The sequence below is a fragment of the Bos indicus x Bos taurus genome, chromosome 11 (assembly GCF_003369695.1).
Source record: "Bos indicus x Bos taurus breed Angus x Brahman F1 hybrid chromosome 11, Bos_hybrid_MaternalHap_v2.0, whole genome shotgun sequence".
NCBI classification, from domain to species: Eukaryota; Metazoa; Chordata; class Mammalia; order Artiodactyla; family Bovidae; genus Bos; species Bos indicus x Bos taurus.
Window position 1 is genome coordinate 101875038 of NC_040086.1, and position 262627 is coordinate 102137664.

At 51.1% G+C, this 262627-nt stretch overlaps 4 protein-coding genes across 17 annotated transcripts; 2 read left to right on the plus strand and 2 right to left on the minus strand.

Annotated features, from left to right (window-relative positions):
* Positions 1-5920: 5920 nt before the first annotated feature.
* Positions 5921-141480, minus strand: AK8 (adenylate kinase 8). Its single transcript, XM_027556671.1, is given in 14 exon segments — positions 5921-6258; positions 7355-7435; positions 55977-56118; positions 77389-77478; positions 85071-85202; positions 89219-89386; positions 89389-89418; positions 89897-89968; positions 90514-90595; positions 117888-117956; positions 127653-127766; positions 131705-131754; positions 138190-138274; positions 141244-141480. Coding segments are annotated over 14 exon segments (1494 nt in total). The 5' UTR covers positions 141385-141480; the 3' UTR covers positions 5921-6020.
* Positions 141481-142099: 619 nt separating this feature from the next.
* On the plus strand, positions 142100-155114 carry SPACA9 (sperm acrosome associated 9). 2 transcript variants are annotated; one of them, XM_027556674.1, is made up of 5 exons: positions 142100-142214; positions 144776-144968; positions 148444-148619; positions 151275-151477; positions 152209-155114. In XM_027556674.1, exons 3-5 carry the CDS (start codon positions 148473-148475, stop codon positions 152531-152533), a joined length of 675 nt encoding a protein of 224 aa, XP_027412475.1. In that variant the 5' UTR covers positions 142100-142214; positions 144776-144968; positions 148444-148472; the 3' UTR covers positions 152534-155114. The 2 variants fall into 2 exon arrangements, with proteins under 2 accessions (XP_027412475.1, XP_027412474.1); XM_027556673.1 differs by lacking the exon at positions 144776-144968.
* On the minus strand, positions 154110-206271 carry TSC1 (TSC complex subunit 1). Of its 8 annotated transcripts, none has more exons than XM_027556667.1 (24): positions 206173-206271; positions 197447-197509; positions 194351-194521; positions 190286-190470; positions 186038-186141; positions 184786-184938; positions 182498-182642; positions 180849-181003; positions 180397-180470; positions 174600-174775; positions 173676-173788; positions 173226-173337; positions 172792-172904; positions 170953-171022; positions 170432-170536; positions 169623-170181; positions 168532-168575; positions 167795-167961; positions 166628-166810; positions 165670-165780; positions 164741-164863; positions 160217-160404; positions 159971-160132; positions 154110-159618 (listed from the first exon to the last, which is right to left on the minus strand). In XM_027556667.1, the coding sequence occupies exons 4-24, from the start codon at positions 190389-190391 to the stop codon at positions 159102-159104; spliced, it is 3480 nt and encodes a 1159-aa protein (XP_027412468.1). In that variant the 5' UTR covers positions 190392-190470; positions 194351-194521; positions 197447-197509; positions 206173-206271; the 3' UTR covers positions 154110-159101. The 8 variants fall into 8 exon arrangements, with proteins under 8 accessions (XP_027412468.1, XP_027412467.1, XP_027412465.1 ...); XM_027556666.1 differs by having other exon boundaries at positions 206144-206243; XM_027556664.1 differs by lacking the exon at positions 194351-194521.
* Positions 206272-229683: 23412 nt separating this feature from the next.
* Positions 229684-242582, plus strand: GFI1B (growth factor independent 1B transcriptional repressor). Of its 6 annotated transcripts, none has more exons than XM_027556678.1 (8): positions 229684-230324; positions 237304-237484; positions 237782-237901; positions 238375-238515; positions 238915-239183; positions 239740-239877; positions 240697-240955; positions 241842-242582. In XM_027556678.1, the coding sequence occupies exons 3-8, from the start codon at positions 237802-237804 to the stop codon at positions 242018-242020; spliced, it is 1086 nt and encodes a 361-aa protein (XP_027412479.1). In that variant the 5' UTR covers positions 229684-230324; positions 237304-237484; positions 237782-237801; the 3' UTR covers positions 242021-242582. The 6 variants fall into 6 exon arrangements, with proteins under 6 accessions (XP_027412479.1, XP_027412476.1, XP_027412477.1 ...); XM_027556675.1 differs by having other exon boundaries at positions 229688-230324; positions 238912-239183; XM_027556676.1 differs by having other exon boundaries at positions 229688-230324; positions 237330-237484; positions 238912-239183.
* Positions 242583-262627: the final 20045 nt, after the last annotated feature.

The following is a 262627-nucleotide window of genomic DNA, read 5'->3' on the forward strand; positions in this document are numbered from 1 at the left end:
TACTAACAAGGTAGGGTTTTTTTAATATATTCAGTCAGCTGGTCGTGTTTTCTTCTGTAAAATGTCCGGTTATGCCTCGTTCACACTTCTCAGTCACATATCCACGTGTGCTGCCATTTAGGCCTATCCCAAATGCATTCAGCTTTTTAATTAACATATACATAATGAAGTGTATGGCTCAAGATTTGGGCATAACTTCTACCCAGACTGATGAAAACTTGACGGCGTCCAGAAGGTTCCTGGCACCAACGCCCTTCCTCTGGCAATGATCCGCTCAGCAGTCTTAGTTATTTCTGATTTCTGTTAGCAGTGATGCATTTGTATCTGTTCAGGAACTTCATCCACATCAGATCATAACATCGAGTCTTCCAGGTCTGCTTGTGAGACTCACTTGCACTGGGGCCTTTATCAGGGGTTTGTTCTATTGTCACAAATCTATTACACAGTTGTGTAATATGTCACAACTGATAGACAGTATTGTTTCCAGTTTAGGGTTAATACGAACACAACTGCTGTTAACAAGTTTGTATAGAGACACACACATTTTTCTTGGCACTACTAGGAGAGGAATGCCAGGTCGAGGGGCAGGCACCCATGAGCAGCGTGGGTAGATATCTGCTTCACGGTCTTGTGAATGGTTAAACCAGTGCTCCCGCCCCCCAGCACTGCAGGGGAGTTCCAGTGTCTGTCTTGGCTCCAGCACTTTGTGATGACAGTCTCATTAAAAACTCGTGGGGGGGTGTGCAGGCAGCTCTCACGGGGACCCTCATCTGCATTTAATACACTTTAAATGAATGAATTCTTGCTTTAAATGAACAATTTCTATGATATGGGAATATCTCAATAAAGTTGATGTGGCTGGAAAGTTTACATTGCTGCATCTTCTCCATCACACACCACGACCTCCAAGCTCTGGTGGCTTTGCAGAGAGCTTATAAAGTTATCACTGCAAAGGAGACCCCAACTCGGGCACACCTGTGGTTCAACCTCCCCATGGATCCAAGGCGGCAGGTTCAATGCACTGGGCCTGTGAGCTGGTCCCTGCTTGTCCTTCCTCTCCTTTTAGAGATCAGTGGAGGGTCCCACGGTTTCTGAAGTATGACTCAGTGCTCTGTTGGCTATTTACACGTAAATTACACTATAGTGTCATCCTGTCCGGGTGGGAAAGATTTGCAAAGGCAACGAGAGCTTGACAGGAAACGCTGGACTTCACCACATGGCCATCACTAAAAACCAGTCTATGGTTGAGCAGAAGTGACCGCTGAGAACCAAGCCCAGCCCTCTTGCCCTGGGGAAGGAATGACCGCATTGGTGACTTGGTACCTTATTTGATGGCCTTGAATGGCTGGCGGGGGAAAAAAAATCAGGAAAGCGTTTTGCTGAAGAAAGGTGCCTGGCTTATGTGACGACGTGGGTGCACTCCGAGGGCATTTTGCTCGGTGAAATCAACCCGCCACAGAGGACAAGCACTGCGTGATTTCACTGACATGCAGGATCTGAAATAGTCAAGCTCACAGAAGCAGGGAGCAGGCCGGGGACTGCCAGGGGCTGGGGGAGGAGAGTGGGGTGCTGCTGTTCCCCAGGTACAGAGCTTTAGTTACCCGAGAGGAATAAAAATTCTAGAGAGTCGCTCACAACAATAAGCCTAGAGTCAACACTGTACTGTATGCTGAAAAATTCAGGAGAGTAGATCTGTTCAGGGTTCTTACCACAGTTTTTAAAAAAGCAGGTTACAGGGCAATATATAAAATACCGTCCCATCGGTGTATTTATACCACTTATCTGTCCACCTGTCCACTCATTCATCTGTCCATCCATCCATCCATCCATCTACTTCAGACTTTGAAATACAGTTATCTCCAGCGAATGACACCTAAGGATTTTATTGTGGAGAGGATGGGAGTTTTCCTTCCTAAGGGATGAGCTTCTGATGTACTGCTTGGCTTTTTTTTATAAGTTAACATTTGAATAATAAAAATAATCATGTTTCAATTTTTTAATGGCAGCATTTCCATGATCAACTCATAGTCACTTTTTCCTGTGCCTTCAAACTCTCATGTGCCTCAGAAGTCAGCCCCCAAGCCACCGTCACTTCCCCTAGGGGGTCTCCTGTGAGTCCTGACTACGTTTAAATTCCCTGCCACCTGCTGCCTGGCCCTGGGCATACACTCTATGCACTGTGCCCAGGAACCTTATCTGATCCCCTATGGAAAAAAGAGCTGGCTGGGAGGGTGCAGGGCTGTTTCAGGGGACCTAGGGGCAGAGATGGATCTTAGGAACTAGCAGAAATTAGGTGGTGTCTTTTTCTCTCTCATTTCTGTCATTTTTTTGGTAAAATGTAAGCCTCAACCCACTCCAGAATTGTCATCTGGAGAATCCCACGGACAGAAGAACCTGGTGGGCTACAGTCCATGGGGTCGCAAAGTGTCAGACACAACAGAATCAACTTAGCCAGCACACACACACACAAAGCCTCAATGGGGCTTCCCAGTTGCCACTAGCAGTAAAAAATCCGCCTGCCAATGCAGGAGACATAAAAGACGCAGGCTTGATCCTTGGGCCAGGAAGATCCCCTGGAGGAGAGCCTGGCAACCCACTCCAGTACTCTTGCCTGGGAAATCCCATGGATAGAGGAGCCTGGCGGGTTACAGTCCATGGGGTCACACAGACACGACTGAAGAAGCGACTTAGCATGCGCGCACACAAGACTCATTAGGACAGGGCTTTTTGTCTTTTTTCCCGTCTGCTGTATGCTTAGTGCCAGGCACACAGTAGGCACTCAACAAGTACCTGTGGGATGAATGGGGCGGGCATGTGTCTGCCTCTCTCTTGGTTCCTCCAGATGAACTTGAATTGCTCTGCTGTGCTGCGCATGGGCCAAACCCCAGCATCCTCTTCTTTCCCCAAGCCACAGGAGAGGGACCTGTGCCCTCTCTTCTCTTCCCAGATTCCTGGGAGAGAGAAGCTGATTGGCCGGCTCAGAGGAAGCACAGGTATACATACGCATGGGCTCAGCAGCGGCAACCAGTTCCAGGTCCCACAGGAGACACACTTGCGGGGTGGGGACGGGCAGAAACCCCAAAGGATCCTCTAGAGCGTCTGGATCGCCCAGTGCCGGGGGTATCAGGGAAGGGAGGGGCTGGACAAACACAGACCGGGACCAGGGGCTCAGGTGTAAGAGAAGGAGGGGAGAGCTTGTAGTGACAAAAGGAAAAGAGGCTGGAGGTGAACGAGGGGACTGCTTTAATGACGACAAAAGCACGATTGTTCTCTTGCAAGTTAACCTTAATCAAACCTCAGAGTTTAACTTCAAGCACAGCCCCTCATCTGGGAATTAACACGACATTTCCCCTCCAGCCACAGGACTGGGCCTCTCCTGGGCCGGAAAGCCCCCAGATCGGCATCGCTGCGGCTGGGACCGGATGCTAATGTTCTCCAGCTGGCTGGGGGGAGGGGCGCGGAGGACGAATGTCATTTGCTCGTCGCTTCGGAGGGAGCGAGCTACATGAGCGGGAACATGTCGGGCCAACCCCCGCAGCGCACACCCGAGGGGAGCGCCCGGGATCGCGCGCCGGGCGCATTTCAATGAAGCCCGCGCCTTCCGGCTCTGCGGCGGCGCCGGAACCCAACCGAGGCCCTGCATCGGGGCATCCGGGACGCCGGGGCCTTTGGGAGGCGGCGGGAAGGAGCTCCGGGGGCGTTCGTCCACCTGGGTGGAGGGAAGAAGGCAGGGGGCCCCGCGAGTCCGGATGCCTTTAGCAACCCCAAAGGCGACTGAGGGCAAAGCACCGGCCTGCGGGTCATCTCCTGGAGTTCTGGGAGCAGCGAGTGACCCAGGTCCCGACCCCTGCTGCCACTTAGCACATGCAGCCGTCCACAAGTTATTGGACTCCTCTGAGCCCCAGTTTCTTCATCTAGGGATAAAAAAAGAAAAACAGCCTTGACCTCAAGGAGAGCTGTGAGAACCCCAATGAGAAGAACCGCATTTATGGTATATACTATTTGCCACACCCTATTTTTAGCCTTGGTGTATGTATTCATCATTCCATCCCACAGTATGTGCCTAGTATTGCCTAGGAGGCAGCGACCCTTCTCATTCATTTTACAAGGGTCCAGAGAGGTGAAGTAACTCTCCCCAGGCCACACAGCAGCATGGGGACCCAGGCTGCTAGGGTCCACAGTCCAGGCTCTTGGTGGGGACATCACCTGCCCCACAGAGCGAGGACAGCTGCTCTGTGCGGGGCGGGGCAGGCAGAGAGAGAGGAGGCTGTGCACAGAGCAAGTAGCGCTGTGTGAGCGAAACAAGTGTTTGTGATGTCCTGAGCTACGGATCTGCATCGGGATGGGGTTCCATTGGAGAGTAAACTGGGGCTGCGGTCTCTGGTGTCCAGGATGACACGCAGCAGGGCAGGCAGAGCAAGGGGAGTGACCCCTGGCTAGGCTGGTGCTGGCCACCCTCCCGATCTTCTGTCTCCTGCAGTCGGGGGTGCTGGGTACACGTGGGCAGAGTTTCAGCACAGCACAGCAGCCTGGCCTTATGGTCTGGACCCGAGACCTCTCCTGGGGCCTCCGGAGCCTGAGGAGGCTCCACGGGCAGGATCCCAGAGTCAGGGGGCTTTGGGGGGAGATGCCCTGTTCCCTGTGGGGTGAGATGCCCTGTTCCCTGTGGGGTGGGGAAGGGGAGGGGCAGGGGCAGGGGAAGGCCTGATGGAGTGTCAAGAGGTGGCACCCAGTACCTGGGCAGGATGGAGAGAGAGTCGCGGGCGGGGCCACTAGGCACGGGGGAAGCGCTGTGGCCGGATGCCGCCTCTAGAGAGGGGGCCTAATCCTGGGAGGTCTGGCCAAGGCCTTAGGGGTTCACCCTGCCGTGACCCTGGCAGAGGCCAGAGGGCAGGCCCGGAGGCCTGGCTCCATGGGCCCCAGCAGCCGGCTGCCAGCGGTCACAACGGCCATTGCTAGGGTCAGATCTTTGCTGGGGGGACTCTGGGCTGCCCTAGGCTGGAAGGGGCTTTAGCCATTAGACCCAGAGTCCCTGACCACCCAGAGCCCAGGAGCTCGAGTCCTTGTCTTGGACCCTGGCTGGCCAGGCCCCCTGAGGCCTGCAGGCGGAGAGCACCGGAGTGCTGGGTTCAGGTGTAGCCATGGATCTGACAGACCTCGGGCAAGTCACTCACCCTCTGCAGCTTCAGTGGGAATCATCCAAGTACCTTTCTAACAAGATAAAATAATAATAATAATCGGGGGCGGGGGAAGCTCATGGAAGAGGATCAAGAGCTCTGTCACCCTGAGATGTCACTGTCCTGTCCCCCAGGGTCCCTGCTGTGTGCTGTGGGCCCTGCGGGACCCAGAGGCAGGCCTTCCAAGGGCTTCCAGCAAGTCTTAGAAGCAGCCGCGTGTGTCTAGAACTGCACTGACCCTGCAGCCGCTCGCCACATGCGGCCGTTCATACTTAAATTAGAGAAGCTTAAGGACAATTGTAAAACACAGCTCCTCAGTGGCAATGGCCACGTTCCCTGTGCTCGACAGTCCCCTGGAGCTCACGGCTGCTGTGTTGGCTGCACATCAGTCATTCCAGAGAGTTCTACCGGGCAGGCTGCTCTGGAGACAGTGGCTTCGGTAGAACAACATGCACAGAGAGTGCAGCGTGTACTGGGCTTTATGTTGAGAGCTTTTCCTGTCATCTCGTTTCATCCCAAAGCAGCCCTGTGAGGCAGGGACTATTTTTACCCATTTTGGCTGCAAGAAATGAGGATCCAGCGACAACCCCAGGGTGCACAGCGCATGGCCGCTGGAGCCACACCGCATCCCAGGTCTGACCTGGCCCGCCACGGTCAACCTGACTGCCTCCCCGGGCTGCGCCCGTCCTGCGTTCCCAGACCCCGAAACAAGGCCAGCTTCTGGCCACCTCCAGGACCCACGAGACTGTACCCAGCACTTTATTGGCTTGGCTGATCTTCCAGAGGGTTGGGGGTGAAGGGCTAACTCCGTCTTCCTGAGGGATGCTCCCAGCTCAAAACCTGTCAAGGGACTTTCTTGGGTAGGCGATTAATGATCCCACTCTCAATGTATTCGAAGACCGTGTACGGGTCCTGGTCCCCGTTGAGGGTGATGGCGTCCCCGTAGAACTGCTCCAGCTCAGCGGAATTCCTGTAGAACAGATCCATTTTCAGCTTGATCTGCTCTTCTGAATCCTTTGGGTTCTGCAGGAGACGGGTCTGGACTTCAATGGTCGGAGGCGGCTTGTACATGAGGTGGTACCTGCGAGAGGCGGGGAAGCCAGTGAGCCCTGGTCCAGCTCAGAGGACAAGTGAGAAGGGGCCCCTTCCCAGGAGAGAAGCTGGATCCCATGACCATCAGCAGCAGACATGTACTCTGCACCAGCCATTGGCTAGGCTGAGAGCCACAGAGAAACCCGCAGCATGGCCCCGTCCCAGGAGAGAAGGTCACGGATCAGTAATAGGACAGAAGATAGTAAAATATTAAGGGCCAAATTCCTCTTGTTCCTTCCTTCCTTTCTCCTTTCTTTTCTTCCTTCCAAATGATACTAGGTACCTGCCATGCACGCCTAGCACACAGCTGCTACTGACAACCCAGTGGCAGGTGAGACGTCGCCTCTGTGTTCATGGAGCTCGCGGTCAAATAGGGGATGGGACATGATAACACCAGGCATTTGGAGATGCGAGGAAGTGCCCTGGTCCCTGGGGGAGAGGCCCCGGCAGCACAAAGGCCGTTTCACGTGACACGGGTCAGTGAGAGGACATCCCCCAGCACACGGTGACGGGAAAATCCTGGTGCTTCCTTCCTGCCCCTCCTCCTCTGTCCTGAGAAATGCGGTCTAGTTACCAAGAAACAGGGCCCTGGTTACTGGGAAGATGGGGGCTTCAACCTCTTCGCAATCGTGGGGACTGTAAACTGTGTTTCACTACCAACACAGCGATTGGACTTGGTCAGATGCAAGGGAAACCCCAGGATTTAGCCCCTATAGCCACGGGAGGGCTCACAGGTGACGCTGTTCCCAAGGGGACGCATCTGTTCGGCAGCCACGTCAGGGACGCACTGCGGTGACACGCTGGGGTCAGAGCCAAGCCCGGGTCAGAGCAGGTGAGCAGTGTAACAGCTGTACAGCCCGGACATTCCTTTTCTTGCTGCTCTTCCAGGAAAAGAGGGTCGGCAGACAGTGTGGAGGAGCTGGCTGGGTGAACCCCCTTTCTAGAATCTTCTGTCAGTTGTCCCCAGCAGTATCCCTGGAGCAGCCCCGCCCTGACACCCGTCAGCTAGATGGAGAGGAGGGTCCCCGGTGGGGCGTGGCCTCTGGAGCCCTCGGAGGGCCACCCACTGCAGGGCTGGCACAGACCTTTCTCCTGTGATGGGGTCGGTTCTTCTCAGGCTCAGCCGCTCAATGACAGAATCGAATGGCACGTTCAGGAAAAACACCCTGCAGGGAGAAGACGCACCATATCTGCTGGGGGGAACCGCGGGCTGGACTCGAGGCCAGGGTGGGCTTCAGCCCCAGAGTGGGCAGAGCCTTAGTGGCCCTGACTCGGGACTCGGGGCACCAGGCTCTGGCTGGTCACCAGAGAAAGATGCAGGTGGGGTCTCCCCGCTGCGGAAGCTCTCCACCTCCTGATTCAGGGACAGCTCCCAGCCGCCATCACTCCCAGGGCAGTGGTGGGGGGAGGCACCCGATAGGGGGTGAGCTGTGGGGAGCAAATGCCCCATCCTTGGGGGAGACCAGTGAGTTCCCTGGAATTACACAGATGCGGGTTAGACTCTCACCTCCACATGGACCTTCTGTGTGACCTCAGGCCACAAACACAACCTCTCTGAGACTCAGTTTCCTCACCTGCAAAAGTGTGTGAGTTGCTCAGTCGTGTCCAACTCTTTGTCACCCCATGGAGTGTAGCCCTCCAGGCTCCTGTCCATGGGATTCTCCAGGCAAGAATGCTGGAGTAGGTTGCCATTTCCTTCTCCAGGGGATCTTTCCAAGCCAGGGATCAAACCCGGGTCTCCTGCATTGCAGGCAGATTCTTTACCATCTGAGCTAATAGTTGCTGAGCTCCCCTGATAGTTCAGTTGGTAAAGAATCCGCCTGAGATGTTGGACAATGTATGGGGACGTTTCTGGTTGTCACAACTGGGGAGGGGGCGCAAAACTGGCACCTAGCGGGTGGAGGCCAGGGCTACAGCTCAGCACCTCACTGCCTGCAGGACAGGCCCTGCCACGAAGAGCTACCCGGCCCCGGGGTCAGTCTCAAGGCAAATGGGACAGGAGGGAGGCGTGCGCGCCGGGGGTGGGGTGGGGGGTGGGGGAGGCCAAAAGACCACGTGTTCTGGCTCCTGCACACAGGTCTAATCCAGGCCCTGCCTTCTAGGGTCAAACCATGTCAGTTTTTTTTAATAAGTTCTGGAATATTCCGTTGCTCACTTTACTGTTTATTCATTGCTGTAATTCATACGTGCATTTATGGAGTGCCTGCTGTACTCAGAGCTTTCCCGCCTTCACTCTTGGGTGGGAGTCTTCAGCATGCATCCTCTGCCTTCCCCCAAGCTGATGAACAAAAGAAGGCCCTCCCCTCCCCCAGGAATTCACCAGATGTGCTGATGGGGCTGCCAAGAGGCCAAGCTTTGATGGGTCCAGTAGGGCCCCGGTCCCCAGGGGCCTCAGACCAGCCTCTTGGGCCCAGGTGTCACCTCTAGGGCCAGATCAATGATCAGCCCCTGACCAGCGTCCTGAGACCTGGGAAGCACTCAGGAAACACACGTGAAGGAGAGGATGAATGGATACGTGGCACATCAGCCTGTTGTTGTCTGGCCGCTCAGTCTGGCTTCTCCATCCATGGGATTCTCTAGGCAAGAATACTGGAGTGGGTTGCCATTTCCTTCTCCAGGGGATCTTCCCAACCCAGGGATTGAACCTGGGTCTCCTGCATTATAGGCAGACACTTTACTGCCTATAAAAAGTAAACCAAATGTGAGGCAAATACTCTCCGTTCAAGACTGGCATGTCCCACTCCCTTTCTTCTCTTTCCCTTGCTTTGCCCATGCTGTTTGCTGAGGCTCACATCTGCCCAGTTGCCAAGGAGCTGGTATCTGGTGAAAGCTGCAAGCTACCACCACACCAAGCGAGCTCATCCCGGGGAGGGGAGGTGGGAGGGGGCGGTGTGGCAGCAGCCATGTAAATCTTCCCCGCATACGTTCCTGACAAAGATCTCCATTCCCAGGATAACAGCCACCAAATAAAACACACAAAGTCGGGAGCGTCGGAGCACAGGGTGCACAGGCGTTTTCCATGTGCTTTCATCCCTTACGCTCCAAACATGCTGCCCCCCCTGTACCCCCAGAACTCCCGAGGCCCAACAGCAACACCGAAACGCGTCTGTCACCACGGCTGGGGGCTGACGGTGTAGCTCTGGATGCCGACGCCAGTAGAAAGGAAGCTAGTTTGGAAATCCGTGATAATAGATGCTGCTTCATAAACAAACAGCCCCAACTGAAAGATTTTAACCCAGCATATGAAGACCATTTGTTGTCATTCAAGAGAAAGCCTTGTGAAAGGCTGGCAAGATCAGAAGCGCACAGACACCAAATTGGTACTTGAAACACATCATTGGGAAAAGCCTTGCTGCAGAGGAGCTGGGTTTCCAGAGGCTGGAAGCTTCTGATTAGCCAGGCTCACGCACCCTGATGTCAGAGCCAGGTGCTGGGGAGAAGAGTGGGGAGCCCACGCAGCTCTGTGGAGGTGCACGGTCCTGTGTGGGCCCCCACCTGCTGGTTTGGGGTGTTATGCTGCTCATTTACAATAACAGCCAGGAAAGACAGAATGTGAAAGCAGAGAAGAGTCCAAGCAGAGTGCATTGGGCAGAGACATTCCTGGTCTACATGCCTGGATTCACCAGGGGCGGGAGCACCACCTGCTTTGGGGTTTGCAGAATTTCAGGGCTGCCTCAGGAGGGAGATGGAAGGTGCATGCCTCTAATCCCCCGCTGTTCCAAGTGGGATCCCCAGACCAGCAGCAGCAGCAGCAGCTGGGACTCAAGCCCCATGGCCCACCCACTGAATCGCAGACCAGTGCTGATAAGATCCACAGTGATCTGTGCATACACTGCGGCTGGAGAAGGGCCACTCTGATCCTGTGTTTCCCAGATTTGTCTGATGTTAAGGATCATCGGGAGGGCTTGTCTAAAATACAGATTCTGACCCTGAAACTTACACAGATTGTAAACCAGCGACTGTTGTTGTTGTTTAGTCACTCAGTCTTGTCTGACTCTTTGCGACCCCATGAACTGCAGCACGCCAGGCTTCCCTGTCCTTCACTATCTCCCAGAGTTTGCTCAAACTCATGTCCATTGAGTTGGATGGTTGCCATCCAACCATCTTATCCTATGTTGCCCCTTCTCCTCCTGCCCTCAATCTTTCCCAGTATCAGGGTCTTTCCCAATGATTTAATAAAAATTATAAAAAAAAATAAATACAGGGCACCCCTCCCAGAGTTACCAAGCCAAAACTTCCAGGGGAGGGACTGGGAGACCTATATTTGTAAGTCAGCAGCTCAGGTGATTCTTATGCTTGGGCAGGTGTGGGGAGCTTGGCTGTACCCTCAGGTCTCACTTTGGCCAAACCTTGGAAACATCAGGGGAATTCTGAGAATACTGAGACCTGGGCCCCAGCCCTCGAGATTCTGCTATAACTGGCTCGAGGTAAGGTCTGGGAATGGAGATTTTTAAAAACTCCCCAAGTGACTGTAGTATGTAGTCAATTCTTAGAACCATAGCTTTGATCCAGTCTGCTCAGTGTACAAGATGGGGAAACTGAGCCCCAAAGAGGGGAGGACTCATAGGCTGTCACCCAGGACACTGACGTCAGATGCCCAATGGCTGCTGGGCTCTCTTGACCCACTCTTGCTATGACTACAATGATATTCCACTTCACACCCATCAGGAGGGCTATTATCAAAAACCCAGCAAATAACCAGGGTTGGTTGATGAGGGTGCAGAGGAAGTGCAAGCCTTGTGCCTTGCAGTAAGAATGTACAATGGTGCAATGTGTGATCAGCCTTTCCACTTCTGACATACACCCAAAACAAGGGAAAGCAGAGATTGAACAGATATTTGCACACCTAAGTTCACTGCAGCATTATTCACAAGAGCCAAAGGGCAAAAACCCACATGTCCATCAGTAGATGAGTGGATAAACAAAACGAGACATACACCCACAGTGGACTATTAGACAGCCTTGGAAAGAAATGGATCCTGACCGCTGCTACAGTATGGACGGACCTTGAAGACGTTACACTAAGTGACAGAAGTCAGGCACAAAAGGATAAATACCGTATGATGCCCCTTAAATGAAGTGTGTAGACTAGTCAAATTCATGAAGACAGAAGGCAGATGGTGGGCGCCAGCGGCTGGGAAGAAGGAGAAATCCCAGGTTGTTGTTTAGTGGAGACCGCTTCCATTTGGGAAGGTGGAGAAGTTCTGGAGATGGATGGTGGCAATGCGTTGCACAAGAACGTACTTAACACCGTTCAAATGTACGCTGGATGGTTAAAACAGCAAATTTCATGTTGTGTGTATTTTACCACAATAAAAAATAAGTGCTACAGGACTTGCCTGGTGGACCAGTGGCTAAGACTCTGTGCTCCCAATGCAGGGGGCCCAGGTTCAGTCCCTGCTCAGGGAACTGGCCCCCACACGCCACAAAGGGAGACTGAAGATCCTGCATGCCGAAACTAAGAACTGGTGCGCCAAATAAATACAAATCAAGAAACACTGTTAAAAAGAAGCACTATGGTGCAGTGTGTAGATATTATGATGAAGGTGGGGGGAGGGGGATTTCCGCCCTTGAAAAAAAACTTATCATTTAATGAGGTTCTGAATGTACATATGTATACAAACAAATGAATGGACTGAAAAATATGAACCAGGACTTCTCTGGTGGTCCAATGGTTGGGAATCTGCCTTCCAGTGCAGGGATGTGGGTTCAATCCCTGATCAGGGAACTAAGATTCCACGTGCTGTGTGCCACAACTACTGAGCCCATGTACTCTGAAGCCCATGTGGTGCAACTAGAGAAAGATCATTCCTGCCACATGCAAGATCCAGTGCAGCCAAATAAGTGAATTAAAAAAAATGAACCATATGATAGTATTCAGTCCAATTCAGTTCAGTCGCTCAGTCGTGTCCGACTCTTTGTGACCCCATGAATTGCAGCATGCCAGGCCTCCCAGTCCATCACCAACTCCCGGAGTTCACTCAGACTCACGTCCATTGAGTCGGTGATGCCATCCAGTCATCTCATCCTCTGTCGTCCCCTTCTCCTCCTGCCCCCAATCCCTCCCAGCATCAGGGTCTTTTCCAATGAGTCAGCTCTTCGCATGAGGTGGCCCAAGTATTGGAATTTCAGCTTTAGCATCAGTCCTTCCAAAGGACACCCAGGGCTGATAGTATTAACTCTACACTAACTAAAATGCCAATGCTATAAAAACTCAGAAAATAGAAAATAAGAGAACACAACTTGTTTTATCAGGCAGCATCTCCCTGATACCAGAAGCCAGACAAAGACACTATAAGAAAACTATAACCAATATTCCTCATGAATACAGAGGCAAAAAATACTCAATAAAATATTAGCAAATTGAATCTAGCAACACATAAAAAAGAATACTACATTACGACTAAATGAGGTTTAGCCTAGTAATGAAAATCTGGTTCAATATTCAAAAATCAGTCAGTATAAGCTTCCCTGGTGGCTCAGATGGTAAAGAATCTACCAGCATGCAGGAGACCTGGTTTTGATACCTAACGTTGCAAAGATCCCCTGGAATATAAAATGGCAACCCACTCTGGTATTCTTGGCTGGAGAATTCCATGGAGAGAGGAGGCTGGTGGGCTACAATCCATGGGGTTGCAAAGAGTTGGACACGACTGAGCAACTAACACATAACCATATTATGAGACTAAAGAAGAAAACTATATAATCATCTCAATAGATGTAGAAAAGCAATTTACAGAATTTTATGTCACTTCCTGGTAAATATTCTAAGCAAACTACAAATAGAAGGAAATTTCCTCTTTAATCTAATAAAGGGAATTTACCAAAAAATTACAGCTAACATCATATGTTATGGTGAAAGACTGAGTGCTTTTCCCTTAAGATTGGGAAGAAGGCAGAATGTCCATTTTCATGAATTCTATTCAACATCTTACTGGAAGCCCTGGAGAGTGTAATAAGACAAGAAAAAGAAATAGCAAGCATACAAATTGAAAAGGAAGAAATAAAACTGTTATTTGCAGATGACAGAATCATCTAATTAGAGCCCTAAAGAATCTTAAAAAAGGCTACTACAATTAATAAGTGGGTTTAGTGAATACACAGGATACAAAATCAATAAAGAAAAAGTAAAACAATTTTTCAAGATACTAGCAATAGACAGTTGGAAATTAAAATTTTAAAGTACCATTTACAATACTTAGATGTAAAGCTAACAAAATACGTATAAGATCCGTATGGTGAAAATTACAAAACACTGATGAAAGATACCAAAGACTTAAATACGTATCGGGAGCTATACCATGTTCATGGACTCAGAGGCTCAATACGGTTAAAATGTCAATCCTAACAGATCTACAGATTCAATACGATTCTAATCAAAATTCCAAGAAGGTGTTTTTAAGATTCCACACAAGTCAATTTTATATGGAACATGTTTATGAAAAAGAATTAGAATCACTTAAAAAATGTTGAAAAAGAAGAACCAATTGATTTCAAGGCTTACTATGAAGCTGCAGTAGTACAGTGTGCATGTTAGCCAAAGGCTAGACAGATGGATTAAAAAGACAGAACAAGAGTCTGTTCTGTTCTGTTCTGTTCTGAAATGGACTCGTACAAATATGATCTTTTCAACAAAGGTACCAACACAATTCAAAGGAGAAAGATCTTTTTTTCACCCAACGGTGCTGGAATAATTAGACATTCATATGCAAATAATGATAATAATCTTGGCCCACACTTCACGCCATCTACAAAAATTATTTCAAAATAAATCATGGATAAAATATAAACCTAAAACTATTAAACTTCTAGAAGAAAATCTGTGACCTTGGGTTAAACATTTCCTACATATGACACCAAAATCATGAGCCATAGATTTTTAAATTAATAAATTAGATTTTATTAAAAGCCCAAGAATTGAAAGCTTCTGCTCTTCAAAAAACATTACAGAAATGAAAAGAGATACCATAAACAAGGAGAAAATATTTGTGAAACCTATACCTGATAAGGGATTGGATTTGCATCGAGAATACATAAAAATGTGAATTATATATACAACTAACAACATACAGGAGGAGGCACAAATAGATCCCTTAGTAACCTCCATTTCCAAATTTGATATTCAAATTGGGAAAATCTGTCCAGGAAAACCATTTCTTGAAACAGGCTTGAACGCCTCCTCCTTCTCCTGTGTCTTCAAAGCCCAGAGGGTGCGCTGAGCCGTCTGGAAGGCAGCAGCACCGTCTGCACTTTAAACCAGGACTCAGCTCTGCCACTCAGAGCCCTCCTGTGCGGCTGCAGCGCAGGGAACAGCGGCTCTCAGGCTCCGGAATAATCAAGGGGTCTTATCTCAAAGAACTTCGCAATGATTGCCAGTGAAACAGAGAACAGAGAGAAGGGAGAGAAAAAAAGCAAAGTGACACAAAACACTAGAATGGTCTGTTCATCTTTAGTTTGTGCCCTGACACATCAGAGCGGAGGCAACGTCGAAGCCGTCACAAAACAATTCTCACATGACAGTGAGCTGTGGAGCCATCAGGTAGCAGAAAGCAGGCGTAACCATCATTGTGGACTCCCCAGGACAAGGCCTCCCCCGGGCCAGGGTCAGGGACAGGCAGCGGCACGTCTAGAGGCGGCTGCATTTGGGGATGGCAGCGTGAGAAGTGTATGCTCTCGGAGGACGCTCGTGGGAGTGAAAGCTGGATGTAGCCGAGAACAGCATGAAGAAAGATGACGTGGCAGAGAGTGGTTAGAGAGGGCAGCAAATTGTGCACAAACTATCCGAAACCAAAAGACAAGCAAGAAACTTCCCTGGTGGTCCAGTGGTTAGGAATCTGCCCTGCGAAGCAGGGGTTGTGGGTTCCATCCATTAAGATCCCATGTGGTGTGGGGCACCGAAGCCCACGTGCCACAGTGAAAGATACCACGTGCTGCAACGAAGGTCTGATGCAGCCAAATAAATAAATGAAAATAGTGTTTAAAAACCGGATTTAGAACAATAAGAACTGGGCCAGCTGCAGAAGGATCCCCACTTCTGCGTACCCTGGGGTGAGCTGTCTGAAGACAAGGCGCTGGGTCGTCAGGTCTGTGCTATGCCCTCGTGCAGGGAAGAGGTGAGGACTGAATAAACGTGCAGCAAATGAACGGATTCGCACGGGAGGGAGCCGGCTGTGATGCCGTGGAAGGCCAGATTCCATCTCACGGGGACGGGTGCCATCAGCTCAATGGGATCAGTCCCTGGCCTTCCTGGCCGCGGGTGCAGGCTGCAGATTGCCACCATGACCGTCCTGAAATACGGTGCACAGGAGAACGTGACGCTGCACGGAGTCTGGATGCAAGGCTGCCCTGGAGACCAGGGAAGGCCCTGGCCAGAGTTTAATTTTTTCACTATGCATAAGTTTCACTCTGACAAGAGAACAATTTGAAACCAAAAGGCCAGACATCTCAACCTCGTTTTAAACCCCCACGCACCATGCCTCCTGCCCTTTGGTAGCAGCTGTAGTGTCCCCTCCCTGCTCCTTAAAAAAAAAAAAAAACGAGGCTCCGGCTGGCCATTTCTTGTTTAAAACTGTTCATAATTGATAGCGGCAGATCTACCCTGCCAGTGTCTAAAATCTCTCCAGGGGCAGGGAGAACAGTCTCCATGACTGTCATTAACTGGGAAATTAGTGAGCACGCCTGGCTGTACAGCACACGCCATGCAAAAATGCAGCAGTCTGGTGCAAGGAGAGTGACCCGAGGGTCAGATTCCTGCATAATCGGCCTCCATTCCTGAGTCCTCTAAAAATGCCTGCCTCCATCACCACTGGGAAGAAAGAGAATAATTCCTCTGCACGTGGCCACCCAGACCCTTCCTGGACGGTCATGAACCGCATGTCGTTGGAAGCCAGAAAGTTCTGCAAACTTTTCCCAAAGAGAAAGGCAAATGAGTTTCAGCTGAAGATGACAGTAGATACGTGGAAAGCAAGCCAGAGCCTCACTCCAAGACTAGCCAGCCTGTGCCCAGTCAGGGTGCCATCTATACCAATGGCTCTCAGCCTGCATGTGTGTGGACACCAGGACTCTGAAAATTCTGGCTTTGCTCAGATCCATGCAGGCCCAGTGTCCAAACTCCCTCCAACACTGCCCCACATTGCTCGTGCCCACTCATGCTCAGCAAGTCAGCCATCGCTACGGGGCACTCAGCTGGGCGGAGCCACAGCGGCTCTCAGGGGCCACTGGTCACCCACACTCTTCACTGCCTTTCCCTTGGTCGTCCTTCAGCTCCGGGTCTGTGTCTGAGGGGCCTGGCTCACCACCCAGCTGGGCTCCTCCTCTGTGAGAGGCTCCTGCATGTTCCTGGAGACCTGTCATCCCTGGCCGCTGGCCGGGAGCCACACTGCTCCTTCCACCTGTGCTCAGAGTAGGCGAGAGTGCTCAGGTGCTCAGAGTGCCTGCAGCCACTGCTGGCTGCCTCGGGGTCCCCTCTGACGGTGGGAATACTGGTCAACCACCGATCAGCTGATCAACAGCTGGTCAACCACTAAGTACGCCGATGTGGACCCCAGTTCAGTCCCAGAGGAACATCGGGGCTGGTGAACATTCAGGGCCCCATGGTGTGGCTGACACCCGGATGCTCCAGCAGACCCCTCTTCGAGAAAGAATTTGTGTGTCAGCTGTAAGGAGTGAGATCAGCTGACCTCTTCCAGCTGTAAATACCTTGCAAGACTTGAGCCCCGTGTTCTTTTTTTCTTTAAATATGATTACTGAGATATACGGTGGGGCTTCCCAGGTGGCATTAGTGGTAAAGAACCTGCCTGCCAATGCAGGAGACGTAAGAGATGTGGGTTTGATCCCTGGGTTGGGAAGATCTCCTGGAGGAGGGCATGGCAACCCACTCCAGTATTCTTGCCTGGAGAATCCACGTAGAGAAGAGCCTGGTGGGCCACCGTCCATAGGGTCACAGAGTTGGACACGACTGAAGTGACTTAAGGGGCTCCCCTGTGGCTCAGAGGTTAAAGCGTCTGCCCCCAGTGCGGGAGACCTGGGTTCGATCCCTGGGTCGAGTGACTTAACATGCACACGTGAACTAAGATACAATTCACCCCTCAGAAGTATACAACATAATTCTTTTTAGTGTATTAGATTTACAAAGAGGGCAAGCACTGACACAGTGTAAGTTTGGGGGACTTTCATCATGCCCAAAGGAAACACTGTACCCGTGACCAGGCCCTCCCCACCCTCCAGCTCCCAGTCCCTGGCGACTGTTTGTCTGGATTTTGTCTCTGTGTATCTGCTCCATCTGGACACATACTACAAACAGAATCATATGAGGCATGGCCCTTCCAGTCTCCAATTAGGAAAATGAAAAAAAAAAAAAAGAGGAACTTACAAGGTTATTTTAAAGGTTAAACATATGGCATATCAAATGCTTAACACATAAAAATAACAGACTATCCATGTGCCCCTACATGCCAGGCATCTTTCATTCAGCCTGTGTTTTCAAGATTTGTCCCTATCGTAACATGTGTCAGAACTTCATCCCCTTTTATGGCCAAATGGTGTTCCGTGGTATGGCTGGACGAGATTTTGTTTATTCATTCACCAACTGATGGACATTTTTAACCCAAGCTTTTGAGCAGGGTCACAGTCTTCTGGGGGTGGCCCATGGCCAGTGAGTAAGCACAGAGGGGTACCAGGGCCTGCCCAACGCAGCCCTCCCCTGCAAGGAGCCCCCACAGAATCAAGGAGGCTGGGTCAGCCTGCCTCCTCCAGCTTCGGTCCCTTTGCCCAGCTCAGCTGTTATCTGCTCACTGAGCTTTCCCACCGCATGGCTGTTTTAGCCTCTGCTTCCGGGGGGAACTCCACCTGAGACAGGTGCCCTGAAAGTCACCATGGGCCTCAAAGTATTCGGTCCCACTGAAATGAATGCAACCTCCTGTGTGCAAGCCTGTCCTCCCCCAGGCTGTCAGGCCTGGACATGAGTTCCGAGGTCAGAAAGACTTGGGTTCAAGCTCCAGTGCCACCTGCCAGCTCACTGTGGGAGCTGTCCTACCATCCGAGTCTCCATACACAAGGATTAAAAAACAAAAGTACCTCGCAGAGTTAAGGATTAAATATGAAAATTCATACCATTTGCTTACTGTGATAATAAGACTGAACACCCATGGGGCCTACATGGCAGGCAGTCTTCTAAGGCTTGACCTACCTTAGGTCAGAGCTCCTCATCATGACCTTAACAAGGGGATTATCATCATGACCTTACAAGGGGATTATCATCATTTCCTTCACAGCAGGTGAAGAAAACCCGAGAGACAGAGAGGGTTAACTGGTCGAAGTGTCCCAGCTAGAAGGTGGCCGTGATGGCTAACTGGGTGTGTCCACTTGAATGGGCCCACAGGGTATCCAGATATTTGGTCAAATATTATTCTGGGTGTGTCTGTGAGAGTGTCTCTCATCATTTAAATCAGTGGAATACAGGAGAATTTAATACAGTATTATAAATCATCTGTACTCCAATAAAATAATTTTTTAGAAAAATTAGTGGAATGAATGGAGCAGATTGCTCTCCCTAGTGTGGGTGGGCCTCACTCAATCAGTTGAAGGTCCAAATAGAGCAAAAGGCCTGACCTGCCCCTGAATAACAGGAAATTCCTCATGTCTGCTTGCCTTTGATCAAGGACACCGACTTTTTCCTGCCTTCAGATCTAGTGGGGTGGGGATGGGATTGACACTGCTTTTGTATCCCCATCCTAAAGTCTCACTGGACCCCACTTCAGCCTTCCTGCCTCCTGGCTCTTCCTGAAGCTCCTGCTTGCGGACTTAACCCCCAGATCTTGCGACTGGTCAGTCTCCATAATCACATGAGCCAAAATTCCTTATAAAGAATCTTTTTCTCCCGATATAATGCACATTGATTGTTCCTATTTCTCTGGAGAACTTCACCTAACACAGTCATGGAGCCAGGATGCCAACCCAGGCAGCCAGCCACAGTATTCATGCAGCTGAGCACAGCACCCCATCATGAATCTGCTGAAAGATGGAGGAAGGAAGGAAGGGAGGAGGGACGCGGGAGGGAGGAAGGGGGGCCTTGGCATCCACCGCTCAGCACAAACCCCAAACTCGGAACACGTATCTAGGTTTTAGCCCTCTGGGCTGTGCTGCAGAGTCAGTTGGAGTCAGAGCCACCTTCCTCCACTCTAAGTTGATCGGCTGGGAGGGACTTGAGGCAGGAGATGGGGCAGGTGCTCTTCCAGGGAGGCCTCCATCACATGCCTCCCTCTTGGCACCCTGCTACTGGGCAGACCTGCCCTGGGCACTGCTCTAGGAGCAGGAATTTGCTCCAAGGACAGAGAGCAGAGTGTACAAGATCTGGACCCCTGGGCCACCTGGGAAAGTGCATCCCCTTGTCACAGGTCCCCTGAGACAGGGAGCCGAGGGAGGGTGAGGTGAGCTAATTTCGAGGTTTCCTTTCTCAAAGCCAGTTTCCCTCAGTGACAGATGGTGCGGGAAGACCTGCCCTGTGAAGAGCCACATAAGCATCTCCCAGCCACCATCAGAATCTCCACTCGACTTTTCCACCAGATATTTTTTAATAAGGTGCTGCAGAAAACCTTTGGCTTTAACCCCTTCCACAGCTGGAAGTTTCCTCCACGAATCTGTCTAGCCAAAAGCATTTTACTTCTTGGCTTCAATTTTAACCCTTTGCCGCACATGAATCTCCAGCATCACCATCATTATCATCACTGCAAACCGTTATATAATTTCTACATGCCAGGCATCTGCACTAATAAGCTCACTGCACGGGTGTCTTGCCCTATTTAATCCAAGTGAGGTCCTGTGATCCTGCCCATCTCCAGGATGAAAAAACTCAGGCTCCCAAGACGTGAAGTGGTGCCTCCAGACTGGGGTCTGGGCCTGGCTGACTCTAGGTCGCTCTTTCACGATCTTCCTTCATGTAAAATAATATCACTTGTTCCTTGCGGTTGTTAGAACATTCCTGAAGCCTCTGGTGAGAAGCAGAAAATGGAAAAGGAGCCCTGAAGGGATTTGGGAGGGGTGCAAATAGGGTGAGGTCCACACTGTCTTTGTTCCCCCCCAGCCTTAAGATTCACTTGACCCCACCTCAGACTCCCTTGGGCCAAAGCTACCACCTCACCTGTGTCCTCCGCCACCTGACGGGCACCAGCTGCCTTGGGCTGGGAGCCCCCTCCTCTGTCTGTCTCCTTGGGGACGCCATGCACAGCTGCAGGCATCGGAGGGTTAAAGATAAATAACGTGGATTCCAAAAGATCCTTCATCCCCAGTCACAGCTGTCTTGCCTGAGGAATCCGCCACTGTGTTTGTTAAACCCACACTTTAATTACTCCAAAATTATGTTAAATCCTTGCATAAATATTGCAGTGAAGAATTTCATTACAGCAAGTTGGGCTGCCGCCAGAGCTCTCAGTTAAAAAGTAAGGGGAGAACAGACACACGCAGAAAAGATAGATATTTTTTTCCAGATAAAAAGGCAGGGAGGTCATCCTTTGTCAGATCACCCAGGTGTCAAAGAGAAACAGACTCTCCCATTTCACCGACGGAAGAGGGGAAGATCCCTTCCGCCCTCCAATCTAATAGCTTTTACTTCTCCACAAAACTAAAATTGGATTAAATATTAATAACCAGCGGTATTAATTAAGGGGGGAAAAGCCCATCAAGAGAACCCCAATATGTTTACAGTGTCCCCGAGAAACTGGGAAAATTCACAATCAAGTGTGTAAATGTTCTAAAAAAGGGTCCTGAATATTTTATGAATATTTGTCATAAAACAGAAATAATAACCACTGTGCAGAGCTATTAGAATTAATATTTATGCTGCCCGCCATGAAATATTCATGGGGACAGAGAAAGGGGGGCCCGTAAGACAAGAATTAATTTACACTGGGCTCGGTTTACCCGCTGGCTTGATGTTTAAAGACGGTTGACAAGCCTCCGGATGAATCCGCCAGTCACTTCCCGCAGCCGGTGCGGTAGAGGGGGTGGGGGACGGGTCCGGGCTGCTGACAGCTCACAGATTGAGTTTCTGACAGCCCTTAAAAAACCTAAATGGCCCCCCACCTTTTTTTCCTTCTTCCGTTGCCCAAGGCACTCTGTTCTGCCACCGTTCATCCGATCTCCCCTTCCATCTGCTGAAATTAACGAATTAATGAGCGCGATCCACTTTACAGTGGGGCCCTATGAATGTTTACAGGCGATTAAATTATAATGCGGGGCGGCTGTATAATTCATGAACCAATTAAAGGAAGTGTTAGTTGATTTGATGGGATGAGGACGTACAAAATGCATTTAACTAATGGGGAACCACGGGCTGCCGAGGGCCGGCTCCCTCTCTCGGATTACGCGGCTAATTGCCGCGCTTTATGGGGCTGTCACTGATAGCCATGCATATTTCATTGTTTTCAAATACTTCAATTGAGCGTGGCCGTGTCACGGCTGTAATGTGGAGAGGCCGGGCCAAACTTGGCTGTAGTTACAGCGGCCTGGGCTGCGGCCGAGGCCAGAAACACAAGCTGGGGGCGTCGGGTGTCCCCTGCCATTAGGTGATTAAAAGGGCTCAGTGTGCCGTTGCCTTTTGCTGTCCTGATGGTTCTGCTGCTGACTCCATGGCGCGGCCGCGCTGGGGCGCTGACCCGCTTTTCTGGGGCCCGGGGGAAGAGGATGTCTGCCGCCCCTGTACTGCTCCCAGCACGACTACGTCCAGAGTGCCGGGGCCCCAGGGGTCACCCAGAGAGGGCCTGACGGCCCCCAGGGCAGCTCACCAGGGACGCCTCCCAAGCTCAGGGTTTCCTCCAGGCCCGACCTTGTGTATCCGCACAAGGTGGCTGCTTCGGGCTTCATGATTCGCACTTAGGGACAAACTGAACTACCCTTGCTCTGTAAGCATAGGTTGCAAGCAGACAGTTTAGGCTGAGTTAAGTTACTTTCTGTAAGCGAACTCGAAGCTCTGCCATCAGCTCACAGAGAATACAAGATTACCCCTGATGCTCAGGAAGTGAGAACTCGAATCCACGGTTCTGGGGCTGAAGGGAGAGGGAGGGAACGTGGGCTGACAGGGTGCCTGGTTCTGAGAGATGCCCCCTTCATGCCAGCAAGTCGCGTTCACTCTTCTCAGCCTGGGACGAGCATCCCCCAGCACATCCCGGATCTTCAGAGGCCTGCCTCCATGGTCTGCTGGTCTCAGTAACCTGGCCCCCTGGCGGGCCTCTGAAATGGCTCTGCTCTCTCCCCTGGCTTCTCAGTCTGGAATTCACGTGAGCTAAACACACCTGCACAAATGAAGCCCCCAACATAAAACAACTTAGAAACCCTGGGGTTCATCTCTTCAATCTCCCAGTGCACACCTAAGAAAGCAATGCCCATGGAGGGGTTTTGCTCCCACTTTGGCACCCAGAGCTGGGAGGAGAGACTGGCCGGTGGCCAGAAGCAGCATTCATTCCCAGATCAGTGCTCACACTCTCTTTCTGCACTCAAGAGCTTGGTGATCCTGGATAAGCCTCAGGCTCTCCAGACCACCATGGAGACGGGAGGCGGGCAGGGAGGAAGAGACACATCCGTGAGCTGAGGGTCGGGTCTAACATGTTTTTAGGCGATATTATTATCGTGTGATATTAGAGATTCCAACCTGTGCAGGTAGAGTCCAAACTCACCACTTTTTTCCCCTACAATGCGCATCATGGTCAGGGTTGGCCTCCACCCCTACAACTGCACATGGATGCTCTGTTGTGAAATGAAGTGACTGCTGGTCTACCAGAAGGCCCAGGGAGTCCGCAGCCTCTTTTGTTACCAATGCAGGGCGTCTCTTTGACTAGATCTAAGCAGAAAGCTTGCAGAACCAGGGACTGCTGGTGAGAGGGGCACCCAAACAGCTGCCACTTCAAGGACAGAAGAAAGCCAAAGACAGGCTAACAGAAAGTAAGTTAACTCGGCCTAAACTGTCTCCCTGCAACCTACACTTAAAAAGCAATGGGTAATCCAGGTGGATCGAAAGCATTCTGGTTTCAAAACCAAAGTATCACTTACCAAGTGCTTACCATGGGCAACCAACTGTCCTACGTATTTACAAACAAGACTTTCTATCATCTTGCAATTCTCAGTGCACAAATGGGGAAACTGAGCCCCAAGGGAACCAACCATCCTGGTTCAGGATTGTCTTCCAAGCAAACATTTGCACAAGTGCACAGTCACATGGGCGAGATGTCCTGTTGCTGAATTATCAATAAGAGCCCAGAACAGGACACAACATAAATGTCCATAAATAGAGGAGGGCTTAAACTGTGGCATCCCCATGTTCTGCAGCTTTTAAAAGAAATACGGTGGATCTCAGGTGTAGACACTGGCAAGGAGGCCAAGACTCTCAAGTAAAACAAAAAGACACATAATTACATGTACTTACTTTTAACAAAAGAAGTAAATCTGGAAGGATGTACTTCGGATTTTGGGGGAAGAGATTTCAAAAAGTTTTATTTATAGCTATCTGATTTTTTAAATAATGAGAATGTATTATTTATACAATTAGGAAAAACACTCATTATACAATCACATGTATGCATGCACACTCAGTTGCTCAGTCATGTCCAGTTCTTTGTGACCCCATGGACTGTAGCCGACCAGACCAGGCTCCTCTGTCCATGAGATTCTCCAGGCAAGAATACTGGAGTGGGTTGCCATTTCCTTCTCAATACAATCACAAGAAAAAGCTAATTTTTAAAAGGAAAATCACGGATTCTGAGCTAAAGGACCAGCATGCTGGTGCTAACACAAATGAGTGGATCAGACTTTCTTGTGCAGATCATACCATGTACAGAATTATAGTTAAATGGGTCTGGGCACCAGCCCAAAACCCTGACATCATCATGGATGGAGTCAGCCCTTCATTTCACAAGGGCAGGCAGAGCGGAGACAGGAAACCCCAGGTGGTGGCCACTGAGAGTCCCAAACCTTAAGATAAATCTCTACCTAGACCACACTGCTCACCTAGTCTCCCACATGCCCAGGTGTAAGAGGCGCCAGGTGAGAAAGTGTAAATTGCTAAGTCACTTCAGTCGTGTCCGACTCTGTGCGACCCCATAGACGGCAGCCCACCAGGCTCCCCCGTCCCTGGGACTCTCCAGGCAAGAACACTGGAGTGGGTTGCATTTCCTTCTCCAATGCATGAAAGTGGAAAGTGAAAAGTGGAAGTGAAGTCGCTCAGTCGTGTCCAACCCTTAGCAACCCCATGGACTGCAGCCTTCCAGGGTCCTCAATCCATGGGATTTTCCAGGCAAGAGTACTGGAGTGGGGCCATTGCCTTCTCCAGAAAGTGTAAATAGCTCAGTGCAAACCAATGCCTCTGTTTTAGGAAAGTCAACTTATGTTCATTCATTCAACAAATATTGACCCAGTGCCTCCTGTGTGCTAGTCACGGACTGTCCCAGGTACCATGGACCTAACAGTGAACGAGCCAGCACCGTCCTGCCCTCACAAAGCTTCCAAGGTACGTTTATATACATACAAATAAAGACTTCCTCTTCTTGGCACTTGGGGTTTATCCTCCTACTAAAAGATTAAAAGATGTAATATGAAAAGACCAGCTGGCAACCAACGAAGAGGTGAAACGCATAAGGCATTTGATAAATATGGTTTGGGCAAGGCAGATGAAGCACATCCTGAAGTCTTAAGTGAATAATTTTCAATGAAATGGCTGTTAACTGACTAATATCTACAAAGTTGGTTATGGGATAGGCATGCCACAGATGTAAAGTTATGTTATGGAATTGCTCCCACCTGCCAATGCAGGAGACACAAGAGACGCAGGCTTGATCCCTGGGTTGGGAAGATCCCCTGGAGAAGGAAATGGCTACCCACTCCAGTTTTCTTGCCTGGCAAATATCCCACGGACAGAGGAGCCTGGGGGGCTACAGTCCACGGGGTTGCAAAACAGTCAGACACGACTTAGTGACTGAACAACAACACCCACGTACAAAGGAGGCACAGCTGTGACGCCCCACTCAATGGGTGTGGGGACTGGGGCTCAGCGCAGGGAGCAAAACTTCCCAGGGTCACATCCTTAGCAATAGCAGCCTTTTGGGGTTCAGGTTAGTCCGACAGCCCAGGTTGAGCTGTAACTGTTGGACCACACTGCCTCTCTGGACGCTCTTGTGCAGAGCACCCTATAAACAGCCCTGGCTCCTCTGGTGCCCCGTGCCTGCCATCACGCTGAGGATGTGCAGACACTTCACAGCACGCCTGGGATGGAGGTGCCAGCATCAGCCTCATGGCACAGACGAGGCCCCCGCTCCATCGCCTTCCGGGGCATCTTCATCACATTCAGGGGAGACCTGCACCACCCGAACGAACAGAAGAACGAACAGAAGGAATGTGTCCTCATGCTGAGCTCGGCTTCGGGTTGTCAGCGGCTCACAGGCCCCACCCCTCCACTGCCCCGCCCCTCCACTGCTCCGCCACGTGGCTCAGCCCCCTCCAGTTCCCCTGGGCAGCCACTCCTCTGCCTCTGCCAGCTTCACTTCCCAAAGCAGAGGCCGCAGAGACCCAGAGGGAGATGCACCTCCACGGCATTCCCGGCACAATTCAAAGGACTTTCCAGAATGTTCCAGCTCTGAGAGATTCCCCCTCTGAGCTTCCATTCCTGGAAAGCCACTTTCTCTTTCTTCTCAAATGTCTAAATACGACAGAGAGCTCTTACTTGTGGGCTAGAAAGACACAGATTCTAGGAAGGCAAATCAACCCCACCTGGAGGATCCAGTCACAACTCAGACTGCCCCTCTGCTGGGAGCAGCCTCCAGGAGGGGCACCCCCCCCCCCCGAAATCTGCACCCAACTTCCGGATGCATCCAGAGACAGTGACGAATGGAAGCCGGGTAGAACCTGAACCCTGGACTTCAGTGATGGCAACTGGGAGAAAGCCTGGGTTTGAGGATAAAGGACACCTTGGCACTTGGTGCTGGCTCACTCCAAACCCAGCCCTGAGGCTTGGCGGTGCCCAGAGAAGACGCCCCTAAACTGCCTTCCGAGAAGAAACCCAGGGTTAAACTGTTTATCTGGTGACACTCCTGGGTTAAACTTCTTAAGTGAAACTACCTATGAGGTGAAACCCAAGTCTCTAGATAAGGCTCTTCCACGTCCTTGGCTGCAGACACAGGTCTGCAACTTAAAACTTCTGGGTTTCGATAGTCGCCTGTGAATTAAATCTATTATTTGAGTCCAGAAGCCTACAGGCTTTAGAGTACTCTATCTCAAGGGCATCTCTCTGCCTGTGTCTGCAATGGGCACGGCTGCTCTCAAAAGCCATCAACAGGGGGCTGGGAGAGTGTCTGTGAATGGGGATTCACCACATTAGATCCAGGAAAAAAGGGTTTGATACAATGTGTTTCATTAAAGCCCTGTGTTTGTAGCCTATCCGGAAAATGTTAGAATATACACACTGTCTCAAAATGTTAAGGGGTGATGGTGATCTCTGGGTGTTGGAAATGACTTGACTTAGCTACAGTTTCCTAGCCGTGCTACAACAAATGGATTCCCTATATAATAAAATGTTTGAAATATACAGACAAGAGCCCCAGGCCCCCAGGCTCAGGGTCCCTGACTGGCTCCCAGAGCCTGCCCTGGCCTCGCCTGGCTTGGGAAGGGGCTGGACTGGCTTTCAGGCTCGTCCTGCGCTTTCACAGCCTCCCCGCCGTCTCCCAGTCCCATCCCCACCCGCAGTTGATCCTGCCTGGCTTCCTCCTGCCTGCTCCCCTCACCCCCCAACCCCAATCTGGATGGCTCTTTTCCCCCTCTCCCCACAGGTGGCTCCTTCTTTTCATTCAAGCCTTAGCTTAAATGAACTGAATGCTGCCCCCCAGCATCCGCAACCCCACCCCGCCACCCTGCCCCCGGCCACCATCACTCCCAGAGTGACATCTTAACTCCCCCAGGGTACTCAGTTCCAGTAGATATTAACCCTTCTCTTGTTTATATGGTGTCTGCCTCCTCCCAGGGGAATGTTTTGTTCACTGCTCTAGCCCCAGGATCTGGGGTCAGGCCTGGCAGAGAGCAGCCCGTAACAAACACTGATGGGATGGACAAATGGATGCGCGGTGCTTGCTTTATCACTAGGAATAGCAGTTGCTCAACTGTGCTCTGAGCTGAGTGTCCTGCATCAAGGAATCACACGGAACTCTCATGAGAAAGGAACCAATACCGTACCATCCTTTGCCTCTTTCAGTGATGAGGAGTCAGACGTTCAGAGAGGCAAAGTCCCGTGCCAGGGTCCTCCTCTCACAAGGGGTCACACCCTCGTTCCAGCCAGTCCTGGGCTCTTCACTTCCCTCCACTGCCGAGATGCCTGCTGGCAGGTGAGCCTGACCTCTGCCTGACCCCGAGGGTGGGGCCCCCGGAATGTCTTTCTGGGGACGCGTTGGGGCAGTGGCCTGGTTAGGGCACCCACAGAGTCTAAGGCTGATTGGATGATCTGAAGCCATCCTGGACTCTCCCACAGGTACAGAGGGCCTGCGTCGGCTCCAGGACATACTAGCTTTTTGGTGGAGGCACTGACTGTCGTCCTTTTTGAGGTGGCCTTGGATGGCATGTCCCCTCACCTGCTGGGGTGCAACAGGCACCTACGTGTGGGGGCGCCCCTGCATTCTGGACCACAGGAGACAGATGCTCTCGGGACCTGTCCCTGCAGCCTGCTGGAGTGGCAGTCTGGTGACAGTGGGTCAGCAGGTGGCAGGCACAAAGGCGTCCTACCAACTCTGGATTAAGGATTATTATCGCCTCTACCTTTCGATGTGGGAAGGGGCCTGGAGGAGAAGGGGCTAGCCCTTGGCCACTCCACCTGGCCTCCCTCGAAGGCACCGGCTGCCGGCAGACCCTGAGAATCCACTCAGCGCAGCTCAAGGACGCCTGGGATGCCCAGAATCTCCGCACGACCCCTGCCAGGAGACAGGTGCAGGAGGGTGGAAGGTGAGTGCCCGGCCGGCTGCTCTCTGATGCTTCTGAAGTGCCTCGGCCCCAGGCAGGTGCAAGGACGCCTTTTGGTTCAGGATGGAAGTGACTCTCTGCACGTCATCATCTTTGGAAGCCAACCCTGAATATTCACTGGAAGGACTCATGCTGCCAAGCTGAAGCTTCAATACTTTGGCCACCTGATGCAAAAAGCTGACTCATTGGAAAAGACCCTGATGCTGGGAAAGATCGAAGGCAAGGGAGAAGGGGACGACAAAGGATGACATGGTTGGATGGTATCACCAACTCAACAGATGTGAATCTGAGCAAACTCCAGGAGATAGTGGAGGACAGGGAAGCCTGGCAGGCTACAGTCCATGGGGTGGCAAAGAGTCAGACACAACTGAGCGACTGAACAACAAACAATCTTTGAGTAAGGACAGCGGATACAAACTGGGAGATGGGAGCGAAGCAGCTTACAGCAGTGAGGTGGGGTGGGAGGCAGGGGGCCCCAAGGTGACTCCAGTTTGAAACACTGTCATCGCATCACCGAAGACTGTGGATGATCACATCTTCCTAGAAGAGGGAATGGCCCAAGCCCCCAGGCCCGCCTGAGTGGACGTGGGAGTGTCAGGATCCCCTCCCCCTTTAACCTCGAGTCTCCATCCGGCCAGGGGGCGCTTCCCGCTGCTCTCTGTGGCTGCTCCACCTCGGCCAGGCAGCTTCCCTGCCCCTTCCCCCAGCTGTGCCTGCCTCACAGAACCGGAGACTCTCCCCATCTGATTTCACTGCTCTCCAACCACTTACAGGAAAAGGCCTCACGGCCAAAACATTACCGCTGACCTGATTAGCCACGCTCTGCTGACATTTTTATCAGCATCCTCCCTTCTTCCAGCAGACAGGAGGGAGCCCTCACCGTCGGGTCGGGATATTTGGATTTTAACTTGCTTGTCTGAAATGTTCCATAGGGTTTCGTTATTTTCTGGGTCGGGGACCTGAACGTCACACGTCCTCAGCAGCCCCTCATTTGTTTTCCTGTCCAGGCTGCCTTCCCAGGGTCGAGTGCCCTGCCCTGCCCCCCAAGAGCCCCCAGGGGAGACCACTGTGGGCCCAGCACCCTCGAATCCCCCGCTGAAAGGCAGACCTGTGGCGGGGGGGGGGGGGGAGGGGGCCTCAGAGGGTAGGCCACGTGCCCCGAGCCTGCAGAGAGTGCACACTGCGCTCATCCTGGGGCCTCCCCAGGACTTGCAGAGTGAATGGATGACCTTCCTGTTTGTTCAGATCCCTGCCCACAGGCTCGAGAAGCAGCCGCCTGGGCAGTGGTGCCATAAGCAGCCATCACTGGAACAGACAGTGGAACTGCATGTGAGTCTGTTCTGTATTTTCCAAGTCTCCTGTAAACGTGTTATAATACTTGCATAGTTTTAAAAAAGAAAGAAGAAAATTCATACCGTCTGAAAAAAAAAGCAAATAAACTGGAACTACTCTCTCCCACCCTCTCGCCAGAACTGCACGGCCCTTGCTGGCCTGACTCCCAACATCTTTCTGGCCAAGTCAGAGGGCATTGGGCTATCTCAGTCTTCGGAGTTGAAAACGTGCTTTCCCCTGCACTGGACACGCTCACCTAACGGATTTCTCACTAGACCCAGGGGGGCAGGGACCGTTATACCATGCCCACTTACAGGGGGCTTCCCTGGTGGCTCAGATGGTAAAGAACCTGCCTGCCATGTGGGAGATTCGGGTTCAATCCCTGGGTTGGGAAGATCCCCTGGAGGAGAGCATGGCAACCCGCTCCAGTATTCTTGCCTGGAGAATCCCGTGGATAGAGGAGCCTGGCGGGCTACAGTCCATGGGGTCACAAAGAGTTGGACACGACTGAGCGTCTAAATACTTTCACTTTATAGAGCAGGTGGGTGACAGACCTGCCCAAGGTGTGTGGCCAGTGAGTGGCAAAGCCAGATTTTGAACCTGGGCAGTGTGGGCCTAACTGTCGTGGGGTTGCTCTGCCCCACCTTGGGGACCAGAGCAGGTCAGGGGTTGAAGGCACGTCTCCACCATCAGCTTCCTCTGCCCGGGTGCACACCTGGCTAGCATCTGCTGGTACCTCTGCCCCTTGATTCAGGTACTTGAAGGGCAAACAGCTCAAGGGTTGGTGTGCAGGAGTGCTCGTCAAATTAATATCTGCATGTGCATAAAGCGGCTCACTCAAGATCATCACCCACCCCACATATACAACTCACCAAATTGGTGTCCAGAGAGTTCTGCCTGGCAGATTTTCTCTGTTCTTCTAACTACTCCACAACTAAATGTTTCACAAAGCCATTTCCTCCCCAAATATTTATGTTCTCAAATGTTTATTAGCCTCTCTATCACAATCAAGATTTTATGAGCACTCTATACCAACTGTGAATTAAAGACATAATTTCAAATCCATCACATTCCAGTTTGGGGCTACATTTGTCTTTGTTACAACGGCAGTGGTTGCTATGGGCGGCCAGCAGATGACAACCGAACCCATCTGTCCAGGGGCAGCCAAAGTGACTGACGTTTCAATCCAGAAGCACCCAGGGGTTTAATGCCTATGCCAGCAGCATCAGAGAAGCTTCCACGGCTCATGGGCCTGTATGAAGATTCTGGAAGCTCCAGGGGACACTCTCCTGCCCTTATTCCTCCAACCTGGATGCCCCAGCCCACTCATCTCTGGGCAAGGAGGGCTGGCATCTCACACCAAATGAACAAGACAGAGAGAAGAAAGAGATGAGAGAGAACGAAACGCTGTTCCTTCATCTGATCAGTGGCACCCACCTGCCTGGGGCCTGGTGGTTAACTCAGTCCTCTCTTCAAAACATAGAGGGAGTAACAGTTCACCAAGCTGGCACAAAAGTGCCAACTGCTGCCGTTTATTATTCACACTTAGTAGAGGCCACCTTATCAAATCTAACAGCGACTTTACACCACATGGACTATTTACTCCACCTTGAAAATTCACTCCCACCTAGAGGGACCTGTTCACTGTTCTAGCACACAGAACATGCTCACTAAATGTTTGTCAACTAATACCAATTCAAACTTGGGTCTTTTAATCCATGGAACAGCAGAAAATATTTGCAAATCATGAGACTGATGAGAGCTTAATTTCCAAAATATATGAACGGTTCATACAATTCAACAACAACAAAAAAATCCAAAAAATGGGCAGAGGATCTAAATAGACATTTCTCCAAAAAAGATAGAGAAATGAAAGATGAAAAGATGCTCAACATCACTAATTACTAGAGAAATGCAAATCAAAACTACAACAAGGTACTGCCACACACTGGTCAGAATGGCCACCATTGAAAAGTCCTAACAAATGCTGGACAAGGTGTGAAGAAAAGGGAGCCCTCTTACACTATCGGTGGGGGTGTAAATCGGTGCAGCCACTATGAAAAACAGTATGGAGGTTCCTTGAAAAACTAAAATAGAATTCCCATATGATTCAGCAATCCCACTCCTGGGCATATATCCAGACCAAACTATAATTCAAAAAGATCCATGCACCCCAATGTTCATAGCAGCATATTCACAACAGCCAAGAAACGGAAACAACTTGAATGTCCACCAACAGGTAACGTATGCAGTGGAATACTATTCAGCCCCAAAAAAGGAAGCAACGCCACTTGCAGCAATGTGGATGCAACAGGAGATTATCACACTCATGAAGCAAATCACAAAGAGAAAGGCGAGCACCGTACGACATCACTTGTATATGCTCTGAGCCAGGGCACGAATGGGCCCGTGTATGAGGCAGAAACAGGCTCACAGACATGGAGAAGACTTGTGAGCCAAGGAGGGAGGGAGGGGGGGCCTGGGAGTTTGGGGTTAGCAGATGCAAACAGTTAGTTACACAACGGGTAAATAATGAGGTCCTACTCTACAACACAGGGAACTATATTCAATATCAACATATTCAATTTATATTCAATAAACCATAATGGAAAAAAATATAGAAAAGAATGTATATATATGTATAACTGAGTCACTTCGCTGTATAGAAGAAATTAACACAACATTGTAACTCAACTATTCTTCAAGAAAAAACACTCAGGTTTTTTACTCCAAAGCTCATGATTAACACTAAACCTACTGCTTCTAGAAAACGCCAGCCAGTGGTCAGTCCCCAGGGGGCCCAGGCCGGCCTGATTCCAGATGGAGTTCTACACCCATGCCCGCATGAGGTGCACAACTGTTCTCACAAAGCAAGGATGATCTGGGCATATTTCCACCACCAGACGCCAGGACAGGCAGCCTGAGCAAAGAGCAGAACTTCCAGGGTCTTGTCTTCCTGAAGGCTGGATGCCTGAGCCCCACCCCAACTGCAAGTCAGCACACACACTTGCTCTCATCAGAGGCGCAGCTCAGGCCTCATGAGAACTGCTGTCTGTCATGACTGGCCTTTATGTTCATGATCTTGTCTTGTTTTACTGTGGCTGGAGGCTCAAGCACAGAAAACGGGAACAACTGTCATTACTTAAATCCTCTAAGTAAATTAAAAATGCACTGCTGTGGGGAATACAACCATTCTTGAAAGAATATACTTAGGCATCTTTTAAATCCAGCATTGATCCTGAGCGGAAAAAAAATATGTCCCCTAAAACTCAAGTTTTCCAACGTTAGACATTTGCACCACTTGAGCATGTGCGTGGTGACTCAGCCAAACGGCATCACACAGCTGGGTGGCTCCGGGGACTCACACTGCTCCTGAGAGCTGGAGTCCCGCAGCATGGCATCCCTACACGAAACCTTCGCTCCTTGGATGCTCCAGCCCTTTCCATGTGCAAACCACCTTTGTTCACACAGTACTTTATCTCCACCAGTAGAATTTGGAGCTCTTGGACACTCTGATCCACTGAAAATAAAAACTACAACCCAGCAATTCCACTTCCGGGACTTTAATCTACCGAGATAGCTCCATGAATACACAGAGCCATACTACAGGACATCAACTGTGTTTGCAAAGTGAAAGAAGGAACACCGTCTATATGCTCTTCAATAGTTGCTCGGTTGCTCACTTGTGTCCAACTCTTTGCAACCCTTTGGACTGTAGCCTCCAGGTTCCTCTGTGCATGGGATTTTTCAGGCAAGAATCCTGGAGTGGGTTGCCATTTCCTCCTCCAGGGGATCTTTCCAACCCAGGGATCAGACCCGTGTTTCCTGTATCTCCTGCATTGTAGGTGAATTCTTCACCCAATGAGCCATCAGGGAAGTCTGATCCTCAATAGGAATCTGGTCAAATTAATTACAGTCTAGTTTCAGGCTAGAATACTACATGGCTATTAAAAAGAATGAGGCAGAGCTAAGGCACTAAACAGAAATATCTCCAGATACACTGTCAAGAAAAAGGAGAAATTAAACAGTGTGTGTTTAATCTATATAAAAAGCGTGTCTTCATCTACATAAAATAAATGCATAGATTTATGTCTCCTTATTGATGCAGAGGTATTTTCTGGAAGAATAACCTAGGAACTATAAAGAGTAGTTGCTCCTAGGGAAGGATGAGAAGAAAACAGTATTTCTCCCATTTTTTTTATCATGACGTATTTTGATACATAAAAATAAATTTATGAAACATATAATCATTCAGGCCACAGCTACTTATAGAGCACTTACGATGTGCCGGGCACCATTATTTGAGGAGCTTGAGGTAAACTGGTGAATAAGACAAAGAAGCTTTTACTAGAAAGAACGTCTATTCTGGTGGCTACATTCATCTAAGAAATGCATCCCCCCAGTACTGACACACCCTGGATGCTCCTAACCAGTCCCATCCCTCTGTCTACACACACTGCCCCCCACTCCAGGAAAACCACTATCAGATTTTCTTTAATGTGTGTGAGCGCTTAAACTGCACGCTGCTTATATATAGTATCATGTCGTCTGCATATAATGACAGCTTTACCGCTTCCCTTCCAAGCTGGATATATTTTTATTTCTTTTTCTTGTCTGATTGCTATGGCTAGGACCTTTAGTACTATGTTGAATAGAAGTGGAGTGTGGGCATCCTTGTCTTGTTTCAGATTTCAGTGGGAAGGCTTTTGCTTTTTCATGTTGAGTATTATATTGGTTGTGGGTTTGTCATAAATAGCTTTTATTATGTTGAGATATGTTCCCTCTGGGCTTCCCTGGTAGCTCAGCTGGTAAAGAATCTGCCTGCAATGCAAGAGACCAGGGTTTGATTCCTGGGTTGGGAAGATCCACTGGAAAAGGGATGGGCTACCCAGTCCAGTATTCTTGGGCTTCCCTGGTGGCTCAGACAGTAAAGCATTTGTCTGCAATGTGGGAGACCTGGGTTTGATCCCTGGGTTGGGAAGATCCCCAGGAGGAGGGCATGGCAACCCACTCCAGTATTCTTGCCTGGAGAATCCCCATGGACAGAGGAGCCTGGCAGGCTATAGTCCATAGGGTTTCAAAGAGTCAGACACAGTTGAAAGACTGAGCACAGCACAGCCTGTTCCCTCTACACTTCGGTAAGAGTTTGTATTATGAATGGATGCTGAATTTTATCAAATGCTGTTTCTACATCTCCTGAGATGATCATGTCGTTCTGTTCTTCCGTTGATATGGTGTATATTGATTGTGTATGTTGAACCATCCTTGTGACCCTGTGCTGTGATTAGTCACTCAGTCATGTCCGACTCTTTGTGACCCCATGGTGTAGCCCGCCAGTCTCCTCTGTCCATGGGGATTCTCCAGGCAAGAATACCGGAGTGGGTTGCCATTCTCTTCTCTAGGGGATCTTCCCAACCCAGGAATAGAACCGGAGTCTCCTGAACTGCAATGGATTCTTTACTATCTGAGCCACCAGGGAAGCCCGAGAATACTGGATTGTGACCTGGGATAAACCCAATTTGGTTGTAGCGTATCATGTTACTTGGTTTTGCCCGTTTGGGTATCATGCTGTATATGTTCTTTCACAACGTACTTTTCCACTGGCCAAAATAAATGCATAAAGATGTGGGGAGGGGGGGCGGGGGGGGGGAGGTACTTTCCTAGTGGCCCAGTGGTTAAGACTCTGCACTCCCAATGCAGGGGGCCGAAGTTAGACCCCCCATGCCTCAACTAAAAGTGTGCATGCCGAAAGTAAAGACCCTGAGTGCCACAAATAAAATCCAGTGCAGCCAAAAAGAAAGATAAGTGTATGTGTATATACAGCATTACAGCTACATTTGTTTGTAAAGGAAAAAAAACTGTAAACAACTTAAATGTCTGCCAACAGGGAGTATTTAAAGGCCTTATAACACACTTGGACTATGCAGTCCTGCTCACAAACGATTACTATGTAATAGTTTGCAGTGTAATACTATGCAAACATTTCATGATATATAAGGATAGAGAATGATGGTCTCAATATTTTACTAAGTACCAAATCAAGTTACAAAAGGACATACATGAGATCTTATTTTTTGTTAAAAAACAAATTCATCGGAAAGCAGTCTGGGTTCCAGTGCCAGGCACACCACTTGAGTGGTTCCCTGCTTGGTTCGATCATCTGCTTATCAAAGCGGGAGCAGGGTACTGCCTCTGCCCTCACAGAAGAGGAAAGGACAAGGAGGTGAGCGGAGAGGGTGGGGCTTCAGCAAGTTTCCCAGGAGACAACACTAAATACCCAGAACATAGTGCCTGGGGGCTGATGAAGGTGCTAGAAAGTGGGACTGTCCTGTGGGTGGGCTGTTGGGCAGAGCCAGGAGCACCAGCCGCCACCCACCCCTGCCACTCCCTGCCTAGTGACCTTGAGCTCCAGCCTCCCTGAGTCCCCATTTTTAGGGGGTAAAAGTGAGAGATTTGAACTGCTGATCCTTAAGAATTCTTCAAAGTCTGAAATTCTCTGCTGACATTCGCTAGCTGCAAGGTTCATTTAGTGCTGAATCCCACACCTCTGGCGGGGGAAGCTGGGGGCCTGCAGCTCAAAGGAACCCTCTCCTGGGACACTCCCAAGGGCAGGGCCCCTAGCCCTGTGTGCAGGAGGCCCTCAGGAAATGTGAGTGGAACGAACGAATGATGGAATGAGTGAAGTCAACGTGCAAGGAAGTGCGTAACCGAAGGGCTCAAGCGCGATTTTAGAGGGAGGGTTTTCGAAAATGGTTCTGCAAGGTGACAGCAAGCTTGCCTCCGTCACAGCCAAGTGATGGGAAGGAAATTCAGCAGACGGGGCCCCTGCCTCTCATTTTTCACAGAGTGGAGCCTTTCTGCCCGCTGCCACTTGCCACTCCTGCTAGGTAATCAGACTGCTGTTAATTAATAAAGCTGTCAGGTGAGTCATCCTCTCTGGTCATTAGTATCCTTCCAGAAAGCCAACCCTGCCATCACCACCCCATCCGCCCCTCGGCTTGCAGCTCAATTAACTTAATGCTATGCAAATGAGAGGCTCTTCTCATCATTAGCTTCTAGCCCGCGAATGTTAATCGCATAATTGGGGCTTCAACAGGGTAATTAGACACGATTTTGTCCATTAGTCTTACAAGGCTAATTATCGTTGAGAGGAGAAGGGGGGATGATCCCAGAGCACAGAGCAAAGAGGGGCCTCTGGTTAAAGCCAATACGATGGAACCTCGACCAGGTACAGCGGCAGCCTTATTCCAGGCCGTCCCAACCCAGCATCCCAATCCGCCCAGGGGCCAGGAGGCGGGGTGGGAGCACGGGTTGTGGAGGAAAGGAGGGCCCGGGGAAGACTGCAGTGAGCTGGGGTGGGGGGAAAGAATACACATGGCACCTGAAAGCCAAGCAAGTCGGCCGCCAGCCTGGGGCCAGGAGGCCAGCTAGGTCCCCGCTCGATCACACAGTGAGTCTCTCGGCCTCAGTCTCTCCCTCTGTGCGATCTGGGGGGGTGGTGGGGGGCGCTAGATGGTCTCCAGGGGCCTCCTCGGTATGACTGCTGTGAATTTGGATCTTGGGATGAAAAGGAGAGCTGAGACTCTGGAGGGGTGGTGGGTAGGGAGGAAGCGATGGAGAACCTGGCCAGGGAGCAGGAGGGGCTGCAGAGAGAAGGCCCTGGGTTCCTTGAGCACGGCCTCGGTGGTAACCTGGGCAGATGTGAAGATGACACTGAGATGCCTCCTAGGAGCCTGTCCTAGCTTGCTCAGGCTGACGCAGCGAAGAGCCCAGAAGGGGCCTTCCCTGGTGGTCCAGTGGCTGAGGCTCCCAAGCTCCCAACGCAGCGGGCAACGGTTTGATCCCTGGTCAGAGAACTAGACCCCACATGCTGCAACTAAGAGCCTGCATGCTACAACTAAGACCTGGAGCAGCCAATAAATAAGTAAATAAATATTTTTTAAAAGTGCCCTGGGGGCTGCTACAGGCTGAATGTCCCCTCCCAAATTCCTGTGTTGGAGCCTTGAGCCCCAGCACCTCAGAATGCAACTATATTTGGAAACAAGGCCTTTAAAGAGGTGATGAAGCTCAATGAAGCTGCTGAGGGTAAGCCCTAATCCAGGCTGAAGGGAGTCCTAAAGAAGAGGAAATCTGGACACACAAAGACACACGTGTACACAGAGAAGAGACCACGTGACGAGGCAACACAAGGGCGGCATCTGCAAGCCAAGGAGAGAGGCCCCGGCAGGAGCCAACGCCATGACCTTGGACGCCCAGCCTCAGAGCCACGGGGAAATGAATTTCCACTGTTTCAGCCACGAGGTCAGCGCTGTTTGCTTCAGCAGCCCTGGGAAGCCATGCAGATGTCCAAGAGGCAGCTCCTCTTGCCATGTCCCAAATGGAACCAGGGGTCCCCTCCCCCAGACCGGCTCCTCCCACATCCCCGGCTGGGAGATGGCCAGCAAAACACGGAGTTGTCCTTAACGGCTCTCTTTCCCAAGGTTTGACAGCCAGTCTGATGGCGTATCGACTGTTGTCTGTTTTATCTCCAGAATGCAGTGTCAGAGGGCTTCCCTGGTGGTCCAGGGGTTAACAAATTCACTTTGAAATGCAAGGGACACTCGTTCAATTCCTGGTCTGGGAAGATCCCACGTGCCAGGGGGCGACTAAGCCTGACGACCGCAACTACTGGGCCTGTGGACCACAGAGCCTGCGCTCAGCAGCAAGGGGAGCCACGGCAGCGGGAAGCCTGCGCACCGCAACGAAGAGCTGACTGTGCTCGCTGCGGCGAGAGAAAGCCCTCGCACAGCAACTACTGCAGAGCCTGCGCTCAGCAGCAAGGGGAGCCACCACAGCCGGAAGCCTGCGCACTGCAACTAAGAGCCGACCATGCTCGCTGCGGCAAGAGAAAGCCCTCGAACAGCAACTGAGACCCAGCGCAACCAAAAAAATACCAAATACTGCGTCAGAGCCCAAGTACTTCTCACCACCTGCATGGCCACCAGGGTCTCTCACCTGGATGATGCCAACTGCACCCACCCGGCCTTCCTGCTTCTGCCCTGGTCCCCTTGCCTATGAGCCATTCTCCACCCAGGAGCCCGATTAGTCCTTTTAAAACATAAGTTAGGTCCCATCACTTGACAGCTCAACGTCCTGTTCCAGTGGCTCCCAACTGACTCCCGGAAAGTCCAAGTCCTCCAGGAGCCCATCTCCCTCCGACTCACCACCTCCCAGTCTGTTGCTGCTCCACTAGCAATAACGGCCTCCGTGACGCCCCTGGACTTGCCAACCACATCCTGCCCCAGAGCCTCTGCACATGCTGTTCCTCCGGCCTGGACTGCTCTTCCCCAGATCCTCCCAGGATTTGTTGAAGCCTCTGCTACAGCGTGCTCTGATCAGAAAGGCCAGCCCCGACCACCTTCTAAGCAACGTGCCACACTCGGCACGTCTGTGGGTTGTACGCAGCCTTCTCCCCACCCCATGTGACGGCAAGGGTTTTAGGTTTTGTTTCCTCTTGTGTCCCCAGAGGTCGCGCAGTACCTGCCTGTCATAGAGGCTCTGTAAGTATTTGGTGTGAACAAAGTCAGCCCCATCTTGCGCAGGAGGAAACTGGAGCTCAGAGATAGTAAAAACCGTCTCAGTCTCACACAGCCTGTACGGGGCCAAGCCAGGATTCCAGAGCCTCTTGCTGAACCGCTGTCCTGTCACTAGGATGCTGTGTAAAGTGCCATGAAGGTGCAGGGCAAGAAGAAGCGTCAGGGAAGGCTTCCTGGAGGAAGTGGAGTTTGAGCTAAGCCTTGAAGAAATGATAAGATTTGGACAAAACCCCAAGGTGCTCTGAAAGAAGACACATCCAGAGCAAACACTGGCTGTTTAGGAAGCAGGAAGTAGGCCGATGGCTCAGGTGTAGAGGGCGAGAAGATCGGGTGGGCAGAAAGAGGGAAGATCCCTCTCTGGGTCCCCGCCCTACCTCCTCTTCTGAGGGCGGGAGTTCCAAGCCTGGCAGTTCTTCCTGGTACACGAAGTCCTCCCCCAGGATCTAGAACCTGCGCTTCATGAGACAGAGGCCTGGAGAGAAAGGAAGAACTCTGCCCTTAGAGCCACATGGGGGTTCCAACCCACAAGCCCCCCCGGGGAGGGGGGTGGCGGGATCTGGACTCGGCAGACACTCCAGTGCCAGCAAGGAGACCATGCTTTATAATCTCAGAAAAAGTAGAGCTGAACTTCAATTTGTGGGAGACTTTCTTAAAAGTTTTTTTATTATTATGAAATAATGTCTGTGGTATTTAGGGAGGAGAGCTGCATGCTTTTAGAACTCTGCCACGTGAGTCTGGCGGAGGCTCAAGTTTTTAAAGCGCACGCGGGGTTCACCAGTTCAGCCCTTGATGTATGCCTCTAAGGAAGACGGAAAATTGAAGCACACAGAGACGTCTCCCAAAGTCTCCTCTGGGTAAAGAAAGCAAATATGATTTCTCCAAGTCATCTCACCACCCGCCCTCCTGCCTTTCTCTGGGAAATGAATTTAACGGTCGAGCACTGCGCCTGCCAAAAATGGGGGCTGGACTTCATCAGAGCTGGACTCAAATGCCAACTACCCTGGGCTCTGTGCCGCTAAAGGTCGCCTGTCACTCTACACCAAGACTGGAAGATTGCTTCGGACTGCTGACAGCAGTGTGTGTTTATCTCCCCCGATGTCTCAGCCCCCACCAGCTTAGGCCCAACGGTTAAAACCCACCAGATAAAGCCTGCTGGACCCCTAATCTACAGGGGAAAGAGAAATGGAGACGTGCTTTGCCAGTGAAGACTAGCCAGCCTTGCTGGGGGGAAGGGGAGAGCTGGGCACGAGGGGAGATTTTCTGACTGTGAAGGTTATCAGACATTAAGATAGCAAATTGAGAAAACTTGTCCCTTTCTCCCCAGATGTCACATTTACATGGAATGCTGTGCTCAAAGTAGAGGCTGGCAAACTGACCCTGGGCCCCTTCTTAGGCCCCTTAGAGACCGCAGGAGCGGGGGCCCTCAGAAAGTCCTCAGGAAAACATTTTAAGTGGTTGATAAACACACCGTGTTTCTACAGCAAGGGCTTCCCTGGTGATTCAGTGGTAGAGTCCGCCTGCCAATGCAGGAGACACAGGTTCGATCCCAGGTCTGGGAAGATCCCACATGCTGAGGAGAAGTAAACCTGTGCACCACACCTGTCAAGCCTGGGCTCTACCTCGGGAGCTGCCGCTACTGAGCCCACGGGCCTTAGAGCCCGAGCTCCACAACGAGAGAAGCCGTGGTGACGAGAAGCCCCCACCCCGCAACTAGAGAAAAGCCCGCACGGCAATGAAGACCCAGCACAGCCAAGAATAAAATCAACAAACAGTCTTAAAAATACATACAGTATAACACGGAAACTTACACGACCAGACGTGAAATAGATGGCCAGGGGGATTGGCTGTACGGCCCACAAAACTCAAACAGGGGCTCTGTATCAACCTAGAGAGGTGGGATGGGGAGGGGGATGGGAGGGAGCTTCAAAAGGGAGGGGATAGATGTGTACCTCTGGCTGACTCACGCTGAGGTTTGACAGAAAACAACAAAATTCTGTAAAGCAATTAACCTTAATAAAAAAATGAATTAATTTAAAAAAATACACTACAGTGAGATGTTTACTGTCAGCATCTAACAAAATTGCTAACCAAGAAAATACCGTGTATGACCTAAATGGGAAGGAAATTCAAAAAAGAGGAGATGTGTACACGTCTGGCTGATTCACTTTGCTGGAGGGTAGAACCTAACACAACACTGTAAACCCACTGCACTCCAACAAAAGTTAATCTTTTAAAAAAGAAAGAAAACACCACGGAAACCCCTCGTTATGCGTGTGCGCCATCCCTTCGTAAAGACTAAGCCCCCAGTCACTAAGCCTCCATCACCCAGCACAGGCCGCGTCTTGTGGCTCTGGCTGGCTGGCTGCCCCACAAGCACCACGCCACGCCAAGTGCCTCCCGTCCACGCTGCCCACTGCGGACAGCAGAGCTAAGCCTGTGGCGGCCTGGGCTGGCTCTCTCTCCTTCCAGGAATTCACCGTATTTGTATACCCCGAAAAACCCTGGAGGCTGCCGGCGAAGAGCTCAAAGGTAATGCACCTTTTTGATGTCGCTGCTTCGGAAGTAATCGCTCCTGTAATCGCCCCAACACAGACGACAGATCTTTGTCACACGCTGCGGTAAACTAAAAGTTTTAACCCTCAGAAAAAAAGTGGTGCTGCCCTTCCACGTTTGCTCAGAACCATCCCACCAGACTTTTCTTACACGAACACTGGAAATAAGTGGTGAAATGTCAACAGTCCCTAGGCGGGAAAATAATGGGAGAATTTCCCTCCTTGCGCTTCTTACTGATGGAAGGATTCAAATGCTCCAGTTCCAGGGACCGTGGTTGGGGGCTGGGGGCCCCGTCACCACCATTGGCCGCAATCTTGAGCTTGAGGCCTAGGGTACCCTTCCTTCCTAGCTCCAGGCCCGGTGGGTGAGCCAGCCGCCGCCTCTCAGAACCACCTTCCGCCTCTGACCTCCCAGCCAGCTGCCAAATTCCCATCAGCAGCTAGGATTTCTTCTTACTGTAGCGAAGCGCATCGGAGCCAGGATGGTTGGGATGCGTGTTGCTGGGCGCCAAGTGGCTGTAACAAGGGCGGTGGAAACCAAGCTGGCGGCCCAGGAAGACGGCCTGTGTCTCTGGCAGAAGTGGATAGGACAGCGTGGACGAGGCAGTTTACTTGAACGGTTCGCCCAAGCACACGATGGCAGAGCTTTCAGAGATGCTGGAGGGATGAAGGGGTGGCCAGGACGGATGGCCCTCAGGTTGGGTTTTCACCTCTTTAATGCTGTCTCCAAATGTATGCCTCAACTGTGAAAGGGGACGAATCCAGAACGAGGACGGGCGGGTGTGATACGGCCTTCCACAACTGCTGTCTCACCCGGTTTTGAAGTCAGGGCTCATAACCCTGAGTTCTCCTTCCTGGGCAGTTTGCCAAGCCTCACTCTGATCGCTCCACTTCCGGGGCTCCCACACTCCATCTGGGGACAGCCCCCAGGCCCCAGAGCCCCCAAAATTATTTAAATGAGCCAACCCACCAAGAGAACTGCAAACCCGAACTAACTGCCCTCCTGCCATACGGAAGCCGCGTTCCACAGCTCAGCTATAGTCACCCTGTCCCCAGGGCGCAGCCCCCGACACGGCCCACAAAGCACCCACCTCTCCTTGGGACTGTAAGTCACAGAGCTCTGCCTCCTGTCTCTCTGAGTGTCATCGTGTGTCCTACCATCAACAGACTCTTCAGGGAAATCCTTAGCGGTCCAATGGTTAGGACTTGGAGCTTTCACTGCCAGAGCCTGAGTTCGATTCCTAGTCAGGGAACTGAGATCCCATGAGCTGTACAGCGCAGCCAAAAAAAAAAAAAAAAAAACCTTTAAATTTTACAGAACAACAGGGGACAGGTGATCCATGCTTTCCAAGCCCCTGCTCCCGATCCACAGGGCTGTTATAGCATTCAGATCTTCCCACCTGTCTGGCTCTGTGGCTTCTCCAACAAGAAGTGTGGTTTCGTTTCTGTGTGTCTGCAGGGTCATCTTCTGGCCCACAGATCACCAGGAAAGTACCTTCCTCCATCCAGAGGGAGGCTGTGTGCACGGAGCAGCTGAGGGGCCAGCCCGCGGCCATAGATCCTCGGTGAAGAGCTGGTCTGAGTTCGCTTTTCAGAAGCTCTGATCTCCACGCACAAGCCTGGAGCTCCCAGGGTACTAGGAATCAGAGGGGCTCCCACACCAGAAGCCCCTCGTCCGAGCGCCAGGCTCTGGGCAGAGAGCTTCCACAACACCACCTCCCACGCCACCTCCATGCCCGGGCCCCTGGTTCTCATTGAGGAAACTGGGATGCAGAGAGGTGAATAATCTGCTGCAGGAAACTCAGCTTTTGACTTTTGAGCTGTTGACAGCACCATCTTGGTTGGATGGAGCATCCCGCCCGTGCTCGGTTTCCCCGCAAACGCACGCATGAGTCTTGCAAAGGGCGAGGTCGGAAGGGCTGGGCTGTCATCTCATCTGACAGATACCGAGGCCTAGAAAGGTTACATAGCATCCACAGACCGCTTACCAGTGGGCTGTACAGCGAGACTGTCAGAAACACACCCAACTATTGGGATACTTTGGGGGCAGAGAAGGATGGATGCAAAAGAGACAGTGGCCAAACGTTCGAAGAAAAGAGCAGACCCGGAAGAGAGGAGGCCCGGAGCTGACCCCACTCCCACCGCCGTGACTCACACGCTCTTTCATCCTGGACCCCAGACACGCTGTTGAGGCAACGGCTACTTCCTCCAAAGCAGTTCAATTTGGCTCTGAAGCCCTCTAACCTGAGTGGACATCTGCATAGCGGGGCCAGTGGACACCACTGCTCGGGCGATGGGGTCAGAGCAGCTGGAACACATCGGAAATGGCAAAGCCATTCTCCGAGAGTCTCGTGGTGTGGTCCTGCACACACAGTGTTGCAGGACCAGGCAACGGGGTCACAGTCGCCCTGGCTGTGGACGTTTGAACGGAGACTCTGCTGTCAGGAGGGGCCTTTCAGCGCACCGAAATTTAAGGGAACATTCTTCCAAAAAACAAAAGGCACCAGCGGAGAGCTCGGTGGATGATATGTATTCCAGCCCATGTCTGGCAAACTCTCAGATGGCAGCTGCGAGGCAGGGTCAGGCGGGTTCTATTAGCTCAATTAATGAGGAGTAAGACAAGGCTAACATCCCGCTCGTCGGGCAGCTCGGCACAGAGCTGGAGTAATGGAGTTATTAACCTCAGTCAGCCACTGAATTGTGCGGCTGATTCCAACTCCATTTCCTAGATCAGGCCTCTATTAATGGGCTGTTTATTATCCTTAATCCACATAAGGATCAGTGGCAGAAATATGAGAGCTTCCTGGAAGGACCAAGTGATAATAAGAGGAGGAGAGAGAGGCAAGAAATCCTCTCCATCTCGTATTTTAATTTTTCTCTGGGCCAACTGCTGTTCTCTTAAGAGACGAGAGCGTCCTCCTCACTTTGGAACACGTCGGAAACGGCAAAGCCATTCTCCGAGGGTCTCGTTGTGTGGTCCTGCAAAACACAGGGTCACAGGCAACTAAAAAATGATCAGCCTTTTAAATCAGAGAGCTCTGGCATATTAACGATATACCAGTTCAGTTTTTAGTTTCATAATATACCACGTTATACCATTGTTTAACATAACCCGAGCGATCAGACCAGCATTCAGCAGAGGGATCTGTCAACGTGGTTAAACGCCTTGATGATGATTTCCCAGTTTGCCTGGCTCCACAGGACCCTCCTGGACGAAAAGGTGGTTTCGTCTTTGCCTCTTTCAGGGTCACTCTCGTCCCACGTGCTGCCAGGTGAACAAGGAGCTACCTTCCTCAATTCCAACCAGCAGGAGGCTTCAACATGCTTCCCACAGGTAAGAAAGGCAAGCAGGTTGAGACTTTAGAGTAAAAATATTAATATTTTGAATAGAAATGAGTTATCTGTGCCAACCTACAATGAATAATATAGCAACTACTCTCTGAGGATCATTCCTCAAGTATAACGGTATTTGCCACTGTAGCCTCTTTCTATGAAACTGGAATCCAAAATCATATGGGTGGGACTTCCCTGGCGGTCCAGGGGCTAAGACCTTGTGCTCCTGCTGCACGGGACCTGGGTTCGATACCTAGTAAGGGAGCTAAAGATCCCACATACCGAAACTAGAAATCCCACATGCTGCAACAACAATCACACATGCCACAGCTAAGACTCGGCACTGCGAAATAAATAAAGCAATGTTTAACAACAAAACAAAAAGCACATGAGTAACTAACATAATAAACGTTTTTCATGATTTTTAACATGTAGGCAAATCAGTGGCACGCATATTTGGGGCATGTGAGTGTGTAATTTATTATATGAGGACAGGAGAGAAAACTGTATCCTACACTTTGAATGGAGGCTTCCCAGGTGGCTCGGCAGCAAAGAAATTGCCTGCCGGCGCAAGAGATGCAGGTTCGATCCCAGGGTCGGGAAGATCCTCTAGAGGAGGAAATGGCAACCCACTCCAGTATTCTTGCCTGGACAATTTTATGAACAGAGGAGCCTGGTGGGCTACAGTCTATGGGGTTGCAAAGAGTCAGACATGACTGAGCGACTGAGCACACACACATGCACACTTTGAACGAGAGTCTGTCCTCCCAAGAGGAGCTGTGGGCAGGATGCTTCGGAGCCCACTGCATCCATGGCACTTGCCAATTATAAACGACACATACCCACACACAGCAGTGCACTGTCCTGTTGAAAGAGTAGAGGCTATTGCTCCATTTGACAGACAGGACAACTAAGGTTAAATGTAGTTTTTTCCAGCCAGCTAGCCAGTGAACAGGGATAGACACTCATCACCTTGCAGACCAGGCACAACACAGCCATCTGGAGCAAAGAGCTGGGGTCGAGGCTGGCCTCCTCCAGGCGGCCTGGGGCAAAGGACACAGCTTCTCTGAGCCCAGGTGCCTTTTACTGAACCAACCAACTTTATGGGGCTATTGAATGGACTAAAGGAGATGTAAGGCAGGCACATGATGGGCACTCAGCAGACCCCAGGTATCATTAGCATCATTCCTGTCATCAGGGCGATGATGAGGGTTAAAGATAAGGAGGTGGGACTTGGAAGGGAAGAAGTGTTCTCCGGGACTGCCCTAGCAACAAGGCAAGGCCGCTGCAGAGCAGAGTCAGGAAGTGGATGCAGATGGGGGCGGGGGTAGAGAGAGAAAGCCATTCTTTCTGGCAGCACCAGCGGCGGCCTGGTCACAACATTCCGGGCTGCCTCCCACACCAAGTGGAGGCTTGTTTCAAGGCCCCAGGAAATCTGAAAGCTTTGAGACCCACTTGTCCGAGAAGTGCACCGGGCAGGTGGCACTTGGGTGGGCTGGGGGTTCGGTACCAGCCCCTCTGGGGGGGCAGATCTGTGTCCACGGGTCCGGGTCCTCTGGGTAGTTCTGCTCTCTAGTTCCCTGGGGAAAAAGGCTGTGTTTTTAGCAAAAGCCAACAAGACACCCAGCACCGACTGGGAGCCACGTGCAATGTGAAGAGACTCGTCACTGCCTCCCCAGGGACAATCAGACCCCTCTGGGCTCCTCCAGATGTGGGACACACAACTGTCTAGTTTAAGAAATAATAATAAATACAAAATGAAAACCCACCACGCTTGCAAAGGAACCTACGGAGCAGTTGCCAGTTTGTACAAAGCAACCTGGGACACAAGCAGCTCATCAAGATACTGTCCTTGGGCGATTTCTCCCTCGCCCCCAGATTCAGTCCAGTGGAGCACAGAGCAAAACATTAGAGAAAACAGCGCTAGTGAAATCGACGCCAGCATTCTGCTGAATTCAATGGGCAATGACTCAGCGAGGGTCCCCCCTTTCACCCTCTTTCCGGGAATTTCTGAGAGCTCCAGCAACAGCTCTGACCCAGACCTTGCCTGCTGGCCCCAGAGCTGTACGGCCTGGGAGGGCCAGGAGGCTCAGGCATGGCCACCCCATCCTTTCCCCAGAGCTGTACGGCCTGGGAGGACCAGGAGGCTCAGGCATGGCCACCCCATCCTTTCCTCACAGCATCGGTGGGGGGGGGATGCAAAAAAAAAAAAAAAGAACCCGTCTGTCTGATACACGGCAAACTTTCCAACATCAATCAGAAGCCTATACTCCCTTTCCATAGTAAACATTAATTTTGAAAGGAAATACAGTGCCACAAACTTGCAGCACGAAATGAATTATTTCAGTCAGGCAAGGGCCCATTTCTAGATGTAGTCTTGGACACTTCTTTGTTTCTTTCTTTTTCTTTCTCTCCTCTTCTTTTTTTTTTTACTATTATTATTGTATTTTAACAAACTTTATAGCCCATTTTATTTGTTCTCAAATAACTTTTTCTCTTTCTTTTCGACGCATCAATGACTTGGTTTGTTTCCCTCACGATGAGATGTTGGAACCAAGAGATTGATACTGCTCAGCGGAATATAATTTAGTATTATGTACTGTGGGTTTATGAAACAGGAGTCAAACAAAACATTGCATTTGAACACTATCCATTTATTAGCTCTATGGAGAAATTTATATTTGACAAGGAGACAATAACTTTGCTTCCTGATAAGCCGAAGAGGTCTATTTCTGTGTCCAATGCACAGAGTAGCTTGCCCTTCCCCAATAACTCTATTTACTACTATGAATATATTTTAATAATAAAATTGATATATATGTAAATTTATTTTAATCTAATTTCATCGAATCCTCCTAAAAAAAAAAAAGAGCCTTTGTAGATTGTTTTCATATCTGAGTTATAGATTTCTGTATCGTATTCCCAGATTGATTTCCAGGCTATAATTCTGTCAAGATTTCCTCCCGGTGTCAAAAACAGCAACACCACAGCTAGAGTGCTTTATAATTGGCATCACAACGGAACCAGAATTACAGCCTCGATATTCATCCCAGTGCTGGGTGGGTTCGTGTTAGAATATTTCTCTCTTCCTTAGCCTCTTCCTGGGCTTGAAGGTTTATGGCTAAAATTACTTTCTAAATTAATCACAAAAATGCTGCATTGAAAGCTAAGGCAGAGGCAGTGGGTTAGACAGAGATAAGAAAGGAGGGGGGGAAATACACCCTCAGCGAAGGGAGAGGAGTACAGAAGGATGATTAAACAGGGGCAGATAATTAAATCTAGGCTGTAAACAAACATCTTTTTTTTCCCCCCTCTGCTTGTCCTCTGCCTTAGGGTCAAATAAATTAAACTGGCATTATTTACTACATAAAGAGAAACTGATTTTTATTTTGTGGTGAATGGAGAAGTATTTCTTTGCAAGCTCACCCTAAATCAAAGAGGTTCTTGAATCACCCTCCCCGTGTGCTTTTAATAAACACCAGGCCCGTCCCCTGTGGGTCCTGAAGCCCTGGGCTGTCACAAGGGCCGGTAAATAAAACAGTCGTTTTTCCCCCTCGGGGCTCAGAAAAATGGGCACTAGGCCTCTCCCTGCGTCTTGTCAATGACCCGCCCCCAGCCTTCTTCTAAGCGACTGTCTGCATTTTTCCTGACTCCTTTCAACTTCAGGTCGATGGTGAGCCTACCCAGAAGCTAACTACCAACTCTGAAGTCTGCTCCATCTCCAGAAAACAGAGGGTGGAGACTTGGCCTTGTAGCCCCGTGGTCCCTGGAGACTACCGGGCGGAACGGGGAAGAGACGGGGTGCCCAGGCTGCCCGCTGGGTCCCGGCTGCTCGAGAACCAGCCAGACGGCTCAGTCGTCCAGGAGGGAGCTCTCCAGACCCAGCGCTGGGGACGTGATCAAGACAGGGCTGAGGAGAGACTCCAACTTGGGGTGGGGGACGGAAGAAAGCCCCTCACGAAGAGGTCCACCCCAACCCCCAGAGTCCGTGGATGTGCTGCTTTACGAGGAGCACGGGCTCCGCACTGAGGGTACACCAAGGACCCTGACAGGTTAGATGGTCTGGGTGGACCCGCTCCAGTGACAGGAGTCTAAGAACTGTCCCCAGCTCTGGTCAGAGGGAGATATGAGCACAGAAGAAGGTCAGGTGTGGCAGCGTTTGAACAAACAGGAAGGGGGAGATGATCCCAGGATGGGAGGCAATTTCGAGAGGCTGAACAGGGGAGGAAATGGACTCTTCCTAGGGCCTTCAGAAAGGAATGCAGCCTGTCTCACATACTGATGTCAGCCTTACAGAATGGTAAGACAATACATATGTATTGTTTAAGCCACTAAGTTGGTGATTGTTCAGTCACTCAGTTGTGTCCGACTCTGCGACCCCATGGGCTGCAGCACGCCAGCCTTCCCTGTCTTTCACCACCTCCCGGAGCTTTCTCAAACTCATGTCCTCTGAGTCAGGGATGCCATCCAACCATCTCATTTGCGGTAGCTTATGACAACAGTCACAGAAAACTAATTTTCTGTCTATTTTCTAGAACCAATTCATGCTCTTCTTAGACAAACTGCACACTTATACAGAGACAAGTGATTTGCAAAATATACCCCACCTTGTGACTCAGGTATAGACAAATAAGGATCCGAAAAGTTTAAAGAGAGAAATAGAGAGAGAATGAATATCCTTTGGAAGAAAAATTAACTCCAGGAAACAGTAGCACAGTTTAGATAAAGCCTTATCAAGGACCTCTTGGTGGCTCAGCAGTAAAGACTGCCTGCTAATGCAGGAGACACAGCTTCAGTCCCTGCCCTGGGAAGATTCCACATGCTGAGGAGCAGTTAAGCCCGCATGCCACAATTACTGAGCCTGAGCTCTGGAGCCCGGCAGCAGCTGAGCCTGCATGTCTAGAGCCCGCGCTCAGAAACAAGAGAAGCCACCGCAGCGAGAAGTCCATGCACTGCCACAGAGCATAGCCCCTGCTTGCCACAATTAGAAAAAGCCCTCATGAAAGCAATAAAGAACCAGTACCACCAAAAATATAAATAAACACATAAAATATTTAAAAAAAGCCTTATCAATGCTCAAAATAATTTAGAGAGAACAGACTCTATGATAGGAGAAACCAGAGAAAAGAGGATGAGATAAAATTTAAAAGGAGGTATTCTAATGCATATATACGGAATCTAGAAACATGGTACTGAAGAGTTCATTTACAGGGCAGCAGTGGAGAAACAGACACAGAAGATAGATTTATGGACGGGGAGAGGGGAGGAGAGGTGAGATGTATGGAGAGAGTAACATGGAAACTTACATTACCATATGGAACGTACATAGTCGATGGGAATTTGCTGTCTGGCTCAGGAAACTCAAAGAGGGGCCCTGTATCAACCTAGAGGGGTGGGATGGGGAGGGAGATGAGAGGGAGGTTCCAAAGGGAAGGGATATATGTGTATCTATGGCCGATTCATGTAAAGGTTTGACAGAAAACAACAAAATTCTGTAAAGCAATTGTCCTTCAATAAAAACAAACAAACAAACAAAAAATTAAAAGGACAAGAAAGAAAACTGACAGCATTAAGGGAAAAAGAGAATCCTCTGGGAGTCCAGGGGTCTAGACTGGGCACCTCACTGCCAGGGCCCAGGTTCAGTCCCTGATCCAGGAGCTAAGATTCCCACAGGCTGTGTGGTTCAGCTAAAACAAGTCAAAAAAGAAAAAAAAGTAAGGGGGGAAAAATAAGGGAAATGTAAAAGAATTATAGAAGTGAAAAAAGAAGAAATAAGAAATAATACTGATGTTTATTTAAATAAACTTATTGTGAAGGACAGATTTTAAAAATAATACAGAAAGGAAAAGGAAAAGATAAAAGTTACTAGAAAGAAATCTTAATTATGGAAGACAGATGATGAATGTCCAACATACATTTAATCAATCTTGCTTCCCCGGTGGTTCTGCGGTAAAGAATCTGCCTGCAATGCAGGACCCACAGGAGATGCAGGTTTGACCCCTGGGTTGGAAAGATCCCCTGGAGGAGGGCATAGCACCCCACTCCAGTATTATTGCCTGGAGAATCCCATGGACAGAGGGGCCTTGCGGGCTACAGTCCATGGGGTTGCAAAGACTCAGACACCACTGAAGCAACTTAGCACACCAAGTGAATGAACCAAAAAAATATTAATATATGTACTAGAAGGAAATTCTCCTGAAATAATGGAAATGGAAAGGATGCATAATATTCCAGAGAAAAGTAATAAAAAGAACCAGAACTGACACATGGCCTGGTGAATATAAATGAATTGAGAGAGAGAGAGAGCATCCAGATATAAGAAGTATATTACCTTAAATGTAAAAAAACTCATGGACCTCAGATGTTCCCGCAACCCCACAGGTGTCAGAGCGCAGTATAGAAATGATGCAGGATGCTGAGGGTAGGAAATGTGATGGGAGAATTCTTTACTTTGTTAGACATTTACAAGTAAAGTTAACAGAAAGACAATCTCAAATGTGCAAGAATTTAGGAAGTTAAGCATGTACAAGTGACTCAAAGACTTAATTCATTCAAATGAACAATGAATCAAAATGGATAAATGGAGAGGCTGAACAATGCGAATAGCTGGCATTGAAATCTGAATCCAGTTGAAGAGAGAATGAAAACTTCTTAAATACAGTAAGTACAGCTAAAAACAGAATGCAATTGTTATATTTCTAGAAATAAAACTTAGTGATCTTAAAAGTAATAATCTGTGTACAACAGACTGAGATCACATGTGTCTGTTCCTCCCAACCGTCCCCGCAGCCCCCGCGGCCCCCGCGGCCCCCGCGGCCCCCGCAGCCCCCAAGGCCTCCGCGGCCCCCGCGGCCCCCGAGGCCCCTGAGGCCCCCTGTGGCCGCCCAACAAAAATGGAGGTGGGGAGGGGAATAAGGAAGTGGTACGTATGCGAGCATTTTCTCCTTCATTTTTCATATGACAGAGTCAGAATATTCTGTTTCATTTCAGAATTGACAAATTGAGAAATACAAGTTTAATCAAGCCGTCTTGACGAGACTAGTAGAGCTAGAAACAGATTATCTTCTAAACCAACTGGGGGGAGGGGCGGAGAGGAGAGAAACCAACAAAAGCAATAATAAAACAAAAGAAAAACACAGGCCATAAAAAACAAGATGGAAAACAAAGGAAACCACGATGAAGCATAAAATAAAGTGATAAAAAGCAAAAATATAGTGGGATAAATTCAGCCATTCAAGGAAAAAGACAAGCAGGTTGAATAAAACATATTAAACCCAATTTCATTCTGTCCACACAACAACCTAAAATAAAGGAAGTAAGGTAATTGATGGTAAGACACACGCAAATGCAGTGAAGCAAACGGGGTGAGTTGTGGATAAACACGGCACGTTGAACCATGCACCACACTCTATTTCCTCCCAAACCCCACAGAAAACGGACAGGAAAGGGATTCTGAAACCCTGACCAGCAAAGACAGGAGAATTGAGGGAGGGAAGGCAACTTAAAACATTTTGGGGGGTTCCCTGGCGGCTCAGCGGTTAAGGCTCTGCTCTTCCACTGCAGGCGCCCGGGGTCAGTCCTTGGTTGGGGAGCTAAGATCCTGCACGCTACAAAGTACGGCCAAAATAATTAAATTTTTTAAGGTTTTTTTTTTTTTTTTTTGAGACTTGGAAGAGCTGGATCAGTGGCAAGAAACTGCAGAGACCTCAAAAAGGCAAATCTCAAGTGAGCAGCAGGAAAAGCTGAGAACAAACCCAGTCCCCATCAGCAAATCCTACAAGGCTCAGGCACAGGTACTGAAACGGAGCCATGCTAATGTACAAATTAGCAGACGTAGTTGGGTCTGAATGTTCCACACAGCTGGACAGGAGGCTGGAAAATGGGCTCTTTTATTTCAGACACCAGTGTGCGCCAGTGAACGCTGATGTGTTGCTACCCAGGAGGAAACAGAGAGTCCGTGGTGGAGGAGATGAGCAATGGTCCTGTCCCAGACAGTCACTTTCATCAGCATGATGCTGCGTGATGAACACACGGCTGACATAAACCTTTATGAACTAAATAACACGGCACCAAAACACAGAAGGCAAAAGCTGCAGGATACACAAAGTCAAATTATTAACAAGCCTGCTCCACAGAACAGGTACTGCTGAAGTTTTAAAAACCATCTAGCCATAGGCAAAGAACGAAAACCTATGAAATGACCGCATCATTGATCCCATAAGCCTGACAAAGGAAAAGAACACGTGGAAGAAATTCAGACATGTATTACATATGCTTCTTAATACAAAAAAATCTAAATACAAGTGTAGCCAATACCATACAACAGTATATTAGTTTCCCACTGCTGCCATAACTAATTACCACAGATGTACTTTCTTTAAAACGTTCAAATCTATCATCCCACAGTTCTGTAGGTCACAAGTCTGGTACAGGTCCACCTGTAGCACAACCCAGGTCACCAGGATGACCTGCCCACTTTAAAGCCAACTGTTCAGCTACCTTAATTACACCGGCAAAGTTCCTTCTGCCATGTAACCTGACATTCACAGGCAAGACGTGGTCGGGAGGGGGCTCCGTAGGCCATGGAGAATCAAAACTGTGTCTGCACAAGGCATATATTGGAAGAATAACACACCATGACCAAGTGATAGTCATTCTAGGGACGAAAGGTTGACTTACTATCAGAAAATCTGCTAAAATAATTTATTATATTCGTACGTCAAAAAAAGAAGGAAAAAATGTCTGTCTTAGAAGATGCCAAAAAAACCTTTGAATGAAATTCAACATCAACTTCAGACATTTTAAACTCTAAACACTATACTTTAAAAAATTTATTTATTCTGCATTTATTCTTGCTGTACCGTGTGAGGCATGTGGGATCTTATGCCTCACATAAGTTCCCCAACCAGGGATCAAACTCATACCCACTGCAATGGAAGTGAGGATTCTCAACCACTGGACAAACAGGGAAGTCCCAGAACTACACCTCTTTAACTTTATAAAAACTCTATATACCTCAAACGACAGTAATACCTTTGTGGTAGAACACAGGGCAATCCTTCAGGTAAAAGGGCAAAAAAAAAAAAAAAAACCACTTGTCTATCATGAGCCAGCTCTGAAAGTACTATTCAATGCAGTTAGACAAAAGAGTAAAATGAAAAATATAAATACTGGAAAGGAAAAGGACAAAAAGATACATATTTGTGATGACATGATCATCCCCCCGAAAAGCCCGAGAGAATCAACTGAAGACCTACCAGAAGCAGTCAGAGGGTTCCAGGAAACGAGCTGGGACATAAAAATAAGTAAGAAAAATCAGCATTGTTCTCAGAATCCTGAGAAATCCAGTTAGAAAATACAAAGGATGCAAATATCCCATTATCACAAGATCAACAAGAAGAACAACAAGTAATACGATACCTAGAAATACACTTAACATGAAAAGCAGGGGCCCCAATAAAGTGCTGATGGTCTCACAAAGGGGCAAGGAGAGAACAGGGCCACAGACTGCACAGACCCAGCCATACACCTAATGGGATTCCAGTTAAAACGTCAGCAGCAGTGTTCATCTGGAATACTAAATATGTGAGACAGACACTGGAGAAGAGTAACAAGGGGCTTCCCTGGTGGTCCGGTGGTTAAGACTCCCGATGCAGGGGCCCTGGGCTTGATCCCTGGTCGGAGAACTGCACCCCACATGCTAAAGATTCCACGTGCTGCAACTAAGACTCGGTAGAGCCAAAGAAATAAAGAAAACAGTGTTTAAAAAAAGAGTAATGAGAGGGCCTTGTCCTGCATTGGCTATTTTGAATTATACGATAAAGCTAAAGTAGTTAAATGGTGTGGTACTATGCCATGCTAAGTCGCTTCAGTCATGTCTGACTCTGGACTGACTCTGTGACCCTCTGGACTGTAGCCCACCAGGCTCCTCTCTCCATGTATTCTCCAGGCAAGAATACTGGAGTAGGTTGCCATGCCTTTTTGCTGCAGAAGTAGACTTGTGGGGAACAACAGAAAATTTAGAAGTACAGCCAAGTATATTGAGAGACGGCATCTACGAGCAGACAGTGGTCAGACCACATATAAACACACACCCCAAGCCACCAGGTGGCCGACTCTCTTGGTATAAACAGCAAACTCTGACAGCCTTTGTTTTCTTCATGGGGGTGGTCTTTGTTTATTTCCACAACATCTACAGTTGTGGGGTGCTCTCAAGTTCAAGTTAGTGGAGGAAGGACAGAATATTCAACAACATTTGACATCGTTTTGGAAGAAGTAGCTAACAGTTGGGGGAAAGGAGGCTGGTACAGCAAACCTCCATCAGAATAAACATCAGGGGCTTCCCCAGTGATCCAGTGGTTAGGGATCCGCCTGCCAACGCGGAGGCTCCATCCCTGGTCCAGCAAGATTCCCCCTGCCTCGGGACAACGAGCCCAAGACGCAGCTACCGAGCCCGAGCACTCTAGTACCCGGGCTCCCCACAAGAGAGCAGCCCCTGCTTGCTGCAGCCAGAGAAGGCCTGCGTGAGCAACAATACCAGCCCAAAATAAAGACAATGATTTTTTTTTTAATTTTAAATAAATAAATATCAGACGCATCAAAGAGCCAAATGAAAAAGGAAAATTGTGAAAACAGTCGGGGGAAACCATGGATTGCTCTGCACCGCAATCCCACGGGACAGGCGAGACTGGTCGATACGTGTCCTCACTCAGCTGGACGTTCAGGTCCAGTAAGGTGAGCGGCAGAGCCGGGATGTGAACCTGAGCCAGACTCCTGGTTCACAGGGTAAACAGGATGGGTGGTGGGATTCGGGTGGCCAGGACACATGCCCTCTCGGGACCTTGGGCAGGCTCCAGGCAAACTGCCCGTTGTCACAGGGACCTGGAGAGGTGGAAGAGGCCTTCCCGGGAGCCCGTGGGAAGCGGACTGCTCACCTGTTGGGCTTGTAGCCCAGATTGTCCATCAGGTGCGCCTGGTCCAGGTCTCGCGGGAAGCCGTGCAGCACCCACCCTCTCTCAACACAGTCCTGCTGGTCCAGGCGCTGCTTCAGCACCTTCATGATGATGTTGTCGGGGACTGCGGAGAAAGGAGGACAGCTGGTCACTCTTCGGACCCAGCAGGAAGGTGAGGGCGCATCCGAGGTCGTTGCCCACTGGCTTCCTAACTTTACCTGACCTGGGTTTGAACTGCTGAAGAGGCGGGTTTAGGTGGCCGAGGATGTGGGTGCCTGTTTCTCGGGGCGTTCCGCAGTCCCACCAATGAGGGGAACGTGTCTATGCAGGGACGGAACGCACTAGGTGACCTTGACATTGAGCTTTCCCTGACTTTGACAGGATAGATGCCCATCGGCAGCCAGGACAGCTCCCAGCTCTCCAGTGATGTGCGGGCACCCTTCTCCCCACCCTGCCCCCCAGGATCCAGCTTTTGCTGCAAAAGACTTTTCACGGAAGCCCCGGTGGGAGGTTTCATTTTCCTCCAATGGAGCGGTAGTGGTGCCCCTGAGGCTCTCTGCTAATTTATGATGCACATGCAACCCACCCCTTTCTTCTCCCCTCCCCCTTGGTTCTCCCCTCCTTGCTGTTTAGAATCAAATCTCTCACAAGAAGCACAGCGTTAGTTATAACCGGTGACTGAAATCAAGTCTCGTGGAGAAGGAGATGTTAAGAAGTCTCTTGTTTACATTACTGCAATTGACATTTTCCTGAAATTTATACCTTTCTTCCCAGACTCATTAAATGGCCTGTGCTGCTAATGTACTGCGTTCTAGCAATTTGCACTGCATTTCCTGTGCTTTGCACTCATTTTTCCAGAGATACTTGGTAAATATTACCGTTGTTTGCTATAAATGTGGGCCTGATGACGAGCAGGTTTTCCGAGCGGCAGCGACAGAGCGGTTGGCGGCTTCTCTGGAGATGCTCGGCTGCCCTCAAACCGGCCATCCAGGGGTCAGCCCAGTGGCCCCCCGGGCTGGAACACACGACTGGAACCTTCCCAAAGGCCCCCTAGGCTGACAGCCAGGTGAGAGATCCAGAAAAAGTCACTACCAGCTGCTCTCCTCTGTGGCCGGGACACACCTAATGACCGTCCTGCTGCCCAAGAACCGTAAACCTCCATCTAACCCTCCTCCAATCAGGATTTCCCTGATTTTGTTTTCACATCTTTCAGCCTTCCTTCCCCAGTCTGAAGGAAAGAGCAGGGAAGGGATTTTGCTCTAATGAGATGGCCTGGTTGAGACAGGTCAGTGAGGAGCTGATGCAGTTAATCCCATCCCTTCCCTGCTGAAACCTGCCGTGGCTCCCCAGTGCTCTTCGCTATGGTCGACAGGGCCCTGCAAGGTCCACAGCCTGCCTCCCCCGGGTGAATCTCCCCCCAGCTCTCCACCTCCCCTCAAATGTGCCGGTCCTTCCAGCCAAGTCTCCTTCCCCCACGCCTTGCCTGGGGCTGGGCCCCCGAGGAGGGTCCGCTCCCAAGACTGTCCATAGCTGGGTTAACAGCTGTGTTTCTTCACTTCCGCTTCACTTCTTGCCTCCCTGTTCTTAACGTTCCAGCTAAAGCTTTGCGTAGTGCTGCCTCTCACCAGGACAAAGGACCACGTCACCCCACCCCCAACACCGCTTTTCCATAATTAACACAGTGCCTGGCACGCAGGACGTGGTGGAAAAAATAGACCAGAGCCCTCTGTTTGCAAAGCTTCACTGCAACAAAGATGTTAAAACCAACTTGACCAGACTCTGGGGAGCTCAGAAGAAGAGCGGGAGCTGGGCTGGGGGCACCCACAAATCTGGAGTCTGGTCTTAGCCCTGTCCTTGGGTGCCAGCCGACCTCCGCTGGCCCCACGGGCTCTCCCAGTCCCAGTTTCCTCTTTCTCCAAGAGGAAGCCGGGCTCTGTCCCCAGGGGATCAACACGACACGTAGTCCCAGGCGCGTGCGAGGCGCTCAGAACTGGCGGCTCGTGCTCTTCGGTTCGGGAGACGTCAGTCAGGAAACAATGATCCATGAACCCTTGCGTGCTTCCCCCGGGGTCAAGGTGTTCTAAGCTCGCTCCTGGGATACAGGGTGGCTGATTTCAAGCAAGTCTGGGCAGTTAAAGATGGAGAGATTTAGGGACTCCTGTCCCAAGTCCTCTGTTCTCAACCCAGGGGTAGGAAACCTACCAATTGCCCCCTCACTCCCCAGGAGCTGTTTGTGTTCAGGGCAGGGGCAGGGAGGGCAGAGGGGCAGCTGTCACGGCTTCGGGGGTCCCCTCCCCCAGCTCTGCGCTGCACTCCCTATGCACGCAGTGCACACTGGCTCCCACCAGTGACCCCTGAGGAGTCGGGGTCCGGGGAACCACCGCTAAGACCACTGTGTGAATAAGGAACAGAACTTTTCTCTGATTCAGAAACCTCACATTATCTGTCAGGAGAAATAAATACAGGTTAGAGACAATGAGGGTCACTAATCTGCTATACAGCCTTCCAATCCAGGCCTACCCCTGTTTATGGAGATTCTTACGGAAATTGAAACCCATCCAGAAATAAGACTTTCCCAGTGTCTGTCCAGTGGAGCGTTATGCAGCATCTGAGCTGTGCCCAGGCTCGGGGTCTGAGGCTGCCACCCACAGCAAACAAGAAGCCAAGGGCCTGCCCTCCTGGAGTCTACATTCCGGCCAGTGAGACAGACGATGCACAGATAAATAAATAACCATTTCAGAAAGTCATAAATACTACAAAGAAAGCAAACCAAGTGAGGGATGATGCTGGTTTGACTGGATCCAGGATTGTCTCTGAGGTCACACCTGGCCAAGATCTGGACGATGAGTTCAGCCTCACGGAGATCTGGGGAGGATGTTCAGGGTGGAACTCAAGGCAAGGGCAAAGGCCCTGAGGCTGGAACAACCTTGGCACATTCAAGGGGTGGAAAAAGGCCCAGTGGCTGGAGCGGAGGGACTCTGGGAAGTGGGGGTGGGGAGGTCCTGCCAGGCCTTCCAGAAGGAAGTGGCTCTGCCCGCCCCCTGGCCATCTGGGGAAGGACTGGGCACAGGCCCTCAATGCACATTTACTGAAAGAACACACAGGGGCTGATCTCAGGATCCTGAGCTAGAACACCCAGGAACATGCACTTCACCACGTTTGCACAAGGACGGACCATTCTGTGGGATCAGCCAGTGGAGTCCCCAGCTGGGGTCCAGGCTCCAAGGATGTGGCTAGGAGATCGCACCTTACCTCCTGTGAAGTCTGCTGAGTGCTCAAGAATCGATGCTGTCAAACTGTGGTGCTGGAGACAACTCTGGAGTGTCCCTTGGACAGCAAGGTGATCAAACCAGTCAGTCCTAAAGGAAATCAACCCTGAATGTTCACTAGAAGGACTGATAGTGAAGCTGAAGCTCCAAGACTTTGGCCACCTGATTCGAAGAGCTTACTCACTGGAAAAGGCTCTGATGCTGGGAAAGACTGAGGGCAGGAGGAGAAGGGGGCGACAGGGGATGAGATGATCAGATGGCAGCCATCCAACTCAATGGACACGAGTCTGAGCAAACTCTGGGAGATAGTGAAGGACAGGGAATCCTGGCGTGCTGCAGTCCACAGGATCTCAAAGAGTCAGACACGACTTAGCACCTGAATGACAGCAACAGCAAAGCCTGCAAAGAGCTCAGGCTGAGGACCCCGAGTGCAAACTAGCTGTGAGCAGCTCCAGCTTTTTAAATTTCTAAAAGGACATCAAATAAAAAAAGGAATTCCTTGGTGGTCCAGTGGTTAGACTTGGCGCTTTCACTGAGGGAGTCCAGATTCAATCCCTGATCAGGGAGCTAAGTTCCTGCAAATTGCACAGCATGACCAAAATAAATAAATAAAAGAAAAGTAAACCATCTTTTGCTGACCCCACAAGCACAGTGCCCTCAAGTCCTTGGGCACCCGGAGTGACTGAGGGACGCTTCCATCGACGACCCATCAGAGAGGCCGGCTGAGGTACAATGAGCTCTCTGCATCCCTCTCCAGACCTGCCCGCATCAGCCCTGAAACTAAAGGGGCAGATCTTTACCTACAGGCAGGGAAGGCGAGTGGGCTGAGCTCTAAGGTAGGACGGGAGTGCAGGAAGATTAGTAAGTGTTGCTGCCTTTATGAGAGTTCCTTAGAATAAAACCCAGAAAACTCAGCTCTTGGCTCCCCTGGGCTCCTTTCTTGGAGCAAATTTGAGCAGAGAGCCCTGGGGTCCAGCTGTGGGACCTCCCTGACCGTCAGAGTCCTCCTCTAAGACACCTGCCTCACCAGCTGTCACGGGGCTTGGAGACAACTCATGGGGCCTGCCAGACCCATCGAGGTCTTCTGAAGGGAGGTGCGGGTATAAATTTAATTCCTTCTGAAAGTTTACCCAGAGTCCCATCAGGTGGCTATGATGAAGCCATTGGTAAGCACTGCTGCTGCTGCTGCTACTGCTAAGTCACTTCAGTTGTGTCTGACTCTGTGCGACCCCATAGATGGCAGCCTGCCAGACTCCCCCATCCCTGGGATTCTCCAGGCAAGAACACTGGAGTGGGTTGCCATTTCCTTCTCCAATGCATGCAAGTGAAAAGTGAAAGTGAAGTCGCTCAGTCGTGTCCAACTCTCAGCAACCCCATGGACTGCAGCCTACCAGGCTCCCCCGTCCATGGGATTTTACAGGCAAGACTACTGGAGTGGGGTGCCATTGCCTTCTCCGATTGGTAAGCACAGGGACCCTCAAATTATAAACATGACCATCTGAGTGTGAATCTGGCTTCAGGAGAGGGCTGTGGGCCTGAGACAGGCTTGTCCTTGGGGGAGGGTCCACTGGAGTAATTAGTTTGCTGACCAGTGATGCCCTGGGCCCAGTGAAGGCCTCTGTTGATGAGGGTGAGGAGTGCATTGGGCAAGTAATTTTCTTCACTAATTAGTGCTGTTGGAGACCAAGCTGCAGTTAGGGGTGGACAGCTGAGCACTGAGCTTCTGAGGGCAACAGAGGCTGCTCGGAGGCTCAGAGAGGGAGAGGCCTGGAAGGTCGTCCCATTGCCCATCCTTATCTCAAAGCTGAGAAACCAAGGCCCCCAAAGGCTGTGAGTTAAGTGACCTGTGCAAGCCAGTTGCTCAGCTGGGGAGAAATCTGACTCAAGGTCAAGACGTCTGACCAGACAGAAACACAAAGAGAATTCTTGGTTTGGGGTTGTTTTTTTGTTTTTGTTGTTTCCTTGTTAAGTTGGCAAAGATTTCTAGAGGAAATTTCCCAACTGGCATCACAAGCTAAGATGTACATGCCTCATGGCCCAGCAATCATGGTCCAAAGAATTTACATCTAAGATACAACTGCAGAGAGGACAGAAGATGTGCCCATGGAGATGTCCGTCTCAGTGCCATTTATAACAGGGATGATGGAGACGATTTCAAATGTCCATCAGCAGAGGACAGCTTACATAAAGGACGAGACGTCTATGCAGCATGCTACTAGGGAAGCTTGAAAAAATCATCTATGTTGACTTGGAAAGAGGCCTCTGACAGAATATCAAATGGCGGGTGGGGGGAAGCAAGTAAACGACATAGATAATATGATCTGGTGGTTTAGTTGCCAAGTCTGACTCTTGCAACCCCATGGACTGTAGCCCGCCAGGCTCCTCTGTCCATGGCAAGAACACTGGAGTGGTTTGCCATTTCCTTCTCCAGGGGATCTTCCAGACCCAGGGATTGAACCTGGGTCTCCTGGACTGCAGGTAGATTCTTTACCAACTGAGCTACCAGGGAAGCCACTGAAGTATATATTGACATACATATACACACACGTGTACACACGTGTACACACACAACACACACACAGGGGAGAGTGGAGGGGCCACACCAATGCCCCACAAGCGATGGCCGGTCCCTCGGGGGCTCAGGGTCCTGGAGTTGAGAGAGACAATAACACAAGTCAACACATCCCAGCGGAAGAGCCGAAGGGCCTGGGAGGTGTGACGGCGAGGGCTTCGGAGGCCGGCAAGGTCTCATCACTCACGCAGACCCCAGCTTCTAGCCAATACCAAAACAAGCCCCTCTCTGCAGGTTCTCAAATGAGCACTTCTCCTGAGAGGGGCTTCCCACGACTGTGGATCAATAATCATCGGTGGAGTATTTGTTTAACGCCTACACCCTCATCCCCCACTAGAGAAAGCAGGGACCCTCGCCAAGTCAGGCTCATTGCTACCCCCTCACCTGGTACACATGCCAGGCACTCGGCAAGTGCTTAGTAAACACTCTTTGAATGAACGAATGAATGAATGAATGAATGACCACATAGCACCATCTCCTGAAACCAGGCCTGTTCTCCCAAGCATGGAGTCATGTCCCATGGCAACGGGTTCCCCCAGGGTTCCCTTTCATCCACTCCACGACATACTTGTGAACTAAACAGGTAGTCAAGGGACTACGTCTTGGCATTGGGAATTAGTTTCAAAGTAATCCTACGTGGGGAGGATTGCACCGTTGATCCGGAACACGCAGGTTCCCTGCGCTGGCGGTGGGTCCCCTCAGGCTCCTTATTCTACTCTCTCTGCTTTCCAAACATGTTTAACAGCTTCCACTAACAAAGTGGGTGTTTTGTCTAAAGGAAATGATTTAAAGGCCTAAAAGAGGTTGAAACAACCTCTGTGAGACACTGTCGCAGTGGGTCAAAGGATGAATCTCCCTGGAAAGCTGTCCTCACGCCCCAGAAGCAGCTCTCACTTTGGGGGAAACCAAGAGCTGGATAGAGCCCTTGCCTGCTGTCACAGACGTGTCCAGATGTGTCCTCGCCTGTGAGAGGCCCTCCCAGCGATGCGGCTCAGGCCCGGGGTGAAGGGTGAGGCAGGAAGACCCGCCTTTGGTGCATCTCCCAGGCCCACCCCCGTGGCTCCCGCATCAGGCTTTCTGCCCTGCGCCTTTGTCTGGCTGCTGCCTCCCCCCACCCCCGCCACCGCAGGCCATCAACTCACTTCTTCAGCCCTGCATGGTCTGACCAGCCAGTTCAGCAAAAATGCAGAACAGAGCTCACCCGCGGTGTCCTGCCGAAAGTTGAAGTTCTCCTTGATAATGCTGTCCACTGCCCTTCATCCTCCTCTCGGAGAGAGATTTCCAGGGCGGCCGCAAGTCTCTCTCCATTGAGTCAGGTGCCTCGGGCTTGATTTCTGGGCTTGACAGCTAACATCTTACCCTGCGTATAAGCTCCTGCCAAGGGCTACCTCTCCGAAACGTCCTGTCAACCCTAAATTTAGCAAAGTGCGAGATATGAATATCCCATTATTTCATAAAGGCCACATCACATGCTTTCAGGTGTTATTTTTTTCTTTTTCTGAAAATCTTCCACGAGAGAGAGCTGTCCTCACATTGACCTCGAGGTTATTAAAATCTCAATCCGTTTGTTCCCTGCCGGCCGGGTGTGCTTGTCACAAGGGTGGACAGGGAGCCACGGTCACAAGTGAAAGGCTTCCAGGCCCCAGGGGGACCCACCAGGCCCCCTACTGATCCCACTCAGGACACCCGGCCCACCCTGGTCTTGAAGGGGAGGCGTGTTCAAGCTCCCTCCCGCCTATCGGTCCCCTGGTTCATGCAGAAGGAAGGACCCTGTGAATCAGGCCACCGTGAGGTGACCAGAAGGGACTATTCTTCCTGGGCGGCAAGTCTGCATCTTCAGTACAGTCCAGCTTGGACAGCCAGTGGCGTTCATTACGGAGGTTCCCGAGAGAGTTCCCAGGCCAGCTCACGGAAGTCCAGTGGAAGCCAGCGCCAAGGGCAGAGAGGACTCGCTGGAAACCCTTTCCCGGACCTTTCCTGCTGCACTTCACACCTCGCTGCTGCCTGTGGTCCAAGCCTCTGCATCCCTGTGAGCATCCCTGACCAGGGCTCGGCTGGGGGAGGCAGGGACCCCGGGGCACCAGGCTACTGGTGCTGGCCCCAAAAGGCTGCGACGGACAGTGGAGGAAAGGAAACAGCTCCCTCAGCCGGTGCTTCAAGGTAAAGAATTCCCAAGGTTGACTGGCGTGCCCAGGATTCGCCATTTAACCCTCCTGCCACCCCAGGGCAGATCAGAAAAGGCTGAGGACCTCACACACACATACCCAACCTACTACACACACCCAGGCACTCACCTATCACACCTGCACGCATCCCTGCAGGCACACACCTGCCTACACCCTACACAGGCTACACCCACACGCACAACACTCACTACACCCCACACCCTTCTGCACACAATAGAGCACAAACACACCTGCCCACCCCCCTCACATACAGAGCCTATAGCGTCTTTCCTTCTTCAAGGCCCCGTTTGAAAAGTAAAGGGGACACCTGGCATCTGTCAGGGTTCGTGGGGGGCTCAGCACTTTCTTCTCCCCACATCCCAGCACAGCTCCCGGGCCCCGCCCCCTTCCTGGCCCAGCCCAGGGGGAGCGTCTTGGAAAGAACCCCAGCTGCGGAGGAGAAAAAAACACTGCTTTTGTTTGTTTTCTATTCCATCTCCTGCATACTGATGCTTGAAGGAAACAGGGCGCCCGCTCCCCCCACACGTCTGTCTCTTCCCCAGATTGCTGGGGGCTTGGCTCAGGCTGTGGATTGGGCTCTTCCCGGCCCCGACTTACTAAGCGTTATAGTTCAGTGAAAGCTAAACGCCACCATTTCTGGGAGTCCACCACCCTCGGGATGGCGCGGATTCCTGGCAGCCGAGGCCTTGCAAGGCCTCCCGGAGGCCGCAGCCGGAAATAAGGAGTGTGTGCAGCGCCAGCCAGGCCTGGGGCCAGGGGGCCTTTAGTGATGCTCTTTGTTTATTATTTATTGCCACCTGCTGGTCAGCCACGGATCCTGCGCCCCAAGTGAGCTCTTAAAAGGATAAACGCGCCATTTCTAAAACCAGTACAGGACGGGAGGAGGAAAAAGTGGGCTATTCCACCTGGTTGCACTCCACCATTCTCTGGGGGTGGGGAGCAAGCCCCCTTGGAGAACTTATTTCCTTCGTAAAATCAAGTCACTTGCACTGACAAGCGCCTCTTTTGGCCAGCAGTGTTTCCCAGGCATAGGATGGAACAGATGTCTTCTAAGACTCCTTTAGGTTCCAAAAATCTATTTCCTAACATCTCGAGTACTCAACAACAATATTTAAATCTATTTGTCAGACAATGGTGCCAGGAGATAACAATTAAAAAATAATAATTTACAAGTTTTCCCACAGACTATAAATGCTGGAGAGAGTGTAGAGAGAAGGGAACCCTCCTGCATTGCTGGTGGGAATGCAAATTGGTGCACCCACTATGGAGAACAGTATGGAGGTTCCTTTAGAAACTAAAAATAGAGCTACCGTAGGACCCTGCAACCCCATTCCTGGGCATACATCCAGAGAAAAACATGATCCAAAAGGATGTATGCACCTCGATGTTCATTGCAGCACTATGCACAACAGCCAAGACGTGGAAGCAGCCTAAATGTCCATCAACAGAGGAATGGATAAAGATGTGGTACATATACACAATGGACTATTACTCAGCCATTAAAAAGAATGAAATAATGCCATTTGCAGCAATGGATGGACTTAGAGATTATCATAATGAGTGAAGTAAGTCTGACAGAGGAGGAGAAATAGCATACGACATCCTTTAAATGTGGAATCTACAAAGAAACGATACAAATCAACTTAAAAAACAGAACAAGACTCACAGACTTGGAGAGAATGAACTTAACGGTTGTCAGGGGGAAAGCTGGGGAAAGGGATAGTCAGGGAGTTTGGGATGGACATGTACCCACTGCTATATTTAAAATGGACAACCAGAAGGACCTACTGCATAGCACAGGGAACTCTGCTCAATGTTATGTGGCAGCCTGGATGGGAGGGGAGTTTGGGGGCAAACGGATACACGTGTATATACAGCTGAGTCCCTTCGCTGTTCACCTGAAACTGTCACAACCCTGCTAGTTGGCTATACTGCAATACAAAATAAAAAGGCTTAAAAAAATAATTTACAAGCTTTATTTCCTCCCAGAGTTAGCAAATGGATTTCAATTGGAAGTCTTCTTCCTATGGTTGCCAACAATTTTTTTAACACCGGCTTTTTTTTTTTTAAGTCCAGAAAAGTACGTTAGGGCTGGGGCCCTTTCCAGTTGGGAGGCTGCTCAGCCAGCCCTTGGTGAGCAGCTGCTCGTTTCGATCAGTTTCTATCACTCTCCTCTCTGCTGCGTCTACTGGGGCCAAAGCAAAGATAAGACGTGAGGTGCCGGCACCGCTGAACCCCCTGCAGCCGAGGGGCAACTCCAACTGGGGGCCCTGAGCTTATCTCGCTAATGAGGTTCTAGATGAGAAGAAAAAAAGACCATTTAAAAGTAGGCATTCTTCCATGGGCCACAACTGCTAAAACCCGCATGCCCTGGAACCTGTGCTCTCCAACGCGAGTAGCCAACGCTCACCGCGAGGAGAAAGCCTGCGCGCAGCACCCAAAACCCAGGGCAGCCCACATACATAATTAAAGAACAGCCATTCTCTGAATGAATGGGGCTTCACTTAGCAAGTTAAGAAGACTTTTAATAAAAATGCTCACTGACACACACGGTGTCTGACAATCGGATCATTAGTCATTCCTATCTTAACACCCACGTTTACACCTTTCAGTGGAAGATGAGACAGGCCAGCAATCCAGATATGGACTGGACTGTTGGAAAGTGCAGTGTTAAACTAACTGCATGCTATGGATCAATGAGTTTCCGGAACACGATTTTCCTTCCATCTTAATGCAGTCGGGGCTCAGAACCAGTTATATCCCCCACATCTCGGGGGCAGCAGGAAGGCCGGTGCTCACGCGATCTGTGAGGAGACAGTTAGCAACTCCTGGGAAACCAGGAAACAACCATGAGGCCGGTGTTCTGGGTGGAAAAGATGCACTGACACATCAATTTGGCAAGTACATGTGCTATAGTGCTGACTCAGCTCTGCTGTGAGCTTGGGTTTTTTCCCTAATACAAGTATTGATTCCTGCAATCTTCATAACAAACCTATTTTACAGATGAGGAACTGGAGGCACAGAGAGAGGAAGTAACTGCCCCAGGCCACACACAAATGGGTCGGGGAGCCCAGAATTAAACCCAGGCCACCGGGCTGTGGGGCCACCTGCACCGTCCCTGCTCTCTGCCCCCTTTACAGGGGAAGAAGCATGGTGAACTCTGCCCTCCTCTCTGCATTTTGTTTGCAGCGTGCCCTGGACAGGTCACTTTACTTCTCAGCTGGGGCTTCTTCCTCTTAAAAAGAGAACTGGACTCAGTTTTCTGAGCTCCCGGCAAGCTGCTAGGTTGGCAGGTCTGCAGCCAGGCCACCCTCAGCTCTGAGGACCCATGAGGCTGTCTGTGTTCAGCCTCACTCAGTCACCAGATGCAGCCACTCCAGAACAGAACCAGAACGCAAGCCTTCCCTACGGCAGCAGATTAGAGGTGGCCTTCCTACCCCCGGGCACCCCTGGTGGCTCAGACGATAAAGAATCTGCCTGCAGTGTAGGAGACTTAGGTTCGATCCCTGGGTCAGGAAGATCCCCCGGAGAAGGGAAACAGCTACTCACTCTAGTATTCTTGCCTGGAGAATCCCATGGACAGAGGAGCCTGGTGGGCTATAGTCCATGGGGTTGCAAAGAGTCAGACACAACTGAGAGACTAATACTTTCCTACAGCTGAGAAGTGGGCTTGAGCCCCCCACCCCTTGAATCTGGGCCGATCTTGACTCGGTTAATGGACAGGATCAGCTGGAAGCTCATTCTGGGACTTCGGAGGCTGGGTCAGAAGAAGCCTTAGCACTTACCCCACCCTCCACCCTCCACCCCATCCACAACGGCTGCTCTCGGCCTCCTTGGGATGCTTGCTGTGGGGAAGCTAGGGTCACACAAGGGGGCTGACCAACACGAGGAAGCCCAAGCTGCCACACGGCAACACTGCACCAAGGCGGAGGCCTGAACACCTCACTGCGGGTACCAGGCGTGGGGATGAAGAGTCCTGCCCCAGAAGACGCAGCAGGGAGAAGAAGCAAGGAGCCAGGTCCACACCAGGACCAGGAACCATGCGTAGGGCCCCAGACGGATGATCCAGCCCAGTTGCCTCCAGTCATCAGAGTTGCGCCAAGTAAGGCCCAAGTCAGACAGTGGTGTCGAGCCCTCCTGCCCTGTCCTGCCTGAAATCCTGACCCAGGACATCAGGAGCAGAACGAAGCAGCCGTCCTTCTCTGCCATCACGTTGTAGGGCGGCTGCAATAGATAGCGGGGCCCCAGAGGCAGAGCAGATGAGGCTTCGGCCAGGTCCTGGTGACCACAGGGACCAGGTGCCCAAAGCTGGCATCAGTCACAGGAAGAGAATAAGGTATCAAAGAAGTCCACCTATGAAACATACATGTATGTTTGGTGTACGACCTTGTGTAACATACACGTGTATGTTAAATACACGTACATGTAAGGTACGTGTAAACACACACGACCTTGCTACTACCACCATGACTTCTACTATCATTATGAGAATGACAGCTACTGTACTACCAATGATAATAATAGTATCTGATGAGTGGCCTGCTGGGCGCCATAAAGTGTGCCAGTGACAGCCACACCCACTGTGCGACTCTTTGTGACCCTTTGTAGCCCGCCAGGCTCCTCCGTCCGTGGGATTCTCCAGGCAAGAGTACTGGAGTGGGTTTCCAGTTCCTCCTCCAGGCGATCTTCCTGACCCCGGGATCGAACCCGGGTTTCCTGCATCACAGGTGCTTTCTTTGCCATCTGAGCCACCAGGCAAGCCCCAGTTGTGTGCCGCGTGTGGTGCTAAACGTTTCACAGACACATTTTCACGTGGACACCTAACAAACAATGACTATGGTACTGTGGAAAGCTCATGCTGTAGATGAAGAAGCTGTAGTCCTGAGAGGCTGCGTGACTTGCCCAAGGTCATCCCAAGGTCACCCAGTGGCAGAACCTGAACTGGAATAGAGTGGTGAGTCCGCAGCCCAAACCTGCAGCTTCACCCTCCACTCTCCAGGAGTGAACACTTCGGGCCACCTCTCTGGAAACCCCTCAGGCCGCCCACTGGCATCTGTTCTCCCTTTGCTCCTTAAGACGAATGGGGTCTCACCAACACAGAAATGCAGGCAGCGGGGCAAAGCGTCTGGACCCCTGCCGCCACAGGGCGGGCCTGCCTGGCACTGCTCCGCCATGCCGTCCCGGGACACCAGCTGTGCCCTCATCTGCTCATTCATTCATGGGTTCGTTCATGGACATTTGCTGAGCTCCTACTATGAGCCACGCTGGCGCTGGGGACTGGGGAGCAGAAGGAGCCCAAGTGGAAACACACAGCGGGAGGTGCTGGGATGGGTCCCAGAGGAGGTCTGTCTTACCTCCCTGTAGCCTGACCACGCCCAAGTGGAGAAGGGCTCCAGTGCTCAGGGTCACAGATGGGAGAAATCGAGGTCTGGATGCCCCGGGGAAGGGCAGGGGAAGGGCGCGGTCTGCGTGCATGCATGCTTGGTAGCTAAGTTGTGCCTGACTCTGGGGACCCATGGACTGTAGCCCACCCAGCTCTTCTGTCCATGGGAACCCAGGTAAGAATACTAGAGTGCGTGTATACTCTACACGCTTCCCTCCCCTCTCGCCTCTGTGTCCCTCTGCCCCATCACACCCACCTCCCTCTCTCTACCCTGAGCCCCCTTCCTGCTCAGCTCAGGGAAGGGTACAACAGAGCAGAGCTGCAGGGCAAGGGCCCTGTGCCCCCGGCCCCGGCAATCACAGCTGTGCCAAGTCCCCCACGGGAAATCTGTTTCAGGGACATGGCGACCGTCCGAGGTATAGGGGCTGCAGAAGGTCACTGAGGGCAGCCTCCCCAACACCCCTCGGGCCCTGCTCACAGCCCGAGAGGAGAGCCAGTGTCAGCTCCCCGACTGGGGTACTCGGAGGGCAAGGGGCTTCAAGCTACACCTGCCTGGAGGGGGTGTGAGCAGGAGACTCCTGGCTGGAGGAGAAGGCAGGGGCCTTGGGGCCTGGCCTGTCGCAGGCGATTTCACAGCTGAATGGGCTGGAAGCCACCAGGGCTGCCCGTGGAGAGGAGACGCTTCCAGAAGCCCTGGTTGGAGTGAGAAGGACACCCTGCCCCTCTGGGCTCCCCTCCGGTTTGTGATCTCCGTTCCTGACACACGGCAAGCCCCCGACGGACTCTCAGCCCAGGAAAACCATCTGTGCGGCCCCTCTGCTGACACTGCCATGGTGGCCAGGCCCCCATCTTCCGTGGGGAGAGGCTACTTCACGGACCGGACACACGGGTGAGCTGAGAGCCCCTCGCTGCCTCAGTTTCCCTGCCGCTCTGGCCACCGAACAGAAAGCTTTGCAACCTCTTAGCCACAGACCTTTGGCTGACGCCCCAGCAGGGCATCATCTTAATAACGAAGACAGACGATGCCACTCTCACAGCCAAAGTCTAGTTCTTAAAAACTCAAGAGCTGGACCCTCTAGGGGCACAACCCTGTTGATAAACAGCGTGCTGACCCCCTTTCTACAGCTGTCCTCATTACACGCCTCTGCCCCTCACAAGGCACCCCCACTTTGAGACCCGCTGCTCTGCTGGGCCGTCTCGGCAGGAAGGCGCCTACCTAGTTTCCAGAAGAAAATCTTTGTAGCGGTCCCAGCGGAAAAGTCAAAAGTTTGATGAAAAAAGGAGCTACTTCAAAAGCATTGTCAAGACGGAGGTGAGGGTTCCTTTAAAAATGCATAAATTACTGGGGTGTCCGTTAATCAACCTACAGGCAGCCCAACGGTGGTGGGGGGGTCTGGGTGGGGATGCTGAGGCGACCCATGGGGACACATCCAGGGGAGGTGCAGCGAATAAAATATACGTTCAGTAAAAGAGTAAATTAATGTGTTTATTACTTATTGCTTGGGCTGCGTGTGTGTCTGTGTGTGCATGTGTGTGTGTGTGGAGAAAAATGAAAGAAAAATGTAGACTTTTTTCAATAATAAAAAGGGAGTTGCACTGCAGGGCCCCTAAAGCTTGTGAAAAATTAAACTCGACGGATTCAAACTGTCCTATTTCCACTTCAAAAGAGAAGAGGCACTGAGCTCTTCCCAAGTTAGCTTCAAACGCCCAGCACCCTAGAAAGTTTCTTTATAAAAATAAAGGCTCCTGCTCCCCCAAGCACTGTACTGGTTACTGTACCCACGGTCTCTCTCTCTGCTAATTATACCCCTGTGAGTCCATTAATCAACTGGTAAATTATTTAGAGAGTCATGCGCTGTCTTCAGCTGGTACAAACACACCACATGCAAAGGCTTGCTGGAAACCGGCCGGGGTCCCTCGGGGTCTCCCCTCTGTGGTAAGACAGCTAGCAGCTTGCCGAGGCTGCACTATTTAAAAAAAAAAAAAGAAATCGCACGCCGCTTACCTCCTCAGATGGGAAGATTTACTTTGTCTTTCAACTCAGCCACTCTTTGCAAGGTTTTAACAAAAGAGAAAAGCTGGTGTATTGTTGGATCTTTAGTGTGCATTTAGTGAGGAGAATATTAATTCCCCCTCAAAAAAAAAAATAAGGCAGCCCTTCAGCTGAGATCTGATCCGGGCCTCCTGGGACGTGTACTCACGGAAGCCTCTCAAAAATGCTCGTAATCATGCCAGTTTGGGGCTGGTTCGGCTTGTTTGTGTTCCGATGGCTGCGTTGGCCGTGGCGAGGTCTCATTACCAGAAAGGGTGCAAATTAAGAGTCTGGAGTCTCCCTCAAACCTCCTGCCTCTTCTCAGGTTCTATTAGGCCTTGAGGGACCTTCTCCAGACAGAAATATGTTGGCGATAACGGGGTTTACGGGAGCGGGCATGGGTAACATGGGGTAATGATCTGTCTTCCACATTATCTTTTCTACACGCCAGCACTTGCGCATTTAGGGGAAAGTTATTATGCCAATTAAAGAGCTGTTTTCTCACCTGAAAAAGTAAGTGTATGTCTGGCATGTGTGCCAAGGAATCCAGGCCTTCTTTCAATTGAACCCCCTCCAGCTGTTGCGGGGATACCGGCAGGGCAGGGCTGGTTACAGAGTGGAAGTGAGTGAGGAGAGCCGATCCCCCTCCACCTCGGTCAGCGAGCCAGGCCGGCAGGTGCTGGGTTGGCAGCACCTGGGTGCAGGTGCTCAGCTTTCCCTTCCGACCCTGCAGAGCCGGGAGGTGGGAAAAGCTGGGGTCTGACCTGAAAAGCCCACCCCGGGGACACACCGTCACTGGCGACCCCCCCACCTGACACCCCTCGCGATGGGGACAGCTCTAGGCAAGCATCTCACACACTGAGAGCAGAGACTAAACCAGCGAGGACGAAATACACCTTCGGCTGTTTTACTATCTTGCCTGGGTCACCAATTTCCAGAGAAAACACAAGTAATGTCCAAGAATGAGAACCATGACCAGAGCCGGGGGAGAAGGCCACCCTTCTGAACCAGAGACGGTGGCATACCACTGATTAGACCCAGTCCCCTGGAATGAGGTTATGTTAACATCTACCACCAGCAGCCACAGGACCGTAATTTACGGCTGAAATTCCCAGGAGAAGGACTAAAAATAAGGCCATGTGTGCTCAGCTGTGTCTCTTTGCAACCTCACAGACTGTAGCCCGCCAGGCTCCACTCTTCTTGGGATTTCCCAGGCAAGAATACTGGAGTGGGTTGCCACTTCCTTATCCAGGGGATCTCTTGTACCTCCTGCCTCAGCAGGCAGATTCTCTACCACCATGCCGCCTGGGAAGCCCCACACTACCCTTGACCTTAGCCAGAAAGCCGCTAGGGTGAGCTGAGGCCAAGGAGAATGCTTTTATGCTAAGTGAAGCTTGAGAAACCAGAGTTTCAACAAGCAAGGTCAGATGGCTGCCTTCCTTGGGAAGCTCGGATCTCTGGGGTTAAAAACCTCACATCCAGAAGGCCCTCTGGTAGGAATGAAGCACAGAGAAGGCTCAGGGCATGTCATTTGGAGATGGTGACCACTGTGAGTCACCGACGGTTGAAGCAGAGAATTGAGTTCTAGCTGCCCCCTTGGCTAATTCTGGGCAGAAAAAAAACAACGCCTGCACACATGGCCCTGTATAAAATGGCCATGGAGTCCGCCAGCACTGACCACAGAAGTTCAAATGGTTTTTTAGCAGCTGAGAAGTTATTTTTCCAAAAGCCCAGAAGGGTTTTCAGTTGTTCTGCAACCATGTGCAAGTAACAGGGGCTCCCAGGCAGGCAAGCCTGCGTGCTGGGCGGCCTGGCCCCGTGTCAGGACCAGCGCCCCCTCTGTGCCCACCGGGGACGTGGCTGCGTGAGGAGCGCCGTGTGGGGCCCTGGGGAGCCAACTTGCTCTGTTCAGCACAGCTCGAGTCAGAATGAGTTTAGGAGGTCAGACCTATGTATCTCAAAATCCGGAGCATGGAACAAGCATCTCTCCAACCCTCCATCCACAGTGCAGCCGCCAAGAGCCCGGGATCAAGAGATTGGGACGAGCAAAGATGGGGCCCTGGAGTCCTGTGCCTGGTAAATGTGGGAAGAGGGGACAGCAGCGCGGTTATTAATTTTGTGGCTGATTTGAAAGGAGGAGGTGTTGGCAGCACCCGTGAGGACATAAAAGAACATAACTGAGTCTGCGGAGGTCACGGCTGGGACATCACATCAGGAGGCCCCAAGGGGGCGGTAAGAGGAAGTGGCTCCGGGGGGGATGCTGACATCTGGGTCTACTCTCTGGGCTGCTGGCGGCGGCAACGGCTGTGAAGATGCCCCGTGATAACCATGCTCCCCAGATGGACTTGCAGCTCCCAGGCCGGCGGAGCGAGGGCAGGAGTCCCAGAGACGGGCAGCAGGTGTGGCCGGGCCGGCCAGCTGCTGGGAGCACAGGGCAGAGTCCCCAGCGGAGGAGGTCCAGCCCCTGGAAGGGCACTGCCTGCCTTCAGAGGGAGTGATGGGGGGTGGTCTACACTAGGCTGGCTGCAGGGCAGGGTGTTCTGACAGTGACATCTGCCAGCCCCGAGGCGCAGGGGCTCTGCCCCCGTGACCAGGCCTGTGGGTCCTTACCATACTCTCTGTCCCTGCAGGATTTCTGGAACCTTCTGGGTTTCATCTGGGGAAACCCCGGCAGGGTTCCCAGGACTGCAGCTGGTCCCCCAACTGAGATATCTGAAACACCACCAGGTTCTGAGAAGGGAAACCTGAGTCGTCCGGGCGGCCCCACAGGACAGAGGGGCAGCCGAGTCTCCTTCTCCCAGACCAGTCAGTGGCTGAAACTGTTCAGGGCCGCGCCCCACCACGCGTGCGGACTCGGGGGACCCTTCTGACCCAGGGCAGTGTGGGGGGAAGGCATGCCCTCTGCCCCACGTCACTCCCGGGAAAGGAGAGTCACTCCTCGGGGGCTCTTGTCCCTCCAGCTCCCACCCTCCGGCTGGTGGGCCCTCGCCCTCGTGTGGACGGATTCGCTTCCCACCTCAGGCCCTGCTCGGCTCTTCCTGGGGAGGGCCTGGGCCAGTCCCGTCCCCGCCACACCTCTGCCTCCCCAGGTCTGGACGTGGTCGGGGCGTGTTAGGAAGCCCAGCTGTACCCTCAGAACCCTGTCTCTTTCTCCTCCCGTCTGTCTCCTCTGGGTTCAGGACTCAGGGGTGATGCGGCTGATCCCCACCCCCCAAGTCTGCGCCTGAGGGGCGACGCCGGCCACGCAGGCCGCGGGTGCGTGGACGCCGGCATGTGAGGTGGCAACGTGGCGCTTCCAGGTTCAGGCAAACTTTCCCTTCAAGCCCAACTTCGGTGGAGAATCACCGAAGTTTCCGTTTCCGGTTTCTGCTGGGTGGCGGCGACGCGGGCGGCCAGGCCTGGTGGTTCCCGCGTGCGTCCTCCAGCAGCCGGGCGCTCCGGTTTCCCCGGCAGCGTCTCCACAGCCCACTAATGAGCCCCTGTTAGTGGTGATGAATGTAAATGCATTCTTTGTTATCCCTGCGAGATGGGGATTAGTGAAATGACAGGACTTATTGCTTCTGTGAGGAAGATAGGATGTTGGTGGTTGTTGTGTCTTTAATTCTGCAGCAAGTGGAGGAGTGTAGAGCTACCTCGGCTAAGGAAAGAGAAGGCTGCGGAGGGAAACGTTAGCACAAAGCGCTGAAGACTGAAGCTGCCCCGGTCTGGCTCCCCGGACGGGAAATGCAAGTGTGCGCTCAGTCTCCTTTGTATCCACCAAAAAAAAAAAAGGAAAAATAAAAACCAAAACAACTCTGCCTCTTGACCGCCAGTGGAAAGGCCCCTTGGGTCTGTGTTTAGCATGCAGAGAGAGAGGGTTGAAGAGGCTGCGCTGCTGACTGTGAAGATGGAGGAAGGGGCCTCCGGAAGCTGGGAAAGGCCAGGCAACAGACCGTCCCCAGAGAATTCCTCAGGAAGGAATGCAGGCCTGCCAGCACGTGACTTTCAAAGTCCTGACCTCCAGGACCGTGAGAGAAGAAATGTGTGTTGTTCCAAACCGCTGAGTTTGTTTCAGCCATGATAGAAAACAAACAACTAGGCAATATCCCGAGATGCAAAGCCACGGAGGACTCCAGCGTCCGGTGCCCAGGGGCGGGAGGGCGCCTTAGTTCAGTGCCACCGGCCTCCTGGGCATAGGTTCCCTCTGACCTAATCAGAAGTGCCTGCAAACCTTCCCTGTCACAGGAGGGTGCCTTACAGGATCACTGAAAGGCGTGCAAATCTGAAAACCACCTAAATATTCACTTTTCATAACTTTTTAGTTTAATAAAAAACTCAAAGGTACAGAACATTTCCAAGAAGAGGCAAGGAATTTCTGCCTCCCTTTGCCTGAGATTTACCCCATCAACACTGCCTCATCTGGTTGGTCACTGTCTTTTCGTTCTGAACCACGAAATGCTTTGTCAGGGAGAATTATACAAATTACCCACCCAGTCTGTGGGATGGACTACCATGCAGCAACATTTAAAATGACATAAATCTATTAACTTGTTATCTTATTCACTCATTAGAGCAACAGATGTTTTCCAGAGGGCCAATCACCCCCTTCCCCCGTCTCAACAACGGGGAAGCTGGGCTCGCTGGAGGGCGAGTGGGCTTGCGCAGGCGTCGGCCTCCGTCCCTGCTGGCTGCCCCCACGGCCCGTGCACATGCGCACATCCTAGCCCGTGCTCATGTGAACCCGGCACCCGGGGTTTCTGTCCCCACCTCTCCACGGAGACGCCCGGGCCTCGTGGCTGCTGCGGGGCGGGGCGGGCACCCCGGGATGCTGCTGCGGGGCGGGGCGGGCACCCCGGGATGCTGCTGTGGGGCGGGGCGGGCACCCCGGGATCTGAACCAGACGGGGAAGCACCAGAGCTTGCACTGGCTGACCCTGTTCACCAGCCGGCGACGCGCACAGACTCGCCTGCCCAGATCATCGGGTCTCCCTCCTCTGATCGCCGCGCCCGGGGGATCCCTTTCTGCCCGCCTCACCGGAACTTCACCACGGGGTCCAGGACACCTTAAGGAGGGCCTGGGGAGAGCCAGGACAGGTCGTCCTCCCCAGGCGGACCCTCAGAGCAGGGATCAGGAGCGAGCAGCCTGTTCAGAAGCGGCAGGAGGAGAAAGGAGCACTGGGCAGTGAGGGTGTCCAGCCAATGCGCACACTGACTGTCTCCACGGCCCCCTCCTCCTTCTGGGTCAGCCTTCTTCATAATAAGTGCCTGTTCATAGCAGACGTGATGACTCGCTTATGCTCACCGCACAGAGAAGCTACATACAGCCCTTTACACAAGGATGGGAGATGTGGGCGAGGAAAACACACTGCCCTGGGGAGGAGCCCAGAGTGAGCCGGGATGCCTGTGGCCTGAGCACCTTGTCCCTTCTCTGGGGCTCATCTGTGAACTCAGGGAAATGCAGAGAACGGGCTTGGATTGAGGACACGCTTTTGGAGCTTAGGTCACAGAGGGGGTCTGCAAAGATGATCTGGTCCAGCCTCCCCTGAGGACCCATGGCCGGTCAGTCCTCAGGTCTGCAAGGCTGTCTGAGCCTCCTGGCTTCTGACTGCTGACCAGATCAGAATCTTGGCCCCTGGTGTTTTGGGACAGGAGGTGGAAAAGAAGTGGGCAGCTCTGGGCCTCTCCTGGCTCCTAGCTTTAAGTGACAGCAAGCATTCTTGAGAAAGAGGGCCACTTCACACATTCAGTGAAAGGCATTACGTTCACAGATTTTGCCCCCCAGCTCCCCATTGCTTGGAAGCCAGGATGACCAGCTGGGGGGGGAAACCAGAGCCTTTGCCTCCCAGAAAGCCTGGTTTCCATTTCCTGGTGGTCTTTCCCAGTTGGGAGCCCCCAGATGCCCTGTGAGCCTCACACAGAACAGTCTCTCTCCACAGCCTGGAAGGTTCTGGGAGTCACGGCCAGCAAGGCCTACCTGCTATCTCCTTCTCGAAAAATGGCTGGATCAAATCACTGTATTTGGACTTGTCCGCCACGGCTTCTTTGAGCAGTTGCCCACAGCAGACTAGAGGAGAGAGGAGCAGAAAGAAGCCCGTTAAATTTTAAATAGAAGGAAGAATGAGAAGAAAAAACAAAACGAAGACCCAGTGCTGCCTGCTGGGGGGGAAAAAAAAGGTCACTGAAAAAAATATAAAAGGGTTTTCTGAGTGTGGGCGTGTGTCCAAGTGAAAGGAAGTATCAAAAAGGAATTGGAAATAAAAAAGAAGCCGAGGAAGGATGCTGTGGAATGAAAAAGAATGCATTTGGTGAAGGACATATTAGAAATGGACGGCGTGGAGAAGACGTGACAAGGACTGTCACCACCAGAGAAGGACCCGCAGGGCCTCGGCGGCTCCGGGGAGTACAGCCCGTGGCCCCGGGGGGTGTTGGGGGTGGACACACTCTGGCAGAGAACCATGCGGACCAGTGTGATGTCCACGTTCACGCTGTTATCACTCAGCGTGGGTGGGGACCCTAGAGTTTGCATGGCCCCCGTGATGATGAGTCCACAGACACAATCAGGCTGTACAACAAAGGGACGCACAAGGTGCCTTTCTGCCACGAGCAACCGCTGTGTCTCTAGACCCCTGGGGCCAACACACAGGGCATGCCCGTCACCAAGCGTGGGAGGAATAAACACAGCTGCCCTCTCCTCGGCTACGAAAACCTTGGCAGCCAGCGCCGGAAGGGTCCAGCCACGGTTTCATGAGTTGTTAATAGCACAGTCTTAGTTTTCTTAACTTTAAAGCTAAGGACTTGACCTCCTACGTTGAAGAAATTGAAATCCTAAAGTTAAGTAGATAAGGTTAATGTTGAGGATGACGACCACCAAAGACGGATTCCTCTGAATGACATGTCAAATTCTGTGTAGCAGCAGCGACCATGTGCAGAGTGGCTGCAGCTTCGCTCGCTAATGAGGAGTAATAAAGGCAACCGAGACCTTTCCCTACGCGAAGCGCTGCTGCAGTCATGCTTGGTATTATCCAGCCCTCAGGCTAACTGCAGCCTTTTAGGTAAGGAGAGGCGCTGTGTACTGTCCTAGGTCACCAGCCAGTGAGTGGAAGAGCTGGGATTCAAACTCAGGTCTATGTGACACCAAAACCAGGCTGAGTCTCCAGTTCTGACCAGGAGGGAGGAGCAGGCATCCTGTTTCCCTTCTGTCATAAAAAGCCATAAAACTAAACAAAAGCTATGAGGCAACTCTTTTCAGGCACTTGGTCAGCAGACACGTGGGGCTGTGATCCTTGAGAAAGGAAACACACCGAGCGGGACTCACTCACCCTGGATTTCGACCTACAGGGACCACCCATTCCATGGCTAGGGAGAAGTGGGCCCCAGACATGGCAGGGGGACACAGCGCTGGAGTCTGGGGCCTCAAGGCAGCTGGACTTTGTAAGACACAACAATGGGTGGGGCTGCGGGGGCAGGCCTAGGAACCTGCAGGAGCGTTCCCTGAGGTCACTGATCAGTGCCAGACTGCAAGTGTATCGGGCAGGCTCCACGGGGCCTGGGGGAGAAAGGCCACAGGGTAGCTGGGAACTGCCTAGGGGTCCACACGGCGCAAGATGAGGCCGGCCTCTGATGGCCAGGGTCAGAGACCTCGCTCAGCCCCGCAGACCCACGCTTCCCTCCAGGAGGGCCGTGCTTCAGGTGTAAGGATGCACAGCCCCCAGAGGAAGCACACCTCGTCCCACCTGATGGGAGCGTGCTAAGTCGCTTCAGTTGTGTCTGACTCCTTGCGACCCTGTGTGCTGTGGCCTTCCAGGCTCCTCTGTCCATGGGATTCTCCAGGCAAGAACAGTGGAGTGAGTTGCCATGCTCGCCTCCTGGGGATCTTCCCAACCCAGGGATTGAACCCATGTCTCTTACATGTCCTGCATTAGCAGAAGGGTTCTTTACCACCAGTGCCACCTGGGAAGCCCAATCCCACCTTAACAAAGACTAAAACTAAGCCTCAATGAGGTCAAGCTGATCCTCCAGGAAACTAACCGCCTGTTGGAACTCAGCTCTTTTTCATGTGATATTCTCAAAGCAGGACCACACAATCGAGACTCTCAAGAACGTGAGAACCACAATGTCCAGGATATAATAAAAAAAAAAAGATGCTTGAGATTAAAAACAACAACAAAAACAACAAACAAACAAAAACTACCAGGAAAATGTGACCCTGCACGGAGAGACCACAGGCCAGAGCGTCACAGGTCAGGAGGTCACACGGACGTCAGTATTTGCACGTAAGAACTATAAAATGGCTGTTATGAATATGTTTAAACCTGAAAAGATAATTAAAATGAATGAAAAGATGTGGAATCTCAGCAGAGAAATGGAAACTATAAAAAAAGCACCAGATGGAATTTCCAGAACCGGGAAATACAATAGTCTTAGATGGAAAACATCACTGAAGAAGCTGCAGTCAGTGAAGCTGAAGACATGAAAACAGGCACTAGACAGCATTCACATTGAAGCGAAGAGAAGGTGTGGAGGGGACTGGGGGAGAAAAGAATAAAATTTCAGAGAGGTGGAAGGCAAGAGCAAACAGTTTAACATACATGTAACTAGAGTTCCAAAAGGAGGAGAGAAAGGGAGGGAGGGATGGGGAGAGAGAGGGAATATTTGCAAAAATAATGGGAGAAAATTTTCAAAATTTGATAAAAAGTATCAACCTGTAGATCCAAGCAAAAAAACACACAAAATAAACTGCACCTTGATACATTATAGTTAAATTTTTTAAAACCAAACAGAAAATATTAGAAGCAACTAGGAGTGGGTGAGATGCTTTATACATATAGGAGAACAAAGATAAAAAATAATCTCTGAGTTCTCATCAGAAGCAATGCAACGGAATGCGTCAATGCAACAATGAAATATCTTTAAAGTGCTAAGAGGGGGGAAAGCCTGTCAACATAGATTTCTATATGCAGCAAAAACATCCTTCAAGAACGAAGGTGAGATAAAGACATTTTCAGACAGATGAAAGCTGAACTTCACCAGCAGACTTGCACTACAAGATATGTTAAAGGAAGTTCTTTGGGCTGAAAGAAAATGATATATCAGATGGAGACTTGGATCTAAACAAAGGATCCAAGAGAAGTGCTGATATCGAGTATATATAAAAGCCCTTTCCTCCTGTCTCTTGACTTAAAAAAAAATGCCTCTTTAAAGCAAAAATAATTACAATATACTGTAGGGTTGGTGACATAGGTAGGAGTAAAATGTGTGGCTACAGTAACATGAAGAAGCAGAGCAAGGCGAAGGGAAAGACTGCTGCCGGGCTCTCCTGCTCCCCACGAAGAGGTGCTGCCTTAATTCAAGACAGACTGACGGATGGTGTGTAACCCCTAGAGCAACCACAAATAAGACGAGGCAAGGAGATACAGCAAGAAAGGCAATGGAGGAAATAACGTGGATTACTAGAAAATGTTTTTGACCAATCCAAAAGCAGGCAGGAAAGGAAGAGCAAAGAACAAGGCCTTCCCTGGTGGTCTGGTGGTTAAGGGTCCGCCTGCCGATACAGAGGACGTGGGTTAGAGGCCTGGTCCAGGAGGACCCCACATGCTGCAGGGCGACTAAACCCGTGCACACGTCCTGAGCCCAGGCTCTGGAGCCCTCAAGCCACAGCTAGAGACGCTCACAGGCAGCAATGAAGACCTAGCACAGCCAAAAAAAAAAAAACAAAAAACCACCACACAAATAGAAGACAAAAAATCAGAATGGTGGACTTGAAACCAACCATATAAAAAAATCACCTTAAAGGGAAACAGACTAAACACTTCAATTAAAAGGCAGGAAATGTCAGGCTGAATTTTTTTTTTAAAGCAATTATGTGTTGTCTACAAGACACATATTTAGAATATAAGACACGGATAGTTCAAAAAAAGAAAGAATAGAGGTTATACTTATCAGACAAAGTGGGCTTGGAGAAAATGAGTATTACTGGAGAGGCAGAGGAGTGCTTCCTAGCCATAAGGGGAGATTGCACCAAGAGGCCACGCTGCCTTGTGCACACACAGCTTCAGATTTCAGTACGCAAGGACCGGCAGAGAGAGAGAGAAACCTGCAGGCAGAGCTGGAGCTTTCAACGCACCTCTCTCAACTACTGACATAATAAGCAGAGAGAAGTCATTAAGGACGCGGAAGAAACGATAACACTATCAGACACCTCAGCCTCACTGACTTTCTTAAAGCACAATATTCAACAAAACCAGTGTATATATTCTTCTCAAGTGCACATGTATTTCACCAATATAGACATGTGCTGGGCCATAAAAAAAGTCTCAATAAATATCCAAGGGCTGAAATCATATAGGGGATGTTCTTTGACCTCAAGAAAATTAAAGAAACAAAAAACAGTCTGGGAAATTCCCAAATATTTGGACAGTGAGCAGTATACTTCTAAATAATGCATGGGTCAAAAAAAAAAAAAAAAAACTGCAAAGGAGATTAGAAAATACTTTGAACTGAATGATAAAACACAGCATATTAAAATTTTGTGAGATGTAACCAAAGATGTGTTTAGAGATAACTGTGTAACATTAAGTGCTTATACTGGGAAAAGTGAAAGTGCTAAGTTGCTCATTTTCTCCGACTCTCTGCAACCCACAGGCTTCTCTGTCTGTGGAATCCTCCAGGCAAGAATACGGGAGTGGGTTGCCACCTCCCCTGGAGAAGGGGCTGTTCCCAACCTAGGGATCAAACCCGGGTTTCCTGTATTGCTTTGCACGCATTGTTTTCCCATCTGAGCCACCAGGGAAGGCCCACTTATACTAGGAAAGAAGGGTTTAAAACCCCTGCCTGTAGCCACCTCACTCTACAATGTTCTAAGACAATACTGCAACAGTATCCTCTCCCTAGAGGGTGGAAGCACTGAGGCTTCAGACATGTGTGACCTGGGGCTGTGCTGGGATAAGCCCCGCCACCTCGCCTCATTCCTCCCCTCTCCCAGCTCAGCAGAGCCCACCTCCAGCCTTAAGTGCCTCTTCTTATTTCTGCGCTTTCCCTACCTCTGAACCAAATAAAATGCACTGCATATCACAGGCATGCAGTGAGTAAAATTAATAGTATTTTAATATAAGTCTTGGGACTTCCCTGGTGGTTCAGTGGTTAAGACTCTGAGTTCCCCATGCGGGGGGCACAGGTTCAATCCCTGATCAAGGAACTTAAGATCCCACATGCTACTCACTGTGGCCCCCCCTAAAAAAAACTTCATGGTTGTTTCTGGTTAGAAAATCCATGCTCAGCGCAGGAAAAAAAATTCAGGATTGTGTAACACATCACTCTACAGAGATAACCAGTTTGGTACCTGGTGTTCCTTCAGACGTTTTCTGAGCACAGACTAACACACTTCTCTGAACAAAGATGAGAGCATCCCCTCAGCTCTATCGAGTGACTTTGCTTTCCAATCCACTCCCAGGTAACAACACTTCAGGGACTTGGAGTCACTTTACAGGTTTCTTTTTAAAGCTGCCCACAGCTTACTTAACTAGCCCTATTACGAACAGTCTGGGGTCACCTTTATGTTTCATCACGCATCCTTCACATCTCTTGTTGAGTATCTGGGGGAGTGTTGCAGCAGAATAAAGTCCTAGGCGTGAAATCACCGGGCCAAAGGATGAGCACGGGTCATATGTTAATCAGCAGTGGCCTTTATCTCACAAAAGGTTGTGCCTGTTTATATTCTCGCCAGCTATAGACAGCAGTCTTTCAATAAACCTTGTGGGAGTGAATGTGGCTTGTTCTGGGATGTTTTCCCACAAGTGAGAGGATCATAAATGTGAAAACCCAAGGCAGGGGATGGCGGTGGGGGGCCTCTGGGGGCAGAGCCGGCAGTTCCTGGAGCTCTGGGTGCAGACAGGTCTCGGCAGAGAGACCCCACCCAACAGCTCAGCGCTTGCCTCTGCCAACCACAGGTCCCCTATAACTAGCTTTACTGAAATCTCACGACGTCTTGGGTTTCTCAAAAACACCTTTGAGAAATGTGAACTTTGAATCGGTCTCCAAATGCTCAGTTATTGAAACGAGCCCCAAATGACTCTTCTGCTACCAAGCAAAAACCAGCGTGAGTTTTTCTATTTCCTGTTTGGAAAACTCTAGGCGAATCTGATTTCTTTACGAAAACAATTTAAATTAAACAACACTTTTCTTGAACGAGCCTGTCCGCATAAACCAGCTTTGGCCCAGTGACAATTATCTAAATTGTTTTGCACGATATTAAGGTGTCACTTTAGTGGTTTTCAGACCCTCCCGCTGCCATTAAGGCTCTTCTCACTTCTCACATTAAGGCTCTTGTCACATGTCTTCACCTACCAAGAAGTGCAGGCGCGTAAATAAACCTGTGGGTGTGGCCACAAGTAGAGTGGGGCCCATTCTTTACAAAGAACTCATCCCGAATGGCAGCTGGAATTCTAGTCTTACAGTATTCTTAAGAGGTAAACACAGAAGGAGAAGGAATTATTTGAATAATTATAACTATTTGAATATAATTTGAATATAATTCAAATAATTGTAATTATTTGAATAATTATAATTTTGTTTTTTAAAACAAAACTTGGATACAAGAAAAGCATACCTTTTATCGTAAAGTATCCAGACTATTTTTCCATGCTAACCAAAATGGAATACTGCTATTTAGTCATTTTACTAAAACACTCACACAGCTATTACTATTTTTCCATCCTTATCAGAATGAGCATTCAGTTCTCCACCTTCAACTTTTGTCACTGATTCCTGGCTGGGAATCTCAGTGGCTTTGGGATTTTAAGTTGGAGACCTAACTGAAAAGCATTTTTTATTCAAAACTCGAGCCTTCTAGGGTGGCATGTATATATTTGTGTGTCGGTATATATGTATATCTGTATGGTGTGCATGTGTCATTTGGGGCCATAAGCGTGCAGATTTATACATTTGGGGTGCAGGTCTCACGGTGCCTGAGTAAATAAAGTAGAGGCTACTGCGGCTTCCACAGCATTTGAAGTGGGAGGGGGTCAGTGCCTCCCACCCCCTCCCTTGCAGTGTGTCTCCTACAAGCATCCTTTCTAGCCCTTTATCCTCCTGAAACCTGACTGGCATCTAAGACCACCTGGGACCACTCCAGGAAAGACCTGGAGAACTGATTTCAATATTTTCTCTCCTCCTGGTAAAATATTTATTGAAACTGTGCTGAGCAAGAAGCCTTCCTCTGGTTCAGAAATTGTCTGCCTGTAAGCATGCTGACCTGCGTTGGGGGAACCAAATGAGACTGGAGAAAATAAATAAACAGCAGGTCCACATTATACAAGAACTCCGGCTTTGAGGGGGATGGCGGCGAGGGGGGAGGCGGGGGGCGCCTCTGGGGCAGAGCACAGAAAAGCCACTGGGCCAAAGGACATGAAAGATGAGGACCAGAAAAGGCCAGCGCTTTGGGCTGCCGACGTGTTTCTATTGGCTAATGTTTTCATGGCCGTGTTCTTTAGGAGGCAAAAACCTTATCCCTGCAAAGATGGATTAACTGGAAACTGTTCGGAGCAGAGAGCAAGAAAGAGAAGTGATGCCGATCTCTCACTGCTCCCATGACACGGGAGGGCCCGGGAGAGCAGGACGCTGTGGAAGGTTCTAGAAGCGGGGCGGCACCAGGGCACTCACCGTTGATGAGGCCGTATTTCTGGGCCAGAAGGGCGGCCTGCAGGCTTTTACCGCTGCCCACAGGCCCGCAAAGCAGCACCCTTGGGGTGAACGGGGCATTGGATCGATGGCTGGTTTGGACGTAGGTCAGAGCTGGAACGAGAGGAGGGCAGGATGATAAACCAGGCTCCTGGAGAAAGGGGGCCAGCTCCCAACACCTCTGCGTGGGCTCTTTTAGCAACAGTAATTATTTCTCTGTTTTCAGCCCCGGGGAAACCCTCTGGGCATCTGCCAGGTGACCACAGGGTGAAGCTGCAGGGAAGGAGTTACCCCTCAGGCCTGGGCACCAAGGCGGGAGGGGACAACGAGAGGCACAGAGGCCGCCCTCGGAGCACACCGTCCCGGGATTCCTAACTTGGCACAGGGTCAGCGCTGTCCTCACGCTGGTGAGGGCTGGTCCTGGGACACAGAAAACACACTCAATATTGGTCTGGGGGACTTCTCTGGGCGTCCAGTAATTAAAAGTCCACGCTTCCACTGGAGGTAGGGTGTGGGTTCAATCCCTGGTCAGGGAAAGAAGATCCTGCATGCCATCCAGCATGGATGGCCAAAAAAAAATGTGCTGAGGTGTTTCTCAATTGAATGAAGGCTGAGCTTCAGCCTGAGGCCCTGGGACCAGGCCGACCTCCTAGAGTCAGACACAAGCTTTGATAAATGCGTCAGGCCATGCAGGGGCCTGGCACACGGGGGACTTCTAAAGGCCTCCGGAATTGGTGGAGAATAAATTGCAGCCTCACTCCAGTGACACCAACTTTGTCGCAAGTCTCCAAAGAGGCCGCGATCAAACAGGTCCCAGCGTGGGGAGATGGAGGCCTGGCCCGGGGTGCCCTGGTATTTGAGGAACAAAGACTCAGGGGGACAGGGGCGAGGTGCCTGCACCAGGGGGGGCACTGGATGCCAAAAGCTACTGAACATCAAACCAGGTCGCCTCCCAGTCGAGCATGGAGGGGGCACCACAGCGAGCTGGGCAGGCTGCTAAAGGGCAGCCACTCAGCACCTGGCGGGGGGGGGGGGGGCGGGGGACAGCCCACCTGCTGAGGCCGAGGGTGGGTACCTCCATCCACCTCAGTCCCCCTTGCATCAAAAGGGGTCTCCCTCCCCAACCCCGCCTCCTGCCAGGGACCCAGACCATCCCCAGCAGGTGCCAGGGTTGCTGCAGGCAGCATGTTGAGTCAGCCCCTCACCCGGGATGGAACCATCAGAAGACAGGAAGGGGTCCCAGGGCACCGCCCTGACACCTGGGACAGGTGGGCAGGGTCTGCCAAGCTCATGCTCCTGACATCTAGGGCGCTCCCTGGCCCCTGCCCACCAGGTGTCGGTAGCACACCCCCTAGTGGTGACAACCGCAAATGCCTCCAAACATCCCCAGGCGGGGAAGGGGACAAAATTGGAACCTAGTGGGGTGTGTTCACCCGGCAAATTTTGAAGTTTCAGACCTTTGCGGGATTTTTTTTTGATTGGAAGGTTCATTAGGGATACTACGATTCCTCTCTGTCTTGGAACTAAAGGCACAGGTAGGTTACCAGACCTTCATGGTTAAGATGACAATCTGCCAAGCTAAATTCTCTGCGGGCCTTGTCTGATCTGATCCAGGCACCATCCCCCAAGGGAGGTGCTTTTCTTGTCTGCATTTTGCAGACTTGGCAGGGCTGGGGCCGCTCTCCCAAGCCCACTGCCAGGGGTAACACTTTCCACCAGCGAGACCAACCCGGGAGACAGAGATTCCAGCAAGGCTATCTTTATCCTCAGACCTTCCAGGAGCCAGCCCATCTGAAGAGCACAAATACTACAGCCAAAGAAGCCTGCTTACAAATGATGCTTAATTTACAGTAAATAACTAAGTTAATTAGAAGTAATGATCCCCCAGACAGTCTCAACATCTAATTATTCTTTTTAAAAATATGTGGTTGCTGGATGCACTGCAGAGAGATTAAAAAAAAAACAACACAGAGAGAATTCTGCATTCCAATTTTCAATTTATCTCTCTGCATTATTAATTAATAATAATTAATATTCAGATGCTCACATTTTTATTTACAATTCCAGGCATGAATTCTTTATGAACGATCATATGAACTTTTAAATTTAATTAAGTAATTTGGAAGTAATTAATGTGTAAATTCAGAGTCATGGCATAAGATAAATGTTGTGGTTGTTTATCTTCGGAGTGCAGTGTTTGCTACTAAAGACCCTTTCAAGATGCAAAATCACTGGAAATTTACAAGGCGTCTGTAAGCCTGGCATTTTTCAAAGTAGCATCACCCTGCAGACATCCCCCCTCGTCCACTGACTCCCCTTTGGAGATCGAGGCTGTGCCACTCTCTGCTCTCCTGGTAAAGCAGAGACATCCACTGGCAGATGGGGGCTGGCGGTACTAGGGAGCTCAGAACCACCTCCCCCTCAAAACTAAAAGTCTCTGGAAGAGATTTAAGAGGATATACCAAAAAAGGGCATTGTAAACTGTCAAGTGTCTTAAAACCCCTGCAGTGGTATTTTTATCTTCCCAGGCACCCAGCATCACGCAGAAGGGCTGACTGGGTGTGAAGCTCAGCAAGACTTTTTTGAAAAACCAGGGGAATTCCTGGACTGTCCAGTGGTTGGGACCGTGTGTTTTCACTGCTGAGAGCTGGGGTTCAATCCCTGGTCAGGATACTAGGATCCCCCCAAGCCACACGGTGCAGCTGAAAAAAATAAAATAAATAAAAGGAAAAACTAAATTAAAAATAAAAAATGATTATGCAGCTGCCTTCAGTTCAGTTCAGTTCAGTCGCTCAGTCGTGTCCGACTCTTTGCGACCCCATGGACTGCAGCACGCCAGGCCTCCCTGTCCATCACCAAGTCCTGGAGCTTGCTCAAACTCATATCCATCGAGTCGGTGATGCCATCCAACCATCTCATCCTCTGTCATCCCCTTCTCCTCCTGCCTTCAATCTTTCCCAGCATCAGGGTCTTTTCCAATGAGCCAGTTCTTCGCATCAGGTGGCCAAAGGATTGGAGTTTCAGCTTCAGCATCAGTCCTTCCAATGAACATTCAGGACTGATTTCCTTTAGGAGGGACTGGTTAGATCTCCTTGCTGTCCAAGGGACTCGCAAGGGCTGCTTTGGGGGAGAATTATTCTAATTTCCTTGTCTTTCAGGACTGGGTGTTGAATCATGATGACAGCAGTGCCTGACACTGAGCCGTCCCTCTGCACCAGCTCCTGGGCTCACGGCTTCGATGCCTGCTTCGCAGGACCTCACGCAGCGCAGCCTCACCTAAGCCTGTGAGGAAGGATCCATCTTTGTGCCCATTTTTGCAATGACAAAACTGAGGCCCAGAGAGATTATGAAAGTTGCCACAGATGGCACAGCTGATGTGTGGTGGGGCTGAGGCTCACTCACACGTCGCCTGGCCCTGAGGTCTCAGTGGTCAGACCCCCGGTCCCCAAGCAGGCCCGTTTCAGCACTTTCTGGGAAGCTGCTGTGAACACCTGCTACTGGCCCTGAGGCAGGCGTGCCCGCGGGGCTGCCCCCGCTTCCCCGACGGGCTCAGGACGCCTGCTGGCGTTTCTGTTGTTGTTTTCTTGTGGTGCTGGTGGGTTTGGTTTGTACGTTTGTTTATTTAATTTTTATACATTTTCTTTTTCTCCTTGATCCTCAGAGCAAGATTTCTTCTTTTTTCTTTTAAAGACTTTTTATGTGAACCTTTTAAAAAAATGTATTTATGTATTTATTAAATATGTACTTATTTAATTTGGCTGCTCCAGGTCGTAGTTGCAGCGTGTGGGATCTAGTTCCCTGCCCAGGGATCAAACCCGGGTCCCCTGCACTGGAGGGCAAAGTCCCGACCACTAGACCACCAGGGATGTCCCAGGGCAAGGCTGCGCGCTCCTTGCCCTCCCACCCCATCCCTGCCTCTCCTCGCTCCACTGTCAAGTCCGATGACCACTCAGGGTGTAGAGTATTAGCCCAGGGTCTCTGAGGGGGATGCTCTTAGCGACCCCACGCTTGTTTCTGGGCAGGGATCCTGGGCCACCCACAACTTGACTCCCCCGCTCCCAAGCACACCCCGGACGCTGCCCGATGAAGTGACACGAGACGAGACGAGTGGAGGGGCCGTCTGGGTTTACCCTGGTAGAAGACGTCCACGCAGGGCTGGTCGGCGCTGATGACCTTCAGGATCTTGGGGTACGAGGGGAGGATCCTGACGATGTTCCTGTGATACTCGAGCAGCTTCCGCGCCGTCTCCCCCTCGAAGATGCCTGCAGGCACCATCAGTCGGTTCTGGATTTCCGACTCGGGGGCCAGTCGAAGGTGGTGTGATAGATCTCTGCCGGAGAGAGGGGCGCGGCGGTTAGAGTCACCCGCCCGTGCTGGAAGCACAGCCTGCAGGTCCCAGGGACGCCTGTCCGCCCCCCGGGTCCGCCCACCCCAAGGGTGGCTTCAGCCTGCTCCCCCGTTGCTGCTAGTAACAAACTGATGAGGGTGCTGGGGCGAGGGGAAGGGCGGCGCTGGCCTCCCAAGTGCTCGCTCTGTGCCAGGCACCCGCCCGCAGGCTCTCAGCCTTCTCACGGGGAGCGGGTCACAAGGCAGGGCTTGGGGCTCTCAGCCTCAAGTCCAGGTGAGAACACCAAGCCTCAGACACTGGGCAGCCCCTCCCACGTCCCACGGCTAGAAGCGGGCAGGGACCTCGGTCTGTCTGCTGCCCAAGCTGAGAGGGGTGCTCAGTGAGGGGTGGGGGCTGTGATTAGGATCTGAGACCTCTGAGATCCCACAGGGCAGGCGGACACAGGAGGAGACTGCCATACCTCCAGTCTGAGGGTCGATCCTCTTCCCCAAGTTTCTCTCAATCAGGACGGTGTCTGGAGCGCTCAGCACGACTGGGCAGAGAAGGAAAGAAGCCAAACCAGACACAGTGGGCAGCAGGACACTAAAACACCCACCACCTCCATACCCATCAACCCCTTAAGAGAGAGGTCAGAACACAGACATGGAATCTCAGGACAGAGGTCATCCATGCACGAACACTGCCTGCCGACCGCCTTCAGGGCCACCAATAACTGTGACATCCCTGTACAGAAGGCTTTTGCCACACTTGGGATTATTTCCTATAGAGAGCTTCTCAGTGGTTTCCAGCTTCCAGTGGTTTCTCAGAGTTTCCCATGGTTGAGATGGGGGCTTCCTGAAACAGGGAATCCCCAGGGTCAGAGCAAGACCCCAGGTTCCTCAGCACAAGCCCCGAGTGCATTTAGCTCTTGGAGAACTCGGCTGAGCGGTCCTCCTGGTTCCTGCCGGGTCACAGGCCCATCAACCCCTCTGCTGGATGGTGGCCCTGGGCTGAGGGTGGGCACTGAGGACCGCTGACACAGCACAGGCTGGGCACTCACTCTCAGGGTCTGCAGCTCTGGTGGGCGGGGCTACTCACTGACGTGTCTTGGGGAGATGCCAAGGGTCTGGATCGTCAGAGCCTGCTCCCGCGTCTCGGGGATGCCGTCCAGAATCCAGCCCTAGAAAGAGGATGTGTAAAGAGGCTCACCTATGTTTACTTTTTCAGATTGGTGGGGGGTAGTTATTATAAAAAGAATATTGAGGCTTCCCTGGTTGGTCCAGTGGCTAAGACCCTGTGTTCCCAATGCAGGGGACCCAGGATCCATCCCCGGTCAGGAAACTAAGATCCTACATGCCAACAACTAAAAACCCACAGGCTGCCACAAAGACCCAGCACATCCAAATAAATAAAGAATAAAAATTTTTTAAAAAGGAATATCATATCATACCTTTCTAGAAAAACTGGAACTTCTAAGATAAGAAAAAATAAATGTTTCTGATAGCTGCATCAACCTTACTTAACAATCCCTCTCATAATGTCACATTCCCTTCTGAACCTGATGTTTGTGATGATAGTCACAACATAGAGATTTTCTGTCCTGACTTTTTGTTTCCATCCTACATTATAACCACACTGCATTTTCTTTTCACGTTGACCCACCTCTTCACTGGCCATATAACGTCCCACCGGTGAGCGGTCTCACTTACTGAACCACGCTCCGTGACTGGACATTTCCCCCACTGACCATTCGCACTATTATAATTATAACACTGTAAGGGACGTCTTTGTGTGTGGCTCTTTCCACATTTTGGATTATTTCCCAAAGACAGCTTCTCAGATGTGAGAGGCAAGGAACCATCAGGGGCAAAACAAAAGCCCACGAGTCCTGGATGAACAGAGCATTAGGAGGCCTGAGTCCAGGTTTCTGTTCCTGGTGAATTTGTTTTAGGGCTGAACTTCCTCAGGCACCTTCTTGGATCAGCTGGGGAGCTGGTTTAGATTTATTTTCATGAACCTTTCGGTCCGATTGTGAGGGTTACACACGAGTACTGCACACGATGTGGAAAACACTACAGGGTGGAAACAATAATGCTTGTCGCTGACTGACACCATCAACCCGCAACTAGCCACTGTTAACACTTTGGTGCATCTCCTGCCAGGCTTCACAGACGGATATCTTTTTTTCCCGGTTAGGGGTGGGGAAGGCAGTAGAGGGAGAAAAATCACACTGTACATACTATTTTGTAATCTGTTCTTTTCATATAGTGAGAACACTTCATGCACACTTTCCCACATCACAGAATTCTCCTCTCCTGGGAGTTTTTGCAGCTGCCAAGCATTGCATGAATTGACCTGCCAAATGCTAATGAATCACATACTGCTGCTCATTTAGTTTCATTCCACTACTTTAAAAAAAGGAAACAAAGCCATTTATTAGGGACTTTCTAGTGGTCCAGTAGTTAAGACTCCAGCTTCCACTGCAGCCGGTGCAGGCTCTCAATCCCTGGTCGGGGAACTAAGATCCCACATGCATTTTGGTATGCACCCTCCCCCCTCAAAAAAAAAAAAACCCTGATAAATTTCTAAAAGTTGATACCTTCTTTTATCATTTTTGATACATTTTGCCACACCAAGCTACAAACTTGCCCATCAGTTTCTGAACCCAATGGTGGATCACCTGTTTAGTGTCCCTGCATCTTAGTCACTGTAAGGCTCTATCTCAGGGAAAATCTGTCCAGCAAGACAGCATAGTGTTGCTGTTTTAATTTGCATCTCTTTGAGCACTAATGAGGTTTAATATTTTTTCCATGTGTGCACTGGTTATTTGAAATTGCACTTTTCAAAAATGCCCATTCATGTCATCTATTCACTCTGCCCTTGGGGTTTTATCCTCTTATTTGTTCACAAGAGCTCTTTACATATTAAGAATATTAACTTATTTTGGCAACTGCTACCAGACACTCCTTGAGGCAAACAAAGCAACCAACATTTTCCACAGTTTGGCTTTGGCCTTTTAATTTTGCGTGTGTGTTTTTTAACACATAAGTTTATGGCCAAATCAATCAGTGCTGTTTTCTTCAGATTCTGGTGTTGAGTGGATGTATAAAAAGGCCCTTGTCACTGTAAAAGCTGGTAAATATTCACCTGCATTTAAACTGTGTTCTCTTAACAGTTTAACTCTTTACCCTGAAATAGTATATTTAATAGAGCCAGATTTTTTTTTTTTTTTTCAAAAATGATGTGGGCCTGACCTGACCATTTTTATGTGGATTTCCATCTATCCCAGGGTCATCTGTGAAACAGCCTGTCCTCTTCCCTCTGTTGGTTTAGTCGCTGAGTCATGTCTGACTCTTGTGACCCCATGGATAGCTGGCCAGGCTCCTCTGTCCATGCGATTTTCCAGGCAAGAATACTAGAGTGGGTTGCCATTTCCTTCTCCAGGGGATCTTCCAGACCCAGGAATTGAACCTGGGTCTCCTGCATTGCCAGTGGATTCTTTACCAACTGAGCTGCAAGGGAAGCCCCTCTTCCCTCTAAATAGAAAAAAATTTTAACACAGTCTACATGTCGGTGTGATGTTGGTTCTGGCATCTTTCTACCTGTAGACTCTTGTGTCAGACTCACACTGTTTAAATTACTGCTGTTTTATAATTTATTGTTCTATCTAGTAGGAGATGCTCCTCTTTCATTTTCTTTCTTTTTTTTTTTACATTTGTTCCTCCAGGTAAACAGAAGACTATTTTGTTAAGTTCCAAAAATATAAATTCTACAAGGTTGGGAATGACATTAAATATAGAGATTAATTTATGGAGGATGGACATTTTTACAATATCATGTCAAAACATCTTCCTGGGAATTCCCTGGTAGTACAGTGGTTATGACGCAGCTCTCTACCTGACAGGGCTCCAGGTTCGATTCCTGGGCAAGGAACTAAGATTCTGTAAGTCACGTGACAAAAAAAATATATCTTCCCATTTGTTTATGTTGTTTTTCTCTTTTTTTGATGTCCCCCAATAATATTCACATTAAACAATTTCTAGAGTCTTTTCAAGTCCCTTGAGCCTAGAGTTATACATGTGTCTCAGTTGCTCAGTCGTATCCGGGTCTTATGACCCCATGGACTGTAGCCCGCCAGACCTCTCTGTCCATGGGATTTCCCAGGCAAGAACACTGGAATGGGTTGCCATTTCCTTCTCCAGGGGATCTTCTTTACCACTGAGCCACCTGGGAAGCCCTCACATATCTACTATTTAATGCCCTCAACTTGATGGTCAGATAAAGCAAGATTTGGAAGGGTGAAATAAAGCCACTGATTATCTCAGGTCTGCCTTCCTTTCGGGGAGGTACAGTAAAAAAGCATAGCTTTATTCATTTACCAGGCAAGGGGGGACATAGCGTGCTCCTGCCCCAAAAAACTGGGTCCCCCTTAGATCTCCATTCTGCGGTGAGAGGTGTCAGGCAACCCCAAGCAGCTGCTCAGGTTTCTGAGGCTGGCTCCCAGAAGGGGGCTCCCCCCTGCCATAGGCCCCGCCCTCTCAACAATGATAAGAACTTGGTTGCTTTAAGGTCAGAGATGGACTAATGGGATAAACTCAGACTCAAGGTCACTTGTAACTCATAACACCTGATGTATAGAACACCACGCGGTTGAGGGCAAGTCATGTCTTTCTTTAAAAAAAGGGGACAGGGTCACATTTTTTCAATATTGAAATGTTTAGGCTCCAGTAGCCTCAACTGACAGTTAAAAAAAAAAAGCTAAACAAATTTACAGAGTAAAGAGTGTTGGAAAAATCAGGCACGCTTTCATTAATTTCTTAAATTATGCAGGAGAACACGCAGCCACGGAGGCCCTGGATTCTAGAACTAATGAAGCAAAAGTGAAAAAAAAAAAATAGAAACCAAGATTTTTAACAGCCTTTTGCTCCCTCAAGTCCTTGTTATAGCCAGCCAAGTGTTGGCTGCAGCTCTTAAAAAAAGCAAACACCTACGTATGTGTGCACCCTACAGGAACCAGGAGGTGTGGGGTCTGAAACCCGCCCCTTCAACTTACGGTTCTGAAAGCCGAACCCAAATGTTCTGAACTTTGGCTACTTTCAGACCCCTTCATTTTTACCGTATCTGGAAGGGAGGGAGCTGGAGCCCACTGACCACTTCTTCTAGGACTGGGGCGGGTAATTCTGTTTCAAATCCCGGTTTTGAAGCTGAAAGGAGGGTGGAACTCCGCCTTCGCTCAGCACCGAGAAAGACCTCCGTTTTTAATATTGCATTACTGAGCAATCATTATAATCTCACCCATAAATTTGCAGCTGATATCAGTATGTGGTCCAAAGCTTTTAGAACTATTCAGGGAAACAGCTCTCGCCGACTGGAGAAAGCGGGCCTTCCAATTACACAGGGAAAGTGCAGCAAAGTGAGGAACATCTTCCTAATTAGCTGGCCTCGCTCTTGCGTCATCCTGGTGCAGACGTGACATTTAAGGAGGGAGAAGGCGGGGCGGCGGGGGGGCTCGAAGCGAATCCCAGGCCACCTTGGCTCTCCGGGTCTACGCTTCCAGACTCAGGGAGATGGTCCAATCACCCAAGGTGCAAAGAAACGAGGTCCCTGGGGGACACACCTCCTTCCCCTTCCCCATCATCCTTACATCTCAGCATTCAGATCTCAGCCTGCACGCTGCTTCCTCAGAAAGGCCTTCTCTGAGGAGCCAGTCTTAAGGAGTCACCCAGTCACTCTATCACATCATGTGTTGACCTCTTAAGGTGGCTCCCACACCCTGCTAGTCCCAGCCTCAGCTCGCCTGGGAAGGAAGGCTACAATGACCCAGGCCTCTACATCAGGGAGTGTGGCTCGTGGAGCGTCCTCGAGATGGAAGCCCCAGGCTTCGTGCCTGGAAAAGACCTTTCCCAGCGCTCTTCCCCGCTCGCTGCTTTTTAAAGCCGCACATTCATGCGGCTGTGCCAGGTCTTAGCTGCTGCATGGAGGTCTTCCATCTTTGTTGCAGCACGTGGGGCCTTCAGTTGCGGCACATGGCGATTTTACTTGTGGCACGTGAACCCTCAGGATGTGTTATGTGGCATCTAGTTCCCTGACCAGGGGTCAAACTCGGGGGTGTCGGGGGAGCGCAGAGTCTTAGCCACTGGACCACCAGGGAAGTCCCCCAGAGCTCCTCCCTTTGTAGAGGTTATTTGCAACTGCCCGGTGGCAAACGGAGCACACTTTCGAGGGGAAACAGCAATTCTGGTTGAGAGCAAGCTACTGGCCGCAAATTCTGGCAAAGCAGGAAGTCATCCATCAGTCAGCAGCATCCGCACCCCGCCGTGATGGGATGCTGGTGAGCTGCGTTGTGAGGGTCGTGGGTCTGACTTCCAGGAGCGGCTGGATGCCGAGGTAGCAGTCAGTCCCTAATTAGAATACGTTATCCGTCTTCCTGACACTTCAGTGAAATGTCTATTCTGCTGCTCCGGAGCCGCAGCTTTGTTCCAAGCAGGCTAATTGATATTCCGAGGCCTTCGCTCGCCATACCCCCGTGGCTCGCTTCTGTTTTATCACACATCAAAAAGGCCGTATGCTCAGGGCACTCCTGCTCCGGCACAGAGCTGGAGGTCTGCACAGCTGCGTGGGGTTCGGTATCAGAGGAGGGACAAGCACCGAGCAGATGTCACAGATGGAAAAAAAAAAAAAAAGGGAAAGCAAAGCAGCCCGCCAGCCCAGGGAATGTGGCGGGGGGCCCCCGCAGAGCGCGGCCCACTCTGTGTGAACACTGGCCTCTCCTGCCCTCCTGACTATTATTAAAGTGCAATTAGCAACTTCACACCACAGGACTCTTGCCCTCTGAGCCCTTGGCCTGTTTGATGCGGTGCTTTTGTCTCCTCCTCTCTTCTCCAAAGACCAGAGTAGGGGCGCTCCCCTGGGTTCTCCGGAGGACACCCTGATTCCTGCTCCCAGCTCTGACTGCAGGCTCTGGAGGCTCTATCCTAGGGGTTCCCTGGAGCCGGAGGCCAATTTGTCAAGTCCCAGGGAGGCAATCTGAGGCTGAAGGTTTGTGTCTGATCAATCAGATCACTCAGCTCAAAGTCTGAATCGGGGACATGTTACAAGATGCCTCGTAGGCCTGCCACCTCCCTCACTTTTTTCTGGTGAAATGTTGTACAGTTTCCCCACTGTCTAGAAGAGGGCGGAAAGGAGATTTTGATCAGCCAGAAAAGAAATGCATATTAAAAGATCCAGTTTGGGAAACTGATGTGTTTCAAGACAACTGGTGAGAAAGATGAGAGTATTTTGATGGTTACAAAAAAGTTGACATGACGTTGAGCCAGTATTGGTTCCTCTGGTTCAGACAGAAACATGCCAATCTTAGCCTGCCATGGCATCTTAGGACGGCTTCCATATTCAACTCATCTGAGAGATGACTAGCGGGAAGTTCGACTTTGAAGTTTAATCTCAAACAATAGGCAACGCCTGCCGGTGCCCCTGACTGGCACACCCTGCAGCGAGCGGGCTGCTCTGGAACTCGCCTGCTCTCTGGCTTGGCAGCCCCACGAGGCTCTGCCCAGCCGTCTTCAGTGCCTGTGTTCAGACAGGCTGAGGTGTGTGGGAGAGGTGTTTCCAAGTAACCGACGGAGCCGGGTTCCACCTATCTTGGCAAATCAGTGACACATGCCTGATGGTTTTCTAAACAAACACGAATCTGGGAAAATCCATACTCCTGGGTCCCGCTGGTTAAAAGCCACTGATCTCCAGGGTGCTGAAATTCGGTAAAACACAGATGTGAATGCTTAAGAGGTTTTTGTTGTTGTTGTTGTTGTTCAGTCGCTAAGCCGTTTCTGACTCTGCAACCCCGTGGACTGCAGCACGCGAGGCTCCTCTGTTCTCCACTGTCTGCTGGAGTTTGCTCAGATACATGTCCACTGAGTCAGTAATGCTATCTAACCATCTCAGCCTCTGTCGTCCCCTTCTCCTTTTGCCTACAGTCTTTCCCAGCATCAGGGTCTTTTCCAATGAGTCAGTTCTTCATGTCAGGTGGCCAAAGTCAGCTTCAGCTTCAGCATCAGTCCTTCCAAAGAATATTCAGGGCTGATTTCCTTTAGGATGGACTGGTTTGATCTCCCTGCTGTCCAAGGGGCTCTCAAGAGTCTTCTCCAGGGGTTTGTTTTTTTTTGTTGTTGTTGTTCCCAAATAGCTAAAAAATGTTTTAAAATCAAATTCACATAAAAACGGACCAGTTCCACCGCAGCTCCTCACCTGGGAGGATGCTGAGATGACCCACTGCAGAGAAACTTGCTTTGCTGAATCACGTTTAGTTTCCGGGTTCAGACACAGTGGGCAGTGGTTGAAAGCACAAAAGTGGCTACCTCGACACCGTCCAGTTAACGGGTCTGTTCCTTCCAAACCCTTTAGAGCCTGCCTGTGGTGTAGACTCGTCTCTTCAGAAATAAGATGAGCCCATCAGGATGTCAGTTTACTGTGGTGCTGAAGAGCAGAGCCTCGGGAATCAGCCTCTACCACTGCTAGCCATAACTTTCAACACCTCTGGGCCTTGCTCTCCTTCTCTGCAAAATGGGGACACTAACAACGATCTACCCCATAGCTGCCGGGATGACTAAATGAGGAGTACAGCCAGACAAACAATGAGAAAACAAGCACGGTGCCTGGCGATGAAGAAACAGCCCAGGCTGCTAACTGGTTTTACTACTGTCATTATAATTCTGACCAAGACGAATTCTATTCTTTCCCTCTACCCCCTTTCAAGAAGGCATCCCACTTAGGACTGTAGAAATTAATATAAAGAATTCATTTAAAAAGACAGTCTCAGGGATTTCCCTGGTGGTCCAGTGGTTAAGAATCCGCCTTGCAATGCGGGGGATTCACGTTTGATCCCTGGGCCAGGAGCAAGGATCCCACACTCCGCTGGGCAAGTAAGCCCGCATGCACCGCAGCTAGAGAAAGCCTGTCTGCCACAACAGAGACCCGCAGAGCCAAAATAATAAAGTAAAATAAATGAAAAGGCAATCTCTTGGAAAGAGCACTAACTGGCGTTCTGGATATGAACTGAGAAAAGCTTTCTAATTAACGAAGACTTGGGAAAAACACATTTCGCTGAAAGTGAGGGAGTCTAGTGGACTGTGGCCTAGTGCAGACCAGCTCCCGGTGATCTGTTTGCCAGAGACTGACTGGGGGCCGCCCAGGGGAGCTTGCACCCCTGAAATCACAGTCAGGAGCCAACATGTGGGAAACAAGCCTGAGGGCCCCTTCATTCTCCTGTCCATCCATCCATTCACCCACTAGCACATTTATCCATGCTGTGTGCAGAACACTGTGTTTTCATACCAAAAAGTTCAGAAGCCCTTGGTTGGAGGGCTTATCCGCTAGGCAGCCCTGGGGGTGATTGGTCACTCGTTCATTCAACTACCTACCCCCAAATCTGGCTGACCCAACTCTGGTCACATAGGGCTCTTTTCTAATTGGTTGTGGACTGTGCAAGGCACTGAATATCACCTATAAAATAAGAGGATTGGAAGAGGTAACTTCTAGCAAAGACAATTATGGTTTAACAAAGACATTTTGAGAGTAAACAGCCCGCTGTTCATAATTACGCAGGGAAAAAGGCATCAACCAGGAAGAGGGACTGTCCTGCCTCTGAGGGTCTTTGCACATGAAAACATCATAATTTACTTGCAACCCTGCAGACTGATTCTCCTATGAAATTCTGCCAGCTCCCCAAAATCATGAAAAGAAGAGGGAAACCCCCACCAGGCAGTGGGGGCAGAGCTTGGTGGGGGTTTACATTTACCAGGTCTGATCAACACCTGAAATGACTCCTCTCCCAGGGCATTCCAAAGGGCACCCTGAAGGTCGAGTGCTGGGTCCAAGCTGGGTGTGCGTGTCTGCCTAGAGTCCTGGCTTCGTTCTCAGGAGTTGCAAGCCCAGACTCCACTGACCCCAGGTGGCTCCTTGGACCTCATCTCTCCTTCTCCATTCCAAATCCACTGATGCAGGTGCGGCTCTGAGCCAAGCAGCCAGCCCCTTGATTTCCACTTCCTCCTCGAGCTGCAGCTCCCTCCCCCTTGTCCTGGGACCCCCACACCCACCCTTGGGGCAGGGAAAGCACTGGCCACGGGCTCTAAGCCTGTAGCCTTGTGATCATGAATTACCCAAAACCTGAGTCTCAGTATCCTCGACTGCAAAATGGGGGCAGTCAGACCCTCTAAGAAAAAGTCCCTGCAGTGACTGCGTCGGATTATTAACGAGAAGCGGGATGACCAGCACCCGACCCGGAGCAGGCGACTTTCTCCCCGCTAAGAACAACCTGTGGTGCAGGATCATGGGCGTTTCCACAAAACAGAGAGGCCGCGTCTCCACGCAGCTGATTACAAGGCTGCCGCTTCAGGCCCGGAGAGGCGGGCAGGACTCTGGCTGACGCTCAGGGCCCACCTCCACCAGGAGCAGCTGTCCCCTCACCCCCTACCTCGGTGGGGGCGGCGCCATGGGTCACTTTCCTCTGTCCCGCGGTCCCTGGCATGTCCGCGTCACTTACTTCAGCAGCTTGGGCTCTTCCCAGCCTCTGGCACCCAGCAAGCTTCTCAGGCCCCAGGACGAGGGGGAGAGAGCGCCAGGTCCAAGGGAGGGGTGGGAGTTGAGGGGCTGGCTGCCTGGCTCTGAGCCACGCCTGGATCAGTGGATTTGGAAAGGAGAGAGAGAGAGGCGAGGTCTAAGGAGTCACCTGGGCTCCGTGGACGCCGGGCCCTGCCGCCTCTCACTCCCTCCGTCCCAGTCGGAACCACCTTCTTCCTCGGGCTCAGTGCCCTGGGACATTCACTCTCAACCCACGAGGAAGCCCAGACCACTTTCCACCCTTTCTAAGCTCATCTCAACTCAGGCCCGTGGCCTGCTGCCAGAGACTAGACCCTAGGGTGCTGCTCCAGGAAAAACCCAACCTGACCAAGTGTCAGAAGGAGAATGCGACGGGGCCTACTCCGGAGAACGAGACTTCATCAGTTGAGAGCCTAGTGAATTCCACACAGCCTAAACAAGTCAAAAGCACACTGAAAAACATATGCACACATGCTCTGGTATTCTAAGCAATATGTTTATTTATAATTAACATTATAAGTGTGTCCTGTGCTGGGCTCAGTCGTGTTGGACTCTTTGAGACTCATTGGACTGTAGTCCGCCAGGTTCCTCTGTCTGTGGGACTTTTCAGGCAAGAATACTGGAGTGGTTGTCAGTAGTATGTATAATTCAAATTGGAGGTAGTTAATATGTTACAGATTATAGCTAAAAATCAATCATTTTAGTTTCTGCAATTCTTAAAACATGCTCTGAATGACAATGTTGAGCCAGCTGGGACCCCGGACCCGCACTTACCAGCCATAACAATTGATCTGCAAAGCGGGGATAATGCTGACATTATCAGCATCATCGCCCTGGGGTTCAGGGTGAGGTGCCGTGACGGGCGGGAACTGCCGGCCCGAGGTCTGGCTGATGGTAGGTACTGGACGGCCGACGGCAGCTGGCGCCGTTCCCAGCCTCGGGCACATGCCATGCTTTTCTGGGTTGACCCCTGACCGGAAAACTAAGTCACACCAAGAGCCTGGCACTGGGGAACTGAGGGTGCCCTTTGGCGCCGCCCTCCTGTGGGCCGTTTCCAGCTCTTGGGTGGGGCAGGCCCCCTGCTGCAGCCTCTGGATCCATCATCCAGCCAAGGGCGACATGGCTGGTGGGCCCAAGTCCAGTCCTGTCTCCAGTACCACTGGGCCTCTCCAGCGCTCTCTGGGGCTAGAACATTGGGCTCTGCCCCGCACTGCAGTCATCTCTTCTTCCTCCCTGACGGCAGCGAGAGGGGTCCTGAGAGCGTCAGGACCTGCTGCCCACACAGCACCCGGACACTGCTGCTCAGCGTGCAGACAGGGGGGCCACATGTGCCACCAACAAGCCTGACGTCACACCACAAAGGGCCCAGAAACACCCACAAGCAAGGGACCCACGAGGGGATCCTCACCGGGCTCCACCCGCACCCACCCTGGCCCCCAGAGCCCTGCTGCACAGCGCTGCACGCCAGAAGTTTTCCGAGTGGAGTTCAGACCCGCCCTCGGAGGCCCCGCCATCCTGGCTGCGTGTGGATAAGAGGAACACACAGCCCTGGGCCTCAGCAAAGCTGTGGATCAATAAACCCGCACTCCTCAGAGGCTGCGGGTGACATCTACCAACGCGTGAGCATCAGAACAACGCCAGGAAAATTCTGCATTCCCTCTGTCGGAGGACAGGAGCCCGGTAATTAATGCCAGCCCAATGACACCGCCAGGAGAAATAAAACAAACAGCGGGTGGTTCTGCAGACCAGAATCGGGCTCCTCCGCTCCAACAGCATTTCAACCATAAAATACGGACTCCCGTTATGGGCAGGGAAGCATAAATCTGAGAGCAAAGAGGAAAAAATAAACAAGACTCTAGAAACCTGCGAAGTAAATTTTAAACTTTTGGTTCCACAGTCAAAAGTATGCAGGACTTCCCTGGTGGTCCGGTGGTTAAGACTTCGCCTTCCAATGCAGGCAACATGAGTTCCATCGCCGGAGGGGGAAGCTAAGATACCACACGCCTCTCGGCCAGAAAACCAAAACATAAAACAGAAGCAACACTACAACAAATTCAGTAAAGACTTTTAAAATGGTCCACATCAAATTAAAAAAAAAACCTTTAAAAAAAGTATGCTCCAGCATCACTTCCTTTCTCATGAAATAACTGAATGTCTCCAGTATATTGAATGAGATTAAAAAGAAGAATCTGCCTACAATGCAGGAGACTCCGGTTTGATTCCTGGGTCGGGAAGATCCCTGGAGAAAGCATAGGCTACCCACTCCAGTATACTTGGGCTTCCCTTGTGGCTCAGCTGGTAAAGAATCCGCCTGCAACGTGGGAAACCTGGGTTCAATCCCTAGGTTGGGAAGATCCCCTGGATAAAGGAAAGGCTACCCACTCCAGTATTCTGGCCTGGAGAATTCCATGGACTGTATAGTCCATGGGGTCACAAAGAGTCGGTCACAACTGAGCGACTTTCACTTTCAAAAAGAAGTTAACCTGTGAACGCAAAGGCTCGCTTGCCATTTTCTGTAAAGGAAAGGTCTCCACCTGGCATTGGTCACTGGGGGTGGGGGACGACCCCCCTTCCAGTCTGCCTTGGGGATTTTCTCCAAGCAGGGGGTGTGGTCAGAGGTTTGCCTTCGGCGACGTCACTCCAGTTTAAGGAGGGAGATGACGTGGAGCAGACACTGAACTTGCAGGACATCTGTCTGGAAGAGCGAGCGGTTTCTCCTCCAGGCAACACACGTGTCTTTCCTTTACATCAGCAGCGGGTTTGGGTGCTGCAGCTTCCTGCTCTGCACAGCAGGAGGAATCAGTGCTAAAGGCCTGCCTGCACCGCTAGTGCCGGCCCGTGAAAGCGGGCACCGGTTCCTTCATTCTGTTGTCCCCCACAGGACCGAGGATGCTCCCTGCCGCACAGTAGTGCCCAGGAGTCTTGGGTGTAGAAACCTCACAGGACGGTGGTCCAGATCGCACAAGTGTGGCGGTGACTCCCCCAGCGTGTGCAGGGAAAGGCTGGTGAACCGCGAATGTACCTTCCTCCTGATGGACCCACTGTGGCCCCAGCACCCACGCAGGGCTTGGTTCTGGCCTTCGTTTGCCTCCTTCCCGATCTTCGCCACCATCCCAGAGGCCGACGAGTCCTGAGGCACGGTGGCATTTTCTGAACTCACTGAAGTCGGGGCCTGGCTATTGAAGTCTGGCCTGTCCCATTGAACAAACCACAGTCCTGGGGGGACAGGTTCTGCTTTTTGGGGCTTTGCTTTTGGTGGGGGCATTGGGAAGACTTCCTGACCCAGGGCTGGGGATGAGGAGATGATGGTTAGAACTCAGCACCCTGAACGCAGGCCTCTGCTTGGCCACCCTGGGGGAGGGGTGCGGGGAAACACAGATACAACAGGTGAGTCTGTGCTATCAGGGTGGGCTATCCACTCGGTGGGCGGGACTCCGAGCACCCTGGTTTGGGAAACGGAAAGGAGAGGTGCTGTGACATGGAGCACGACTGTGGAGGGCGCTGGCTGCCACGGGAGCCCCCAGCATGCTGACCCCTGCCTCACTCCCACTAAAGGCTGCTGCCCAGCCCGGCCCAGCCTGCAGGGGCTTCTGGCCTGACGCCTGGCAAGAAGCAACCCTAACCTCCGGAGCCCTGGAACTCCAGCCCACGTGGCAGTTCAGAGGAGGGAAAAAAAGCCGCGGCATGTGGACAGAAGCCAGGGCGGGGAGGCTCCAGCTGGCTCTGAGATGTCGCTGTTTGACCCCCAGGCCCTACAATTACTGTTAGCTCTCATCCTCATAGGTGCAGGACGCTGCAGAACTCATCGGAACAACAATTCTGGGATCACGCTGCGGGCTCACTGATGGGTTGGAGCCCACAGGACCCGGAGAGCAGAGGCCCCACCCTAGCGCCCAGGGAGACCGCGGAGGAGGCAGCTTCCTGCTGCTCTTGTCCATTCACCTCACCAGGAAAGCAGGTAACCCTGCCTCATGGGCCTTGGGCCAGGCTCGGGGCTGTACACTGGGCTGCACCCCCCAGAGCCCTCTCGGCCTACCTGCAGCCCCAGGGCGCCCACATCCAGCCAGGCGGGGCCTGAGCAGATGCCCCCCGCCAGGTCCTGCTGCCACCCCCAGCCCAGGTATGCGAGGGCCAGCAGAGGTGGACATGAGCCATCTGCGGAGGCCTCTGCCTTTTCAGGGTGATGAAACACCCACTGTCTGATGAGCCTTTACAATCGGTCACACCCGTTCCCTCCCCACAGCTGGGGAGGCGGCTGACCCTACATGCAAAGATTTCTTCTTTCCCTCCTGGACCAGATACGTCCGGACAGTCACATTCCGACTCGGTCTGGTCCTGGGGACACGGACATGCCTTTGTCAAAGAGCCAGCACAAGCTCACTGAGTCCTGGGCTACAGCCTGGCCTGGCAGCCAGGAGAGGGCGGTCACACCTATCCTGGCCCACGGGTCCCTGATCTAGGCTAAGCCCTTCCCCCATCTGGGCCTCAGTTTCCCCTTTCAGAAAAGGTTTTAGGCACGAATATTTTCAAGAAATTTGTTTTTAAGAAAGTTGGTGAGACAAACTGAAATTCATCCACCAGGCACAGAGACTTCTATGAAACGCTGTTATTTACTATTTCAAAATCAAGTGTCTGAGTGGTCTGTCCTTGTCACAGTCGATTAGAGACAAGGAGGACACAGGGAGCCTCAGCACAGGATGCCAAGCCCCAAGCGAAGGCAGGTTCCCAAACACTGGAACCCCGGTCCTGGTGGTGCACTGGCTGAGCCTGGTCAAGCTAGAGAAGACCACACCAAACATGAGCCTTGAAAGCGCTGATAATGGAAAATAATCTCCAGACGTAATCATCTATTCCTACCGACAAAACTAGAACATTCACATTCCACAGAGCAGGCTTGATGGATTTTAAACACCTTCCCCTCCTTGGGCCAACAGCAAGTTGGGAACAGATTTCATGGAATTATGTGAATGGCATTCCCTTGTTCATTCATTTCATAGATATTTCCTGAGTCTGTACCCAGGTACCATGGGAGTTGCTGTGGGATTCTGTGATGACTGGCACAGATGGGACCTTGCCTTCACAGAGCTCACAGAGAAGAGAAGGGTGCTGTGGGCTCATGCAACAGTCTGCCTGAACAAGGGACTCTGCCCGGAGACTAAGAATCAAGAAGCAGCTGGCCAGCCACGAGGCAGGAGCGGTGGGCTGTCTCAATGAAGAGAACGTGGTGTGCTCGTTTTCTGTTGCTCTGTAACAAATGACCACAACCGTAGGCTTAAAACCGCACATCCACCCCATGGTGCCCATGGATGTGGAGTCCGAGCACTGCTGAGCTGGGCTCTCTGCTGGCCTCTTGGCCATCGAAGTGTCAGGGGACTGCACTTGCATCTGGAGGCCAAACTGGGGAAGAATTGCTTCCAGATCCAACTGTGTCCAAGCTCAGGCTGTGGAAGAACTTCCTTCCATGCTGCTCTGTGACTGAGGGCTCTAGTTCCTTGCTGGCTGGAGGCGGGGGCCTGCCATTGGGTCCTCCAGGAGGCCCCCACAGGCTTCTTCAACACAGTGGCCAGCCAGAGATGCTTTCTCTCTCATCTGCTAAGGTGAAGTCTTAGATAATGCAATGCAACCACACCAGAGGCTTCCCTGGTTGCTCTGTGGTGAAGAACCCGCCTGCCAATATAGGAGACTGGGCTCGATCCCGGGGTCAGGAAGAGCCCCTGGAGAAGGGAATGGCCACCGACTCCAGTATTCTTGCCTGGAGAATTTCATGGACAGAGGAGCCTGGTGGGCTATAGTCCATGGAGTTGCAAGAGTCAGACACGACTGAGCAATTAACACATATACACACAGTCCAGCAATCCCACTCTGGGCATATATTCATGCGCCCCAATGTTCATTGCAGCACTGTTCACAATAGCTAAGACACGGAAGCAGCCGAAATGTCCATCAACGGAGGAATGGACAAAGATGTGGTGTGCAGCCATAAAAAAGAATAAAATAACGCCACTTGCAGCAACATGGACGGACCTAGAGAGTATGTGAAGTAAGTCAGAAAGAGCAAGACAAATACTGTATGAAATCACTCACAGATGGAATCTGATTTTTAAAAATCATACAAATGGACTAATTCACAAAACAGAAACAGACTTACAGATATCAAAAGCAAACTTCCGGTCACCAAAGAGGAGATGTGGGGGGAGGATGAATCAGGAGGCTGGGATGGACACAAACACGCTGCTGCACACAGGACAGACAACCAACAAGGACCTACTGTGTCGCACAGGGAGCTCTGCTCAGTGCTCTGTGATAACCCATAGGAGAAAAGAGTCTAAAAAAGAATTAACAAACATATATGTGTAACTGAATCACTTTGCTGTACATCTGAAACTAACACAACATTGGAACTCAACTATGCTCCAGTTAAAAAATGAAAAAACAAATTGGTACCATAACTCAAAAAAAAAAAATAAATAAAGACAAATACTTCTCTAAGTATAAAATAATCTTCTGAAGAACATGCTCTCCAGAGAATATCAACATCTCTCCAGGAGGGGAGCCAGGTGGCTGCGGGACAGGAGTTTGAGGAAGACTGGGAACATTTTGAATTTTGAACCGTGTGAACAATCTGCCTTACAAATAGCTGTGAAAAGAAGGGAAACAAAAAGCAAAGGAGAAAAGGAAAGATATACCCATTTGAATGCAGAGTTCCAAAGAATAGCAAGGAGGGATAAGAAAGCCTTCCTCAGCGATCAGTGCAAAGAAATAGAGGAAAACAATAGAATGGGAAAGACTAAAGATCCTTCAAGAAAATTAGAGATACCAACGGAACATTTCATGAAAAGATGGGCTCAATAAAGGACAGAAATGGTATGGACCTAACAGAAGCAGAAGATATTAAGAAGAGGTGGCAAGAATACACAGAAGAACTGTACAAAAAAGATCTTCACGACCAAGATAATCACAATGATGTGATCACTCACCTAGAGCCAGACATCCTGGAATGTGAAGTCAAGCGGGCCTTAGAAAGCATCACTATGAACAAAGCTAGTGGAGGTGATGAATTCCATGGAGCTATTTCAGATCCTGAAGGATGATGCTGTGAAAGTGCTGCACTCAATATGCCAGCAAATTTGGAAAATTCAGCAGTGACCACAGGACTGGAAAAGGTCAGTTTTCATTCCAATCCCAAAGAAAGGCAATGCCAAAGAATGCTCAAACTACCGCACAATTGCACTCATCTCACATGCTAGTAAAGTAATGCTCAAAATTCTCCAAGCCAGGCTTCAGCAATGCATGAACCATGAACTTCCAGATGTTCAAGCTGGTTTTAGAAAAGGCAGAGGAACCAGAGATCAAATTGCCAACATCTGCTGGATCATCGAAAAAGGAAGACAGTTCCAGAAAAACATCTATGCCAAAGCCTTTGACTGTGTGGATCACAATAAACTGTGGAAAATTCTTCAAGAGATGGGAATACCAGACCACCTGACCTGCCTCTTGAGAAACCTGTATGCAGGTCAGGAAGCAACAGTTAGAACTGGACATGGAACAACAGACTGGTTCCAAATAGGAAAAGGAGTATGTCAAGGCTGTATATTGTCACCCTGCCAATTTAACTTATACGCAGAGTACATCATGAGAAACGCTGGACTGGAAGAAGCACAAGCTGGAATCAAGATTGCTGGGAGAAATATCAATAACCTCAGATATGCAGATGACACCACCCTTATGGCAGAAAGTGAAGAAGAACTAAAGAGAAAGAGCCTCTTGATGAAAGTGAAAGAGGAGTGTGAAAAAGTTGGCTTAAAGCTCAACATTCAGAAAGCTAAGATCATGGCATCTGGTCCCATCACTTCATGGGAAATAGATGGGGAAACAGTGTCAGACTTTATTTTTCTGGGCTCCAAAATCACTGCAGATGGTGATTGCAGCCATGAAATTAAAAGACGCTTACTCCTTGGAAGGAAAGTTATGACCAACCTAGACAGCATATTCAAAAGCAGAGACATTACTTTGCCAACAAAGGTCCTGTCTAGTCAAGGCTATGGTTTTTCCAGTGGTCATATATGGATGTGAAACTTGTACTATAAAGAAAGCTGAGCACCAAAGAATTGATGCTTTGAACTGTGGTGTTGGAGAAGATTCTTGAGAGTCCCTTGGACTGCAAGGAGATCCAACAAGTCCATCCTAAAGGAGATCAGTCCTGAGTGTTGGGAGGACCGATGTTGAAGCTGAAACTCCAATACTTTGGCTACCTGATGTGAAGAACTGACTCATTTGAAAAGACCCTGATGCTGGGAAAGATTGAGGGCAGGAGGAGAAGGGGATGACGGAGCATGAGATGGTTGGATGGCACCACTGACTCGATGGACATGGGTTTGGGTGGACTCTGGGAGTTGGTGATGGACAGACAGGCCTAGCGTGCTGTGGTTCATGGGGTTGCAAAGAGTCGGACACAACTAAGTGACTGAACTGAACTGAACATTCTGCAGTGAAGAAATAAATTCATTCATTTTTGAAAAGCAAGCCCTCCAGAAACAATATGAAGAAAGGATTAGGAAGAAACCCTGGTCACTGTGGGAGACAGATTAGGGGCCAAAGAGGGAAAGGGTTTCTTAGTAATCCAAAGAACAGTGGAGGCCTGGTGGCCCAGTGGCTAAGACTCTGGGCTCCCAATGCAGGGGGCCTGGGTTCCATCCCTGGTCAGGGAACTAGTTTCCACTTGCTGGAACTAAGAGTGGGCACAATCAAAGACGAAACACATTAAAACAACAACAGCGGAGGTGACTATGGAGGTGACGGTGAGGTGTGGAATCTCTCTGGTGTTGAGCCTCTGCCAGGCTTCGTGAACCCCCTGCCTCACTTCTTGGCTCCCCTGGCCCTACAGACACGGTCTCAAGCACCAGGCACTCTTGGACTCCAAGAACTCGGCTGCCCCTAAAGGAAAGGCAATGGGTCCCTGACATGTAGCGCCCACCTGCTTTCGATAATCCCGATACAAAGCACTAATTTCTCTTTTTTTAATATATTTGGTGGTCACTTCAAAGAGCATTACATTAGACCAAAAAAAAAAAGGGAAAAAGGCAACATTAACAGAGAACACTGGCGGGTTGTGATTGCATCTTTTTCCCCGAACACTGCTCCCTGCCTCCTCTCTGTGCTCTGAATTACCCATCCAGTCCCTGCGTAGCTAAATAATAATAATTACCATACAAATGAATATGCATATAAGCAAGAAAGCCTGTTTATTTTGGATGAGGGTTTGTTTTGTTTCTCAACAAACAGAGCACATAATTAGGCGCCTTACCTCTTCCTCTTGAAATTCTGTCTCTACTGGGAAGAGATGAAAAAGGTACTGGATGCCCCTGGAAGCTCAGAAGAAATTTTAAAACAAATTAAAGGAGATATTTCTTTACTTGGCAGGTAACAATGGCCTGGACATGATCGGAATCAGAATGTCAGGCTAGAAGGAGCTCTAGAGCGCAAGTCTGAGCCCAGTGGAGACACAGAGGCGGACGAAGGTGAGGTACTCGCTGGAGAGACACAGCCGAGTGATGATCAGACAAGAACAGAGGGGCCAAAAACATCTTGGTTCAGGGGCTGACTGTGGGGACGCTGGGCAAGACCCTGAAAGCCTTAAGATGCTGCATCCCTAAAACATGGACGATGACAGCCCCGCCTCTACTGGGCTGCTGCACAGATTAAACAAGGTCATGAACACGGCCCTCAGTCCTAGACCCCAGTCAGTGGTCACCATCAACAGTGTAATAAGCACAGCCTGTCTGCACCGTGTCCTCACGGTGAGGCGCAGGGGACCAGGCGCCAGACCGGCCTCCCAAGCCTTTGTTTGGAGTCCAGACAACAACGGCCACCATTACCAAAACAGCAATGATAATGATAATTATCTTCCACTATTATATCTTTTTGCCTTTTCATACTGTTCATGGGGTTCTCGCTGCAACAACTGGACTGATTTGCCATTCCCTCCTCCAGTGGGCCACTTTTTCCAGAACTCCTCACTATGACCTGTCTGTCCTGGGTAGCCCTGCATGGCGTGGCTCAGAGATTCACTGACTTACACAAGCCTCTTTGCCACGACAATGCTGTGATCCTGAATATTCATTTGAGGGACTGAGGCGGAAGCTGCAGGTCCAATACTTTGGCCACCTGATGCAAAGAGCTGACTCCCTGGAAAAGAGCCTGATGCTGGGAAAGGTTGAGGGCAGGAGGAGAAGGGCCAACAGAGGATGAGATGGGTGGATGGCATCACCGACTCGATGGACATGAATCTGAGCAAACTCCGGGAGACACTGAAGGAACAGGGAAGCCTGGCGTGCTGCAGTCCATGGGGTCGCAAAGAGTGGGACAAGACAGCGAGTGAACAACAAGAACGATAATTAATAAGACAAATAGTTTTAATTCAACCAAGTGTTCAACATAATGCACAATAGAGTCGTATAGTACAACATAAATAGTAGTAGTATCACTTATGATATGATTAATTAATAATAGTCATAAGTGTTCTGACCACTTTGATAACGATGTAGCTGCTGGGGAGGACTTGAGATGCCTGGTCTCATGCTTTGTCCACGCTGCAGCTGTGCAGCCAGGCTTGCATAAGCTCAAGAAAGGCTTATAGGAGTTAAATGTATGTTTAGAGACTATTCTAGATCACCAAGGGCAAGTGGGATGCCCAGCTAAAATCACAGAGTGCCATCGTGTTTTCCCCAGAAACAATGACTCGGTAACTTACAGAGATGAAAAAAGCTTTACACAGACAATCATATGATTGTCTGGCTCCCGTGTCTGGACTGTGGCTGGATCTTTGTGTCACGGGTTCCAGGGGGTTTAACTCACCAGTGAGACTCACCCAACCATCCAACCTCCCGATTCCATGCCTCTGAAGTCTAGGCTGAACGCTTACACCCTGGAAACAGTCACTTAGATAAGTAACTTTCACAAATTAAGACTTTTGAATGTTTTGAGGTTGGGAAGGCTGGCGTCTCTGGGGGTCACTCGGCGTCCAGATCCCCGGCCTTCCGGTCAGTTGGTTCAAGGTCGTCGACAGCATGACAGTGGCTGCTCCCTCTCTTTCGTTCCTCCCAGCACGCCTCCCCCTGCCCTTGGCCTTCTGCACAGCTCAGGGGTCTGGGCTGGGGAGGGTCCCCCAGGGGCCTCCCTCCCTTCTCCTAGACACACCTCTCTTCTGGGTGTCTGCTGGGCCCTCTTTCTGGAAGCGTGTCCTCCCAGGCGCCCATCTCTAGCTAACATCCAACCTCACGGCTCGTCTGCTTTGTCATCTGTCTCCCCACAGCTAGAGTCTGTGCTCCTTGAGGGCAGGCCTTTCACTCTTTGGCTCACAGTCTTGGCATTTGGTGCACACGGGAATAAGTGGATGAACAAACAAGTGCCCGTAGGAAACTCTGGCACCAACCACGGAGCCACGTCCACCAGGACTTCAGTTCGGCAGGGGTGTAGCTGTGGCTCCCGAGCAAGTCCCAGGAACTGGGGCAGGAACTGAAGGCGTGCTCCCCGCCCATGTGTTCATGGCCACAGCCAGTCAGGCAGATATTCTGCTGCCAGGGGCTTTTGGCACGTGGAATCTGCTGATCGGCCACGCTGTGTCCAGATGTGCTTTTATTTTATTTGTTTTGGTCATGGTGCATGGTATATAGGCTCCTAGTTCCCTGACCAGGCGTCGAATTCAAGCATCCTGGAATGCTTTCATACATTGGAAGCGTGGAGACTTAACCACTGGGCCACCAGGACAGCCCCCCAGCTAGGTTTTTAAATAGCCCTCATGGATGTAAATTGGTGCAACCACTGTGGAAAACAATATGGAGGCTTCTCAAAAAACTAAAAATAGAAGTACTAAGTGACCCAGTATTTCCACTCCTGGATATACATCCAAAAAACCCCCAAACACTAATTTGAAAAGATGTATACACCCCAAAGCTGATAGCAGCACTATTTACAATTGCAAAGACAGGTAAACAACCTAAGTGTCCCTCCACAGATGAGTGGATAAAGAAGATACGGTGCGTGTATGCAATGGAATATCACTCAGCCATAAAAAAGAGAGAAATCTGCAGCAACATGAATGACTTGGAGGGCATTATGCTAAGTGAAATAAGTCAGACAGAGAAAGACAAATTCTGTATCATATCACTTATGCTGCTGCTGCTGCTAAGTCGCTTCCGTCATGTCCGACTCTGTGCAACCCCACAGACGGGGCCCACCAGGCTCCCCAGTCCCTGGGATTCTCCAGGCAAGAACACTGGAGTGGGTTGCCATTTCCTTCTCCAATGCATGAAAGTGAAAAGTGAAAGTGAAATCGCTCAGTCGTGTCCGACTCTTAGCGACCCCATGGACTGCAGCCTACCAGGCTCCTCCATCCATGGGATTTTCTAGGCAAGAGCATTGGAGTGGGGTGCCACCACCTTCTCCGTGATATCACTTATATGTGGAGTCTAAAAAAATGTAACAAACTAGTGAACGTAACGATGAAGAAACTGAGAACAAACTAGTGGTTACCACTGGGAAGAGAGGAGGGGAGAGGGACAAGACAGGGTAGGGGATAAGGAGGCACAAACAATCATTTATAAAATAAGCTACACAAGATACATTGTACAGCATAGTCAGTCAGTCAGTCAGTTAGTTCAGTCGCTCAGTCGTGTCCGACTCTGCAACCCCATGAACTGCAGCACGCCAGGCCTCCCTGTCCATCACCAACTCCCAGAGTTCCTCAAACTCACATCCATTGAGTTGGTGATGCCATCCAACCATCTCACCCTCTGTCGTCCCCTTCTCCTCCTGCCCTCAATCTTTCAGGGTCTTTTCAAATGAGTCAGTTCTTCGCATGAGGTGGCCAAAGTACTGGAGTTTCAGCTTCAACATCAGTCCTTCCAATGAACACCCAGGACTGATCTCCTTTAGGATGGACTGGTTGGATCTCCTTGCAGTCCAAGGGACTCTCAAGAGTCTTCTCCAACACCACAGTTCAAAAGCATCAATTCTTCAGCATTCAGCTTTCTTTATAGTCCAACTCTCACATTCATACATGACCACTGGAAAAACCATAGCCTTGACTAGACGGACTTTGTTGGCAAAAATGTCTCTGATTTTTAATATGCTATCTAGGTTGGTCATAACTTTCCTTCCAAGGAGTAAGCATCTTTTAATTTCATGGCTGCAGTCACCATCTGCAGTGATTTTGGAGCCCAGAAAAATAAAGTCTGACACTGTTTCCACTGTTTCCCCATCTATTTACCATAAAGTGATGGGACCAAATGCCATGATCTTAGTTTTCTGAATGTTGGGCTTTAAGCCAACTTTTTCACACTCCTCTTTCACTTTCATCAAGAGGCTCTTTAGTTCTTCACTTTCTGCCACAAGGGTGGTGTCATCTGCATATCTAAGGTTATTGATATTTCTCCTAGCAATCTTGATTCCAGTTTGTGCTTCTTCCAGCCCAGTGTTTCTCATGATGTACTCTGCATATAAGTTAAATAAGCAGGGTGACAATATACAGCCTTGACATACTCCTTTTCCTATTTGGAACCAGTCTGTTGTTCCATGTCCAGTTCTAACTGTTGCTTCCTGACCTGCATACAGGTTTCTCAAGAGGCAGGTCAGATTGTCTGGTATTCCCGTCTCTTTCAGAATTTTCCACAGTTTATTATGATCCACACAGTCAAAGGCTTTGGCATAGTCAATAAGGTAGAAATAGATGTTTTTCTGGAACTGTCTTGCTTTTTTGATGATCCAGCGGATGTTGGCAATTTGATCTCTGGTTCCTCTGCCTTTTCTAAAACTCCCCTGGGCCTGTGTTTGTGGCCCCATCACAAGCCTTCTCAGTCAAACTTGCTTTGGTCACGTGAGACTCTGTCTCCAGTGACAGGTGGTGAGCCCAGGGGACCACCAAGCTCATGGGGGACTGAGGAGGAAGATGTGCTGGGGAAGGGGGTAGGGTCCCAGCGGGAAGGACAATGCAATCTCTGTGGTGGGCGCTCAACTAGAGTGGGTGGAATCAAGCCGGGGGACTTGGGAGCTGGGTCACAACGAGGGAACTTGGTTACCATGAAAGTCTATGGTTAAGTGGGCTTTCTCCTAATATTGCTGGAAGGTGGAAGTTTGCTTTTTACTTAGAACTGAAGAGACAGAGCAGAAGTGTTTTTATCATCATGTTAAAGTACCAGTTAGGACACGGATTGGCAAACTACAGCCTGCTGCCTGTTTTTATAAATAAAGTTTTATTGGAACAAACCATACCCTTTCATTTGTATATCATATATGGCTGCTTTCACATGACATCAGAGTTGAGTAATTGCAACAGAGACTATATGGTCTGCAAAGGCTAAAATATTTACTTATCTGGCCTGTGTCTTCCCCCTGATGTAGACTGGCCTCCGAGCTCTGGGCACCTGCCTATTCCTGGGCGGTGGAAGACCACCCACTCACAGGGAACAGTTTGAAGTCAGAGGAAATCCGCCTGTTCAGACCAGACTTTGAAACTCAAACTGCAGGTAACTTGAGGCTGTCTTGTGATTTAGACCCACAAGGCCGAGGACCATGCAGAGCAAGGCCGTGAAACTGCCACTCCTTCACCAGTGCCCCGGGAGGAGCCCAGTGTCTTAGCAGACGTGGGCCTCGCCATCACTTAAGCAGTGTGTGCACATGTGTGCCTGTGTGTACACAAGTGCATGCGTACGTCTTTTAAAAATACATGCACATATTTTAAAAAGCATACGGGTTCTGGTTCTGGGCAAGGAGGAGAAAACCGTCCCCACCCTGTCACCTCCACTGACAGCAGCTATAACGCATGGATGGAATGCAAGGGGGCGCTCCTTGAGGACTCAGGAAGTATATCGTAATAGGGGAACTGGGGAAGAAGACCAGATTGCAAGATCCCACAAAACCAGTACCCCTGGCCTGGTCTCTCCAGGTGGCCTGAAACCTGAGTTGAGCCATAGGGAGGGACAGAGACGGGCCGGGAGCCCCTCTTTCTGGCTTGAGCAATACGAAAGGGGACTCCTGAGATGCAGAGAGAGTGGGGGAAACCTCCCTGTGCTTTCTTCTTTTCTGCTTCTTTGCACTCCTGCCTTGAGGCCTTCCTGCTACAGTCACAGTGACCAGGGGGCTGCAGGGGCCTCAAACTCCATAGCACAGGGGCCCCCTCCTCTCCAGGCCCAGAGGACGCTGCAAAGCCCCACGAGTCTCCCCTCACTGTCCTCCTAGCCCTTGGCTCTGACAGAGCCCGGAAGATCAAGGCCCAGCTTTCTGACCGAGAGGCCAAATAAAGGAAAACCAGGGAACCGGAGGTCACCAGGAAGACAGCAGAGGGAGCACGCAGGAAAGCGATGACACGGTCGTTTATGGACTCCTGGTCACTTCCGAGCTGCACACACACAGGTCCAACCCCAGCCTTCCAGCCTCCCTGAGAAATCAGCCATAGCACAGACCAGTGCCCAGACCCCTCCGAGTGGCATCCACACGGCACCGAGCAGGAGAGACCCGCACAACGTCGAAAAGGCTTGAGAGCTGAGGTGGAAACCACAGCCCAGAGAAGGTGGCTAGAACTCGAGACTGGAGCCCAACTGGGCCAGTCATTTGCTAAGACAAAAATATCAATGTTTGCCATGGAATTCAAGCAGGACTCAGAGCCTCAGAGCAATATTTTGAACATCCAGGATACAAAATTACTAAGGACAGGGCTTCCCTGGTAGCTCAGTGGTAAAGAATCCGCCTGCTAATACAGGAGACACAGGTTTGACCCCTGGTCCAGGAGGATCCCACATGCCATGGGGCAGCTGGGTCTGGGAGCCAAAAGCACGAAGCCTGTGCTCTGGAGTCTGTTCACCACGGCAGGAGAAGTCACCACAGTGAGAAGGGCATGAACCGCAGCTGGAGGGTGGCCTCCACTTGCTGCAAGTAGAGAAAAGCTCACGAAGCAGCAAGGACCCAGCCCAGCCATAAATAAATAAACAAAGAATTTTAAAAATTACTAAGCACAGGGAGAACTGGGAAAATTTCATCTCACGTGGGAAAAGATATCAGACACCACTACCAACATGATTCCAGTGTTAGAATTATCAGACAAGACATGAAAGCAGCTATTATTAAAATAAGCGCAACAACAGAGCTCCAAGTAAATGAATGGACACATTGTAAGTCTCAGCCAAGAAACTGAAGGAAGAGAGAAGAACCAACTGGAGTTTTCAGAACTGAAAAATACAATAATCAAAATTTAAAACTCAGTGGATGAGCTCAAGAGTAGAATTCAGATGAGAGAGAAGAGATTTAATGAGCCCGAAGCTAGTTCAATACAAATGACGAAATCATATCAACAGAGAGGAAAAAAAGAACAGAGCTTTAGTGAGGGAACATGAGGGAACACCAACAGTCTGACCTGACCTTCATGCCACTGGGATCTCAGAAGGAGCCAGGAGAAAGAGAATGGTGTGGGAAATTATGTGGGGAAGACATGGCTGGAAACTTCCCAAGCTTGAAGAAAAACATCAACCTATGAATTCAAGGAATTCAGCAAACCCTGCAAAGAATAGTCCTCCAAAATCCACACCCAGACGTATCATAGTTAAACTTCTGAAAGTTAAAGAAAACAATCTTTAAAGCAGCAAGAGAGAAAAGATGCATTATTTATAAGAGTTCTAATGACTATAGATTTTCACCAGAAACGACGGTGCTAAAATGGAACATTTATAAAGTGCTGAAAGAAAAAATTGGTGATCTAGGATTCTGAATCCAGAAAAAAATATCCTTCAGGAATGAAGGCAAAATAAAGACATTCTCAGGATCTCACTGTTGGTTCAGTGGTTAAGACTCCGTGCTTCCACTGCAGGGGGCCGGGAACTAAAATTCCACACGCTGCGGGGCTCAGTCAAAAAATAAAAATAAATTTTAAAAAATGAATAAAGATGTTCTTAGATGAAAGAAAAGCCTACTCTAGAAGAATTGCTCAAAGAAGTTTTTCAGACAGAAAGGGACACTTGGAACATTAGGAATGGAGAACAAGAGAAATGGTAAATACCTGGATAAATACAACTAACGATTCTCTTGAGTTTTTAAAACATGTTTGATGACTGAGAGCAAAAATGGTAACATCTGCCTGAAGGGATCTTGGTGCATATAGATGCAATACACACGACAGCTACACTAAGAGGGAAGAGATCTACATTGTATGTTCTACCTGAAACGGTAAAACCGACTCGAAATAGACTGGAAATCTAAGTCTGTATATTGTAATCACCAGGTCATTCACTTAAAAAAGAAAAAAAGAGAGATATAGTAAAAAAAAAAAAAAAAAACACAAGCAAAAAATTAAAATGGAATACTAAAAAAAAATTCCAACAATTGATAAATTGGATGAAGATGAAACATGTATTTTTTATGAACCGCAAGGTCACAATCCCTCGGGCCCCGCCCACCTACCCATGCCCCAGGAGGCCAACCTCCACCAAGGGCCTCTCTGGGACCCCTGCGCTCTGACGTCATGGGGTCTGGCGGAAGAGGACTAGTCAGGGAGCAGGGGATGGAGTGAGCGTTGGGCCCCAGCTCTGCCTCTGCCCCCGCAGGTCCAGGCCCCCCGTCCTGCACAGCTTCGACCCTGTGGGCGATCCAGCTTATCCCTGCAGGGCCTGAAGGCTCCCCAGGTGCCTCCCTGTTGCTTTTCCTCCATCCCAGGTGAAGCCCACGTGCACAGTCTGACCTTCGCCAGACTTCAGAGCTGCACCCTTCTCTGCAGGTCATCTCTGCTCTGGGACATGAACACGCGGACCCGACCTCTGACCCTCCTTCATCTGGTGACAGAGCCCTGCTCCCTGGAGCCCCCCAGCCCCCACCACCCAGCTCCACACACAGCTTCTCACCCTCCTGACGCAGTCCTCTTCCTTCAGGCGCTCCTGCATCAGTCTGATGAGCAGCATGTCGGGTACCATCTAAAGGAAAGATGACACGGAATGAGGGCCTGCCCCCCCGACCCCCCGTGTGGGGCTCAAGGGGACACAGAGCTGTCAGGCCAGTGGGCTCTGCTAAGGCCCGAGGACCTGGCCCTGTGGCCATGAAGCTTCTCCAGATCCCTGACCAGGGCCCTGTGGCCTCTGTGAAGTCCAGGGCCAACCTGTGGCCCCAGGGTGGTCCAGACTCCTTGAGAGCCCCCCTATCCCACGCATGTGCATCCACCTCCACTCGCTTGCTTCTCCGGCACCCCGCCCCAGCCCAGATGCTCTCCCCCACCCCCACCTGGGTGACTCCTGGCTCCCCAAGTGCCGCTGCCTACAGGCAGCCCTCCCTGACTCTTCCCCGAGCTGGGCTGGGGGCTGCCATGATCCTCCATGGCAAACTCTGTTACTGTGCTAACCATGTGGACTTCCAGGGGCCTGTGCACACATCTGTCTCCCCAGAGAGCTTCAGAGTTCCTGGATGAAGGGGACTGAGTCTTCCTCTCTTTGGCCACCAGACACTAACGTGCAGGAGGGAGCCAGTCCTGCCCATGTCTTCCCATCCCCACGTCCTGTGAAGCGGGCCCTGGTGTTCTGCGGTGTTTGTCCCACGGAGATGGGCCAACACTAGAAAGGAGGGCTTTCTCCCTCGGAGAGCTGGCTGTGAGGTGCTGACCCGCACCCCTTCCCGCCTGCACCAGCACAGCATCAGGGGTGGAGGAAGCCCTGCTGACTGATGACCTAATGGCACGTCATGGTCCTTAATCCACTCAGGAAGTAGTGCGCCTGCAGCGGCTTCCGCCGAGTGCGTGCTGGCTGCCAGGCTGCGGCCCACGTTTGCAGCTCCATGCAGTCGGTACTACTGTCATCCTCCTTCTACGGTTGGGGAAGTTGGGCCTCAGAGAGGTTAGGCCACCTCCCAGGGCTACACAGCCAGGTAGGAGCAGAGGTGGGGCCTGAACCCCATCAGGCAAGGCTCGGGGAGGATGGGCCAGTGTAGGGTGATGCTCAGAGCGGCCTTCCTTCCGTTTCCTCTCTTCTCAGCAGCCTCTTTCTTGGACCAGAACTGACGTCCCATTTTTCACAAGGTCTGTTCTTTCTAACAAAGCCTCCCACACCCCAGAGCCAATGCCCCTGGAAAACTCACTCCCGGGTGTCCCCATGACCCCCGGTCACTAAAAGCTGGTGCTTCTCCCCAAACTCCCAAACACTGGGCCAGCCCCAGTGCGTACCTCCCAAGCTGCCTCAGGGCTGACTGGTCTCTGGGAGGGGCTGGACTTCTGCCAGGTGCAGGGGAGGGGCCTTGGGACCAGGGCCAGGGCACCCGGCTGTGGGGCAAGGGCCAGAGGAGACCTATCTTACGCACCCTGTGCCAAGCCGGGGACCCAGGCGGGACAGTGGGGACAAGCACCTTGCCCTGATTTCCCCGAGGATCCTTGGCAACATTTCAGTGATGCTGGAGAAAAGTCTGGATCTCTCATTCTAGACCCAGCGTTCAGAGTGACCAGAGCCTGCCTCGGGAACGCTACCGAGTCTGCCTGGAGTGCTGCAGGGACACCTGAAGGGACACAGTGCTGGGATGTCACAGAGCCGCTGGGACGGGTCAGGGGACTGCGCGGGGCTGCTGGCTTACATGTGGACGTTAATAAGTGCCCGTGCACGTGGAGAACACGTCCACACCTCACTCTCATTGGGGCCTAGGAGCAAGGGTCAGGAAAACAGACGGCGCCCGGCCCCTTTAACCACTGACGTTTGCCATGTTTATCTGTGCGAGTGAACAGTTCAGTCAGTTTGCACACAAGAGCGATTCTGAGGTAATGAATGGGGTACTGGACGTGCAGAGAGGACCTTGGAGGTGAGGGGACAATCCTCTCAGGGGCTTGCAGTCTCCTGGATTCTCTAGGAGTGCCCTGACCTGCCATGTCCTTGAGCTGTTTGAATGGGTTCCCAACAAGAGCAGGCTGGGCTTGGGCAGATGGAGGTGGTGATGAAGGATGCCCCAGGAACCAGCCCACAGGGGAGGGTCAGGGGCCAGAGCGGGAGGGGGAGGAAGGTCGTGAGTAGTGATCCAGGAGGTTCTCTGGATTTGGGAGGACGTTCCCAGGGAGAACCTTGGGAGACCACTGGACTGGCTGGGGACTCAGATGCTCTCCATTTGGGCCTTGACCACCCACTGAGGACCCTGGCCAGCACCTTCAAAGCTTTGAGTCTCGCTTTCCGAGTCTGTAAATGAGATGCAGACAAAGTCCTTCAGCGTTGCCGTGAGGATTAAGTGAGGTGGGACATGTGGCTGCTGGTGTGTGTGTGGCCCCCAGCAAGGGCTCGGTGCTGTGGCAATCGTTACCCTGGGGTACCCTTAATAAACCCAGGACGTGAGTGAAATCATCAGGGGCGGGAACTTTGCTTTCTACTGGATCCAAAGCTGAGAGGATGTAAGAGCTGGAGCGGTAGCAACCACTTTGCAGGCACAAGGGGCGTATAAGGGAAGAAAACCAGCACAAGAGGAGAGAGACACCAGGTTTCTCAGCCCCAGAATGGCTTTTCCAGGATGTTGAATTAGAAAAGGAAGAGCAGGCCTTGAAAGTCATGGGGCCACTTCTACAAAGTGGACAGCAAAAGCAGGAGCAGGAGAGAGAATGAATGAATGAGTGACACATAGAGAAAAGAGCAGGCCAGAGGCTAGCCAACATCCAGCCCGTTTCAGTATCTCCTAAGACCTCTGTGTCCTTACATCTGCCCTGTCCTGCTTAAGCCAGCAGTTCTCAACCTGAACCCACATCCTGGAAGAGCTTGTTAACGTACAGATCACTGGCCCCGCCCCAGGGTTCTGACTCCACAGGTCTGGGGTGAGGCTGGGAATCTGCATTTTGAACAGGTTTTCAGGTGATGCTGAGGATACTGGTCCAGGGACCACACCTGGAGAACCACTGGCTTAAAAAAAACTCCAGCATCCAAGAGCCCCACGGTACGTGGAAGAAGTTGCTGGAGAGGGACCTGTCCTGCTGGTGCCCATGTTGCTCCAACTAGAGCCCCCCCAGGACTGGCGAGCGGAATGGGGAGGAGCACTGCCCCTCCCCTCCACGTGGTTCCTATCCTTTCCTGTCCCCGGGTGTCCCTGCCGACCCCAGAAACGGCGATTTCCACCCCATGATTCCTCCCCTTCCCTGCCATCACCCATTCAGGAGGCAGCATTCAAACAGGTTCTGGGACACAGGGGATGGGGGGGTGCAAGCCCATCAAAGAACACAGGTTGAAGGGCGACAGGTCCGGGTGGAGCGTGGTGCCCCCCACGGTCTGCACGGCGGGGGACAGGCTGGTGACTTTGAGCGCGGCCCCTCTCGGGTGCCCCCCACCGCTCCCTGCCTCAGTGCTGTCTCAGTACCAGCTTTGATGTGTCACGTCAGTGGCGGGGGCTTCCCGGGGGCCGCTGCTCGGAGCCCTGCCAAACTGTCTTTGCGGCAATCAGGCTCCCTCCTTCCCGAGCTCTACCACACTCTCCCACCCCAGTCCCCAAAGTGTGGCTTTTGGGGAGAATCAGGGACAAACTGGACGGAGCCCAGTGCAGGCCCTGCTGCTCACCGAGAAGGTCAGCACAGGTGCAGGCCCCCGGCCCTTGTCTCCCCACGCAGGGGCAACGCGACAGCCAGCTGGCCAGGCCCCTTGCCATAAAGGGCAGAATCAGCTGTGTGGCTCCAGTGTGGGCCTTTCTTCTCCTCCCAACACCCAGGCCCGGGACAGAACTGCTGGCTGGGAGCCTCGCAGGTGCTGCCCCTGTCCCGATGGGGCAGCCCTTGGTGTGGCCGCTCAAGCCCTGTCTGTCCCCGGGCACCTCACTGAACTTCTCAAGCCCGAGCTTCCTCCCCCCGGATGACAGGAGCCTGAGTCTTCTCACCACCAGGCCCCGCGCTCAGGGCCCCTGACGTCCCCACGTCACCCTTGGGCGGACGCTTGCTCAGGAGTTGTGGGTGTCCCAAGCGACGGTATGAACTTCCGTCTGGAGCAGAGCGGGGAGGGGAAGGGTTGAGGCTCCTGGTCAGCCTGATGGCACCCCCTCGCCTCTGAAGGGGCTGCTTCTGGGGGAGGAAAGGCCTATACTTGGATTGGAACTCAATTAAGACTTGATCAGAGAATCCTTTAAAGACAACTCTCCTTTTCAAAGTTTCTGCCGCTTCTCGGGGCTGTCAGAACAGGTTTCCGTGGCAGAGACTCTCCTAGTTCAAGCTTCCGAAACAGTGACAGGAGATGGGGAGGCGGGGTGGGGAAGCAGGGGCCTGGGCTTTGAAGGGAGCTCACAGACCCCGGCACGGGGCAGCCGACAGCCCCACAGAGGGAGGGGGCCGGAAGGGAGACCCGAGGGTGGGAACAGCCAGCGAACTTGAAAGGAACCACAGTGACTGGTCCTCGGGTTCCTCTGCCCCCATCCTGGGCTGTAACTTCCTCCACCACCCCAAATCTTCCCAGAGGACCGTTCTGCACCACCTCCTCGAGGGGCAGACAGAGAAGGGCCGAGAGCACAGGGAGTAGCCAGGAGGCAGGTGGGATGGTGGGGTGGGGTCGGGGACGGGGACCAGACCACCCCAGAGGACTGGGAGCCAGGACTGAGGGGAGATCCTGGGAACCTCTGCAAGGGACCACACTCTGTGTGGGCATTGGCAGGCTGAGGGCACAAGTCCCATGATTTGGATGTTATTAAATGGTGATGGCACCTGGGCACTTGGGTGCATCAGTCTCCATCAGGCTCTTGATTTGTAAATGAGACTGAAGGGAGGAGCTAAACAGAACTAAAGTTAGGAATAACCCAGCTTTGGCACGTTCTGGCTGGGCTGGCCTTCAGAGTGTGGGTCATTTCATCACACAACAAACACAGGCTGGTCTGCTCCTTATGCAAGAGTCGCGTTCCAAAAGAAACCTCGATTTAGCAATCACTGCGCTGTACACGGAGAAGGCAATGGCTCCCCACACCAGTACTCTTGCCAGAGGAGCCTGGAAGGCTGCAGTCCATGGGGTCGCTGAGGGTCGGACACGACTGAGCGACTTCACTTTCACTTTTCACTTTCATGCACTGGAGAAGGAAGTGGCAACCCACTCCAGTGTTCTTGCCTGGAGAATCCCAGGGACGGGGGAGCCTGGTGGGCTGCCGTCTATGGGGTCACATAGAGTCGGACACGACTGAAGTGACGCAGCAGCAGCAGCAGCAGTGCTGTGCAAGTAATGACTGCCATGAGAAAAGATGGGTGGTGTGTGGGGCGGGCTCCCAGCTGACCAGACGAGGATTCCCCAGGGAGGGTGACTGACTCCAGATGCCCGGCCCCACATCCAGAGATCCAGACTAAGGGAGTCCCACAGGTGCCAGGTGACTAACCCGCTGCTCGGGTTGAGGACCTCTGGAGGGGGCAGTTTTACGTTTGCAAATATGCATGCTTCCTGCAGGGATTTCAATTAATAAAGCTTTTCTTTTTTCCCAGTAAAAATCTAAAATAATCAAGAGTGATCACATTCAGCTTCAGCTACCAAGAAATGTCCCTTCCCCGTGGAACCTCTTCACCTTCCGATCATGTCCTGTGTGATGAGAACCTAGCAAGACTTGACTCTTTTCTCCCAAACTCCCAGAGGGGCCAGGACCAGGCTGAGGCCCAGGAGCCCTGGACACAAGCCCAAGGCGGGGCTCAAGCTCGGGTCATACAGGTGTGGGGTTGGCACCTGGGCGGGCGCCACCTTCAACTCGTACCCTGGGCTCCAGTTGGCCTGACGCTGGCTCCCTACCCAACGCCGCCCCCCCGGGGGCCACCCCCTCTGAGCCTTTTTGTGGTGTTTGTGACACTAACTCAGGTGGCAGGCTTGGAGACGGACCCAGAGGGAGCAGATGAGGACCAGAGACTCGACAAAGCAGGTGAGTTCACCGCAGAGCGCCAAGGTGGCTTTGGTCCTCGTGGAGAGGAGATGAGAGACACCTGCCCAGGGAGGTGAGAGACACCTGTTCCCAGTGCCCTGGGGCAGGGGTGGGCCAGTGGCAAGAACCGCGAGACACCCACCTCCTCGGGGGAGTTTAACCCTGACTGGAGAAATATGGATAAGTTTCCTAAGCATGACAGTGTAGGGCTGTGTGTTTTTAATTTAAAGTGCCTTTACCTTTTGGGGTGTGGAAACAAAGACCTCCCGAAAGAGGAAAGCCCAGTCCGCCCAGTGGCAGTCTGCGCCAGCGTCTGGCAGGCAGAGGACTGGGTGGCTTTACCGGCGCGCTGAGATGGGAGTCCTGTGTGCGTGGCTAGGGGAGTGGACTTGGCCTTCCGGTCACAAGCTGTAAGTGGGGACAAGGATTAGGGAAGCTGGCAGCTCACTTTGAAGCAAGTTCTGGCCATTTGGGACCGACTGTGACCGGGGTTGTTGCTGGGCTTCCTGGATTGAACCAGAGGCACAGGCTGACTTCCTTCCAGTCTAATAACTCTGAGCCCGCTGGCTTCTGGGGCCGGTTACTGAAGACAGCAGGTTGGTTTCCTGGGCTGGTTGCTGTAGGCTGCGGGCCAGAGATCTCTTCTGATGTCTGGTCCAGCCATTGTATAATATATTCAGCCTCTCAGCAGATATAGACTAGCATACCCTCAGATGAAATGAAGTGCCATGCGGGTTTGCTTTCAAATGACCAGGAAGCAGGGGGCTGGGGCATCTCCATGGGTCGGGACTGCTATGAGCTGATGACACTGCCTGAAGCCAGATGATGGGTCCGTGGATGTTCTTACATGCTTCCTACTGCTTCTGGGTACCTTTACAACTTCTTGTAACAAAGCTAGAAACCACCCAACCATAGAGCTGTTTCCTATCCCTGGCTGCCTGGAACCCCCAGCCTCCTCAGCTACCCCTGCCTATGTGGGTCTTCTGCCAGATGCTGGGTTCTTCCACATCACTGCTTTTAGCACAACTCAGGTTGGCTCCACGGAGTCCCTAAACCTGGCTGCCTGTATGCTCAGAGCCACTTTCGGGGCTTAGCAGGTGCTCAGAGAACCCTCAGGAAATGAGTGAGTCCAGCGACCAACGACTGCGTGAAGGCTTCCTTGTCCTGCGGCCTGGGCTGGGTACCCTCGGTACCCCCTGCCCCAGTCGCTAGAAGCTCCCGGGGGCGAGGAGAAGGCACTCATCTTTGGGTCTCCCGTGGTTTGGCGGGAGGGTGCTTGGCATACAGGAGGCAATTGGGAAGTGTTTCAGCCACCACTTGGAAATTTTAAAGATGGAGATGTCTTGGTTAACATGGACTGTATGAGAGAATTCCATATAGGAGGCAGAGCAGAGATTAACAGGAGAAAATTACGTATTTGAAGGTATTATTGCTGCTTGCAAAAGAGAGCTCTAAAGGCTCTGGATCAGCAGCGCTTTAAAGACAACGCTTAATGAGCGGCCTCGTGGGCAGGCGGCTCCGCGGCAAGGCCACGCACCCCCTCGCCTCTCAGAACCTTCCCCTCCTTCATCAGTCCTGACGCCCTGGCCTTTCATCTTCCACCCACCTGGGCCTCCAAACCAAAGAACCCCAACAAGACACCCTTGAAAGCACTTCGATGTGGTCTGATAATTAGAGTAATGAAACCCAGGAGGAATTTCCTTAAACTCCCTCCTCGCTGTTGAATTTTATAAACCTAATAAAAGCATCTTTATCCTAGAAATCAGCCTGCCTCCCCCACCCTGGAAAGTTTAGCTGCTGCAGGAAATGAGATAACCACTTTCTTTCTAAAACTGGATTCCACCCCTAGAGCTGCCATCCCCCAAACTCCAACCACACACTCTGACTCCGGCAAGACATGGGGGCTGGGCAGAGGGCATCGCTTGCTTCCCCGAGAGTCCTGGCCAAGAACATAGGGTCAGCAAGTGCTCTGGATTAAGCGGTTTTAGAGCTGATTCACCAGCTGGGAAGGTAGAGAGGCTAGTCTTGCTGAGTGAGGTTTTCTTTCTCTTTCACCAAATTGTTACTTTCAGCAAATCAGCAAATTTGAGGTCAGGGGTTTGCCTGAGTGACACGTCATCTCCAGGAACGTCCTCACCCCAGCAGGCCCTCCCGCTTACAGCCGAGCTCCAGGGCCTCGACATACCCACTGTGCACACCCCTCACCAGAGCTGGTAGGGCCCCGCGGCCACCTGACCAGCGGGCCCACGCAGCTCCCTTTTCTGGAGACTTGGCCTTGGCGCTGCCTCTGGAGATGGTCTGAGCTGAAGACACAGGAACCAGGACGAGGCAGGCGGTCATGAGCAGGCAAGGACGACAGAGACGAAAGGACACAGAAGACGAAGGGAGAGCCGCAGAGAGAATGGACACAAGGCACAAGCGACCACGAGGGGCAGAGCAGGCCAGGGTGCTGCCCAGGCTCTAGCCTCAGAGACGGGGAGCTGGACGGGCACTTCCTCCATCCAGAGCCCAGGGCTCACTGCGTTACCTTCAGATTCCCTTTCTTGCCCTGGGCAGCCCCGGCGGATCTCTGCTACTTACAACCACGGGCTGGCCACGAGAGTCATCCCACCGGCCATCACTCATAGGCTGCCCATGAGGCCTGGAAGCTTCCTTCCATGTTCTTGGAGGAACAGTGACCACACATGGTCACTATCTGGTCAAGAGCCTGCCTGTGAGTGAAGGTGAAGATGGGAGGCAACCAGCCCTCAGCCACGGCCTCTGTGGAGGCTGGCGGGAGACGCCGGCTGGTCACCCCGACAAGCCGGCCAAGCCCTGGGATCGCGACTGTTCTCAGCCTTCTCCCCGCACGAACAAGACACAGCCCGGGTGCGGGTGAGGAACGCCTGAGCGGGTGGGCAGCCCTGCTGTGCTGTGCTGGATGCCCGCATTCCCCAAAGTCCTACAGGACCTTCAAGCGATGGTGCTGGGAGGTGGGGCCTTTGGGAAACAATTAGGCCCTGCAGATGCAGCCTCGTAAATAAGACCAAGAGGCCCCAGAGCTGTCCTGTCCTCTGGCCACGGGAGGCCACGGTGAGAAGACTGCTGTCTCCCAACAGTGAGTCTGCGGGCACCATGACCTTGGACTTGCCAGCCTCTAGGAATGTGAGGGAGACTGCTTCCGGGCCACCCAGTCTGTGACAGCAGCTGGCATGGACTAAGGCATCCTCTTATGTGCCAAAGGGGAGTTTTTGAAAAGATATTTGGAAATTTCTGTTTGTATTTAAGAGAACCGACATGCTTAAGCCCTAAGTTTCCCTTTTAAAAATGTCTTTCAAAGACAGTGGTGGTGGGATGGTAGAAACAGACCCCCAGCCTCCGGGGATGCCACAGGGAGCCCTCCCCAAGGAGTGGAAGGAAGTGGCCCTGAGCTACAGCACAGGGAGAGCCAGACCACTGCCCTTTACGCTCCCCACCGGCTCAGGCCTGCCAGGTCCCAGTGCCAGCCAGCAGGCACAGCGCCTGAGGATGGAGGCCCCACCGGCCCTGCCCATACCCACGTGATCCGGCTGACCCCGAGCACAGCAGGGCGGGCCCGCACCCTCCATGCTCACTGCCGCTGAGGCTGGTGCACCACAAGCCCTCCCCCCGGTAGCCCCCGGGATCTGTGCCCTACTGAAGACCTCTCCCCTTCCTTTGGTCCCATCCTGCCTGGGTCTCATGTCACCCCAACCCACCAGGAAATGGAAGGAGTGCGGCAGCTGATGGGGGCGCCTTGCGGGGAGCTCTCACCCCATCCTGTTTCCCAGAACCCGTCATCCTACCTTGAACTTCTGATAATGCATCCTGGCGTCTGCCGCCAGAGGGGAATACTCCTTTGCTATCAAGCTCTCCACGCTGAGAAGATTGGTGCTCAGATGTTTGGCAAGCCACATAGCCTGAAGAAAGGAAAGGGGAAAAGAACATTTTTGTGGGAGGAATGACTAAGGAGGACACCACTCCAATGCCCAGGCCCTTCCATATTCTACCAGGAAGGGCTGCCCACAGGGCAGAGTCATCGTTTCTGGCTGGAAGGAGGCCACTAGGGGAGACAAAGCCACAGAATCCCTCCCAGCCATAGGATTCTGCTTGCCTGCCATTTCTTCTTCAACCAGCCATTGACTCTAAGTGGACCTGGAAAGCCTACGCTTTACTGCCCTCAGTTCAGTTCAGTTCAGTCGCTCAGTCGTGTCCGACTCTTTGCGACCCCATGGACTGCAGCACGCCAGCCCTCCCTGTCCATCACCAACTCCCGGAGTTCACTCAAACTCATGTCCATTGAGTCAGTGATGCCATCCAGCCATCTCATCCTCTGTCGTCCCCTTCTCCTCCTGCCCTCAATTCCTCCCAGCATCAGAGTCTTTTCCAATGAGTCGACTCTTTGCATGAGGTGGCCATAGTATTGGAGTTTCAGCTTAAGCATCAGTCCTTCCAAAGAACACCCAGGACTGATCTCCTTTAGGATGGACTGGTTGGATCTCCTTGCGGTCCAAGGGACTCTCAAGAGTCTTCTCCAACACCACAGTTCAAAAGCATCAATTCTTCGGCACTCAGCTTTCTTCACAGTCCAACTCTCACATTCATACATGACCACTGGAAAAACCATAGCCTTGATTAGACGGACCTTTGTTGGCAAAGTAATGTCTCTGCTTCTGAATATGCTATCTAGGTTGGTCATAACTTTCCTTCCAAGGAGTAAGTGTCTTTTAATTTCATGGCTGCAATCACCATCTGCAGTGATTTTGGAGCTCAAGAAAATAAAATCTGACACTGTTTCCACTGTTTCCCCATCTATTTCCCATGAAGTGATGGGACCAGATGCCATGATCTTCGTTTTCTGAATGTTGGGCTTTAAGCCAACTTTTTCACTCTCTACTTTCACTTTCATCAAGAGGCTTTTTAGTTCCTCTTCACTTTCTGCCATAAGGGTGGTGTTATCTGTATATCTGAGGTTATTGATATTTCTCCTGGCAATCTTGATTCCAGCTTGTGCTTCTTCCAGCCCAGTGTTTCTCATGATGTACTCTGCATAGAAGTTAAATAAGCAGGGTGACAATATACAGCCTTGACATACTCCTTTTCCTATTTGGAACCAGTCTGTTGTTCCATGTCCAGTTCTAACTGATGCTTCCTGACCTGCATATAGGTTTCTCAAGAGGCAGGTCAGATGGTCTGGTATTCCCATCTCTTGAAGAATTTTCCACAGTTTATTATGATCCACACAGTCAAAGGCTTTGGCATAGTCAATAAAGCAGAAATAGATGTTTTTCTGGAACTCTCTTGCTTTTTCCATGATCCAGCAGATGTTGGCAATTTGATCTCTGGTTCCTCTGCCTTTTCTAAAACCAGCTTGAGCATCGGGAATTTCACGGTTCACGTATTGCTGAAGCCTGGCTTGGAGAATTTTGAGCATCACTTTACTAGCATGTGAGATGAGTGCAATTGTGCGGTAGTTTGAGCATTCCTTGGCATTGCCTTTCTTTGGGATTGGAATGAACACTGACCTTTTCCAGTCCTGAAGCCACTGTTGAGTTTTCCAAATTTGCTGGCATATTGAGTGCTGCACTTTCACAGCATCATCCTTCAGGATCTGAAATAGCTCAACTGGAATTCCATCACCTCCACTAACTTTGTTCATAGTGATGCTTCCTAAGGCCCACTTGACTTCACATTCCAGGATGTCTGGCTCTAGGTGAGTGATCACACCATCGTGATTATCTTGGTCGTGAAGATCTTTTTTGTACAGTTCTTCTGTGTATTCTTGCCACCTCTTCTTAATACCTTCTGCTTCTGTTAGGTCTATACCATTTCTTCCTTTATCAAGCCCATCTTTCCTGCCTTTTCAAGCTCTCTGGACCATGAGTTCTTAACTCAAAAGTTTAAACCAGGAAACAAGGGGACAGGCCCTAAATAGAGGTCACGACACGCACTCCAAGTTCATCTTTTCTTAAAGGTTGGGAGACGCATGTCCAGGCCAAGTCAATGTCCAGTTCACCAATGACCACTCTGTATACTCCTCCAGGGAAGACTACATTGTAAAGACTAACCATACAACCAAATGTTCTTAATGCTAAGATTATACTGATGACTATTTCAGCATCAGGATGGTTCAGAAGGACCTGGGGGTCCCCCGGGGCAGGTATGAACCTTAATCTCTCTGCTCCTCATGCTGGGAGGTGTCAGTGACAAGATCAGGAAGCAGCCTGCTGGGATTTTACCATTATCATCTTCCTGTAAAATTAGATTCTTTGCGTTCCACACAGCGGACGGGGGCGGGGACTACAGATCTGCCGAAAGAAGTGGGGTCGAAACACCAGCTAGTGCTGGTGGCTGCCAGGTCCAGGCCTGGGGTCCGTGGTGTCTCGCAGGGAAACGGAGACTGGGAGGGAAGATTCAGAGAGCGTGAAAGCGGACAGCCTGGTCCTGAGGGAACAAGGAGAAAATCTACAGAGATAGACAGATGGGTGAATGGATGGACAGACGGACAGATGACAGATAAACTGAAGAGCTGGTGAGTCTCACTCCAAAAGCAGGGTAGCTGCAGGTGGCTTTATGTAAGACCAGCCATCCTGATTCCTTTTCAGAATAAAACAAGGTGCCCGCCGGTGAGAGAAACAGCCTGTGCGCCCAGGAGGAGTGCTGGCAGCGATGACATAGGCTTCCAGAGTCGCCTGGTGTTTTGGTGTTTTCATTGAAGTACACAGTTGACTTACAATGTTGTGTTCGTTTCTGGTGTACAGCGAAGTGACTCAGACACGCCTAAGATTCTTTCAGTCTTTGCCATTATTGTTGCTCGGTTGCTAAGTCATGTCTGGCTCTCTGTGCCTCTCACAGACCGCAGCATGCCAGGCTTGCCTGTCCTGCACTCTCTCTGGAGTTTGCTCAAACTCACATCCATTAAGTCGGTGAACCTGGGTCTCCAGGATTGCAGGCAGATTCTTTACTGTCTGAGCCACCAGGGAAGCCCCTTTTCCATTTCAGGTCATTGCAAGACATTGAATACAGTCCCTTGTCCTGCACAGCAGGACTTTGTTGTTTATCATTAACTTATGGTACCTGGTGTTCACTAACCAGGCTTTTTTAAAGAACAGAAAGAGTTCCCTCTCAGATGGTTATAATTTGAAGATGTTTCTTGGCACTTAACAAAGGAGGTGAAAGGTTAAAACCGCACAGGGAGCGAAGTTTCCGCGTCAGCACAGAGGCTGTCTCTGACGGGGGACACACAGGAAGGGGAAGTGAAGTGGGATGAGGCGTCTGCTGTGTCTTGAAAGCTCTACTGTCTTTGAAATGGAGAGAAAATCATGGCAGATGTGGCAAAATGACAAGTTCCTGTAAAATCTGGGAACTGGGTACATGAGTCTCTCTGGTGCCATTTCTCTGCTTTTCTCATTGGTTGAAACACTGCATGATTAAAATTTTACTGGTGAACCCAAAGGTTCTAGACCAAAAGTCTGTGCTGTGTGTCTGTATCAAACGTGTGTGCTGTTTGGCCCAGCCCTTCTCCTTCTGGAAACGTATCCTGAGGGTGGAACGAAGGGTGTGCCCAGATGGTGGACACGTAGTCATGAGAATACCCCGGCAGGCATATCTCACGTGTTCAAAGAACGCTCATCACTGTGCGATTGGGGAACCCTGTTTCTGTTTCTTGTATTTTCTAGGTTTTCTACTACAAACACATGCTGCCTCTTGTAATGAGAAAATAAGTTAGGAAGCAGGAGAGAGAAGAGATGAAAGGAGTCTCAGTTATGTTGAAAATTCACTGAGGTGCAGCCTCAGTCCAGCTTTGCAGGATAAACGAGCTATTACCGTATAACCACAGTTAATACGATACACTTACTATGGTTGTTTTCCCCGAGGCAGGTGGACCTAATATTACAATCTTCGGCACTGTGGAATAAAGAGATTTGAATGTCACTGTGCAGTATGACAACAACAAAAAGACACCTCCCATGTCTGCAGAGCTCTGGGTATATTTATTTCTCTCCTCCCCAGATTTCATTTTCTGGGAGTGATGCGGTCGTTTATAACCCAGCGGTTCTGAGACGCTCCCACCATAGAACGTATCCTGTGTTTAGAGAGGTAAGTGATCACTGAGATGGTTTATTCTTCTGTCTCCAGGGGGACGTGGACACGGTAACTTGTTTGCCGAACTAATAAATATCCAGAACAATTGGGATTTCAAACACCATAAAGCATTTTAAACAGGGACTTTGTCTCAGGGACACGTTCTCAAATAAAGCTGTATTTTATGTAAATCGACCTTCAAAGGTGGGTTGTTTTTTTTTTTTTTTAATATTTATGCCTTTTTATTTAGCAAGTTGTATTCCCCATCATGTTACAGAAGGAAATAATGGGGAAAAGCCTGGAGTGTATGAGCCAGATTTATAAAACCCCAGATAGGAAAGGCTTTGTTTTCAAATTATTTCTATGCAAATGGATACCGCTGGCTTCACGGTGGCACTCCTGGCTCTGGAAGGTTCCTGGCCTGCAGAAGCTCTAAGACAGTACTGGACTAGGGAGTAGGCACTGGCCATTGGAAAAGAGGGAAACCCAGCGTCTAAAGAAACTACTGGACTAGGGAGTAGGCACTGGCCATTGGAAAAGAGGGAAAACCCAGCATCTAAAGAAACTACTGGACTAGGGAGTAGGTACTGGCCACTGGAAAAGAGGGAAAACCCAGCGTCTAAAGAAGAGGGCTGGAAGGTGTGCGCGTGGGTCAAAACAAGGCCAAGAAGATGTGGTGTGTGGACAGGTGAGTCCAAGCTGGTTCCTCCCCGGGTGCCGCACTGATGATGTCACCCGTCCCCGAACTGCGGGGAGCGAGCGAGAGGCGTCGGCACCCGGGAGGAAGGAGGGCGGAAGCTGGCCTCTGGCTCCGCCTGTCGGCCTGGCCCCGTCCCACCCCTAGGGACAGGTGAACAGGTGTGCACAGCAACCTGCAAGGCCCGTTCCTGCCAGGCCTCCGAGAAGGAGCCGCATCCATGCGGAGACCTCCTAGTTTGAGAGTGGACACGGAGAAGGAACTGGAGGGTCCGTGTGGCCCCTGAACTCATGATCAGCACACCAGTACCCAGCCAGGCTGCTTGGGTTTGAAGAGACTTTTGCCCCAACTCCACAGCCCTTTCTCATTTTCAGGGAAAATGTTGAGGGCAAGTTCAAGGTAATTCACCGATTCACTCCATAAACACTCATTGAGCACCTCATCCAAAGTTGCACGGGGCTGAGTACTGCTGGGAAAAGCCCAGCGGCCCACACCAGGTGGGCGAGGTGATTGCTTCGGCACAGACCTGGGAGGGAGCGGGGCCTCTGCCCGGTCTCTGCAAGGGAGCAGTCTCTCCGAGGACCACGAATGAGGCCCACACATGTCAGCGATGCTGCTGGATTCCTGCGTGTCCCAGCTGATGGCTTTAGAACAAACACTGCTGCGGCCCTCGTTTCTAAACCTGGTCCGTTGGCCCCACGGTGTGAAACGTAGGTAACCTGCTCCTTGGGAGCCTGGATCCCGGGTGAGCAATGCAATCAGGGATGAAGGACAGGAGGGTGCCTGCTGCCGGACTCGTGACCATGCTCCAGCCCAGCAAACCCAAGCACACCCCCTCCCCTCCAAGCCACACTCGGCTGGTGGGTCTCCCGCCCTCCACAGCTGCCAGGGTTCTTCTGGCCAAGGGGGGCCCTGTGCCCCCTTAAGTCCCCGTGGACCCCTGTTGAGGGGCCTGACCTCTGCAGGAGCTGGGATGTGCCCTGGGCACCCTAAGAGCCACCCTCACCGGGGATCCAGGTTACCCAGGAGCCCTGGGCAAGCCTCTCCCTTCATCTTGGACTTCCTCGTTCTGACGACGCTCTTCCCATCTTCCTACCTTGTCACCTGTCACCTCCTCAACAGGGGTGTCCTCTTCACCCCCCTCCATTCAGCCCCCAGCCCCACTGGGTTCCTCCCCCGGGATTCTCCTGACTGAAGGGTGCTGCTGCCGTGCTAAGTCCTGTCCCCCGGCTGAGCAGTGGAGAGGATGTCCTGGCTGCAGGGACCACGTCTCACCCTCCGCTCCAGCAGCTAGAACCGCGAGTAGCCAAGCACACAGCAGGGCCTCCGATGGCCTCCTCCTCAGCTGTCCCTCTGTGGCCGCTGAGGGTGTGGTCGCCTTTGTCACCACCATTCGCACCTCCTTGCAAAGGCACCTTCTGCCAGTCGGCACTCTTGGGTGCGAGCCACGGGACGCGGACGGGGCTGAGTCGTGTAGAGGCGGGTTTATTCACAGGCCAGCATGGCTCAGAGAATCCCACCCTGGCAGGAGCCAGGCCCAGGGCCACCCACAGGAGCCAGCCCCCAAGGGCAGTCACCGAAGGGCATGGGGGGGACAGCCCTGCCGCCCTGGACACCCGGCCCAGTAGCCTGAGCCCAGAATGCCGTTCACACACAGGGCCCACGGGGGCTGCCCCAGCACCACCCAGCCACAGCCACCCATGGGCCCTACAGGCCGCCAGGGAGAGCACCTCCCAGAGCGCGTCCAGAGTCTGGGCTCCATGGGGCGGTGAAGCTCAGGACGCAGGCCCAGGGCAGGCGAAGCACGTTCAGCTGCGGGGCTGGGAGCCAGGATGGGGCTGTATGGCCCAGCCTCTCTCTGGCCTTGGAACCCAGCCAAGGCCTTCCCGAGTGCCCCAACCAGAGGACAGAAGCAGTGAAAGGTGGGTGAGTCTGGAAACCAGGTGGCTTTGGGAACACCTGATCAGGGCAGATTGGAACTGGGGTGCCAGGGGAGGCCGAGGGGAGGCACAGCATTAGGGCAGCGAGGAGTGGGGGTCAAGGGTGGTGGGCCTGGCATTAGAGCAAAGAGCTTGCTCGGACAATGGGGAGAATGCCCTCTTGCCAAAGCCAGAGGAAGGGAGTGGTGGACTGTGGGTCTGGCCTTTGTGCCCACCACCCTGATGCCCCTCCAGGGCTGTAACCCCAGGCCTCTGCCGTAGCACCCTAGAACTTGGGGTGGACCCAACAGGGCTCAGGGTCCGAGGGACCGAGGAGAAGGGGGACTGCACCTTGACAACGGCGTTTTGGGAACAAGCGGACTCCCAAGTCGTACGCTCATTTTGACAAAGTTACAAGGCTCCACAGCTGCTGGGGAAGGCCCCCCACAACCCCAGCCCGCCTTCCGGGCTCCTGTAAGCGGCACCCAAATTGTACACATCTCCGAAAATACTTTAAAAGGGGAACATTCACACGGCCTTTCTCTCCACCTAATTTCTCGCACACATTTATGTGATTAATTTCAGTTTCTTAAAATCTAACACCTTGAAACTTCAGCCCTGCTCATGAGTAATTATTTATAAACAGTGTCATAAAAGGCTGCTTGACTGCCAAGAGTAATCAACTTCTTCAACCCACTTCAAAGGAAATCAAAAAACCTTTCCATCCACAGAGCCTTTTGAGGTTTAACTAGGAGCATGATTTAAAATTCACAAGAAAACCCTTAGGTATTGGAGCTCTAATACACAGCTTTCTTGGACAAACGTTTGATAAAAAACGAAACACACCATTATATACACCATCGCCTGCTTTAATATTGCCCAGGGCTACTGTAAATGCTCACTTTGTACTAAATCTGCTTTTCTCGCAGCGAAGGGGCTGCCAGCCCTGTGTCAACGGCTCCCCCATCCCCTCACGAGCACACTCAGCGCCAGGAGCCCAGAGGCTTCTTTCCTTCTACACTGGCCACTGGCCATGTCACCACGCATCACAGGGAACCCCCACCCACCCAACACGCAAGCCGAGGAGGCAGGGGGTTGAGTGCCTGGCTGCGGGTGACACAGGCCACTGTACGCCGGGAGAAGGCGAGGCCGACTGGCCCACTAGCTCAGGGCCACAGGAACACTCGCTGGACACCAGGGGGCCTTCCCAGGCCCCGGTCCTCCTCTAGAACCACGAGAATGGGTGAAACTCTGGCTTCCCTTCTCCTAGAGAAATCCCAGAAGCGTGGTCCTCTCCCATCTTCCTCGTCCTCCCCTCCTTCTCCCGCATCTTTGCTTCACCTGGAGGTGGAGGCCTGGGCATGGGAGGGACACATGCCCTCTCTTTACATAAGTGGTGGGACTTGAGCCAAAGGGCGAAGATGTGCCGGCGTCCCTCTGAGCTGCCAGCCCAAGGCCAGGGAGTGGGGGTGGAGGGCTGTGGGAACAAGTCGACCCCTCCAACCTGTGGTTCCTGGGATCCAATGACTCGAATCGCTGAGACAGTGTCTGGGCCCAAAGCCTAAGACTTCAGGTGTCGGGGAGGACAGCCAGGAGCCCCCCATCCCCAGCTCGAGCTGAACGAAGAGGGTCTGAATTCTCCACCCCACTGGAGAGGGACAGAGCGGTGTCACATGGAGAAAGGAGGAAGGGCTCTGCGGAGGGCAGCCTGCAGATAAATGGAAGGGATGCTGAGGGGGTGGGGAGGGGCGGCCCAGGGCACGGGACGGCCAGCGCCTGAGATAAGCGCCCAGCTGACGACAACTGCATCGTGGCTAAAACAGAAAGGTGATGTCTAGACTTCAAGATTCTGGCGAAGTAGTCAGTTCGACACTGAAAGTCATAACTGCACAGAGAGGAGCAAGACAAAAGCGTAAAGACGAGTGGTAACCTTGGATGTCAGGCTGAAGTTCTGGCGGGGAGGCTGGCGAAGCTGTGAGGCTGGCGGCAGGGGCACACAGCGTGGCACACACACCCCTAAACAGAACTCTTCAAGCCGGAAGTAGGGAGTGCCACCACAACCCAACTCCGAGTTCAAAGCATCCTTTTCTCAAGTACGGTTTTAGTCCGGAAAACTCTCACCAGGCTTCGTGCAAGTGGACATTTGCACGGCACCACCTGAAGCCCAGCGGGAGCCTCCAGGCCTCGGCGTCCCTTCCGCTGACACCACCAGGGACCAGGCTGGGGCTTGGCCGCCTCCATCTCAGCGGTCAGACATGCCCATTTTACAGAGGAAACTGAGCTTTATTTGGCCTTTTACCTTCTTTTGAGTGTGCTTTGCTTTATTGATTCCACGGGGCTGGGGGGTGGCATGATAGGGGAACACGGGCAGAAGTACCCCCTGCATCCCTCGGTAACACAGCTTAGCAACCCCAGATCCAAACGGCATGGGGGCGGGGTGGGGGGTAAGGCTGCAGGAACACCCTCCTCCACATAACAGAGGCCACTTGGTGAGGCAGGGGCGGCGAGCGGGGGTCTGCAGCAGGACCGCAAGGAAGCAAGGGGGCTTCTCACCCCCACAGAGCAGCGGAGCCTCCCTCCCTCCCACACCAACCAGAGGACCAGGTAACCAAGGCCCCTTAGAAGAGTCCCCGCGGGGCAGAGCGGATCAACCCCCAGCCCCGCCACCCCGGCTCGGTCTCCACCTGGGGCACCTCGGCAGCTCACACCCAGTGTAGACGTGCGCTTCTGCCTCCCTGGAGGCTCAGGGAAGGACAGTGTGGGGTGCTCCAGGCCACATCGCGCTTTCCTGCTCAGGCCTCTGAAACAGCGCCTCATTCTCACAGGCTGGGCCCGCCCAGGACCCGAGGGCAGGCCCTCAGAAGAGGCCAGGGCTGCCTGGCAACCCGTTTGCTCCGAGTCTCCTCTCTCTCACCAGTTTTTGAAAAACTACTTCGCTTCCTTTCTCATGTGAAGCCTCTGCACCCCGCCACGGGCATCTCAGGCCTCTGTCCCTCTCAGCTGCACCACTCATTTCACTGCTGCGCCGGGAGTGCCTTCAAAGCAGTTAATGCTCCAGTGAAAGAAACATCAAAGCTCTGGGCCTCCCTGACAGCTCACGAGGGGCGGCCACGCTCCTCCGCTCGGCAAATCGACCACAGGACAGAGCGCCTCCTCTCCCTCCTCCCTGTCCCGGGTGCCCGCCTTGGGTCTGGCTGGCCTGCATTCACTCAGTCGAGGTTTGGGGGGAGCTCTGGAACTCATTAACAGGAGCCCGTAACAAAACCATCAGGAAGAGCCGAGCGCAGCCTGTCTGGGTAGACCAGAAGCCACACTTACACCTGACAAGTGGAGTGATCACAGAGCTTAAACCCAACAGGCGACATCAGCTGGGGCATGCCAAAGCATTAATAATTGATTCCGTGGGCCATTTGGAGGTTTTCATTTTAATCACTTGGCAAGAGCATTTGTATGAGTTGTGCTCCAGAAGAAATTAAGGCATTTTTTTCAATTAACCACCTCCCCAAGTGGTCAAAACCTGTCCCCACCCCTGCTCTGACCTCCCTTTTATTTTAGGCACAGGGAGGGCAGAGTGGTTCCCAGGAGGCGGAGGGGAGGGACAGCTGGGAACTGGGGGAGGGGGAGGCCCACTCTGGTGCTCACCATAATCGTTGTCTCGTTGCAAATGATCAATCATGAACGGGATGGGGTCCTTGGGCTGGTGGATCAGGAGCTGCTCCAGCATGTTCTGTGGGCACAGGGCAGACACTCAGGGGGTTGACGCTACATGGGCACCCAAGGCCCCAGGCTCCGGTGGCCAAGCAACCTGGCATCACTATGGATACCAGTTATGGGACCTGATCTCTTCCCTGCCTCCCACCCTAATGGGTGTCTGCCTTGGTCCCTGGGAGCAGAGGTATGAGGGAAGGGCCACATGGGTTTTGCTGGGGGTGGGGGCACCTGGAAGGAGGTGGAGCTGGAGGGAAGCGCCCTTGACTCAGAGCAAGTAGTCCTGGGGCCCTTGCCCCTCAGCTCCTTTGTGGCCCCCCCAGACCAGCCTTCTCTCCACCCCTCTCCTGCAGGGCACCCATCCACCCCTCAGAGCCATTGTAGATGCTGCTCCCTCAGCATGAAACACTTCTCCCCATGACGTTCACTAGGTCAATCCTGTGGCACGCTCCTGTAGCCCCTACGCATCCCCTTTATTGCCTCACCCACATCTCAGTGCCCAGCACGACCACAGAAGGGGCCCCACACAGAACGTGTGCTGGGTGACATGGCCATTGCTGCTACCTGTGTCTGTCCAGTGTGGGACAGAGTATGTACTAGCCAGGTATCTAAAGAGTCCTGGGATTGTCTGGCCACTTAATTCTAAAGTAAAGCAGCTTCCATGGTTCTAGAACAAAAGGCACAGAAATGAACCAGGTGGCTGAGAGCAGCGCCAGTGCACGAAGGAGCAGCCTTCTGCCCTAGGGACAGGCAGGCAGGGGCTGCAGCCCTTTGCGGGCAGACGGAGAACGGCACAGCAGAAACAGCACTGAACGGCGAGAAGGCCCAGCCCCGCTCTGCATCCCACCGGTCCCTTCCCCTCTCTGGGCCTCAGCTTCTACACCTATTAAGACACAGCTGGACACGATCCATGGTGCTATGGCGCTAGTGAGACCGTGTGAGATGATTCTAGATAGCTCACAGATGAATATTCTAAAATTCACTTTTACACAGTTGTAAATCTAATGTGTATTAGAAAAAATCAGTACATCAAACCTTAGGATGAGGTAAAACAAGTTAATTTTTTTTGAGTGGGCTGATTTAAAGAAATGAAGTTAAAATGGAAATATGCTGTTGGTTACATGAATCTATACCTGTGATAAAATTTCACTGTGTGGTGTGTGCGTGTGCTCAAGCTCAGTGACTCAGTCGCAACCGAGTCTTTGCAACTCCATGAACTGTAGCCCGCCAGGCTCCTCCGTCCATGGAATTTTCCAGGCAAGGATACTGGAGTGGGTTGCTATTTCCTTCTCCAGAGGATCTTCCCCACCCACGGACTGAACCTGCATCTCCTGTGGCTCCTGCACTGGCAGGTGGATTCTCTACCACTAAGCCATCTGGGAAGCCCCAAATTTCGTAGATTCATACGAAAAAAAAAAAAAAAAGAGTGCTGGTAAAAATGGATGAGATTCAAATAAGGTCTGTAGTCTAGTTAATAGTATTGTGCCCCTGTCAGTTTGCTGGTTTTGACAATGAACTACCCTTAGGTTAGATTTTACTACCGGGGGAAGCAGGCGGAAGGATACACTGCCCTTAGGTCAGATTTTACTACCGGGGGAAGCTGGCGGAAGGATACACTAGAATTCTTTGCTACTTGTGTAACTTCCGGTGGGTCCAAAATCATTTTAAAATAAAAATGCTAAAAAATGAAAATGATGAAAAACCATGTAGGGAGCACAGAAATTACTAAGGACTGGAAATAATGGACTAAAAGCTTCCTCAGGCTACTCCTTCCAACAATTGCTATGAGGGACACCAGATTCCCTAAGAGCAGACCAGGGTGCCCCTAGGACTTGCCCGTGTACTGCCTGCCACCACTGAGGACTTAGGACTCAGCTACCATCTCCTCTACTTAGGCCACTCGGTCTTAGCAATCTCTTGTGCGCCCTCTATCAGTGAACGCTTTCCAAAGGAAGCCTATGTCCTATGTCCAGGAGAGAGAGAGACGCGGGTTTCTTACTCTGAGCTCTGCTCTGAGCTGTCAGACGCTCAAACAGCCACAGGCATCACTGAGGAGGTGCCTCTGGGGATCGGGGTCTACCTGGAGGAGCAGACAAATGCTCCAGCTTCCCTCTGGCCCTCAGAACCTCTGAGTGGCTGAGAGATCCTCCAGTCCAGCTCCTGAAAGCTTTCACTTCCCCAGGATGCCTCGGTGGGGAAGATCCCCTGGAGAAGGAAATGGCAATCCACTCCAGTATTCTTGCCTGGAAAATCCCATGGAGAGAGGACCCTGGCGGGCTACAGTCCATGGGGTCGCAAGAGTCAGATACAACTTAGCGACTAAACCACCAATCCAAGATGCAGAAGGGAAACCTGGAGAACAGGCTGGGGAGTGGCTTTGCCTCAGGTCACACAGGCAGTGGGTCAGTCAGGTCGGGAACTCAGGGTGAGGGCTTGGAAGCTTCCCTGAACTCTTGGCTCTGAGGAGAAAGGGCCGGGTGGGAAAAACTGCCTTCCACACCACACGGCTGCTGTCCCAGGAGGTGGCCTTTCTCAGAGGATGGAGAGGCCACCTTCAACTCAGACACTCCCCAGCTCAGACACAAGACCGCAGCCAGCCTGGGAATGGTCAGCACACGATGAGTCCCTTGGAAACCACCTCTTGCAACCTGGTGTTTCACAGACAAGGGAACTAAGAAAAAGGAAGGAACCTCTTCCAGATCATCGACCTGACTGGGTCGGAGCAAGGGTCCAGTCACGGCCGGGAGGGCCTGCCCCCTTTTCCTCCCTCCAGGACCAGCCGAGTATGGTCAAGGAGCATCTTTCGGTCGAGGGGTTCCTTGGGGGTACGATGACACAGTCGTGTCGGACACCCCAAGTCGGGCGGCCTCGTGGCTAACAGACGTCACCCCTCCCAGATGTAGGGTCGCCAGCGCGCAGCCGGACCGCCGCCAAGACGGTCCCCGGCCACCGCCTGGTGTCGCGATGGGACAGGGCTGCCCGGGTCACCTGCATCAACTCGAAGATGTGGTTCGCCTCCCCATACTGGGGCATTTGCGGGGGAATGCGATGAGGGGCGGTGGTCGCGTCCATGCTGCCTCGCCGCGCGGCCGCTCCCTGGGGACCGCTGTCGCTAGGGCCTCGCGTCATCAGCAGGCGCCGCTCCCTAGGGACCGCCGTTGCCAGGGGCGCCACGCCGCTCCGTCATCAGCACGCGTTGCTCTCGCACCGCCCCGCCCCCCCCACCTCCTCCGGGGCGAGGTTGGCGCCGGGTCTGGCTCCGGGTCTCCTCAGCCGCATGAAGGAAGTGCTCCCCAGCTCCGGCCTCGTCCCCCAACTCTGCGCGCCTCAGCGGGGAACCCCAAGTCTCCTCCTGCTGCGGTCTCCTGGCTCAGAGGGCCCCCTCCTGTGCTGAGACACCCCACAGTATCCCGAGGGCACATCGGCCCGGGAGAGGCGGGAGGCGGATCCTACTTCTGTTTCCGCCAAGGCGCCCTGGCCCAGGCGTTCGGTGCTCCTTGAGCCACTCCAGCTCCGCTCACTGGGCCTCAGTTTCCCCGTCTTTAAAAGGAAGACGCTGGGGTAGATGGGCCGTTCAGTTCAGGCGCTCAGTCGTGTGCGACTCTTTGCGACCCCCATGGGCTGCCGCACCCCAGGCCTTCCCTGTCCGTCACCAACTCCCGGCGATGTGGGGCAGGGTGTTTGAAAAAGGAGGGACTGCTGTATCCCTCGACCCCGGGCCCAGCGGGCAGTTCCTGCGGCGTGGGCGGGGCTGCCACGTGACCCGATTGCTATGGCAGCGGCGGTAACAATCAGGCCCGCGGCCCCGCCCCTTCTCACCCCTGCTCTCCCCCACCCCACCCACCCCTCCTCCCAAGCCCCGGGAAGGGCCTCCCCGCCCTTCTGGGGCCCCAGACACCGCGGAGACTCTCCGGCTTCAGGGCGCTCCGTTGAGTGAAGGCCTCTCTAGGACAACCAAGGTTAAAGCAGGCCTGGGGAGGGCCACCCAAGCCCTGGATTTGGAAACTGGGGGACGAGGGGGATGGTGTTGGAGAATGGAGGGGGGCCGCCGCTGCTGCCGATGACCCAAGAGACCGATGGGGTGGGACGCGATGGGGGGATGGAGGTCTGCGAATCGTGTTCATCCCGGGTGGGGGGCGGGGGGCGGGGGGTGGAACGCCTGGTAGCGACCACAGCACTGAAATGGAAGCTCTAGCTCTTGTCCAGTTGCTCTTCTCAGGAGGAGCTGCCCGTTTTTGAGCTGTACTCTCAACAAAACTATGGGGTCTGTGAATGTTATGGAGAGGGAGTATGGCATAGTCAATGCAGACTGCGCAGAGTTCAAATCCTGACTCCACTCTCAACTAACTTGCCAGCCTGCCCTGGGCCTCAGTTCCCTCCCCTAATGAAGTGGGGATTATGGAAGATTCCATGAGCTAATGTATCAGAAGTATTAGTAACTGATGTGTGGTGAATGCACAATGCATAGCTGCTACTCTTAGAGATATTATGTCACTGAATCTTTGCACCAACCCTGAGAAATAAGTACCTTCATTCCATTTTACAGATGAGAAATTGGAGGCTCAGAATGGTGCAAAGTTGTTGGCTGAGCCATTTCCCCTCTCTGGGTCTCTTTCCTCATCAGTTGTCAATCACAGAGCATTAGAATGAATCAGAAGAGCCCTTGAGGAGCTTCTAATACAAACTCCCTCATTTTACAAATGGATAAACTGAGGCTCTTGAGAAATCTGTATGCAGGTCAGGAAGCAACAGTTAGAACTGGACATGGAACAACAGACTGGTTCCAAGTAGGAAAAGGAGTATGTCAAGGCTGTATATCGTCACCCTGCTTATTTAACTTATATGCAGAGTACATCATGAGAAGCACTGGGCTGGAGGAAGCACAAGCTGGAATCAAGATTGCCGGGAGAAATATCAATAACCTCAGATATGCAGATGACACCACCCCTATGGCAGAAAGTGAAGAAGAACTAAAGAGCCTCTTGATGAAAGTGAAAGAGGAGTGTGAAAAAGTTGGCTTTAGCTCAACATTCAGAAAACTAAGATCATGGCATCAAAAGCCTCTTGATGAAAGTGAAAGAGGAGAGAGAAGTTGAGCTTTAGCTCAACACTCAGAAAACTAAGATGGCATCCGGTCCCATCACTTCATGGCAAATAGATGGGGAAACAGTGGCTGACTTTATTTTTTCTGGGCTCCAAAATCACTGAAGATGGTGACTGCAGCCATGAAATTAAAAGACGCTTACTCCTTAGAAGGAAAGTTATGATTAACCTAGACAGCATATTAAAAAGCAGAGACGTTACTTTGCCAACAAAGGTCTGTCTAGTCAAGGCTATGGTTTTTCCAGTAGTCATGTATGGATGTGAGTTGGACGATAAAGAAAGCTAAGGGCCGAAGAATTGATGCTTTTGAACTGTGGTGTTGGAAAAGACTCTTGAGAGTCCCTTGGACTGCAAGGAGATCCAACCAGTCCATTCTAAAGGAGATCAGTCCTGGGTGTTCATTGGAAGGACTGATGTTGAAGTTGAAACTCCAATACTTTGGCCACCTGATGCGAAGAGCTGACTCATTTGAAAAGACCCTGATGCTGGGAAAGATTGAGGGCAGGAAGAGAAGGGGATGACAGAGGATAAGATGGTTGGATGGCATTGCCGACTCGACGGACATGAGTTTGGGTAAACTCTGGGAGTTGATGATGGACAGGGAGGCCTGGCATGCTGCAGTCCATGGGGTTGCAAAGAGTTGGACACGACTGAGCGACTGAACTGAACCAAGGCCCAGAAAGGGGGAAATTCTAGGCCGAGGTCACTCATAAATCCAAGGTAGAGCCAGCCTTCCAATGCATATTCATTGGAAGGACTGATGCTGAAGCTCCAGTACTTTGGCCACCTGATGTGAAGAGCCAACTCACTGGAAAAGACCCTGATGCTGGGAAAGATTGAAGGAGAAGGGGCGACAGAGGATTGATGGTTGGATGGTGTCATCAACTCAGTGGACATGAGTTTAAGCAAACTCCAGGAGATAGTGAAGGACATGGAAGCTTGGTGTGCTGCAGTCCGTGGGGTCAGAGAGTCAGACATAACTGAGCAAACGAACAACAACAAAGAGCCAGCCTGGAACTCAGCTTCCTGACTCCTAGCCAAAGCCTTTCCAGCAGCCACAGCCCAGAGACATGGCCTCTAAGGGAAAAGGGCTCTCTCCCCTCAGAACTGCCTCCTCAAAGCACGCACACCTTGGTAGGCTTGTCAAGTCAAATCCAATTGCAGAGACAGCTGAGGAAGAGAAGGAAGCAGCCTCCCTCCGAACAAAGAGCACCACCACCAGGCCTGTGATTTGCACTGGGGAGGTTCAGCTTGCTTCCTGGACATTTCTGAAGTGACTTGCCTTTCTCCTCATTTATTTTAAGCCCTAGGCACTTTTCATAGCACGATTTAATCTTCTTTAACAGCCTGGAAAAATACAAATCAATTAAAGCTGAAAATCTAGTGGGTAATCACTTTTTCCTTCCTCCTCCCCCAGATCGAGAAGTGCCTGCACCCACTGCCTTTCATCTAGACTAATTTGACTGCAGTGACTCTTGTTCAAGGGACAGCCGCTTTGGATAGCTTGTTACAGCTCCCCTCACGACATCCCTGGCGTGCATGTCACAAGTCAATAGGATCAAGAACCAAGTCGGTTTTGCTCTCAGGGGCTCTTGGGGCCACCAGCCAAGGTAGGGCTGTATCCCTGAAGAACTTGGCAAGCTCAGGACGGCGGCAGAGAGCGGGGTACACTGAATGCTAGTCCTCGTTGCTCTGGGATGGGGCAGCAGGGAACAGCCTCACACAAGTGGGAGCGAGGCACTGGGTCCGGGTAGTGCAGGCCCTGGGTGTCCACACCTCACCCACCCACCTACCTACCTCCAGCCTCAGTCAGTCTGGTATCTGGTGTGTTTCTCTCAGTGGACCCCCCTGAGGTGGGGGGAAGAGCGGAGGTAACCAAGTAAAGATCTCAGGCTCAGTGAAATCGGCAGAACTGAGTGGGACATCTGGGTTTGCTCACCAGCTGCCAGACCTCAGCTCTGTCGTCTGTCCTGTGGGAATAACCATGGTACCTCATTCAAGGGGCTGTGGTGAGCATCTGAGATGAGGCTTGTTTACCTAGGGTTTACCTAGAGCCTCGCTGAGTAGCCGGCTGTTACTAGGAGGATTGGGACGAGCCACCCGGGATCTCGGTGAAGGCTGAAGCTCAGCTCCAGTTCGGCCTCCCCTGTACCTGCCCGCCTCCACCCCACCTGCAGGCCACGTAGCCCTTCTGGCCACCCCCACCCATCCCCCACTTTCTTTTGTCCTTAATCTGTTCACTCATTGTCTGCCTCCCACTCCTGACGTCCCTCCAGGGTAGGAGTCTTGTCTGTTTGGCTGAACACTGTGTGCCCAGTCCAGCACCCTGCAGGTGTCTGACCCCTGGCAGGCGCTTCAACATGAATGAATGACCGCCTCAGGTGCTCTGCACCTCCTGGGCTAGAAGCTTCCGTGGTTGCCCCCACAGCTCTGCCCTCACGTGGGGCCTCAACCTCGGCCTGCCCACAGCCTCCACCCTCTGCCCAGGGCCCCACCTCCTCTGCCCGCCTGCCTGCCCACCCTCCTCTCCAAAGCCTGCCTTCTTTTCAGACCTTCCCTCCCCCAGGAGGCAGAGCCATCGGCAGCCCCTGCAGCTTTTTTTTTGCGGGGGGGCAGCGGGGGGGCGCACGTCATGCTTGCTTTTACCTATCTGGATTGCTGAGTTCCTAGCACCCCCTGACCTTTTGCACCCAGGTGTGTACCTCACTCTCCTCGCCCCAGGCCAGGTCCTGGTAGGCCTGCCTCCACGGGCACTGCAGCCAGCTTGACCGTCTGTCCCGCCTGCAGGCAGGGCTGGGGTGGGGCCTTGGCTGGCTATGACAGGTGTCCAACCATGGGCCCCGCAGCATCCCCCAACCCCACTCCCCGCCTGGCTTGGGTTAGGGTTAGCTTCAGCAGAACCAGGAGAAAGTTGAGTGGAAGGAGGCCCTGCCCCGCGTGGCCCTGGGTCAGGCCTGACCCCAGTGGCGCTGCGCTGTCCTGCTGGCAAACACGGGCTCTGGCTCCCAGGGCTGGCCCAGGATGGTGCTGCCAAAAGGGCCCCATGACGTCTGCAGGGCCGCCACCCTGGCTGGTGGGGCACAACGGTAGGGCCCCTTCCTGGCGCAGCCCCTTGACAGTGGCAGCAGCACCCCGGCTTCCTGTCCCCTGCCCTCCCCAGCTCAGGGATTCACCCCTCCCGCCGTGTCGTGGAGGCCACCCGACGGTCTACTGTCCTCGCATCCCCGATGCCATCTCCTCATCACAGACTTCGTCATTCCCATCCTGCTGTGCTCAGGATGCTGAGGGGGCCCAGCAGAAACCAAGCCTCCTCCCCACCTGGGACCTGGTGGCATGCCTAGAATGCATCCTTCCCTTCCTCAGCGCCCCTGCCCCCCACGTTCTGGCCCCTTCTACTTGCAGCATCTCGCTGGGGCCTTGTCTCTGTGAAGCTGAGCCTGGGCTCCACGTGTGCCGGGGCCTCGTGGTGCAGGGACAGCAGCTGCGGCACCTTCGAGGATGCTGGTGGTGAGACCTCAGGAAACCCAGGACCTAGGGTGTCTCAGGCACAAGCTTGCTGAGAGACCCAGGGTCTCAGCTTCCCCTGGAAGTTAAGGGGAGTTGACCTTCTGAGGTGCCTTCCAGCCCTAACATTCCATAAACCTACGACCCTGGGCACTGGGCACGTGCTCAGTAACACTGTGATGTCATGGAGGGCAGAACCCACTGCCATTTCCACTCAGAAGCAGCTTGGGACGCACTGTGGACCTCCCAGATCACACCGGGGACAGTCCACGAGCGTGCTCCCCATAGCATCAGTGTTTCCAACCTGGTTCCTCCCTGCAAACAGCATGGCGGGGCCAGGAGAAGGAGCCAGTGCCAGGCCTGCCCCGGGGACTGGCAAACCCGAGCTCAGGGCTCCTGCTCCAAGCCCAGAGCTGGTAACCGCACCTCCTCAGACAAGTCGAGAGGGTCCCGGTGCCGACCTCCCCCTGCTTAGCTTGAAAAGAATCCCTAGACTTTCCTACCAACTGTAGGGTGGCAGATGTTTTAAAGCAGTTGGGTCCCAGCTGATGAAACAGATTTTACATGCTGTGACCCATGGGAGGTCATGTGTGTGTGATAGACACCCACAATCTGGAGAAACTGAGGCCCGGACTGTGTCCCAGAGTGTGTGTGTGTGTCCTGGAGTGTGTGTGTGAGATAGACACCCACAATCTGGAGAAACTGAGGCCTGGACTGTGTCCCAGAGAGTGTGTGTGTGTGTGTGTGTGTGTGTGTGTGTGTGTGTGTGTGTGTGTGTGTGTGTGTGTGACTGTGTCCCAGAGTGTGTGTGTGTGTGTGTGTGTGTGAGACTGTGTCCCAGAGAGTGTGTGTGTGTGTGTGTGTTTGTGTGTGTGTGTGTGTGTGTGACTGTGTCCCAGAGTGTGTGTGTGTGTGTGTGTGTGTGTGTGTGAGACTGTGTCCCAGAGAGTGTGTGTGTGTGTGTGTGTGTGTGTGTGACTGTGTCCCAGAGTGTGTGTGTGTGTGTGTGTGTGTGTGTGTGTGTGTGTGAGACTGTGTGTGTGTGTGTGTGTGTGTGACACCCACAATCTGGAGAAACTGAGGCCTGGACTGTGTCCCAGAGTGTGTGTGTGTGTGTGTGTGTGATAGACACCCACAATCTGGAGAAACTGAGGCCTGGACTGTGTCCCAGAGTGTGTGTGTATGTGTGTGTGTGTGTGTGTGTGAGTGATAGACACCCACAATCTGGAGAAACTGAGGCCTGGACTGTGTCCCAGAGTGTGTGTGTGTGTGTGTGTGTGTGTGATAGACACCCACATCTGGAGGAACTGAGGCCTGGAGAAACTCTTGTCTACAGTTAAGGGAAGGAAGTCTTGTTCGCGGCAAAGACTGTGTCCCTGGAGGGTAATGGGGCTCGGGTTGGGTTTGAGTCAAGTCTGGTTGTGTCGCAGCCAGCCAGCCAGGTTCTTGAGCAGGTGCACAGCCTCCCAGGGCCTCGCCTCCCTCTCTGCAATATGGGGATGAAGACTGTCTCCGCTCCCAGGGCTGTGGGAAGCTGCTCAGTGCCCTGGGACCTCAGGACTTTCCTCTTCCTCCGCACAGGCTCCTCCGCATCCCAGTGAGCAGGTAGAATGATGAATGAAGTAAAAGAGTCCCTGCGGAGCGTGGAGCAGAAGTACAAGATCTTCCAGCAGCAGCAATTCACCTTCATCGGGGCCCTGGAGCACTGCAGGGAGAACGCCCACGACAAGATCCGGCCCATCTCCAGCATCGGGCAGGTAGGCGCTCGCGGGCAGGCGGGGCCAGGCCTCAACCCCTTGCTGGAAAAGTTGGGGAAACCAAGACCCAGAGAGGGCCAGCGTGTGGGTGCAGGGATCAGGTCTCAGATCCTAACTGTGGAAGAAGCCAGGCACTCATTCCCTCACCAACTACGTGAGAAAGCGGCTGAAAGCAGGGGCTGGAGACACCACTGGCCGGGGGTTAAGTCCTGGCTCTGCCACATGCCACCTCTGTGACCTCCGGCCGGTTTCAACTAAAAATGTAGAAAGAGCAGCACGCACCTCCCAGGGCTGTTAGGCAGATTTCACGAGATCATCTGCAAACCCACGCCCCCAGCATCTGGCAGCGTCCTTCATCCCAGGCCCTGGGGCTCAGGACAGGGATGTGTGGTGAACAGATAGATGTACATGGTCCCAGCCACTGGATTCCCCTGGGGTTCAGAAACTATGACCCACCAAGCACATTGCTAAGTCACGTTTGCAAATGATTTCATTTAACCGGAGTCTCCTCTTTGTGTGAGCTGCCGTCCAAGTTTGCCCTGCCAAACGTGGAGGCCTCAAGACTGAAGCAGCCTTCCAGGAAGCCAGGTGCCTGAGAAGCACAGCTCTAGATGGGTCTCTCTCCCACTGAAGAGATGCCACCTGCTAGGGAGTGGGGACCAGACTCAGAACTGCTTAGGAGAAGCACACGGGGCCACAGAGAACAACCCTGGCCCACCAGTATCCTCCAAAAAAAAACTTTAAATTTTTTAAAAAATTTCTCCCAGTTTAACTTGAAATTTTAAAACCCTGCAGAAAAATACCCATATAACCTTCACCTAGTTAGGCCAGTTTGTTTACTATTTAGCCATGTTTATACACACCCTCTTCCCTCTGAACTGTTCAAAGTGAACCGGCTGCACCGTCAGCCCGTCCCTCAAAGGCTCAGCCTTCCACGGGCGTGGACAGGTGTTCAGTATCAGGAAGGAGCACCTGAGACGCCCCGCCTCTGCTCAGAATCCCCATCGGGGCTTTGTGACCCCAGCGTGCTCCTTCTTGCCTTTAGGCTCAACAAGGCTTCTGGTAAATAACGGCCCCACCTGGGTTGACTCTCCACCCTGCCCCTGCCCTTCCTGGCCCGGGGTATGGGAAGGTGACCGCCTGCCCCGCACCCTGCGTGCAGTGTCCCCCGGTAGCCCAGTGACACCGCTCTGTTGTAGCTACGCCACAGTGCAGGCTCCTCCCTACCCGGGATCCTGGGGCAGGTGTGCGTGGTGTGTAGGCAGACTGTGGGTGTCAAAAGCCTCTTGCCCCACACAAAGCTGTTGTCCTTGGGAAGGACCATTTGAGGTCGTTGGGGAAAGACATCCCCTAGCGACAAGAAGGCAGCTGGGAGCGGCAGCAAAACCCAGGTTTAGACTTAGAATTTTCTGGGAACCGGAGGAAGTGGAAAACACCCCCTTCCAGCAGATTACTGAGGGCAGGACCACATGGAATGCGTCAGTTAATCCTGCCCAGACTGGAGCCCCCTCCTCCTGTGCCCACGTGGATCTCAGACCCAGACTGACTGGGTGTCCGGATGTGGAATGTCCTGAGCTAGAAAGGCCCCCAGGGTCTCCAGGGAAATGAGTTGAAATTAGATCAGCTGCATCACTGTCCTTAGCCTCTTTTGTGGCTTAAGAAAAACTTCAGTTCAGTTCAGTCGCTCAGTCGTGTCCGACTCTTTGCGACCCCATGGACTGCAGCATGCCAGGCCTCCCTGTCCATCACCAACTCCCAGAGCCTGCTCAAACTCATGTACATTGAGTCGGTGATGAAGAACTTCCCTCTGGAGCTTTAGTTTGTTTTTAGTATTTTTTATATTGATTTTTACTTGGCTCAATTTATTTACGTGGGTCTTAGTTGTAGCACACGGGGTCTTTAGTTGCAGCACGTGAACTCTTAGTTGGGAATGTGGGTCTAGGTCCCTGACCAGGGATGGAACCTGGGCCTTCTGCACTGGGAGCAGAGTCTTAGCCACTGGACCACCAGGGAAGTCCCTGTTTTTAGTAATCAAGTACTCCATTCTCCTGGAGTTGATTTTGTCTGTGGCCTGAGGCGGAGGCTACATTTCTTTCCTCATTCGGGCCACTGTTTTCCCAGCTCTACTTACTGACCTGTCCCTCCTTTCTCTGCCCCCTGGAAACGTAGGACAACAAGACTGCAAGAGATTCTAGTTTGCTCCGTGGACTGAGTGGCCCAGCCCAGCATTCTCAAAGTGGGTGGGACCTCGGCATCAAGAGTCAGGGACCAGCCCCCTGTACTTCAGGTGTTGGCTCAGCTGCCTGGGTCTGGTGAGAGGTCTGGGCTCAGAGCCCTGGAGCTAGGGTGACTCAGCTTCACCACTGCAGTGGTACCTGGGCAGGTATTTCACCTCTCTGAGCCTTGTATTCATCTATAAAATGAGGCCTGAAAAAGGGGACCCAGAGGGCGGCATTCAGGCGAGGACTGAGCGAGACGGGACCCACGGAGCCTTCTGCACGGGGCCCGTGACACTTCATGACATTCACAGTCTACAGGCCTGCAGACCTGACGGCCCCACACATCGGGGGCCTGTCCCCTGTGACCCGGGAGGGCGGGAGGACCAGGGTGGGTGCTCGGGGGCCCTGGGCACTCACGCCCCGCGGGCCCATTCAGGTGCAGAGCTACATGGAGCACCACTGCAGCAACTCCACAGACAGGCGCATCCTGCTCATGTTCCTGGACATCTGCTCGGAGCTCAGCAAGCTCTGCCAGCACTTCGAGGCCCTGCACGCTGGCACCCCCGTCACCAACAACCTCCTCGAGAAATGCAAGACCCTCGTGAGCCAAAGCAATGACCTGAGCAGCCTGCGAGCCAAGTAAGACCCTCCTGGTCCCATCAGGGGTCTCCGCACGTGCATGTGGGAGGGGCCAGGGCGGGGACGGGAGAGGACCGGGCCTGGAGGAAGTGAGTCCCGGGGCTACTGTCCAGGGGTCCCCAGCTGGGAAATCCTAGGCCCCTTGGTTCACCGGAGCAACTCTGACCTGACAAATCATTTACTGAAAATGAAGGACTCTGAGGCCCAGACCTAGCAGAATGCAAACCCTCTGGCTGGAGGCAGCACCGGGCCAGAAGCAGGGCTCACAGAGCAGTTGTTCTCAGGAGCCCACAAAGTGGGACATCAGGAGCCCGATCCCATGGGCGTTAGCTACTGGGTTCCCTCATTCTGAGCCCTGGGGGATCGATCCACAGCACAGAGTACCAGATTCCAGAGCAAGCCATTTAGGTCTAAGAGTGAGCAGAGTCAAAGGGTACGCCGTGGGCCTGGGGCGATGACAGCAGGTTTCCTCGGCCCCTGCCCAGCTCTCTGCCAACCACAGGCCAGGGGTTCTCCGCTCCCACCCTTCACACGGGAACCCTGGGGGGTCTGGGGCCCCAAACCTGCTGAGCCACCACCATGCCTGGCATGGAGAGCCTGGGCTGGCAGGTGCACAGCTCTAAAACCTCCCCAAGGGGTTTTGTGCAGCAGGGGCAACCTTAAGAAAAAACCCTGCCCGGCACACCAGTCCCCGGAGCAGGGCTTACCCAGCCCTTCCCACCGCCCTGCAGATACCCCCACGACGTGGTGAACCACCTCAGCTGTGACGAGGCCCGGAACCACTACGGAGGTGTGGTCAGCCTCATCCCCATCATCCTAGACCTGATGAAAGAGTGGGTCGCCCACTCGGAGAAGCTGCCCCGCAAAGCGCTGCAGCAAGTGAGTGAGCCCCAGGCAGCCACGCGGGCCACCGCGCACGCTCCCCAGGCCTCCGGCACCCAGCCCCAGCTTCGGAAACAAAATTGTGGGCAACTGATACAGAACATCCCCAAACCTGGGGGGAAAGACCAAGGAAGTTCAAAACCACCCTGGAGACCACCTGGTGGGAAACTGTAGTTGGGAGCTGGGGGACCCGCCCGACCCCAGCCCTGCCCGACCCCACCGTGTTCCCTCCCATCCCATCCCGCGGGGCAGCCTGTAACTAAGCCTGGTTTCCACCAGTCGATCCATCTCTACTGGTGCTCACCATCTTCGCCACTTACTAATCCCCAGGGAGCCACCCCATGGACGGCCTAAACTCTTTCCCTCTAGCGCTTTAATCTCTAACTTTCCTTTGCCTCCGAGTGTCAGGCCCTGTGCCCAGGAGGAGCACCCCCACTTACGTTGCTGCTGGTGGGTTCAGGGGAGGAGGGTGGGCCCCCAGAAGGGCTGGGGCCCTGACCCTCCCACCCAGGCCCAGCCAGAGGAGAATGCGCAGCTCCCTTCTGGCCACGGGACAGAGCTGCTCCAGCCTGAGGATGCTCAGTGGGGTCAGGTCTCTGAACCAAAGGGGAACAGGCCGCCCAGCCTCTCCTTCCCTCGAGAGAGAGACGGAGAGAAGCCGGAAGAACTGCCAGTGTGGCTCCTGCAGGAGGACGGTCACCTGGTCCTCACGACCTAACGGCAGCCCAGACGCTGGGACTGTGGCGTCGGCGCTGAGCCTGCCAGAGGTGCTGTCTCACTGTTGGTTTTCCCTTCACAGGGGGCGACTTAGCTTCTGTACTCTTGCTTCCTTGGGGGCGACAGTCAAGAATAAAAATGTGTTCTGGCACCTCTCTGCCTGGCCGGCTTTCCTGACACTCACCCCGAGACACCCAAGGATGCTGGGCAGGAGCCCCACGAGCAGAACTGCTGGCTAAGCTGCCCGTGTGCAGGGGACACACCTGCCCCACGTGGGGTCTGCTCCCTAGAGGCTCAGGTCAGAGGCCCGCAGCAGGCCAGCCCAGTAACTCTCTGCAGAGTTAGAGGCCTACTCAGACAAGAACATCTAAATTTTCCAGACAAAATTTAAAAGTGCCACCTCAAAGTCTCGTCCCAAAGGAGCTGCTTCCTCCATTCTACCAGGCAGAGCACACCGATTTCCAGGCCGGCTGGGCAGAGGCGAGCCGTGGAAAACCGCACTGCGCACAGGGCTCTTCACCTCCACTCCTTCCCCTGTCAGGCAAGGGTGCAGCCAACAGCCGTTTAAAGGTAGTTTAGACCACCTTCCTCCAAACGCCTGATGGGGAGGGCAGGTAGTGGATGCGGGCAGCCCTCTCTCCTCGGCATACTCCCAAGACACATTCGGCAAGGCTTGACAGCTTCAGTGTCGTTTGGGCTCAGCTGTAAGGACTGTATTCAACCCCATGTGCCAGCCAACCCCTAGGCAGGCAGGCACATACCAAAGCCGGTATGCTAGAGATGACTGGTCACCCCTCCCGCACCTCCACCACACACTCTGGGGAGAGGGCACCAATCTGAGACACAGGTAGAATCTGCAGCTCTGCCAGAACAAAAGGTCTTTCTTCCAGGGACTAAAGTCTGATTCCACCTGTCAGCACCCTTCCGGCACCTGGGGTAAATAACCAAGCAGTCCGGACCCGGGGCCAGTTCCCACTCAGCCTGGAAGCCCCTCAGAGGCCGACATGAGCCACTTCATGTCAACACAGCAGAGTAGTGCAAAACAATAAAGTTTTATTTGTTCACAGTTAAACACAAGCAACTGCCTTGACATTTTTGAACATTCTAAGAAGGACAGCAAACCCTTTTGATTCAGATTCCCATTCACTACGATTGTACCATTTTTCTCTTGCAGTTCACGTGTTTGGCATCTGATGTGGATTGTTTGACATGCTTTTAAGATCGAGATGGGAAGGTGGAAACCTTTTGACAAGAGATGACTTTCTTAAATTTAGCTAAAAGCAGTCAGCCAAAAAAAAAAAAAATCTGTTTTTCACTGATGGGACCCCCTTTAAACTGCAAGGTAGCCACGTGTGGTTGATCCATGATTGAGTTACAAAACTAGATTATGTCTTAGCAAAATCTGTTCCTCCGTAATATATTTATGGTCCATAGACGTCTTCTGAAAAGTGACCACTGATTTTTCCTAGTGCAAAACGCCTGGCTGCCTCTCCGATAAGCCAAAGCCTGTGCTGCCGAGAACAGCGCCGTACCCTCCTGTATACACACTGTATGGAGGGGGGAAACGGGGAGGAGTTGGTCTGGGAAGGTGGGGTGGGGGTTTCCTCTAAAAGATCTATTTCAAGTTCAACTAGTCTACTTATCCCCGAGGATGGACAGCTTGGTAGCACTGGGATGGGAAGGGGAAGAGAAAGCCCCTCTGCCTTCGTGAACTCGTTTCAAGGCCAAAAGACATCGCAGGCACAGACGCTCAACTATCCCCTGCAGGCTCCCCTCGCAGCTGCTGCAGCCATTCATTCTCCTCTCAGGTCGGCGCGTACGGACTGCAGGACAGCGTGGAGAAGATGGAAAGGCGTGCCCCACCCCCCCCCGCCCCGCCACCTCTGGGGAACGTCAGTCACAGATGGGGAAACGAGCCGCGTGGGGGCGGGGGCCAGGCTAGAGAACAGCTTAATCAAATGCCACCAAGGGGGCGGGGGCGGGCGGGGGCATGTGTCAGAGAACTCTGGACACAAACAGACACAGACACACCTTCCCATGCTCACTGCTGGTCAGTTTTAAAGCTCGCACCTCCAACAGGGAAATTTCCCGGAGTGAGACATGCTGATTCAGGTCATTTCACAGGAGACACACACTTCTGGGTGGGCACGGGCTGCTCCCAGGGGCCACTCTGAGGACAGGGCTGGCCTCTCGGAGAACATCTGCACAAGACGGGCACGGCCCACAGCAGCCCGGGACTGAGTTTTCAAATCCCTCCTTAGACCCATCCACACTTTCTACCGTGTCTTATTGCTTTTGGTCAGAAAAACCGCATCTTCATGCAGTCTCTCTTTTCACCTGTTCTTCGGTTATTTCTTCCTGGCTTCAGGCGGTATACTCTAGCATTTGGTGAGAACTCACACTGGCCGGTCATACCACTTCTGTCATTTCTCTACACAGAAACAGTTTTTTTAATTAACTGTGAGTGTGAACCTCTGTGGTCTCCAGAGACCCTCTCTCATCCTCATGATCATTTATCCTCTTCTGCAAAACTAAGATTTATCTTTCTCAATCAAAACACTGGAAACCACACGCCACATGCTGTCTTAAATAGGCATGGCCCAACTCTGGACTTCTGTCTCCCCCTGTCCTGGTTTTGCCCTGTGGGGGTGCTGACCTCTGCAACTGTCAGTGGCTTCTGGGACCTCTTTTAACAGTTTTATCTTTCAAGAATAAAAGTTTGGACTATCTCCCTCGAAATACAGTACACATATTGTGGCTCACGAAGTAGCTTATCTGTCGTCTCTCTCCACTCACAGAGCCTAGGAAGAACATTCAGCAGCAGCGTATTCCCAAAGGTTAGGCAGTTTTCCCTCCTGAAAAACTGCTGACAAAGCTAGGGAGGTCACGTCTACCTACCCACCTCATATGGAGGGTCCCCGCACTCATCTCCAAGGAAACCTCTGTCCCAAGAAATGATCTCCTTCTCCTAACTTGGGATTTCAGTTACTTTTCTGGTATTTCTTCCAACTCCACAGTAACAAATCTCAGACTTGTAGCAGAATCTTGCCACAAGGTTTTTTTAATTCATGAAAGTTCTGTCTGATAGAGATCCATGTGCTTCTTCACCGGTGATAGGTTCAGGAGCTCGTTTTCTCTATAGAGACCATGCTATCACCTTCCTCCCTCTCCCCATTCCCCCACCCACCCCCCAACCCCGATTCTGTAGTGCTCCCTTTTAAAACAACATTTCATGCTCCCAAGAAGCAGACCCCAGTCTTCCCAGGGTCTGTGCTGACCCTGGTTAGCGTCAGGTGGACATCAGGTTATGGACACTGGGCAAACAACTCTGAGGCAGGTAGGCCTGCTCCAGGTGACTCCGGTGGAGGCTAACCCTAACGCCTGTGAACACCACACTGCTTCATCCGTCTCGGGACAGGCTCAACCTGGCAGCGCCAGTTCCCCGGCCTTTGCCCTGGCGGTCCCTGGACCTAAATTCTCTCTTGGGAGTTCCACTACCACTGTCCCCTTTCCATCCTTACAAACACACACTCACTGCAGCCTAATCGACCAACCCGCTGACTCTCAGCAGGCCTATGATTTTGAAAATCTAACTTTATTGTCACCTCAGGTCCTTTGGAAGATGAAAGCCTATGTTTTCAGGCCGGGTAACTTCCTCATGACCCCAGGCCTCCGTCCCCAACCTTAGCTGCATACAACCCATGGCCTCCAAGAGCCCAGAGTAAGGCAAGTACGGCTGCTTGGTGTCAGCCGTTCTTGGAAAGTTGAGACCCGGAAGCCCCAGCTGGAGGCGTGTGCCAAGGGCCTGCTGTCTGGGTCCCGCTCCACTGCACCACACAGCTGCCTCCTTCCTGTATTTTTATAATCTGCCCATTAAAAAACATTTTTTTTTCTTTTTTTTACACTGGCCTCCTTGCTTTTACCAGTGAGGATAAAGGCTGTAAGTGCCTGGAATCTTTGTTCTGGGGCAGGGATCTCCTGGGCTTGGGCAAGGGATGAGCATTTAGAACCAGGTTTAGCAGTTAATCTTGTAACATTTTTTTTTTCCCTGAATTTGTCATGCCTTTCTTTCCTAAATAAAGCGGGACTAGGAAACCAGCATGCATGCGTTCCTAAGCTCTCCTCTGCCAACAGCTGAGTTAGACGTGTGGCATCGTTAGTACTCCAGTCGGCATCCTGCGGCAACCGCGGAGCCGGCTGGGCCAGGCTGAGCGCGCTTGGGCACCCCTCCCTCAGGCTGTGGTTGGTCAGTCAGTCACACCCGAACACTGCGTCCCGAGGAGGGCTGCTGCCTGCACAGCCACGGGCACAAGGAGGCTGACTCTCCAGCTCCCTTTGGTTAGGATGCTAAGAACTCCTGCCACGCTTTAAAAAAAGAGACCGTCACCCTCACGTGCCGAAAGCGTCCACACGCACTGAAGTTCCGTACCATTACAGTGTGCTGTTTCCCTCTTCATGGATGAACCCTTCTACACTTTGAAAGAGAGAGAGAGATGCCAAGGTTGTTGGCTCTTCCCTACCAGCCTCTCTCTGCCCGGGCCTCAGCTGGAAACCCAGGCAACAACCCAGGCTTCTAGCGTTTATTTCAGGAGTACTTGCTGGGTTCGGCTTCTTTGCCAGCCCCCATATTCTGACTGCTATCGCCTCTCCCGAGCACATGCACCCAGGCCCTGTGGGTCCAGGACATCAGCCTCTGTCAACCCTCTCTAGGACTCTGCCACGACCAACTCATGCCGGGGGTCGGGGAGCAACACCCAGCTCCCTGCAGGGTCAGCCCCTGAAAGTAGGAACTGGAGTGAAAAGCTGTCTCCAGTAGAATCTACTACAGTGAGGCAACTCTCACAGCCTGAGAAATGATGGTCAGAAAACTCGGGAGAAACTCTTTGGACCTTCAGAGGCTCGCTGCGGCAGGAGGCCAGCAGCACCCCGCCTGCAGGGCGCATCCACATGCACAGCACTTTCCTGTTCAGGGAGCTGCTTAAGCCACTGCCCTCTCTCATGCAGGGCCCAGATCTGACCGACCCCACCCCAGCCTGTGCGCAGAACAGTCCCAGCTTTCACACAAACGCCACATAAACAAGAGGTAGTGGGGCAGGGGACAGAGCGTGCCCCACGGGGAGCAGTCTCCACTGGGGCAGGGGACAGAGCGCGCCCCACGGGGAGCAGTCTCCACTGGGGCAGGGGACAGAGCGCGCCCCACGGGGAGCAGTCTCCACTGGGGCAGGGGACAGAGCGCGCCCCACGGGGAGCAGTCTCCACTGGGGCAGGGGGACAGAGCGTGCCCCACGGGGAGCAGTCTCCACTGGGGCAGGGGGACAGAGCGTGCCCCAAGGGGAGCAGTCTCCACAGGGCCAGCTCCACACTGTTCCAACAACAGGCCTTTGTTCACACAGAACTTTCTAGGAAGCTTATCAGAACTGCCAAAAGAACTTGAGAGAATGAACCATTGTTTTTTGAGCTCTGCAGCTTTAGATGCTGGACTTTAAAACCAAAAGCAGTGACAACATCTCATGTAAAAGCTCTCATGTCAAGATGCTCAGCTTTGCACGCCATGTCCTCCTGGAAAGGGACAGGACTGGACTTACCTGTGATGCCACCAGTGACCTAGGCTCACAGGGAGCCTGCCCAGTGAACTGAACTTCAGGAAAGGTGTGGGTGGTGTGTCAGACTCCAGGGTTCAATTTGGCCTCATATTGCACAGGTTCAAAGGACGCAACCATTTGCGGGTGGGGCGGGAAAGGAAGGAAATAAAGCTAGTGAGGAATGCACCCCGGCCCTCGGGCTAGCACACACTGCCAGGTAAATGGAAGAGAGGGTTTGGGGTGGCCGAAGGGAAAGTGAAGAGGCACTGCAATGCCAGATCCGAAAACCGTTCTGCGTTCAGTCAACTATCAAAGGACCCCCATCCCACTTCCTCTGCGGGAGCTCGCCCCTCAAGCCCTGGAAACAGGAAAGCTCTGAATCAGGCACTCACACCTCCTGTCTAGGCCAGCGACACACAAGTTAACACTGACGGCCAGCATCCCTAGCTGTGCTCAAGCTGGGCCTCGTTGTAGTCCATGATGCGGAGCTGGCCCACGCTGTCCGGCTTTGGGGCAGGCAGCAGTGGGCCATCAAGGGTCAGGGGGGCCCTGGCTTCCACACCCGAGTCTTTGCCCAGCTCTGTCTTTAGGGTCTCAGAAAGGCTGCCAACAGTCAGGCCATCCTCGTCGCATTGGCTCTCGCTCTTGTTACGAAACAGCTCTCGTGCCTTCATGCCCAGGAAGCTCTCTGAGCTGGGAAGCGAGCCCACCGTCGTGGGGGTGCCGGAAGTGGGCTCACCCACCACCGTCTCCCACCGACTGCTGAACGGGCCCGCCCTGGGGTTGGGGGGCTTCTCCGGGGTGGAGAGCTCGCTGCTGCTGCCGCCACCTCTGCCGCCGCCACCGCCACCGCCCCGGGCGCCGCCAGGCCTGGAGGGCTTGGTCTCACCGTTACGGCCAGGGGCCTCTTCGTTGTGCCCTGTCACCGAATCCGAGCAGCCGTCCTGACAGTAGTCAAGCCTGTAAGAAATCCGAGGGGGAGGAAGGGGGTTGGAGGCTGCGGCATCCAACCACTCCAGTCCCACTGGGGAGGCGCGGGGTTACACAGACACGCACTCATGCCAACGGGGAACTCCGCTGGCCTGCTCTGTGTCCTAGAACAGAGGACACACGCGCGAGTGCGTGAACATCAGACGGCGATCTTAGAAATGCTCCCTGGGACCATTATTGAGCGACTCGGGGCCCAGGAGAAGGAGCAGGGAGGACAACTGGGCCCTCAGGGACGAAGCTCAGAGCTCGTCAGGCTGGAACCTGCTCTGTCGGTCGGCGCAGCCTCCCGACAAGGCCACGGCTGCTGACTCTCCGTTCCTACCTTTCTTCTGCTGCTTCAGCTGCTTCTGGTTTTTGTTCTTCAAGTTTTTTCAGGAGGCCATCCTTCTCCAACTTGCCGTATAAATCTAAGATCTCCAATTCAAACACCTGGGTGATCCTCTTTTGGGCCTCATACCTGCTCTCTGCAGCCTGTAGCTGTCCTCTGAAAGACAAGGACCCACCGCCAGAGTGTAGGAGGTTCTACTCGGCAAATGCATCGCAGCAGGAGCCTCCCCGCCACAGTTACCTTGCCTGCAGTTTGACATCCTCTAGATACTTTTTCTGTTCTAAAAGAAGGTGGTCTTTCTTAGCCAGATGAGATTCCAGTTCCAAAATCCGCTTCTGACAGGTATCAAGCCTCTGATTCTGCTGGAGGACGTGGCTTCTGTTTTTTTCTAGCTCTTTCCGATATGCAGCCTTCATCATTTCTACTTCCTTAAAAAAGAAAAAAAAAAAAAAGGAACTGGAGTTAGTACTTTTAGAAAATGAACACACCATATCTACTTTGAAAAATCTACATAACAAGCACTGAAAACATCAGTATACTGCTAGTGGAAACAGAAACTAGTCAACTTTCTGGAAAGTAAGCTGGCAGTGAGTATTAACCAACTAATGCTTCCCTGAAATCTAACCCTGTGGAGATTATCTGAAACAGAAATAGACATTCGGGCACAAAAGTAACCATCACAGGATATTTAGAAGAAAAAAAACTACAAACACTGTGAAGTCTAATGCTAAAGAAACAGTTAAGTAAATTAAAATACATCTTCAATAAATTTTTTAAATGATATACATCAGTAAAAGACTATGAAAGCCATGTGTATGGTATGGTCAACTATGTAGATATATACATTCTGAAAACACGCCAATATCCAGTTATGATCTCAGGTGGTGGTGCTGAGTCGATTCCTAGGCAGATTGGTAAGAAGTCTGGGGTCCCTGAGGAGAAGAAAGCTGTCTGGAATTCTCAAGGAGGAGGAAAGGACAAACTTTTTTTCCTCCACATTCCTTAGTCTTAGTCACATAAATCTTTTTCTCTTTAGGCCTCAAACTGATGATTAGACAACAAACAACTCAGTTTAAACTCTGTACTTAATGCATCCTGCTTGAGACAGTTTCTCCTTCCTGAAAACCTTCTGAATAATCCTGGTATTTTAGAATGTATATTATGGGAGTGGGTCTGGTAGGATCCTTCTGTTGTTAAGTTCTAATCCTGTTATTCTAAAATGTAAATTGTGGGAGTGGGTCTGGTAAAATGTTTACAACCTTGAGACATTCTTTTGATTAACTGTAATAACCCATTTAAAATGTATATAACTCGCTTGCTAACACTAGCAAGACGGGCACTCTCTGTCCCCCTCTGATATCTGTCAGAGGCTTTCTCTGGCCCTTTTCTTACTTTAATAAAACTCTGCCACACGAAAGCTCTCAAGTGATCAAGCCTGGTCCCTGGTCCTGAGGCTAAATCTTCGGAGGTCACGAATCCAGCACTGTTCACCATAAGCTATCAGTATGCTGTGGGTGGTTTTATCCCGCTCCCCGCTCTCTCCTAACGCCAGCTAAGATCAAGCCAGCAACGCAAGGGGACCGACCAGATTTGCTCGGGCAAGGCAGCATCTGCAGACCAGACACATACGTGAGGCCTGTCAACCGTAGCAGGAAGACAGCCTGCCTGCTGACCGATGGCAAGAGCAAGTGTATACTGGCACTCAGACAAAGAGGTGGAAAGGACACTTTTCTAACACGCATGTGCTCCATTTGTGTGATGTGTGTTTTTTTTAATTGTGGTAAGATAAGCTTAACATGAAATGTACATTTGTTTTTTTAAAGAAGATAATAAACCACAAGGGGCAAGGAGATGAGCAACCCTGAAGGCACTTTTTCCATGAAGATGACCAGCAAGCTTAATGTCTCCTCGGCCAGAAGGGGATGGAGTTAAGCTCAGGACTGGGACTGGATAATGTGGCCATTCCAGTTATGGTCGATGGCTCCATACTTCAGCATAGGGTAGTGAACAAACTAGCTCAGCAGTAAAGAACCCGCCTGCCAACGCAGGAGACAGAGGTTTGATCCCTCAGTGGGTGGGGAAGATCCCCTGGAGAAGGAAATGGCAACCCATTCCAGTATTCTTGCCTGGGCAATCTCATGGACAGAGAAGCCTGGCAGGCTACAGTCCATGGGGTCGCTCAGTCATGTATGACTCTCTGTGACCCCATGGACTGCAGCACGCCAGGCTTCCCTGTCCATCACCAACTTCTGGAGTCCACCCAAACTCATGTCCATCGAGTCAGTGATGCCATCCAACCATCTCATCCTCTGTCGTCCCCTTCTCCTCCTGCTTCAATCTTTCCCAGCATCAGGGTCTTTTCCAATGAGTCAGCTCTTTGCATCAGGTGACAAAAGTATTGGAGCTTCAGCTTCAGCATCAGTCCTCCCAGTGAATATTCAGGACTGACTTCCTTTAGGATGGACTGGCTGGATCACCTTGCTGTCTAAGGGATGGACTCTCAAGAGTCTTCTCCAACACCGCAGTTCAAAAGCGTCAATTTTTCATCGCTTTATGGTCCAACTCTCACATCCATACATAAGTACTGGAAAAATCATAGCTTTGACTAGACAGACCTTTGTCAGTAAACTAATGTCTCTGCTTTTTAATACGCTGTCTAGGTTTGTCACAGCTTTTCTTCTAGGGAGCAAGTGTCTTTTAATTTCATGGCTGCAGTCACCATCTGCACTGATCTGGAGCACAAGAAATAAAGTCTGTCACTGTTTCCCATCTATTTGCCACGAAGTGATGGGATGGAATGCGATGATCTTAGTTTTTTGAATATAAGTTTTAAGCCAGCTTTTTCATTCTCCTCTTTCACTTTCATCAAGAGGCTCTTTAGTTCCTCTTTGCTTTCTGCCATAAGGGTGGAGTCATCTGCATATCTGAGGTTATTGATATTTCTCCCTGCAATATTTATTCCAACTTGTGCTTCTTCCAGTCTGCCATTTTGCCTGGTGTACTCTGCACATAAGTTAAATAAGCAGGGTGACAATATACAGCTTTGACGTACTCCTTTCTCAATTTGGAACCAGTCCGTTGTTCTTTATCTGGTTCTAACGATTGCTTCTTGACCTGCATATAGATTTCTCAGGAGGCAGGTAAGGCAGCCTGGTATTCCCATCTCTAAGAATTTTTCACAGTTTGTTGTGATCCACACAGTCAAAGGCTTTAGCATAGTCAATGAAGCAGATGTCTTTTGGAATTCTCTTGCTTATTCTATGATTCAACAGATGTTGGCAATTTGATCTCTGGTTCCTCTGCCTTCTCTAAATTCAACTTGAACATCTAGAAGTTCTCAGTTCACATACTGTTGAAGCTGGCTTGGAGAATTTTGAGCATCACTGGACAGAGAACATAATCTTGGCCAGTAAGAAGGGTGGGAGGTCTGGTGGGACAGGTTTCCTGGATGAGAGCCCTGCAGGCAGTGATGTTCTCCTCTTCCTCGGGATATCCTGACATCTACCTATGACAGTATTAACTGGGGCACACACCTTGCAACCAGGAGCACAGGTTGACAAGATAAGGTTGGGTGGTGCAAAACAGCAGAAAGAATTGGGCTCCTTGATGCTGTCCCTCAACAACTGACTGACCCTACCAACCTGGAACTCACCTGCTTCAGGACTGCTTGTCAAGCTAAATAATGACACTCTTTACAGTTAAGCCAGTGAAGTTTTTTTTTTTTGTTACAAGTCAGTGTCACCATGTCCCTTTTATGAACTGAGGTCAGGGGGCCTGCTTAAGGTCCCCAGAGTTTAAGTGTTCCAATCAGAAGACAGGACCGCAGACCCAGCCACACTTCCCTAGAGAGATGTTAGTGCATTTGAGTCAGCTTTATCATATGTCCTCTAGTTCCTCAGGCCAGTTTTCCCTTCTTTCTTCTTCCAAGGCCATTATACTTTTAAAATAAGTGAGACCTGGTTTCTAGAGACATTTCCACATTTAACATCCTCCTAAAGGGAATCTGAATCGAGTTGAGAGAAGCTGAGAAGTAAGGAGTAACTCTTACAGAAATGACATCTCTCTGGTTCTAAGACTACTCCCTTTATTTGGCCAAAAAAAAAAAAAAAAAAAAGTTGATAAAGCACAAGCCCAAGAAACCTCAGAGAATGCCTATGTGTGATGGAGAAATTACTGACAGAAAGCATCTAAGCATTTACTCTTAAAATTCCATCCCAACTCACTGATGTTACCCTAGGCTATCTATAAAGTGATGTAAAATTTCTGCCTCGATACCACTGGTGAGGCACTAATTAATGGGAGATCATCCTGATGCTGGCCTGGTTGCCAGGACTGAACCACCATCTGCCGAAATTAAATTCAGCATCACGAAGGAGAAAAAAATATGTGCAGCAATATAAACCCACATCCCTGAGAGCTCTAAACAGAATTGGCTTCCGCAAGCTATTTCATTGTCTGTCTCTGTTTCAAGGGAGCACGGGTAAGAGAAAGAACATGGTTTCATCACCTACTCTGTCCCAATTACCATCAGGTGCTTTGATCTGTGCCTGACTTACTTTTGAAGCGGCCCACTAGGGGAAACAAGCTCATGTGACAGCCGAAAGGAGCCTGTGTGGCCAGGCCAAGGAGAGGTGCAAATGCCCCTGGGCTGCCAAGACACTTCTTAGGAAACAGTTCATAAGCCGTTCTCTAGCTTGCGCCACAGACACACTGCCTGGGTCGTACGAGCATCCCAGGCAGGGTCTGGCTCCCGAACCCACATACCTTGGTGGTGTCTGAATGCTTGTTCTGCAGCTGTTCCAAATACAGCTCGTTGACTTCCCCAAGAACCAACAGTTGCCTGTTCAAGAACTCCATCTGCTGTTGGACCGACTCACTATTTGAGAGCTAACCAAAACACAGAAACAAGCAAAGTGAAAGAGCTGATGACACAAAGCCTGCCAAGGGGCAGGAATCAGGGAAGCAGCTGGGAGCAGACTACTCAGGGCGGGGGCGCTGGACACGGCACAGCGGCCAGTGGGGATGGAGGCATCCAAGGGCAACAAAAATGGACAGAAATGCACATCAAAACTGTCTGTCTGCCAAGGGGAAGAAGTGCAAATGCTCCGTGTCAAAACTGGCCACCTATAGGACACCTGGAGATGGATACGTAGACAACCCCACAGCAGGGATGTTAAGGCCCAGGGGAATAAAGTCACAGGGAAAACCCACCAGTTCTTTTTCAACTTATTTTTATTTTTTGGCCACAATGCGCAGCGTTCAGGATCTTAGTTCCTTGACCAGGGGTCAAACCTCTGCCCCCTGCAGTGGAAGCGCAGTCTGAACCACTGGACCGGAAGGGAAGTCCCCCAACCAGTTCTTGAGTAAGCAATTTATAGAGAGTGCAATGACTCCCAGAGAGGAAAAGATCATGGATCAAAAAGCTGAACGAACTCTTCACATTTATGTGAACAAATATTGAGAAGGAGTTCCCGGGGCTCAGGCTGGGCAGCTCCCTGCTGCAGGGCTGTCCACACACCGTCTGATATTTAGGGGTACCCTGCCTGCGCTCCATGTCAGCAGCATCAAAGACGTCAACCAAAACTGTCTCCAGACACTGCCCCACGTCCTTTGGGGGTGGGGACGTCGGGCACCCCAGACACAGACACACAGGTACTGCACAAGTCCCGCCTGGAGGAGGCAGCGGCCCTCACCTTCTGGGACACCTGGCTGAGCAGCAGCTCGGTGTGGCACACCTTGCTGTTGGCCTTCTTCAGCTCCACGCGCAGCTCTGCGATCATGTTCCTGCAGTCCTCCAGCTTCGTCTGCAGAGACACGTGCCAGGTAGTTGCACACAGAGCAGTGGCAGCTCGGGCCCCGGGGCGCCCTCAGCCCACAGTCCACAGAGAGCTAGGAAAGCCTCAGGCCTTGGCTGGTCTACTATTCCTGGGCCATCACACTTAAAGCTAACTTCTTAGTTTTAAAAAAGGCAGTTACAGCTAATTTCTGAGTTTCTGACTAATTAACAAAAGGGAAAAAAAAAAAAACAAAAACAAACCACCTTAAGCCTGCAGTTACCAAACTGCGCGCCCAAGAGCCCCAGGGCTACACAGCAGGCTCACAGGGGCGCTGCGGGGCTTTTGAGGGAGACACAGCGACACCTGCTGGTCACGATGTGAACTACCAGCTGGAGGCAGCCCAGGGCTTGAGCGCCAGCTGTCGTGTGTGCTTTCAGGCGGCTGCTGTAATACGCGTCACCGTGAGGAAAGCAACGTCAAACAGGGACGCAGGGCGCCGGTGTCTCAGGATTCCAAGGTCTGAGACTCTCTGCGGCGCCCATAGGCACACTCCGCATTCGGAAGTAGCTGTGGTTATTCAAAAATAAAATTGAAAACTGAAAAAAATGCACGTGTGTTATTTTCAATGTTTTTTTTTTCTCAAATTGCTAGGACCCAAAGCCCAAACTGTTTGGATATGCTTAATAAGCAGAACTGTCAGGTGTTTCTCTCAGCTGTGGAGCACCGGGACAAAGTTACTGAACTGCTGAAAGAACTGTGACTCGGAAAGCCAGGGACCTCTGCCCCTAGGAGCACCTGACACGAAGCCCCGCCGCCGTGACCTCAGACGAGCCAGGGCTTTCACGCCCTCTCTGGCCGGCTCTGCAGCTCGTACCTGTAACTCCTGGCTCTGGTTGTAGAACTCCTCCCGGTCGTGCTGAAGCTGTCTGATCTGGCTATGAAGCTGGGTGACCACTGTGTCTCGCTGCTCCTGAAGCTGATTGTACCTGGCTTGTTCTTTCTGCAGACTAATCTTCCATATCTGGATGTCTTTCTCTTGCAACTTCAACTGGTCTTTCTAGCAGACACCAAAGATGCCATCATTTTAGCTGCCTTCCAGCCTGGGCAGTGATGCTCAAGTTCAGCGCACACTGCAGACATTTCACCTGAATAGTCACAAGCTACCCTGAGGCTGTAACCCCAGACCTGGAACCTGACAGCTCACTGCTGTCTAACTTGGCTTTTGGTCAACGGCTTCCAGACTGCACGTTAGCCAGTGGATCAGAAGTGGCTTAAAGAACTTTTCTCAGCCATCAGCCTGCTCCCAATACTTTCAGAAGTCCTAACCATCAGCACTGGACTTCTCAGATGGCCCTAGTAGTCAAGAACCCACCTGCCAATGCAGGAGATGTAAGAGACGCAGGTTTGATCCCTGGGTTGGGAAGATCCCCTGGAGGAGGGCACGGCAACCCACTCCAGTATTCTAGCCTGGAGAATCCCATGGACAGAGGAGCTTGCTGGGCTACAGTTCTGGGGTTGCAAGGAGTCGGACACGAAGCGACTCAGCACGCAACCACCAGTGTTGATGTGAGCACTGGTACTGGCCAAGGTCACTAAAGTGACAGACACTGGGTTCCCACCCTGCCCTGCACTGGGCAGGTGCTCTCTGCATCCCCAGTTAAGGAGGAGAAGCTACCACTACTCTCATTTTACGTAACGGGTGACAGGGGCCTCCAAAAGCTCCATTACTTTCCTAAGGCAACAGGGCCGTGGAGCCAAGGTCATGTCCAGCTCTGACTGGCTTCACCACCCCACAATGAGTTTTTGTCATGAGAGTTGTGTCCCGAGAGCTGGTTTTACATCTGGAGAAACAAAATCACCTTTCTCCTCTGCTATCATCACCGCCCATTACAGACTAACAAACACCAAAAATGACTTGTCCCCACGGGTGCCAAGAGCTGCAAGGGAATGTGGGGATGCGGCCCTTCACGGGCTGACCGCCAGAAGCTGGTGCGAGGGGCCAGATGGAGAGCCCGCCCCCCGCCCCACCCCGTGGGCTCACCATGGCGGCGTTGTGCTCCTCCAGAGCCGAGGCCCGGATCACCTTGCGCAGGAGCCGCCTGTTGCGCAGCGCGTGCTGCTGCCGCTTGAAACGCTCGTAGAGTAACTGGTTGTGCAGTAAAAGCAACTGGTTACGGAGGGTGCGGATCTCATCTGAGGGAGGAGAGCCTGATTTTAAAGCAGAGGGAGGATGGCAGAGATGCCTTTTACATGTTGTTCAACCGAGGCCCCGCCCAGAGCTTAATGCAATTCTTGAAGGAAGAAGTCACTTGCTTTGCCAATGACCACTTGGCTCCCAGTCACTGGGGGTTGAGGGGTGGGGTGGGGGGGGGCAGTGCTTGCTACCTATCTCCCTTTGAAAGGAACACAGAGGGAGGGGCATGAGGCAGGATGCCTGAGAGCCCTGTGTATCTCCCCAAATATGTTATGTGTGTGTCTACTGAAGACTCCTTTCCGTGCTGCATGGGTATCTTCCTACTATCCCTCACTTCACCTGGATCTTTTCTAGGGAGAAGCCTGGCGTGAGGGCTGCTTTCCTGTACTTCTGCTCTCAAGCACTGGGCTCCTTGCCACTTTTCAAAATAGGAAATGCTGACTTTGCAACATGTGAGCTACTATGTAGCCAAGCAGATAACCCAGCTGGAGTGGGCAGGAAGGGGCACCTCCTTCAAGGACAGAAAGGGCCACCAGCAGGCAGATCCCTGCCAGCTGGATTTGGAGCTGAAGTAACAACTTTACCTCCGAAGTGGGTCCAGTCGACAGACTTGCTGGGTAAAGACAACCTAGGAAGAAAGTTGTCGAGTAACAAAGTTACTGATCTCAGCTGGAAAAACTAGGCAGATCACTTCCCTGTGATCACAAGCCAGAGGCGTGAGACAAGTTTCAAACTTGAAGTCCACCCGGGACAGAGCGGGTCAGAGGCCCCAGCAAGCATGACGGCGTCTCCAGAATGGAGAGGCCCCTGACTCAGAGCTCACACCGCAGCCTGTATATGCGGGGCGGCTCCTCACGCAGGGAGAGAGAAACACACTGGGCGCTGTTCTCAACCCTCCCTGCGCCACACACGGGGTGCGGCTCCGCTGAGAAGCTACTGCTGTCCAGGTTAAGGACGCAGCAGGTGGTTCACCCGCGCCTACGACACTAAACTTCACTTCAGACAGACCTTACACAGGAAGTCACCTGTCAGATCCCACTGAGGTCACTCTGCAGAAGAAAAAGGAAAGCCCGCACCCCCTAAGAGCCTGTTTAGGAACAGCACTACTATGGACAGTGACTCTCTTATCCTTTCCTAGGTCACCTTTGAAAACCATAGTAAAAAAGGGTTGAAAACAGCCATTCAGAGGGGTTCTTAACCCTTGTGTGAGAGCAGGAAGTGGGGATAGGCCACCTTGACCTTGCACTGAAACGTTGATTTTATTTTCCATCTAATGGGCTATGGTACCAAAATACAACAACAAAAAATCTGTAGCTGGAGAAGGCGACTTCTTGACCAGTATTTCTATATTATTTGAATACCATAAGCTCATCCTCAAGTGTCAGAGAGCAGACGTGAAAGCATTTACGCTTGCTCACAGCGCAGGGGGGGTCTATGCGTAGAAGACTCCTTTCTCTCTGGCCAGTTATCTACGGAATGGCCTGAGGTTAGCATGCACAGAGGACATGCACGTTCGCAGGTATGAAAAGGCAATGGGCTAGAAGGACCCTGACCAAACAGAGAACCAGCTGCCTCTAGGGAGCACACGAAAAGGAACTCCTGCCTCCCCCCACCCACTTCCTGTAGTTCCTAACCAAGTGGAAAGTGCAGACCACAGGCCCGCGCCGAGCCTCACCTGTTGAGCTCCTTGCTGTGCACGTCCGCTCCCTGCTGTATCAGCCTGTCCAGCACTTCCATAGGGGAGGCGGAGGGCGTGAAGTCCTCCTCTGCACTTCCCTTTGCCTTCTTGAGCAGTTCCTCCGTCTTCTTGCTGACAAAATGATGGGCAGTCTTTGGCAATGCCACCTCAAAAAGATGATCGTATGGGGGAGGCTGCCCACTGCCAAACCCCACTCCCCTCTGAGGTGGAATTTTACAGGGGCTGGGGGTGAGGATGCTGGCCTCCAGAGAGGCCTGGCGCTCCCTGTTCCCGGCAGGGCTCTCCCCGGTGCCTCCGCAGGGCAGGTCTATGGGTGTGAAGGCTTGCTTTGGTGTGTCAGGCCCCGACTTGTCCAGGGAGGAGTTTAAAGGCTCAGGGTTCGCGCTGGTGCCCTGAGTGCTGGAGGAAGCTGAGAGGGTCTTCCGCGGGCAGCCCGGCAGACTGTCCCGGTAGAAGGGTGAGTCGAAGCCTCCTCGAGGAACCAGGGGCTCGGCATCGGCCGTCGTGATCTCAGACAGCTCTTTAGATATGGCCGCTACAAAGGAGGAGGAGGGAAGAGACGGTGCATCTGGGTCAGGTCGGGCAGTGTGGGGCTGTGTGCTGCCCTGTGCCACCCGAAGGGACCAGGCACAGGGCTCAGAACAAAACTCCCATCTCCCTCCCCCAAAGGAAGAAAAAGCAGGCAGTCCTGTGCATGTTGATACTAAGTCCTGGTTCTCGGGCAGAAAATGAGGGCTTTATCAATGTGCAGCATCTCCACAAGCCCAGAACCCTGCACACGTTACCTTCTTCTTTATCCTTCTCAATACTGTCTTCTTCAGAAGCCAGGTCTCCTAAAAACCCTGGAAGATCACTGAGAGTGACAGATCCCTTGCCTCCGTGCAGCTCTTCTATACAGAGAAAACAAGACAAACACGCTGGAGACCCCCATGCCCGCGAGAACTGCTCACACTGTGACAGGACAGGCCCACCCTGACTCTCCTGCTGAAGAAGACGGGGGAGACAGCTCTCTTCTGGAGCTCCCAAAGCCAAAAGGTTACAATGATCCAATGCAAGGTACCACAGAAGTCAAAACTCTCCATTCTTTCTCAACATTGCAGAGAACAGATAAAGCCATGGTTTGATCAGGTCAAGACACAAGTACTTAGCAGCTTTCATGGGATGCGATTATGAGGCTGGCTTTTAGAATTACATTTTTCATTATCTCTGGCTTCAGTGTTTCGTGGTGCTCTGGAATTTCCGTTTCCACACTATAACCCAACCCATCAAGAGTCAAGCAAGCTCCACCGTTACCCAGAGGCCTTACCTAATCCTCTGTCATTCGGAACATGGGGTTGTCTGTGTAGACAGGGCCTTGCGGAGTCTGTCCTCTCTTCCTGAAACGACAGATACCGTTTATATATCACAAGGCAGAAAATTGTGTGCATGATCTCTAATGCTAGAGAAATACCCTAAACTCCTCAAATTTTAGTATATTATAAAGGAGTTTAAAGTTTAGCCCAGTAGTTCTCAAACTGGTGTCAGGATGCCTTTCTGTTCTTAAAAGTGACTAAGAATCTCAAGGATTTTGTTTATGTGGCTAAATCTATTGATAGTTACCACACCAGAAACTAAAACAGAATTTTAAAAATATTAATTCACTTAACCAACCCAGGAATTTCCTGGTGATTCAATGTTAGGACTCCATGCTTTTACTGCTGAGGCGGCGGGTTCAATCCCTGGTCGGGGAACTAAGATCCTACAAGCTGTGCAGCATGGCCGGAAAAATACCCCACCCAACCCATGTAAACATAAATGACATATTTCTATGAAACATAACTATATTTCCCAAAACAAAGGTAAGCTTAGTGAGAGGGTCAAGTGGTCTCACATTTCTGCGATCTCGTCCATATACGGCTTAATGGAAGGAGGCTGGGTTCTTACGGCTGCCTCTGCTCTGCTGGGTTACATGTTATTCTGGCTAAAGCGTACGAAGAAAACTCTAGGCCCCACGGATAAGCAGTTATAAAAAGCAGAAAGATTTTTTAGATAACTGCAGAAAGCCATCTCTGATGTTACTCTGAAACTCGACAAGGGTATTTCTTCTTCAAGGTCAGTTATGGAGCAGAACCTGAAGTCATCGCAATTCACTCTTCACATCGTGTTAAGTAAGATCCACTGGTCTCCCTTGCCCCCCCAAGGTATTATCTACATGTGGGTCTTTAACATCACACACAAGGCGGGCAGAACACTGGCTCACCAAGCTGTGCACATCTTCTAAGTGTTAAAACACTTCATTATATGATATCAAAAATTCAAAACTATCAACCAAGCTTCTCAAGACTTTTCAATCTCGTCATGAAAGACTTAGGGACACTATCAAGCACTCGGTGGCAGATACCAGTTTTTTAATATTCTAATCGCACGTTTTTATCATGGGCAACAAAGACTGTCAGTTGTTTATCTTCAAGTGACAGAGCCAGTTTGTCATCTAAGAAGCTAACTGCCTGCCTAACACTCAAGTCTGAGTAACCGTGGTTTGTCACCAGTTATTCTTTCAAATAAGACTGCTGCTGCGTAAAAGAGAGCAACCAGTTCAGCTCTCAACTCAAATAATGTCACAAGTGCGTATGGAAACCACCACGTGCTGGTATGCACTCAGACTGCTTTAAGTCTACTTCCTGTTTTATCACAAACAATATTAAACACGTGGGTTCTTTCTATAGAATACTCAAGGTTGGCACTTTTTTTTTTTTTTTTGGTTGTTGCTTCTTTTCTTCTGCCAAACTGAAAGAACACATCAAGGAAGAAGAATGCAATGCCACTAGAAGAGTGCAATTTTGTACCAAGGGGCCAGCCATCCTACCCACCACTATTTCTATGCCATGAGTATAAATGCCAATGCAGAAAAAAGGGGCGAATGACCACGTAAGAGTAACTATGAAAGTAGATTTGCCCTGGCAGTGTCTCTTAGAAGGTTTGGGGATCCTCAGGGTCAGCAGACCACATTCTATGAGAGCTGCTGATTGGTCTATTTTCAACTGATCTGATTCAAACCCATTACATTTTAGGTCAGACTTCTAACTGGCATAAAAGGTTTCCCAAAGAGAGGCTGGAAGCAAGTCTCTGTGCGTGGGCGAGGGGACAGCAGACGAGCCTGGCAAACCTTCTTGGGGGCCGTGGCCTGTGGGAGTGAAAGGTGCACGCAGTCGTCCGAATGGCAGGGTGGGGCTGGAGGAGGAGAGGTTGCAGGGGTTCCCAGAGGAGTTCCTTTCCCACCTGCTCCAAGACAAGAGCAGAACACACACACAAACACACTGTTAGTTTAACGATTAGGAAAACCGCCACTTTTTCTTCTTTCCCAGCCTAACTAGTACTGCAAAGAAAGCTGCTACACTTCACTTTCTGGAGAGTCTATATCAGCCTGTCTTTTTTTTTAAGGCTCACTTGAACTTCTGAAAGCTCCAGGCATTTGTATTAGGCATCAAAACTAGGTTCCCTACACCAAGAGGCTCTCAAACCCTTAGACCTTAGAGGAGACTGTTCCTTATCATAACAGGCAGGCCCGAACCAGCCAAACCTAACCTAGGCCATACATACCAGTTGTACCAAAGACTTTACTGTAAGGATGTGACAGATCAGGTGGGACATTTCCAGGAGAAGTTGGAGGAGTGGTCATCCCACAAACTGCAGATGGGCTCCAAAGAGTAGCCTAGGAAGTTAACAGGCAGGTCAACAACAAGAATCAAACACCACCACCTCCCGAGGTACAAGCCTGTGACCAACGATCATTTTAAATTTAGCCTTTCAACTGGGAAAAGGAATCTTACTAAAGCTTTATCAAGAGACACGTTACATTTTCTAAGCCTAGACGCCAAGAGAAACCCAAGTGGCAACAGTTAACTTTCTCTGCAAACATGACACATCCTTAAAACTAACTCCTGAAACAAGCAGTGAGAGATTTTCCCAATCACAGGCTACACCCTGACCCCGAAGGCCAGCTTCACCAGCAAGTAGAGAAGAAAGCAGGCACACTAGTTCACAGCGTACTTGTGGCGGCTCAGCTAATAGCCGTGTCGACGGGGAACTCAGAGTCTGAGGTAGCTGCCCTGGCGTGTTTAACGTCAGCCGAGAAGTAGAGTAGGGGGTAGAAGTAGCATTCCCTACAAGGGAAGGGAAAGAACACATGGGGTCAGCGTGGGGCTCCAGTCATTCTGACAAAGAACAATGGTCCTCGAGACCATTTGATAGCGTTCAGCTCCCTACATTTAAAAAGGCTGAGGGGACTCCTAATGTCCACGGGTATAAAGTAGCATTTAAAAGACCCTTTTGGAGAAGGAAATGGCAATCCACTCCAGTATTCTTGCCTGGAAAATCCCATGGACAGAGGAGCCTGGCAGGGTATAGTCCATGGGGTCGCAAAGAGCCAGACATAACTGAGTGACTAACACTTTATAATACTCTTTAGCAATAAAGTTCACTAAGGTTTGATGTCTCATTAAGCTTCAGAACAGCCTGAAAAAGCACAACTTGTATGACAATTTCAGCAGGTGCTACCTGTAGATAAGCCTAGACTTTTATTTAATCCAATTGTCCAGATTCATTCAAAACTGTGTCAATGTGACAAGCCCAGAGGGCCTCACTAAAGGCGTCTGAAAAAGTAGAAGCTTCCTTTATAAACAGGAGCCTAGAAGTCATATCCTTCCATCCATTTTCTTTGTTAAGTGTTGAGGACACAGCCCAACTCTGCTGACATACTATCAAGGTGGAGATTAAAGTCATAAGATCGTGAATTAAACTTAGGGGAGAAGTTAATCAGGAGAAAACGGAGACAAATCCAAATTTTAAGTATTTGGGAAACAGTTCCTAGGAGCTCAACTAAGCCTTACTGTAGGAAAAGAAACTGAAGTCAACGATAAACAATGCTTCCAGAGACAAGGTTGTGAAGAGGTAAGCACCAAAGTCACTGTTTACCATAGCTATTCTGTGTGTCAACGTAAGAGCTGGCGGAGACATCGGCTGAACGGTGAGGAAAACGGGCTGAGATTTGGTGAGACACAGAATAGCCATCTTCATATGAGGCCTCTGTAGGGTCCAGAGAGATTTTGGCACATTCTATGACAACATCATGTGTTTCTAATCTCTTCCACCTGTAGAAGACAATCAAAGTCAAGAAATGCAAGCTATAATCCATTTAATCAAACCATCAAATACTTCAGAGTGCAGACTCAATGCCAGCCACTGAACTGTGAACAGCAAAGAATGAGGCAGAACCACCCCAGCCCAAGTACAAACTAGCACTATGATAAAAGGAATTAGCCATTCATTTTACAAACCTATAGTGGAGGTGATTTAGTCGCTAAGTTATGTCCAGCTCTTGTGACCCCGGACTATAACCCACCAGGCTCCTCTGTTCATGAGACTTCTCAGGCAAGAACACTGGAGTGGGCTGCCATTTCCTTCTCTAGAGAATCTTCCCAACCCAGAGATTGAACCCAGGTCTCCGGCATTGCAGGAGGTCTCCAGTACTGCAGGAGGAGTGAGCCAGCAGGGAAGCCTTACAAACCTATACCCTATTTAAAATGGTTATATCAACTTATCAGAAACTACTCTGAAACCAAAGTTTCAGCAACAATAGACCAGGCACAGCCTCAAAACAGAATACAGACTATGCAGAGCAGTCAGCAGGGGACTCTCCTTTGGAACAAAAGTAATAACAGAACAGGGGAACCTGGAAACTGCCAGGCAGCTGAGGCTGACTTAAGGTCTCCCATCAAAGCCTCAGGATTCTAACCCATCCCCAGACCAGAAATACAGCTCAGCATGTCTCGAACCTAGAGAAAGCCCATGAGGATATTTAAAGAATTGTCTCAAGAGTCCTGCTGTGTGATCCAGAGTTCCGTGCCTAAGAAATCAGCCTGTGGAAACAGACACATATCAAGATGGACAACAACAGTCAGTACAGCTTGTCACAGAAGAAAAGAGACAACCTAAGGTCCAACCAGAGACAGGGTCTACAGAAAGTTACCCCACCATGCAAAAGCGTGCTTTCGGCAGATCATGACTGCCAGGAGTGAGAGAGGACACTGGCCACCAAGAGCATGAAGGAACTTTCTGGGCTCAGCTTCCAGCTAAATTGTAACCCTACCTCCAAATTTCTAGGCATCAAATTTCTGACAACTGAATTTCTAGACATCAACTATTAACGTCCTTACGGTAGGTGAGCGTTTAGGTCACTTCCACAGATCCCTTTCCCTCCTCCCCAGTGCTCTCAAAATAGTAGATCACTGTTTTGTTGTTTCTGAACTGATTCTGAACGATTCTTTATAATGACTAGATCAGTACCACTGACAGCTAAGCTAAAGAGTATTCTATAATATTTCCCTTTCTGTTCAATTTAGTTTCTCCTAGAGTTTAAATTTTTCTGTTTCTTTGCCTCAGTCTTCCATGTATCTAATACTAATCCTTCCTAAACTTGCTCTAACAGCTGGAGGAAAACGCCTAATATAATTTTGACGTAACAAAATGCAAACCATCTACTGAGATTGTTCACCTTCTCCTAAAGAGCTGCCTGCCAGAGCCCTCCCTCTCCTACTGGTTGTTCTTAGCACTGCTATACAAGTTATACCAAGACTCCCCTTGCCGAAGACCCTAAGTCAGGTCCCCCACTTCCTGGCCTCTGTCTTCCTTGATTTTACTCTCATTTTGGTGAAGGACACGCTTCAATGGTTCACTAAAGAAGGGTACATGGGAGGTAAATTTGAGTCCCTGCGTATCTAAAACTGTCTCATACTTGATAGGCAAGCGGGCTGGGAATAAAATTCTAAGTTGAAAATCTTTTTCTCTCCATTTTGAAAGTGTTTCAGAAGCTAACCTCATTTTGATTTCTGATCCTTACTGGGTTTTTTTTTCCTGAAATTTCACAGTATTGAGCTGGTAGCATTCTTTTTCATTGACTGTGCTGGGAACTACATAAACCTCTTCAACCTGGAAACTCATGTCTTTCAATTCTATGATTGTATTTTCTTGTATCATTTGTACTTGCATTGGAAATTTTCTTCTATTATTTCTTTCACAATTTCTTCCCCCACCAAAGTTTTCTCCTCCCCATATATTGGATGTTAGACTTTCTGGACTGATTATTTCAAATTTCTTTCATCTAACTCATTTCTATCCTTTGATTCTGCTCTCTAAGATATCCTCAAATATACCCTCCAATTCTTTTATCAAAATGTTTATTTTAGCTATAGTTTTAAATTTTCAGCACTGCTTTCTTTAGTCTCTTGTGTAGCATCCTGAACTTTACATATGCACTAATGTCTCATCTCTACAGCTATTGTAGATGTTTTCTTTTGCTCTCTGCATTATCCTTGTTTCTTGCTAGCTCCTCTATCTACTGTTTACATTGGTCTCTTGTCTCTGGTGCTAGAACCTTTCTTCAAGGGCCAGATGACCCGCCTATCCATGGTGAGTGAGGCTCTATAAGTTGAACCAGGAGATTTCCTAATTAACACAACAGACTGGACATGTGCATGCAACTGCACAATACCCCCAAACCCCACCAACATTTGTTTCCTTTTAAATATAAACCTACAAGAAAGAGAAGAATGAGAAAAGAGAACAGCACCACGTGTTTGAAACCAGAAAGCCAGAGGGCAAGTAGTGACTGAATCCCAGAAAGCAGAATCCTAAGTTGCCAATGTTTCAAAGCTAAAAGTCAACCTGACTTATACTGGAGAATCCTTGAAAAGCAAAAGAACTTGTATACAAGAAGTATTTATGGAACTGGAGATGAGTGACGACAGGTCAATCAGGGCAGCTAAAATCAGGAAGGTGGGGTAAACGCTGCCTGAGCCCCGAGATCCCACTTGGCTTTCCGAAATCTGGACTCATATCTGAAGAGGTTCAACACAGTCAAGGGACCGAGGCACTCTAAAGAGAGGAGTTAAGTGAGCATGTACATTCTGAAGGCCAAGACCACTCATCTCTCCCACCAAGCAGTCTCTACTCTCCAGGAGTAGCCCAACTCTTGAAGACTAGAGATCAGAAGACCCTTTTCTAAAAAAGTCTGACCAACTCAAAAGGAAACCAATATTGATATGAGCATCTCCTACAGATGCTCAGAACAACCTACAAGAAAGCACAAAGTCAACAAGCCCCATCCTTGTGAACAGAGGTTTTTAGTCTCCTCATCCAAATACAAGTGGATCACCAGATCTTTGCAGAAAGCCTCAAAATTTTAAAAACAACAACAATAGAGCAGTTTAGAGAAAACAGACTATGTAGGAAAAAGAAAACCTTATTAAAAAGCCAACAAAAAAACTCCCATCAGTCTTATCAAAGACGTGAGACTGCATCCATGAAACAAAAACAGGCTACAATTTTAAACAATGGGAGCATCCAGAGAACTAAAAAGAGCTCTTAGGTACTGAAAACGTGGCAGAAATGAATACAGAAGGATTAACAGCTAAAGACAATTAAATCTTTAGGAAATAGGACAAGAGAGCAGAAAGAAAAAACAGGAGAGCAAAGAAAAGCAGAGACCCACTCCAGGAAGTCTCAATCAGAACATTAAGAGTTCTAGAAGGAAAGACAGAGATAGCAAAGGAAAAGAAATCAAGCACAATATAACCGCAGAAAATTTTGCAGAAAATTTCCTAGCATTTAAAGGTAAGAGCTTCCAGACTGAAAAATGAGAACAGATTCATGTCAAGGGACATCACTAGAAGTTTCAGGGTACTTTGAGAGCAAAGAGAAGACAATAAACGCAGATGATCAGAAATAAGAATGTCTCTGGATTTCAACAGCAGCGTTGGCGGCAAAGGGGCAATGGAATAACGCCTTCCAACCGCTGAATGAGAATGACTCCCAACCCAGAAATCTATACCCACACAGAAAACAGCATCCTTTCTCTAAAATCCCATGAAAACAGGAGTGAACCCAAAAAGGCATGAGATAGAGGAAACAGGAGAATGTGCACAGGTGACAGGCACAGAGAAGCCGAGAGGCAGACGGCGGCCACACACGAGGCACAGAAGACGACCGCTGAGACCAGAACGCACGCTGAGACAGGCGTGTGCGGGCCCTCACTAAGGCTTCTGCTGCCACCGAACCATCTTTCCAACTGAGGGACAGAGCGTCTAGGCGGCGTAGGTAACCCTGGCCTAGATAACGTGTTGTGACTTAGCTTGTCTTGATTAATGAATACACTGATGAAGTGCCTACTCTCCCTAGATTAGCTAAGGACATTCATCTCGTCCCACAGAAGGATTCTTCTCTGACCTATACTCGGAAGCTGCCACAAGGGCACACAGAGCAGTCTCCTCCCTCTGCCGTATTTCGGCAGCACATTCAGTACCTGGCTCTCGCTATGGGTCTCACCAGATGCCCTGACTAGGGTAAGCCGTGTGTTCTTCCCTCTTGGTTCTTCCTCTTACCTCCTGGGAACCTTCATCTCATGGTGACAAGACTGCCTTTTCCAAGGCCAGACTTTGCTTGCTTTCAAAATGAAACAACACATGTGGTCAAACCACGCAAGAGAGGACTTCCCTAGTGGCACAGTGGTTAAGAATTCACCTGCCAATGCAGGGGACATGGGTTCAATCCCTGATCTGGGAAGATTCCACATGCCATGGAGCAACTAAGCCTACGAGCCACAACTACTGAGCCCTTATGCTCTAGAGCCCATGCTCTGCAACAAGAGAAGCCACCACAATGAGAAGCCCACGCACCGCAGCAGAGAGTAGCCCCTGCTCGCTGCAACTAGAGACAGCCTGTGCACAGCAACAAAGACTCACTGTGACCAAAAAACAAAATAACTAAAAACAAATACACATATATTTTTTTTAAGTAAGAGAATGATTAAAATGAAAGCAAGAACAGCAGTTGTGTTTCTGAGGTAAGACAGGGACCAGGGACAAAGATGATTACAAATGGAGAGGGTACTGTCCCATGTTTTTAAAGTGGTGTCTGCACAAGCATCCATACATTACTATAAACTTTTCTTACACGTTTTCTAAGCTCCTCTACATGTACCTCACAGCAAGTTGCTCAGATAAAAGGTCTGTGTAGCAGAGGGAGGGCTTGTGGAGATCTGAGATTTGCTGAGGTGATCAAGCAGTGAGTCATCTTTTTCAGGGGGAGATCCTCAAACATCAATATCTGAGGACCACTTCTCCTCCAAAAGGCATCAACTCCCTGCCCGGGGAGGAGCCACAGAGAAGCAAGGGAAGGGCTGAGCCTCCCACAGCTCGGTGTGCAGGGTTTCACTTCACTCCCTCCTTTCTGGTCATGACTCAGCTCCACGTTCCACCATGCTTGGCATTCTCAACTAAGGAGGCTGGCAGGTTCCACTTCTCCAGAGATAAAACTGGGCACTTCCACCAGGTCCCGTGGAAAATGGCAGTCACCTGGCTAAGCAGGATGGAGAAAGCGACCAGGGGAATCCGAACACTCAACGTCCAGACTTCCCACAGTGTTTGTTTCCAAGCACACCCATCACCGCCCACCTCGCACGATCACAGACCACCGGGTTCCCAGCCCACTGGGGTCCTGCGGGACAGGCACTTGCAATGCAACCTCTTCCTCTGTCAGTGAGGAGTATGTCTTAGACTCATGCACGCAAAATGCTTCACTGTGCAAGTCCTTTAAAATGAAATAAACAGAAAAACCTGTCTTCTCCAATAACATCTCAAAAGGGACACCTCTGAGATCCCGTGTTCAATTTCTCAAGTGAGTCTATGAGATTCTGTCACTAGTTCAGTTTCCATACCTTCGAGGGTCCAGTTCATGGTCCTTGGATCCAGTCACTAATTCCGGGTGAATTCGCACATGCTCCATCATTGGCTAAAAGAGTTGGGTTGACAAGTTATAAAAGGCTTAATTTCTGTTGTATTTCTACACAATAGAACGTATTTGACAATACAAAGGAATGAAGTACTGACACAGGCCACAGCGTGGATGAATCTTAAAACGTTACATTAAGTGAAAGAAGCCATGAACAAAAAACCATATTCTATGATTCCATAAGCTTGAAATGTTCAGGACACGCAAGTCCTATAAAGGCGAAAAACAGATTCATAGTTACCAGGGCTGAGGGCAGTGGGCAAGATGGCAAGAAGGCTGAATTTCTTTTCAAAATTTCCCTAACATTTAATACGAAACTTACAAATGCAGCCCATCTCCATAGTACACTAAACGGCAAACAAATGGGTGTTCATTTACCTTGACCACTTCTTCAAAAGTCTCCAGGTTTTCCTTCATACTGTAGTGAGAACGCAGAAAGGAGACAAAGTTGCAAGGGTACATCCCATACAGGCGATGGAAGAGAGCGTAGACGCTGGCGTGGAGGTGGACGAGATAGACTTCTGTCACATGGCCTAAAAAAGAAATCCACCGGGGGGGTCCTAGCTGGACACGGGACACGTGTGCAAGACAGACATGCACACAGGCTGCCAATGGGACTTTCTGCGTATGTGTGCCCCGCCTTGCCCCGAAGACAGTAAGTAAAGGAGAGCAGTTTTCTAAAACCCAAATCTGAACATACCAGACACCACTGTCTGAGATCCATGGGTGGCTCCCCTGGCCTCTGGATAAACTCCCATCTACTTGGAGTGGCCCACAGAGGCGTGCACTCATCTAATCCCTGCCTCCTCTCTAGGCGCCCCTTCACAGGGCCCCTAGAATTGTAATACTGAAGCACCTTTACAAGAACACCCCCTGCAAGCTGTCATCGTACATCTCCACAGCCTGATTCAGTACACACCTCAAGAAGACCACCAACTCACTCACCTCTGTGCCCTGAGAGCGCTCACCGAGCTTGCTGCCTAACAGGCATTCATATATTTGTGGAATGAATGTGTGAGAACCTTTTAAAAACAGTTCGTAGTCTTAGCTATGCAGATTCGTAACTACAGAAAAGCTACTATCTGAAATTAGCTTAAAGAGCTAAGAGTGGGAGAAACAGAAAATTTAATTCATCTAGCCTTATCCAGACCCTATGGAAAATCCCAATGGTATATATAAAGCCCCCCTAAAAAAAGGACAGGCCACTCCTTTCTCCCCAGGAAGAGCCTACTAGACAAGTCGGCATCATACAGGCCTCGGGCTTGTTACTTAATCCGGTACAAGAAGCCACAGTGTTCCATTTCCCAGGGCTTATCCATTTCATTCTTTTGATGTGAACATCTCGTGCTGGGAGGACCAAAAGAGCCAGAGTTCACATGTTTACAGCTTCTGAGTCATTCTGATAGAGCTGTACTACCTGTTGATGTAGAAACAAAACCCCCTGTACTAAAAGCTAGAACACTAATCAGAAACAGCCGCGTTCTCTCTCCTCCGTCCACGTGTACAATAGATGAGTTCTCTGAACCAGAAGCTTGTGCTCTGTCACTACAGACCAAGAGGAGAACAAACACGCCCCACAAGCGTAGTCCCGTGCTGCTGCAACACAGATTTAAGCTGTTTTTCAGTTTATTGAAAATCAGGAAGCTGTACCCACCACTCAGTTTCTCTGACAACTAATCCTCTTAAGCCAACAAAATAAGGACAGCATTTCAACAGTCATGCCTTTTTTTTTTTTTTTTAATTTCTTGGCATGTGAAATCTAAGTTTCATGACCAGGGATTGAACCCACACCCCTGGCACTGGAAGCTTGGAGTCGTAGCCATTGGCCCACCAGGGAAGTCCCTGTTTTGCTTCTTATTTGTGCCCCTGGTGGAAAATACCTGAGGTGTTCCCTCACCTGTCTGGTGACAACCAACCATTTCAGCAACAGGATTCTAACACGTTCTTCTCTTCCAGCACATAACCGTTCATCACTCACAAAAGCACTCACCTGGTGCAGCATGACGGGTATAGGAGGAGATCTTTACCTGGTTTCTTCAGGCACCATGACGAAAGACGGCCAAAGATATCAAAGAAATCATGAAGGTGCTGTTTCCCCGACTGCGGAATCATTGGGAGCATGGTTATCAACACTAAGACTCCTGTTGTGAGGACAATGACGTCGGTGTCCATCTGTAGGAGGGAAGGAGGGAAGGTCAAGCGAGAAGAGACACCTCTCAGGTGTGCAGCATTAGATCTGCACACTTAAGAGGTTCTCAAGTTAGAACGCCGGCATAGACTTGTCCTACCTCTTAGGATGCTGGGGCACAACACTGAACCACAAGCCGCTGAGGACCAGCTCGACCAGGCTGAGTCTGCAGGGACTACACTCAGGCACCAAACTCATGCAGGGCAGCGCTTAAACGTGGCTTAGAAAACCCCAAACCCAGATACTTCGGATGTGCTATAAACAGCCCTTGGCGGGAAGCATGAGTTGCTTTTGAACAGAACAAAGAAATGTTGCTATTCTTGTTCATTCAGCCCAATTATGAAGTACTTACTCTTTAAAAGTCAGTTAAAAAGACCTAATACGTGAATAAGTCATTCTCTATTTCCAAAGGATCACAACAGAAGTATACCTTAATAAGAAATGAGTATAGCACTAACAAATCTTCTTAGTGGCTCACCTCACAGCAGTATTTAGAGACCAGAAAATAAAAAAGATACGGGGACCTCTGACCACATCTACAATTTAAACATCAAGTCATACAAATTTAGACTAACTGAACTTAATAACCAATGAATAATAAATTAACTCAGACTAGCTATAGCAGCTCACCTGACCCATAATTAAATTATGAATGTCTGCCAAGTGACTGGAATTCAGACTGAAGAAACAAGACATTAAACAAAAGACCACCATGCAGGTTAGAACATTCATTATTCCTCATGAAAAAGGAACCTATGAGTCTGGAAATAAAGTTTGGTTTTTTTTGTTTTTTTTTTAAATAAATATGACTTTATTTATTTGGTAGTGCCAGGTCTCAATTGCAGCATGGGAGGTCTTTGGCTGCAGCATGCAGGGTTTTCAGCTGTGGCATGAGAACTCTTGGCTGTGGCAGGTGGGATCTAGTCCCCCTACCAGGGTCAGGACCTGGGCCCCCCGCACTGGGAGCATGGAGTCCGAGCCACTGGACCACCAGGGAAAGTACCTGGAAATACAGTTTTAAATAGATTTAGTTTTTACATCGAGCACCAAGCCATCTGTTATGGCAGATATCTAGTAGGAAATCACAAAATACTGATAGGAGAATCAAGAATCTGTAATGAGTTCTGACTAAAAAAAACAAAAACAAAAACACTAACAAAACATCCTGACTGAAAGTTTGGGTTAACACTTTGTAAGTAATTTTCAAGGCTTATTCTTTTGGAAAAGGTTAAGTATTCTTCAATCTGAACTAAACAGTGTGCCTCAAAATCAGATTATATTCTCATCAACCCATTCATTTAAAAAAATTAAGCTGTTAAATGCACATCGTTATGATGCCCTGCCACCATGACTCCCTGAGACCCACCTCTAGGAAGGATAAACGCTGCCCTTTGCTGGCAGAGATAGAAATCAACCTGCACGGTGCTGTGTCAGACACCTTCAAAGGCGTGGCCACCCTGGAACCAACAGTACTGGACGTCCTCACGTCTGGGAGGTGCAGGCAGCTCACATTACCCACATTTCCCTATTTTACAGGTAGGAAACAAGTCCAGGAACTAAAACAGATTAAACAAATGCCCTAAGTATTTCAGTAAGCTATGGTCAAAACTAAAACCATAAGGCCCTACTTAGGTTCTGACTCTGTAGAATAGTGCACTAAGCTGAGTGCAAAAAAAGCAGGACGCAGTCTGGTAAGGGCTTCTACCAAAAAACCCTCAGTTACAGCTGTGACCAGAACCTGCTCCTAAATAGTTAAAGTCTTAGCCATTTTGCTATTAGCCAAAAGAGAATGCAGAAATAGGGATTCCCCCAAGACAAACCAGTACATTTCTAACTAGGAAAGGCTAGACAATCATGAAATCAAAGAGGGCTGGGAGAGCATATTGTTGAACCAATCTGACCGAAAAGTGACCGTATTTGCTTGGACCACACATGCACTAGACACAGTGATGCACTGAGACCTGACTAAGTACCAAGTCTGAACTGTGTTACATTACAAGAAGAACCAAACGCCTAGGAGTTTTTAAACTCTCAAAGTTAAAATCTAGCTGGCTTGTTTTAAGGTACTCAGAATTTCAGAAATTATATGATGAAGCTATTCCATGCAAATCCTTACAAACATCGTACCTTGAGACATTTTAGTAGAGAAGGCAAAAGAGGTGCTTGAGAGAGCTTATGCTTCCATGACGGCTGCAGCCTCACGACGTGGCCCAGTAGCAAGAGGGCGGATAACCGAGAGGCGGCCTTGCCCACGTATTCATTCATTTTGTCCAAGAGGTGCTGAACATGCACAAGAACAAGAGAAATTATCTCAGTAAAGCTAGGGAAAGTCAAGGGACCCCAGGGAGACACTCATGTGAATGCGTGAAGTGCACACGAGGATAGGCAGGAGTGACCAACGCCAGTCTCTTGAGTGGTCACTTGGATGTAAAAAAAGCTCATGCAGGTAAAGAGATCAAACTCAAGGTTTTTTTAAAGCCATGCAAACAAACACACTGTTGTGTTGCATTAGTCCTAAGAGAGGGCAGCCAGTCTGCAACTCCTGAAAGAGAGTCCCCACAATACAGGTCTGTAAGCGGGAAGGAGACTCCTCTGTATCTTTCTGAAATACAAACAGGCCACTTCTTAGAATAACCACTGTTCTAATAAGTCTCTAATAAGTGGAGGCTGCTGAAGCTTCAGGGGATCCTGCTGGAAGCAGCTGCTTATTGCTACCAGGGCCTCACCTCCGTCGTTTGGCCCCACATATAACTCCGGTAGCAGTAGAAGTTAAAATTCAGCCCAGAGTGAAAAAAAACAAAACAAACAAAAAAACAACCCAGGATGTACTGTAAAAGGCAGACAATGGCAAGGCCTTCAAATCCCAGTTAAGTAAATCACCAGTACATACAAACTCAAGACAAATCAAAATGTGCAACTGCAAGGCTTTGTTAGCTATTTACCATCAACAAAAATAAAAGCAAAAACAAAACATAAAGGAGCCTTCCAAGTGCCTGGTGCCTGGAAAGAGCACTAGGCAATTAGCCCCATGAGGTACCCACATTTACAGCTTTTGCCATATGGATTAAAAGTCTAAAAGTGTTTAAAGATGGGTACCTTATGGATCATCGTCACTATACAATTACAGCTTAGGATGACAGGATTTCTTCTGAGAGCAAGATCTTTGAAGGCCTCTGAAATATGTTGTATTTTGAAACCTTTTCAGGAAACAAAAGTCCTGACGACTGTTTGTATGTGTAGCTACAATCTGGGAGCAGTGTCATCACTGGCACACGGAAGCGGAAGCAGTAAGCTATAAACACACCAGGCGCTGGGGCTACAGAGATGCAGTCACGGCCCTCGGAGAAAGTGTATCACATCTCTACCACTCAGCAGGTACCTTATCATGGGGCTCTTGCAAGGTAGTCAGGATGTGCAATACAGGCTGAGAGTTGGTTTCCAGATAATAATCCACCAGGGTGTTCACAAGCATAGGACCACGGTCTAAAGAAAGAAAAGGACTGTTTATAATAGTTATTTCCTCTAACATTCTAAACTTACCTCAAATGTTAATTGTCGTCAGTAACAAAATCCACAGAATGTTTCTTTGTACACTACCCAAAGTTACATGAAGGATTGTATTTCTGTTTTCTAAAATGAATTTAGGTTTAACAACAGGATAATAGCAAGTTTATATGCTTAAGTAGCCATAGTTCAGTTCAGTTGCTCAGTCATGTCTGACTCATTGCGACCCCATGGACTGCAGCGTGCCAGGCTTCCCTGTCCATCACCAACACCCTGAGCTTATTCAAACTCATGTCCATTGAGTTGGTGATGCCATCCAACCATCTCATCCTCTGTCGTCCCCTTCTCCTCCTGCCTTCAATCTTTCCCAGCATCAAGGTCTTTCCAATTCTTCACATTAAGTGGCCAAAGTATTGAACTTCAGCTTCAGCATCAGTCCTTCCAATGAATATTCAGAACTGATTTTCTTTAGGATTGAGACTCTCAAGAATCTCCTCCAGCACCACAGTTCAAAAGCATCAATTCTTCAGTGCTCAGCTTTCTTTATGGTCCAATTCTCACATCCATACATGACTACTGGAAAAATCATAGCTTTGACTAGACGGACATTTGCTGGTAAAGTAATGTCTTTGCTTTTCAATATGCTGTGTAGGTTTGTCATAGCTTTTCTTCCAAAGAGCAAGGGTCTTTTAATCTCATGGCTGCAGTCACCATCTGCAGTGATTTTGGAGCCCAAGAAAATAAAGTCTGTCATTGTTTCCAATGTTTCCCCACCTATTTGCCATGAAGTGATGGGAATCAGTGAACTAAAATGGACCAGAATGGGTGAATTTAATTCAAATGACCATTATATCTACTACCGTGGGCAAGAATCCCTTAGAAGAAATGGAGTAACCATCACAGTCAACAAGAGTCCAAAATGCAGTATTTGGATGCAGTTTCAAAAATGACAGAATGATCTCTGTTCGTTTCCAAGGTAAACCACTCAATATCACAGTAATTCAAGTCTACATCCCAACCACTAATGCCAAAGCTGAAGTTGAACGGTTCTATGAAGACCTACAAGACCTTCTAGAACTAACACCCAAAAAAGATGTCCTTTTCATGATAGGGGACTGGAACGCAAAAGCAGAAAGTCAAGAGATACCTGGAGTAACAGGCACGTTTGGCATTGGAGTACAAAATGAAGCAGGGCAAAAGCGAACAGAGTTTTGACAAGAGAACAAACTGGTCACAGCAAACACCCTCTTCCAACAACACAAGAGACAACTCTACACATAAACGTCACCAGATGGCCAACACCAAAATCAGACTGATTATATTCTTTGCAGCCAAAGATGGAGAAGCTCTACACAGTCAGCAAAAACAAGACTGGGAGCTGACTGTGGCTCAGATCATAAACGCCTTACTGCAAAATTCAGACTTAAATGGAAGAAAGTAGGGAAAACCACTAGACCATTCAGGTATGACCTAAATCAAATCCCTTACGATTATACAGTGGAAGTGAGAAATAGATTCAAGAGATTAGATCTGATAGAGTGCCTGAAGAATTATGGACGGAGGTTCTTAACAATGTAAAGGAGGCAGTGATCAAAACGAACCCCAAGAAGAAGAAATGCAAAAAGGCAAAATGGTTGTCTCAGGAGGCCTTCCAAATAGCTATGAAAAGAAAAGAAGTGAAAGGCAAAAGAGAAAAGGATAGATATACCCATTTGAATGCAGAGTTCCAAAGAACAGCAAGGAGGGATAAGAAAGCCTTCCTCAGTGATCAATGCAAAGAAATAGAGGAAAACAATAGAATGGGAAAGACTAGAGATCTCTTCAAGAAAATTAGAGATACCAAGGGAACATTTCATGCAAAGATGGGCACAATAAAGGACAGAAACAGTATGGACCTAACAGAAGCAGAAGATATTAAGAAGAGGTGGCAGGAATACACAGAAGAACTATATAGAAAAGATCTTAATGACCCCGATAACCACGATGGTGTCATCACTCACTTAGAACCAGACATCCTGGAGGTGTGGAGTCAAGTGGGCCTTAGGAAGCATCAATACAAACGAAGCTAGTGGAGGTGATGGAACTCCAGCTATTTCAAATCCTAAAAAATGATGCTGTGAAAGTGCTGCACTCAATATGCCAGCAAATTTGGAAAACTCAGCAGTGGCCACAGGACTGGAAAAGGTCAGTTTTCCTTCCAATCTCAAAGAAAGGGAATGCCAAAGAATGTTCAAACTACCACACAATTGCACGCGTCTCACACGTTAGTACGGAGAAGGCAATGGCACCCCACTCCAGTACTCTTGCCTGGAGAATCCCATGGACGGAGGAGCCTGCTAGGCTGCAGTCCATGGGATCGCTAAGAGTTGGACACGACTAAGTGACTTCACTTTCACTTTCGTGCATTGGAGAAGGAAATGGCAACCCACTCCAGTGTTCTTGCCTGGACAATCCCAGGGACAGGGGAGCCTGGTGGGCCGCCAGAAGTGACTTAGCAGCAGCAGCACACGTTAGTAACGCTCAAAATCCTCCAAGCCAGGCTTCCACGATACGCGAACCGAGAACTCCCTGATGTTCAGCTGGATTTGGAAAAGGCAAAGGAACCAGAGACCAAATTGCCAACATCCACTGGGTCATAAAAAAAAGCAACAGAATTCCAGAAAAACATCTACTGCTTCACTGACTACATTAAAGTCTTTGACTTTGTGGATCACAACAAACTGTGAAAAGTAGCCTTAAGAGCACATGAAATACTGTCTCCTTTTTAAAACTGTTCTAGTGACAAAAATAATTCACACCTATTGTTAACAACTCAGATTGTATCAAAGTGAATAAAACACAAGTGACGGTTTTCCTCACTGCTGGTCTCACAAGCCACTGCAGAGACAGACATTCTTGGATTTGGTGCATGTCCTTTCAAAACTTTGCATCCTGGGAGAATCGCCCACACGCAGCCCCCACATCTATACAGCCACGGTCTATGTGCACGTGTGTCTTTTCCACTCAACGAGGGGTTGTGGGAGGGTCTCCCTTCCTCCTGCTGTCACCACACCGTCCACAACAGCACCGATGACCTGCTTCCTTCTCTGCACCGAGCTCCTCGCTCTCCTCACGGCTCTACTGGTAATTCGGTCATCCACCTCCTGAAGGATACTTTGGTTTTTCCAAGTTTCTGTTACATTTCATTCAAGTGAATGAAATATGGATTCTTGTAAGTGGACCAAATGACATGTGCTGTTAATTAATGACAGATATTCCAAAAGGGGTAAACTCCCGTGTATTCATTCTTCTGCTAACAACACACATTTATATGTCCAATATTTGATTTCTGCCAATCTGGGAAGCAAAAAAAGGGTACTGTTTAAACTTATATTTCTACGATTAAAAAGAGGTTCTAGGTGGCTCAGTGGTAAGAGTCTGCCTGCCAACGCAGGAGACACAGGGTACGCAGGTTCAATCCCTGGGTCAGGAAGATCCCCTGGAGGAAGAAATGACAACCCACTCCAGTATTCCCGTCTAGAAAAATTCCATGGACAGAAGAGCCTGGTGGGCTACAGTCCATGGGGTCGCAGAGTCAGACACAACTGAGCACGCACACACGTATGTTTCATATTAAAAATGGCATATGATTTACAGATGAAACGATGTGTCTGGGATTTGTTTTAAAATACCTATGTGGGGGGGAGTCAGGGGGTTCATTGAAACAGTAAAGGCTGGGCATGCGGGGCTCCTTATGGGATTCTTACTTCTATGTTTGTGAGTTTATGTGAAGGGATTCCCAGGTGGCTCTGTGCTAAAAATCTGCCTTCCAATGCAGGAGACACGAGCTCGATCCCTGGGTCAGAAAGATCCCCTGGAGTAGCAAATGGCCACCCATTTCAGTATTCTTGCCTGGGAAACTCCATGGACAGAGGAATTCTGGCAGGCTACAGTCCACGGGGTTGCAAAGAGTGGATACAACTAAGCAACTGAGCACGTGTATAGTACACAGCCTGTGAACAGTTCCATCACCAAGAGCTTCACACACATACAGAACGAATCCACCCGTGTATGCTTTCTCCTGGTGGTTTTAAAGACTCTCTTTAGAAGATGAAGTAGCTAACCAGGGTAGGATCTGGCTTACCAGAATTGAGATTCTCTTTAAAGACAGTTGTTACATCATCACGCACACTCAGCAGAGGGGAGTCCAGCATGGAGAGGAGCTCCCCAATATTGGCTTGCTGGGCCATTATCTGACACGAATGTGCTCTGCTGGTTCAGGACGTGCATTAAAGACTTTGAAGGTTCTTCATTGATGCCACTACCAGCCTGAAAAATAGAAGAGGAACACTGTGATAAAACGGTCCCATTTTTCCCACAAAAACCTACTTGCCAGACAACCCGAGCATGTATTCAAAGCGGTGTTTGTCCACAACACTGTTGATCAAAGAAGCTAAGCTGTGTAAATAACAGTGTTCTTAACAAATTTATAAAGAGGAGTTCTAGGCAATGCAACAAAGAGAAACCTAATTATTAAAAAAAAAAAAAAAAAAAGACACCAGTTGGAATCATCCCAGCAACTTAGTAACAGGACTAAATCGAAGTTTTATTAGTGTTATTAATTACTGCTGATTCTACCTTGGGTTTAAGCTTCAAATCAATCATTTCAAATCAAAGAGTAGATGAACCATTTTCAGAAGAACTGAAAGAATACTATCTTCCTGATAACCCCAACAGTGTCTAGAAGACAGTATGGCCTGTTAGGTCACAAGTGGATGAGTTCGAAATCTGATTTCAACCCAGGATGGTTCCTCTGTTTTCAGTTTATGCCCCTCATTCCAGACACGGATCCCACACTCCAATGCTGCTGGTTACAGCGAAGTGGGTGTGAATGAACAGGGGCATCAGGGCAAACCCTGCACCTTCAAATACTCAGTCCTTCATGGCAGTGGAGCAGTCACTTTATATAAAAAACCAGCTCACTCTCCACGTGTCACTAGACACACTTACAACCATTCATTTCTCCCCACTATGGTTTTTAAAGCTATATGTGTAAAAACAGCTACCATTTCTTAGGCTCTGCAAACCCTTCACAAACATCATCAAATATACTCCATATATAACTACAGTATGACTGGTTCTTTTATCCCCCATTTTACAGGGAGACGAAAAGAGATCAAGCTATTTGCTTAGTGTCACAAAGCTGCTGCTGCAGCTAAGTCGCTTCAGTCATGTCCGACTCTGTGCGATCCCATAGACGGCAGCCCACCAGGCTCCCCCGTCCCTGGGATTCTCCAGGCAAGAACACTGGAGTGGGTTGCCATTTTCTTCTCCAATGCATGCAAGTGAAAAGTGAAAGTGAAGTCGCTCAGTCGTATCTGACTCTTAGTGACCCCATGGACTGCAGCCTACCAGGTTCCTCCGTCCATGTGATTTTCCAGGCAACAGTACTGGAGTGGGGTGCCATTGCCTTCTCCACAAAGCTAGCAGGAGGCAAAACCGGGGAGAACTGAAATTTGACCCCAAATGCACTTCACTCAAAGCCCTAAGTCCGTACACGTGACATTAAACTAACTCGTGGTTGTGATCATCACAGTGACTGTAAGGCAGGCAGATCTTATCTTTATTTTACAAATCAGAGCATAGATATTCAAAAAGGATAAACAGTTCTGCCAAGGCTCCACAGGAAAGCAGAACTTAGATGGCGCAGCTCTCAGACCAACAACCATCTACGTCACTTGCAGCCACGTTAAAATACACTCTTAATTCGTATTTGCTTGTCTTTGAGTAAGCTAAAGCGACAGTTCTGGAAATGGCGGTCCAGTGACTAAGACTCTGTGCTCCCAGTGCAGGGGGCCCAGGTTTAATCACTGGTCAGGGAACCAGACACCACATGCCACAACCAAAGATCCTGCATGCTGCAACTAAGACCCAGCACAGCCAATTATATATTAATCCATAAATAAAGATACATACCTAAAAAAAGGACAGTTCTCAGGCTTCAGTGTGTATTAAAATCACCTGAGATCTAACTTTCTAGGCCCATTTTGGAACTGAATTGTGGACTTAGGAATCTTCATTTTAATAAGCACTCCAGAATAATTCTTTTAAGGGTAAATAAGCTCCACTTGAGAAACACTACACTAAGAAAAAACTCTGCTAATGAAGAGTTCAGCTCCTCCTACTAGAATGCCAAATTTAAAGTAGCAATGACTCCCTGAAACTAGTGAGCATTAACTTATTATTATCTATGCTCTTGTTTAATTACAACCTGGTGATATTCACTGATTTTTCTCTTGGTGAATCAGAAATTCATTAGCCAGAAAGATCAATTAAAACATATAAATGAATTTTTGATAGCAAATCTCGATATAGAAAGCATGCTGTATGATACAAATACAAGTTTATATTTATTTAAGTATAAATCCGACAGATAAATCATAAAGGTAGTAATTTCAAAGGACTCAGAAATGTGAGACCATAACCAGTAAGGTTTCACTGTAAAACTTGAAAGCTGAAAATAGAAACAAATTTCGTCTTATTATAAGTTGGATTATACTAAATTTACAAGTGAAGGTAATACCAACCTGTCAGGGTTTATTGTTCATCGAAAGGATTAAATGAGGTAACCTAAGCACAGTACCTGGCACAAATAAGCACTTGCTGAGTGGTACTCACATGTCACCATTACGAATACTGGTGAGAATCTTTGGGTCACCACTTTCAAAATGACTTTAACAGCACATTTATCTAGCTGATGCCCACATTCACTTCTACTTCGGGTAACTCACAAATGATTCTTAAAGGTGTTTTCCCCTAAGTTTGGTTTTGTGCCAGTAAAGCAGATACTTGCCTTGTCTCAGGCTAGTGAGGCTCCTGAGTCTGTCTTCTGTGCGCTCAGAAGACAGTCGTGTCGGAGCTGCTCCTGCAAATGCAGGCAGCCCGGAGCAGAGCAACCAAACAAAGATGGCGCCCATCCAGTCAACTCGGCGGAACTCAGGGCTGACCGTCACGGACCACCTCACTTGTTTTTCAGGTTGTAATTTAGATATAAAGTCTGGTTTCTGGAGGCTACTCTTTCCAAGTGCTTTATAGAAAGCAAAAATAATGTTTTAGTCTAAAATACACTCGTACATTTTTTTGGCAATAAGCTTTTGTTGCTTGTCTCCTCAGTTCTAAAATTCTACCTTTCAGTCGTATTTTTCTTATCCCCAGGAAAAATATAAATCATGGGTTTTTTGTGGGATTTTTCATTTAAGTGCCTCAAGTTCAAGGATTTTTGACATTCTAAAAGCCCTCTCGGGAGTTCAATCATAAGCCTTTGGAATTAGTTCCATGACCGGAATCTCTCTTTTTTAAACTTACTCAAATATTTGGTTAAGTGCAGGGTGCTAAGTAGGGAAGAAAGACGTAGCGTGTGCCATGAGGAACTAGACATACATGAGCAGGAAATGGACATGGTTCAGTGAGTACACAAGGGAGGGAAGGGACCAGCTCCAGCTGGATGCGGTGGGAGTGGGTGAGCTGCACGTGTTAAACACACTTTACAGCCTAGAGGAGACAAAGGAAAAGTCACTGAGAGGTTAGCACCACAGGCTCATCAGGCGTCCGCTTTCGCCATGCAAGTCTTGCTTCCGTTCTGGAAGTAACCAAGCATAGGAGACAGGAGACAGGAGAAGCTGAGCGTTCAGTATCTGAGTTCATACAGTTCTGTATTCTACACACCAGAGCAACATTTTGTTTAGTTTAAGACTACTGTCGGGGGCCACACGGCACAGTACAGTGCTATCAATGATGCTGTTTATATTAGGGAGTCATGACTTTCAACACCCAGACCCCACCCCAAAACCTGTCCCTCTGCCAGTCTCCTGGACCTCAGTAATAGGCACAACCATCAGTCTACAGCCGACGTCCAAGTGACATCCTTGACTCTTCAACGCTCACATCTAATCCTCTGGCAAGCCCACTGACTTCCCCTTCTGCTTCACCCCAGTCCGAGCCCCCATCGTGTCCCCTGAAAGACGAGGGACCAGCAGTCTCCATCACTCCTCTCCCCAACACCACCACCAAGACACTCTGAAACAGGGAAATCAGACTCCACTGCTCCCATGTAAAATCACCCAGCGGCTCCCCACAAAGCTCACAAGAGTTGGCTCCCCTGCGGCTGCCAGGCACCCCGCTGCCCCCGGCCTGCGTCACCGCACCCCACCTTCCAGCTCTAGTCTCGGTTTCTGAAGCTCAGGGACACAGCGCCCCGCCCAGGCCTCCGCACTTGCTGCTGCCTCCGTCCTTGGGGCGCTCTTCTCCCAGATCCTCGTGCTGCTTTTGGTTTCAACTCTCTGCTCAAAATGTCACCATCTTGGAGAGGCCCCCAGACCACCTAATCCAAAGCAACAGGGGGTTCCAAGTCACTGCTTCTGAATAAACCAAACTTAACCTCTACACTGGTAACCAGATTTGATCAAACAGAACACTTAGCATGGTCTCAACAAGCTTGGAAAACAGGGATTTACCAAATTCGGTTTTAGTTTCTATTTTTGGCCCAAATCTGGCTGTGGCATTGGTCTGTAGGACTGAAAGTTGAACAGTGAATCGCCCACTTTAGCAGCATTTCTGGGATCCCTGACTGTGTACGTGTGACCAGCAAGGATATGTTAATGTTACCATCATATGTAATCCACACAATGTCTGTAATGTGGACAGGCATGCGTTAGGATTACCGTTAACAGCAGAACAAAGGGAAAATATTCTAGATGCAACATCTAAGCTTTGTGTTTTATAAGTTGAAGTTCCATCAATACAATATTTAATCATTATTATTAAAAATAAAAGCTTCAGTTAATGTGATTTTTATGTTCGAAAACAATTAAGGACTTTCAAACAGTTAAATATATTAATGGGTATCAAGAAGGTAGGTTCACTAGATATCTTTACAAATAACAGTAATTATTCTTTGAGCCAAATGTTTATAAAACTTTTAACAATACTTGGCTACACAACAGAAATTAAAGTGTATTTTAATTCTAACCTGTACAGAATTGTTTTACATTTATTATAAAAAATAATCATTTAATAACTTCATTTAATTTGTAATCCTAATTTGTAGTCTTTCAAGAAAAGTCAGATTTGGAAACAGCACACGTCTTGTGAAGGTGAATTAAAAATAAAATGCCAGCTTGTTACCTAAAAACCCAAACCACAGTCAACAATATCCACGATAAATCATCTTCAAGTCAAACATAAAGAATATGAAAAAAAAATGTTAAGAAAAAAATGAAATACTCAAACACATTTTATACTCACTAATCAAAAAATTTCAAAACAGATTTTACAAAACCGTTATAGGAAGACAAGTTCTTGTAGTTTTTGTCTTGTATTTTGTGTCTATGGGGGCTAAAAATTTAAACAAAAAGCTTTTCAAGATGACTGACATAGGTTGTCAATAATTGTTAAGGTGGCTTTAAGGTGAAGGATCCTTGAGGCTTGACCAAGTTATGAATCCCAGATACAGGTTCCTTCTAAAACATAATTTACCAGAAACTCTCCTGAATTCCATTCTGCTTTGTCCACAAAGGTTAGTGATGGGACTAAAAGCGGCAGCTGAAGAGGAACATCTTTCTAGAATCACACACCCGCTAACACAGGGGCAATCCAGCAGCTGACGGTGCTGACCAAGTACTTTTCCTGCATTAAAATTTCAAACTTTAACAATATGACTACTGAAACACAAAACAAGTGCAATACTGAAAAATATTTAACACCATCTGAGGTTTCTGATGTGTGACATTCAGCTTGGGCCTCGAGGATATGAACAGGACCATCTGACACTGGGTTCAAATACATATTCAGTGGCCTTCCAACAACGGACAGGGTGAAGTGCCCATTAAACACTTGAAAATGGGACTTCCTGGGACCACCAGCCCAAGGTTAAGAATCCACCTGCCAGAGCAGGGGACCCAGGTTTGACCCCTGGTCCAGAAGATTCCACAGGCCGCGGGGCAAATGAACCTGTGAGCCACAACTACTGAAGCCCATGCACTCTAGAGTCTGTGCTCCCCAACAAGAGAAGCCGCCGCAATGAGACATCCCTGCTCGCCACAACTAGAGAAAGCCCGTCCAGCAATGAAAATTCAGTATAGCCAAAAATAAATAAATAAAAAATTTTAAAAAATTTTGTTTTGAAAATGAAAAGTCAAACTCAGAAAGTCTTCCGTACTCGTGAGGGAATAACGCTTCTTCCACCTTCTTTTGAGTCTACAATCTGTATTAAGACCCTGTCTGTGAACAGACAGCAAGCTTTAAGGCAAAAAAAACCTTATTTCGTAATTCTTATGAGGTAAGATGAGGCAGACAGTGACAATACAGCAAAGGGCAACCAGGGAGGCATCAGATGAATCCCACTAGCCGTCTGTGTACAAAGATAGCGGACGAAATGCCTTCCCATCTTCCTTATGCCCTTCCTGCAGACAGAAAGCTGCAGCGCTGCGCTGCACACTCCTGCCTCCAAACTCAAACTCAAAATCTTGCTCAGGGACCACTCAGGCTACACTCCTAGCCACAGACATGCCAGATCCCTGTGTTTAGGAAGGATATCCTCCAGCTCTTAGAAACCACGATAGCATATATCTCATCCCCAGAAAACTGATTAAGACAAGTAACAGATAAAGCCACGTTAAGATGTAAATGCTAACTCATTAGCTCAGGGTCCTCAGCCTAGCTCATACACTAGAATAACCTGAAGAGGCTATGAAGTCCTGAAGCCCAGGCCTCACTCCAGAGCAGGTTATGGGGCAGGGTCCAGACAGGACAGCTGGTTTGTTTTATAGACCCATGTGGGTTTTTAAGGCACAGCCAGGGTTGAGAACCTCTGTGCTAGTTAAATGGCTTGCTCAAAACACGCAGGATTCAATTTTATTTAGTGGTTAAAACCAAATTTTGCTGTTAGACAGAACTGATTTGAGTTGCAAGTACCAGCCATACACCCTTAGGAAAATTATATAACATTTCAGAGCCCAATTCCTTATCTGCAAAATGAAGACACACCAAAGGTATGGCTGTGAAGAGGGAAACAAATAACCACAGAACGCACTTAACACCATGCCTGGCACTGAGTAAGCCGTTAATAAATTACCGGTAATTTGACTAATTACTTCACGGCACAGACGGTCCAGTTACTGGCAAATAGCTAAAATCATACGTTACACCCTGAATGCAAAGAAACCTCTTCACACCAGTGCAACCACAGACAAGATAAATGATTCTCCCCTCCCTTCCCCACAGCCGCTGCACTGAGTTTACACCTTACCTGTTCTGGGGACAATTGGTACTTCAGTTTTCTGTGCTGTCAACCTGGTGTTTTTCATGGTCACTGGAGAGAAAAAACACGTATCTGTAAATCACCATCTCACGCTGCAGTGAGATCCCGGACGCCGTCAGAGGGGGGTCGGGGTTCACCGGCTTCCCACTCCGCCCCATCCCTGACAGGTGGCCACCTGGTTTCCACTGGAATGAACACTCGGAATCACTGGGTGCACGGGCCTCTCCCCATCTACATTTCTGAACAGCTGGCTGCGGGAAATTCTTTCTATTGCGCTGAACTTGTAAAGTCCACCTTTTGCTAACTGTCTTTTTTAGAGCTATAAATGAGTGGGCAGTAAATGCACGGGTAGGACAGGCTCTAGAATTAGAGCTCGGAGTAGGAAAAAACCCAGGCTCCGCCACTGAGCAGCCGTGCAACTCTGGCTGGCTGACTGCATGTCTCTAAAATCTAACCTTAGATCCTGTCATCTGTACGGAGAGAAGAGGCGCGGCACCTGCCTCCTAATGCTGCGTGTGGCAGAGTAACTACCCAAGGTGCCCCAGGAGTAAGAACAGCTCCGGGCACGGAGCACGTCCTGGTCCCCCATAAGCCCCCCGCCCCCGCGACCCTGCCCCACTAGCCTCACCTTCTCTCAGCTGACCTGTGTGCTCCCCACTTCACCGACCTCTACCCGCTCCCGAGCTCAGTCTTCACCCTCAAATTCTCTGCTTGAACAAGTGCTTCCTCAGAGAGCCTTCACTTCCCTCCACTCACGCCCAGACCAGGTCAGGCGCAGCACGTGCTCTCTGTAGCCTGTGTTTCTTGGTGTCGCTGACCACGAGCCAATTAAATAAGTGCAATGAGTTACTGAGCATGTCCCTATCACCAGCACAGGAGTTCCAGGCAAGGAAAGACAGGAGCGTCTTCAGCACTGTATCTCCTGCAGCTGCCACAGAGTCTGGGACTTGTTGACAGAATGACTAGAGGTCAGAATATTTCTTAAATAAATGTACAAAGCTGAACTCGGCCTTCAAAACAGCACCACCTTAACCTAATCCCTCTGCATGACAAACATAAAATATTTGAGAACAGCCAGCATTTTTCTGTTTTCTTCTCCTGCTCTCCTTTCTAAATTATATTAAATATCCATGTTTAACATGATATATATACAGTTTGCTTTTTAAAATGTGGATCCTTCAAACTACATTTAGTACAGCCTGATTAGACTGTGAGCTCCATGGGGACTCGGACCTCCTGTTGGGCCCACTGGTGGACACCCAGGGCCTATTTAGCGTCCGGCACCCAGTGGGCAAATACACCCCGTGTGAGTCAACAAAGAGTTCACCAGCTTCTTCGGTAGCCATTCCAGGGTGGGATGCAGACCTGGCAGCTGAACCTCATACACAATATAGGCCTAATTACACTCAACAGAGAAGAGCCTAGAAGCAAGCCCTTCAATATATGATCCTGGCCAAAGTTGAACTAGTGTGTCGGGCAGCTCTCTCACAGTTAAAACTTCATGCTCAGATGATGGAGTAATTATCTTTCCTTGTGGAACACATTCTAGGCATTTAATACGAGCGGTCCTCGGCACCATACTCCAAGTGTGTGTGCACAGCTGGGCAGAGGCTGGCCTTCCGAGGAGGCCAAGGCAACCATTCAGACAGCAGTGCTTGCCCAGCCACAGTCACTCCACCAGAAGGGCTGCAGTCAAAACCCTGGAGCCTCTAACCTTGAGAATGTTAGAATCAGCTGTGAGTCCAGTGAGTCATGCAGACTCCTCTTGCAATTAATCGCAGTTGGATGTTTTACCTGAAGAGGAACATCTAAGGCAAGGGTAAAATTAGGATGTAATACCAGATGTGACCTCGTAGCCTGTCCAGCCAGGGTCACTGTCACAGATAAAGAAACTGGCATAGAAAGTGAGAACGGTTTTTGTCCAATGCTCAACACTAACATTTACGTCTTTACCACCATGCCAAAAGACGGTAATGGTAGTGAGTGTTGGCGAGTCAACGGCTGCCTGCCATTATTTATATTTGGAAGTGTTTACTTGTTCACTTATATTTAAATCCTGCCCCATGGAGGTACTACTAGGGAAAATCATGTGACCTGTGAACTTCCTGCTTAGAAGTGAGGAATGGAAAGACCCTCCTCAAAAATGTGTGCCCCTGAGGGGTTCGGATGGAAACACCTGTCAGAGCGTAACAGGGCCAATGCATGTTCTTACCGTCAGAAGCCAAATTAAAAAGGAAACATGCCCTCAGACCTAGACCCTTCCTCTTTGATGTCTGACCCCAAAGCGGTGTCCTCACCTGAAAGCAACACGGTAACTGCCCTTCTACAAGGGTAACTAAGACGTCTCTCTGAATAAAAATAAACGGCAGGTTCCAGCAAGAAGATGAGAGCTCGTGCTTCAGTGTTTTGAGATTAAGCAGGAGGAGCATAGGCCAAGTTGTTTTCACATTTCACCTTCATTTCATTCTTCAGGTGTTTACAGAGAGATGGCCTATGTACACAGGGCCACACACGGACTCCAGCTGGACCGGTCATGTGGAGGTGGCATCAGCAGGACCTGTACACATTTTTTCACGCATCTCTGTGCTAGCATATCTGCATTACAAGCTGAGAGAGCTAAGAGCTGCATACACCTTTATGAAACACTCGTGGCAGGTACCCAAATGCCTCTAGAAAGCATTTTATCTGAAAATATCAGTTGAATATTCGGACTTTTGGAAAATCAAGTCTGTGGCCTTCTCACCCCTGGGACTCTTCAGAACCACAATCCACATAAAATATGTAACTATGTATCACATCGCCTAAGATAATTTTGTACAACTTGTCCATAATGTAAAAACAACTACAGGTATAATGAAGGTAGGCAGACGTCTTTTCACTGTGACTTGTTTTCTATGCTGAGGTTTTATCTAAGAAAGTTCAGAGACAAGTCAGACACAGGTTGAGGCACAGATGGACTGTGCCATCATCAAGTGCAGCACAGACAGAAGAGGAAACTACACCGATGGCACGGACAGTAGTAAGACGTCAGTGGTATACCTTTATACATTCAGGCCGGGCTCTGGCTCCGTATCGCTTGGGTGATTTCTTACAGGAATATTCTACCGAGTGAATAAAGTTGACTTCAGCACAAATGCATCTAAAAAAGGTAAGACACGAGCTCCAACTCCCCTCCCTACTTCTGCACGGAGGGAAATACCACTCAAGTGTGTGAAAGTGAGACAGCTGAGAGCAAAACCTGGCAGCATGTACAGTCACGTGTGATTTAAATGGTCTCAGCAGTGTGGTCCCTCTCAAGGTTGTATAAACAGAGGAGGAGCTCCAGGTACTCCATTCAGAATGTTAGCCATCAGGGACCCAAAAGGACAATCTGCTGGAGCATATAACCTATTTCATAGGTGGATCCTCTAGTATCTTGTCTGCAGGGAGAGACACTGATTTTGGTTAGGTGTACGTCTTCTATAATATAAGGCACTTCCCTGGTGGCTCAGCGGTAAAGAATCTGCCTGCAATGCAGGAGAAGCAGGTTCAATTCTTGGGTCAGGAAGATCCCCTGGAGAAGGAAATGGCAACCCACTCCAGTATTCTTGCCTGGGAAATCCCATGGACAGAAGGAGCCCGGCAGGCTACAGTCCATAGGGTTCCAAACAGTAGGTCTTGAGTCAGTGACTAAAAACAACAGCAACCACCACCTCATCTATAAACTATGTTTCTTATGATTTAACTTTCTATTAGCATGAACAAAATTATTTACCAAGAAAATAAACCAAGTGTCATGTTTCAAAATACAGAGCTTCTCTTAAATAAATCTGAGCAAACTGTAAGTTTTCTTTAGGTTTCAAGTTCAAGGACTAAAATAGAAAACTCCTAGGAAATAAGGGCACAAGCTTTGATAGTCTAGGACTAACACCTGTGGGTTTCAAAGGTGGTCCTCACACCAGCAACACCCATCACTTGGGGATTTACGCCTGGTCTGAGACCTCTGAATCTGGAAGTGGGGTCTTCCAGACTAGTGGTTCCACTGAACCACTAGTCTAGGAAGGAGGGGGAAGGCAAGAAATATTAAATATATATATATATATATACACACACACATATATATACATTTGAGGTTAAAAAGGAAACAAAAAATAGATAGTAGATAAACCTTGGAAAAAAGCCGAACGGAATTCTGCCAGGTGATAAAGGTACACAGGGACTGAATGCTAAGCCTGACAAGCATTTAGCAAGTTACACACCTGAGTTCTCCACTTATAACTTCTTTTAATGTGACACCTAAGGTTGATTTCCCAGTGAAGTGTAAAGAACCTTTCAATATAAAAGTTTTAACAAAATGATTTATAGTACAAGCAGCACATAGTCCATCTTTAAAAGACTTAGGCCTTTCCTATCTGTGGGTTGCTTTTGTTTCTGAAAGCCCGAGTTCAATTTTTAAGAGCAGTAAACTATTTGGAATGATCAACTGGCCTTCAGGCTGGGTCTGTAAAGTTCCTATTCAAGTTTTCTTATCTGTGTGAATTTTGTTGGAGCTGATGGGATAGAAAAGGCTATTTGGTCCACAGCTTCCCACAAACTCTCATAGGAGAACTGAGGCCCTCCAAACCTTAAGAACCACTGACCTTTCAACTAGTTATGAGCTCAGCAGTTCAGACCATTTATCAAGTGAAAGATTAAATGTGTGGGTTCTGGAGTCAACCAACAGGGTTCAAATCCTAGCTCAACTCACTGAATAAGTTACTGAAGCCTCCACTTTCTCATCTCCCTATCATGTCCCTGCAAGGTTTCGGGAAGAGCTAACAGGATCAGGAATGTCAAAAACTTTAGCACACTGTTTGGCATTGTGCCAATAAATACAAACTTTATTATAACAATATTACTACTACACAAAATGTACTGCTAGGTACATAAGGCTTAGAAGTCAACACTTACTAACTTATATTTGAAACATTGATAAAGTCATTCTGTAGTTTAAAATGGATACACTTCATGTTTCTCAGCTGTGCTTGTGTGCTCTGTACTCAGAGCACCACAGATCTTAACCACTGCAGACAGTAAGGTCATGACATTTGTTCTTTCTCACCGCGGCCCAGTGTGCCCTCCATCACCAACAGGAGAGTAAAATTATCCCTTGTCACTCAGATACTTCATGGGCTCTACTGCCATCATCTTTCCTTTAGAAGGTGACCTGTGAATTCTAGGCCAGTAACTACCATGTCTTGTTTGTATCAAAACTAGGTTTTTAAGGCACTTTACTCATTAGATGACAACCTGAATTCATTCAACCTTTAAAAGTGTTGTTACCTTTTGCTGCTTCCCTGTATAGAAAAAAAGTTAGTACTACGCAAGAGAAGTAAGAAGAAATAAGCAAGGTCCTGGGATTATATATGTTTTATATACACGAAAGTTTTCGTTTTTTTGTTTTTGTTTTTTTCCTTCTCCCCCCTCCCAAAAATAGACACTAGACATTAAATTACTAACGTTTAGGAACTACAGGCTTAAAAAGCAAACCAGGTTTATGTACACCTATGGCTGATTCATGTTGAAGTTTGACAGAAAACAACAAAATTCTGTAAAGCAATTATCCTTCAATAAAAAAAATAATTTTTTTAAAAAAAGCAAAGCAGAAGAGGGATAATCTAAAATTGTTGATGGTAATTTTAGACCAATTTAAATGGGCTGAAACCTTCTTCAGACCAATGGAAAAAAAATAGTTTTTTTCATATACAAACTATATGAAACAATGAGAGGGGAAATTTTAGTGTTTAAGTATATGCCATTTATAAATATTTATTTTTAAAGCAAAAAGCTAAAGGTAGAGGTTTCAATGCTATTGAGTACACTTTTCTTTCATGCTTGCAGCTACTTAATTGATAAACAAAACTATTACCAATAAAACTAATCTCTCAAAGAGATTTATAATATTAGGCACTTACAAGGAATATCTTTTTCTAAAATGTGATAGGAAAGGATAAAAACTCAACAGGTCAAGCTAAAAGTTGCTGGTTTGCTTAGTTATTATAAAGCCATTTAACACCTGATTCAATCAACATAGAATGTTTACCTGAACCCCCAAAGGACTTGAAATCTATGTGACTTTTAGAAAAGCTTGAAATGGTTGATGTATTGCTGTATGTGGCTCATCTGCAGTCAAGAATACCTAATTAATTCCAGGAAAAGTTAATTTTAGTCCACCAAGGCCCTAGGACCCGGAAAAGAATGGCACCTGCGCCTTAACACACTTTAAAAGAAAAGACGCCTGAAGATCAAGTCAGCTGTACCTTAGAGCCCCTGACTTACCCCCACTACACACACCAGAGCTTAGGAGCCATTTCAAGACATGCCTCTGCAGTGAATTATAAATTAAAAGAAAAATAGCCAAACTGATAACTTCAGCCACTGGTCCTCAACCTCTGGTGCCATCAGAATCACCTATAACTTCTTCCAAAATATATACCCAGGGTGTCCTCAGCGACATATGCAAACTACCTGTGCGTGAAGGTTTGAAAGACACTACTGATAAGAGATTTCTCGTTTCCAGCGATTTCATTATTCTACAGACAGGAATACATTTGATCTGTCCCAGTCAAGACTGTTTGGTTTCACTTCACAAATGAGAACAGAAGGCATCATGTTACACCCGCAGACTGGGATGTCTTCCCTCTTAAGAATCCAATCAGGCAGAGTACAACTGAGTCACAGGATTTGAGACACGCCAATTCAACGGAAAACAAGAATGTGGGTAGCTGCCTAGGAATCTCTCTAACTAGGAATTTAGGAACATACCAAAGTCTATGACACCAGGAAATGCATGAAGCAGAGAAAGCTTACATCATTTGCCCTTTCATGCACCTGATGTAAGAGTGTTTGGCGTAAGATATTAACTTTAGTAAGACGATATTTTCCATTTACATCTTCTATAAACACCCCTTAAGTTTACACCCGGTGGTTAGAGGAAGATTCTGCAGCTCCCCAGGGCCATAGCAAAGGATGTTTCACTGTTTCTGAGGCGCCTCATTTGCTTGATGCACGACCGTTAAAGTTTGCATTTCCCCATACGACCTTAAATCAGTTTCCACATTTGCATATTCCAGGTTTACTCGGGAATGTTCAACTTAAGAATCACAGGTGGTTGCTCAGTAAATCAAGGGCTCCCACAAGGCTGGGTTTTATAATGCTTCTCGAAATTTACAGCCCCGTTTCATCAACAAGTGCAAATTCAGAGGACTCCAAGTTGATCCCCAAATTATAAATCCAAGTATCTCAGAAGAATATTATTCTATTTTAGTACTTTTACCAGCTTAGGCTGTGTCAAGTGAAGTGCTATTTCTATGCTTTCTATAAAAAATCCGGCAAGGATTTTAGCACGGCTTCTTTCTGCAGTAAACGCATTGGTTTTATGAAAACATCAAATACTTTCCAGCCTAATTTAGACTACCGTGTTTATAGTCACAACACTGCTATCCCAAACAAAAGCTAAAGTATGTGAGCAAGTGGGCCCCTCTTCAAAATTAAGCACACACACACAGGCACTTATGCACAAACCCCGGCCAACTGATTAACTCTAATCACCTGATCAGAAAGAATGACAAGTCAGATCTGATCTATTAACAGATAAACGAGAATCATGTTAAGTACAAACAAAGACAGGAGCACAGTCTTGGAATCAGAATCCAGTCCAATCCTGGCTCACAGAATCCTAAAGGTGTGACCTTGGGGCACGGTACCCTCATCTCTCTGGGCCTCAGTTTCTTCATCTGAGAAATGGGAGGGATTCCTGGTGGCTGCCTCTCCCCTTTGTCGCGAGGGCTAAAGGAGGTGACGACTGCGGAGCCCTTCCACAGTGCGTGCTCCGTCAACAAGCTGCTGGTGTCAGGAGGACCGCGCCCCCTCCAAAGCCCCCACCCCCACCCCTCCAAACCCAGAACGCCAGAAGCAAAACTCTGTACTAGGAGACACAAAGAAAGGGCTTTAATTCTCAAAGGGCTCTCTGACTGCCGGTTCTTCATCCTCCAGTTCCTCAAATGAATGAATGAGCGTCTAGGAGTGGCTCTGCAAATAGCTGTCTCTTAAGAATCACCTCTGCCGGCTGGAAGGTAACTGTCTTTCACCATCAATTAAACACCCAGAAGCACACCTGGAGCGAGGCACACACGCTCCTGCAAATTTCTGCGGAGACACCGAGTCCGGGCAGGTCCCCGATGCCCACAGGCAGACTCCATTCATTCCCCGCCTCCCCCACCCCTGACCCCTCTCATCAAGCCCTGGCACCAGCCCCCACCCCCCAATCCAGACCTGCCTCTCCCGCGGAGGGTCTCTCCTCGGCTCTCCGCACCCCGCGGGAACCTGTCACCCCACCGAGCAAGGGGCTGGCAAAGCGGCCCACCTCACCCCCTGCCCTCGACACCGCGGCCTGGGGGGGTGCAGCGGTCCCCTCCGCCGCCGAGGAGGGGCCAAGTGCCGGCCGGGGCCGCCTCTCCTCCCCCAGAAACCCGTCAGGCCCCGTCGGAGATAGCGAGTAATAAGAGGGAGGGGAAAGCTCTCCGAACCCCCCCTTCCCGGGGTCCCTTCCCCGGCAAGTGAGCCCCTTGCCCAAGCCCCACAGGGCTTCCCAGACTGGGGTCATGGTGCCGGGACCGTCCCGAGAAGACCCCAGCGAAAAGGAAGGGGCGACACCCCCGTACTCACCCACCGTCTCCTCCCCCTCAGCTGTTTACCTCACAGTTCCTCCAGCCTACAGGGCGCCGCCATCTTGGACGTACAGCACCTCCCCCCCGTCGTGAAATGTCCACTGCCGCTGCAGCCTCCGCCACGAAAAAGAATCCCCACCCGCGCCTCGCCTCGACCTCGAATCCGACGACCGTCGACCTTGGCCGCCTGCCCCTTTCGAAAGAAGGGGCCGTTCTGCTCATTACTGGTGGTGCTAACCGGTCGAGAAAGAGCCAAGGGGAGTTGTACGGTTGGGGGTGTGGGGGGGCGGGGAGGCGGGGACGGGCGGAAGGATTCCGAAGGGGAGCTGCTGAGAGATCTTGTGACTCCAAAGGAGGCAAAAAGAAGGGCCGGCGCGGCGGGGAGGAGCCACGCGAGAGCTAGGGGCGGGGAGGCGGTCACGTGACCCGGGCCGGGCGGGAGGGGCTGTGCAAGAGGCGTAAACAAGTTGGCCGAGCTGGGTGTGGTTGGGGCGCCTCCTGCATTCCCGAGCCTCGCACACCCGGATACTCCCCAACCGAGGGTCTCCCTGTGCCTGACCGCAGAGCTTCCATCTTGTTTCCCAAGGAGCCAATGACCCCCGTGGGCGAAGGGCTTGCGGAGAATCCCACTGACTTCTGCCCCTCAGATTGCTAGCATTTCAGACACCCGGTCACGACATCTGTGGAAAACCACCATAATCAGAGCTGGCTGCTTTCAAAGCCCAACCCCTTCATTCAATCCTTGCCCTGCCCCCTCCCTGGCTGTGTAAACCTGGACAAGTTTTGAAGTCCTTTGAGCCTCAGTTTCTTCCGCTGTGAAATGGGCATAATAACACGAGTGGAGTGAGGATTCAGGGACATAAAGTACGGAGGGTGTTTAAGCACAGTGACCCACGCAGGGTAAATGCTCACAAGATGATGGTCCTCGAAGGCAGACTATGGTGAGCGCTGTGACTGATCCGGACCAGGGTGAGAGAGGCCGCAGTCTGAGGTATCTGAAAGGCTTTCTGAAGGAGTGCGCATCAAGCTAGGCCTTAAAGGAAAGGTAGGTTTTATGAAATAGAAATGGGAGAGGCAGTTGGGAAGGAAAGAACTAAAAGAAGCTAGCACCGGGACATAACTCTGGGTGAGTTATGGAAACAACAAGTTTTGTCATGGGAACCATTTGGGTCACAAGGCAAGGCAGCATATGGCTTAAGGGGCCTACTGTGAGAGTGACCAGGGTTCCAGGAGGCCCAGCGTGGTCCCAGGTAGGACTGCTGTTAGCCTGTAGGGTTAGAGAGGCCCCAAGAGCATTAGAAAAAAGCCTTTCCTCTGGGCCCACAGTCCATGTGAGCAGAGCCATGCAGGATCTTGGCCCTTAGCCACCCACACCCACTTCTGGGGGCCCTTGAGCAGTGCACAGCCTTTATCACCATCCTGGCTTATGGGGCAGGTGGGCATTGACTTGGGAATTCCACCAGCCTAACCCTGCCTGCAGACAGCTGGGGAAGCCAAGAGGTTGTTGCTCAAACAGACTAGAGTGTGAACACAGGTTTCTGCCATCATGCTAATGAACTGAGCCTTCGTTTCTTCGTCTGCAACGTAGGGGTTTTAATATTAATCATGATGCCTACAGGATAGGGATTTGGGGTGGATTCAGTGAGACCTTAAGATGTAACCAGCATAAAGCCTATTTCAATAAGTGTTAGTTTTGTTAGCATTTCTCAGTGCACTCTCAGCTGGCGTCCAATCGCTGCCTGGGGCGAGTCCACCCGGTGCTAACTTCGGTGTAGTCACCCAGCATGGTCAGGTGGGGCCCAGAGATGGAAGGGCTGGAGGAGAAGAGGGGCGTGCCCAGCTTTCCCTAGTCCACAGACCATCTCACAGGAGCAGATTCCTGCCTTGGCATTAGCACTGTGGCAAGGACTCGGGCACACTGTGAATCCACCAGGGATCAGGAGGGATGGAGTCGGGGGACGGGCACGACGCCAGAGCTCCAGCCCAGGAATCCCCTTTCCCCACCCCCCTCTTCCTTGGCTCAGTGACCTCATCCTGCTGGAATGCTATCCTCCGTGGAAGGGAGCAGTGATACACGAGCCTCATCAGCTTCTGGCCCTCAAGGGGACCATAACTGCACTGTTACTGTTTATACAATATCTGGAAGAAGAATGGTAATAGTTCTCTCAATATGGACCGCTAGGGGCTTGTGAAGAGGAGGCTAGGAAGAAAGGCAGAGGCAGCCCTGCCCCTGCTCATGGGCTGGCTCCATATTTTCTGCTTTTCTGGGATTGATTTTGTCATTGACTTGTTCAGTCACTAAGTCATGTCCGACTCTTTTTGACCCCTTGGACTGCAGCACACAAGGCCTCCCTGTCCATCAGCAACTCCCGGAGCTTGCTCAAGCTGACGTCCATCAAGTCAGTGATGCCATCCAACCATCTCATCCTCTGTTGTCCCCTTCTCCTCCTGCCGTCAATCTTTCCAGCATCAGGGTCTTTTCCAGTGAATCAGTTCTTCGCATCAGGTGGCCAAAGCATTGGACCTTCAGCTTCAGCATTAGTCCTTCCAATGAATATCCAGGATTTCCTTTAGGATGGACTGGTTTGATCTCCTTGGTGTCCAAGGGACTCTCAAGAGTCTTCTCCAACACCACAGTTCAGAAGCATCCATTCTTCAGCACTCAGACAGATGTTAATCAGACCACTATCTTCCACGTACCTTCCTGGATCCTCTCCAGGGCACGAGCTTCTGGCCAGGCTTTCTCCAACCATCTTGTCCACACTCAGTGACAGAACAGAAGCGATGAGCCCTCGGAGGCAGGTGGCACTGACTTGCTGTGTGTGAGGCACACCTGTGCATTTGCCTGGGCAGCAGCTCCCCCTCCCCATCCTGGGACCACAGCATCAACCTCAGGCAGCTGGACCCATCTGGCCAATCCCAGGTCCCAAGCATCCAGCCAAAGGGATTGGCACAGTTGACATGTGACCCAAGTTGGGCCAATCAGGGTGCTTCCTTGAGTCTTTATACATGGCCGCTGAAAGAGCTGTTGTCTTTCCTCTGGGGTCATTGAACTAGGATAAAGCTAGGGAGAAGTGGCCCTCCCCTTCTCCCTCTGCTACCTCAAGCTCCATGAACGCTCTAGCCAAAAGATGGAAAAGATACAGAGAAAGAGATGAAAAGAGAAATGTTGGTTGTTCTCCCCTCAAGGGACTTCTCCCCTTTACGAAGTCCCTGAGGCCAGCTTTACCCTGGGCTTCTGAGTTCATGAAGGGAAGACTGTTTTGGCTGATGCTAGTTTTAGCTGGATTTCTGTCCTTCCAGATGCAGTTAGATTTGAAGGCATTTGGAAGGACCCCACTAGTCAAAATTACATCCTTTTCAGTGTCACAGGTTTATCCATTTGAGGGGTCCTGTTGGTTCAGCTTTCTGCATGGCAGCCCCCTGCTTTCATTTCAGTTCAGTTCAGTTGCTCAGTCGTGTCTGACTCTTTGCGACCCCATGAATCACAGCACTCCAGCCCTCCCTGTCCATCACCAACTCCCAGAGTTCACTCAGACTCACGTCCATTGAGTCGGTGATGCCATCCAGCCATCTCATCATCTATCGTCCCCTTCTCCTCCTGCCCCCAATCCCTCCCAGCGTCAGGGTCTTTTCCAGTGAGTCAACTCTTCACATGAGGTAGCCAAAGTATTGGAGTTTCAGCTTTAGCATCAGTCCTTCCAATGAACACCCAGGACTGATCTTTAGGATGGACTGGTTGGATCTCCTTGCAGTCCAAGGGACTCTCAAGAGTCTTCTCCAACACCACAGTTCAAAAGCATCAATTCTTCGGTGCTCAGCCTTCTTCACAGTCCAACTCTCACATCCATACATGACCACAGGAAAAACGATAGCCTTGACTAGACGGACCTTTGTTGGCAAAGTAATGTTTCTGCTTTTGAATATGCTATCTAGGTTGGTCATAACTTTCCTTCCAAGGAGTAAGCGTCTTTTAATTTCATGACTGCAGTCACCATCTGCAGCGATTTTGTAGCCCAAAAAAATAAAGTCTGACACTGTTTCCACTGTTAACCCGTCTATTTGCCACGAAGTGATGGGACCAGATGCCATGATCTTAGTTTTCTAGATGTTGAGCTTTAAGCCAACTTTTTCACTCTCCTCTTTCACCTTCATCAAGAGGCTCTTTAGTTCCTCTTCACTTTCTGCCATAAGGGTGGTGTCATCTGCATATCTGAGGTTATTGATATTTCTCCCAGCAATCTTGATTCCAGCTTGTGCTTCTTCCAGCCCAGCGTTTCTCATGATGTCCTCTGCATATAAGCTAAATAAGCAGGGTGACAATATACAGCCTTGACGTACTCCTTTTCCTATTTGGAACCAGTCTGTTGTTCCATGTCCAGTTCTAACTGTTGCTTCCTGACCTGCATATAGGTTTCTCAAGAGACTGGTATTCCCATCTCTTTCAGAATTTTCCACAGTTTACTATGATCCACACAGTCAAAGGCTTTGGCATAGTCAATAAAGCAGAAATAGATGTTTTTCTGGGGGTCACCAATCTCCTGGAGGATGGAGTCCAAGTTTCAGAGAGTAGCCCCAAGGGCCCCTCGCAGCCCTGGCCTCTCCAGTCTCGTCATTGTCCCCTTACTGTCTAACACTGTCAGAATGGACACATATATGTATAAAAATGTATGCATATATTTTTAACTCATGTAAATGATCATGTCATAGATGGCAATCTGCTTCTGCACTGTTTTGAGGCCCATGCGCGTTGCTCTGAATAAATCCGACCAGCAGCTTCTGTTGACAGTGAGTCAGTGATATGGGTCTCCCCCAGTCTACTCTCACTTGTCCTGTGGAATGACACCCAACGCCCACCAGAAAAAAACCCGTGATAAACCTCAGCGTACCTGTTCCCTTGAGGCTTCCCAGGTCGAGCTAGTGGTAAAGAACCTGCCTGCCAGTGCTGGAGATCTAAGCGGTGTGGGTTCAGTCCCTGGGTTGGGAAGATCCCCTGGAGGAGGGCATGGATCAGCCTACTCCAGTATTCTTGCCTGGAGGACCCCACAACAGAGGAGCCTGGCGGCCTATGGTCCATAGGGTCTCAAAGAGTTGGACATGACTGAAGTGACTTAGCATACACGCATGCACCTGTTGCCTTATGTATCCAGCTGAGAACTTCTTTGGGATACATAACTAGGAGTAAAACTGGTGGGTCGTAGAGTATTCATGGACTTACTCTTTTTTGTTGTTTTTAGAGAAAAAATTAGCTTTACAGAGGTATAATGGATATACAAAAGGTTAATGTTATATCTTGATGACTTCGAACATGGCATACACCTATGGTACCATCACCAGAGCCAAGGTACTAACCGTATCCATCACCCCCAGAAATTTTACAGACTTGAGATAACACCACCCGAGTGTTCTCTAGGACAGCTGCCCCAGTTTACAGTCACTGGAAGTCTACAAAAATGCCCGCATTCCTGCCAACAGTCTTCAATGGTGAAGTATAATAGGCCTATCACGGTGATACGTTCTCTTCTTAACTTCAGTTCAGTTCAGTCACTCAGTCGTGTCCGACTGTTTGCGACGCCATGAATCGCAGCATGACAGGCCTCCCTGTCCATCACCAACTCCCGGAGTTCACTCAGACTCAAGTCCATCGAGTCAGTGATGCCATCCAGCCATCTCATCCTCTGTCGTCCCCTTCTCCTCCTGTCTCCAATCCCTCCCAGCATCAGAGTCTTTTCCAATGAGTCAACTCTTCGCATGAGGTGGCCAAAGTACTGGAGTTTCAGCTTCAGCATCATTCCCTCCAAAGAAATCCCAGGGCTGATCTCCTTCAGAATGGACTGGTTGGATCTCCTTGCAGTCCAAGGGACTCTCAAGAGTCTTCTCCAACACCACAGTTCTTAACTTGCCTCTCTCTATTAATGAGATGGAGCATTTCTTTATGTTCTTGTTAGTCTTGTAGGTTTCATCCTCTACAAATGGCCAATTCTTATCTTTTGACTATTTTTCCTCTAGTAGTGTTACTCTCTTTTCCTTATTGATTTGCAGAATTCCAACACACAGAAATGTGTCCTTCACTGACTATAGATATTTCCAGTGTCTTCCCCCATCTGTTACCGTCCTATTAACTATAACTGTATTGTACTTCATTGAAAAAGCGACTCTTATTTTGGTGTTATTGACCCCTCCTCCTCCTTGTCGTCCTCTTTCTTTTTTGACTTATGATCTGGGTTTTTGAGGTTTTGTTCAAGGATGCCTTTTCCAACACTTACTCATAAAGGACAGGTGGCATGGCGGCCGTAGGTGTGCAGTGCACACAGCAGGCTGCCTAGGAGGACAGAGGGGGAAGGGCAGAGCGGAGACCCAGGCTCTGCAACCCTGCTGTGTGGCCTGGGCCAGTCCCCAAGCTTCCTTTTCTATGCCTAGACAAGAGGGATGCCACCAATGCCTTAAATACCCAACTCAGAGGGTCGTTAGGACTGTCCAGTGAGAGACTTGTGTAAACGCTCATCAGAGCACGTGCCAAAGTGTGGGCACCAGTGAATGTTGGCATTATCGTTCCCTCCACTTGCATGAGCTCCTTTCACGAGCTCCACTGTCTGCAGCTGCTGTGACAAAGTACCACAGACAGGCTGGCTTTAAATAACACAAGCATAAGGAATTCCCTGGTGGTCCAGTGGTTAGGACTCGGTGTTCTCACTGCTGGGGCCCCAGGTTCAATCCCTGGTCGGGAAACTACGATCCCACAAGCCGTGTGGCACGGCCAAACGACGACAGTGTATTCTCCCTTTGTTCTGGAGGCCAGAACTCTGAAACCAAAGCGTCGGCGGGGCTGACTTCCTCTGAGGGCTCTGACGGGGGGGTTCCAAGCCTCTCTCCTGCCTTCCGGGGGTCGCCCGCCATGTCTGATGATGCCCCTTGGCCTGGAGCTGTATCCCTTCACTCTCCACCTCCATCCCCACCTACCCTCTCTCCCTGTGAGCTTTCACGAGGCACAGACTCAGTTACTGGGTTAAAGAGGCGACGCGCTCCTGTGTGTGTCCTTTCCTCTTGTTTGTTTTTTAAGATTTATTCATTCATGTGTTTTATTTTTGGCTGCACTGGGTCCTCATTACAGGGCGCAGGCTTCTCATTACAGTGGCTTCTCTCGCTGCACGAGCTCTCAGCGTACGAGCTTCAGTAGTTGTGACACGCAGGCTTAGCTGCCCTGTGGCTTGTGGGATCTTAGTTCCCTAACCTGGGATCAAACCCGTGTCTCCTGCATTGGCAGGCAGATTCTCAACCACTGGACCCCCAGGGACTCCCTCCTATCCTCTTTTTATAAGAACACCAGTCATCGGCTTTGGGGCCCACAATAATTCAATATGACTTCATCTGAACTGAATTATATCTATAAAGACTCAACTTCCAAATAAGGTCAGATGCTGAGTTCTGAGTGGACATGAATTGGAGGAGGGCACTAGTCAATCCCCTACACTTGCTTTTAGGGTGCACGGAGCCCAGCAGATGAGACAGAAGGGGGCCCATGGTGCTGTGACTCAGAGTCAGGTCCACCCTGCAGAGTGGGTGCCCTCGGAGTGACAAGGGAAACCTGTGGGTGGGGTTGGGACTTGGACTTTGCTTCCATTTTAATCAGGAATCTGATGGTGTTGAGGCAGGTGGGCTTTACTGGAGGAAGACCCAGTTTTCAAGAAGGCATCGAGGTGAGACCACCTAAGGCTCGTTGGCTGATCAGTGGTCATATTTAAGATATACATGGAATGGGAGATGAGAAAGGCAGGACATGGAGGGCCCTGAGGTTTAAAAAAAAAAAGCCTGAACTGTGTGAGGGGGCAAAGAGGGTCTTCTGAAGGTTTGAGAATTGAGGAAAGGAGAGGAGAAAGTTGTCTGCTGAATATTGGAAAAGGCTCCATCTTGGCTTTGACACCTGTGGATGGGAGTTTTGAAATCCTGGGCTCCCTCTCTCCTGGGCAGGCCACCTCCTCACCCAGATCCCCAACCAGGTCTCTGTATCCCCCTCGCATTACGATGTGGAGCACCACATTACACGGGGTTCTCCATGTCCGGGAGGAGTCTTTTAGTTACCGTGAAACCCCACCTTTTCCCTGCCCTCCAGAGGAGAAGCATCCACAACTTGAGGTTTTATTCCAGCTGGGCCTGTCCTGAAGACGGTGCCAGGACTCCTTGGAAAAGATAAATCTGGATCCCTGCTTCACAGCCGACACCGGAAAAAAACTCCAGAGGGGTCAAAGCGCTTACGTGTCAAAAGTGAAGCCATAAAAGTGCTAGAAGGAAACAACACAGGTGAATTTTCATGGAGAGGGGAAAAAACCTTTCTGAAAGTGGCTAGAAAGAAGCAAGAGAAGAAAGGGCTGATAAACCAGCCAACCTCCAAAACGAAGTGAAAACAAAACAAAACCCCTTGGGTAGGGCAGAAAAGGAAACGAGCAAAGACAGAAAACAGCTGAGAGGGAGTGTTTGCAACTTATTTCACAAACAAGCCTCCTGATACAGAGGCATCTCTTTAAAATCTTTTTCTAACCCACTTATTTCATGGAAAAAGAGGGCAAAAGACATGAAAAGAAAGCTCACTCCAGAAGAAATGCAATTGATTTCAGGTTTCTGGCCTCCGAAACAGAGAGAATGTGGTTCTGCTGTTTAAGCCGCCCTGTTGTGGTCATTTGCTAGAGCAGCACTCGGAAACTAACACACGGACCAGAAGAAGGAATTTCTGGATTGTAGTGTAAAACGTTTAAAAAATACAAACCCACGGGTTCATAGTGATAACTCAAATTTAAGGAGAAAAAAGGAGAGAAGATTTAAAAGATCCAGTTATGCCAACACCTTACTATAGTAATCAGCAATTAAAAAGAAAAGACGTCATTTACACTCTAATATTTGGAAGAATTCTGGCTCATCCAGAGTTAGGGAAAGCTCTTCTTTACTGGGGGAAAAAAAGCCAGATAATAAATGCAAAAGGAACGATAGAAGGCTCACTATTTCCAACCAACAATGAAACTGTTGATTCAAGCAAGAAGCATCAGTGGAGACTGAACCCATTAGGAGAAGGCTGTGGGGAGCAGGATTTTTGCATGATGAGAAAGTCTTACTCTTTTGATCCCTGGGTCGGGAAGAGCCCCTGGAGGAGGGCACAGCAACCCCCTTTCGTATTCTTGCTTGGAGAATCCCATGCATGAAGGAGCCTGGTGGGCTCCAGTCCCCAGGGTCGAAAAGAGCTGGACACACCTGAAGTGACGTAGCGCACATGCACAGGTTGCATCTCAACTCATGTCTATGATGGGGAGCTGGCTGTCGCCCCTTTAACCCAGTGACCAAACATCATGAAAGTGGAGCAGTCTGACATTAGGGACCTCCAATGCCACGGAGCCCACATTACCTGAGAAGTACCCTTGCCTGAAACATCTCACCTGAGTTAAATCAAATCTTGGCCCTAACTTCCACTATACATGGGAGGGAGGAACAGGTTAAACAGCTGCTGCTGCTGCTAAGTCGCTTCAGTCGTGTCCGACTCTGTGTGACCCCATAGACGGCAGCCCACCAGGCTCCCCCAGTCCCTGGGATTCTCCAGGCAAGAACACTGCAGTGGGTTGCCATTTCCTTCCCCAATGCATGAAAGTGAAAAGTGAAAGTGAAGTCGCTCAGTCGTGTCCAACCCTCAGTGACCCCATGGACTGCAGCCCACCAGGCTCCTCCGTCCATGGGATTTTCCAGGCAGAAGTACTGGAGTGGGGTGCCATTGCCTTCTCCGAGGTTAAACAGCACATCCAGGAAACAGACAAATCTAGAGAGCAGGCCCTTCTACCAAATTGGCCTGAGCTCTTTTAGGGGGAAAAAAATCAATGTCAAAAGAAAGGGATGAGGGCACTGTTCTATTAATATCATAAAGGAGACTAGTATGTGTGCGTGCACGCTCTGTCGTGTCTGACTCTGCAACCGCATGGACTGTAGCCCGCCAGGCTCCTCTGTCCATGGGGATTCTTCAGGCAAGAGTCCTGGAGTGGGTGCCATTTCCTCCTCCAGGGCATCGGTCCTGAGTTTTCTTCATCAGCAGGTGGACTCTTTACCGCTGAGCCTCCCGGGAAAGATCAAAAGGAGACTAAAGAAGCAGGCAAATGCAATGCTTGAAACTGATTCTAAAAGAGCAACTCTAGAAGAAAATTGGGGCAAATTGGGGATAAAATTGAGTATGAACTGAATATTCAGTGATGCCAGGAAATTATTGATGGTTTTCTTAGGTGGGATCATGACAGTTATGTGATGATGTAAGAATACCTGTTTTTAGGAGATATGTGCTCAAGTATTAATGGGCAAAGTGTCATGTTGTCTGCAATATAACTTAAAAATGTTTTATCAAAAGAAAACACATTTATATACACTTACAAATGCATATAGAAAGATAAATGCACAGTTTGCAAATAATTATTGTTGAATAACAGAAGAGGGTATATATGTGTTTGTTAGACATGTTTCATTCGCTTTCCTTTTGGAAATGTTTCATAATAAACTAATCTTGCAAAAATATTGGAAGATCAAAAAATAATTGGACTTCGTGGCAAAGGGAAATCAGAGATCCTCATCACGAGATGGTGGGATTCTCTGGGCTTCACCCTCACTCTCTGTGTCTGTGAAAAATAAAGGTTTGAGCAGGATGGTTTGAACTATGTTGCTGGAGAAAACTCGTGAGAGTTCCCTGGACAGCAAGGAGATCGAACCAGTCAATCCTAAAGGAAATCAACCCTGAATATTCCTTGGAAGGACTGATGGTGAAGCTCCAATTCTCTTGACCACCTAATGCAAAGAGCCAGCTCGTTGGAAAAGACCCTGATGCTAGGAAGGACTGAGGGCAGGAGGAGAAGGGGACGACAGAGGATGAGATGGTTGGATGGCATCACTGACTCAATGGACATGAGTTTGAACAAACTCAGGGAGATGGTGAAAAACAGGGAAGCCTGGTGTGCTGCAGTCCCTGGGGTTGCAAAGAGTTGGACACGACCGAGTGACTGAACAACAACAACAACAACAACTACACATAAAGTAAAATTTACATTTTAACCGTTTTCAAGTGTATATAGTTCCGTGGCGTTGAGCACGTTCACACTGTTCTGCAACCAACCATCCCCATGTGTCTTCAGGACTCTCTCCTGTAAAATAGAGACTCTGTGCCCGTTTAGTAGCTCAGCTCCCCACCCCAGCCCCTAGCAGTTGGTATTCTGCTTTCTGTCTCTGTGGTTTTGACTTCTTCAGATACCTTGCGTAAGTGGGATAAAGAGTTTGTCCTGTGATTGGTTTATTAAGCTTAACAGGGTGTCTTCAAGGCTCATACATGTTGTGTTATAGCACGTGTCAGAATTCTCTTCCTTTGTTTATTTGTTGTGGCATGCAGGATCTTTCGATGCGGTGCATGGCTTCTCTAGTTGGGAAGCATGGGCTCCAGGGTGCATGGGCGTCAGTAGCTGTGGGTTGTGGGCTTAGTTGCTCTGCAGTATGTGGAATCTTAATTCCCTGAGCAGGGATCAAACCCACATCCCCTGCATTGCAAGGTGGACTCTTTACCGCTGAACCACCAGGGAAGTCCCCAGAATTCTCTTCCTTTTTAAGGCTAAATAATATTCCATTGTGCAGATATACTGTATTTTGTTTACTTACTCATTTGTTGATAGACACTGGGAGCCTCCTCTGCTAGGCTATTATGAATACGACTGCTGGAAAGATGGGCTTACAGGTGTCTCTTTGAGACCCTGCCTTGATGCTTCAGGTACATATCCGGGAGTGGAATAGCTGGATCTAGGTGGGGTGGCTTATAAAGGATTCTTTCCTGCTTTCCAAATGAGCTTACCATACGTGTCCTTTTAAACTGTAAACCAGTCAGCTTGCAGGAATGTATACACAGACCACCTTTCAAGGATGTACCAACAGTAGTCAAAAGACCACTGGGTCCTCGCTCTCTTCCCAACCTCTGCATACTTTTCTTCAGAGGAGACCTCCCTACATGCTCTTGGGATGACAAAAAGCATCAGGAATGAAAAACCGCTCACCATGCAGGAGACAATGATAAAACGGCCATTTGAAAACCTCTGAAGGTACATGCAAAATAGATGTAAATTGAGTGCAAATTCTGGCGGCTGGAAAACAGCGCCCCCCGCAGGACACTCCTGGTGCCAATCAGCATTGAGATAGACCGCTCTTGCCCAGATGGGTTTGCATGTCCAGTTCTCTGCAGAGATGTGTGTGTCGTCCTGAATGTTTTTCCTTGGCTCTCACTTATTTGTGGGTTCCTCTGAGGCTTTGTTTCCTTGGTCTGGAGGCTGAAGCTATGCCCCAGGCCCAGAGACCCCTGACCCACGCAGGATGTGGGGAAAGACAGAGTCTCTCCCGTCTCAGTAGCCACAGAAAACGCCTCTGTTTGCTGATCCAGGCTCCAAGGCCACTGCCTGCTGGGGCTGCTGCCTGGTTGGGGTGGGGGGTGGGGCCTTGACCAGGGAGGTGAGGATCCGTGGGGCGATTTTCCCCCTCCTCAGGCTGGTTAATGACCCCACACACAAATTCACACACACACATATTCAGATATACACACTGCTTGTTGGGAATAATACAAACTTGTGTCAAATAATACACACAAGCTTACTGATGCTGTCGTATGCTTGTCGTGGAGCTGGACTGAGGAGTAGGAGGTGGGGTCCTTGCCCTGATGGGGTCTGGCAGGTGCCACACACACACACACTGATCACCACGTGGACTTGACTCTGGTGCCAGCTGCCCCTGGGGTTGCTCTTCCCATCATTCAGTCAGTAATTCCTAGGGACCAACTGCTCCCTGAGACTGAAAGACACAAGCCTTGCAAAGGCCCTGCAGCCTCTCTGGCCTGGGTAAACATCCATGGGACTTTCATTCCTTCCTCCATGCCCGCAGCCTCCTGTGCGTGTCCGGAGAATACAAACGCGGAAGTCACCGAGGGTTCACAGTGCGGTAACCAGATGTCATGAGTCTCGTTAATAATCAACCTACCGTGTAAATGAGCACAGCCCACCTGCTAGGAATGGGGCCGACACGCCTTGTTCGCTCGTTTGCCCCCAGCAGCTCAGGCTCCCACACTGTCCAATGAGAGGGAGAAAGGGCAGAGTTCTTGAGTCTGCTGTTGAGGACTTCTGCTGAGATGTGCCACCTCCCCCATTTAAAGCACTGTAGCGTGTGTAAAGCGTTTTGCGTGTATCATCTTAGCTTGCTACCTGCAGCTGCAAGGGAAGCTTTATCTTAGCTCCATTTTAGAGATGGCAGTTCTGAGGCTTGGGAGGCCAGTGGCTGCCTGTGGTCTGCAGCTGGTGAGTGTCAAGGCCAGGTGCAGCCCAAGTCTGAGGACCACAGCGGTGCCCATTGCACCCAACTGGCTGGAGAATCAGACATTACCTGCTCTATTAGCTGCCACTGGGGTCTCACGCTTTATAAAAACCTCTACAGGTTATGAGGGACTTCCCTGGCAGTCCAGTGGCCAAGTCCGAGCTCCCAATGCGGGGGCCCCAGGCCCAATCCCTGGCGGGGGGACTAGGTTCCGCATGTTGCAACTAAGAGTTTTGGCATGCGGCAGTGAAGATTTTCACAAGCCACGAGCAGAGAGATCCTGCATGCCGCAACTAAGACCTGGCACAGCCCAATAAATAAAATATTAAAAATAATAAATAAAACATATATGAGTTTTCTAGGCGGGAGGCAATCAAACATGGGTCTCCATTAGGAAGGGCTGTGGAAAAGAGGAGTCCTGCGTCTGCTTCTCGGGAACTGTGTGACCTCGGCAAGTCTCTCTCCAGGCCTCGGTTTCCCCTCCTGAAGCCTCAGGTGGTTGAATTGGGGGTGTGCAGTCACTCTCTCCCTCTCCAGTCCTCCCCAGCCTCCTGCCAGAGGGCTCCATGAAGTCACTGGGGGAGAAGGAGCCGAGAAGGATCAAGAAGCTGCTTGATCGTCTGGTTATTCCCTAAACCTAGAAACAGGATCCCCTGTTTCACGCTCCTGCCAGTGATGCTGGGAGGCGTCAGACAGGAGTGCTGGTCCTTGCAGGCTCTTCCCTTGTAGCCTCAGCTTCCCCACCCGAGTTAAACATTCCTCTTTCCTATCATGGGCCTCTAGGCAAACCAGCCATCTTGTGAAGACACCCCAGAAGCTCACCCAGTGGTCCTCCTCCAGGATGTCACCCATTCCCATCGAGAGAGTCATGGAGGCGAGAGGATGGGAGGGTTGAGCTCACAGACTGAGGGAGAGACTTCCTGTGTGGTGCCCAAGAGCAAAGGACCAATGAAGATTTGTTTGAATTGAAAAACATTATACCCACGTATGTTTTTAATGGGCTTCCCAGGCGGCGCTGGTGGTAAAGAAAAAGTGAAAGTCGCTTGACTCTTTTCGACCCCGTGGACTGTGTAGCCTGCCAGGCTCCTCTGTCCACGGAATTCTCCAAGCCAGAATACTGGAATGAGTTGCAGTTGCCTCCTCCACAGAATCTTCCCAAACCAGGGGTCGAACCCAGGTCGAACGCAGGTAGAGCTTCACCGTCTGAGCCACCAGGGACGCACCTGTGTGCATTTCAGTGCAGGACATGTAAGAGACATGGGTTCGATCCCTGGGTCGGGAAGATCCCCTGGAGGAGGGCACGGCAACCCACTCCGGCATTCTTGCGAGGAGAAGCGCCATGGGCAGAGGAGCCTGGCGGGCTGCAGTCCCTAGGGTTGCGAAGAGTTGGACACGACTGAAGCAACTTAGGACGCATGCGCACCTGTGTTCAATAAGAGTGGCGAGGGAGACTGGAGGAGGGAGGAAGCAGGGAGGGGGGAGGGGAAGAGTGGGGAGAGAGTGGGGGAGGGGAAGAGCGGGGAGGGAGGGCGGAGACTGAGCACACGTTAGGGTGGAGGCGCCTGTGTTAGTTTCCTCTTTCTACTCTGATCATATGTTGTTTTTGTGATTGAAGCTGTAATTGGGTAGATGGATAGGTAAGTGGGTAGATAGGTAACTAGTGGTGGTTTAGTCGATAAGTCGTATCCGACTCTTGCGACGCCATGGACTGTAGCCCTCCAGGCCCCTCCGTCCATGGGGTTTCCCAGTCAAGAATACTGGAGTGGGTTGCCATTTCCTTCTTCAGGGGATCTTCCCGACCTAGGAGTAGAACCCGTGTCTCCTGCATCGCATGCGGATTCTTTACCAATTGAGCCACCAGTCAAGCCCAGGTCATTTCAGTTCAGTCGCTCAGTTGTGTCCGACTTTTTGTGATCCCATGGACTGCAGCACGCCAGGCTTCCCTGTCATCACCAACTCTCAGAGTTTACTCAGACTCATGTCCATCAAGTCGGTGATGCCATCCAACCATCTCATCCTCTGTGGTCCCCCTTTCCTCCCACTTTCTATCTTTCCCAGCATCACTCTTTCCAATGAGTAGGTTCTTCGCATCAGGTAGCCAAAGTATTGGAATTTCAGCTTCAGCATCAGTCCTTCCAATGAATAGTCAGGACTGATTTCCTTTAGGACTGACTGGTTGGATCTCCTTGCAGTCCAGGTAGATAAACAAATATTAATAAATAGCCAGTTTTCAGGCTGATTTGTTAGAGGTAAAGGGGGCAGGAGCCACTCCAGTGTTCTTGCCCGGAGAATCCCAGGGACGGGGGAGCCTGGTGGGCTGCCGTCTATGGGGTCGCACAGAGTCAGATACGACTGAAGCGACTTAGCAGCAGCAGAAAGGGGGCAGGAGCGCCACCGTGTGGCGACTCTGTGCACTGCTGCCTCCCTTGACGCTCGGGCTTTTGGTTGGTGCGGTTGCGGGCGCGCACCACTGCTGCGCCCGAGTGGCAGGCAGTGCGGGGCTCCCTGCACCCCAGCTGCCTGCAGCTCCTGTGCTTGGACAGAGCCTCCCAGTCTCCCTGAATGACTGAGTCACCACAGCACTGCGATGGGTGCTTTTCCAGCACCAGGAGGCAGGTCGAGGAGGATGGGGGTGGGGAGACAGCCTCTGGACGCCCCATACCCACCCGCATGGCTAAGACCACCTGGTCCATCCTCAGGTTGCAGGAGCAGGTGGGCTCAGCTCCTGTTTGCTGCATTCTGTGGCCGTCGTAACCCGAGGCCATGAAGGTACCCAAAGCCACACAGTTAATGCCAGCTGGTGCCAGGACCACAGCCTGAACCCTGCCGCCCCCCAGGCAGAGCCCAGGTGAGCCTTGCCAAGGTCAGTGTGTGGCTGTTGTCTGCTGAGACAGGAGTCCACAGGGTCCCTACCCTCAGATCGCTGCTGGTCTTATTAAGAAGCAACTGAGGGGCTTCCGTGGTGGCTCTGGGGTAAAGAATCTGCCTGCCAGTGCAAGAGACATGAGTTTGATTCCTGATCTGGAAAGATCCCATGTATCCCAGAGCAACTAAGGCCCTGCGTGACCACTGCTGAGCCTGCGCTCTGAAGCCCAGGAGCCGCAGCTATTGAAGCCCACCCGCCCTAGAGCCTGAGCTCTTCAACAAGAGAAGCCCCTGCAATGAGAACCCTGCAATGAGTACCCCAACTGGAGAATAGCCCCCCTCTCTAGGCGACTAGGGAAAAGCCTGTGAAGCAACTAAGACTCAGCACAACGAAAAATAAATAAGAATCTATTGAGTGCCCATGATGATGGACAGAGACAAGAATCCAAGGGTTGTCATGGCTGGGCCAAATCCTTTATACCACAGGTGACCTCAGAGATTGTGGGGAATCTGGAAGGCTTCTTGAAGGTGCAGACTGAAGAGAAAGGACATTCCAGACGGAGGAACAGGAAGGGCAAAGGCAGGAGTTGGAATTTGGTCCGGTGGACACAGAACATCAGTAAACAGATATTGGTAAACTGATATGGCACGCCTGCCGTATCAGTAAACAGAGCACGCTGTGGTCACCAAGCCAGCTGCCCAGGGTGCCCCCTAGGGGACTCAGGATGGAGAAAACCAGGGTACTGGCCCGAGAGAGTTAGGATGCGTATCAAAGGAATAGTTTCATTAAACCCAGACTCTTGCTTCTTCCCATACATAGAAAAGCACTAAATTCATTAGCTTGAGACGTCTGGACTTTCTTTAATTAGCAGTCATCTTTTGACATTCAACTGCCTGGGTGTTTTTTGTTTGTTCTTGCAAAAACTCTTACGTATCCTGGTTCCTCTTTGAAACAATCCATCAGAGCTGAGAGGCTGTCTCTCAGGCTTGCGTCTTCCAGATAAAACATAATTCTCAACTTTTAGATTGTGCGTTGTTTTGGGGTTTTTTCCCCTTCACTCAACAATCTCCAGCGGAAAAGGATACAACATATTCAGGTGAGCAGGATGGTTAGAAAGTGGAGGCTTCCCCAAACACCTTGCTGGCCTTATTCTGTTGTGGTTGTTCAGTCACTAAGTCATTTGTGACTCATTGCGATCCCATGGACCGCAGCATGCCAGGCTTCCCTGTCCTCCACTATCTAGCCGAGTTTGCTCAGATTCATGTCCATTGAGTTGGTGATGCTATCTAGCCATGTTGTCCTCTGCTGCCCCCTTCTCCTTTTGCCTTCAATCTCTGTGTCCTTATTCAATCTATATGGTCTTCTTCTGTCTGCTTGCCAAAGCCCTGTTCCCACTCTGGAGTGGTTTTAACAGAAAGTTGGCCAGCCCTGGCCAATGAGAGGCCCATATCCCTCCTTCTGCCATAATGAATGGCGCAGAGATGGGCCAATTAGAGTCAGCCCCTGGCCTCTTACTGAAACTATTGAGAAAGCATCTATCTTTCCACGGGAGTTTCTAAGCTTATAGACTGCAGCTAGTAATGTTGGGGATCTCAGCCCCAGGATAGAGCAAAGCTGAGAGATGGCAAGTAAGATATTCATGCATTGATTGATCCATCCATTCATTCTATAAATACGCCATCAGTGTCTACCATCCACTGGTCTAAGCACTGGAGATTCAGCTGTGAGCCAGGCAAATGCAACCCCTGCTCTCGTAGTGCTCACATTCCTTATGGGCAGTCAGGCCCCAAAATAAATAAAAAGGAAAGAAATCCGCAAGATATTTTCAGAAAATTATGAATGTCAAGAAGAGCAAGGCCGATGAAGCAGAAAGTGCCTGGGATGGGAAGGTCCCGCTGTAGTTGGTGTCCAAGGAGATCTGGCCACAGAGGTGACGTTTCAGCCACGACCTGGATGACAAGGAGTCAGCCATGGGAAGACCTGGGGTTAGGCCATCCAGCAGAGGGGACAGCAGACGCAAAGGTCCTGAGGCTGAAGCCAGGTGGTAGCATTTGAGCATCTGGATCCAACCACACCTGAAGTAGACACTTTTCAGTGACATGAAAGACATTGTTTTGTTGTTCTTAAACCAGTTTAAATCAGGTTTCTGCAACTTGCATCGGAAAAAGTGCTGTCATTTGAAAGAGTTCTGATGCTGTGAATATACTGAATGCTCGGTTCTGAAGCTGAGGTTTTTTTGTCCTGTTAGGTAAAGGAAAATCATTGAAGGTTTTTCAACCGGAGAGGAATCTTCTTGTCTTGCGGCTACTTATTCTCGAGGCTCATTTCTCTCTCTCTTTTTACAATTTGGCTGTGCTAGGTCTCTGTTGCGGCGTTCAGGCTTTCTCTAGTTGTGGGTGCTAGGGCTTTGTTGGCCCACGGCATGAGGAATCTGGGATCTTAGTTCAATGGCCTAGGACTGAACACACATTTCCTGTATTGGGGGGCTTCCCGGCTAGCTCAGATGGTAAAGAATCTGCCCGCAATGTGGGGGATCTCGGCTCGATCCCTGGGTCAGGAAGATCCCCTTGGAGAACTGCATGGCAACCCACTCCAGTATCCTCGCCTGGAGAATCCCACGGACAGAGGAGACTGTGGGCTGCAGTCCATGAGGTCACAGAGTCGGGCACGACTGAGTGATTAACACTTTCGCTTCGTTTCTCCTGTATTGGAAGGCAGATGCTTTTATTTTTTTCAATACTTATTTAGGAAAACAACGCAAACCTAGACAGCATATTAAAAAGCAAAGATATCACTTTGCTGACAAAGGTCTGTATAGTTAAAACTATGTTTTTTCCAGTAGTCATGAATGGATGTGAGAGTTGGACCATAAAGAAGGTTGAGTGCCGAAGAATTGATGCTTTTGAACTATGGTGTTGGAGAAGACTCTTGAGAGTCCCTTGGACTGCAAGGAGATCCAACCAGTCAATCCTAGAGGAAATCAATCCTGAATATTCATTGAAAGGACTGGTGCTGAAGCTGAAGCTCCAATACATTGGCCACCTGATGTGAAGAGTCGACTCATTCGAAAAGACCTTGATGCAGGGAAAGATTAATGGCAGGAGGAGAAGGGGGCAACAGAGGATGGATGGTTATATAATATCACCATGTCCATGACTCAATGGACATGAGTTTGGGCAAACTATGGCAGATAGTGAAGGATAGTGAAGTCTGGCGTGCTGCAGTCCTTGGGATCGAAAAGAGTTGGACATGACGGAGTGACTGAACGACAACAACTTATGTATTTATTTGGCTCCAGGGGGTCTTGGTTGCAGCACGTGAGCTCTTTGGTCTTTGCTGCGACAGGTGGCATCTTTAGTTGCACTATGTGGGATCTAGTTCCCTGACCGGGGATGAACCTGGGTCCCCTGCATTGGGAGCTCAGAGTCTCAGCCCCTGGCCCACCAGGGAAGTCCCTCTAGGCTCATCTCTTGAATGTCCTATCCTTCCTTCCCCTCCCTTCGGTCGCCTCCTCCGCTCACGCTGGACTTGGCCGCTGTCATTTGTCTGAAGGTCCTGGCTTCCAACTCTTGTACATCCTTCCCTACCCAACTAACTCAGTCTGGTGTCAATTTTAGATGTCACTCCTTTCATTAACTCTCCAAGTCTGGGTCCATTTCCCCACACCACAAGAAAATTTAGGCGGTATTTAAACAAAATAACACTCAGTGGGGGGAGGGAAAAGACCAGTTGCTTCTTAATGAGACCAGCAGCGATCTGAGGGTAGGGACCCTGTGGACTCCTGTCTCAGCAGACAACAGCCACACACTGACCTTGGCAAGGCTCACCTGGGCTCTGCCTGGGGGGCGGCAGGGTTCAGGCTGTGGTCCTGGCACCAGCTGGCATTAGCTGTGTGACCTTGGGTACCTTCATGGCCTCGGGTTACGACGGCCACAGAATGCAGCAAACAGGAGCTGAGCCCACCTGCTCCTGCAACCTGAGGATGGACCAGGTGGTCTTAGCCATGTGGGTGGGTATGGGGCGTCCAGAGGCTGTCTCCCCACCCCCATCCTCCTCGACCTGCCTCCTGGTGCTGGAAAAGCACCCATCGCAGTGCTGTGGTGACTCAGTCATTCAGGGAGACTGGGAGGCTCTGTCCAAGCACAGGAGCTGCAGGCAGCTGGGGTGCAGGGAGCCCCACACTGCCTGCCACTCGGGCGCAGCAGTGGTGCGCGCCCACAACCACACCAACCAGGCGCCCGAGCATCTTGCATCGCATGCGGATTCTTTACCAATTGAGCCACCAGTCAAGCCCAGGTCAGTTCAGTTCAGTCGCTCAGTCATGTCCGACTTTTTGTGACCCCGTGGACTGCAGCACGCGGTTCGCTTTCATGCAAACCATGTTTATATCGCAGCACTTATTACCCCAAATTACAACTTTCAGTGTATTCTGTCCCACCTGCTAGACAAAGGAGAAACTCACTGGGGCTCCTGTCTGGTTCTTGTTTGAAACCCTAGCATGCGGTACCTAATATGTATTGAATAAACATGCATTAGCTAAAGGATGTAATGGGCCGAGTGTCTGTGTCTCCCCCCATTCCCGTGTCAATGAATGAATGTGACGGTGTTTGGATGTGGGGACTTTGGAAGGCAAGTGGGTTTATGAGTAAGGTAAATGAGGCCACAAGGTTGGGACCCCCAGGATGGGATTAGTGTCCTCAAAAGAAGAGGAAGAGGGGCCAGAGCTCTCCTTCTCTCTGCCACGTGAGGACTCAGTTAGAAGGTGGCCGTCTACAAGCCAGGAAGCCTGTCCTCAGCAGAGACTGGATCTGCTGGCACTTTGACCTTGGACTCCCCAGCCTCTGTGAGAAATAAATGTTATTTGAGTCACCCAGTCTGTGGGCTTTTATTCTGGAAGCTTTAGCTGGCAGGAGGGGAGAGGAGGAGGCACCTGATCTGTGAAAGGTAGCAACAGACCTGGAGTGAGTGAATGATGGATGAGTGGGTGCAAGGGCGCTGGTGTGACCGGGCCCTGGAGAGGGGCCAGTGAGGGCATTTCATCTCTAGGGCTGCCTACTGAAGGGCGTGGTGTTGTCTCTGCAGGCAGTCCTGGACGAGGTCTGGAGGCTGGGGCCTCAGCCGCAGGAGCCTGCGTGAGGAGGCTGCCAGGGGCCTCCCAGCTTCAGCTGATGTGCTCAGGCTCTGGGGTCCTGAACTCTTGCTGTCCCACAGAGGGGGCCCCAGGTGGCTCTGGGCTTCCCAGCTGGCATAGTGCTAAAGATTCCGCCTATAAGTATTCTCTTAAACCTAATGACCAAATTTTGGCTGAGGAGAAACATAAGGAAGTCAGGACGGTGACTTCAGCCATGAAATTAAAAGACGCTTGCTCCTTGGAAGGAAAGCTATGACAAACCTAGACAGCGTATTAAAAAGCAGAGACGTCACTTTGCCGACAAAAAGTCTGTCTAGTCAAAGATTGGAGAAGCAAATGGCAACCCACTCCAGTATTCTTGCCTGGAGAGTCCCATGGACGGAGGAGCCTGGAGGGCTGCAGTCCATGGGGTTGCAGAGTCGGACACGGCTGAAGCGACTACGCAGCAGCAGCCAATACAGGAGACACAAGAGACGCAGGTTCAATCCCTGGGTCGGGAAGATCCCCAGGAGGAGGAAATAGCAACCCACTCCGATTTTCTTACCTGGAGAATCCCATGGACAGAGGAGCCAGGAGGGCTACAGTCTATGGGGTCGAAAAAGAGTCGGACACGACTGAGTGTACACACACACACACACACACACACACACGCACGGGTGGCTCTAGGGAAGGCTTGCCTTTGCTTGCAAGCTGGGATCCTGGTCTAAGAAGGGAATCCCTGAGTTGGTTACTCAAGGGGGAGAAGGACCCCAAGTGGGATTACATCTCAGGACAACAGCTAGCTGCACATGCCTGATACAACAGCTTTACACTAGAAAATACCCCACGCAACTAAATGGCCCAAATGGAGGAAGCGGAGGGTAAGGTAAGTCATGAAAAACTGAACTCATGAAACATGTTAATAAAAGCCACAAGAAAATTTAGGCGGTATTTAAAATAACATTCAGTGGGGGAAGGAAAAAGATCAGCTAATTAACAGTAGCAAAATGTGAGCATATGTGTATAATGAAATAAATTAAGGGACAAGTCCTTGAATTAGTTAATACTTTTTTATTTCTAATGTAATCATTTTTCTAAAAAAAAATTTTTGGGGGGGTGGAACACTGTACGGCTTGTGAGATTTCAGTTCCCTGGGCCCTTGGCCATGAAAGCAGAGTTCTAACCACTGCACTACCAGGGGATTCCCTATCTTTTGCTTTTCTTCATGTCCTTGAACCATTTGTCAAATTTTCTGCATAACGACAAACAGTTCCAGGTGACTGTGGGCAAAATACAGGATGCAGAGAAAATTCCAGGCTTTGCCACTACTCTCTCTCCACCAAGAAGAGAGACCGGTGGCCTGTGGACCCTCAGACCTGGGAGCCAGGCACTGACCGGGGGCCCGAGGGCTGGCGCTCTCTGCCCTCCGGCCCTGCACAGTGAGACCTCCCATCCGAACCCCGCCTCTCTTTCTCTCCAACTCGGACCTTGGCCTCCAGTTGGGTCGGGGCTTCCTGTCGCCAAACTTGTTTTCTTTAGGAGGGAAACACAATCTGTCCAGCGCGGCTGGCTGGCAGACCATGCAAATCAGCCTAACAGTGCTCTATTCTGTGAGTTCTCCCCGTATGCAAAACCTCCTGAAACAAACCAGCCATCCCGTAAGCCGGAGGAGGAGGCTTGAGGGGCCGAGGAGGAGGAAGGAGGTCAGGGGGGTCGGGGTGGGCCCCTGTGCCAGTGAAGTCGCTCAGTCGTGTCTGACTCTTTGCGACCCCATGGACTGTAGCCCACCAGGCTCCTCCGTCCATGGGATTCTCCAGGCCAGAGTGCTGGAGTGGGTTGCCATTTCCTTCTCCAGGGCATCTTCCCGACCCAGGGATCGAACCCATGTCTCCCCGCGGGAAGTTTAAAGGAACGTCTGTGCCAAAGGGGCTGGAATTTCCCCCACAGGCCCTCCCAGCCTTCCCGCGGGGGCCGGGACCCCTGGAGGCCAGCCCCGCCCGTGCCCGCCTCGGCCACCAGGTGGCAGCACACGCGGGCCCTGGGACCGGAGCGCAGCCCGCCCGGTGCGCCCGGCGGCTGAGGGTCCCAGCGATGCGGGAAGCGCCCACGCTCAGTACCACGCCCGCTGCTCCTCACTCAATCTAGGGTCAAGGCTGGGGACGCGTGAATTTTGACTTTTTTTTTTTTTCTTTACGGCGACTTCTGCGAGGACAAGAGGGGGCCCCTCTAAAAGCAGTCTGCAGCAGCGCCAGCCAGGGGCTTCCTAGGAGAGCGCTGGGGAAGCTGAGTCCACAGAGGGGCAGAGGAAGGGAAGGAGAAGAAAGAAAGGAAGGGAGGATGGAAAGGAAGGAGAAGAAAGAGAAGAAGTAAAAAGGGGAAGAAAGCGAAAGAAAGAAGGAAAGAAAGAGACTAACTCAATGAGTTCTCTACTCAAGATCAGGTTTTTAAGTAAATGTTGTATTTCAACTTCACTTTTTAAAACTTTAAGGATTTAGCCATCACTGTTAAAATCCACAAGTTGTTAAAAATTTCCGTAGAGAGAGTGCAGCTCCCGGAGTGAAGGGTTAGGGAAGAGAATGGGGAGTCCTGGAGAGCTTTGATAAGCAAATAGAGCTCCACACTCTGGCGCTGTCTCCATTGGCTGTTCCCTCGCCGCCAGATTTTGACACAAATAATCAGATTGAAAATCAGGGAGGGGAACAGAAGAGGAAAACACACACACACACACAGAGGGTGGGGAAAAAAAAAAAAAAGGAGAAGTATCTATTTGTGCCGAGAGTCACGAATTGACCCGGTGGTGCTGATACGCAGCGAGACGCAGCCAGGTTCTTCCCGCAGACCGGCTCTGGACAGGTGAGTGCGGAGAAGCCCCTGCCTCTCCTTTTGAAATTTGCGTATCTCACTTAGATTGTTTCCAAATAGGTTACCTAATCCCTTTGGCAGTCCTCGGAAGACTAAGGTGGGCTGGAAAAAATCTCTTTTGTGGAATGTGGCTTTCAGCTCTTGAGCCCAGAGGAGAAGAGATGGCAAGGAAGCAGTCTTAGCTGAGATGCTTCCAGCCCGCGCACCTGGTAGGAATTACCTTCCTCCAACTGTGCGTGAACACCGGGGATGTTTTTGTTGTTGTTTGCTGGTTTGGCCCTAAGTTTCCCCGACCAGGGATAGAACCCGAACCCGAACCAGCGGAAGCTCGGCGTCTTAACTGCTGGACCACCAGGGAAGTCCCATGAACACCCTTTGAAGATTTGATTTTAGGCTGACAGAGGTCACCTGCCTGCACAGTGTCATACCCACACCTCAGCTCTCCCAGGGACCCGGACAGGCGAGGCGAGTCACACGTGGAGGTGCCCCGCGCTGTCCACCACCTGTGGGCTCGGACTGGGTCTGTCCCCAGGACACTCTGAGCCTTTCTTGGCTGTGAAATGAGAGAGTGTGGGATTGAGGACTCTGAATGGAGTCCTAGCTTCAGCATCCAGAGTCCCAGGCAACTTTCAGCAAAGCTTCAGCACCCAGAGTCCCAGGCAACTTTCATCAAAGATCCCGGGAGAGGGTTCACTTGGAGAGGGAGGCTCTTTTCATCAGAGCCCCTCAGGGGAGGGGGAGGCTGCCATCTCCACTGTACCACCCCACCACCACCCTGCCTCCAGGAACAAGACACGGGGAGAGATGGTGCCTCAGCCTCTTCTACCTAATTTTGATGGAAAAGCCAAGACAGAATCTGCATGGGGAGAGGCACTCGCTCTAAACTGGGGCTTGTTAAGGGGGGCAGTGCACAGAATCACTGTGGATATATGCCTGTGTACATTTTTCTGGGAAGAACGTCCACGGTGTTCATGAGATACCGTGGTGGGGACGGGTGCACGAATTAACCTGGAAGCCAGGCGAGTTGCACCTGCCCACGTGGGCTCACCCCCTACACGTTTCTTAGTGAACAATGGGTAGAAGATTTCAGGGACTTCCCCAGCAGTGGTTAAACTCCAGTCTTCAGTGCGTGGGCACACTGGTTCAATCCCTGGTCGGGGAACCAAGATCTCACATGCTCTGCAGCATGGCTCCCATCGCCCCCCAAAGCAACTATACTCCAATAAAATTTCATTAAAAAAAAAGATTTCAGTCTTAGTGAAGGGGCAAGTTTCTGGTCCTCAGAGGTGGTTTGGAAAGGATTCTTTGCATAAGACGTGTGAGGTTTCTTCCAACTCAGATTTGGTGGGCAGAGGGGGTTCCCTGGAGGTCCAGTGCTTAGCACTCCATGCTTCCATTACAGGGGGCACGGGTTCGATCACATCCCTGGTTGGGGATCTAAGATCTGGCAAGTTAAGCAGCCAAAATTAAAAAAAAAAGTTTTAGGGGTCAGAATATCAGTTTCTCAGTAGAAAGTTCTTGGGGACCACCAGAGAGCTCTACCTGGTTAGGTTTGACTGATGGAGCCACTCAAAACCAGGGCAGAGCATTCCCTTCAGGCTGTCAGGACAGTGGGGTGGGGTAGGGGGTTCAACTGGAGAGTCTTAGGAGTCAGATCGCCAGCCCCCCTCCCCAACCTGGGAAAACCAGCCTGATCATATGTGATGCTTCACTGTGACACAACCTCTCAACCCTTTTCAGAAACAAGAGAAAACTTGACCCCTCCTCAGTCTTAAAGGGGTTTTTGTTCCTTTGTTTCAAGGAATTCAAATCCATGGAGCTGCTTAGTCTCTCATGTAGAGGTGCTGGGGAAATGTTTTGCTCAGTCCCTTTGGTTTTTATTGAGGTAAATGACACGTAACGTGAAGCTGGCCGTTTGAGCCATCTTTGGACTGGCCGGCTCAGTGGCGTTCGGTGCATTCACCTTGTGGTGCCACAGCCACCACTGGCCACCACTGGCCACTTACAGAACGTTTTGCATCTTGCAAAAAACCGAAACTCTTACCCACTGCACAGGTACTCCCCGTTTTTCCCTCCCCCCAGCCTCTGCCCCCACCCTGCTACTTTCTGTCTCTGAACTGGACTACTCTAAGTAACTCACATAAGTAGAATCACACAGCATTTGTCTTTCTGTGTCTGACTTAATTTCAAGTAGTATGATGACCTCATTGTTCATCTATGCTGTAGCATAGGTCAGTATCCCCTTTCTTTTGGAGACTGAATAATACTCCCTTTCTATGTCTAGACTGCATTTCGTTTATCCATTCATCCATGAACGGGCATCTGGGTTGTTTCCGCCTTTTTTGGCTATTGTAAATAACGCTGCTATGAACATGGGGGTACAGATATCTGTTCAAATCCCTGCTTGCAATTCTTCGGGGTATATACCCAGAGGTGGATTCATCCATTCTTTTTTTTTTTTTCTTTAATTTGGCTGTGTTGGGTTGCAGCATGTGGGATCTAGTTCCCCGACCAGGGATCAAACCCGGGCCTCCTGCATTGGGAGCTCTTAGTCTTAGCTACTGGAACACCAGGGATCCTTTTTGACATTACATTCTCTGAACTTACAAAGAGGCTTTTGAGATCCTTCCAAATTTCCCGTAGAACTAATGACCACTCTCTGCTGGGGCCCCGAGAGGGACCAGGACTCACGCCCCCTGCCTCCTACATGGAACGAGTGGCTTGTTTGTTTGTTTGTTTGTTTCCCCTTGAGTCATGTCTTCAGACATAAAGGAAGTCCAGGGGTCCCTCCTAGCAGACGCTGAGAAACAACGGAGGCTTTCTCAACCCTCCCAAAAAGGGAACCCGAGTGATGAGTTTCTCAGTCAAGGTGGGTCAGACCCGCGCTCAGAGACAACGAACCCCAGCATGGGATTTTAGAGCGAAAGGGAAGTTTAGAAATCTCTTAGTCCAACCGTCCTTTTGAGAGATAGGAAAACCAAGCCCCAGGTTGGCGGCAGACGGGGTCAAGTTCAAGGTCACAGAACCCGATTCGATTCGGCCGCACAGGAGGTGCCTTGGGTGGAAACCCCAGGCCAGCTGCTCTGGCTCCATGTGGAAGTCGGGGTGCAGGGCTGCCCCCCTTCAGAAGCACTGGCCGAGATTCTGACTTGGGGCCAGGGCGGGGGGTGGACCCTCTATCAGGACTGGGGCTTTCTGAAGAGATATTAACAACGAGGCTCTTTCCGGAGGCCCCGATACCATCAAGGCCTCTGCTTTATGAAGAAATCTTGGTCTTCTTTCACAATCTCTGCTCTTAGTTCTTTCTCAGAACAGGTTCGTGTGAATCAAAACGGTGTGGTTGTTAATTAACTATAGTATAGGTGATTGGTTCCTGTTTTTTTTTTTTTTTAAACTCAGCTCACAGAGGCCAGAAGGAAGTTCTCTGGGTGCATTTGGCCCCCACGGAGAGCTTGATGGCTCAGCTGTGGGCTTGGCTGTGCCACTGTCGCTGTGCTGGGCTTAGCGGAGAGAATGTTCTAGGGAGGGCTGGGGAGGCGGTGGGCAGTGGGTACCGCTAGAGTAGGCCTCGAGAAGCCTTCCTCCATCCGGGGAACCCCAGAAACGGGGACCCCCTTGCTCCCTTTAAGTGCCCCCAAATCCCAGAAGTGCCGTTGTGTTACCACCTGAATTCCCATCAGCTGACCTCGAGGGTCTCCTCGGGTTGAGCCCAAGTGGTCCTGGAAGCTTCCTAAAAGAAGTCTGTTCTCTTGCCAGCCTCTCCACCCCAGACTCCTCATGAACCTAGGTGGGCCCGACTGGGTTCCTAAAAAGACCAAAGATAGAGAATTTGACTCTCCCCTATCCCCACTCTTGCCCCTCCAGGGAGCCTTCCCTTCCCTGCTCCAGGCAGGCGATCTTCAGTCCAGCAGAGCACGGGGCCAGAAGTCCAGGCCCCGCAGGGCAGGAACAATGGGCCCGGCCCCGCTGCGAGGCCCTGGACCAGCCACGTGGCTCTGTCAGCCTTGGGCGGCCCCCTGTGACCCGAGACAATGATCAGTGCCTCCCTCGCCTGGTGGGGGTCAGAGTCGATGACCCCATGCTGTCCGGGTTTCCTCCTTGGCTTGTCAGCTCAGTTCCCTCTGTCCTGAAACAGTGACCACCCTGTGGTCTGATGGCCAAGAGCACGGAGGCCTGGGAGGTGGACCTCGAGTCCAGCTGCACCTTGCTCTGGGACCCTGAGCCAGTCTCTAAGCCTCAACTCTTTCTCTGTAAAATGGGGTCATAGCTACTCAGCTCACAGGCCAGGCTTATGGGAGTGAGGCTGCAAGAAGTAGGCCCCTGTATTCTAGCTCAGCGGCTCTAACAGCATCTCTGGTTCTAGTCGATCGACTAATAAAATGCTATGTTTGTTTTTTTTTTTAATCATCTTTTGATTGAAAGACACGGTCTTGGAGGCTCCCCCCAGAACAAAAGGCGATGGGAACCAGCCCCTCCAGCCTGCCCCCAGAGTGTAGAGGTGTCTGGCCTCCTCTGGGGGCAGGGAGGGGGGTGCTCCCGAAGCCAAGAGTTAGAAGGGGGAAGGAAGAGGGGGTGTGGGGAGCCCTGAGTGGAGGGAGACAGGGAGGCAGGAGGAAGAAGACTGTCGCTGGAAGATAAGGCGGCTGCGGCTGCCCCACAGCCTGGGGAAGACGGCAGGCCGGCCCTGCCTTTGAGGTCAAAATCTGACAGCTGGACAGGACCCCGGAGGCCTTCAGGTCCCACCCCCTCATTTCAGGGCCCAGAGGGGAGGGGCTTGGCGCATGTCTGGCTCCCAATCAGGGCTCACGCCCAACCATGCCTGCTGGCTTCAGCCCAGGCACGGGGGATGCCACCTGACCCACCAGGACCACGTGGTGCCCGCCCCCACCAAGCCTCTGCTCCACAGGCCAAGGCCCCCCAGGCACCATGCCGGGCCCCTTACACGCTTGGAATAATTAACGGTCCTTTTTCAGCCCAGCAGCCCCAGGAGGTTGGTTTGTGGTCCCCATTCAGCAGATCTGGACACTGAGGCTTCCATTAAGGTGGGGCTGGGCCTGAGCCTGGCCCCTAGGGCGGACCGGCCAAGGCCCAGACTCCTGCTGCTCCCAGAGGGGTAGGTGGGCTGGGCACGGTTGGTGCCTGCTCTGGATCGTCCCCTTGGGGAAGGGGTGATGGGGACGACTCCCCAGGCAGGGCTCCAAGCACCCTCTAATCTGCCAGCTCCCAGCCCCCCACCCGGACCACGGCCTTATCGCCCAGAGCCTTGCTGCTGTTTGGAGCTCCCCGCGAGCTGTTTCCCGCGCTCTTTTTCCCGCGCTTGGCCCTATCACGCCCGCAGCCTTGCCCAGCGTGACTCCTCCTCCAGGCCCAAGCAGAGCCGCTGTCAGACCAGCAGTGACTGAATAATGCCTCCCAACTTCTGCCCACGCGGGCCTGGGGGTGGGGCAGATGGAAGACCACATGATGATGCTCTGTCTTCCGGGAGCCCTCAGGAGACCCTCATGGCTGGGATCTGGGAGGTGAAACATGTGGGGGGCAGGGACCGGAGCTGCTCTGTGCCCCAGAGGGCTCTGCACCCGAAGCCAGGAAGACCGGACAGTCAGGCTAGCCTGGCTCTGCCCCTGCCCCGGCCACTGACCCACGGGCTGAGTGCTGGGCCTGGGCTGCCCAGTGCTCAGTCCCCGGACTTGGTGGACACTGACTTCTTCCTCTGTGTGCACAAAATGACCTCAGGCCTCCAGCGTTGGGCCTTGAACCCCGCACACAACTCCAACCATCCCCTCCACCCACAGGGAGAGAGAAAAGGCCCCTCCTTCCCTGGGGAGCAGGCTCTGGGCTGGGCGGTGGACAAGGGCGGCATCAGCTCTCGACTCACATGATCGTGCGGGTTTTGCAATCGATGTGGCCTCCCCCGTTGCAGCCCACCTGCCAGGCTCCCCTCTGATAGGCATTGAGTGCATACAGTGGGCTCGCCGGGAACCCGGAGGCCCCACTTTACAGAAAAGATAACAGGTCCAGAGAGGTTATGGGTTATGAGATTCTAGCCTACGAGCATCTGACTCCCAAACCCGAGCTCAGAAAGCAAGTTTCCACAGTCTCTGAATGCAGACCCCAGTGGGATGTGGAAGCAGTTTTCTGGGCGCAGGGTCCACAGTGGGTCACAAACGGAGGTACCCCTGGCCTTCATTCTCTCTTCCTAGCGCAACTCAATATGCGGCAGGAGCAATCTGGTCTGGGATCTTCTAGAAGGGAGTGTACTGGTTTCCCAGCCAGAGAGCAGTGAGGGGCGTTAGGCTTTGTAGCTGCCGTAACGAAGCACCAGAACTTCCCCGGTGGTTCAGTGACTGAGACTCAGCACTACCAGTTCAGGGGGCCTGGGTTCGATCCCTGGTCAGGGAACTGGGTCCGGAATGCCACAACTGAATATCAAAGATCCCGCAAGCTGCAGCTGAGGCCTGGTGCAGCCAACTGGCGTGAAAGTCACATCGCTCAGTCGTGTCCGACTGTTTGTGACCCCATGGACTGCAGCCCACCACCCTCCTCCATCCATGGGATTTTCCAGGCAAGAGTACTGGAGTGGGTTGCCATTGCCTTCTCCAGGGGATCTTCCTGACCCAGGGATCGAACCCAGGTCTCCCACATTATAGGCAGACGCTCTACTATCTGAGCTACCAGGGAAGTAACTAAATCAATACAAATAAATATTAAAGCAAAACTCACAAACCAGGTGGCTTAACACACAGGAGTGGATTATTTCAGGGTTCTGGGGTCTAGAAATCCAAAGTCAATGTCGGCAAAATCAGCTCCTTCTGGATGTTCTGAGGAATGGTCTGTTTCAGACCTCCTAGCTTCTGGTGGTGGCCAGTCATCCTTGGCTTGGGGTTTCATCCCTCCAACCTCTGCCTCCGTCTTCACGCGGCCTTCTTCCTGTGCGTGTCTGGGTCATGTGTCCAAATTTCCTTCTTCTTAGAAGGACACGAATCATATTGAATCTAGGGTTTCACCGAACCCAGTGTGACCTCAGCTTCACTTGATTGCATCTACAAAGACCCTATCTTCAAGCAAGGTCACAGTCACAGGTTCCGGGTGGACACGAACTTTAAGAGGACACTGTTCAAGCCCCTTTAAGAGTCTTCCCTGCTGTCTCAGAGGTAAAGAGCCCGCCTGCCAATGAAGGAGACACGGGTTCAATCCCTGGGTTGGGAAGATCCACTGGAGGAGGAAGTGGAAATGCACTCCCATATTCTTGCCTGGGAAATCCCATGGACAGAGGATCCTGAGGGGCGACCACGGGGTTGCAAAGAGTCGGACACGATTTAGTGACTGAACACGCAGGCACACTCATCCAACCCAAGTCAACAGGTTCTGATTTTAGGAGGAGGCCCTGAAACGTAAAGGAGCATTTTCCTCTTGTCCCCCCTAACCCTTCTTACCGTCTCTCCTGGTAGGTGTGGGGCACCCACTGACAATGCCACGCTCCTTCCTGGTGAAGAGCAAGAAGGCTCACACCTACCACCAGCCCCGCACCCGGGAGGATGAGCTGCTTTGGCCGCCGGCCCTTGGCCCTGGTGAGTCAGAGCCCAGGCTGGTCCGAGGCCGCACCCGCTGGCCTCCCTGCCCCGTGAGAGGGGGAGGCAGGAACATCCCATCCGGAAGTAGCCGCTCTTCCAAGTCTGGAATCAGGAGGAGCTCAGTAAATGCTGGTTGAATGAATGAATGAATGGATGGCTGCACCATCTCTTCTCACCCAGAGGGAGTGATGACCGCATCCTGATTGGATCTGGTCCTCAGCAGCTGACATGTGATTTGTGATCGGAGGGCTGATCCAGAGCTGAAGTTGGGTGCTTGGAAAAATGGAGCTCTCCAGGGGGTGGGAGGGCTCCTCCTGGTCTCCGCCCTGCTCCCAGCATCCTGGGTAGAAGCCCCTGTGTGTGAGTCTCCAGGAGCAGCCACAGTGGGTCTCTCTGGTGTCCCCCCACCCCACTACTCTTACCAAACCTCTAAGCAGAGCTAAAGTCTGACTGTCTTGTCTCCCCCACAGTGGCCAGGGACCAGGTACCGAGCATCAGCCCCGTCCTCAGCTCCCTGTTCCCAAACCAGCGCCTGGACTGGACGGACCTCAAACGGGAGCCGCAGCTGGAGCTGGAGCAGAGCTCGATGACCCGGCTGGCCTCCGGCCCAGGTGCCCAGCCCAGGGCCCCCGCCTCTCCCCAGCGGGCGCAAGGGGACTTAGAGGGTGGACAGGCTTGAGGAAGCAAGGTCCCTTGTAGCTGTGGAGTCAGGAAGGGTCGACAGTCCGGGCTCTCTGGCTTCTGCTTGGATCCCTCCAGGACAGCGAGCTTATTCCCAGATGAGAACTCCCGTGTGGTGGGCAGGCCCACACAGTGGGCGAGGTGGGCGCTCTGCAGGGGTTGGGATGCGTTTCTAGACTGAAAATTCAAGGAGTCACAGTGAGCACCAGCAGTAAATAATTTGGGCTGCACACCAAAGCCTCCGCATGGGGTCATGGTGGAGGGTGGCGGGGAGCGGGCACCCTGTTCTTAGCATCACCACTCGATGAGCATCCCACCCTCCACAGAAGGACCTGCTGTGACGTCCCGACCCCAGGATGGGGACTCGCCCTCCTCTGACTCACCCCCGTTCTACAAGCCCAGCTTCTCCTGGGACACCCTGGCTTCCTCCTACGGCCACAGCTACCGGCAGGCCCCCTCCACCATGCAGTCTGCCTTCCTGGAGCGCTCCGTCAGCCTGTATGGCAGCCCTCTGGTGCCCAGCGCCGAGCCACCTTTGGACTTCAGCCTCCACTATTCCCCGGGGATGGACGCGTACCACTGCATCAAATGCAGCAAGGTGGGCGGCTGGGCCCCACTCGCACCCCCTCCCCAGCACCCTGGCAGCCACGAGTGTCCATAGCTGGGCACCCCCTGTGCTGTGACTCGGGTCCTCTGGGGATCAAGAATTCAGTGTTCGTCTTCGTCATCACTCTGAGCCCTGACCATGTGTTAGGCCCTGTGCTAAGCACTCGACGTGCATGAACTCCAGGAGGTGGATGAAAGGCTCAAGTTCAGAAAGGTTGAGTCACTTGCCCAGAACACACAGCAAGTAGATATCAGAATCACCATTCCCACCTGGCTCTGCCCAACTCCCGTTTCTTAACCACCAGGCAATTCAGCCTCCAGACAGGGCCAGAAGGGGCCTTCCAGACCCCCTTCCCACGCCATTCTATAGCCAGGAAAGCCAGACACAGAGAGGCAAAGAGACCTTCCCAGGACGCACAGCACATGCCAGCAGTCAGCAATCCAGTGCTCGCAGGATTGCTCCCTCCTCTGTATGTCCACCTATGGCCGAGCTGGGCACCCTCTCCCCTCCGCAGCCCCCGGGCCTCACCCTCTGCCCCCACCCGCAGGTGTTCTCCACCCCCCATGGGCTGGAAGTGCACGCCCGCCGCTCCCACAGCGGGACCCGGCCCTTCGCCTGCAACGTCTGCGGGAAAACCTTCGGCCACTCCGTGAGCCTGGAACAGCACACACACGTCCACTCCCAGGTGGGCAGCTGGCCGAGTACCCGAGCCCCGGTGCTCTCCCCAGGAATCCTAGGGCGCTCGGGGTGGGTCTCTCTCCATGCCTCTGAGAGTGACAGATTGGGACCCCTTATCATCTGCCTCCTTGATCTGGGTGCCCATCACCTGCCCTTAACAGTCCCTGATGGACCAGGCTGGCCCTGCGTGCAACTGGAAGAGGCTAGGGGCTTGGGTGGGATTTCAGGTGGGTGTCTGGGACACTGAGGAACGACCCCGCCTTCTGGGCGCTCAGGGCAGATTTCTCACCTTTGAGGCCCTTGACTCTTAGAATCCGGGAGTCAGATTTAAATGCTCATCTCATCCATTTAGCCCTGCCTGATGCCAAGATCCCTTCTTCAGAATCCCATTCCAGGGAAAGCGCCTGAAACTGACCTGAGGGCTAACACCTGGGTAGATCTGAAAGTGCAGGTGGAGAAACAGGCCAGGATGGTGAGAGCGTCCCTTTGTGATCACGTCCACAGTCACGCCAGCTGCCGGCTCAGTTCTCGACCTCCCATCCTCCCAATGACCCTTTGAGGTCACTACTCACTAGTCCAATGTACAGATGAGGAAACTGAGTCTCAGGGAGGTTAAATGACTTGCCTGAGGTCATGTGGCGAGTAAGAGGCAGAAGCCAGAGTCGGGGCCCCCAGAATTCAGACTCTTAAGCAAACCACAAGGGAGGATTCCCCAGCAGGACACGCCAGGCCGCCAGGCCTCGGCCACTCCTGGGAGGGGCAGGAATGGGGGGGCCCCTGCGTCTTGCTCCTCGAGGCCACCCCAACGGAGTGTCCTGTTCCTCAGGGGATCCCGGCCGGGTCCAGTCCTGCGCCCAGCTTGGCAGCCCCGGGCCGCGAGGCCCCACCTGACCCCCCGGGGCCTCGTTTCCTCCGGCAGGAGCGCAGCTTCGAGTGCCGGATGTGCGGCAAGGCCTTCAAGCGCTCGTCCACCCTGTCCACACACCTGCTCATCCACTCGGACACGCGGCCCTACCCCTGCCAGTTCTGCGGCAAGCGCTTCCACCAGAAGTCTGACATGAAGAAGCACACCTATATCCACACTGGTGAGGCCTGGGCTCCGCTCTGCCCCACGGCCCCTCACCCGCCCGGGGCCCTCCAGCCCCTCCAAGCGACCCCCAGGGCCTAGGCCGAACCTCTGAGCATCCCCGCCGATCACTGTTCGAAGGTCCAGGCCTTAGGACCTGGCTGGCAGAAGGGCGGACAGGTGTCAGGCTGACAGGGAAGGCTGCTCCCCTCCGACAGGAGGGCTGGACGCTGTGCTGCTTAAAGGAAAGAAAATGCACAGAAAAAATACCGGAAGGAGAGAGCAAAGTGTCAGCACTGTGACCCACGGGTAGAAGAGAGAGCAGCAGGCGAATTCCTCCTGCCGCCATCATTCCTTCCTCCACTCATTCATTCCCCATTTGTCATTCATTCATCCCCCCAGATACTCATTCATTCATTCCTCCCCTCATCCTTTCCCCATTGTCATCCATTCATTCCCCAGTTCACTTCCACATTCGCTCTATTTCCCATTCTATCATTCATTCATCCCTCCCACCATGCATTCGTTCCTCCACTCATTCATTCCTCCCAGAGCCGGTCATCCATTCCTTCTATCATCCATTCACCCCTCCAGCCATCCGTTCATTCGCATCTCCATTCATCCATTCCCCCAGTCATTCATTCCTCAGCTGTTAGCCAGTGCCTCTTTTGTGCAGAGCCCCAGGCCAGGTGCTGGGCTCCATTGATAAACAAAGTGGACCCGGTCCCTACCCCTAAAACTGGAATACAATTCCCTGGAAGGGGTGGGTTGTCAGACTTTTTCTTGCCGCCCTTTTCTAATAATTTTCAAAAGCAAATGTGAGATTAAACATAATAAAGTCCCAGAGAACAAATGCAGGGCACCTGGCCCCGGGCGATCCTGACCCTGTCTCTGCTGCCCCGCAGGTGAGAAGCCACACAAGTGCCAGGTGTGTGGGAAGGCCTTCAGCCAGAGCTCCAACCTCATCACCCACAGCCGGAAGCACACAGGCTTCAAACCTTTCAGCTGTGAGCTGTGCGCCAAGGGCTTCCAGCGCAAAGTGGACCTGCGACGGCACCGTGAGAGCCAGCACAACCTCAAGTGAGGCTGCCCCGAGCCCGGCTCCCCGCCGGCCTGCCGGCCCCGAGACCATGCCACCTGGAGAGAGGCCAGGCTCACACACCCAGATCCCCAGTCTCCTGGAGGCAGCCCTGGACAGGACTCATCAAACTTGTTTCCAGACTCAAATTGCTGTGTGAGCTCGAGCAAGTCACTTTCCCTCTCTGGACCGACATTTCCCCTGCCGCAAAGTGTGGCAGCTGGTCTTTTCCAAGCCGATGCTGTCTGCAGGCCCAGGAGCTCAGTGCCGCCCCTGTCAGAGCCCAGGAGGCCAGAGTAGCCCCAGGCGGGCCCAGAGAAATCCTCCCCTATTTGCTGCCCCCAGGGATCGGGTCAGCTTGGCTTTCAGCAGGCCTCCTCCTGGCCACCACAGATGGTCAGAGCCATCTCTCACCTCAGTGGGAGGCCTAGCACCCCTCTGCTTCAGCCAATGTGCCAGCTGATCCCCACTTCTGATGGGCACTGCAGCCACGGGGAAACCAGCAGTTACTGCTGTCAGAAGCCTGCTCCTCTCAACAGCTGTAAATAAAGACACCCCTTTACGTACATTTGACCAGCATTTGTTCAGTGCCTACGGGGTATGAGCTAGTGCTTGAGGCTTTGGGGAGGGATGGTGCAGTCTTGAAAAGCAGAGAAAGCTCTGTAGTCGCTCACAGACACGTTGAGAGACCAAACTGGTAAGTGCTGGGCAGAGCCACGAGAGACCCCTGTGGCAAGACGGCAGGCAGGAGCCAGGTGGGTGCAGCTGGGGGCGCTCTCAGTGTCCTGTGAGTGCTGTGACAAGTCACCGCCAACTTGGTGGCTTCCAATGACACCAAGGGGACTTCCCTGGTGGTTCAGGGGCTAAGACTCCACGCTTCCAATGCAAAGGGTGCAGGTTCAATCCCTGGTCTGGGAGCTAGGATTCTGCATGCCACGCGCTGTGTGGTGCTTAGTCACTCAGTCGTGTCTGACTCTTTGTGATCCTCTGTCCATGAGGAGTCTCCAATACTGGAGGGGGTTGCCATGTTCTCCTCCAGGGGATCTTCCCAACCCAGGGATCACAGCATGGCCAAAAAATTAAAACAAAAACACAAAGGCAGTCTCTTACAGATGTGGAGGTCAGAAATCCAAAGCACGTCTCATGGGGCTAGAAGTCAAGGTGTCAGTAAGCTGGTTCCTTCTGGAAACTTTGAGGGACGCTCTGTTGTCTCTTTTTTTCTAGCATCTAGAGGCTGCCTGTATCCCTCAGCTCATGGTCTCCTCCTCCATCTCCAGACTGCATCTGGTCACCTCCAGAGAAAGGTGACCTCCTTCCTCTGCTTTTGACCTGCTGGCTTCTCTCTCGTAAGGACCCTTGTGATCATGTTGGGCCCCACCTGGATCACCCGGGAGACCCTTCCCATAGCAAGGTCCTTAATGGAATCACCATGGTAGGCAGAATAAAGGCCCCCGGGGTCTTCCCTGGCGGCCCACTGGTAAAGAATCTGCCTGCCAATGCAGGAGACCCAGGTTCAATCCCTGGGCAGGGAAGATCTCATACATGTTTTGGAGCAACTCGGCCGGCGTGCTGCAAATATAGAAACCTGTGTGCCCTGGAGTTGGTGCTCTGCAACAAGAGAAGCCACTGCAATGAGGAGTCCCTGCTCCACAACTGGAGAAAAGCTGCACACGGCAAGGGAGACCCCACGTAGCCCATAAATAAATTAATTTTTTAAAATAAGTTTAAAAGAAGAAGAATGGCCCCCCAAAACAATATCACGACTCATCCTTGAAACTTGTGGCTGTTATCTCATACAGCAGAAGAGACTTAGCAGATGTGATTACATTAAGCCTGGTGTGGCCCCCCACTAGCCGTGAGATTTTCCTTTGTAAAATGATGAATGTAGCGTCCTCCCTGTGGGCTGTCAGAGGATCCCCTGAGGCCATGCCTGTACAGCAGTGAGCAGGGCCCAGCACATGGGAAGTGCTGCCAGGGCATGAACATGCCCTCTTGAAGTCCAGGCTGTCCTACGAGGCCTGCTCAAGTGCTGCCTCCTCCAGGAAGCCTGCCTTGGTCATTCCAGCCAGAGTTCTCCTGCTGCTACACACTGAGCTCCTTGGGCTCCTTGCTTACAGCTCAGAACACACCGAACCTGGACTAGTAGTTATCTGTGGGTAAGCTTCCTCTCTGCTAGAAGGAATTCCCTCTGGGCTCTGGCTTTCAGCACCAAGCCAGTGCCTGGCCCAGTGCGATGAACACTTCTGAATGAGTCACTTCCGGGTGCCAAGCTGGGCCCAAGGTTGCCTGACATTGTCTCTGACCCACATGGCCCTCGGCAAAGGAGGTGTCGCTATCCCACGTTACAGAGAGGGTGTAAATGAGGCTCAGAGAGGTCACTCATCTTGCCCAAGGTCACCCAGAGGGTAAGTGCAGAGCTGGGGTCATTGGATCCACGTCTTCTTTGAGTCTCTGTTTGCCTTTCTTCCCAATGACATCTGTTTGCTGTCCTCCACGGTGAGTCTAGAGGTTTCTGAGGCCCCTGGGGAATGGTAAATCCCTGGGCTCCCAGGCTCTGGGTTTGGCTGGGCAGGACCCCTTGGCGTACTTCATTGTAGAGGCCCTTCCTGTTTACTTTAGCAAGAATTCCCCTGCACAAGCCCGTCAGGTGTGTGGAGGGTGGGGTGGAGGCTTGGGATTTGCATACGAAGGTGGTCTGGTCTCCTCGGCAGGCTTTCAGATCCTTGGCCTGCAGGTCTTGCTCTTGAAGTCTGACAGCCTCTGGCAGCCGATCCACTGGAGCCGCTGGAGCCCTTGGAGACCCCTGCTCCAGCCTCTCCTCCCATCCATGGGGACCCTGTGGCCCAGAGAGGGAAGAAAACTTGCCCAAAGCCACACAGCAGAGTCAGGCTCACCTGGAGTGAGCCTGCACCTCCCAGAGGATGGGCACACACACACACACACACACACACACACACACACACACACACACACACACACACACACACACACGGGGGAGCTACTTTGCATGCTCCTTGTTTGCTAAACAAAACCACTCTAGTATCAGGATTTCAGCCACTTCTGCAGCAGGGCGGGGCTAGGAAGAGGAGCTCTTTCTTCAAGAAAGACAAGGCGTCTTTCTTCCTCTGCTGAGGTTGGGAGAATGGGATTGCGCTCACTGACCCCTCCACCCAGTGCCCACAACAGGGTGGTGGGGGGGTGGGGGCTGCAGCCTTGGAGCAGGGTCACCTCAGAGCACTTCCACACACACTGCAGAGACAGGAGGTCAGTGCGCGGGCAGGTACTGCTTCCTGGGAAGAGTCTGCAGGGTGTGGGTGGGGCGGGGGAGGGCAGAGCCACCCTGCCGCCCCTTCCCGGTGCCCACCCCTCACCCAGCCGCGGGAACCCCAGGGCAGTCCCAGGGAGGATGGGCTACCCCCGCGAAGCCACAGCCCTGGAGAAGGCCTTCAGGTCAGCATCTGCCCACAAGCCAGCAAGCCGTGCTCCAGCCCGTGGGAGCATCTCAGCCTTTGGGATGGCAGGGCTTCACTCAGCATGCTGGGGTTGGGGGGCCCAACCACGTGGGTGCAGTGGGTCCTCCAGCTGCTGTGATTGGAGGGAGTCCAGTTGCTTGTTCTCTGCATCCCAGCCCACTACCACTCCCCCTCATCTGAGACGCCCAGCATGGAGTCCCCGTGTGTGAAGCCCCATCCAGCCCCCAGAAGACTGCCTGGGGCTTCCCTTTCCTGCTTGAGGGAAAGGGCCCGGGGGCAGAGTTGATGGCCCCCCACACAAGGCCTATTAATTATGACGTCACACAGAATCCAGGTTTTCTGACCCTCTGGTCTAGGGCCTTCCTACCAGAACAGAGACTGATTGCACAACGCCAGGGGACCCTGCTTACAGAAAACATGGAGTCAGTGGCGGCCTCTGAGGTTGTGTGGGAGATGAGGGCTTGCCCGACTGTGGCACCGACCCAGCTGCTGGGGACTGGAAGGGTGTGGATGGAACAAGTCAGATGTGGGATCCGTAACTCAACTTGGAGGATCTATTTACTCCGCGGTACATAGCAAAACCAGTATTTTAATATTAAAATGAACTGGTCACATCAGGAAGCAGAATGCAACATTTGAATCAGTTTTCAGATGCAATGTCCCACCAGTGGTGGCAGCTTCAGGTGACACCCCCAGGTCCCTGCCAGCTCCTGAGGGACATGCTGGGAGAGGCCAGGCGGCCCTCCGTGGAAATCAGTGGTCAGCATGGAAACGCACCTCCCAAGGGCAGTCCGTCCAGGCATTTACACAGTGACTGAGCTGACCCCAGCCTGTTAGGAAGGGACCTCCCCACTCCGACCGGCTCCCCAGACCACACCGAGCATCCAAGACAGATTATCTTTCTGAAGCTCAGTTCCCACATGTCTCGGGGTCCTCCCCCTGGTCCAAAGCAGTCAATGGCTCAGGTGCCTTGGGAAGACTCCTCTGGGTCTTGGGTCTCTCCTGCTGCCCCCAGTCAGGCGGGGAAGGCCCCCAGGATGCAGAGGGGACACACGGGACCATCACGGCCCCACCATCCCACTTCCCTGGGATTCTGTACAGGAAGCCAGGTCTTCCGTGTTATTTCCCAAGAGGCCTTTAGGGAATTCCCGAGGCCATTTTCTACCCTCTTGGCCAACAGTGTTCCCTCCCCGAACCCTGGAAACCCAGTTCAAGTGCACAGATTTTTCTTTTTTTCTTTTTCTGTCTGCACAGCATGTGGGATCTTAGTTTTCCAACCAGGGATCAAACTGCAGCCCCTGCATTGGAAGCACAGCCTTAACCACTGGGCCCCCAGGGAAGTCCCACAAGTGCATAGATTTCCCAACACGTGCTCACCCCAGGCCCTCAATTCTACGCCCAGGAATTCACACGAAAGAGAAAGTGTCACGAAGGGACCACAGGTTAGCTACCAGGTCATCTTCTGAAGCCAGCTGGAAATGGAAAGCAAAACACACTGAAACCATCCTAACCTCCCAGGAGAGACTGGCTAAGTGGCCAGTAACACACTCAGACAGTGGCCATCCGAGCAGCCATCATGAAGAGCCAACGTGCTTTACAAGGACTGACCCGGAAGGGGCCTGGGTGCTGACGTGGAGTGAAACACGCTTGCTTCACAATCGCGTGCTGACTCTTTAAAAACAGTACAACGTACGTTTGTGGGTGCTCAGAGAAACAAATCCGAGGAAGGCACATCCAGCCATTGATAGCGGTTGTTTCTGGGGCCGGGGAAGGAGGGTTGACTTCACCCTCAATGCTATCTATAAAAGAAACTCGGATTTGTGTGTGTGTGTGTGTGTGTGTTTACTAAAAAAAAAAACTGAACAGAAAATAGATTTTGCAGAATAAACGCATCAACGTAGGAAGCTGTTCATGATATCTTAAGTGAAAAAGTGGTTTAAAATCAGTATTCACCATATGATTCCATTTTGTTAATTACACACGGAAGGAAGTTTGCAAGGATAAAGAGCAGTGTATCAACAGGGCCTGCATCAAGGGGGGCTGCAAATTTTCTTCTCCTCTTTCAGCGTGTATGTTGTATTTTTCCATCATGGGCGTGCATGATAACATTATCGATGGCGTTACAAAAAGACTCCTTCTGCTCAAACATCATTTCCCTGCCTTCAGGTTGCCTGTCCACTCCTCCCTCCAAGCTGCTGGCCCTCCACGGCTCCACGGGGCCGGGTCCTTTCTCCTTCACCTGTGCTGGCCGGCTTGTCCCCAACTCCCAACCCTGAGAGCCGCCTCCTAGCAGACGCTGCGTCCAGTCCTAACCCTCAGCTTAGCAGCCAGCACCCAGGAGGTCCCAGAGAAGCCGAGGATGTGCCCCCTGTCAGGGCCCCTGGCTCCTTTGTGGCAGGCTGGGTGGGACCCCTAATGGAGGAGCCCCTGGCTTGGGGACGGTGGGCTGGACCCTGGACCCCCAGATCTCCCTCCTAGCCGGGTGCAGGGCTGCCCGCTCCCATCTGCCAGGGGTCCGGCTGGAATTGGTCCCCAGCCAGGAGACGGGCAGGGCCCCAGGTTCCAGCGGCGTGGGTAGGGGGCTGCAGGAAGGCAGGAGGAGGGAAATCTGAGACAGGGGCTGTGCTGAGCGGCCGTGCTCAGGTTTGGCCTGATAAAGTTTATCAAACGGTGCCGGCTGCTAACCGTTGGTGTGGAGCAGGCCCGCGGGCTTTGGCGGGAGGATGCTCCCAGGGCGATAGCGCCTTCCCAGTGTTATCAGGGGGCCTGGTGTCCCAGAGAGCGGGAGAGAGGGAGAAGCAGAGAGAGAGAAAGAGGGAGGGAGCGAGCCTTCCAACCACTTCACCCAGATGAGAAGAGCCAGGGACAAGAGGTCTCAGAGGCCCCTGGGGCCCTGACATCGCGGCCGCATGAGCAGCTGGGAAGGGGCCCCACGGAGGTGCGGGCCGGGGGCTCCGGCTTCTCCCAGGGCCCAGCCTTCCAGGCCCCAGAACAGGCTTGCTGCCGCTCTGCCCTTCTCCAAGGCTTAAAGAAAAAGTGGCCCGGGCTTCCCTTGGTGGCTCAGCAGTAAAGAGTCTGCCTACCGGGACAGGAGATACAGGTTCAACCCCTGATGCAGGAAGATGGCACGTGCAACAGAGCAGCTAAGCCCATGAGCCGCTACTCCCGAGCCTGCGCTCCGGAGCGCGGGAGCCCAAATACTGAGCCCGCACGCCGCAGCTGCTGGAGTCTGCACGCCCTCGACCTCGTGCTCTGCCACAGAACAAGCCACTGCAGTGAGAAGCCCGAGCATCTCAGCTAGAAAGTAGCCCCTACTCTCCCCAGCTAGAGATTGGCCATGCGCAGCAATGAAGACCCAGCACAGCCAAAAATAAATAAAATTTAAAAAAAGAGAAAAATCCCTTTTTCGGGACGTTTCCATGCCCTAGAAGAGGGGGCAGGAGGGCACCTCTCCACACCGCCCCTGTGGTCTCAAGGTGAAGGTCAGGCTCAGTTCACCTTAGGGACCACTCCCGTAAATGTCACTGTCTTGGGAGTCACCCTTCAGGGAGTCATCCCCACCTTACAAACGAGGAAACGGAGTCTCAGAGTGAGTGTCGACAAGGATTCGGAGGATGAGGACCCGGGAAGCAGAAGGAGAAGGGACGAGAGGCTGAGGCCGGACGCCCACCCCTGCTCGCACTCCACAGGCCCAGCCGCTCCAGAGGCCGGGGTGCTGGTCCCAGGCTCAGAGCCACGCGGGGCAGGCCCCCGACCTTGGCCATGGTGGTCAGCGGGCGGACAGACCCCAACATCTGCAGGGTTTTCCTGGGGGGGTGGGAGGGGGTGGCATCTTAGTGAGTTTTATAATTCCCTTTCTAGACGTTTCCTGCCTTTTCCATGACGTCTATCGTAACAATGTGGGGGTGTTGGGGCACCTGGGGGGGAGAAAGGTGATATGTTTGCTTTTAGAAGAAGAGAGTGCAAGGGCCCCAGGAGCCCCCAGCTGGGCCCTCGAGCCCAAGAGCACCGCGCCTCTGTCCAGCCCGGGGCGCAAACGGAGGCCAGGCCTGCCGCTATCTGCCACGTAGACAACCGGGTCCCCTAGAGCCCCGGAGGACCCCTGGGCCCAGGGCCTTCCCGAGGCCCCAAGGCCACCCAGTGGGGTGGAAAGCACTCATTCATCAACTCTTATTTACAGAGCAGCTTCCATGAGCCGGGCTTACTTCTGGGCAGTGAGGATGGGCAGCGGGAGCAGCCAGAGTGTCCATGCTTATGGCACCGAGGGGGGTGTCCCAAGAAGAGAAACAGAGAAAGCCCAAAGAAATACAGAAAGGGGGGCAGGATATCGGCATGGGGAACCTGCTGCGTGAGAGGTGGGAAGGAGACAGCCCAGACGGGGGGGTGGTGCAGGGTGGGGGTCAGAGCCTGGGATGTCACTCTGGCCCCTTCCTGGCAGGACGGATTTACAGACACTTCCCTCTGGACCTCAGTTTCTCTCATCCAGACCATGACCCCCATGGTCTTCAGAAATCTCCATTCAGCCTGCACCCTCCAGTCCCAAGACTTCCTTTCATCGACTGTTTTTTCGGCAGTGTTTTGCATTTTAACTAATTAATATTGAGATAGAGTTGACAGATCGCATTCCATCGGTTTTATGAGTAGTGCGTGATTATCTGATGTTTGTGTCGTGAAACCATCACCACGATAAGTGGATATCCACCAGCGCACAGTTCAAAACGTTTTTCTTCTGATGAGAACTGCTTTTTAAACAGTTTCATATTTTGCTGGGCTGGGTCTCCCTTGCTGGGCAGGTTTCCCTCTAGTTGTGGAGCTCGGGCTTCTCATTGCGGTGGCTTCTCTATCGCAGAGCACCGGCTCTAGGGCTTGAGGGCTTGAGGGCTTCCGTGGCTGCAGCTCCTGGACTCTAGAACACAGGCTCAGTAGCTGTGGCGCACGGGCTAAGTTGCCCCATGGCATGTGGGATCTTCCCTGACTGGCGATCTCACACGTGCCTCCTGCATTGAGCAGGTGGATTCTTTACCACTGAGCCACCAGCAGGGCCTGATGAGAACTTTAAAGATCTACCCTTCTCTCTCTTTTTTACTGAAGTATAGCTGATTTGACCATATTTTGTTTTCAGGTATACAGCAAAGTGATTCAATATATATATATGTGTGTATATATATATATGTGCACATATATTTTTTCAGATTCTTTTCTATTATAGATTAGTACAAGATACTGAACATAGCTCCCTGTGCTACACAGTAGGTCCTTCTTGTCTATGTATTTTATGTAAGGAGTGTGTACCTCTTAATCCCACACTGCACTGTATCCTCCCCTGCCACCCCCTCGTGGACTCTTGAAGGGAGGGTTCAGGTGACAGCTGTTGGGGAGAGACCCCAGGGTTTGCACATTCACGGGCCTTCAGTGCATATGGAGCAGGGTTTGAAAGCAGGGAAGACAGAAGGGGGTGCCCGACACATTTTTGCAGCTTGTCTGCTATACCTGGCAATACCCTGTCTCAGAACCTCTGCCCACTCCCCACATTGAGTGTGGCAGTCACTCAGTCGTGTCCAACTCTTTGTGACCCCATGGACTGTAGTCCGCCAGGCTCCTCTGTCCATGGGATTCTCCAGGCAAGAATACTGGAGTGGATAGCCATTCCCTTCTCCAGGGGATCTTCCCGACCCGGGGTTTGAACCCAGGTCTCCTGCACTGCAGGCGATTTCTTGACCGACTGAGCCACCTTACGCAGAAGTACATGGAGGTGTGGTTATTACCTTTGCCAATGGCTCTGAGCTTGGAGCACAGGCCCGGGGCTGGATCCCTGGGCCCCAGGCCCTCCGGGCCACCGTGGGCTGCACTGACCCGGGCCACACTCACGGGCAGTCCCCGCTGACAGCTGGAACCACAGACGCCAGGCTGAAGCTCAGAGCTATTTCTGCAAAGGGTGACTTGGGACTTCCTCCCGGATCTCTTAAAAATAAAGGGGTTATCGTGGTCTTCAGGTCCTTCCTCCATGCGAGGAACCCTGACATGATTTCTGGGGGAGGCCTGGTCCCCCCAAGCTCCCTCAGCCCAGCGAGGACTTATCTCTGGGCTCAGTTGGGCAGCAGGAAGGGAGAGAAGCGACCACCGCGGCCGCTCTTCCTGCCCCAGAAGCCCCTTTTGGGAGCAGCAGGGGATGTGGCCACTGACTCAGGGGCGTCAATCAGCCTTCTTCCCCGGGGCTGCGGTTGCCCACCGGCCTCTGAGGGGGGATCAGAAATCAGGGGGGCAGAGAGAGTTCCGGGGAAGCCTCTGGCATGTCCAGCCCAGCCTCTGCCCTGGGCCTCGGGCACGACCCAGTCTACGTGACCCACACCTAGTCCTGCAAAGCTGGTAGAATGTCAATCTTCACTATACCCGCAGCCCCTGCAGAGGCTGGGGGACCCGCTCCTGGAGGTCAGGCCACCCTGTAGGGAGAGTGAGAAGACAGAGGCTCTGGGAAGGCAGGCACGGCTTAGGGTGGTCCTCCTCCCTCCGCCAGGGGTCCACTCTGCAGCAGAGAGGAGCCCAGGGCCCAGCCCAACCCCTGTGGGGACTCTTTCCTATTTTCAGTCCCCAGAGTTTTACTCCCAGTGGACGGCAACTCCTCTCAGAGTTTTCCAAGAAAGAACCCTAAGGCTCTGTTCAACAATCTGGGCCCTGATGGGGCAAGATCCAGAAGAGGGGGCACTTAGTGGACTCTGGGAGGCTGAGAGGCCACCAGACCCACGCTGGGGCAGAGAAGTCTTCCCACAGGAAATGGCCATCTGAGATGAATTTGATCTGTCCGAAGCAGAGAGGGTGGCTCCAAGCCTAGGAACAGTAGGTGCAAAGGCCCTGGGGAGACCTAAGGCTTCCACCTGTCCCAGCCCCATCCCCAATCTGCTGGGGGCCAGCCAGCGCCCCGTTGGGGCCACAGTAGCCAAAGTGTAGGACAAGGATGAGCTCGAGGGCTCACAGAAGCCATCCTGAGTGCTGGGCACCCAGTCATGTTCACCCCGGCTTGCCATTGCCGGCCATCACGGGCCCAGCCGGCCAGTCCCGCCTGTGGCCGGCCCTCCTCTGGGAGGAAGGTTCAGGCCACCTAACCTGAACAAGCATCCCCAGGGCAGCTCTGCAGAAGCCAACAATCTTAGCTGGAAACCGTCGCAGGTCGGGGTTTCCTCCCTGCCCAGCTCCCCAGCGCCCCTCAGCCCAGCCTCAGACTTATCACTGCCCTCCAGCTGCCTTGGCCCAGGCCCCCTCCAACCACCTCCCCCGGATGATTCAGCAAATCTTCCCTCCCTGGGGGGAAAAACAAGGGTGTAAAAAAAAAAAATCACAATGTCAGATTACAAAGCCCCAACTGTAGGGCAGGCCCCTGGCAGGGAGATAAGGGTCCCACTCCGCCCTCAAAGCCCCTCTGGCAGATAAACCTTCTAAAGCAGTGGAGGAGGCTGCCTGCTGCAGGTGTGGGGTGCGGAGGCCTGGCCCGGGGGAAGTCACCGGGCGGTGCATGCCCTCGGGTGGTGAGCTGGGCAAAGAGGAAGCACCCGGCCACAGTAGCAGAGGAGCTGGTGTTGCCAGCCCTGCCCCCCGCCCCTGCCAGACAGAAAGAGAGGGCGGAGGCCAGTGCAGAAAGTGCACCGGGGGCGTGCCCACAGATGCCCTCCGCTGCGAGCACCCCTCTGCAGCTCGGCCTGCAACCCTCTCAGTGCAGGGCTGGCTGAGTGGGGAAGTGAGGATGCCCGTCCTCTGGAGGCGCCCAGCTGCAGGGAGCAGCGGGGGCCACTGGAGGGCTGGGCACCTCCTCTGGGCAGGGCTAGGGCAGCCTGGGAGACCTCGCCAGGGGGTGTCCAGGCTTCCAGGTCAGAGTTGGGCCAAATTGGAGCCCCCCCACCACTGACTCCCCGGGTACCCGACTCCATCTCTGGAATGTGGGAGAAGGCAGGGGCTGCTAAGACCACAGGCTTCCTGCTCTGGCGGGGGGTTGGCCAACTGATGATGGGTTTAGGTTAGGGCTGGGGCGGGGCTCTGCCATCCTAGACAAGTCATTTCTCCACTCTGGGCCCATCGGTAAAATGAGAGCAGTCCCAAAACCCATGGCAGGGCATGAAGGTGCACCCGCCAGGCATGAGCCACTCCAGTCTCCGAGGCTGGGGGAGTCAGCGTCTGGTTAGAAAAGGGGTGGTTTGGGGACAAACACCCACCAGGTCCTTGGCACACAAAGTCAGGGGTCCGACTATCTGGCTGCCTCTCCTTCTCCACCTGGGGCAGCTTTCTGAGCTCATTTCTCTGAAAGAGAGAGGCTGGCCAGACAGAAATAGGTACAAGAGGAGGCTCCAGGCACAAGCTTGGGTGCAAAGGCCTTCCGCCTATTTTAATCCTCCGAGCCGACCTGGAGCTCGTCAAGCCTCTGCTGTGACTTCAAGGAAGTCCTTGCCTTCCTCCGGGGCCTCCGTTTCCCAGGCTGCGCAAGTGAGAGAGCTGGTCAAGATGGGGTCGACCACCCCACGCGCTGCACGTTGCAAAATACCAACAGCTCACGGGGGTGTGTTTGGCCCAAGGTGACGAACCAGACGCAAGAAGTGGCAGCAGGGCCACAGCAGCCCAAAGGGGAAGCGATCCGAGTGTCCGCCGAGAGATGGGGGAGAAACAGAACATGGTCCGTCCACACCGTGGAGTACTTGGCAGCCTGAAAACGGAAGGAGAGTCCGACTCCCGAGGCAGCAGAGATGAGGACCCTGTGAAATGAGCCAGACACAAAAGGACAAGCGCCGTGCGCTCTCACTTCTAGAGAGGCCTGGCCTGGTCACAGAGAGACCGGCGAGCAGTGGGGGCCAGGGGCCGGCGGGGAGGGAAGGGGAGGCCGGGTTTGATGGAGACGGAGGTGCCATATTACAGGATGAGAAGAGCTCTAGGAGCGGATGGTGGCACAATAATGTGAACAGAATTAACACCCCTGAACCGTACACACAAATGTGATGAACGTGGCCAATGTGCTGTATAGTTTTAAAAATATTTCTCAAAAAAAATAAATAAATAAAAATAAAAATATTTCTCGATTGATTTGCTGTGTCGGGTCTCAGTCGCTACACGCGGGACCTCCGTTGGGGCACACGGCTTCTTGAGTTGTGGTGGGCTGGCTTAGCTGTGGGGTGCGGATTTAGTTGCTCCGTGGCAAGTGGGATCTTAGGTCCCCAACCAGGGATCAAACACTGTGTCCCTTGCATTACAAGGGCTATTCCTAACCACTGGACCACCAGGGAAGTGCCTGGGTCATGTATATTTTAGCACCGTTAAAAAAAGAGAAGACGAGGAGAGAAGAAAGCCAGTGGGTACAGTGTGGCCTTGGTGTTTGCTGAACAAAGCAAACAGAAGCAAACAGCTCATGGTCTGGGTGGAGAGACAGGCTGGCAGTGTCCACCACTGAGGCCAAGCAGGCCGGGCCCGTGCTGGAGCGGGCAGGAAGGGACCCAGGGCTGCGGGGAGAGGCCACTTCCCTCTAGGACCAAGCAGCTGAGCATCCCCCAGGTAGCCACACCAGAATCCCAGTGTCTTCTCCTCTTCCTCCCAGAGTGGCTCTGCTGGCCTCGGGGCCTCCCGCAAAGCTGTTCCCTCTGCCTGGAAGGCGGGCCCTCAATTCCTCTCCCTCAATTCTCTTTCTCTAGTCTAGTTTCAACCCACAGGCACCCTCCGAGGAGACCTGGCCCCAAGAGATGCCCTCCTCTGACACGGATCATAACTGTCATCAAATAGCCGTTTGTACCACTGTCTGAATGCCTGGTGAAGGTCTCCATGCCTCCCCTGCACCCAGCAAAGAAATACGACGGCTGGGTGGGTGGGTGGGCAGACCAGCTCATGGGGCTGGCCCTCCCCATCCCAAGGGGCTGGTGCTCGGTGAGGGCCCAGGGCGGAGTTGGCGGGGCGGGGGCGGGGGGGCGGGGGGGCGACGGCCGTGACTTGGAGTTCGGAACCCCTGGTCAGTCCTGCCTGAGCTGCGAGATTGTGCAGTCGTATGAGATCTGCAAGACCCCAGCCCAGAGCTGCAACAGGAAGACAGCACCACTGCCCACCGGGAGGACCAGCCCTCAGCCTGAGACCTGCCCCCACAAGGACCACTTCCCCAGTAAATAGTAGCTGTTAGGCATCCCTGTTTAACAACCTCAGAAGCCAACACATGTGCCGTTTGCTGCTCAGTCGCTCAGTCATGTCTGACTCTCTGTGACCGCATGGACTGTAGCCCACCAGGCTCCTCTGTCCACGGGATTCTTCAGGCAAGGATACTGGAGTGGGTTGCCACTTCCTTCTCCTGGGGAATCTTCCCGACCCAGGGCCTGAATCTGTGTCTCCTGCATTGGCAGGTGGAGTCTACCACTGAGCCACCTGGGAAGCCCTAAACTGAGGCATCCACTTGTCCGAAGCTTGGCTGAATTTTAAGTATGCCTGCCTGGAGAATCCCACCGACAGAGGAGCCTGGCAGGCTATACAGGCCATGGGGTCGCAGAGAGTCAGACAGGACTCAGAGACTTTCACATCACAGCCCAAAGGCTTTTTAATGGGCAGGTCAGCCCTGCCCTCAAGGCCTTAGATTCAGTCCCGGTTCCAAGGCCCGCTCTCCTGCGCAGAACCCCCCAGACCCCGAGCCCTGGGCACGGAGGAGGCGTCTGTGTGCTGGAAGGGGGAGCCCCTGCATCCAGAGCCTCAGCCCCCTTCCTTCCCCGGTCCCCTCCCCCTCCCCACTTCTCCCTCCTTCCTCTCCATCCTCCATCTCCCTCTCCGGCTCTTAGCGCCAGGTCGGGTCGGGGGCCCTGACAAGGGCTGAGGCCAAAACCGCTGAATTATGCGGCGGTTCGGGTCGTTCATCCTCTGGCCGCGGGCTCCTTCATCCTCTGGCCGCGGGTTCCTGGGCAGGGTCCCTGCCGAGTCGGGAGGGGACGGCACCCCCTGGTGACCGCGCCTGTGGAGGGTTGGGGGCGTGCAAGGACAGGGCGAGGTCGCAAGGACTGAAGCCCCTTTCGGGTCTGCATTAGCTCCCTGACCGTTTCATCGCCGCGTCGGTTAGGAGTCGGTCTGTCTGTCTGCGAGAGGCGCTGGAAAACGATCCAGAGACCCCCGCCACCAACTAGCAGTCAATGGGGTTGGGGGTGAGGGGGTGAGGGATCAACAGGTGTGCCACGCGCGGAGGCCTCTCCAAAGTGGCGAGCGGACCCCTGAGAACAGGGGTCACCCTGAGAAGACGGGAGGGCGGGGGCAAAGGCACAGAGGCCCTGGGGTAGGGGTCTGGAGCCTCAGGGTTAAGAATTGGCGGGGGGGGAGTGGTGGGGAGCAAGATGGGTGTGATTGGGAGAGTCTGGGAAGCAGGACCCCCAGAATCTCTGTTAAAGGGTTTGGGGTCCCCGCCTCCCGTAACCCCAGCAATGAGCAGCCAAGGCACCTTGATGGAGAAGTGCCCCCTGGCTTCTGTGGGGAGGATGGCAGGCACCAAGCCCTGTGAAGCTGTTGAAACCCGGGATACCCAGAGGTGGGGGTGCCCACCGGGATCCAGCCGGAGGATGGCCTGAGGGCCCCAGCCCCCCACCCCGAGGCCCCTGAGACCCCAACACAGTCACAGGGGCAGAGGTCATACAGGGTTGTGGCCCGAGTAGGGGAACCTTTAGTGACGTCTAAGGAAATCACAGAGTTCCATGCCCTTTGACCCAACAGTATCTTACAGACATCTGCCCATGTGTTATTGACACACGACAGTGATTCATTGCGACCTTGTATTTGCAAAAAGTTGGAAACAACCTAAGTATCCTTCAAAGAGGGCTGGTTAAATGAATCACGGTCCCACCATATGGTGGAGCACTGGGCGTCTGTTTAAAGAATGCGGAAGTGCCATGTGAATTGATAGGGACAATTTCCCAAGATATACTGTCCCATGAAAAAGGCGGATATGGGAGGGAGTGTGTAGTAAACCCATGTGTCATCAATTCATTTAGAGTTGACTACGTTTTGCCCCTGCCACAGGCGGGATCTTAGTTCCCTGACCAGTGGTCCAAACTGTGCCCCCTGTAGAGGAAGTAAGGAGTCCTAACCACCCGACTGCCAGGGAAGTCCGAAGAGTTCACTTTAAAAGATCGAGAATTCATATTACAGCCTCTAGGGAGCCAGCAGAAGCATGTTCAGCTGTCTATTAGAGGGAGAAAGGAGGAACAAAACCCCTTTGTGGGTTAGTGGTTCGCTTTTTAAGGGGGGGGTGAAGGATATACAATTTTACTTTTAACTATGTAGGTTAACTCTAGAGAGATAAATAAGAAACTGATAATATTGGTCACCTCCAGAGAAAAGATGAGTCCCATATCTGGGGAAAGGAGTGGGAAGGAGGTCTTTTTTACCAAAAGGTTTTGGGGTCATTGAGATTTTGAACCACCTGTATTTAGCTACGCATCCTCCTGGGAGAAAAATGTAAGTGGACGTGGGACACTTGTTAGGAGGCTGTTGTGGCGATCAAGTTGAGAGGTGAAGTGAGCTGGGCTGACGGATGGACTGCATTTGCTTATCCATTCGTCTGGCCCAGGACACTTGGGTTGCTTCTGCCATTTGGCTATTGCAAGTAACGCTGCTATGAACCGGGGTCTACAGATAGGTCTTTGAGGCTCTGTTTTTGATTATGTTGGATGAAGACCCAGGAGTGGAACTGCTGGACCATGTGGTCATTCTGTTTTTAATTTGGAGGAACTGCCATACTGTTTTCCACAGGGTACATCATTTATTTTATTTATTTATGTTTGGCTGCGCTGGGACTTCCCTGCCGCACACGGGCTTTTCTCTAGTTGCGGTGCCTGGCTTCTCATTGTGGGCCTTCCCCTGTTGTAGGGCAGGGGCTCTAGGCACACAGCCTTCGGTAGTCGTGGCTCCTGGGCTCTGGAGCACAGGCTTGGTAGCTGCGGCTCAGGGGTTTAGCGGCTCCGCGGTATGGGGGATCTTCCCGGCCGAGGGGTGCAATCCGTGTCCCCTGCAGTGGCAGGCGGATTCTTCACCACTGAGCCACCAGGCAAGCCACTCAGGGCTGCTCCACTTTACCTTCCTCTACTGGGTGGGGGAGTTTTCCGCAGACCGGCTTCCGGTTCTGACCGTTGTTCCGTTGTTCCGGTTCTGACCTCTGGCCCCGGCCCTTCATATCCCACCACCAGCAAATTGTCACAGAAGGTGGCAAGAGTCCGTCTCTGGGGACCGTTCCTACCTGGGGTGGCCATCAGTAACTCAGCCGTCACAGAAGGGCCTGCATCCTCAAAAACCTAAAAACAGGAATACCACACGACCCGGCAACTCCACTCCTGGGTATATATCCGGACAAATCAAAAACACTAATCGAAAAGATACATACGTCCCAATGTTCGCAGAATCATTATAATGGCCAAGATAACGGAAGCAACCTAAGTGTCCATCAACAGATGCATCGACAAAGAAAATGTGATATATATATTTACACACACACACACACATACACACATACATACAATGGGACACTGCTGCTGCTGCTAAGTCGCTCAGTCGTGTCCGACTCTGCTCGACCCCATAGACAGCAGCCCACCAGGCTCCCCGTCCCTGGGACTCTCCAGGCAAGAACACTGGAGTGGGTTGCCATTTCCTTCTCCAATGCGTGAAAGTGAAAAGTGAAAGGGAAGTCGCTCAGTCGTGTCCGACTCCCAGCGACCCCGTGGACTGCAGCCCACCAGGCTCCCCCGTCCATGGGATTTCCCAGGCAGGAGTACTGGGGTGGGTGCTGTTCAGTCATAAAAAGAATGAAATTTTGCCATTTGCACCAACATGGATGGACTTGGAGGGCATTATACTAAGCGAAATAAATCAGAAAAAGATAAATACTGTATGATATCACATGTGGGATCAAAAGAATACAATAAACTAGTGACTATAACAAAGAAGCAGACTCACAGATTGAGAGCGAATGAGCGGCCGCCGGTGGGGAGAGGGAGGTGGAGGGGCGCTCTTGGGGGAGCGGATTAAGGGTACAAACTACTATGAACCAAATAAACCACAAGGATATACTGTGCAACACAAGGAATATAGCCGGTATTATACAAGAGCCATAACTGAAGGATGACCTTTAGAAGCTGTGAAGCACTATCGTACACTTAAAACTTACATATTTTGTACCTGCTATGCTTCAATAGGAGAAGGCAATGGCACCCCCCTCCAGTACTCTTGCCTGGAAAATCCCATGGATGGAGGAGCCTGGTGGGCTGCAGTCCACAGGGTCGCTAAGAGTCGGACACGACTGAGCGACTTCACTTTCACTTTTCACTTTCACGCTTTGGAGAAGGAAATGGCAACCCACTCCAGTGTTCTTGCCTGGAGAATCCCAGGGATGGGAGAGCCTGGTGGGCTGCTGTCTGTGGGGTCGAGCAGAGTCGGACACGACTGAAGTGACTTAGCAGCAGCAGCAGCATGCTTCAATAACCCTAGAGGAGGAAATGGCAACCCACTCCAGTATTCTTGCCTGGAGAATCCCATGGACAAAAGAGCCTGGCAGACTACCGTCCATGGGGTCACAAAGAGTCAGACACGACTGAGCACACACACAAATTCAATAAAATAAAATATATAGATAGATCATTAAAAAAAAAAACAGAAGTGAGAGAGAGTCAGACACACAGAGAGGAGAATTCTTTGAAGACACAGACAGAGGGAAGATGGCCCGATGACCTTGGAGGCAGAGACTGGAGTGATGTATCTACAGACAACCAAGGAATGCCAAAGATGGCTGGCCACACCAGAGGCCGAGGAAAAGGAATGGAACGGGTTACTCCACCTCTGGAGCCTTCAGAGAGAGTGCAGCCCTACCAATACCTTGATCTTGGACTGTTAGCCCCAGATCCATAGGAGAACAATTTTCTAGTATTTTAAGCCAAAACAAAATAAAATAAAAGTGACTGCAGACCAAGTACATATATTCCACTCAGTCCACATGGAATATACTCCCAATGTGACTTATCCTTAATCAAGCTTCTCCTAATACCAGTGACCACTTCAGTGCCTTGCAACACAAAGCAAATTGTGACCCGGGGGCAGGTTAGATGGAGCAAGACAGCAGCCTTAACCAACTGCAGTTAAAATACCTTACCTTTTCCATTCTTATAAAGACACCTGCCCATGTGAATACAGCGACAAAGCACCTCCCAAGAGCCTGGAAGAAAAGTACGTGCAATGAAGGGGGCCTGACGCTTAAATTCTGTTAGCGTCATTGAAATTTGCCTCCGCCTGTCATATTTTTGAAAATGTTTAACTTGGCCATATAAACTCTATTTGTGATCAGTATTTGATGTTCAGCCCTGGAGGTGGATGCTTTTGAATTGTGGTGTTGGAGAAGACTCTTGGGAGTCCCTGGGACTGCAAGGAGATCCAACCAGTCCATCCTAAAGGCAATCAGTCCTGAATATTCATTGGAAGGACTGATGTTGAAGATGAAGCTCCAATACTTTGGCCACCTGATGCAAAGAGTTGACTCATAGGAAAAGACCCCGATGCAGGGAAAGATTGAAGGTGGGAGTAGAAGGGGATGCAACAGAGGATAAGATGGTTGGATGGCATCACTGACTCGATGGACATGAGTTTGAGTAAGCTCCAGGAGATGGTGATGGACAGGGAGGCCTGGCAGTGCTGCAGTCCATGGGGTCGCAAAGAGTCGGACACGACTGAGCGACTGAACAACAATCTGTAGGTGCTTAGTTTAATTTTGCTTTGGAATCAGTTGACTAGGCAGACAAACGTCCTCTGGAACAGGGTGTCCTAGTTGGAAGTAAAAAGAAAACCTCTCCCCACGTCTCCATCATTGACCCCGCATGAATGGCACCGTGTGGGAGGATTCCGGGACCTGTGGCCACGCCTCCCGGGGGGTCAGACCTGATGGGGAGGCTCTGACATCGCCCCCGCCCCTCTTCCCGCCCAGAGCAGGCCTCGTATTAGGCTCTGCCCCCGGTTCCCCGGATAAGGCAGTGGCACCCCACTCCAGTACTCTTGCCTGGAAAATCCCATGGATGGAGAAGTCTGGTGGGCTGCAGTCCATGGGGTTGCTAAGAGTCGGACACGACTGAGCGACTTCCCTTTCACTTTTCACTTTCATGCGTTGGAGAAGGAAATGGCAACCCACTCCAGTGTTCTTGCCTGGAGAATCCCAGGGACGGCGGAGCCTGGTGGGCTGCCGTCTGTGGGGTCACACAGAGTCGGACACGACTGAGCGACTTAGCAGCAGCCCGGTTCCCCCAGTCAGGTGGCCTTCCTTTGCCGCGACTTCTCCCTTTCTTCTAGGGTGTCATGGATGTTGAGGACCACCAGGTGGCGGTGTCTGCTCACGGGGCGCTCTGTCGTCACCTCGTGGCCGAAAGTGAGCATTACGCCTTCCCCCCTGTCCTGAGGGTGCAGTGAGAATCCAGTTCCAGTTGGCAAGGGTTAACCCCTCCCTCTGGGCTCTGTGGGCTGACCCAGCGGCCCAGGAAGGAATGTTCAGATTCTGGGGCCTAAAGAAAATATTTTTCAAAGCCCTCCTTGCTCTCGGTTGATTGCGTTCTTCTTGTTGTTGAGTCGCTAATTTGTATCCGACTCTTTGGGACCCCATGGACTGCAGCCCTCCAGGCCTCCCTGTCCATCACCGTCTCCCGGAGCCTGCTCAAACTCATGTCCATCGAGTCGGTAATGCCATCCAACCATCTCATCTTCTGTCCCCACGACGTTCTCCCCTTGCCCTCAATCTTTGCCAGCATCAGGGTCTTTTTCCAAAGTGTCATCATTGTTCAGTTCAGTTCAGTCCCTCGGTTGTGTGCGACTCTTTGCCACCCCATGGACTGCAGCACAGCAGGCTTCTCTGTCCATCACCAACTCCCGGAGTTTACTCAAACTCATGTCCACTGAGTCGGTGATGCTATCCAACCATCTTGTTCTCTTCTCTTCCCGCCTTCAATCTTTCCCAGCATCAGGGTCTTTTCCAATGAGTCAGCTCTTCACATTAGGTGGCCGAAGTATTGGAGTTTCAGCTTCAACATCAGTCCTTCCAGTGAACACCCAGGACTGATCTCCTTTAGGATGGACTGGTTTGATCTCCTTGCAGTCCAAGGGACTCTCAAGAGTCTTCTCCAACACCACAGTT

Coding starts and splice junctions, on each gene's coding strand:
- GFI1B (XM_027556675.1), top strand. CDS start 237,802: ATGCCACGCTCCTTCCTGGTGAAGAGCAAGAAGGCTCACACCTACCAC. Junction 237,902..238,374: donor GCCGCCGGCCCTTGGCCCTG/GTGAGTCAGAGC, acceptor TCTCCCCCACAG/TGGCCAGGGACCAGGTACCG. Junction 239,878..240,696: donor ACACACACGTCCACTCCCAG/GTGGGCAGCTGG, acceptor CCTGTTCCTCAG/GGGATCCCGGCCGGGTCCAG.
- SPACA9 (XM_027556674.1), top strand. CDS start 148,473: ATGATGAATGAAGTAAAAGAGTCCCTGCGGAGCGTGGAGCAGAAGTAC. Junction 148,620..151,274: donor CCATCTCCAGCATCGGGCAG/GTAGGCGCTCGC, acceptor GGGCCCATTCAG/GTGCAGAGCTACATGGAGCA. Junction 151,478..152,208: donor CTGAGCAGCCTGCGAGCCAA/GTAAGACCCTCC, acceptor ACCGCCCTGCAG/ATACCCCCACGACGTGGTGA.
- TSC1 (XM_027556664.1), bottom strand. CDS start 190,391: ATGGCCCAGCAAGCCAATATTGGGGAGCTCCTCTCCATGCTGGACTCC. Junction 174,776..180,396: donor CATGAACTGGACCCTCGAAG/GTATGGAAACTG, acceptor TGTCTTCTACAG/GTGGAAGAGATTAGAAACAC. Junction 173,789..174,599: donor TGACACACAGAATAGCTATG/GTAAACAGTGAC, acceptor CTTCCCTTGTAG/GGAATGCTACTTCTACCCCC.